Source organism: Enhydra lutris, unplaced genomic scaffold (genome assembly GCF_002288905.1).
Source record: "Enhydra lutris kenyoni isolate GAN:26980312 unplaced genomic scaffold, ASM228890v2 scaffoldscaffold38, whole genome shotgun sequence".
In the NCBI taxonomy this organism is placed as follows: Eukaryota; Metazoa; Chordata; class Mammalia; order Carnivora; family Mustelidae; genus Enhydra; species Enhydra lutris.
Window position 1 is genome coordinate 8395843 of NW_019154122.1, and position 266698 is coordinate 8662540.

At 49.1% G+C, this 266698-nt stretch overlaps 7 protein-coding genes across 25 annotated transcripts in view; 3 read left to right on the top strand and 4 right to left on the bottom strand.

Annotated features, from left to right (window-relative positions):
- Nucleotides 1–18606: 18606 nt before the first annotated feature.
- LOC111154562 (family with sequence similarity 131 member C) lies at nucleotides 18607–34698 on the top strand. The gene is made up of 7 exons (XM_022514210.1): nucleotides 18607–18716; nucleotides 29426–29541; nucleotides 30549–30584; nucleotides 30837–30930; nucleotides 33060–33242; nucleotides 33502–33612; nucleotides 34415–34698. Exons 1-7 carry the CDS (start codon nucleotides 18695–18697, stop codon nucleotides 34696–34698), a joined length of 846 nt encoding a protein of 281 aa, XP_022369918.1. The 5' UTR covers nucleotides 18607–18694.
- A 1431-nt stretch (nucleotides 34699–36129) lies between these two features.
- Nucleotides 36130–47313, bottom strand: LOC111154745 (chloride voltage-gated channel Ka). 2 transcript variants are annotated; one of them, XM_022514629.1, is made up of 19 exons: nucleotides 47214–47313; nucleotides 46380–46508; nucleotides 45465–45593; nucleotides 44527–44666; nucleotides 44172–44249; nucleotides 44003–44081; nucleotides 43442–43567; nucleotides 43046–43130; nucleotides 42830–42931; nucleotides 42109–42193; nucleotides 41673–41846; nucleotides 41146–41215; nucleotides 40866–40976; nucleotides 40372–40585; nucleotides 39349–39482; nucleotides 37590–37678; nucleotides 37354–37434; nucleotides 36519–36605; nucleotides 36130–36177 (listed from the first exon to the last, which is right to left on the bottom strand). In XM_022514629.1, exons 1-19 carry the CDS (start codon nucleotides 47311–47313, stop codon nucleotides 36130–36132), a joined length of 2061 nt encoding a protein of 686 aa, XP_022370337.1. The 2 variants fall into 2 exon arrangements, with proteins under 2 accessions (XP_022370337.1, XP_022370338.1); XM_022514630.1 differs by lacking the exon at nucleotides 45465–45593.
- Nucleotides 47314–52440: 5127 nt separating this feature from the next.
- Nucleotides 52441–55096, top strand: LOC111154776 (heat shock protein family B (small) member 7). Of its 7 annotated transcripts, none has more exons than XM_022514675.1 (3): nucleotides 52441–52725; nucleotides 53226–53359; nucleotides 54588–55096. In XM_022514675.1, the coding sequence occupies exons 1-3, from the start codon at nucleotides 52518–52520 to the stop codon at nucleotides 54765–54767; spliced, it is 522 nt and encodes a 173-aa protein (XP_022370383.1). In that variant the 5' UTR covers nucleotides 52441–52517; the 3' UTR covers nucleotides 54768–55096. The 7 variants fall into 7 exon arrangements, with proteins under 7 accessions (XP_022370383.1, XP_022370390.1, XP_022370387.1 ...); XM_022514682.1 differs by having other exon boundaries at nucleotides 52456–52725; nucleotides 54630–54788; XM_022514679.1 differs by having other exon boundaries at nucleotides 52456–52725; nucleotides 53226–53344; nucleotides 54588–54788.
- Nucleotides 55097–63936: 8840 nt separating this feature from the next.
- LOC111154582 (steroid receptor associated and regulated protein) lies at nucleotides 63937–65526 on the bottom strand. Its single transcript, XM_022514244.1, has 2 exons — nucleotides 65493–65526; nucleotides 63937–64364 (listed from the first exon to the last, which is right to left on the bottom strand). Exons 1-2 carry the CDS (start codon nucleotides 65524–65526, stop codon nucleotides 63937–63939), a joined length of 462 nt encoding a protein of 153 aa, XP_022369952.1.
- Nucleotides 65527–75869: 10343 nt separating this feature from the next.
- Nucleotides 75870–109891, top strand: LOC111154581 (zinc finger and BTB domain containing 17). 9 transcript variants are annotated; one of them, XM_022514239.1, is made up of 17 exons: nucleotides 75894–75995; nucleotides 77953–78039; nucleotides 97531–97673; nucleotides 100846–101052; nucleotides 104190–104378; nucleotides 105007–105147; nucleotides 105480–105605; nucleotides 105972–106204; nucleotides 106281–106423; nucleotides 106518–106818; nucleotides 107080–107167; nucleotides 107261–107377; nucleotides 107459–107579; nucleotides 107808–107938; nucleotides 108249–108458; nucleotides 108550–108639; nucleotides 108734–109891. In XM_022514239.1, the coding sequence occupies exons 4-17, from the start codon at nucleotides 100848–100850 to the stop codon at nucleotides 109015–109017; spliced, it is 2379 nt and encodes a 792-aa protein (XP_022369947.1). In that variant the 5' UTR covers nucleotides 75894–75995; nucleotides 77953–78039; nucleotides 97531–97673; nucleotides 100846–100847; the 3' UTR covers nucleotides 109018–109891. The 9 variants fall into 9 exon arrangements, with proteins under 9 accessions (XP_022369946.1, XP_022369947.1, XP_022369948.1 ...); XM_022514240.1 differs by having other exon boundaries at nucleotides 97536–97673; XM_022514238.1 differs by lacking the exon at nucleotides 97531–97673 and having other exon boundaries at nucleotides 75870–75995.
- A 49-nt stretch (nucleotides 109892–109940) lies between these two features.
- On the bottom strand, nucleotides 109941–207682 carry LOC111154596 (spen family transcriptional repressor). Of its 3 annotated transcripts, XM_022514268.1 has the most exons (15): nucleotides 207540–207682; nucleotides 177901–178221; nucleotides 174326–174802; nucleotides 141343–141503; nucleotides 139621–139821; nucleotides 135756–135907; nucleotides 131895–132020; nucleotides 130661–130774; nucleotides 129733–129846; nucleotides 128695–128795; nucleotides 113695–121888; nucleotides 112776–113285; nucleotides 112417–112611; nucleotides 111959–112117; nucleotides 109941–111485 (listed from the first exon to the last, which is right to left on the bottom strand). In XM_022514268.1, the coding sequence occupies exons 1-15, from the start codon at nucleotides 207620–207622 to the stop codon at nucleotides 111354–111356; spliced, it is 11040 nt and encodes a 3679-aa protein (XP_022369976.1). In that variant the 5' UTR covers nucleotides 207623–207682; the 3' UTR covers nucleotides 109941–111353. The 3 variants fall into 3 exon arrangements, with proteins under 3 accessions (XP_022369976.1, XP_022369977.1, XP_022369978.1); XM_022514269.1 differs by lacking the exon at nucleotides 174326–174802; XM_022514270.1 differs by lacking the exon at nucleotides 207540–207682 and having other exon boundaries at nucleotides 176639–177921.
- Nucleotides 207683–254150: 46468 nt separating this feature from the next.
- The window catches only part of LOC111154724 (filamin binding LIM protein 1), a 21678-nt gene continuing 9130 nt past the window's right edge, over nucleotides 254151–266698 (bottom strand). For both annotated transcript variants that reach the window (XM_022514591.1, XM_022514592.1), the window contains exons 4-9: nucleotides 264704–264873; nucleotides 264100–264217; nucleotides 262129–262298; nucleotides 259758–259936; nucleotides 258824–258941; nucleotides 254151–255653 (exon numbers count right to left, since the gene is read on the bottom strand). In XM_022514591.1, coding sequence (XP_022370299.1) covers nucleotides 255540–255653; nucleotides 258824–258941; nucleotides 259758–259936; nucleotides 262129–262298; nucleotides 264100–264217; nucleotides 264704–264873 — 869 coding nt within the window. In that variant the 3' untranslated portion in view covers nucleotides 254151–255539. The remainder of the gene's footprint in view (nucleotides 255654–258823; nucleotides 258942–259757; nucleotides 259937–262128; nucleotides 262299–264099; nucleotides 264218–264703; nucleotides 264874–266698) is intronic.

The following is a 266698-nucleotide window of genomic DNA, read 5'->3' on the forward strand; positions in this document are numbered from 1 at the left end:
TGGCTCAGTGGGTTAAGCCTCTGCCTTTGGTTCAGGTCATGATGTCAAGGTCCTTGGGATCAAGCAGGGAGCCTGCTTCCTGTCCGCCCTCCACCCCCCGCCTGCCTCTCTGCCTGCTTGTGATCTCTCTGTCAAATAAATAAATAAATAATCTTAAAAAAAAAAAATCCCTTGCCCATTTCTAAGTTGGGTTATTTCTCACTTTATTGTTGTGTTCTTTATATATTCTAGATACTGGGCCCTTATTAGACATCTGGGTTGCAAATATTTCCTCCAATCTGTGGAGGAAATATTTGCTTCTAAGTTTTTTAGAATAAAATAAAAGCTTCTAAGTTTTTTTTTCTTTAAAGATTGTATTTATTTGACAGAGAGAGAGCATAAGCAGGGGGAGAGGCAGGCAGAGGGAGAAGCAGGCTCTCCAAAGAGCTGGGAGCCCGACATGGAGCTCAATCCCAGGCCCAAAGATCATGACCTGAGCCAAAGGCAGACGCTGAACCCACTGAGCCACCCAGGAGCCCCTTTTCACTTCTTAATAGTTTCCTTGGAAGCATAAAACTTTTTAATTTTGGTCAAGTCAATGTATCTATTTTTTTCTTTGCTTCTGCTTAGATGTTGTATGGAAGAAACAGTTGCCTAATCCAAGGTCACACCTGTTTTCTCCTAACAGTTTTATCATTTTAGAGCTTAGATTTCGGATTTTGATCCATTTTGAGTTAACGATGGACATACATGGTGGACAGGGCGTGAGGCAGAGTTCCAGCTTCACTCTTCTGCACGTGAAAATCTAGTTGTCCCAGCATTATTTGTTGAAAAGATTCTTTTCCCATTGAATTTTCCTGGCACCTTTGTCAAAAGTCAATTGATCAGGGGCACCTGGGTCTCTGGTTTGTGAGTCTGAGCCCCACATTGGGCATAGAGATTATTATTATTTTTAAAGATATTATTTATTTATTTGACAGACAGAGATCACAAGTAGGCAGAGAGGCAGGCAGAGAGAGAGGGGGAAGCAGGCTCCCTGCTGAGCAGAGAGCCCGATGAGGGGCTCGATCCCAGGACCCTGAGACCATGACCTGAGCTGAAGGCAGAGGCTTAACCCACCCAGGCGCCCAAGGAAATAATATTTAAACTGAGGCTTGAAGGATGTATAGCAATTGCCCAGCACAGGGGTGGGAGAGGGCAGGGCGTTCCAGGCAGAATGAAGATCTGTCTTCACAGAGGTGAAGAGATGTCTTCACCGAGAGGTGAATCAGGAGAGAGAAGTAGGGGGCCAAGACGTGAGAGTGGGAGGTAGGTTTGGCACCCCTGTCTGGCTTTCTGGACAGAGATGGGGCTACACTTGAGGGAAAACAAACTTCCTTGACCTTCTGTACTAAGCAGTTCCTTTCAGGAAAGGTCCCAGTCCTTGGCTCCTTCCAATCCCTCAGCTTCAGCCCCTTTCCTGTCCTCCTGCCTGGGGCAGAATGGAGGGAGGCCACATCCCCTTGCCGCAGGAGAAGCAGGATGTGGAGTTGAATGAAGCCACAGAGACTGTTTCCCTCAGTGGCCCCTGCCAGACTGTCCTCTGTACAGGCCCTGGGGCCCTTCCTGTGGCACTTCTGTCTCCATCTTGTTTGACTTGGACGGGGGCCCTGACAGAGAGGAGGGACAGGGTGTGGGGCCCCTGAGCCCTCAGGAATGGTTCCAACTAATACTGTTCTCTACCCAGCCAGGATTCTAGGGACTGGGGACAGATAGGACCCCAGTCCGTCACCTGCTCCCCGGGTCACTCCAACAGCAAGCCTGGCAGGGGAAAGCTGGTTAACCCCAGGGGGCCAGGAGTCGAGGACAGACTAGGTGTCTATCCTGACCACTGAAAGGTTTATAGCACAGAGCTGGGGGAGTGATCCGAGCCGGGGAGGGGATCCCCCCCTTCACTTAGTCCTCTCGGACCCACCCCACCCTATGATCCAGATAGAGAAACTGAGGCTCAGGTCACCCGACAAATGAGAAGCAGAGGCAAGACCTGAACCCAGGTCTCCTGACTCCTGGCCCAGTGCTCACTCCCTCCTCTGGTCCTCCCACACAGATGTCGGATGCCCAGCCCTGGTGGGGGTGTTTGGGGGTGGTTTCAAGGCTCTCGTCTGGGCTGTGGTAGATGGAGCCGGCAGGTGCCGTAGGAGGTAACCATCCCCCAGCCCCAAGAGCCTGAAACACGGCCTCCTGGGAGCAGAGAGAGATTGCAGGCTCCTCTCCCTTCCTGTCATGCTCCATCAGAGGCCGACACTTTCCTGGCCCAAGACTGCGGAGGCGTCAACAAAATGGACTGAACAAACACGTCTTGCTCAGTTGTCCCAAGACTCTGTCGATGCTTTCCAGCCAGGGACCCCCAGAAACACACCTGAGCAAAGCTGGGCTGACTGTTCCCAGTGAGGAGGGGGAAAGCAGCCCTCAGGAGGGCGCAGGGCACCAGGCAGCAGGAGCTGGCCGGGTGTGGGAGGGGTTCTGGGTGGGGGCGCCTGGGTGGCTCAGTGGGTTAAAGCCTCTGCCTTCGGCTCAGGTCATGATCCCAGGGTCCTGGGATCGAGCCCCGCATCGGGCTCTCTGCTCAGCAGGGAGCCTGTTTCCTCCTCTCTCTCTGCCTGCTTGTGATCTCTCTCTCTGTCAAATAAATAAATAAAATCTTTTTAAAAAGTGTTTAAAAAAGGAAGGGGTCTGGGTGGCTGATGGGTGCTCCCGGGGAGGACTCGGGGGAGGGGGAGCCCTGCTCTCAATTGGCCACAGTCAGGGCGCAGCCGTAATTCTGGGATTGGGCATCTCAATCATTTTAATCTAGAAAGGAAGAGGAACGAATTGAAGCCAAAGCTGTGTTTGGCAAAGAAGCAGCTGTCACTCCTGCAGCCAGAGAGAGGGACGTCTGGTCATTTCTGTGGTTTGGACCGTGTGCATTTTTGTCTGTGTGTAGACACGATTACGGAGTGGTCTTGTCTTTGTCTTATCCGTCAAGGTCATTGGGTGGCCTCACCGGATGCTGGTGATCTGTGAAATTGCTTGTGTTCCAGGGAGCACGCCATGGCCTAATGGGGAGGGCCAGGCTGTCCGGGGCTGGTTTTCTCTTTCTCCGTGTGAGGGGGAGCCAGCACGGAGCCCTGCAAAGCAAGCCACGTCGCGCAGGGTGCCCGTGAGGGGTACATGTCAGCCACGCTTTGTCTGTCTGTCCTAAGTCTACAGAGGAAGCTCTGCGGGGAAGCCAGGAGGCTTTGGAGTCCGGCCGGGGTGCGGATCCTGACCTCGTTCACGCTCTTGGACAAGCCGCTTCCCCTCCTGCAACTTCGTCCACTCCACAGATATGTAACCAACACCTGCTGTCTGCCAGGGACCGGGGGCCTTGGGCAAGTGCCTTAACTCTCTGGGATTCAGTTTACCCCTCCAGAGAATGGGAATGATCTTGGTACCTAAGATAGACTAGTGCCTGTCTCCCAGGGCTGCTGTCAGGTTCAGTGCAAAATTGCGTGGGGGGTCTCGAGCATAGTTCGGCCTGTGTCACCTGTACTTTCCAGGGTCCCTGCCTCCCTGACCAGCCCTGCCTTGTGGCGCCTTCATGAGCAGGGAAGCAGGAGGGGCGTGCTCTGCGTACAGCCTGCTTTGGAGAGTGAGTCCCCAGCCCCCTTGCCCAGGGACCCAAGGCCCCACTGGTCCCCAAAGAAGGTCTGTTGGGGGTTCCCTCCCAAAGGGGGTGATCTCTAGCTCCCGGACTTTCCCCAGAGCCGTGGTGCCAACGCGGGGACTAGGGCCTGGGGAGGCAGAGAGGGTGCCAAGGCGGGGGTGGACGAGGGCAGGCACCGTCCTGTCTTCTCCAGGCGTGGAGGAAGGGGTGGTGACAGGAGGGTGTGAGAGGCCATGGCAGAAGGAAGTTTGTGTACCCACGGGAGGTGGCAGGCGGAGGGCCCCTTACATGGGTCTGAGTGGCGTGGCAGGAGGGGCCTCCCAGCCGGGCGCTGTGTGGGCAGGTGTGTACACGTGCGTGGGCAAGGCCGCAGGCACACTCGTGTGTGTGTGTGTGATGCCCCCGCCATGATGGGTCTTGAAAACAGCCTGAATTTAGGATTCAAACTAGTCTGGGTCCATTCCCAGCTGAGTGAAGTTCTGGCCGTGTGAACTTGGCCCGGGCACTTACGTGCTCTGAGCCTCATTATTTATCCCACTCGTACACCTTGAGCTCTAGATGGGTGCCAGGCCCTGGGGAGAGAGGGGCACCCAAGGCAGAGCCCAGGCTCCTAAGCAACCAGCCTTACTTGCCCCGTCTTTAAAGCGGAGGCGACAACTCCCATCTCCCAGATCACATCTGTAGAGTATGGGGCATAGGGTCTAAGTGCTCAGTGGGACACCTGTTGTCCTCAGGCTTCTGGAAACCGTGGAGCTGCACCCCTTCTCCCAAAGGACACAGCTCTCAGCTGGTGGGAATGGCAACCAAGGGGGCCCTCCTTCGGGGCATGATCCAGTTTCCAGGCTGCTCTGCTCTGCCGGCGTGGGCCCTGGGAAAGAGTGGCCAAGGCATCTAAGATGGGTCGGACGAGGGGGAGGCCTCGGCATTCCAAGAACCTTGGCGCCTTCCCAGCACCAGGGAAGAAACGTTGGGGGGGGCGGGTCTGGAGGACAAAGATCCTCTGTGGGCCCCCTTCAGTCAACCAACCGCACACACCCACCCAGTATGGGCACAGGTGTGGGATGGAAACTCCTCCAACAAGTTGGGACACCCTCATTCCCCTGGGCGGGGCTGACGGGGAGGGGGCTGGGGAAAGGGCAGAGGGGGTGGCTGCCAATTCCCCACTGGCTGCTGTTTACACCCAAGCGATGAGCTGGTTCTTGGCTTCCCTGCCTTCTCACCGGGCCAGGTATGCCAGGAGACGCCGGCCACCTCTGCCTGGCTTTAGTCGGCATTCAATGCTCTGGCCTTGCTGGATTTGGGCAAAAGCAACTTCTCTGAGTTTGGGGGACAGCAGCTCCTCTCGCAGGGGATGGCGGGTAGGGCCTCAGGCACCCCTGGGCTAGAAAGCATGATGCCCTGGAGAAGGGGTTGGTGACTTCTCTTCCACATCAGTGGGCTGTGGTGCGTCTCAGTAGGCGTGGCTGCGTTTACCAGCCCAGAAGGCAGGTGGGGCAGAAGCAGACGGGTGCTAAAGTGGGAAGATTCTGGGGTTAGAGCCGAGAGAGTCATTTCAGCCCAAGGACCGATGCTGGAGTCAGAAGGGGATGCTTATGGGGCTGGTGGTCTGATCTGTCTCAGGGTCTGTCTTTGCAGGGCTGGGGAGTCAGGCCAGGAGAGATGGAGGAGAGGGCTGCGGCGGTGGGGGCTGGATCCCATCCCCTCTCCTTCATACCAAGTGAAGGGCATGAAGACCCTGTGCCCAGCCTATAACCCCACCCATTCCCTCACACACCGCCAGCCCTCCCCCTGCAGAGAAGTCAGCTGGGGAGTTGTACGGTTAGATTTGCAGGACGATCACGGGCAGATCCCTTTAACCTCTTGGAGCCCCAGTTTCCTCTTCAGCACCATGGGCAGATGGTGTCTATGTGGGGCACCTTGAATATGCTACGCCTCCTTGCACATGGTTTCATTTTTCCCTCCTGCCGGCCCTCCGAGGCAAGCACCACTATAGCCCCATTTGACAGATGAGGAAACTGGGACTTATTGGGAGTTTGAGGGAGACTGGTGGTGAGCTAAGATGTCTTTACCCTGTGTTCCCCTTCTACTCCCCATTCCCTCTCTCAGAGAGCAGAACTAGGCAATACTGCAGCCTGGGTGTGTGGGAGCTGGCGGGAGAGACGGCGGCCAAGTTTAAGGTCCCGGCTCACCCCAGTCACAGGGGACTTCTCATGCAGGCAGACTCTTCTCTTCCATTGCCTTCCCTTAAGCAACAGGTCAGGGCTATGGGGATGGCTCCTCTAATGATGCTGATTGGTGTCCGGGTTCTCCCTGCCCCCCACTGAGGCTCTGTTCCCCCACCCGCCACCTCCAGCTCACAGGGTGAATGTTGGCCCCCCAAGGGACACCTGCTTCCTCGCCCGCCCTCCTGCTGTCCAGGTGAGGGCTCTGCCTCCCTACTCTGTGCCTGTTCCTGCTACTTTGTGCACCGCTGCCTGGCTCTGGGCACCCCCTGCCCGGGGCTTTTGGTGCTGGGGTGTCCAGGGAGAAGCAGGGAGGCATTCTGTGCTGACCCACTTCCAAGCTGGCTTTGTTCTATGTTCAAAGAAGATACAAGAGGTTTAACACACCAGCAGCCTGTGGGTACTTCCTCTGGTGGGGAGGGGCAACCAGGAATGACCCCAGGGAGATTGCACTTGTAATTCCTCTACTCTTCCCTGAACCCTGGCCCCCCACTCCTTGCGGGCCCCTGCCGCCACCCAAGCTGGGGCCTCCAGTCTCCTCCCTCCTGGCAGGCTCAACTGACCCCTCCCTTCTCCTGTGCTGAAACCTTCAGTGGCCCCACTTGGCTTCCTGATAAATTCTGACCGCTGGGTCTGGCATTCAGGGCTCTCCCTGCGGCGACCAGCGGTGCCGTGGACCACCCGGGCCCCAGGAGCCTTCTCCCTGCTGACTTCCTGGCCCCGAGTCTGCTCTGAGCCTCTTCTAGCAGTGAGGGACACAATGGTTCCATGAGTCCCCAAGGGGAACTGAGGCCCAGAAGGGAGACTCCACCTTGTTCCAAGTCTTCTGGCCAGCCATTCTGGCAGAAGCCCAACTCTTCTCCCTTGGGCCTTGCTTCCGTGCGCACTGGGCCCCTTGGGTGCCAGCTGCCAGCGGGCAGGGCTGAGCCTTCCTCCCCCCGGATGGCCTCCCTGATTCCTGTAGGCTAGAACTGATGAGCAGGTGGTCAGCCCGTGCAAATCACCCCCAGGTGCTCTGTGCACCCACTGGCCCCGAGGCCCACATGCCTGCTCCCCCACAACCCCCAGCAGCCTCTTGTTCACCCCTCTGCCTCCCTGCAGGTAGGTCGGGGCCATAGGGCCCTGCGACCTTGTCCCAGACCATCCCTGAGTGAGACGGCCGCTCGGCTCATGCTCCCTCTCCGGGCAGCGAGGTCTCCACCCCATGCCCACCCCACTGGCCGCGCCCAGGCGGCCCCCAGCAGGTTGTTTTCCTGGTGCTGGGCCTGGCTCAGCCTTCGGGGCCTGCCAGTCACGTAGCCAAACTTGTTCCTCCTCTCCCGTGGCCCAGGCTGCTGAGCACAGCGATTTCCTGCTGGGGAGAGCACAATGGAGCCGTCCCAAGGGACCCACCCTGGGGAGGTGCCCGCCCAGCTGGCTCTGAGCGCTGTGTGACCTGAGACAGAACCCACACCCTCTCGGAGCCTTGGTTTCTCTGGTAAGGAAGGGGGTGAGACAAGGTCATGAGAGGCCACCTCCAATACTGATAGGAGTGAACTCTCCTTGAGCACAAGGACATGCCAGGCACAGAACCCCACATCCTCACAGCTACCATAAACAAGGTCGGCTCAGAGCAGGCTGAACACACGTGGCTACAGGTGGAATCTCCCTTGTCTGTCCAACCTCCCAGAGCTTCATCCCATCTGCAGCTCAGAGATCTGTCCTCCCCATCCCCGCCTCCCCCTGCAGGCCCCGTGTCTTCTTTCTCCCTCTGCACCCAAGTGGTCCACGCCTGCTGCCCCAGAGGACAGTGGGGGGAGGCCTTGGGCGGTATGGGGAGAGGGCTGATGATAGGGGCAGAAGAGGTAGCAGAGAGAGAACCTGGAGGCCAGGAATGAACTGCAGGCTGGCCTGGGAAGGAGTCAGCCGGTTTGGGACCAAGAACCACCAGACTTGGGGTGCCTGGGGGGCTCAGTCGTTAAGAGTCTGCCTTTGGCTCAGGTCATGATCCCAGGGTCCTGAGATCGAGCCCCGCATCGGGCTCCCTGCTTGGCCGGAAGCCTGCTTCTCCCTCTCCCACTCCCCCTGCTTGTGTCCCCTCTCTCACTGTGTCTCTCTCTGTCAAATAAATAAAATCTTAAAAAAAAAAAAAAAGAAAAGAAAAGAATCACCTGACAAACCCCCCAGAAGAGGGTTTCCCCTGAGGCCCTCCAGAGTTCCACCCGGCCTCCATCACCCTCTGCCTGGATCATCTCTTCCTCATCTCCAGATTTGGACCAGGCTCTCCATCCCAGACCATGACCCCGATACTCTGGGTGTTGGGGGGCCGGGGGGTGGGTGGGTGGGTGTGTGGCAGTGGCCACGTGCTTCCCACGGGACACAGAGATGAGCAGCCAGAACCTCCCCGGCTCACTCTGCCGAGCGTCAGGGCACCCGATGGGCTCCCGAGTGAGAACCAGGGAGACGGCGGGGCCTGGGCTTCCAGCAAGACACCCTGGCTCCCCTAGTGGGGTGGAGAAGTGTCTCCTGTCCCTGAGGCCAAGCCTCCTCCAAGGCCTGGCGCATGCTGCTGCTGACCAACCCTGCCCCCTGACCTCCAGGATCAGGCCTGACCTTGCTCCTGCTCAGCCATGACCTCCATCCTAAGCACCCGTCCCCCACCCCAGGCCATGGAGCTGCTCCAGTGACTCAATTCTGAAGCTCAGAGTCCCCAAAGGAACCAGCCCCATACACCGTCCCCGCAAAGAGTCCCCACTTCCTAGGCCAGTGGTGAGGACAAAAAGGGACAATGTGCATAAGGACCGTCATCCTAGGGAAATCCTAAAAATTTGTATTTTCATTTGGATTTGCTTGCTATCCCTGTGTGTATCTGTGTCTTTGTCCCATGTTCTCTCTTGCACTTCCTTTTTTTTTAAAGATTTTATTTTTAAGTGATCTCTTCACCCAATGTGGGACTTGAACTCACAACCCCAAAATTCAGAGTCACACGCTCCTACTGAGCCAGTCAGGAGCCTCCCCCGCTTTTTTCCTCCTGTGCTTCTGATCCCTTTATATCTTTCTTGCTACCTTCTGGGCCTCCAAGCCTGCTCCAAGTGTCCCCCATCCTCACACAGAGCCCAGAAGCCCACTTCCTCCCAGCCCACCCCAGCCCCTTCCCCAAACTGGCTTCCCCGCCCTCCCAGCAGGTCTCAAAGCCCCACGGCTGGACCCCGTCCACCAGCCACACCCCCGCCCTAGCTCCTCAGCAGAGGAGGGAACCAAGACCTGAGGGTGTGGGGGCAGCAGTTGGGCTCTGGAATCTTCCCAAAGGATAGGGGCAGTTCCTGCCGGGACAGGAACATCTGATTCCTTGGGGAATCCTGGGGGCCCTTCTGTCAGCTCCGGCCTGACCTGATTGCCGCCCCCACCCACTGGGAAAAAACTCTTTCCCAAAGTGTGATTTCACCCCCAGCCGCTTCTAGTGCCCGGAAGGCAGGAGCGGGCTGGGCAGGGCTGGGCAGGGTCTCCGCAGGGGAGACCAGCTGTGCTGGGTTTGTTTTAGGGGTTTTCCTCTGCCGCTGGTTTTTAAACAGAACGCCTGGGTGACTCTAGGGGCAGAGCCAGACACAGACCCTCACGGGGCCAGGGAGGGGGGCGGGTACAATAGGAGATGACGAGGGGTTTGGAGAATCTTTGAAGCCCCCCAATGCAGGAGTTATTCCCCCATTTTACAGAGGAGGAAACTGAGGCTCAGTGGGGACCCAGGGATATGCCCAAGGGCATACAGGTGAGGAGGGGGCTGGAGGGGCGACTCAACAGGGTAGGAGGTTGGGGCTGAATGGGGAGCTTGGAGACTCTTCTTCCAAACTCCCTTCCTTTGCTGCACCCTACCCTCCCCCAACTCCGTACCCCCTCCCCCAATCTCTCCGGCTGTCCCTCCTCTCCTCTTCTCCAGGTGGCCCCATCATCAGACCTGTCCTCGTCACAAAGTGAACACAAGCCCCTCATGGCTTCAGTCACCAACAGCCAAGCCACCGGCCCGAGGTCACCCTAGCAACATTCAAGGAAGTTTCATGGGTCGGGCCCTGCTCTAGAGGCATTCCAGAGGTGACATCTACCTAATTTAATCCTCATGACAGCTCTGTGGGGTGGGCGCTGTTACGATTTCCATTTTACAGGTGAGGAACTCCAGGCCCAGAGAAGTGAAGTAAGTTACCCGTGGGGCAGAGACAGGGTTTGAACCCAGGCCTCTCCTGTGCTTTCCTTCTCCATGGTATCCCTCTGGCTGTCTGGCCCAGACCCTCGACCTGGGCTTCAGGCTGAACGACCCCTCCCAGCTTCCCCTGAGCCCCCTGCAAGGGGGTCACCATCCCTGTCTGGCCCCCAACCACCATAGCTCCCATTTCTGTGTCAAGACCCGTTGGTTCTGGAACCCTGGGTGGCTCAGTCGGTTAAGCCTCTGCCTTCAGCTCAGATGGTGATCCCAAGTTCCTGGAATCCAGCCCCACGTCAGGCTCCCTGCTCAGCGGCGGGTGGTGGGGGGGGGTCTGCTTCTCCCTCTTTCTCTGTCTGCCCTGCTTTGCACTCTTTCTTTCTCTCTCAAATAAATAAATCCTTAAAAGAAAAAAAAAAAAAAAAGACCTGTTTGTTCCGTGTCCTCCCCCTCCCACCCCTAGACCGCATCTTGGGTTCCATTCATTCACAGTCATGTCCCCACACTCAGCTCTGCAGGTTTGGTACACAGTAGGGCCTGGGTCCCTGTTCTAGAAGGAACAAAGGCATTCCAGCTCAGGATCCCGCCTTAGCTTCCCCACAGCTTCCCCACAGTGCCCTCTGCTGGTCAGACCAAATGCTGCCCTGGGGCCTTCCCCCCTTCAGCCATACCTGATCCCCATCACCCTAATAACCCCCTGGGTTTATAGAGCGCCTTTCTTCCTCTGAGCTCAAAGCACTTCCCATCTGTGATCTCCCTGGCCTGGAACCAGCTGAAGCATTTCTCTCCTCACTTTACAGAAGCAAACCGAGGCCTGGAGAGGGATGGGGCGAGCCCTGGCGTGCCACCGGCAGATCCAGAAAAGAGTGTAAGTTTGTTTCTCCAACCCTCTCGGTTACAGATGAACAGACTGAGGCCCAGAGGGGCACAGACTTGTTCACACGAGTCCTGGGCCAGAACCCGCTGTCCTAAATACTGTTTGGGGCTCTCCCACGACACCGAGATCTCTGCCTATGGTTCAGCCAGGGTCGGCCAAGTCATTAAACAGAAGGAGCCTCTGTTGTCCCATTTGTAGAAGGAACAGTACTTCCTGCTCTGTCTGCCTCCCTGGGGGACTAAGAGATGGAGGACATGGAGGCCTTGAGGCCAGGCGAGGTCAGATAACGGGACAATGAGGGCAGTGGTCCAAGCCGCAGACACCAACAGGACCCTCACCTCTGGCATAAACACAACCCTGGGGGGTCACTCCCATCCAAAATTTGACCTTCCAGTGGGCGGCATGTCCTGCCCTGGATGACCTGGTCAGGGTATCAGGGGTGGAAGGTGAGAAGTGGTGGCCAGTCTAACCTTACATCTCAGTCCCTGCCCCGTTATGCCCCTCCTGGCTCTTCTCACACTTTGTTAATACATGCATTCATTTCAGTGACTTGCTACCATCTCTCTCTCCGCCAGACGAACTCAGTGTTGGCAAGCTTTTTCTGCAAAGGACCAGAGAGCAAGTATTTCTGGCTTTGAGGACTGTACCATTTCAGTTGCAACTACAAGACTCTGCTGTTGTGGGGCGCTTGGGTGGCTCAGTGGGTTAAAGCCTCTGCCTTTGGCTCAGGTCATGATGCAAGGGTCCTGGGGTCGAACCCCGCATCAGCCTCTCAGTGGGGAGCCTGCTTCCCCCTCTCTCTCTGCCTGCCCCTCTGCCTACGTGTGATTTCTGTCTGTCAAATAAATTAAAAAAATGTTTAAAAAAAAAAAAAAGACTCTGCTGTTGTAAGGTGATGCAGCCATAGGGGCGCCTGGCTGGCTCAGTAAGTGGAACCTGCAACTCTTGATCTCAGGGTTGTGAGTTCAAGTCCCACACTGGGTGTAGAGATTACTTAAAAAAAAAAATCTTTAGGGGCGCCTGGGTGGCTCAATCACTTAAGTGTCTGCCTTCAGCTCAGGTCATGATCTCAGGCTCCCAGCTTGGCAAGGAGTCTCGTACTCTCTCTACCACCTCCCCGCCCACCTCCCTGCTTGTACTCTCTCTCTCTCTCAAATAACTAAATATATAAAATCTTTAAAAAAGGTGAAGCAGGGCGCCTGGGTGGCTCAGTGGTTAAAGCCTCTGCCTTCGGCTCAGGTCATGATCCCAGGGTCCTGGGATCGAGCCTCACATCGGGCTCTCTGCTCAGCAGGGAGCCTGCCTCCTCCTCCTCTCTCTCTCTGCCTGCCTCTCTTCCTACTTGTGATCTGTCTGTCAAATAAATAAAAATCTTTAAAAAAAAAAAAAAAAAAGGTGAAGCAGCCATAGACAACAGGTTAACCAATGAGCATGGATATGTTTCAATAAAACTTTATTTACAAAAAGAGGCCAAGGGCCAGATTTGGCCCAAGGATCATAGTTTGCTGAGAACTGCTCTAATCTCCAAGACAGCTGAGACTTGCCTGATTACTCTCCACTGTATCCCGTTGTTTGGGCAGACAACACATTGCAGGCACAGATTTGATCAGTATTTGATGAACGAGGAGTGAAACAGGAAAGACCTACGTGGTGAGACTTGAGGGACGTGTGTGGTGGGGACTGTTCAAGGTGGGTGCAGAGCTTGTGCAAACATCATGAAGCAGAAATGCAGGGGATGTTGTCCATCCCCAGGAGTCACCAAGCTCAGAATCACCCCAGAGGTCAAGAAAGAGGGGGCAGTGTGGCCACAACTCTGCTCCACCCTAGGGTTGCTGGGAGGACTGGCAGAACAGGACCTGTACGGGTCTCAGCAAAGCTGATCGCACAGGATTATGTTTTGCTGTTATTAACTCAAACACCTGAAACTGCCTCTAAGCCCTCACCAATGGCCTTACCTGGGTCAGCGGGGCTCTTCCCCACTGAGGATGGGTCTGTGATGACCACAAGGAAGCCTGTCCATGGAGGAACGGGGAGATCTCTGTCCAAGTACTAAGGACACCCCACTGCCTGTTTACTCCCAGGCTGGAAGCTTCTCCAGGGCAGGGTTCGGTCTTTCCCCAGTCTCCCCCATTCCTAGCACAGTGGCTGTGTCTCCTCCATCAGACTGGAGGCTCACCTGACTCTCTCCTTACCCCACCTAGTCCAGCTTGCTGCCTTGGGGGACATGGAGCAGTGGTGGTGACTGACCTGTCACTACACTCCAGAATGGACATATTCTGAGGTTGGCCTGTGGCTGGATTTCTTTCTTTTCTTCTTTAAGAAAAAAGAGAGAGAGATCGCAAGTAGACAGAGCAGAGATCACAAGTAGACAGAGCAGCAGGCAGAGAGATGAAGTAGATGGGATTGGGAGAGAGAGAAAGGAGCATGAGCCCCCTGTCTGATAGGGGAGGCAAAGTCCTCAGGGAGCTCTAAGTTGACAGAGGAGACACAGCCACTGTGCCAGACGCTGGGGACATCGGGAAGAGACCAGCCTCTGCCTTGGAGAAGCTTCCAGCCTGGTGAGTAAACAGGTACACTAAATTCATCACTTAACTGCCTGATCACAAGTAAACAGAGCAGCAGGCAGAGAGAGGGGGGGAAGCAGGCTCCCCACTGAGTAGAGTCTGATGCGGGGCTCAATCCCAGGACCCTGGGATCATGACCTGAGCCAAAGACAGAGGCTTACCCCACTGAGCCACCCAGGTGCCCCTGTGGCCTTCTTTCTTAGGCACAGTCTGGTCTCCAGAGGTAGCACCTAGCACCTGAACCTTCCAGGTGGAGCAGGGAGCCCCACTGGCTATGGGGGTCCAGTCCCCGCTCTGCTCCTAAAGAGCCCGGGTTCCTTTCCTGGGTCTCAGTCGCTGCATCTGCACAGTGGGGGGCTAGGACCAGGTGACGTCTGAGCTCAGCAGTGTTGCTGGCCTATAGGGAGACTTTGTACAGATCTGTGTGGACACTGCCTTGTAGAATTCAGCTTAGCGAGGAGATGACACCTTTGGGTTAAGAAAAAGGCACCCCACATGGGGGCAGACACAGCCCAGGGCTTGCTGAGCAGAGCACCAGCAGGATTTTAGTGCCTTTCCCCTCAGCTGGGCACCTTTGTGCAGGTCATACGATGTGGCTGGGTCCGAGTTGCCAGCGTAGTACTTTCTGGGTCAGTCGGCCAAGGGAGGGGGGAAAGGAAGAGGAAAGTAAAGAATGATGCTGTCTCAGGCTGCCCCCTCGTGGCCACCTCCTGTATGACACTCACAGCTCAGGAAAGGCACCGCAGGGGTCTTACCCCGCTGCCTTGGTCCCAGCAGGGGGGCCTCCTACCTGCCTGCAGAGAGCCAACACCCAGGAGGCAGAGTATCACCCTCCCAACCCTGAGAAAGGGATCCCGTCATGAAGCAGCCGCTGTGCACCAAGCCTGGGACAGGCAGTTAAGTGATGAATTTAGTGTACCTGTTTACTCACCAGGCTGGAAGCTTCTCCAGGGCAGAGGCTGGTCTCTTCCCGATGTCCCCAGCGTCTGGCACAGTGGCTGTGTCTCCTCTGTCAACTTAGAGCTCCCTGAGGACTTTGCCTCCCCTATCAGACAGGGGGCTCATGCTCCTTTCTCTCTCTCCCAATCCCACATACTTCGTCTTGTTTCCTGGGGGCAGGGGACATGGTGGGCAGGACTCTGGCCTATCACCCCACTCCAGCTAGAAACCCTCAGTCCTGAGCATGGAGCTGAGAATGGGCACAGTCTGAGGTCAGCCCACGGCCTTCTTTCTCAGACTTCCCCGGAAGAGCCTAGCCCTGGGGCTCAGGACCCCCAGGCAGGGCTGGGCCTCTAGAGAAACAGGGAACTGGACTGGGATCTGACACCTCAACCTGGGACCTGACACCTGCAGGCCTCAGCCGCCCCTGAGGGTGACTGGAAGGAAGGAAGCAGAGGATGGGGCTTCCCATTTCTCTTTGGCTAAAGACCAGATCCCGTGTGAGGCCCCATGGGAAGCGGCTCCTGCCCCCTCCTCCTGCTCTGGGCTCCAGCCACTAAGGCCCTCTCTCCCTCCTGGGAGTCTGTCCCTCGTCCTGTCTCCAGACTGTTCAGACCGCTGCCCGTGCCCGTCTGGCCGCCGGACCAAGTCCCGCTCCCCCTTTTTAGCTGTGGATTTAGTCACTGTCACTTCTATTGGACACTCCCTCCAGGCCCTAGGCAGGATAAGGGGCTTCTTTTGCACACTGTCAACAGCTCTCTCCTAGTGCTTTTTGGGGGTTGTGATTCTCAACTCACCCGGGTCGTCACTGGATCAATGCCCGCCTCTCGCCAGCTCGCTGCGCTCCCCCAGGGAACAGGAACCCGGTGTGTCTCATCTATGGTTAACCAGAGCCGCACAGAGCTGGGCACACAGCAGGGGCTCAATGAACATCGGATGGATGAAGGAAAGGTTGTGTCAGTCAGTCGTGGCCATAATCAGCTTCTAGATACGTGACCTTGGACAGGTCTCACTTTCTGGGATTCAGTCAACAAACCCTGACTGAGCATTTGCCACGTACCGTTCTGGGCACCGGAGTCAAACCCAGGTCTGCTGGGCTTCCAGTTCTGTTCTTTCTGCTCATCCAGCTCTGCCTTTGCCGAGAAACCAGAGCTGAGATGCTGCTCGAGGCCTGGAGCTGGGCAACCCCAGCCGGAAGCCTTGTCCTCTCCTGCTGGCCCCCAGACCTCAGATGCTCCGGTCCCCTGTACACCCTCCAGCATCCCTGCCTCCATGGCCTTGAGCACACAGAGCGCTCCTCCTTGTCTCCCTGCCAATGTCCCACTCAACCCTCACATTCCCATTGCAGGGTCACCAACACCTTGCAGCCATCCCCACGACCCTTGAAAGAAGGGACTCTGCTCTTACAATGCTCAGCTGGCACGGGGACATACCACGATCCTCACTGACCCAAACTATTTATGCGCATGGCTCCCCCCATGCCATGCCTGCCCACCCCCCCAGGAGCATCTGGGCTTGGACTGAGTCTGATTCATCCCCGTAAGGCTCCGCTTGATTGATCTTTCTCCCATCAGGCCCCGCAGCATCTGCTCTCCATGCTCCAGTGCCCAGCCCAGGACCAGGCACTCGGGGCCGGCTGTGAATGTTTGCTGCTGACTAGGAAGAGTGGGGGCAGGCCACAGGAGCGGGGGCTCTGGCTGGATCCCCAAAGTCAGGATGGGAGAATGGGATTCAGGGCACTCCCTGGGGTACTCTTCTCGTCCCCTCATCCACAAGGGGCTCCTTCTCTTCCCCCATAGAGGGCTCTGGGGGAGGTTCATGGAAGGTCACAGGACAGATGGACTGTGGGCTGATCTGGGAAAGGACAGCCTGCCCTCCCGGAAGGACAACCATACATCTTAGAGCTATCTGGGAATCTGGGAATCATCAGCTTCAGCAGAATTCCAAGGACTGGGAAGGTGAATGTGGGCATGCAAGGGGGAGCTGCCCACCCCTGCAAGGCCCAGTCTTTAGTTAGTGCCAAGTTGGGCTGACAGGCAGGACACCTGGATTTGACTCCTTTAGCCATTTGCTGTGTGACCTTGGGCAAGCCCTTGCCCCTCTCTGAGCACCAGTCAGTACAAGGAGAAGATTGAGTCAGTGTGGAGCTGCTCAGCATGAATGCCGGAGGCAGGGAGAGCCAGAGCCACCTCACCCCACCCTGGTCCCTTCTCTGGGATGGTGGGGGACTGAGGGTGGGGCCACTGCCCAGCCTCACCCACCTGTCCCTGTCTTAGGCTGAAGGGGACATAGTGGGCTCCCCAGGCGTCCTCTCCTCTGTCAACTGCCCTGTTGTCTGCTGGGGTCCCCCTCCCAGTCCCCCCCTGCCCCCAGAGCTGCTAGGCTGCCAGCTGGGAACATCAGCAGCTGTGACAAGCGTCCTGCGTCATGGTGAGTCAGAGCCATCCCTCAGAGCCAAGTCCAGTCTCCCCACCACAGGAAGAAGAGAAAGGACACTGGGGCTGCCCCATCTCTCTTGCTCATACGGGCACATAGTAGGTGCTTCACACACAGTCATCGAATGGAGACTCTTCAGGCTTCCCGTGGGTGTAGGGAAGCTTGGTGATGTAACAAGGCAACATATCTGTGTTTACTGTCACTGTTATTTATTTTCAACCCTGAGTTAGGTACCTACTATGTGCTGGTCATTTTTGCATATATTTCTCATTAATGTGTACAGCAATCCTGTGAGGTGAGATTTCCTTTTACCCCCAGTTAACAGATGAAAACACTGAGGCTCAGAGAGGTGAGGCAACTTGCCCAAGGTCACACAGCTTTGTGTGAACAGAGCTGGCACTCACACCTGGTCTGCCTAGAGCCACTCCCCACCTGACCCCCACTCCAGAGAGGGCCCCAGGTCTGGGGGAAGAGAACCAGGTCAGCACGTGCCCCCACCCCCTGGCACTGTCACCAGGCTTGGCTCTGTCCTGCTGGAGGCCTCCAGCTCCACTTCACGCTCCTGCCCCAAACCTCATTCATCCCTGGAAACCCACCCAGGCGATCAGCGGGTGTTTGAGGGGAGCCAGCGAACCTGGCTTCCTGGCCTGTAAAAGGCACACGGGTAGGGGAAGGCACACCGAGAGAGATGTGTTTGTGCACGGGAAGGTTTGCTCAGGAGCTGGCTGTGTGCACATGTGTGTGACTGTGTGTCAGTGTGAATGCAGATGGCTGTGTGTGCACTAGCGTCTGCGAGTGTGTGTGAGTCTGTGGGGACACGTGTGAGTGGACTTGCAGGTGAGTCCCTGATGGAGCCGCTGTTACCGCAGGAGACAGGAGGCCCCGGCTGAGAAAAGGCGCTGGGCCTCAGTTCTCTCCACCCTGGGTAAGCCCAGAGAAGCGGGGGACCCTGCTAAGGGGTGCTTGACTCTTGTCTGCCAGTGAGGCCTCTGGTACACTCGTGCCCCTCTGGACCTCCACCCTAAGCCAGCGGGCCCCAAAGCAGGAGCTGGCGGTGAGAAATCACTGTCCCTCACAGCCAAGGGACATCAGGCAAGGCATCTGGCTTCTGTGAGCCTCAGTTTCTTCCCCTGCAAAATGGGCGTAATGGAATTAGTGTTTTTGAGCTCTGGTTGTTAAATTAAGGTTGTGTACTCTGTGCCCCAAATTCTGGAATCTCCGCGCCTCTCCCCTCCGCCCCCTTCCTCGACCTTCAGCCAGGGTCACCGGGTGGCGAGAAGTGAGGGCCAGAGGATCCCTCCCCTCTCCCCCGTTCCCCTGCTCCCCGCCCTACCCCTTCAGTCCCTCCTCCCAGCCCAAGTTGAGGAACTTGCCCCAGGGCCCCGTCCCCCGCCCCTCCGACCCCTCACCCCTCCGACCTCACCCCTCCCGACCCCCCGCCCACTGACCCCGCCCCCCAGCCGGGGCTGCGGCCACAGGTGCGCACGGCGGGCGGCGCCGGGGGCCGGGGAAGGGGCGGGGCGGCCTGCGCGCGGCTCGGGCTCCGGGGCTCCGGGGCTCCGGGCAAGAGCTCCCCCGGGTCCCCCCGCCCGCCGTGCTGCCCGTGGCTGGTAGGAGCGGGCGCGGCGCGGGAGGCGGCGGCGGCGGCGGCGGCGGGGACGACCCGGCGGGAGCGGCGGGGAGCCGAGCGGAGGGAGCCGCAGCCCAAGCCCCAGCCCCTGTCCCGGCCCGACCGCCCGCCTGCCGCGCCGGCGCCGCGCGTGAGCCCCGCGCCCGCAGAGACATGAGCGCCCGGCGGCCCGACGCACCCGAGGCGCAGCGGCCCGGCCCCGCGGCCCCGTGATGGGCTCCTGCGTGTCGCGAGGTGAGGGGGCCGCCGGCCGGGTTGGGGTCGGGCCCCGGAGGAGACTGGAGGTTGCGGCTGGGGGGCGACCCGGCCTTCCCCGACCGGCAGCACGCCCCACCCCCGCTCCCACCGAGACCCAGGGGACACGGTGCCCCCGGGAGGACAGGGGACGGGGGTGGCTGCGCAGAGAGAGAGCGGAGGGAGGTCGCCGCATCTCCAGCCGGGCTTGGAGCCACACCCAGGCAGGGGGCAGGAAGCGGGGTCGCTTCCAGCCCAGCAGCCACACGCCCCCTGTCGCGTGCTCTGGAGGGGAGGAAGGCTTCTGGCCGCTGCTGGCTTCTCTGGAGGGCAGGTGGCGGCCCCGGGAGAAGCAGCCGACTGTCCTTCCCATACTCCCCCAAGACACAGGCCTGACTTGCTCAACGCCCCCACTTCTGTCCCCTTACCCCGTCCGCTGTCTTCAGAGTCCCTGAACCCCATCGACAGCAGTGGGTTAATGGAGAGGAACAGGTTTTATGGAAGGTATCCCTTCCCCCACTCTCATCCCTAACTCCCACCCCACCCCCATCTTGGGTCAGGGGACAGGAAGGGACGGAGAAAGCGATTGTGTCTAAGAACTCCTGGGCCTTTCTTTCTGCCTGGGGGCTTTCAACGGTGCCTTGCCCTGGCTCCCTCTGCTCTCCCCTTGTACTGCCCAAGGTGGCACCCCAGGAGTTGGAATTGGCTGTCCCGTGGGAATGGCAGTGGAGTCCTACACAGAGCAGGGGGACTGGGGTAGAGGTGACTGAGGCCTTGACCCCAGCTTGGCAAACCCACTGACCCCCAACCTTGGGGGCTGCCACCCCACCCATCACCCCCAAAACTTAGTTGTAGAGGGATGAACAGGCCTGGGGTGGGGGCTGCACAGGCCCTGGGTGGGGGGGCTTGTGCTGAGGGACACTGAGCAAGGAGCACGATGCTCCCCCCCCCCCCGCCCCCTCTGGCCTCTCAGGGGCCCACCAGTCCCTGTGGTGGGACATTTGGGTAAGTGGCTTAGGATGTCTCAGGAGGGTGTCCGGGCTGGAATCATGGGTGGGAGTTAGGTTGTGTGAGGTTCGTTCACTTATTCATTCATCAGGCTGACATTAGCATGATACCTACTGTGTGCCAGGTGCTGTGTATGTGCTGGACATCTAGAGGGGACGAGTCTAGCACAGCCCCGGTCTTTGTGAGACCCACAGCTTTCCAGGGGGGAAGACAGTTTTAAGAGGGAAGAGTATTTAGGGTTCTTTAGGACTGACAGGCTCTTAGCGTGTCTCCAGAAACCCAAAGGCTCTGGACAGGCTCTGGGTGTTGAGCATCTGGGATTGGGTATTTCCTTGGTGACTGTGTCCCTTCCCTGTCACTTGGTCATCCCGTACCGGGGGCCCAACCTGTGAGCCACAGACCCACTGAACACAGTACGAGGCCAGGGAGGAAGAGATGCCTGCCAAGGTCAGGCTGGTGCTTGGGTCTTTGGACCACCCCTGCCCCCCACCAGGGTCAGCACCCTCTGCTGTGCCTGCTTGAGGTCACACAGACTAAGAAGGGGGACTTCCTTTGTCCTTCCTTCTGTGGCTTGGGCTCCCAAGTGCCACCTCCAGATCTAGTTGTGTATTCGAACCTTGTCTCCTTCCTGAGGGGGTGGCACTTATGGTCCCAACATGCAGCAGGCTAGCTGGATAAAGGTAAAGAAGGGACAGGACACTGGAGCAGAGGACAACCATGATCTCAGCAACTGGACCACTACGTGGAGGGCACACCCCCCTCTGACTGTCACCAATACTGTCAGAGCAATTGTCACCAATACTGCTTCCGGCTTGCCAGGTACTGGTTGGAATGTGTTAGGCACAACCAGCTCAGTTGGGGTAGGTGCTGTCCCAGTCCTCGTTTTACAAATGGGGAAACGGAGCGGGGGCGGTGGGGGGAGCTGAGTGGCCTGTGAAAAGCCAGGCCTGTGCCCCAAGCCTCTGCACTGCACCCCCAGCCCACAGCCGGGCACCTGACCTGCTCCTTTCCAGCTGCAGGCTTCCAGGAGCTTCTGGGCCCGGTGCTGATAACCACCCCTTTCTCCAAGCGCTTCCCTGTGCCTGGTGCGCAGCCCTGAGGCCAGGCCAGGGATTGGGAGCCTCCTGCTAATGCTGAGCCCCTAGTCTGCACCCAGTCTGCACCCGACTGGGGCCGCCCTAGCCAGACGCCAGGCCCCAGGTACAGGCCACACTTGGAAAACCTCTCCACACCAGCATGGGGCGTCAGTTCTCTGTGCCTGGCCTGAGAGGTTAGGGGTGCAGACTCGGGAGCCGGCCAGCCTAGGTTCCCATCTGCCATTCCCTAGCTCTGTGACCTCAGCAAGTTACTTAATATTGAATGGGTATCTTGGTGTTCTCATCTCTAAAATGGGACCAATACCAGTATCGATGTCATAGGATTGCTGGGCAGGGATTACAGGACTTAATTCACGTAGAGCATTCAGACCAGTACCTGGCACGTTTAGCTATTTCTTTAATTTTAAATTTGTTGTTATTACCCTTCTGTGCAGACAGCTAAGCCAGCCCCTTTTGGCTGGGAAAGGGGAGGACACGGAGGCTTCTAGCCCCATCCTGTCTCATGGATGCCTCATGGCAGGCACTCGAGGTGCTGAGGACTTGGGGAAAGCGACGGGGACCAGAGTAAGGTGACACATGCTGTTTCCAGGAGCTATTTTGTGTTGTTGTCTACTTTTTTTTTTTTTTTTAAGATTCTATTTATTAGAGAGAGAGGTCAGGGGGAAGGGCAGAGGGGGGAAGGAGAGGGCTAAGCAGACTCTGTGCTGAGCGCAGAGCCTGATGCAGGGCTTGATTTCACAACCCTGAGATCATGACCTGAGCCGACATCAAGAGTCAGACACTTAACCGACCAGGCACCCCATTCATTATCTACTTTTAAGTTACCACTTTTCGGGGGCTTATCCTAAGCCAGACTGAGCCTTTTTTACTCTTCTGATGTAGTTCATCCTCATTCAACCCTGGGAGGGGAGACGTGGGGCTCAGAGACAGGAAGGGTCTTACCTGAGGTCACACAGCCAGGACACGGAGAGGCAGGATTTGGATTCAGGTCTGTGTTAGCTCAGCGCCTGAGCAGGGAGCCCCTGCCCTTTGCTTTCAGATGTGACCCCCAAGAGAGAGGCACGGAGTGCATGGCCAGTGCTCAGAATTGCTGCGCTCTGCAGTCACTCTCAGGGTTGGTATTTGCTTGGGGCTTTGGTGCCACCGCAGGTGACAATGTGCACAGAGCAGGGGAATTAATATCTAGCCCCCTCTCTCCAGCTCCAGAGTCTCTCAGGGCCCGCCCCATGCCCCTGGCCCTGAGAACCTCTCCACCCACCCAGGTTTGTCCTCCAACCAACCTATCAGCCTCCCGGCCTCACTGTGGGGGTCTCAGTGCCCTGGGCCCTGGGGTTTGTGAGGGCAGAAATGGGGGACTGAAGTCTTTCTTTTGGAAGGTCAGACATCTCTTATGTCTGGGAGAAGGCTCCAGATCTGAAGGAGCTGGGCAGAGCGCCCCACAGAACACAGGGCCCACCGACTATGATGTCTTCCCAGCCACCTCGCACTGTCTCCCCTTCACCCCTGCAGAACCAGTGAGCAGTCTGACACTGGGTACTGGGGGAGACTGAGGAAGGAGTAGATGGGGCCTTGACCTTGGGGAGCTCACTATCTGAGAAGACAGACACAACCTTGCCCCAGGGAGTGGTCTAGTGGGGGAGGCAGGACACGGACATGGACACACACACACATACATGGAAAAACAGCCTGAAGAAGAGATCAGCACTGGCTAGTGGTTTGAGCGCAAGCTTTGGAATTTCAGACTGGATCAGGTTTGAACCCCATCTCTGCTGCTTATTAGCTGGTGACTTTGGAGAAGTGATTTAACTTCTCTGAGCCTCAGTTTCCCCATCTGTAAGAATGGGCATAATGATACTACTTCGCAGGGGTTTAGTGAGGGTTAAACAAGAGATAATGGATGAAAAGGCCTAGGACAGTACCCAACACACAGTAGGTGTTCAACAAATGGTGGCAGCAAATCATTGCAGGCCGGAGTTTGCTCATTAAGGCTGCTGGTGGCCTAATACAGCAGAGGCCAGTCTAGGCAGGCTGCCTAGAGGAGGTGAGACTAGAGCAGGATGGGCTCTAGGATAGCTCTTCAAAGAGACTGAGCCCCAAGATGGAAGAGGAAGGAGAAAGGAGCTGAGGTATGTGGAAGGTCCTGGAGAAGAGTGTTGTCTCCCTCTATCCTTGGTTGGGGATAGAAAATGATCCCCATCAGGCCCCTGATGAAGTTACCACTGTGGGCCTGGTGACCTATAAACACATGCCCCAGGGAGCAGGAGGGCACTTTGTCCACTCGAGGCCAAGCCTCCGCCAAGCTCAGCGGGACGGCCTGCTGTCACGTCAGTGACTCACCAGGCAGAGAGGCCAAGGGCTCACTCTTGGTGGCCTCCCTCTGCAGGGCTCCCAGGGGGGACTGAGATCTGTCCCATGGTCTAGAAAGGGGACCAGATCTGGGAGCGGAGAGGGATGGAGCAGCTGCGGTTTCCAGAGCACCTGCTGGGTCAGGGGCTCCTTCCCGAGGAGCCGGGCAGGTTCATTGCACAGGTGAGAGCCCTCGGCTCACAGGGGCTGGGCCGCACGCCCGCAGCCCGGGCTGGCAGCAGAAAGCCGGGATTAGACCCAGAGCAGGGACTGTGAAAGGAACACTGGGCCCGTTGTGTTCTCTCGGAGGCAGGGACAGGGCCTGGACCTCGGTGGGCCACCAGCACACACAGGGCTGGGTGAGGGCCTTCAGACCCAGGCTGTGGCTCTTACTATGTGCTTTCAAGGAGAAGTTTACCCTGTCTTGGCTGCTGGGAACAAACGGGGTTAACCTGGGGCCCTCCCTGCCCCTCCTGGGGTGCAGAGCCCTGGGAGACACTCTGGGGACAGATGGCAACCGCAGTGTCTAACGGGCTGGGACTCCAACACCAAAGACAGCTAAAGGGACTAGATGGCTTGGAGGCAGGGGAGAGGGGACCGAGCTGTGGACTGACCCGAGGAGCAGGGTGGGTGCTTTGCAGCCAGACGGCTTCAGGGGAGACATAAGGAGGAGCTGTCTGGGTGGTTGGGCTCTACAGCAGATAGGGAGCTGGGGTGAGAAGGCAGCAAGCATCCTTGGTCGGCAGAAGAGCGCTCTGCTTGAAGGCAGAGGGATGCAGGAGATATCCGGATGACACTCCTCTCCTTGAAGGACCGAGAAGGCCTCCAAGTTGCTAGGGCAACCAGAGGCTTGTCAACTGCCGTGGCTGGGGGAGGTGGGGGAGGGGACAGGTCTGAGAAGGGGCCTCAGACCTTGAGGTCAGAGGAGTAGGGTGTGGACTGAGGAGGAAGGAGGCGCCCCTAGGAGCAGTGGCCAGGGGTCCCCTCAGGGGACCCCCAGCCCCCAGCCCACGCGAAACACTGTGTTTTTCCAGTTGCTGCTGGTGACGTGGCCGCCGGTCTCAGCTGGGCGAAGAGCAGCCTGTGATTTCACCCTGGGCTGCTCCATTACCTGACGTCTCCATGGCAACCAGCCCGTGACATCACGGGGCCCAAGTCCTCGGGGGAGAAGGCAGCTTTGGCGGAGGCTCCTGCACCCCAACTGAGGTGGTGGGGGGGCAGGAAAGCTGGAGAGGGGCTCAGAGCCAGGAGTCCTCCACGTCCCCCTTGACCAATGACCTTGTTCAAGTCCTGTGTGCTCCAGGCCCTTGACGCTGCCTACCGGCCTTCTCGGGCCTCAGCTCCCCTCACTCCCTGGCCCGCAGTCCACAGAGCTTTAGGGATGGCCAGGGGCCCTAGAAATATTCTAGCACCCGTCTGCCTGCACCCCGGCGGGCCCCGGCGTCTGCGCTGGAATCGTAGGAGTGGTGACTTTCAAACGTTTTTGACTAGAACCCGTAGGAATACATATATTTTGTGTCATGACCCAGCACACGCTTAGAACATTCTCGCCACACGTGTGTGGGCGCATGCGGGCCTGTGTGGTTTAAACCGAGGTTTCATGAAACAATACTTAACCTGACTCCTTAATAGGTTCTGGTATTTTCTTTTCTTTTCTTTTTTTTTTAAAGATTTTATTTATTTATTTGACAGAGAAAGTGAGAGAGCACAAGCAGGCAGAGCAGCAGTGGGAGAGGGAGAAGCAGGCTCCCCACTGAGCAGGGAGCCCGATGCGGGGCTTGATCCCAGGACTCTGGGATCACGACCTGAGTCGAAGGCAGACACTTAACGACTGAGCCACCCAGGCCCTCCGGTTCTGGTATTTTCTGTTCAATTCTATTTTATTTATTTATTTTTAAAGATTTTATTTACTTATTTGACAGACAGAGATCACAAGTAGGCAGAGAGGCAGGCAGAGAGAGGGGGGGAAGCAGCCTCCCTGCCAAGCAGAGAGCCTGATGCGGGGCTCGATCCTGGGACCCTTGCATCATGACCTGAGCCTAAGGCAGAGGCTTTAACCCACGGAGCCACCCACGAGCCCTCTATTTTATTTTTTTAAACACATGACCTAGTAAGTGGCTTATGTGACCCGCAGAAGGACATCCCCCCCACCTTGGAATCTGGTATTTGTACACTTGGAGACCCTGAAGCTCGGGAAGGGGCAGGCCTCATGTGGGGCGCACCCCTGGACTTGAGGTGAGGAACCAGATGAGCTGAATGCCCCAGTGTGTAAGCATACAGCTCAGCCCACACTGCTCTCGGTTCCTGGGTCACAGAGCTCCGAGTTCAGGGGATGGGGGCGTCAGTCCTGGCTCTGCCTGCCTTTTCTCGCCCTGTTTCAGATAGGCTCATTCAGACCCCTTCACCTGCCTGCCGGTAATAGTCTCCCGGCCCCTCTCAGAACTCTCTGGTCCCTTAGGGATCCTAAGCCCAGTCCAGTGTGAACAGAGACTTCCACCTCATACCTTGTTCAGTGTTCTCTTCGGCCCTCCAGCCAGGACTGCTGGCTTCCCTCCTCTCCAGGTCCCGTTCTCCTCTGACATCTTGGGGTCTGGCCTGAGGAACTTGAGAAAAAGTGGCCAAAATATATTTATTTATCTGGAGCTCTGGTGGTCTCTGTTAGCCACGACTGGCTCACTGTTGAAGCAAAGTTTCAACAAAAATGAGCAATGTGCCAGGCCCTGTGGCAGGAGGTGCTAGGGCTATGGTGGCGACTAAAGCTGACGAGGACCAGCCCTCAGAGAGCTCATGGTTTAGTGAGAGATGGTGAACAAGGAAACAGACACATAATAATGTAAAGAAGGAATGTCACCTTAGAGAAGGAATGACGGAAAATTAGGAGATAGGAAAGGACGGGTGCCATTAAACAAGGTGGCTGGAGGCCTCCCTGAGGTTCTAAAGATTGAGTAGAGACCTGAACATGGTGAGGGAATGAACCTGCATCTATATGGGAGGAGGGAGTTCCTGCTGGAGGAAAGGCACAGCCAGTGCAAAGGCCCTGAGGCAGGAGTGTGCTGGGCATATCTGAGTGGCCAATGTGGCTGGAGTGCAAGAGGGAGAGTAGTGGAAGATGAGAGGGAAGGGGGGCCATGGGCCCCAGGTTAGCATGTGTGAGTTCTCTCAGAGGCTGTTTGGGGGGCCTGCCTGCAGCAGGACCCCTGTCATGGGAGCTCTGACCTGGTTTGACCTCTTCCCTTCCCTGCCCAACTCCCTTGCCCGCTAAAGTTGCCCACCCTCCAGCCTCTGGGAACTAGGGTCCCCTTGCCCTGCAAGCAACCCTCTTAGGGGGCGCCCACAAAACTCAAACATGGCCCCTTCCTTAGTGTCTCTTGAGAAAGTCACAGCCCTTGCTGTGCAGGGGGAGGGAAGACAGGCCGCTCCACTGCCCCTTTGCGTCCCAGCCATCTCTCCCCAGCTGTGCAGAATCCGACCCAAGGTGGGGTGGGGGGGGTAGGACGCCGGCCTCTCCTTCGCAGGATGCCCTGCCTGCTTCCATACTCAGCTCCTGCAGCTCTGCCTGCGGGTTGTCGAAGCCGGCGAAGGGTGCTGGGAGCCCGCGTCCAGGGCAGGACAGGCTGCTGGCTGGGACCAGTGCCCTGTAGCAGCCTTGCCTCCCTGCCATGGCGCAGACACCCCCGCTCCTCGTGTCTCCCAGACCTCACAGTTTCATGCAAGATGCACACCCCACCCTCCCCTGCCCTCACCCCCCTTCTCCTGGCACACCCCCCCCGGCTAGCTCCCCCATCAGTGCTTCTGTGCAGCCCCTGATCCCCACAGAACTCATCAAAACTCCTTTTGTGCTTTGGAAGAGAGTAAGCCTGGGCATCAGAGTAACAGGACGTAGACCCTGACTGCCCGCCACGGGCTGGGTGCCTCTGGGTAGTTGATGCCCACCTGGGCCTCAGCTTCCTCCTCTAGAAAGCTGAGCCAAGGATCCTTCCTCTTTAGGTCCATCAGTATGAGGAGTCAGTGCCTGGTCACACCAGGAGAGGGGGTGCTGCTCTCTGGGGTCAGCCTCGTGTTTGCATGAGGGGCTTTGAGGCTGGTTTCCATCAGACTGGGAGCTCCAGGAGGGCCGGGGTGGAGTCTTAATCCCACCTCTGTCCCCACACGCTTGCACGGTATAGACAGGAGATGGGTGCTCCTCAGGTGAAGGAATGAAAGGTTGTTTCAGTGAATGAATGACCTAGAATGTCACTCTCACTAGAATGTCAGCTGCGTGAGGGCAGCTGACATTCTAGCGTCTCTGTCTCATTTGCCAGTGTTCCTCGTGTGCAGAACAGCACCTGGCACATAGTAGGTGCTCAGCAAATACTGAATGCATCAGGAATAGATGCTTACTCCCTGTGCTATGGTCTCCATTCCCTCGGCCTCACACTCACTGCGTGGGAAGGGATTGGACACTTCACAAAAGCTTGACTGTGTTGGGGAGTGACTGGTGCCCAGTATGGGGACAGGAAGGGCTTCTCTGAGGAGGCGACCTTGAGCTGAGACCTGAATGACTTGGTTCAGGAAGATCTGAGGATATGTTCCAGGTGGAGAGGAGAACAAGGACAAGGAACAAGGGGACCATTTGAGGAGCAGCAGGGAGGCTGGCGTGCGGGCCCCTGACGGCCTTGGTGGGGGGCTGGCTGTCCTCCCCAGGGCAGCAGAAGGAAGCCAGTGGCCGATTTTCAGCAAAGATGCAGTCTGACCTATAGTCTCCCGGTGCAGGTGGGTGGAGAGTGGAGGAAGCCTGTGGCCAGTGGCCTCCCGGTGAGAGAGGGTGGTGCCCCCAGGTGGGGAGCGGCAGTGGGGACAGAGAGGGCTGGGTCTGGAATGGAGGTTGGAGAGAGCCAGTAGGACTTGCTGGTGGGGGGGGTGGGTGAAGGCAGCGTTCAGAGAAAACTGGATTTTTTGGTTGGTACATCTGGGTGGGCTGTTACATCATTTGCTAAAATCGGGGAAGTAGAGGAAGATGGACCTGGGTCTCCTTGAGACGGCTGTCGCCTGTTCGGCATCCGTGAGGGGAGCTGGCTCTTCATTTGGGGGCTCAAGCAGAGTAAATTCGGGGGTGTAAATTCGGGGGTCCGCCGCACAAGGAGGAGGTGTCCTGTGAGAGACCCTGGAGGTGAGAAGGGGCTGGGCTGGAGCAGAGAGGGGGGACCATGGGGGGGTGGTGGGAGGGAAGCTGGAGATGGGCGTGGCTTGAGGGGGAGGGGGCCGGAGGAGAGGAGACAGGAGATGGAGATGGGGGGGGGAGGGGGGGGGGGGGGCAAGTCGGGAGAGGAATTTTGGGGGGGGGGGGGGGCGGGGGCGGGAGGGGGGGGGGGGGGGGAGGGGGGGGGGGGGGGGCACTGGATGGGTGGGGAGAGCAGGGATGCAGGTGAGAGTACTGAGGGGAGAGACACCGCAGCACCTGCCGTGTTGGTGGCCAATAGGGAGACAAGGGCAGACGACCAGAAGAGAGAAGACAGGGGGCAGGGCCCCCGGTGGGGGCGGGTCAGGCTGGGGGGTGGTCTCTAGGGTGGGGGGGCTGATCTTGGATGGAGCAGGGACAGCTCTTCCTTTGTCACAGGAAGGAAAGCAGATGGTGTGAGCAAAATGGGGGCAGGGCAATGATTTCAGGTAGAAAAATGGGGTGATGCCTGCTGCAGGCTTCTGGACCTCCGTGAGGGATGGGGGAGCGGCCAGCAGCAGGCTGTGGGGAGGGCGGTGCCCAGGTGGCAGGTTTGAGAAGTAAAGCTGCGTGAGGTAGTTAGCCTGGTTGGAAGCAAACTTTGCAGGGACTGGAGACCTGTAGACGGTTCCCTGGTCCGTGTCCTGTGTGAGGCCGGGGACCTTTTCCAGCAACGCGCAGCCCTGCGGGTCCTGGTGTGGAGCAGGTGGAGAGTGAGACTGGACAGGGCTGGGAGTTGAGGGCCTCTGTGAAGGTGAGCTCATAGGCTGTGCCAGCTAGCTCATAGGCTAGCTAACCAACGAAAATGGAGGGACAGGCAGACGGACGAGAATTCCCACTGAGGGCACCGGGCAAGCGGTCTGGCAGGAATCCCCCCTGCCGCGGGCTTGCTTCGGTCTTTGTTTTCTACAAAATGACATCGGTGGCCATAAAGTAGTGCCCAGCGCTACTGGGCTGGGCAGTACTGGGCTGGGCAGGGCTGGCTTGAACAAGCCCCATAAATAGGGAGTGCGGGGCTGTTGGGGGGGGTTTCTAAGTTCCTCCTGTTGTCGTATTTCCAGATCTGTTCACAAGTGCCCACAAGGACTGCCCCATGCCCCAGGGCACGGACCCCCTGAACCCGGACTTGCCCTCCAGCCACCCCCCCACTGTTGCTCCAGACCATGTCACTGGCAAGGTAACTGGTCCCACTTGATCCTTACCTTCACCTGCCTCGACCCTGGTTCCTGGGATGCCCCCTACAGCGCTCCCCAGGGAGCCGCAACTGTTCCAATCTTCCCTCCTTGCATCAGAGCCCCTAAGGTTTGGTATGCATTTGGGTGAAAGTCTGAATCGGGCTGGGCATCCAGGGACTTGGACCAGGACCAGAAAAGAGAGTCCTGCTCTGGAGGTCTTTCCACGCAAAGTACCCCAGCCTTGCAGATAACAAGTTCCCTGACCAGCCCACCACCTTCCTTCTTAGCAGCCTGCCCTGCCTTCTGGAAGGTAAAGGAGTGGCACTTTTTTTTTTTTTTTAAGTTTATTTATTTAAGTGATCTCTACACCAACATGGGGCTCGAACTCACAACCCTGAGACCAAGAGCCGTGTGCTCTGCTGACTGAGCCAGCCAGGTGCTCCAAGAGTGGGATTCTTAGTCCAGATGCATTAGGAAGAGCTTGCCAGGGGCCTCAGATCCTGGTGCATAATTTCCACCCCACCCCCAGAAGTTGTGGCTTGGACCTACCAGTTGACATAATCACTTTTTTTTAAACACACACCACATGCTAAGCTTTATGATGGATACTTTGTCTATATCATGTCACTTGCATCACCACAACCCCTGAGATAAATGGCATTTATCACCATCTTACCGAGGAAGAAACTGATGTCCTGAGCCATTAAGGAACTAGTCTAAGGGTACCCAGGTAGAAAGGGCAGAGTCGAAGCTCGAACCCAGGTCCAGTCTATCCCCTGTGCCCACTGCCTTCCTGGCGGAGCCACCACTGCCCGCCCCCCTGCCCCACAACGTCTTTCTCTGCACAGCGAGGGAAGGCCAGGGGGGCATGACCAGGAGTAGGCAGAGCCCGGACCTCAGACAATAGCAGAAGGCTGACCCCCACCACCACCTGGGGCTCAAGGACTCGTGCCATCTGCTGGCACCGTCTGCCAGGCCCTGCCTGACCCTCTTCCTCCTCTCATTTTAGGACAAACAGATGGATTTCTGTTGGGATCCTTGGCAGGTCAGTGCGCTTTGCCCATTCCGCAGTCCAGACAGCCGCCACGGACACTGCGGCCCCTTGCTCTGCGACCCCAGCCCGGGCACACAGTCCTGCCACCTTGGGGGAGGGGGCCTGATGACAGCAGCGAGTGGGATGGTTCTGTGGGAGTGGGCAGGGTCACCTGGGGAGGGGGCTTCATGGGACGGTAGTGGCCGGGAGATGTCCTCTGGCAGGTCTACCCTGCCCTACTCCCCCCTCCCCTCCTTTCTGCAGAGGTGCTTCCAGACCACCAATGGCTACCTGGCCGACTCCAGGTCCTGCTCCGACAACTACAACGTGGCAGCTCTGGCCACCTCGTCCCTTGTGGGTAGGTGCCAGGGTCCCTCCTCTGCCCCAGGGTTAGCGCAGCCTGTCCCTTGCCCTTGCTGTGGCTGGAGGGGATGCAGCCTGGGGGAGCCAACATTTCCCGGACCCACGCTCCATGCCAGGTTCTGCAGGGACATGGAACTTAGGGTTCCTGCCCCCCACCGCTGCTGTTAAATTGCTGCGGTCCCTTGACGCCGTGAGGAAAGGGCCCCAGTCTTTCCGATGTCTGCCTGGCGTGGCCTCCCGGCCTCCGCGGCAGGTGCAGTCTGCCCGTCACCCTGCCGTGGGTGGGGTTCCCTGGAAGCAGAGCCCAGACTCGAATTGTGAGAGTGATTTATGGAGGGATCGTTCTCAAGGGCGGATCGTAGGAGTGAGGGCAGCAGGACCGGGCAGGGGAAGGAGCTCAGCAGAGATGGGGCTACAGGAGGACTCTGTCTCCGCCCGATCCCTGGGAGCTCAGGAGCACGAATCGAACCTCAGAACTTCCGGTGGGCGGCGTTGAGGCTGGCAGCTGGTTGGGTATCACTACCGCGTTGGTCGGCGGTGGCCCCTGGAAGGCTCTCCCGCCTCCCAGGCATCTCTGGGTGAGGCCACTCCCGTGAGCTAAGGGCAAGGCTCCGGAGAGGGCCGCCGGTGGGAGGTGGCAGCAGCTGGGAGATGGGCACGCAGGCCAGCAGAGGGGTCTCCAGGGGCTGCCACAGCATCTGGCCCAGGTCATCCACGCACACCTTCCAGGCCATTCCCGTGCTGCCCTCCCCCGTTTGCCTTGACTCTCTCCCACTCACTACCCTTTCCCTCTGCCTCACCTGCCCTGCAGGGGCCACTCGAACTTCCTCCTCCAGAGCTTTCTCTGGTTGCCTGTGCTGCTAGCTTGGGGGTATGTGTGGCGGGTTCTCCCCCTTCTTCCTCATTCCCATCTTTCCCATTTTCTCAGTATTATGTCTCTAGCTTCCTTGCTTAAACATTGCCAGTCCTCACATCACGGCTCTGAGACCCCAGTGATGGTATGCTCGGCCTTGGTTCAGAGAGATGCTGAATCATTTCTGACAGTCTTCTCTGTCAGCTTCCACATCGAGGTAGTCTACTCCTAAGAGCTCTTCAGGTCCTCCTCCCCACTTCCCAGCCCCTGTCCTGTCTCTCGCTGCATCCCTTCAATCATCCCTCCTGATGGTGCCCCATCTCCACCCTTGGCCCCATCCCCTAATTGGGGTGCTCTATACAACGGATCTAACCTGCCACTCTTTTGCTTACTACCCTGCTGTGCCTCCCCATTGCTAGACGGAAAACTCTGGAGTCCTCAGCTTGGCTCTCTCAGTCCTAAGTCTCACCCCTGATGAGCTCCCCAGCCTTTTCTGCCATCCCAGCCTTAGTATGGCCCCCATATCTCATCCCCGGCAGTCCCAGAATCATGCCAGATTCTGCCATGGCTTCCTCCTCATCTCCTCTCTGCCTCCATCTGTCCATCTGTCCAATGCACCTACAAACCACCAACCTACCTGTAAAGCTCAACCCCGATCCACCTCTTCCAGGAAGCCTTCCTGGCCTGCTGCATCCCACATAGGTCTCCCACTCAGCAGAGCTGGCACTGACCTTGGCACAGGGGGTGCTCTCTCGGAACTGGTTAATTAATAGATAAAGGGAGAGGGCTGGGTGGACCTTGAGTGGATCTTCTGGGACAGAAGGGTCTAAACCTGGTCAAAGGGAATGAGGGGCGTGGCAGGTCTGGGGAAGAAACACCAATGAAGCACCAGTGAAGCACCAGGTGGAGGGGAACGTTGCTGGGAGTAGGATATTGGGAGGGCTTGGGGCCTCTGCATGGGTGGAGACCTAAGTGAGGTGGGGCCTTGGGGCTCAGGGAGGGTGTGGGGTGCTGAGTGGGCGTGGGCTCTGGTTGGGCAGGAACACCTGCTGGGATAGATTCAGGGCATTGTGAGTATGGGGCTGGGAGGACACGGGGCTGGGAGGACACAGGGCATGGGGTGAGTACAGAGCCTCGAATGCTTGTGGGTTACAGGCCATTAGATGGGCCTGAGGTGTGGGGGGGGGGCGGGGAGCCTGGGGTAGCGGGGGGCAGACCTCTGGGCAGGGTTTTATGTCAGAACGTCACCCGGCTGCCCTCAATGCTCCCAGGGGTGGTGCAGAGCATCAAGGACCACATCACAAAGCCCACCGCCATGGCACGTGGCCGCGTGGCCCACCTGATTGAGTGGAAGGGCTGGCGCGCCCAGCGGTCAGGCTGGGAGCTGTCCCCCGCTGAGGACGAGCATTACTGCCGCCTTCCCGATGAGCTGCGGGAGGCCCGTTTTGCTGCAGGTCAGTGGTTGGGGAGCCTGGGGACGGGGACTGGTCGGGGCTCTGGTCCTTAGGGGACCAAAGGTCGCCACATGGGCATTGTTGAGACATGGCCATGGGTGGACAGGCATTCGGGGCAGCCGTCCGGTCACCAGGGCCCAGATGGACAGTCCAGCTAACTGCTGGGCTGTTGGGTGCCAGCCCGTCCTGGTGCTGAACGCCCCCGCCCCCCGCCGTGTCCCTGCTGAGCTGGGTCTCGCTGTTCCCCCACCCCCCGCAGGGGTTGCTGAGCAGTTTGCAATCACAGAGGCCACGCTGAGCGCCTGGTCCTCGCTGGACGACGAGGAGCTTCACCTCGAGAACAGCCCTCAGGACATGGTCCAGCTCCAGGGTATGACCCGGGCTGGCACCGGGGCGGGGTGGGTGGAGCAGAGCAGGGGCTGGGTGCCTGCCACCAAACCACGGTGACCTCAGACAAGCCCCTCCCTGTCTCAGCCTGGGTTTCTGCATCTGTGGCCCGGAGCAGGGGGTCCTCGCCCCGCCCACTGCCCACCGAGCGCATGTGCCGTAAGCCTAGAAGCGAGAACAAGTGCTGTAACGGGTTAGGGGACGACGTGCTTACCCCGTTCGGTGTTGCCCTGTACCATTGCACTTCCTCCTCACCACGCCTCTAAGAAGGGGGCCCTGTTATTATTTCCTTTTACAGATAAGGGCAGCTGAGGCACCGGGAACCTTGCCCTAGGTTACAGCTAGAAGCGTCAGAGCCAGGATCTGATCCTTAATACCAAGCACAGACAGCCCAGGTTACTGCGGGGGCTTCAGTGGCCCCGGGGCCTCGGTGACACCCACAGGCCCATCATCTTACTTAATCCTCCCCCTGAGTGAGGGGAGGGAAGGGAGCGGAGGCCCAGGAAGAACAGGGGTTGTCCCAGCTGTCCCAGCGCCGGATTCGAGGCCGGCAGCGTAGCCTGCTGTTAACTACTCCAGTTTTCTCCACCACCCGGTAACGCTCAGGGAGAAACTGGGGCTCAGAGAGGCTCGGTGACTGGCCCAAGGTCACACAGCTCGGCAGCGACAAAGGACTTGGAGACCAGTCTTCTGTCCCTGACCTTCCCTCACGCACCAGGAGAGGGTGAGGAGCAGGGCTGGGCCTCCGTTTCTCACACTCCCTACCCCTCCTGTTGGTTTTCCAGACCTGGAGAGCATCTACCTGCAGGACAGTCTTCTGAGTGGCCCCTCACAGGATGACAGTCTTCTGGCCTTCTCCTCCTCTGGCCTCTCCCCCGAGGGTTGGCCCTCACCCGACGAGCCCCCCATCACAGCTGTCGGCCCCCAGCCCCCCAGCCTGGAAGAGGAGCATCAGTGGCGGCTGCCTCGGGGTCTGGGGCCTGAGGGTGGGACCCATTTGCAGGGTTCCCTCCCCTCGGTGGACAGCATCTCCCTCTCAGAGGAGGAGGACGAGGTGTTCTATAACTGAGGGGGGGGCGGCTGTGTGCCTCGGAGCCTCCTCATACTGTGACCTTGCCCGGTGGGCAGCCCAGGCGTATCAGGATGGTGGGGTCTGGGCTAGGCATTTCTGGACTCCTCAGGGCAGGCAGGGGTGGGTACAGCAGGGACGGGGAGCCAGCCCTCCCTGTGGACCAATCTGTGCCTCCGTGGACCTGCCCCAGGAGTGGGAGCCATAATCCCCCTTCTCCTTTCTTTACTTGGCTCAGGAGGGCACCTTCCCCCGTGGGGTTTCCACCAGCGGTGAGCTTGAGGACTCTCAGCAGGCACCAGGGCAAGCTGCCAGGAGGAGCCAGTTGCTGGGCCCCTGGGCTCAGGACTCGGGAGACCCACTTGGAGTGGGGCCTGGGGACCCTGCCTTGACCCCGGGGCTCAGTCCTCCCCCCTCCCTCTGTATTTGTGTCCCCATCAGCGGTGGGACAGCCTCTCTGGTAGCTAAGCTCCTCGGCTCCCTCCACAAGGATCGCCTGTCCCTGGTGCCCCTGCTCCCTTCCTTGCACCCTCCTCCCACCTTCCAGAAGGTTCTCTACAGACATTAAAGTGGTGGATTCACCCTGGATGAACTTGGCCTGGTCTCTGGGGGAAGGTGTGTCCTTGAGCCCCTGGGGTAAGGGGGTTATAGAGGGATTTAGGGGAGGGTCCTAACCACCCAACACACATGCAGGCGGTCAGCCTATGCCACCCAGCCAGGAGAGTCCCCATGGAAGATGCCCGAGGTTCTGTGGATCCCCCAGGAACCATACCTAGGGACCTGCTTTATCAGCCCTGGCTCAGCCAACAAGGAAGCTGGGGGTGGGGTGAGGGTAACTGGGCCACAGGGTCCTCCTTATACCTGAGAACAAGCATCATAAGACCTGATGGGGGACCTGCTCACCTACCCTCTCTCCCTGCCAGGAAGGGGGTGCAGGAGGAGCAGTGGGAGGCCAGGGACCCAGGCTTGCAATGCCCACATGGCCACCAGGGGGCGCCAAGACCCCACTCAGGGCCAGCACTGAGCTGTCCACACCCTTGGAGCTGAGAGAGGGTCTATAGCTCTGGGAACCAGCTTTATTTTTCTCAGGAGCCTCTGGTTGGGAGTCCTACAACTCCCAGAGGGCATCTGTGCCTGCCCTTGCCAATAGCCCTACACCAATGTCTTGACTGTGAATTTGGTGAATTTTCAATGAGCACCCACTGTCCACTGGTTTTCTGTGGTCTCGAATCCTGCTGGGTCCAGGGTGGGATTTGTCCTTTTACAGTATGCAGCACTTGTGTCGCCCAGGATGGAAAACGGTGAGCGTGGGGCCCTGCTCAGTGCTAGATTAGAGCCGCCTGCTTCACCGAGGAGATGAGCTAGGCTGGAGGGCTGTGTTGTGACGGGGGAAGAGAGGAGGGTCTCGGCCCAGGGTCTTGCCAGGCTGGCTCACTTTGGAGCTGGTGGGTTTGTCAGGCTGGAAATTGCTTTCTTCAACTAGAACAGAGAAAGAGGGGTTTGGGGGAGGGAGGGTGTAGAGGAGGCCGAGAGTGGGGATTCCGGGATTGGCTGGCTGCCCTAAGGGTTGATTCAGGGGAGGGGATAAATGTTAAAGCCAGTTCCTCCCCATTATACAGATGGGATCATTTAGGCCCAGAGAATGGCAGGTCTTGCTCCTGGCCACAAAACAGTGGCCAGGCTCTCTGGGCCAAAAAGTGGGGCTCATCAGAATCCAGTGAGGCCCCTCTAAATTCGGATGGGAAGATACTGGTGCCCCCCCACCCCAGCCTGCTCGAGCATGGCTCCTCTTCCTTGCTCTGCCCCTGGGACCCTCATACCTCCACCCAAGACACAGAGCCCACAGCTCTGCCCAGAGATGTCACAGGCAGGGACTGAAGTTTCAACAGCTGAAAGAGGTTGTGTGCCTAGAGGAGAGGGGTTGTTAGTGAACATTGGAAGATAGATGGTACTCAGTCCATCGCTCTGGCTTCAGTCTCTCCCTAGCCTGGGGGCTGTGAGCTGAGGTGGAGGCTCTGGCCAGAGCTTTGTCCCAGGGGTGCCCACCCGTCTATCTCAGAGCCTGGGAAAGGGGTGGGGCGCAGTAACAGTGGGTGGGACATTAGGGCCTGCAATGTCCACTATGACCACCAGGGGTCTCCAGAGTCCACACAAGGGACCAACTGGAAGGCCAAGTTTATAAGCATGATCCAGCATGATCCCGCAGCACAGAGGGGCTAAGGCCACCTCCACGTCCCAACCTGCTTCTGCCCTTCTCTGACCCCATGTACCAAAGCCCCTGTTTTGCAAGGTGGGAAGGGATCAGGATTCAGAGAGATTAATTTGCCCAAGATCACACAGGGAGAATGTGGTGGACCTGCAATTGAGACCCATGTGTGCCTTGATGCAAAGACATATTTTTAACTACAGTCTCTCTCCACCCAGAGCCTTCTGCTCCCCCAAGCTCTCCCTCTTCCCTGGTCCATGCATCATCCCAAGAACCCTAGAAATGAGGAACAGAGAGAACAAGGACTACTATGCTCATTCTACAGGTGAGGAAGCCAACCCAGGAGGAGCAGAGAGCCTTGGCCACAAGGTGCCAAGAAAGCTGGAGCTTCCCCTCTATCCCACGGCCCTTGTCTGCCTGCATGCCCGAACCCCCCCCCTCCCCATTACCTGGTGCAGGGAGGTCTCCGGAGACAGCTGCAGGGTCACGGGCTCTATGAGACAGCCCCCAGCCAGGAGGTCCCGAAGACACTGCCAGTGATGGGGGAAGGCTCTTGGGGGGCTGGGCCAGCCTCTGCCATCTCCAGGCTGTCCCTCTCAAACCCCCTTTCCCCAAGGCACCCCCCTCACTTCCCTGCTGACCACTCCCCATCCTGACACCACCACCCACCACCAGGAGTACTTACCGGGTGCCCTGGAGTCCAGGAAGGAGGCTCAGCCCGGAGTGCCTGCACCAAGTCCTCCCTTCCCACAGTGCCCACCAGTATCTGAGACTCTGCACGAGTGGAGAGGGAGTGAGCCACATGGCATTTACTGGGTGTTCTCACGTCTCTCAGGAAACTACGGCAGCCAGTGGGTTGGGAGCTATGACCACCGATTTTATACAAGAGGAAACTGAGGCTAGGAAGCATAGAGAGCTTATTTATCTTGCCCAAGGTTACTGATTGCTGATGTGGAGGTTGGTAATGGAAGGCAGCTGGGGAAGGCTGCCCACCCTGATTCCCCCTGTGGTGGGGTGTCTCGAGGCAGGAGCAGCTCTGGGACATGGGCATGAAGATGTCTATGGGTCAGAGCTGGGCTTTGCCCCTCATTTCCCTCAGCAAGTTCCACATCTGGCTCAGCCCAGTGCAAGTGTGAACCCAGAAGACCACCATGTTGGGAGGTTCTGCTGTGGGCTGAGGGCTTGGCACGCCTCCCTCCAAGCTACCACTGGAGTTGGCAGGTGTTGGGTTTTGAGAGGGGAGCCTGGCATTTTTCCTTCTTGTCAAGTAAAATCAAAACTTTATAACTAGATACATAAATGCTCTCCCTTTAGACAACAACAATTAAAGCTATTTCTTAGGTGAGTGGCAGGGTCCAGCAGCCTGGGCCTGGGCTGGTTGGGAGCTCTTTGCTTCCCGTGGCTCTGAGAGTAGAAGTGGTCTTTGTCTTGGAGGCCAATTTTGTCTTTGTTCCAGGAGGTGGAGCCTTTTGGAGGAGTCATCCATCTGCAAATATTTCTAAATGACATATTTGGTGTATTCTGTGGGATCATGTTAGAGATATCCCAATCTGTGTAGGGAGAAGGCCTGGCATTAGGGTTGAGAACCTCTGACAACTCCATGTTGGTCCCTATTTTCCAGGTGGGGAAACTGCAGTTCATAGGGGGTTTGCCCATGGTTCTGCTGTTCACAAATGGCTTTATGGCCTCTTGGGGGTGGGTATGGTGGTAACCATACAGTTGTGCACGTTGATAACTGAACAAGATACCTGCCCAAAGCTTCAGTAGGAATCAAAATCCAGCTGTGCTATGCTTGCCAAGTGTGTACCTTGTCTCATTTGCTTATGTGTGCTGATGGGTGCCCCTGAGTGGACAGGGCTGCCTCCCACTCCCCCCTACCCCCACAATCTTTCCTACTTTTATTATACTTATGTCCCAGCAGGAAATGATGCTGTAGCTAGATCCTTCCCCAAGATTCAGCTTGTGTGTCTTTTCACAAGGTCTCCCTTTCATTTTTCTTTAAAAAGATACTTTTCTCGTGGCAACAGGGTTTCAGGAGAGGTGAGTTAGCTGGGAATGCTTGAAGCGGAGACTGAGATAAGGAGTCTTCTGACACCTTGTAGTGTTGCCATCATTTACCCCCACTCCCAAGCACACCAGGCCTGGCTTCTAGAATTTCTAAAACTACCCATGGAGTGCCTTACAAGTCTCCTCTCATTTAAACATGTTAACCACCCCAAGTTAGGGAGGTCATTGTCTCCACTTTACCAGTGAGGAAACTGAGCCTCAGAGAAATGAAGTGACCTGTCCAAGGTCACACGGTTGCAGAGACAAGATTCAGAGTCAGGTGACTGACCGGTCCAATGCCCTGCTTCCCCTTTCCCGGGCCCAGCCCTCCAAGGCCTAAGGTAAAGGTAGAGGGAATGTCCCCTCCGCACCCATGCTCCCCCCTTCCTGCTGGGCACCTGTGCTCTCCACCAGGAAATACTTGGCCAGGTCTGTGGAGGTCACAACCCTGGCCACTTCCTCCAGTGGTGCGTCCTTGGCCAGCGTGGTGATGGCACAGTTCATGAAGTGTTCCACGATCACACGGTGAGAGCTGGAAGCAGAAGGGTGCTCCCCTCAGGTCCTGGAGTGAGGGGATCTCCAGACCCCAGGACGAGGTAGGGGTACCTGGAGGGAACTGGCTCTGGAGTGTGGGCAGGCGCTGAGAGATTTCTAGGATGAGCAGCATCTAGAACCCCAAGGTGGGGAGGAACTTGGGGACAGTTTACCTATGGCCTGACTCTGGATTCCCAGCCCCTGAACCCCTATCCCCCACCCCCCAGACTGACTCCATTTTAGTGTCTTTTACTCAGAAGTCTTCCCTGGAGAATTTCATCTGAAGAAAAGTTTTATGTCAGAAAGGAAAAAAAAAAAAAGGTTTACAGTTTGAAAATCACTGGAGTGACTTCCCCCATTTTACAGTTGGAGAAACAGAGGTCTGGACCAAGGTGACAGTTTGCACATGTTTGGTTCTGGGTCTTGGACCCAAGACTCTTAGAGCCTCTTAGTCCTGCTTCTCTGGGAACAGAAGCTGCTCTGGTCCTGTCTGGCCAGGGGAGATTCCAAAACCTGATTCCAGTCCCAGCATCACAGCGAGGACAGCAGGGCAAGAGTGGGAGAGAGGAGGGGACGTCCCAGATCTGGTGCTGACTCTCTGTGTGATGGGGAGCAAGGCACGGTGCCTCTCTGAGCCCCCGTTTCCAGCAAATGGGCAGCATCAGTCCTGTCGTGTAGACAGACTGATGACTAAGAAGACACGGAGGCCCTGGAGGCCAAGCACTTGCCCAAGGTCATGCAGGGAGTGGAAGAGAGTGGAGATGAGATGGCTGTGTATCAGCCCCTTCCACACCACCCACATCCAAGGTCAGCCACAGGGAGGGTTTTATATGGGGGGGGGGCTTTACCCCAGCCCACCCAGGCTGACCACCCTGGGTACCTCTCACCTGATTTTTCGGCTTCGGATCCATGGAAGGTATGGCAGCTTCTTGACAATGATGGTGCCGTCATAGAAGGAGGGTTGGCAGCTCTGGGCGATGGCGTTGGCCGCCAGCACGGCCATCAACACGGGCAGTGCGTGCACTATCTGGCCAGTCAGCTCGAAGGCCAGCAGTGCCGTGGAGATGGTGTGGGTCACGGCCCCCGAGAAGGCTGCAGCCCCTGCAGGAGGCAGAGCCAGGGTGGGGTGGTTCAGGCCACAGGGGCCATCATCACACAGAGGCCACACGCTGGCCACTGCTGGAAGCACCCCGGTGCCTGGGCTCGAGGAGCGGGTGCATGTAAGGGACAGGATGGGGTATCAGGGACAAGACAGGAGCTAGAGAGAATAACAGGGGCTCCGGGGATGGGGCTCAGGCAGGGGCTCTCCATGCCCTGACCCTCCGGGTCCAGCCCAGCACCTCCAAGGTCTGCCCACCCCGTGGGGACCCAGCCCACTCACCTGCCAGGGCGTACCCCCCAGGCATGATGGGGTTGGTGACCCCTCCGGCCACGATGCCCTCGGGGAAGGCAAGAGCGAGGGCCTCCCCTATGAGGCGCCCGATGCCAGCTCCTGGCCACAGAGAGGGGGAGGCGGGGGAGGCAGGCTGACACGGCCCCCACAGCCTTCCGTTCCTGGGGACCAACCTCAGTGCCATCTGAGGAGGGAGCGAGAGAGCCGGGAGCCGCAGCCCTGCCCCAATAACCAGGAAACTCTCGGAGCCTGGGAACCCCAGACTCACCAAAGATGAATATGGGCATGAAGTACCCAGCAGGGATGGGGATGGTGGTGGCCAGAATCAGCATCCAGAACTGTGGGTGGGGGGACCCGGAGGGGCGGAGGTTAGAGGCAAGGGGACGAGAATGGGCAGGGGACTTGGGCACTTCCCAGACAGCAGGAGGCGGCCCAGGCACACGGCCATCACCAGCGTCTGGTGTTAGGAGAGCACCGACCAAGGGAAGGACACCCACCCTGACGAAGAGCCTACTATGTGCCTGGCATCGTGCCAAGGGCTTTCCTTTCTCCCTGCTCAACCTTCCCTTGGAGATAAACACACAACTACTACCCCATTTTAAAGATGAGGAAACTGAGGCTCAGAACTGAAACCACGTGGACTGGGGTCACACAGCGGGTGAGAGAGAGATCAGGCGGTCTGGGTGGAAGGCCCGGGCACTGTGCTACACCCAGTGGGAGGCCTCGCTCCGCATCCCACCCAAGGCCAGTCTCCACTCTGTGCATGACCCCGGTGGGGGGGCCCACGGCACCCACCTTCATAACCAGAAAGAAGGCGAGGGTCCCAAAGATGGTGAACTGTGGGTGGTACCATTCAAACCACAGATTCTGGGGGTCGAGCTCTTTGGGCCAGGGTGGGGATGAGTTCTGGGTCATCAGCGCCCACGAGTGGTTGTCGAACAGTGAGTCCAGATGCTGCTTCATAGACAGCTGGCGCAGGGGACAGGTCGGAACTCTGCAGGGGGGGCTGGGCAGCGGTTCCTGCCTCCGCCTCCCCGTGACCCTGCCTTAGATCCTCCCACCTTGGGATGGGCTCTGACCTCCCAGAACGGCAGTGTCCTCAGCTAGAACTCGAGGATGACCTGCAGGCTTCCCCTTACAGGTGTTATGGGGATTAAGTGAAATGACAGGCACAGTGTGGGTGAGGGATGGGGATTCCCCACTCCCACCCCCCCAGCTCAGCGCCCCTTACCCGAGAAGCCAGGAAGCGGCCCACACCAGGGGGGTAAGTGATGGAGGCGAGAACCAAGGCCGCCAGAGCGGAATACAGAGGCTTGCTGTGGGGCGTAGGGTGGGGGGGTGAGCTCAGGTGCTGGTCCTCCTCTTCCCCCACCCCACGGAGGGGGAGCCGGGCAAGAGCAGGGCCCACCCCCCTAAGGGCCAGGACTGAGGCAGAAACTGGAGGAAGGGGGACACAGGCCAGACCCCCTCCAGGGGAGGAAACCAGGGCTGCTATGGGAGTTGGGGACAGAGCTCTGCCAGGCCAGGGTGGGCCATGCATGGCCAGCCTGGGGCAGATGCCAATGCCAGGGGGCAAACAAGGTCTGGGCAGGAGGGGGGCTCAGTTAGGGCTTTTGGCTCTGTGGGAAAGGAGGGCTTGTGAGGGGCCGAGCCCGTTGATAGGGTGAGGACTCAGGAGGAGAGGGGAGCACATGGAAGTTTGAAAGCCCAGCAAGCTGGGGGTGCAGGTATGGAGCGGTGACTGTGGGGACCTGGAGAGGGGTGCTAGGAGGCAATAAAGGCTCCGTAAGTGGAGTGTGGGCTAGGGAGGTTTGGGGGTGCTTAGTAGGAGGACAACAGTGCCGTCAGAGAGTGGGGTTCTCTATAAAAGGGAGCTGTGTGCTCAGGAAGCTGAGGAAGGGAGCAGGGCTGTCCTCCCTGAAAGTCCTCCCCAGTTCCTGTCCAGAGCCTACCTGGTGGCCAGCAGTTTGGAGATAACCCGGTTAGTCTTGACAAAACCAAGGAAAGTTCGCTGACAGAAGAGGTACGCACAGCTCACGATGCCACAGATGGCCCTGGGGAGGGAAGGGGAGGCCAGAGCTCCGCCCCAGAAACAAGGGCAGCGGCTCAGGCCTGGGTGAGGCCCCCGCCCCCACGGGGCTCTCGAGGGACCCGAGGCGCTCACTCACCCCAGCGCCACAAAAAAGAAGATCTCCGGCAGGTCGAACGGGACATCCACCCTGAAACTGGTCTTGTAGAGGGAGGTGATGGTCTCTGGGGCAGGAGGGAAAGATCAGGGACCACACCCTGGCCCCAGCCAAACCCAAGTCCCAGGCTTGACAAACAGCCGTGGAGGTGGTGCTTAGTCCAGCCCCTGAATACCCTTTCCTGGCATTCAAGGCCCCCAAAACCAGCCCTTGCCTCCTTGCTCAGCTTTGCCCCCCTGTACTCTCAGGGGCGGGGGGGCTCCCATCCCTCACGCCCAATACGGGTCAGCAAGGAAAGGAGAGAGGGAGAAAAGATGGGAGGAGGAGGGACGGAGGGGGGAGCCAGGGCTGGGGTCCAACGGTCTCGCGGGGACTCACCCTGCTCGCTGTTGAAGACGGACAGGAGGCGAAACATGAAGGCTCCGCAGGTAGCCGCAAAGAAGCCCCTCCAGTAATCCCAGACAGAGAAGTGGGAAGACATGACCTCGATGCTGAACAGGACCCCTGAAGGTGGTGCTGAGCTAAGGGCAGAGCCCCGATTCCGTCCACCCCAGGGCCCTGACCCCTCCCATCCTGCTCTCCCTGCAGCTGAAGTGAGAGAGGCCAGGCAGGAGCCCACGGAGGGCATCTCCATCCCTACAACGGCCCTGTGGCAAGGCGCGAGCATCCCCAAGCCTCAGAGAGCTGAACCCACTAGCCCAGGTCACACAGGGGAGCTGGATCTCCAGCCCAAGTCTGTCTGATGTGACCCTGAGGCGTCTCGACAGCCCCCTCCACCCCATCCTGGGGCGGCTGTGCCCGCAAAGGACTGCAGTGAGAACAGAGACCTGCGTCAGCCCACACCTCTTCCAAGGCCCTCAGCCGGACAGGAGTGAGCGGGGTGGTCCACAAGAGGGGTGTGGAGGGTCCCCAGGGTGCGAGGGAGGGGCACAGTCTCACCACTGAAGGGCGCTGCGAACACTGTGGCCACGCCCACCGCTGCTGCCACCACCAGCATCTCGTTCTGCTTACTCTTGTTCTGGGGGGGTCCCAAGTCCGGGCTCAGAGTCAGGCCCCCCCTCCCCTCCCTCTCATCCTCCAAGGGGGGGGCCGTCCCTGACCCCCTTACCTCAGACTCCCCAATGGCCTTGGTGTGCACCCGGCCCAGGTAGGCAGCGATCATCACAGACAGGTGCACGAAGGGGCCCTGCGGGGGAGGTATGGGCACCGGGCACAGGGCTCGCCTTACTCCTCCCCACTGGGGCCCGGGGCTGGGGGGCCGAGAGCCTCATCCAGAACCGCACAGCTGCCCCGCCACACCCTCGTCCTGTCTCCCCAGCTCTTTGGTCACACTCTGGGGACCTGGCCTGCCTCCTCCCCAGGCCAGAACCCCTAAAAGCAGGCATTGGCCTGAGTCCCCACTGACCCTGCTTCTGTGGGGTAAAGGGGGGAAGGCGGGGGGGTGCTCTCACGCCTGCCCGTACCACTTTGCCCAGGAAGATGGTGCTGCCGGCGGCCAGGGTGCAGGTGAGGCCTGCCACCTTGGCCCCGAAGTTCTTGATGTCCAGGTAGTCCTCTAGCACCACGCCGGACAGGATAGTCTTCAGCTCAGGGATTCCAGAACCTTGGCAGGGGATGGACACGGGGCAAGACAGGGGCAGTCTCTAGATTACACTCTGAACTCCTCACCCCGCCCAAAATGTTTCACATCATGATCTGGTCAGGTCCTCCAAAGCCCTGAGTTAAGATCTGTGAACTCGGGGCGCCTGGGTGGCTCAGTGGGTTAAGCCGCTGCCTTCAGCTCAGGTCATGATCTCAGGGTCCTGGGATCAAGCCCCGCATCGGGCTCTCTGCTCAGCAGGGAGCCTGCTTCCTCCTCTCTCTCTACCTGCCTCTCTGCCTGCTTGTGATCTCTCTCTGTCAAATAAATAAATAAAATCTTTAAAAAAAAAAAAAAAAAGATCTGTGAGGAAGCTGAGGGTCAGAGAGGGGCCGGGAGCTGCCTGTGTCATTCCAGCAAAGCCTGGCAGACAGCTACGGCAAAAACAGGGAGCACCCAGAATAGAATCTCAGGCCACCCCTGGATGCACCCCCGGAGGTCCCCAGTGCTGGTCTGGAGCTGGAGGCAGAGCTGAGAGGCCTGGGGAGGCTGTGCATCTCCCTCAGCCCCTCCCTGGGGAGCCTGCCACCAGGACTCCCCATCACCGGCCAGAAGGGCCCTCAGAAAGGAAGCAGAGCCAGCAGTGGCCCCAGAGTCAAGATCTGACCTTCTCGCAGTGTTGCTTTGATGCAAGCGACACGAAGCTTCTGAGCCTGGCTTTGCTGGCTGTGAAATGGGGTCACTGCTTCCTGCCTCCCCCCATCAGATGCCCAGAGGGGTACGAACAGGCTCTGGTCCCAGGCACACAGGCACATGGCTCACCTCCTGAGAAGGGCGTGATGCTCTGGGAGAAGCCGGAGGAGAAGGAGACCAGGGCCACAGGGTACACGGTCCAAGAGAGGTACCGGAGCAGGTGGCTGTCCCCAATTTCCCGGTATAACCACTTGTGTGCTGGGGACACCCAGGAGTCAGGAAGCCATCGCAGGCTCTGCAGCCCTCAGGTGTCCACTAACCCAGAAAGGGAGGCTCAAAGGGGGGAGGCCCCCCAGTGAGCAGCAGATGCCCAAACGGAGGCAGGACTAAGACCCTGGATCCACACCCCAGTGTTGCCACTACCCACTGAATGACCTTGGGCAAGTGACTTGACCTCAGTGAGCCTCCGTTTCCCCATCTGTCAAATGGGCTAGCGATGGGAGCTCTGTCATGGGGTCATTGCGAGAAAGCACTCAGATGATGTTCAATATTTGAAGCGTAGCATGTTCTCAGGATGGCACCTGACCAAGTCTACCAGGGGGTGTTAGAACCTTCCTGCCTATGCTCCCCCATTCCTGGGAGAGCTCAGGGTGCAGAGAGCCCACTGGAGCACAGGGAAAGAAAGTTCTATGTCTGGTGATCCAAGCAAGTGCCCTCCCTGGGCATTACTGAGGTGAGAGCAAGGAGGGAGGGAGGAGGAGAAGGAGCACGGACAGCGGGAAGAGGTGGGCATAGAGCTCAGGGGAAGAAGGGCTCTTGGAAACATTCAGGTCTTTCTTGCTCATTGTGCAAGGAGACCCAGAGAGGGGCAGGAACCTACCCAGGGTCACACAGCAAGTCAAGAGCAAAGCTTGGACCAGACCCAGGCCTCCTCCCTACCCCAAGCCCTCCTCCACCCGCGATGCACCTGACAGCCCATCTGGCATCCTGAGCGTGTGTGGAAGCCTGTGTCCAGAGCAGGTGTGTGTGCCTGGGAGGGGTTACCTCGCACCACGCGCCCGATAGCGAAGTTCATGGTGTAGCTGATCAGGGCCATGAGCACCCCGAGGGTCATCAGGAAATACCAGTCCTCCCCCACGCGGAACACCTTCTGCTTCAGCCACTCCAGGCCACCTGGGGTAGGGGCGCTAGGTCATAGCCCAGGGCCTGAGGTGGGGTATGGACAGCCCCTTCCCTGGAGGCCTGCTGGAGCCCAGGGCAGGGAGTGCAGGGGCAGCATGGGGCTGGGTCACCAGGTCAAGTCCAGGGTGGCTCAGAAGGGGCTCTGCATGAGGGGCAAAGCAAGAATTAAGGCAAAGGGAAGGCACAGCACGGTGGGTACCAGGCCTGTGGGCCCCACCAGGGGACCGTTGACCTGTGCACCCTCCCCCACCCCACCCCATGCTGGAGGCTCGCGGAAGATTGCCGGAACCGGCTGGGGGCGGGGAGGGGCTACGCTTTCACCAGGGTCTCCTCAGGGAACAGCTCGGAGAACGCAAGAATCTAGCAGAAGTCCTCCTTGTCTCCAGACCTGTGGGCCTGTCCTACAGGCCAGGCTAGGGTCAGGCCAGGCAGCACCCACTGGGCGCAGAGCGAGGCCCCTAGCATGGCCATCAGGCTTTGGGGCTGCTTTCCCCAAAGGCAGAGAACAGACATCAAGACCCACAGGCAGAGGGACAGGCAGACAGGTCCCTTCCCTCCCTGCCACCCAGAGACTGTGGGCAGGTGAAGGCAGGGCAGCTCTTGGGTTTCAAGGTGGGTGGGGGAGGGGGGTGGTCCAGGAAGGGGTGACGCCCTGAGGGGTCTTCGATAGGCAGAGGAAGGGGACCTCGCTCTCACCTCGAATGCCCCGGCGGACACGGGGACACGGGCCCCACAGCTCCCGAAGGCTCACAGGGCTCCCCGAGGAGCCCTCACGCAGCCCCACCAGCTCTTCCATTGGGTTCCGGAGCAGACGGACAGACAGACTGTTGGTACCCGGCCACCTGGCACCTCCCAGAGAAAAAGGAACCGAGGTGTTTTCCTGTGCACACGTTCACTTGCACGCGTGTGTGAAGCTATCAGGAGGGGACATAGGTTTGATGTGTCCTCATCGCTGAGGGAGGGTGCCGAGGGTGCACAAATGTGGTGAGGGTACAGGGGTGGGGGCCGGGGTTCCAGTGTCCTCCGTGTCCAGGAGCAGATTGGTCACGGCAGGACCCCAAGCCTCAGAACTCCCTTCCCCCTGCTGTTGACATTGCTCCTATCATTCCTTCCAAGCACAGCTGCCTCCCCTGTGCAGAGAGATCTCCTTCCCCAGCAGAGTCTCTCGCACTGTGAGGTACCCATGGACGGCTCTGACTCCCCATGCCCGTTCCTGAGCCCCCTCTCTCCTGCTCAGGCCACAGAGGCAGGGAAGCAGCAGGTCCATAATGGTTGTAAAGAGGTGCTGGCTCCCTCCCGCCAAGCCTCCTGCTCCTGTCTGGCCTGCCCTGGCCCCGGCAGGTTCCACCCCAGTCCGGGCCCCCACTCGACACCCAGCAGCCCCTCACCTCTGTCCGTCGGCCCTGCTGTGGCCCCAGCCGGCCTTCCTCTAACAGAGACTCCTTTGCCTGCAGCCCAGGTGCACCTGGACAGGTCTGTGCTCCACCAATCCACACCCTGGGTGCCCCCCCTCCCTCCCCGCCCTGCCGGGGTTGACCCTGGCCATTAAGAATGTCCTTGACAAACCACCCAGAACTGCCCAGGCCGGTTGAGCCATGCAAGCCAGAAGAGCCACGGGGGACCAGGAGCTAGAGCTCCCTAGAACCCAGGAGAGCCACGCGGAGGGTGGCACTCGACCATGCTGGGGGCTCCCCGCGGCTGGCTGGGGGACATGGAGGAGGTGGAGAAGCTCCTGTACCCAGCAGCACAGTGGGGGGTCCTCTGAGGGGGCTGGATCCTCAGAGCTGGATACGGAAAGGGTTTGAGGAAGCAGGGAAAGGAGAGGGAAGAAAGCCGATAGAGCTGGAGGAAGACCTTGGGTAAAGGTGAGGGCCCCCTTACTACGGCACCCTTGCTGTGTGCCAGCCTCTGTGCTCAGCCCTCCCCCAAATCGGTGCGTGCTCACTGAAACCCAGCGAGGTGGGAGGAACTAGATCCCGTGTTAAAGACATTGGAGTCTCTGAGGGGTGATGCCGCTTGTCCAAGGTCACAGAGACCAGGGGGCAGAGCCGGAATTCTCAGCCAGGTTTGTAGGACTCCAAAGCCTGCACACGGCTCCGCCACCCACCTTGCTGGGGGTTGGGGGGCGGGAGGAGACCGACAAATGGGAGCAGTGCGGTGATGTGGGGTGCTGCAGGTCTCTGAGGCCTGGGGAGGAACTTGAACTTGATCCCCAGGTCCAGCCCCTCTAGCCTCAGGGAAGGACCTCTCAAACCACCGTGCTTCTCAGTAGATGCACCAGACGGTCCTGCCCCAGCAGAGGGTAGGGGTGAGGGCATGAGGGGGAGGGAGCAAGCACAGATTATGTGCCAGCCACACGCCAGGCCCTCTAGGTCTGCAACACAGTTCATCCTCCCTCATCCGTGTGAGTCAAGGGCAGCATCACCATTTGGCAGATGACAGAGGATCAGGGAGGTGTAGTGACTTCTCTGAAGTCACACAGCAGAGGCTGAAACCAGGCTTAGACTGTCTTGCTTTCCCCCTCCCTCGGGCTCCTCCAGCCCCTGTGGCTTTCATCAGTCAAGACAGGGGTTTGGGCACAAAGCAGAGGGTTTGAGTCTGACGTCACTTTTGGAAAGATTTGGGATAACTGCCCTCTCTCCCTCCCCCAGACAAAGCTCCTTTCTGAAAATCTTGATGACCCTTTGGTGACTTGCCAAAATCCTGGGACCCTGAGCCACCCTCTGCCCCTGGATGCCTGGCCAAGTCCATCCCAAACAGGAGCCCATGTGCCTGCAGCGGGGAGGTGGGCGGGGCTTGCTGCTCCGCAGGGGCTGGGCCCACTGTCGCCCCAGCCTGGCGACTGCTACAGTAACAGGATAACTGCCTGCCCTGCTGACATCCCAAACCCCAGCCTCTGGCTCCGGGCAGCCTTAGACTATGATCCCACAGCCGGCCTCAGCCGCCTGGCCAGTGCTGCCTGTCCACACCCTCACCTTCCCGCCCTGGGAACATCAGGAAGCTGGGGAGAGAGTAGCAGAGTCCCTCCCAAAGCCATTTTCCTGCATCTAGCCCCAGCGCCGTGGAGGGTAAGAGCAACTTTGATGCTAGAACGGCTCTGTCACCCTGCCACTCTGTCACCACAGGGTCCTCCACCGCTCAGAGCCTTGGTGTCCTCTTCTGTCCCATGAGGAGAGCCGGAGAGTCATGGATGCATTCCTCATTCATTATGACTCCCCCAGAGCCTAGAACAGCCCCCGCCCCCCATATAGCAGGTGTTCAGCAAACATCTGCTGAGCGATGAGCGGTTTCCAAACTCTGGCCTATGGGCCAGCTGTGCAGCTGTGTGCGGAGCTGATGGGAACAGATACCCGGTCCCTTCCCAAGAGCCCAAGTCAGAATCTTGGTGCGCAGAGGGAAGAGTCTGTTTGCGTTTAAGTTTACTCCAGGTGACCAGGCCGCCCTGGCAGGTTTAGGATTCAAGGCATTGGATCATCTCAGAGTTCCTTCTATCCCTGTGATCTGGAGGGTGAGCACGCCCAGAGACAGGGGCATGGCCTTGATGACCTTCTGAGGTCCCTCCTGGCCACAGAAGCCAGGCGATCCAGGACATTTATGGGCCATGTCTCAGGGACAGGGGGAAGGGGAGGAGGAACGGTGGGCGGGGGTGGGTAACGGGATCTGACGTCCAGGAGCAGTGACTCAGGCCCTCAGCACCATGACAGTGTGTCTGCATTTAGCCACTGGCTCCTGTTTCCCTGGCGGGCGGGAGGCCTCTGGGCCCCCCACCCCCGCCCCTACCCTCTTTCCATCTTGCCTCGTGCTGGTCACTTCCTGGCAGCCCCACTGGAACCCCTTGGCCAGGATGGGTGACACGGGCCCAGCAGGAACATTCACTAGGATGCAGACCCCCTCTTGCTCTAGCTACTCCCCCCAGTTTCCAGCTCCACACTGCCCCCACCCACAGACCACCAGCACCAGTGATTATCCCTAGAAGGAGCCCCCCAAGGATGGTGCTCTGTGGGAACCCAAGAAAAGAACAACCCCCACCTTCAGGAGCCCCCAGTCTAATGGGGAAAGGGGGGACCCCTGCAACAGGTGAACCACCAATCTGACCTCTGTGTGGCTGCAGCAATCACAGAGGCCTTCCTGGAGGAGGAGGAATCAGAGCAGGTCTGGGCAGGAAGGGCAGGATTTGGAGAGAAGAGCAGAAACCCCACACAGTAGCCTGGGCAGCACCCACAGCCCAGAATAGCCTCCCCTGCTTCACCCCTTGCCCACACCCCCACCTGATGTCAGTCAGTCCTGGCTCTGCTGAGCCGTGGGTGGCCAGAGAGGGCCTTCTGAGCCAGTCTGTCTCCATACGTGTATGGTCAGGTCACCCCAGCCTCCTGGAGGGTTGTGGTGTTGGTTTTTTTTTTTTTTTTTTTTAATTTTTATTTATTTGTCAAAGAGAGAGAGAGAGCACAGCAGGCAGAGTGGCTGGCAGAGGCAGAGGGAGAAGCAGGCTCCCCGCTCAGCAGGACTGAGCAGGGACTCAATCCCAGGACCCTGGGATCATGACCTGAGCTGATGTCAGCGCTTAACCAACTGAGTCACCCAGGCATCCTGGATTGTTTTTTTGTTTGTTTAATTTTATTTGTTTATTAGAGAGAGAAGGCATAAGCAGGGAGCAGGGGAGGGGCAGAGGGAGAAGCAGACTACCCTCCCCAAGTCTGAATAGGGAGCCTGATGTGGGGCTGCTTCCCAGGACCCTGGGATGTTGACCTGAACTGAGCCACCTAGGAGCCCTTCCTGGAGGGCTCTGAATCAGAGGCCCCTGGGTCTGAATCCCAGCTCTGCCACTTACCCACATGCAAGCCCCGCCCTCTCTGTGAGGCTCCACTTTCCCACCTGTAAAATGGGAACAACAGCTCTTTCCCCAAGCCTAGCCGACTGGGGATCAAGTGGGGCCTTGCTGGAAAGTTCACAGGCAGGAGGCACTACAGAAATCAGAGCTAGAATAGCATCTTGCGGAATTCTCCTTTACCTCTCCCTGAAATCCTGCCCCCCACGGCCCCGAGCATCTACATGGAGCTGGAGCTCAAACAGACAGTTCCCAGTGATATAACCTTCTAGACTTTTAAGGACACTTATCAAATTATCTGCCCCCCCCCAGTCTTGGCCCAACCCCCACCCCGGCCAAGGGCCACCAGCTTCCTCCTCTTGGGGCCCCATAATGTTCTGAGAGTGGGGAGAGGGCAAGCACAGAATCTGGGTCCCCGTGGGAGCGGGCGGGGGGACAGCTGCACATTCTAGCCCCCCCGGTCCCCCCCAAGGGCTGTCTCAGGCCTCCCTAAGACATGGCTATAAACATTATCTGTCCTGAGGGTAGAGTCTCTCACACGGGGTCCAACAGGTGGAAGGTTTCCACCTGCCCCACCTTCTGACCTCGCATCTCCTGCTCTCCCCAGAGCCAGGACCTTGGGACCCTGCTGACCTGACTGCCCACCACCCAGATCCCCTCTTCCCAAGGATTGGAAGTTTGAGGGAGAGGGCACAGGAAGCAGAAAACCCTATCCTTAAGAAGCTTGCAGTCTGATGGGGGAGGCACAGTCCCTAGAGAGCACCCCCCACCCCAGGCTGATGGGGGAGGCAGGGAGACAGAGACACCACACACACAAGGTCCTGTGGCAGGCACGGGGGTCCGAGTGGTGAGGGGACAGGTTGCCCCCGGCCCGTCGCTGCGGAGGCCCCAGGCTGGACTTATCGGCCCGGAATGCCGGGCCATGAGCTCAGCCTGGGCCTGCGTGTGTCGGACTGTCAGCAGGGCCGCCTCACCGGAGAAGATTTCCAGCCCCCTCTGGGCCGAGGCGAGGCCTAAATTTAGCTCGGAGACAAGGGGCTGGCCCCAAGCCCAGGGCCGTTCGGGCCTTATAAAGCGCCGGCAGCCAGGGCGCGGCACGCTCCCCCAGAGCCTGCCGCCCACACCCTCTCCTGTCCCTCTGCCCGCCTGGCCAGCGCCCGGCCGCCGGCCCGTGGATGAGCCACAGGACCTCCTCCACCTTCAGAGCGGAGAGAAGCTTCCACTCCTCCTCGTCCTCGTCCTCGTCCTCGTCCTCGTCCTCATCCTCCTCAGCCTCCCGTGCCCTCCCGGCCCAGGACCCACCCATGGAGAAAGCCCTGAGCATGTTTTCCGAGGATTTTGGTAGCTTCATGAGGCCCCGCTCGGAACCCCTGGCCTTCCCAGGCAAGTCGTCAGCGCTCGGAGGGGAGATGCTCAGGGAGGGGACCCCTGCTCCAGAGCACCTGTGAATGCTGCTGCTGAGCTGCCCAGAGCAGGTGCTGCCCGACCATAGCCACGTGTGGCCACCACGACAAATGTGGCCACAGGGACAGATGTGGCCCCAAGAACAGACTGGCCTTCAAGGAACAGCTGTAGGCCCAGGGGTCCGCTCTGACACCAGTGGCCACACAGGGCCCAGGGCCAGGTCCTCCCTGGAGCCCTGGAGGACTAGACGGGGTGGAGGGGTGGGAGGCACCCTCCAGCCTCCAGGCCCGGGCGGGCTGCCGCCCACAGGGTCGCTCAGCTGCCCACGGAAAAGGTGGGCTGTAGGAGGCGAGGAGAGGGGGGCGGGGGGGGTAGCAACAACAGCCAAGGGGGAGGCCAGGCTTGCGGGGAGGAGCCGGGAACCCGGGTTCTAGAGGCAGGCCTGCCCGGGGCTCAGCTCACACCAGCCTTCCCCACAGCCCGGCCCGGGGGACAGGGCAACATCAAGACCCTCAGGGACGCCTATGAGTTTGCGGTGGACGTGAGTGACTTCTCACCTGAAGACATCATCGTCACCACCTCCAACAACCAAATCGAGGTGCGGGCTGAGAAGGTGAGCCTGCCCGCCCTGCCCGGACCCTCATTCCGCCATACCCTCCGCGCAGTGTCCCCCCCACCCCCTTGCCCCTGCTGGAACCCCAGACCTGGACTGCAGACCTTGCTCCTGTCACTTGGAGGCCGAGGGCCACCCCTCCCCACCCACCGCTGCTGCCCCTCCCTGCCCCAAGGTGTGGAGACCCCTCCTTTAGGAGCCAAGGGCAGCTGAGGGAGCCATGGGGGAACGGGAGAGGCGTGCAGGGATGCAGGCAGGGGGCACCAGAGGAGGTGAGGAGAGGAGGCAGCCGTAGAGGATGGAGATGGTAGCTGAGTGCGGACAGCTTTTCTGGCAGGCATGTGGGTAGATGGGGAGACGAGCCCCCCCCCCACGTGACACCCTTCAAGTCCCTCTTTCCTCCCCCACCCGGAGGCTCAGCCCCCACCCTGGGATCCTCCAACGGGGCCCAAGGCTGGGCTGAGACCTTGCCGTTCAGGGTCAGAGGCACTCCAGACCTCACATCTCCTGCACCCAAGGGTCTCAGGGTCACTGGGTCACTAGGGTCTCAGAGTCCCAGCTCCCAGGAGGCCTCTACTAGGAAGGAGGGTGTGGCCCGGCTTGCCCCCAGAGGGCCACAGCCACAGCGGCCCAGCACACAGGGTCTGTCCAAGGCTTCCTGCAGATCCTCTGTGACCTGACTTCCTCTGCTGAGCACAGAGGGCAGGCCGCCCCAGCACCCCGGCCAGAGAAGCCGAGGACTGTGGGCACCAGGACCAGCGGGCTGCACGTGCCAGCCGGCAACCCCCGCCAGTGACTCAGCCACCCCAGGCTCCTCTGGACACTGTGTGCCAGCCAAGCCACGGGGGGAGGGGCGGCCCATCCAGCCAGGGCGGCAGACACCCGATGTGTCTGGGCATCCCAGGGGGCATGGCCCATCTCCGTGCTGTCTTCTCTTCGATGCTCAGGAGCTCCAGATTCCGCCACTCAGCTGATTCCTCCCTGAGCTAGCCGCCCCCACAAGCCCCTTACCTCCCTCCTGGGGAGCGCCGGGGCTCCTCTGAGCACCCTGTTGCGCGTAGTCCCGGCCACAGCCACCCAGGCCAGCCCCTCTGCACCTGAGACTAGAGCCCTCAATGTGTGCGCGCGCGGGGGCCTGGCTGGCGCGAGAGGAGGAAAAAGGGCTGTGGCTTGACCTGCACAGGACGGGGTAGGGGCAGCCAGCCCTGACCCATCACCCCTTCCCCAGCTGGCAGCTGATGGCACAGTCATGAACACCTTCGCTCACAAGTGCCAGTTGCCTGAGGACGTGGACCCCACTTCAGTGACCTCGGCCCTGAGGGAGGACGGCAGCCTCACCATCCGGGCCCGGCGCCACCCGCACACGGAGCACGTCCAGCAGACCTTCCGGACGGAGATCAAAATCTGAGGGCCTCCCCTTCCTCATCCCCTCCCGTTTCCCCTCTTCTGTCCCCACTGGCCTGCCAGAGACGTTTTCCTCACCCCTCATGACAGCTTGCAGGACATCTCAGCTCAAGTTCCAGGCCCTGAGGTGGGTCACCTACCCCCTGCCCCGCTAAACTGAGGCCTTCTGCTCTCCAGGGCAGGCCAGGGAACCTTTTGCCTCACCGATGGCCCCCAGATTCCAGATGTGGCCTCTTTCACTGAATCCAGAATAAAGGGATTTAGATGGAAAAGGAAGCTCCCAGAGAAGCCACTTTGGGGAAGGGGGACAGGGACAGGCACGATCCCCAGGCAAAAAATCTGCAGGACAGACAGACAAATCCTTTGATCTCTGGAGTTGCAGGGCAGGAGCGGAGGGGACAGGGACCTGGGACCCCCTTGGCCAAGGGGAGCTGGGGAGGCAAAGGCAGATAGATATTAGGCAAAGCTGCTGATCGGAGCCAAACTGCACAGGGAAGCCGGAGGGGACAGCCACGGCGGGGACCCTCCCCTCTGCCATGCCCTATGACCCAAGCCCCAAGCATGCTGAGGGACTGCCTGCCTGTTTCCCCCACTGGCCAGCTGTGCCCGGGGAGGGGGGCGGGGGACACACAATGTCTGTATATAGCTGGGGTTTTTCCAATACACCTGGTTGGTGATAAACTGTACAACAGCCCCGCCCCCCTTACCTGTTTGTGCCCTCGAGCAAGGCCTCGCTGTAGGGAGGGGCTGGTCCTTCCTCCCGCCCAGAGACCTCCCCCTCGCCCCCCGCAGACGGGTCACCCGGCTGAGGCGGGAGACAGCATGGACAGGGCCTTGGGTCTTCAAGGTTGGGCCCCAGCTTCTTGTCACCCTTCCCCTGTGGCCAGTCACCTTCCCCACCCTTCCCTCTCTTTAATCGATGAATCTATAGGCTTGGTTTGTGTATACACCCCACACGGACCCACGGTCCTATCCTTCAAATACTGAGCTATACTGTTATCTGAGGCTGAATTCAGCACATTCAGAAATTAGATTTTGCCATCTCTACTTTTATCAAGGGGGAAACTGAGTCTCTGAACGGTTGAAAGCCCAGCTCACTCATTAAAGGCTGGATTTGAACCCAGGCTGTGAAAGCTACTCTGAAACTGCGCGCCCCCCCGCCCCTCTGAGTGCCAGGGGGTGCTTCCCCTCATTCTGCCTCTTATGGCCTCTGCACCCTGCCCCACAGCTTCCTGCTGGAGAGAGCCCCGTCCTAGGAAGAGCCCCCAACCCAGTTCCCCTCTAGTCTTCAGTCCAGGGCAGGGCACCTCCAGGCAGCTTTCATCCTGGGGAGTCCCAGGCATCCCCAGTGGCACTGGCTTGGTCTCCAACATACAGAAGCAGGGGTGTGGGGGGCAAGGAAAGGGTGGTTTGCCATAGGTGAGGCCTCCTGGGGCAGGAGGAGGGGCCAGCTTCTCACTTCTGCAGCTCTTAGGTCAGTGTCCTATGGGGTGGCCTCTCACCCCTGCCATTCTGGGGCCCTTAGAGGATGGCTGGGGGGTGGTGGGAGGGGGCATGGGAGGGCCCTAGCATTGTACCCTGCACACACAATAAACAAGAGAAACACAGTCTTCTGGAGATCACCTGACTGAAGTTCTCAAACTTGGGATGGGGCTGGAAGCAGCTAGGAGGAGAAACCCCAGAACAAGCCGACATGCCTTCCCGAGACCTGGGGCCAGGCCTGGCAGCTCAAGTACACGTGAGTTTGCTCTGGCCTCCTCCCTGGGCTCCCAGACCCACCTGAGCAGGAATCCCAGAATTATTTCCCTGAAAAACCTTGCAGAGACTTCTCTTTGAACTGCCAGGCACCATCCCAGGCATAGGGACGCCGAAGGCGGGCCAGCTGTCCTCTGCCGCCTACCTGCTGGAAGCCCATCTTGTGTGAGGACCAGACTAGCTGAGTGAGCGGCTCAGGGTCGCACAGACCCAGCGGCAGGCCAGGCTGGACCCTGGTTGGAGGGCTGGCTGGTTCAGGGAGTCTGGGGGCGCTCTGGAGGGACCCCCCCCAACACCAGGAGACGCCACTGAAACCCGAGTGCCAGGGGCTCCCCAGAGCAGCTCCCGCTGCAGGGGGGAGGAGGGGAGGAGACGGGAGGAGAAGGGAGAGGGGGCGCGGTATTTCCAGCCTGGGTGACTCACTGATTCCACTGGGCTATTTGCAGCCCCGAAACTCATCCGCGCGGGGGTTGGGGGTGGAGCCGGGCCAGCTTCCTCGTCTCCTTCGACCCCCCACCCACGGACAGGCTCAACTTGGCTTCGAGACCCCAGCGATGTCCCTCCCTGTGTCGCGAAGGGGGCGGGGGCTGGGAGGCGGGCAGCGGGGGCTGGGAAAAGGGGCAGCTCCCCCTACCTGGGCGGTGGGGCCCGAATACGCCCCACCCCCCCAAGCCCCAGCAGCCCTCTCCCCAGACCGAGGTTTGGGGAGATGACGATTTAGCAGGGCACAAAGCAGAAGCTGTGTCCGAGAGAGCCCTCCCACCAAGGTGACCCTGCGGAGGAGGAGGGCCGGGAGGTGGGGACGGCAGGCCCTCTTTCATCGGCCCCGCCCCCCTGGGCTCCCGGGCTGGCCCTGGCGCTTTGTCTCCCCGGGGGGGCCCCCCCCCCTTTCCTGGCTAAATATAGGTCTGGCTACAGGCCCTGCGTCTCACCCCACCCCCTCCCCGTGAAGAATAATTTTAGCAGCCCCATTCATTGAGCGCTTAGTGTGTGCCAAGCATACTGCTCATCCCCACAATAGTTCTGCAAGGTAGGTACCAGAGAGGTTCAGAGAGGTCAAGCAACTGTCCCAAGGTCACCCAGCTTGGAAATGGCATGGCTGGAATTTGAATCCTTGTCATATGGCTCTAGAAAGTTCTCTGCTGAGTCTAGAAAGTCCAAATCAGTCCCTCCTCCCCGCTCCCCTCAACACAACACCACCTGAGGATTAAGTCAGCTCCCCTGCCCCAACCTGGCATCCTGTACAGGGAATGCAAACTTGTACATCTTATATAGTTTTTGAAGCAGGCCTGGGCAGGAGGGCAGGGGAAGTTGAAAAGATGCAGCCTTCCAGGGCTGGAGACCTGAGAGAAGGTCCAGGTCCTGTGGTGCCAGAGACCTGGAAGGGTGCCAAGGACCTAGAAAGTTCCATCTCGTTCAGGTCCAAAACTGCCTCCTCCAGAAAGCCTTCTACAGCTACCAACTCAGGGGCACAGACAAACCCAAAGAACCCTAGGCCCAGACTTTGTGTTCAAAAGAAAATGAAACTCAGATGACAGGGGGTGCTTGACTGAGGGTAAGGCCAGACCCTGAAACCACCCACTTGGTTGGCCGGCCTTGTCCCCTTAGGGAGTCACTCCAAACTCCTCCTGGTGTGGTGGGGAAACTGAGGCCCAGGGAGGGCTAGAGCCTTCCCCAGGGTCACACAGATGTCAGCGGCAGAGGTGAGATGAAGACTTGGGCCTCCGGAACCTCAGGCGGGGGCATGTCTTCCAGACCAACCCCCTTCATGCCCATGGCCACCTTTCCATGTCCTAGAGGTAACCCCCACCTCCACAGTGCCCCCCCCCCAGCCCATCTCCCTTCTCCTCAGTCTCCTCGGATCCCAGTTCTGCAGTAGCAGAAGATGCCTTTTCTTCCTTCTTGCTCCAAGCCTGGCCTGGGAAGGGAGCTAAGTGGGTGTTTGTAGGATGTTTTGAAAAGCTAGCGAGCTCAGTAAACAGTGGAGGGTCCGTGCAGCTCTGGAGCTGCAGCCCCTGGGTTCAAATCTTGGCTCTGCTGCTTCTGAGCCGTGTGATCCTGAGTAAGTAACACAATCCTCCTGTGCCTCAGTTGTCCCATCTGTGCGTGGTGCTAATGAACTCCATGGTGAGGCTTGTTTTTTGATGCATGGAAAGGGCTTGGCACCGGGTAGCCGACTGGAGCTCACGTATGCCATGCTCTGGAAATGCCCAGTAGGGCTCAGCTACCGTGACTTCATCTAATTCAAATGTACCTGGAATCCCCAGTATCAGCCACACTGCCTGGGGCTCTCTCGAGGCCAAGACTCAGGCCAGAGGGGCAGGGTAGCTGTCTCCTGTCTATGAAAAGCCGGTAAGGGCAGAGCGAAAAGATCCCCTGGCCATCTCAGAAGATCTTGTCTGGGCCCTGGAAGTGGAGGTGGGGGGGAAAGAAGCCTCTGGAAGCTTTAGTTTCCTCATCCCACAAACAAAGATCAGGTACCATCCTCCCAGGGCTGCTAGAAGGAACAGGAGACAGATGGTATTTGACTATAAGCTCAATAAATGCTAAAGCCTTGTTAGAATTGTGCTTGTTTTCTGAGCAAGGGAAGCCAAGCTTCCACTCACCCGGCACTGCCCTCAGGCTGCAGAGGGCCCTGAGGGGCACGGTCTGCAGGTGTCCCAGGTGGGAGCCTCTGGGCAGGGGAGGGAGTGTTATTTACAGTCAGCACAGCTGGGCAACCCACCCCTGGCCTGGGGCTCACCATGACAAGCCAGCTGGACCAGTCCCCAGCTCCAAAGCCCTCCAAGGCCTCAAGACTCAGGGACAACTTTTCATGGGAGTCTGGGGGCTACTAGATTGGGTGTGGGCCCTCTGGGCACAAAGCAGGGCTGCGGGCCCTTGGAGCCCCAGAGGAGAAGACAAGACAGCAAATCTGTTCCTACCTTCCATCCTTCCGAGTCCTTCCCTCCCTCCCCTCCTTTTAAAGAAATATATATAAATTTTTAAAAGATTTATTTAGAAGCACCCAGGTGGCTCAGTCGGGGAGGCATCTGCCTTCAGCTTGGGTCCTGATCTTGGGGTCCTTGGATCGAGTCCCTCATCAGGCTCCCGGTTTCAGCAAGGAGTCTGCTTCTCTCTCTCTCTCTACCCCTCTACCCACTCATGCGCACTCTCTCAAATTAAAATATCTTTTAAAAAATAGACTTCTTTAGGGGTGCCTGGGTGGCTCAGTGGGTTAAAGCCTCTGCCTTCGGCTCAGGTCATGATCCCGGGGTCCTGGGATCGAGCCCCGCATTGGGCTCTCTGCTCAGCAGGGAGCCTGCTTCCCCCCCACCTCATCTGCCTCTCTGCCTACTTGTGATCTCTGTCCATCAAATAAATAAATAAATAAAATCTTAAAAAAAATAGACTTCTTTATTTATTTTGCAGGGGAGAGAGAGAACGAGACAGGGAGAAGCAGGCAAAGAGGCAGAGAGAGAATCTCAGGCAAACTCTGTGCTGAATGCAGAGCCTGATCCGGGGCTCAGTCTCATGACCCTAAGATCATGACCCAAGCCAAAACCAAGAGCCAGATGCTCAACTGACTGAGCCGCCCAGGCGCCCATCTCCACTCCTTCTCACACCATTCTCGACCACCGCCTGTCATGCATAAACACTTTAAGGCACTGGAGACAGCCCTGGTGAACCACAGCTGCCAGGCTGGAAATACAGTCACTTATTCACACTTTAACTCACTGGTTCACTTTCTTCTATTTATTGATTCATTCCCGCAACAGAATTGTTCTGAGTTCTTGCAATATGGGTGGTAGGCAAAGTTCTGAAGCCCAACAACCTTAATTTCCTTTTTTTCTTATAAGACTTTATTTATTTATTTGACAGAGAGAGAGATAGCAAGAGAGGGACCACAAGCATGGGGAAAGGAAGAGGGAGAATCAGACTTCCCGCCGAGCAGGGAGCCCGATGCAGGGCTCGATCCCAGGACCCTGGGATCATGACCTAAGCTGAAGGCAGAGGCTTAATGTCTGAGCCACCCACGTGCCCCCCCAAATGCCCTTAATTTCAACCCTTGTTCTGCCACTTGCTAGCTGTGTGACCTTGGGCCAGCGGCTTTCCCTACCTGAGCCTCAGTTTCCACATCTGTAAAATGGGACAGTGCCTCACAGGATTGTGGGTGGAGAGACTAACTGAGCTCTCTCCTCCACCCGTGAGTTCCATCTCAGTGAGGTCCCTGCTCACCCGTTCAGCCCCACACACTCTCTGCACACAGTCCCGGCCCAGGCTGGGGCCTCTGCTCATTGAACAAATGTGAACACAGTGCCGACCGCCTGGCTCAGGGTCATGGTGGCTTACAGCTGCGGAGACACACTGCCTGTGGTTTGGATTTGGGCTCTGCCTCTTTCCTCATCTGCAAAATGCCCATAAAAGTCATACCCACCGCTCTGGTCTGATACGAGAGGAACAGAGGTGGTGTGTGGTGCATGTGAAAAAATACATAGTCATGGGGCACCTGGCTGGCTCTGTCAGAGAGCAGATGACTCTTGATCTCAGGATGGTGAGTTCGAGCCCCTGCTGGGTATAGAGCACTAAAAAATAAATACACTTAAAATATATACAATATATTTTATATTATATTTTATATTATATTTTATATTATATATAATATAATATATTATATATGTGTATATGTATACGTATAGTCACTGTCGGGATGAAGGGGGTGTTGGTTAGAAGCAAGTTGGGCTTCTGGAAGGATGGACCCCATTGGGTGGCCTGCCCAGGACTCTGGCCCCTTGCCCAGCAGTTCCCTACCCTACCCGCCCAGCCAGGACATGGTGCCTTCCAGTCTGATGATAGGGCGGCACCTGCTGTTACAAAGCTGGACCTGCAGCCACAGGCCCACCCTCTTCCTTGAGGGCCTCACGCTTCCTTTGCAGCGTTGCCTTCCCGCTCTTCCAGTCCGTGCTTCTCCACCGGGGAGGAGGGAGGTGAGGCAAACGTCATCCAGATGACTCTGTCACTACCCGTTTAGACCAAGCCACCGCTCTCACCCCCACCCCCGTTCATCAGGATTAGAGGCAGGCTCTGAAGCTTCCCAGCCCCCTCCTGCGCCCTCACCCTTGCCTTCTGGTCCCAGCACAAGTGCAAGGGAAAGTTTTGTTTTGTTTTTCAGTAAGCTCTACGCCCGACCTGGGGCCTGAACTCACGATCCCAAGATCAAGAGTCACAAGCTCAGGGTGCCTAGCTGGCCCAGTAGGAAGAACATGCAACTCTTGATCTAGGGGTCTTGAGTTCAAGCCCCACAATGGGTGTAGCGGTTATGTAAATAAATAAATAAATAAACAAACAAACAAACTTAAAAACAAGAGTCACATGCTCTACCCACGGATCCAGCCAGGCGCCCCTACAGGAACTATTTTCTTAAAGGTAGGTCTGGGCATGTCGCTCTCTGCTCACAATTTCCAACAGAACCTATCTTAGAATAAAATCTGAAGACCTCATCACCGCCTGCCAGGCCTCACATGATGAGGTCCCTGCCACGTCTCCAGCCACTATTTCGTGTGCACATGCACACATTGTCTTCCCCCAACCGGAGAACGAGCTCCTTCAGGGTGGGCCCTTGTCTGTCTTATCACGGCTCCAACTGAGGGTCTTGCCCAGAGCACACCGTAGGTGCCCAGTAAACACCTGGTGAGTGAATGAACACTCCAGCCAGACTGAAGGACTCTGTTCCTTCTTCTGGAATACTCCCTAGCCCTGTTCCCTTGCCTTTGTGTGGCTCACTCTCTGGTCACATTTTAGATACCACTTCCTGCAGGAAGCCCTCCCGGATCTCTTCTCCCCAGAGTGGGCTGGACGCCCTCCTTCAGCCCCAGCATTATTCTGTATGCCTTACTGTTGCACTTACCAGAAGGTATAGTAACAGTCGTCTTCCTTTCTTGCCTCCCCCACCAGGCTGGGAGCTCCTGGAGGATGGAGTTACGGCTACTCCCTCTGGATCCCCTCTGCCTCAGAGGGATTCCGTGGAGTGGATCCCTCAGTTCTGTGCACCTCAGCTCCCTAACCTGAGCTTCCTCACACAGGCACCCCCGAGGATGTCGCTTCCCTGGTACAGAGCAAACGGCCAGTACAACTTGGCTACTAGGGTTTGTAGGAAACTAGCAAAATAGTTGTTAAATAAGTACATGAACATTTAGCGGTTTTGTTTTTCAGAGAGGGAGGGGGTAGGGGCAGAGGGAGAGGGAGAGAGAGAAACTTAAGCAAGCTCCATGTCCAGCACAGAGCTGATGTGGGGCTTGATCTCACGACCCTGAGATCATGACCTGAGCTGAAATCAAGAGTCAGACGCTTCACTAATGGAGCCCCCCAGGGGCGTTCAGCAATTTTAACAAGAAATCCTGGAGACGTGCTTCCTCAGCTGAGTTGATTAAGCATTCCACACACCGCCATCCATCTTAGACCTACACACAACCTCACACACATGCCAGTGACCCCGCTTCCCGCGGTAACGTGACTGCCTCCATGAGGCAGGGACCCCCACTCACCCCTTGTATCCCTATGGGCCTGGTATGCAGTAGCTGCTCAGGAAATAAGGCTCTTATGTATCTGATCATACATGAAACCCCATTACCTTGCGGAGCCCCTCCCGTGCCCTCTCGACCGACAGCTCCCCTTATCTCCCATTTTGGGTCACCGGGCTCTGTCTGGGGCCCCGAATTTCCCCACCTGGTGTCCGGTCTCCCGGGGACCCACACACTGGCCCAAGAGCCAGGATGGCGGCAGACAACTCGCTGGGCCTACCCGTCACACTGGGGCAGCCTGATGCCACGCAGGTCGCCCTGGGACAGGACGCCAGCCAGGTGGCAGAGGGGAGGGCGGATTTTCACGGTGCCGGCTCCTTCTCGTCTTTTAGATCATACTTTGTGACCCGCTCAGAGGTCTTTCCCACCCACCGTATCAGAAAAGCTCCGTGCCTCCTATCACCTCCCATCCCCGCACCCCATGTCGGGTCCTACACAGCACTCGTTCCATCACTGTTCAAAATCATCTTTATTGATTCATGTATTTATTTAACCCTTGCCTTCACCCACACCCACCGCCCCGAGGATAAGCTCCAAGAATGCTGTGCTGTCTTTCCTAGTACTCTGCTGAGCCTGGCGTGTGGAAGATGCGACATTAGGATTTGCTGTAGGATGAACTAGTCTCTTTCCCTGCGCAGGTGCCTTAAGGCGAACAAAGATAAGTAGGAGGAAGGAGGAGACCTTTGAGCGTGTACTTGATGGCTGCTTCAGATGTCCTTGATCGTTCTAATGCTGTTCCTTGGCTCGGGTACAAAGACTTCTGCTTGGCTGGGGAAGGGGGGTTGGGTTTTGGGAATCTCAGTTCGGAGCTCTCCAGCCCGCTGTGCCAACCCCTCCTCCAGGGCCAGGCTCTTCTAGTTACTCTGCCTGCCCGCAGACACAGGAGGAGAGGGCTTTGAGCGAGCCGATGACTGTGCCCCAAGCTGAAGACCTTGAGGTCACAGCCTTCAGGGGATTCCCCTTGGCTTCAGGAGCCTCCTGGGGGACCTGTGGACTGACTAGGGAGGAAGCTGGGGCCACCGTCCCTCTGCGGGCTGGCAGGGCCCCCCCGGGGTGGGCCAGGAGTCCCCCACCCACAGGGGCCTCCTGAGTCAGGTGGGGCGGGTTTTCGCCACAGAACAAGATATAGGTCTTCATTGGAGGAGTGACAGGTCCTAGATGAGGACCGGAGGCTCGGGGGGGCACCGGGGGTTCCACCAGGGAGAGCTGTTTGCCACGAGCACAGTCGATAACAAAAGTGAGGTGAGCGGCAGGGATGGCCTTCGGATGGCAGGCAGGCTTCCCACCTGGAAGGAAGGAGACCGAAGGCTTGCGTCAGCACAGTCCGGTGTGGTTTCCTTCATTCACCTGTTCCTTCTCGAGGGTTTCACTCCCCAACTGGCTGACACACAAAGATGGGAAGAGAGTGGGGTCCAAGAGCATGGATTTCAGCACGAGGGAGACCTGAGTTGAAATCCCGGCTTTCCCCTACTCAGCCGTCTGCCTTCCGGAACAGAGCCCTGGGGATCAGAGCTTCTGTGTGTAGGAATTTCCCAAGTGGACTCTGGTATGCTCGGTTGGGGGGGGGGGGCGTGGGGCGGGGGCTTTGCTTTTTTTTTTTTTTTTAGATTTTATTTATTTGACAGAGAGAGAGAGAGACAGCAGAGAGAGGGAACACAAGCAAGGGGAGTGGGAGAGGGAGAAGCAGGCTTTCCGCTGAGCAGGGAACCTAATGTGGGACTCAGATCCCACGACCCTGGCATCATGCTCTGAGCCGGAGGCAGACGCTTAATGACTGAGCCACCCAGGCGCCCCGAGGCTCTGCATTATTAGCAGTCCCCCAGGGAATGCCCATGCTGCTGGTCCACAGACCACACTGTTGAAGTAATGAGGTCCTCGAACAAGAGGAAGGTCCTGCCATCTTTTACAGATGAGGAAACTGAGGCTCGGCTTGTGCAAATGGTGGTCCTCAGGGAGCACCGGGCTGCTCTCCCCTCCCCGACACAACTTCGTCCCTAGCCCTGGAGGCCACTGGTAGTGCCTGGGGCCGTCTGGGGATCTAGACGTGCTGGCATCCCTGCAGTCTTACTTTTGTACCCTCCTGACCCAGCTCAGGGAGAAGCCATGAGCCAGTCCATCCCCCTTATCAATGAAGAGAGGGCCAGAGCAGCTCCGTGTGAATCCAGAGCCTGGACTCTCCAACAGTGAACTTCTTGAGTTACCTAAATAAATTCTCTTCACTATGTGCTCTTCCTCATGACACAGTCTTGGAAGGAAGCTCATGTTCTGGTAGGTTCGTCAACACAGGGAATCCACAAAGCCCACCAGCCATGGCTTGAGAAACCTGGCAGCTCCAGGGAGGGTGTCTGCTGTCCCAAGCCCCACCTCAGCTGGTCCTTCTGCGGTGCTGAGGACCCCCGCCCACCACCTCTTACCTGAGCAGGTCTCCAGATCCGTCGCAAGGCCCATGACTCTGGCGCTGGCTTGTTGGTCGCTGGAGGCTTTCGAGAGTGGGGGGTCACTGCTGCAGCCACAGTGGGAGAACTTCTAGCTCTGGAAGGAGAGAACTTCTCAGCAGCTTTTTCCAGGATGTGGCTCCCCACCCAAGGATCAGACCTTTTATATTTACCGGACCGGATCCGGATCTGCTGAGTGAATTCCACCAGGAGCCGCAGGAACTGGCCCGGGGCAGCTAGCGGATCGCTTTGATGCTCAGGGTTATGTCAACAGAATTGTTGTCAGGTCACCACTGGGAGGCTGTTTTACCGAACAGACACCATTTCTCTCCACTCCAGCCACTTCCCACCCATTCTGTGCCTCAGTCTGCCCAGACTTCAACAAGAAAATGGATTTCTCAGGGCGCCTGGGTGACTCAGTGGGTTAAGCCTCTGCCTTGGGCTCAGGTCATGATCTCAGGGTCCTGGGATCGAGCCCCGCATAGGGCTCTTTGCTCAGCAAGGAGCCTGCTTCCTCCTCTCTCTCTGCCTGCCTCTATCCCTACTTGTGATCTCTCTCTCTCTCTCTCTGTCAGATAAATAAATAAATAAATAAATAAAGTTTTTAAAAAACAACAAAATAAAGAAAATGGATTTCTCACAACCCTGGATGCTGGGGCCAGATCAAGATGTTCACGGAATCTGTGTTTGGTGAGGACTCACCAGGGATCGGAAACGGCAGGGTCTTCATGGGGCAAAATGGGCAGGGACACTATCTGGAGTCCCTTGTATCTGGGCACCAACCTCTTCACGAGGACTCCATGCTCATGATCCAATCGTCTCCTAAAAGCGCCACCTCCAAACCCCACCACACTCGAGATTCCATTTCACTATATGAATTTGAGGAGGACACATTTATCGACAGCCTCTTTTAAATCAACCAACTGTTTTTATTGAAAAAAAAGTATTTACTTTATTATCACCATTTTTTAAGGGGAGTGAGGTTGACGTGCAATATTGTGTCAGTTTCAGGTGCCTGACAGAGACGTAATGATTTGACATTTACACATAGTAGGAAATGCTCACCGCGGGAAGTGTAGTTACCATCTGTCACGAAAAAAAGATTATTACAATATTATCAGCTACAGTCCCCATTCCCACACTGCACTTTTCATCTTTGTGACTTCTTCATTTTATTTTTAAATTACTATTATTGTTGCTTTAAGATTTTATTTCTTTATTTGAGAGAGAGAGAGCATGCGAGTGGGGGGAGGAACAGAGGGAGAGGGACAAGCAGACTCCATACAGAGCACAGAGCCTGATGAAGGGCTCGATCTCACGACCCTGAAAGCATGCCCTGAGCCGAAATCGAGTCAGCCGCTTAACCCCTGAAATCAAGACCCAGCCACCCAGACACCCTGACTTATTCATTTTAAAACTGAAAGTTTGTACCTCCTTATTTTTAATTAAATATTTTATTTTTAAGTGATTTCTACACCGAAGGTGGGGCTCAAATTCAGAACCCCAATACCAAAACTCACAACCCTGAGATCAAGAGGGATACATGCTCTAGCAACTGAGTCAGCCAGGCCCCCCAGTGTTGTAACTGGAAGTTTGTACCTCTTAATGCCCTTCACCTATTTTGCCTAACCCCCCCCCCCACCAACCAACCCTCTGACAACCACCAGTTTGTTCTCTGTATTGGTGAGTCTGTTTCAGTTTGTTTGCTCATTTGTTGGAAATATACTTTGAAATGAAAATCAGTATTGTTTCATTAAATGTAACGGTATCACCTCTGTACATTACCAGTAACTCTGCATGGCATAAGAATAGTGCTCCCCCAAAGATAGCCACGTCCTAGGCCCCAGAACCTGTGAACATGTTTCCTGACACAGCAAAAATGACTTCAAAAAGTGATTAAGGGCATTCCACTTCTAACATCAATTCTGATGTGTGTGTTTGATTTCTCCCCACACCAGCAAGCGATTAACTCTATTCTGACACTGTCTACCTAGAGTCAGCGAGAGTCTACAGATGAAGGGCTCATTCCCACATGACTGCCAATCCCCCCACTGCTCATGCTAATTGTAATCCCACACTGTCCTCTGTGATTCTGATTTCTAGATCAGAGCTTCCCATGACCCCCTCCTTATATGCTAGAGTGGCACACAGAAGTCAGTAAAACATTTTACTTACTAGATTACCAGGTTTGTTTGTTTTGTTTTGGTTTTTTTTTTTTTACGATTTTATTTATTTATTTGACACTGAGAGAAAGCACAAGCCTGCAGAGCAGTAGGCAGAGGGAGAGGGAGAAGCGGGCTCCCCACTGAGCAGAGAGCCTGGTACAGGGCTCGATCCCAGGACCCCGAGATTGTGACCTAAGCTGAAGGCAGATGCTAAACTGACTGAGCCACCCAGGCATTCCTAGGGTTCTGTTTTGTTTTGTTTATAGATTTTATTTATCTATTTGAGATAGAGTAGTAGCGAGAGAGATCACAGAGGGCAAGGGAGAAGGAGAAGCAGAGCACTGCTGAGCAGGCAGCCCGACACAGGGCTCAATCCCAGGACCCAGAAATCAGGACCTGAGTCAAAGCAGATGCTTAACTGACTGAACCAGCCAGATGCCCCTAGATTACCAGTTTATTATAAAAGTGTGCAACTCAGGAACAGCCAGGTGGAAGAGATGCACAGGGCAGAGGGTGGAGAAAGGGACGGAGCTTCTAACACTCTCTGAGCCCGCCATTCTTCCTGGATCTCCTCCACTCTGTTCACGGAGGATTAAATCATTACGCATTAGTGACTGAACTCCACCTCCAGCCCCTGCACCCTCCTTGACGTTGGTGGGTGGGGCTGAAAGTTCCAATTGGTTCCCCTGGCCACCAGGTGACCTAGGGTCTTTCTAAAAGCCAGGTAGGGGTTCCTGGGTGGCTCAATGGGTTAAAGCCTCTGTCTTTGGCTCAGGTCATGATCCCAGGGTCCTGGGATCGAGCCCAGCATCGAGCCCCGCATCACATCAGGCTCTCTGCTCAACAGGGAGCCTGCCTCCCTCCCTCTCTCTCTGCCTGCCTCTGCCTACTTGTGATCTCTGTCTGTCAAATAAATAAATAAAATCTTAAAAAAAAAAAAAATAAAAGCCAGCTCATGGGGCATCCCAGTGGCTTGGTCGGTGCAGTGTCTAGCTCTTGATTTCCGCTCAGGTCCTGATCTTGGAGCCCTGGGATTGGGCCCGTGTGGGGCTCTGTGCTCCGTGCAGAGTCTGCTTGTCCTTCTCCCTCTGTTCCTCCCCCTGCTCACGCTCTCTCTTTCTCTATCTCAAATTAACAAATAAAAATCTTAAAAAAAATTTTAAAAAAAAGTTACCTTGTTAATACATAACAAAAGGTGCCTTTTTTTTTGAAGAAAAGTAAATCATGTTTTACTTATTTTTTTTTTTAATTTTTTTTTTAAAAACTTGGATTTTACTTAAGGCATCATCGCTTCTTTTTTTTTTTTTAAGATTTTATTTATTTATTTGACAGAGATCACAAGTAGGCAGAGAGAGAGAGAGGAGGAAGCAGGCTCCCCACTGAGCAGAGAGCCTGATGTGGGGCTCAATCCCAGGACCCTGGGATCATGACCTGAGCTGAAGGCAGAGGCTTTAACCCACTGAGCCACCCAGGCGCCCCAAAGATGCCTTTAAAAAAAAAAGATTTCATTTATTCATTTGATAGAGCATAAGCAAAGGGAGTGGCAGGCAGAGGAAGAGGGAGAGGCAGGCTTCCCGCTGAGCAGGGACCCCAATGTGGGGCTCCATCCCAGGACCCTGGGATCATGACCTGAGCCAAAGGCAGAGGCTTAACCGACTGAGCCACCCAGGCACCCCCAAAAGACACCTTTCTTGCTCTCAGCACCTGGGCAGTTTGAAAGGGTGAGAGGAGCTCTATGCCAGGAATTGGACAAAGAGCAGATAACATATATTTCTTATGATAAATCACATTGTCACAGGTGTGCACTTTGAGAGGAAGAGGTTATCCTGAATTATTTGAGTGAGCACGATTCAATCACACTAGTCTTTAAAATTGGAACACATTTCCTGGCTGGGTTAGAAAGAGGTGTGTTGACGAAAAAAAGGCCAGAGACAGGACGTGAGACTCACCTGTCATTGCTGGCTTTGAAGAAGGTGTAAAGGGGCCATGAGCCCAGGAATTTGGGAGGCCTCTGTAAACTGGAAAAGGCAAGAAAAGGGATTTTTTTCCCCCAGGACCTTCATGGAGGAACCTCCAGCTAATAAGTGTGGAAAGAGTAATAGCATCAGAAATGCATCATTTGGGGCCCCTGGGTGGCTCAGTGGGTTAAAGTCTCTGCCTTTGGCTCAGGTCATGATCCCAGGGTCCTGGGATCGAGCCCCGAATCGGGCTGTCTGCTCAGCGGGGAGCCTGCTCCCTCTCCACTCTCTCTGCCTGCCTCTCTGCCAACTTGTGATCTGTGTCTGTCAAATAAATAAATAAAATATTTTTTTAAAAAAGGGAAATGCATCATTTTACAACCTCTAATGAAATCATTGATTCAGGCAAGGATCTTCAAAGGAAGGAACTGTTACATGGGAAGTTGATAGGAACTTTCCAAAAAAGGAATCGGGCTGCTCCCACCCAAACCCGCTATTGATCTTAGCACCACTGAGGGGGGGGGGGCCCTGATGTGACTCAGCAGCATCTAGAACATGCTCTTACCGAAAATGTTGGACCTGAATCTACTTACCCCTCTCCCTCGAATTTGCAGGAAATGGAAGGAGAGAAGCGTTATTCAGATGACACACGAGGAAGCAAACAGAGAAATCCAGAACGTGGGATGGTCTAGAGGATGTGATTCCAAGGAACATTCTTTAAAAAAAAAAAGTTTTATTAAAAAAGAAGATTTTGTTTTTAAAATCTTATATCATGGATACGTAAGAGTCGCGTGCTGAGCGATAGGAGGGTTGAATGACATACCTGGGGTTTGCTTTAAAATACTTCGGGGTGTGGAAGGGGGTGCCTGGATGGTGCACTTGGTTGGCCATCTGAGTCAGATCAGGTCATGATCTCAGCGTCGTGAGATGGAGCCCCGTTCAGGGCAGAGTCTGCTGAAGTTTCTCTCTCTTTCTCCCTCTCCCTCTGCCTCTGCCCCTCCCTGCCTCGTGGCTCTCTCCCTAAAATAAATAAATAAATCTCTTAAAAATAGTAAATAGATAGATAAAATACTTCAGTATTTTTATTTTTATTCACCCAGGGGCACCTGGGTGGCTCAGTTGGTTGGGCATCTGACTCTTGATCTCAGTGCAGGTCTAGATCTCGGCATCATGAGTTCAAGTCCCACATTGGGCTCCACACTGGGCATAGAGCCTACTCAAAAAAATAAGAAAGAAAAAAGAAAGGATGATGTACTAAGTATCTGTAGCCAAACAACTGTTGAATCTGGATGGTGGGCAAATAGAAAATATTTTGTTATTTGTATCTAGTTTAATATTTTATTATATTATTTTATATAGTCCTCTATTTTTTTTTTAAGATTTCATTTATTTACTTGACAGAGAGAGAGATCACAAGTAGGCAGAGAGGCAGTTAGAGAGAGAGGGGGAAGCAGGCTCCCCGCTGAGCAGGGAGCCCAATGTGGGGCTCCCTCCCAGGACCCTGAGATCATGACCTGAGCCAAAGGCAGACACTTAACCCCCCGAGGCACCCAAGTGCCCCTTTATTGTTTTTTTTTTTTTTTAGATTTATTTATCTATTTTAGAGAGAAAGAGAGAGAAAGTATTGGGGGAGAGGGATAGAGAAAATCTTAAGTAGGCTCCACACCCAGCCCAGAGCCCCCTGTGGGGCTTGATCTCACAACCCTGAGATCATGACCTGAGCCAAAATCAAGAGTCCGACATCGAACTGACTGAGCCACCCAGGCACCCCTTCTTTCCTTTTTTTTTTCTTTTTTAAAGTAAACTCTGTGCCCAACATGGGGCTCAAACTCATGACCCTGAGATCAAGAGTCACACACTCTACCACCTGAGCCAGCCAGTACGCCCTATTCTATCTAGTACTTTATAACATTTTCAGAACGGACATGAATTTAAAAAGTCTATGTCAAGGATGACTGTGAAGAGTGAAGAAAACCATTTCATGACAAACAGGCAAAGAAAACATCGTTGCATTTATAAATTAATACATTGTTACATAGTTCATGATTTTCAACCTGTGTGTGATCAAATTGATAAGCTAAATTGCATAAATAGACATTTGTTAGTTTATCTACAGCCTTTCAAGTTTATAGCCACACGTTAGCCAACCACTGAAGTTCTCCTCGTTGGGAAAAGACCCACGTGTAAATGATAACTGAGTTTTGGGACATTAGGGTAGGGGGTGGGTGAGGTTTTGGCCAGAGACTCCAGAGACGGTGAGAGGCCCTGTGTGTCCCTCGGACAGCTAAGGGGAGGGGGGATTGGAGGGGAGGGGAGAAGTGGGAGGGGGTGGTCCGAAGTAATAGACTGCAGCAACACCGCCCCCCGCCACTGCCGCCCCGGTGAGAAATCAGGCAATCAGCATCCTTCACTCATTTCAGCAGCAGGGTATACTGAGCTCCTGCTCTTGGCCACCCAGCCTGAATTTGTAGATTTCCCCCTTCTGCATTGTTCTAAGGAATTTCTGACATCTCACCTTCATTTAATGAAGACCACTATTGGGTCTCAACTATCAATCAACCAACTGTGCTATTAGAACCATTCTCAGCTGTTGAATCTGGGACGTTAAAACCCCAGGGTCTCTTGGGGTTCACTTTTATTTATAAATTCGGCCAAGTTTAATCTTCTGTTCCTTCCTCCCTAACTTAACATGTCTAAGTTACAGGTATATTCTCTACGTTTCAACACACGGATTAGCTGGGGCTTGCTTCTTTTTTTTTTTTCCCCCTCCTTGCTTGCTTGCTTTCCTAAATCAGTAATTTACCTCTAGGTCAGACCACGTGCTTGTTCCCTGGGGCACTTTGGACTGGGACAGATCTGGAGACCAATAAAGGATAATGATCTCTGAGCAGAATCAGCATCTCTTTGCAAAGTAACTTCCTCAGATAAGGACCTACGTGCTTTCCAGGGAAAGCAGGGTCAGTCTCATTCAATGTGAAGAGAGTGCCACATCCAAGGTAAGAGTTTCACTGAATTTTGGATTTGGAGAGGTCAGGGAACTTAGTCTTTTGCCTCCACCCAAACACCCCCCCCATCTTAATTGCTAAGTGCCACTCGTTCCCATTCAATGCACCTAGCCAGCCTGTGAATACAACTTCTATTATAATTGTATTACAATTCAGCAGCCCACAGGATCAGCTCTGTCCAATTTTTGGCTACATAAGCCCTGTAGCTACAAGAGAGGAGATAACTTTTTTAGAGTTGTCAGGAATGGCCCTCGCTTCTCTGGTCCTGTCTTGAGCTGAGAATTTAAACCCTAAATATTTCCTTTTTGAAAGTTGTCAGTGCAATTATAAATAGGCAGCCTACGTGACAGTCCTTACAGTCCTCCTTCTCCTCTAATGGTCAGTTGTGGCAACTACTCCATCTACTAAAGCCTATCTTTATTAGGCACGTTCCCCCAGGCAACAATACTTAACTGTGATAAGTGATAATTTCTGTAACTCCTTTTTCCCAAGGCAAAGTAGGCTAGATCTGCATCACGTTCAACTCTAATGCCTTGACCCCCTTGGAGGTCAGTTTCCTGCAGAAATAGAAACCTTGCTGGGCATTCTCTTTAAACTTTTTATTTTGGAAAAAAAATGTAGGTTCACATGCAATTGTTCTTGTGGGTTTTTTAAGATTTTATTTATTTATTCAACAGAGAGAGAGAGAGAGAGAGCACAAGCAGCGGGAGCAGCAGGCAGAGGGAGAGGGAGAAGCAGGTCCTCTGCAGAGCAAGAAGCCCCATGCAGGGCTCTATCCCAGGACCCCGGGATCATGAACTAAGCTGAAGGGAGACTCTTCACCAACTGAGCCACCCAGGTGCCCATGTTTTTATTTTGAGAAAGAGAGAGAGCTCGTGCTGACTGCAGAGCCCACAACCCTGAGATCATGACCTGTGCCAAAATCAAGAGTCATAAAGAGTCGAACGCTCAACCGACTGACCACCCACGCACCCCAGTTCACAGCCATTGTAAGAAACAATACAGAGCAATCCCACCACCCTTCTCACCCACTTTCCTCCATGCTCTCATCTTGTACAGCTATAGTACCATCATATCACAACCAGGATATTGACAGTGATATACAGTCAAGGTACAGAACATTTCCATTCTACAAGGATTCCTCATGTTGTCTTCAGACTTCTTTTTTTTTTTTTAAAGATTTTATTTATTTATTTGTCAGAGAGAGAGAGGGAGAGCGAGCGAGCACAGGCAGACAGAATGGCAGGCAGAGGCAGAGGGAGAAGCAGGCTCCCTGACGAGCAAGGAGCCTGATGCGGGACTCGATCCCAGGACGCTGGGATCATAACCTGAGCCGAAGGCAGCTGCCCAACCAACTGAGCCACCCAGGCGTCCCTTCAGACTTCTTTTTAAGCAGAGAGGGATTTAATACAGAAAATTAAGTGTTTATAACATTATCACAGGGGTTGAAAGAAAGGTCTCTAGAGGGTCCTCTAGTAATATGGCTCCCAGAACACCATAGAACTCACCAACCAGAGGCTATTACTTCTGCCACAGTCAGGAAGATAAGGAATCAAGAAGTCATCACCGAGATTATTGCATGCAACATATCACCAGCAAGATCACCATGGGTCTAAATTTGGGACTAGAAGCTGGTTCCCCCGCACTAGAATGCTGAGTTTGGCTGTCACCATCTCACAGGTGCGTCTGAACACTCGTGAAGCTGGAGACTAGCCGCCATGCACTGCTGCAAACCCTCACATCTGCGTGACCTTGCTTGCCAGCAGCAACCAGCTAACGTCGGTAGGACAAATAGCTATTGCCTCCTTTCTTCCTTCCATCCAGTCTTACAAACTGGCAGAATCCATCTGTATCTGGAATTCTAACTGCACCTGAGTCTCGGAAATGGAATTTTCACTTTTTAGACTCTGGAGGAACAGACGTTAAGTCTGAGCTGACTACATCCAACACAGATGGACACAGAGGTGTATTTGTGTCCTTTGTGTTGGGAGGACAAGAGGGGTCCTATCAGATTTGCTATGATTTTTCTGTAAAAGAAAAGGGTGAAGTCAACTGCTGCTGAGCTTTTTAGTGTCCCTACTGACTGTGAAGGGAAGAGGAGTGACTTGGCCAGACCGACATTTGTTGAAGTTCCTCTCCAGGCTAGTGATCATGAATTTGTAGGGAACAATCTGTCCCTTAGGGTACTTTGTCCAACTATGCATGGCTGTTTGGGTGCCAGCAAAGAGAAAAGGCACGGTTGGATTTAGTGAGGGTTGGAAAGCTTACCAAATCCATGTGACAGAAAGACAAGGGACCAAAGAAGTTCATGGTGTTGGCAAGAGTGTTATTAAAACCCATGGGAAGGTGCCTGGGTTGCTCAGTCGGTGAAGCCTCTGCCTTTGGCTCAGATCATGATCTCGGGGTCATGATCCCAAGGTCCTGGGATGGAACTCAGGTCATGATCTCAGGGTCCTGGGATTGAGCCTGCTTCTCCCTGGCCCTCTGCTCCCTGCACACATACCCTCTCCCCCGCCTGAGAACCCCACCCCCCGCCCCGCCAGCTCACGCTCTTTCTCAAATAGATAAATAAAATCTAAACAAAACAAAACAAACTCTCATGGGAAATAAACAGGATCGGGAGTAAAGCAAAGAGAAAGCCCACGAACTGTAAGGAAGTAGAGAAGTCAATGGTGTAGAGGTGCTGCAAAGCTGGAAAGAGGCCACACAGGGACTGTTCGAGTCGGCAGACACTTTTGTTTCCAGCACCCTCCTTCTCAGGCAGGCTAATCCTGGATCTGCCCTAAATAGGAAATGGGGCAATGGTTGGCTCAGGAAGCAGAAAAACATAAGCGGGGATCTGCAACTTGGGAGCCACAACTAGGTTCACGTCTGTGCTCCTCCACTTCTAAGACGCGTGACAATGGACAATTCATTTACTCTTCCCGAGGCTCCGTTTTCCCTTCCAAAAGGGGGAGAAAAAGACTTATCCTATGGTTAGCGAGAAGACTTAATGACATCATGCACGTAAAGTGCTTAACACAGTGCCTGGCACACAGTAATCGCTGAGCGCGAGAAAGCTGTTACTGTTATGTTTGGAATAGAAAACCAAGGAGAGGTTACAATGAGGACAATTCTAAGTGCAGAAGTACTGTAATACAGAACTTCTGGATACGTGAGCGCATGCGCCTGTCCGCGGTCCTCGGGGTAGCGCAAGCGTTGCGCATGCGCCGGAAGTTGCAGCCGGGAAGCCAGCGAGGTCGGTTCCGCCCGACTCTGACATGGCGGCGCCCTTTGTCTGCTGTGAAGTGCCGTCCCCGGCCTTCTCGCGGCCGTGATGCACCTCCCTCTACAGTGGGGTCCGGGACATGGCAGGTGAGGGTCAACAAGCGCCCGGGGCTGGCCGAGTCGCAGGAGCTGGGCGGAAGCGGCGAAGGATGGGGCGCGGCGGGAAGCCGGGGACGGTTGTGTGGGGGAGGGGAGGGAAGTGGAATGGGAAGGGAACCCGGACTGGGGGGACCCCGCGGGGCAGGAGGGTGCGAGGCAGCTGGGGTGGGGGGCGCCGCCAGGCGAGCGGGCGCGGAAGGGGCGAGCGGACCCGCAGTTCCTGCGAGGGAGCGCGGGTCGCTTCCCGGGTTGGGTGACACCCCAGCTGGTAGCATCTCCGCCCCCACCGCCTGGCTGTCACCGTCTCTTGTCACCACCCCCCCCCCCCCCGCGCGCCGCGGCGGGTGGTCGTTCTGTGGCCGCAGGGTGACGGGGTGCCGGGGCAGCTCACTTCGGCGGGTCGGGGCCGGAGGGCACGGGCCTGCCACAACCAGGAGGTGCTGGCAGAGCGGGAGGTCCACATTAACCCCTGTATGAGATTATTTCATTCATTCCTTCCTTCCGCAGACGGTGGCCCGGCACCTGATAGGTTGTGAGGATAGAGCTAGTGAACCAGACCGACTTGCTCCTGGTCTAGTGGTTTAAAGGGTGAACTGTGGAGCCTGGCAGCCAGGGTTTGAGTCCCGACTCTGCTTCCCAGCGTGTTCTGAAGCACCTTGGGTTCTCGCTCTCTGCCTCAGTTTCCTCAGACTTAAAGCAGACATAGCAATAAAACCTGCCTCCTAAAGTTGTTCTAAAAGGCCGTAGGTATAAAGTGCTGAGAACATTTCCTGGCACAAAGTAAATGCTCTCTGTGTTCATTGCTGTGATTATTCATTTCACGATCCGGCCGGATGGAAGGAAAGCAGAAAAGTTGGAAAGAGTAGAGGCACCTCACTCAGTCTAGGCGAATCCAGGGAAGCGTCTGCTCCCCAAGAAGCGGAGACCAAAAGGATGCTTAGGAGAGTGGAGGCAAGAAGTGGGGGGAGTGTTCCCAGTTGAAGATGGGGTTTGGGAGAAAGCTTAGGGGCCAGTGTAATAATTAAGTTTTTTGCCTAGAGACAGAGCTAAGAGGTAAGACTAAAGAAGCTGGCCAGTGGTCTGGTCCTAGGTGACCTTGTAAACCTAGTTAAGGACTTGAAGTTTTAGGTTAATGGGAAGCCATTTCAGAATCAGACTTGGGGATTAGAACAGTCACCTGGCTGTGTGAAGGATGTGGTGAAGGGAGCCGGCCTGGAGTAATCCAGTCGAGAAATGAGGGTGGTCTCCAGTCAGGTTAGAGGCAGAGGGTTGGGGAGAGAGGTTTTGGAGAACTGACAAAACTTGGTGATTACTTAGATGAGGAAGTTAGAGGCAGAGAGTTGTCAGGATTGACCTCCTCTTCTTGACCGGTGGGTGGTGATGCCACTCAGTGTGATAGGGAACAGGATGGGGAGCAGGTGTGAGAAGGGAAGATACATTTAGTTTTGAACATGTGGAAAGTGGGTGCCTGTAAGACATTCCAGGGGAATGTCCAGTGGTGAGATAGCAGTTCTCATTCATCAAAAGTCCCTAAAGTTGGTGGGGGGGGGGTGTACTCACTGAGGGTGAGGGTATGAAATGAGAAGCGAGGGCATCTGAGACATCCCGGGGGAGATGCTAATGCTGTAGCAACTCGGGAACCTGGGCACAGCCTTGTTGCTCTTGCTTTTTAACGTTTCGTCATGTCTCTTGGTGAGCAGGTATCCTGAGTGTAGGGACTGGGAGCGGTTTACTCATCTTTATGTCCCGGGTGTCCAGCCCCGGGTCTGGCATGCACCAGGCCAGTAACGATCCAAACTTGTACTGAACACTTACATTGTGTCAAGCTCTTGGCTCAGGGCTCCGGGTTTGCCTGTGTTTCTTGGATGCATGAAAGGGCAGCTCTTAGGGAGCAGGTGCCTTTCGGGTTCTCATCAGATTTTCTACTTGGGTGTCTTTGATTCAGGTAATGAGCTGGAGGAGGAGAGCCAAGCTGGAGTTTACGCAGACACACTGTCAGAAAAGAGTAGCCTGGGCTACTTGGAAATCTGAGGTATGTCTGTAATGCTCAAGGATGAAACAAACCAGGAGGTTAGTTTGTTTGTCCTTCTTCTCTAGGCTCAGCGTGACTCAAATCACCCTTTCAAGATAGCTTTTTCTTTCAAGTTATATAGTAATGACAACATCTGAGTTTGGTTGGGAAATTGTGGCTACATCATTTATGCTTGGTTTACCAACAAAGACCAGACTAGGGCAAATGCTCACACCTTGTTTTCATCACATACAACCTAACCTAATGTGCTCCAGCAAAGCAATTCTGAAATACGGTGGCCAAAACAAACTCGAAGTGTATTCCTCTCTTCTCATCGAACGTCTGGAGGGCAGTCCAGAGCTGGTAGGGCACCCTGCTCTGTTCTGTGAAGTATCCAGGAACAGGGTTCTAGTGATCATGTGACTCTCTCTGCTCAAACCCAGGCTTGCATCTCATGGTCAAAGTTGGCTGCTGTAGCTCCTGCCATTATGTATGTACCCCATCTGGCAGAAAGGGAAAGACAGAGTGGGGAGCACATGTTCATTCCTTTTAAGGTTCTAATGTTTAAAGATACATATTTTTGTACAGCATGTCCCCAAACGCAAGCATCTGGTGTACAACCAAAGAACGAATCATGACTGTTGCAATGCTGGAGGGAAAGCTGGCTGAGAGAGCCTGCTGGGTCCCCTGTGTGACTAAATTGCTGTCTCTGAGGCTTGGGCCCAGCCTCAGGGGAAGGTCCACTGCATTGGTGGAAGAGGCACGCTGCTCTGGTTTCAGGTGGGTTGATGTTGCTTGGGTCCAGGGAGTCCAGACTTGTGTATGTATTCAGTGTTTTCTGTGGTAAGTGCTAGGGATGTAAGACTTGATGCCGGGAGCAGGGAGCTCTTAGCCATGTGGATGATCACAGTCTAGTGCAAGGAGCACTGCAGGGGAGGCACAAAGGAGAAGGATGACTGATGCTGGAAGGCCCTGCCGAAGCCCGGAAGATTAAGAATGAACAGCGTGTTCGGACTGACACCCATACGGGTCTCCTCAGACAGAGACCGTGAGGACTCTGGTGTCGGGTGCGAATCCCTCCCTGCCCATGTCATGACTCTCTGAGGGCCAGTTACTTTATTGTTGTACCTCCATTTCCTCATCTGTCTGATAGGGCCAACGGCATCTAGCTCACAGGACTGTATAGAGGATCATGAGAGATGAAGAGTGTACTTCACAGGGTTTGCCATGTAAAGGGGAGTTACCTCCTGCTGCGGGGTGCAGGGTGGTTCAAAGCCAGGGAGGCCAGTGAGGGCTGAAGTCCACGAAGGCCCGCACCCATAGGGAAACCGGGTTGTGGCCTCCCTGAAGGCAGGAATTATCCAGATGGCGCAGAGGGGATCAGCGACTGCTCTGTGAGTTCTACCAAGCTCTCCAATGAAAGGTGTCCATCTGTGGATTCTCAGAGAGCATGCACTGAAAGGTCTGGTGAAGGGTCCTTTGGGAAGGGAAGGATTGCCTCTGCCTGTTTAATTCCCAAGCTCGGATGCTTCTGGAAAGCCTTCTCTGGGTGCTGCCTGGCCACCCGCCGCTGCTGAGTTCGGAGCTCCTCCTCTGTTGATTTCTTAGCACCCTGCCCTCATCTCCCAGTGCATTCGGATCTCCCATTATAATCATGGGTTCCATTGTCTCCCTGTTGGCCCACCAGCATCTCGCAGGCAGAGACAGGGGATCATTTCTTCTGGTAGCCCCACTGTGTACCTCATTTCCCGGGACATAGCTGGTGCTCAGTAAACCTTGTTGGAGGGCGGGTGCTCAGCCTTGCTAGGCTGAAGGGGGACTGGCAGTTGGGCTGACCAGGACTCTGGTGTGATGTGCGGTTGGCGTGCTATCACCAGAAGAGAGGATGGGTGATCTGGTGTCTGATGGTGGATCTCGTACCTGGCGGGAGTGTGGACATAAACTTGGTGAGCTGTGTGACCTGACAATGAGCATTTACGTTGGGAGATGGTTTTTCTGTGTTTTTGCAGTAGAGTGTGGTTTCTCAGCCTTGACATTATTGATCTTTGGGGTGGCATAAATCCTTGTTATGGGCCATCCTGTGTACTCCAGGATGGCTGTGGCATCCCTGGCCTCCACCCAGAGATGCCCATAATACCCACCCACCCACGGCTCAGGCAGTGGAAGTGTCTCCAGACACTGCCATACATCGCTTGGGATCAGATCGCCCCCAGCTGGAACCCTGCAGTACTTCTAAGTCAGGCATCCCTGGGCTCGGACTAGTTCTTATCCTTACCACATGTGTTCCTTTGGGCAAAATACTCGGCCTCCAAGCCTCAGTTTTCCCAGCTGCAAAGTGGGGATATGGATGACCTCACCCATAACTTTACTGGCCAGAATTATCGAAGAGGTGATGGATGTAAAATGCTTATTGGAGGAGTGCCTGGGTGGCTCAGTGGGTTAAAGCCTCTGCCTCTGGTCAGGTCATGATCCCAGGGTCCTGGGATTGAGCCCCGCATCGGGCTCTCTGCTCGGCGGGGAGCCTGCTTCCCTTCCTCTCTCTCCGTCTGCCTCTCTGCCTACTTGGGATCTCTGTCTGTCAAATAAATAAATAAAATCTTTTAAAAAAAGTGCTTATTGGAGCCCTTGACACCATCATTGGTGACTGGTGTTATGTGTTAGGAGAAAAGGACCCTTGAGAGGGTCAAGCAACAAAGTGTGCAGAGGAAGAAAAAGAATGTTTGGTAGAGGGATATGCGCAAGGTGCACAAATCAGGAGGTTCTGAAGAATGCAGCGTGGAGGGGCATCCGGTGGCACCGCTGGTTAAACGTCTGACTCTTGGTTTCCACTCAAGTCATGATCTCAGGGTCGTGGATTCAAGCCCGTCAGGCCCAGCGCTCAGTGCAGAGTCTGCTTGAGATTCTCTCTTCCTGTTCCTTTGCCCCCCCGCCCCCCCCTCATCCCTCTCTCTCTCTAATGTAAATAAATGAATCTTTAAAAAAAAAAACAACGCATGGCTTCTGTGCCTCACGCAGTTCCCCTCCCAGATAGCTGTTAGTAGTATCCGCGGGTCCTCCCAGAGCTCTTCTGTCCATCCGTCTGTCCCTGTGTTGTCCTGGGAAGACCATTTTTAAGGAGTCACATGGTTTGATTAGGTTGCATGGGCAGAGCCCCTGCGGGTCCGAGGGCAGCAGCTGTGGGCGGGGCTTTGGGGTGCGGCCAGTTTGCTGTGTAAAAGACTAGGAGGCTCAGTCTTTCCCAGAATTCCTCAAAGGGTGGTGCCTGGGTGGTGGCAAGAAGGGACCCAGACTCCCAGACACCATGTCTCGGCAGGGTGGCACCACGAAAGGGAGGGATCCAACCCCAGAGAAAATGAAAAACTCCAAATACATTGTGTGCCCAAAGCATGTTGTCTTGGAGACCATTATCTCCTTTTGCTGGTCACAGTTTTTAGATGACTGAAATAATAAAGGTCAAAGAGGAAGCCTTTCAGCACTGAGGGGTTTCTGGGTTGTCTGCAGGCGTGTGTGTTGAGCGTCAGCTCGGGGGCCTGGCCCTCTCAGAGGTGCTGGGGCCAGCAGCAGCTTGACCTCAAGTCCAAGGGCTAGTTACGGTAGACCTCCCTCATGTCATCACCACAGCTTCTACAGGAAACCGGGGCTTGGGCTCGGGGAGTCAAGCCTACTTGTGGGGAACTGGATACTGAAGCCTTGAGCTTCAAAGGAAGAAAGCCAAAGGTCTGGTTAGAATGGAGAGTTGCTCACTCCTGTCTATACAGCCAGCTGCTGGCAGAGCTCGGAGGTGGAGTTCCAGCTGAAGGTGGGACTGGCCAGAAAGCAGATGTGGTGGGTTTTGTTGTAGCATCAGAAATCTGCCAGAAGGGGCGCCTGGGTGGCTCAGTGGGTTAAGCCGCTGCCTTCGGCTCAGGTCATGATCTCAGGGTCCTGGGATCGAGTCCCGCATCGGGCTCTTTGCTCAGCAGGGAGCCTGCTTCCCTCTCTCTCTCTCTCTCTCTCTGCCTGTCTCTCCGTCTACTTGTGATCTCTCTCTGTCAAATAAATAAATAAAATCTTAAAAAAAAAAAAAAAAGAAAGAAATCTGCCAGAGGACTTGGTGAGGATAGCTGACACTGCGGGACATCTAGGCGGGTTGTAGAGAGAGTAAATGCTGCGAGCCCTCATCACAAAAAATATGTTTTCTTTTCCTTTCTTGTGTCCCTATGAGAAGTGGCCTGAACCTGTCGCGGTCATCATTTCACAGCAAATGGGAATTCACACCATCCAAGTTCACCTTCAACAGACACAGTGATGTGTGTCAATTATTTCTCAGTAAAACTGGAAAAAAACAAAACCAAAAAAGAAAGAAAAGCACCAAGCTTTTTATCCTAAGAGCCCTGGCAGTGGCGCCCGTTCTCCCCACCCCACCCACACCACTTCCCATGCTGGAACTGTTCAACCAAGATGCCACCTTCCTGTCCCAAATGGGAGGCGCTGCCGCCCAGCGGGAAGCTGTGTCTCCACCAGCTCCAAAGCCTGGTGGGTGAAGCTCTTCTCATTCTGGTAGTCCCAGGGTGGCCGGGGGCTGGTCACGGACTTTCCTGGTTCACTGTAACTCCGCTGCCCAAGTTCATGCTTCCAAACATTGTTTCAAGTCAGAAAGAACATTGTTTAATTTTGTAAGTTGTTAAATATTGAGTAGATACAAAGGAACATGCACAGTATAAAGAATAAAGATACAAGGAAACCCATGTGGCCAGCAGTCAGTTTACAAATAAGAATGTTACCATTAGCTTTGGATGCCCCCTCCCTGATCCTGGTCGGTCTCACCCCCAGGTCATCGGACTTTTGCTTTTATCACTGACTTGCCTTTCTGTAAAGTTTGACCATGTGTGTTCGTATTCCCAAACAATGTGTTGTCTCATTGTGCGCGCCGTTGAACTTAACATAATGGCGTTGTTTTCTTTGGTGTCTTGTGTTGTTGGCTTAGCGTGTGTTCTGGAGGGTGATCCATGGTGCCCATAGTTGCACTTGGCTTTCTCAGATGGATATGTTCCATTGCCAGAGAATTTATTTGTCCTTTCTCTTGCTGACGGACGTTTAGATTGTTTTCGGTATTTGCTGAGACAGTGGTGCTGTGGACGTTTCTGGAACGCACGTGCCACGTCTGCAGGGTGTGGACCCAGGAGTGGGGCTGCATCGCAGCGCGTGTGAGCTTCAGCTCAACCAAATAATGCCTGACTGTTTCCAGAGTGCTTTCCCCAGTTCACAGTTCAGCTGACAACGCTGCTCGTTTCACATCCTCCCAACTCTGGTTTTACTTGACTTGAAAATTTTTAGCAATCTGATGGGAGTGATATCTCATGTGGTTTTGATTTGCATTTTCATGATTATTAGTGGACTAAGCATCTTTTCTTGTACTTATTGGTCACTCAGGTTTCAGCTTCTGTGAAACAGCTGCTTAAATCTTTTGCTCAGTTTCCTTTCCGGTTGTCTTTTTCTTGTATATAGACTTTTCGTTTGTTTTTGGTTTTTATTTTGTATACGAATCCTTCATTAGTTATATGTGCTTTTACTCCCTGCTTCCAGTTTATGGCTAGTCTTCTCACTGGAGTTTTTTTTTTTTTTTTTTTTTTTTTTAACAAATTCTTAATTTTAAGGTTCATCGCTGTTTTTCTTTTATGGTTAGTGCTTTATGTTCCTTTTAAAGAACTTCCTCTCTACTTCAAGTTTATAAAGATAATCCCCTAAGTATTGTCTTCCAAACATTTTATGATTTTGTGTTTTTCATTAAGGTCTTCAGCCCATTTAAGATTATTTTTGTGTGTATTATGAGGTAAGGAGCTGATTCTTTTTTTTTAGTAAGTGTACCAAATTGTCCTAGTACTATTTATTGAAAAAATGCATCCCTTTCTTGTGGATCTGTGTATGTCCCCAGTAACCATTATAATATAGTGAGTGTCCACAAATGTGTGGATCTGTTCCTGAGCTCTTTACCGTTTGTTCTCTATCTCTGTCCTGATATCACACTGACTTAATGATTAAATTTTTATGTAACAGTTTCTTGGCATCTGGTAAGGTCTTGGCCCTTTGCTCTTCCATCTTCATTTTATTTTATTTTAAAAAATTTTATTTATTTGACAGAGAGAGACACAGCAAGAGAGGGAACGCAAGCAGGGGGAGTGGGAGAGGGAGAAGCAGACCTCCTGCCGAGCAGGGAGTCTGATGTGGGGCTCGATCTCAGGACCCTGGGATCATGACGTGAGCCGAAGGCGGAAGCTTAAGGACTGAGCCACCTGGGCGCCCCATCTTCACTTTAGATTGTGCTTGTCAAATTCCATAAAAATTGTTGCAGTCTTTTATTAGCATTGCTTTGAACTTATTCCACATCATTTTAGATAGAATTGACATTTTTATGATATTGAACCTTCCATGAGCATGGTATATCTCTTAGTTTATATAACTTACCAAAGTCTAACTTTAGTCTCTCACACCCTCCTCTCAAACAGTTAAGGATCTTAGCACACTTTAATTCCCATCACTCCTTCCTTTTATTCTGTAGGTGGGTATTTTAGTTCCTTTTAAAATTTTAGAAGACATCATTAGTTCAGTATTGTTTAGATTTACTCATTTATGACTGACTAGATCTCATTCCTTTTTGCATTTAATACTTTCATTCTGGCATCACTTTTTATCTGCCTGAAGCGTATCTTTTATGATGTGTGAGTTTGGGCTCTCATTTGTTTGGGGGCCATCTAGGGATTTTACCCTCCTCCCATTTGATGCCAAGATTTGATAAAGGCAGTTTTCTGTGCAGTCTTTTTTTTTTTTTTTCCCACTGACTTTTAACTCTCTGTGGCCCCAGCTTTATTCTGGAGGGCGCTCCCATGAGACCTCTGCCCTTGGGAGGGAGAGGGAACCCCTGCTTGCTCTGTTCTGCAGATGGCTTTGACGCCCACCCTCAAAGCTCCCCTTGCTCTCCATACTCCAGCCTTTGCTTGACTTTGTTTGACCCCTCAGTGTTCCTTACTGACCTGCCAGTTCTTTGGTGCATTTTAAAAGCTGTCTCACAAGTCCTCTTCAGCATTTGCAGATGTTTGCTCTGAGACTTGGCTTGGGTACCTGATGTGCCCTGCCTCCAGAAAATCAAGATGTTTCTGAGTCTTAATTTTGTGTTTCATCTGGCAACAGATTTGAATGAAGACTTAGTGATGTCCACTTAGGGCTTTTATAAGATGTTTTGTAACCTTATTAGTATAAGGAGAGGGTGTGGGTAAGTGCCAATTAATGACAGAGAATTTGCCCTCTTGGGACAAGCTAAGGATCTCTGTAGAGCCTAGTATTCCATGTCTGTCTATTTGTCTATGGAATTTTTTGTCTTTTTCTGAAGTGGAAAGTTCTTATCTTTTAGAGTATCTGGACGTGGCCTTGAATCGGGGTGTGTCAGTGCTACCTAGGTCGGCTGACAACCCCTCTAAGCTTGACTGGCTTATCTGCCTGGTGGGGGCCGTTGGGGAGCCTTTCCACAGGATCACTGCTGGGATCGATGAAGGAGCCTGTAGCCTGGAACCCTCTGCAGGCAGCCCCTGCAGCCATTCCAGTTACCCCTTTGGAAACAAAGAGCCTGTGATTTCTGTAACCTCCCAGCTGCTTCACAGGGTGGCGCTTATGTATTAGTGTTATGTATTATGTGTTTTCTCTGGGCGCAGCCACACAGCCCCACAGCCCTACCCACAGTCCTTTCCCAGGACTCACAATTTCCTTCCAGCCGGGTGAAATCCCCATCAGATTGGGAAACCATAGGATCTGCACTGTGGGTTCTCGGATCAGTTACCAACACCCAAGCATTGGCTTTTACCCAATGAATGAATGAATTCAAACTTTGCATCATGTGGGCAGGCTGCCATCGAGACAGGTACCATTTCATGAACATGCACTGGCCCGGGGTGGAAACTATCTTTTAGATTTTTGCCAGTTTGATCCTGGAAGTGGTATCTTGTACTTCTTCTTTTTTTTTTTTTTAAAGATTTTATTTATTTGACAGAGAGAAAGAGATCACAAGTAGGCAGAAAGGCGGGGGTGGGGTGGGGAGCAGGCTCCCCGCTGAGCAGAGAGCCCGATGTGGGCCTCGAATCCAGGACCCTGAGATCATGACCTGAGCCAAAGGCAGAGGCTTAACCCACTGAGCCACCCAGGCCCCACTTTATATTTCTTTATTAGTCAGGCTGAACATCTTTTTCCCATACAGAATATATCGACCACCGATGTTTCTTTTATGAACTGCCTCTTCATTTCTTTGACTCATTTTGCTGTTGGGAGATTTTTTTTTCTTACTAATTGTTTGTAACAGCTTTGTAGAGATATTCATGTTGTGCACAAGTCACCCATTTAAACTGTACAGTTAAATGGCTTGCGGCATATTCCCAGAGTTGTGCAGTTCTCACCACTATTTTCAAGACATTGTCATTATCTCAAAAAGAAACCCACCACCCATCTGCAGTCACTCCCCACTCCTCTGTCTCTGTCAGCCTTCGACAGTTGCTTTCTGTCCTTAAGGATTTGTCTGTTCTGAGCATTTCATATAAATGGAATCATGTAACGTGTGGTCTTTTGGCTGGCTTCATTTAGCACAGTGTTTTCAAGGCTCATTAGTGTTGTGGCGTGTGTCATTACTTTTTTATGGCCCAGAATCCCCTTGCACGGACAGATCACGTTTTATTTACCCATTTGTCAGTACATGGACGTTTGGGTTCTTTCCACCTTTGACTATTACGAGTAACGCTGTCACGAACTTTTGTGTACAAGCTTTTTTTCTTTTTTTTTTTTTGGTTTTATTTTTTAAGTGTTCCCTACCCACAACATGGGGCTCAAACGCACAACCCGGAGATCAGGAGTCACGTGCTCCACTGACTGAGCCAGCCAGGTGCCTCCCAGTACAAGCTCTTCTGGGGACATCTCTTTTCATTGTTGTTTGTGCGAGGAGCCTTTTGTATAGCCAGACCACTAACCCTTATTTACAACATAGGCTATAAATATTCATGCCAAATTTGTATTTACTTTTGGGAAGGTGGGACGATGAGGGTAATATGAATGAAATAGAGCAAGGAGGGGCGCCTGGCTGGCTCAGTCGGGGGGAGTGTGTGATTCCTGATCTCGGGGTTGTGAGTGTGAGCCCAGTGTTGGGTGTAGAAATTACTTAAGGAAAGGAAGGGAGGGAGGGAAGGGGGGAGAGAGGAAGAACATTTAGATTTTTTTTTTTTTTAAGATTTTTATTTATTTATTTGACACAGAGAGAGAGATCACAAGTAGGCAGAGAGGCAGGCAGAGAGAGAGGGGGAAGCAGGTTCCCTGCTAAGCAGAGAGTCCGATGCGGGGCTGGATCCCAGGACCCTGGGATCGTGACCTGAGCAGAAGGCAGAGGCTTTAACCCACTGAGCCACCCAGGCGCCCCATTTAGATTTCTGACCAGCCTTTCATACTAAGAATTAAGCTCAGGTTCCGCACCTTTCTCCCTGAGGCACCACCAAGCGGCCCCTGGGGGCTGGTCTGCATGCCTTACAGTCGTGCCATGCACACACTCTTTCCGTATCTGGCCCACTATACCTCTGTGTATCCATCTGTCCCTCTTTCTGTCTCTGTCTCTGTTTCTGTCTCTCTCTCAGGCTCCCTGCGTTCAGACTGGGAACCGGGAACCGGGCAGTAGTTGGGGGTGCCTTCCAAGTTTCCCTCAGAAGCTCTCACTTCAAAGTCACTGGCTGAAAACCCGCCAGGGAGGCAAGTGGTCCGTTCAAAGGCTTCCGGCTTCTTTGCTGATTCACCACTGTTGCAGGTGGAGGGGATGTGAGGGGCTGGAGGCCGGCCAGCACTGTTCGCTCAAGGGCAAGGACAAGCCGGGGCCCTGAGCTTCCTTAATCTTAACTCCCAGGGCTCCTGTCCAGAGTTCTAGAGCCGCACTGCCGCCGCTGGAGTTGGGGAGCCCAGCTGTTTTTAAAGATGCTGGGAAGTTGAGATATTGAGTCCCTGACCGCTCTTCACCCAGACCTAATGTGAATTGGTGCGATACCCCCAAACACTCCTCCGAAATAGACTTGCACTCTTTTAGTTTTCCCCAGGCCAGTCTCACTAAATATTTTTCAGTTTAATCCTATCAGGGGTAGTCAGTATACAATTTCACGTTGGCTTCTGCTGTATACATCCTCCGTCCGTATAGATACACGTCCTGTGTCGTTCCTGTTCAAGGTTTCCAGTACAGGGAAAGTTTTCAAAGAAAATCGGTGCTGGGTGAATGCGTCATTTTTTATCGTCAGGCACACGGTATCTGTTTTACTTCAGATGCGCGCATTTGCAATCTGGCGATCTTGTTAATGAAATCATTTATTTAACACTTACTATATCTTCCCTGGAAGGGAGGGAACTTAGCAGTCACCCATCCTGGGAAGGAAGCGAGGCCAGTCAAAGTCAGCCACGTGAGACGCATGTGCTGCCTTGAACTCCAGATACATTCACCTCCAAACAGCGGGTCCTCAACCTTGTAGGAAGCAGGAGGCTTTTGCCCTCCAGGCTGAGCGCCTCCGTCTTGTGTTTCGGTTACCACTGAGTGGAGTCAGCATTGCCATCCGCAGGCCTTTGCCTGGTCTGCTTTTAGGCTAAAACTTCATTTGTCCTGGGGGCCTGATAAGATTTCACCGTCCATTTTTAAAAGGGCAGGGGTTCCAGCGTTCGGTTCCCTTATTGTCTGCGGCTCACCAGTATCCCTAGTGTGGCTTCATGTGTGACAAGCAGGAGTGATGGCGGCCATGGCTGCTTTATGCGGTGGGAACAGGCGTCATTACCCCCATTTTACAGCGGGGGAAAGTGAGGTGCAGAGGGTTACATCCTCTTGTGCAAGGTGCTCGACTGGCTTTGGTTTGATGCCAAGGCAGGAGAGGTAACTGGGTCCAGGATCTTGTCAGCAACCTGGGGCTGCATGCAGAACTGTACGTGTGTGTGCGTGCGCGCGCGTGCGCGCATGTGCTCACGCTCACACACGTGCCTCATCGCTCACAGTATCCGAGCAGCTCGGCTGGGGCTGGTGGAGGCTGCCAGCTGCTCGTCTAGGGGATGTTCAGTTTTGTCCCCGTAAGGAATTTCTGCTCATGAACATTTCTCTGGTGACACATTCTTTGTGCAAATTACCATAATTTTCCATTTCCCTTCTGAGAAATTTTTTCCTGTTGAGAAGTTTTGAGTCATCAGGTCTTGTAGAAAATGTCTTCAAGGTTTTATAATAAATAGAAATGAAGAAGCTCTGACTTTGGGGACAGTTTCTTTCTCTCTTTCTTCCCTTTTTTTCACTTGGTTTCTTGAATAGCTAACATTTGTAAGTGGTAAAACAAAATGCAGAAATGATATGTGTGAAAAGTAGAGCTCCGTCCTGTGCTTGCCCTGCTTCTCTGAGCCCCCCTGCAGTCCCCCCATCTCTTGTATGTCCAGAGATATGGGCTTTTTGTTTGTTTATGAGCTAGGATTTCATGGCTTGGGTTTATGGTTTCGGACAAACTGCATGGCCCAGTTTCCCCTAGGAACGGTCGGGTACTGTACGTTGTTAAGGGACTTTGAGCCACTCCAAGAAGAGGTACTTAGAATTTTCAAAGGATATTATCATATTTAGTTGTTGGGCCGTTAGCATAGCTGCTCTGAATGGGTCGTGTGAGCGTGTGACAGATCCTGAGCCACCAGCTAAACCCTCCTGGTGCCATCTGGGGGTGATATTGTCCCATTTTCACATCCCAAGGGTCCAGCACCGTGGGACTTTCTAACTTACTTTTTCTGCTTCTGATCCTTCCCCTTCCAGTCTGTTCTCCATACTGATGTAGCCAGAGTGACTTTCCTGAAATGTGAGCCCAACCATGGCCCTCTCCTGCCCAAGTCCCTGGCCAGGCTCCCAGCATGCGTGCGGTGTGTGGGGTGGGGTAATGGGGGGAGGTGAGCCCTGGGTCCTGGCGTGGTGGGCATGGCCCTGCGTGCCTGGCTCCACCCCGTGTCTCCCCACGTGTTCCACTCTTTCTCCATGCTGAGGTGTGCTGTCCTCCCTCCACCTGGTCTCCACGCTCACACACCATTTTCTCTCAGGCACCCCCGAGGCTTATGCTATCCTCCATCTGAACATCCTTCTCACCTTTGTTCATGCGTCTTATTAGATGCGGCTAGGTGCCCTATCTTCCTGGGAGTGGCACCCCTTCAGAAGTCATCAGAAGGTGCTGACAGCATCTGGGACTTGCTCCCCAGTGGCAGGTCCTGGGGGGGGGCACTTAGGCAGGGCTGGCCTGTTCCTGGGGGAGCTGGGGCTCCCAGCAGGGCACCAGCCCCAGGCAGCGCTCCGCAGTGGATTGGGAGTCTGTGTCCACTACTCCGTCCTGTAGCCCACCAGATGTGCAGCTGCGCCCCCCGAATCTAGCCGTATTTAACTTGAATGGGCGACTCTCCCCAGGCTTTCTGCCCCGAGTGACACAGTAACAAAGGCCTCACAGCAGACGTTTGAAGCCGGATGGGAACAAAGTCCGAGGGCTGTGGTCGCTTTGGACCAGACTGTGGCTTCCTCCTTTTTTCTCCACCTGCTGTGAAGAGGGGCCATGGATTCATGAGTAAAGGGGGTGCACTTAGGATAACCTGGTTTGTTTTGGTTCATTTTTTTCCCTTTTTGATTGCCTGTGTGTCAGTCGGACTTCTGGTAGAGAAGTAATGTGTGATGCCACTTCTGCCAGGATTCGTGCAGTACTTCCTGTTGTTTCGGTCCTCCCAGTTCTGGCGTGTGTGGTGGTTTCCTGTTGAACGGGTGAGCGGTCTCGAACTCGGGGAAGCTTGCCTGAGGCCGCCTGGCTAAGACTGGAGCCCCGATTCACATGCATGTCCTTGGATCTGAATCTTTTGGTGTTTCCTCCTCTTCTTCGTTTTCTTTCTTTCTTTTTTCTTTTTTTTTTTTTTTAGAAGCCGGGGAGGGGTTAGGGAAGACGGAAAGAGAGAATCTTAAACAGGCTCCACACTCATTGCGGAGCCCGACGTGGGGCTCAGTCTCATGACCTGAGCCGAAATCACCGACCGAGCCCCTGGGTGCCCTTGTTTCCTCTTCTGTGTCCATTGTTTGCTCCCGTGGGGACCCTGGTCCATCCTGTGACCTTATCCACCAGCCCTCCTGTAGACGTCTCAGCTATGTTGGCCCCACAGAACTCCTGCGTGCCCTGCCCTCCCTTCGCCTGCCATCATTCCTCACGTCAGCGAATGGCACCTGTGCTCAGCCAGTTTCTCAGGCGAACGATTTAGTGTTGTCCTTGACTCCTTTTCTCATGGCATGCCTCCGCTTGATCAGCTGACTGTTGGCTCTCCCGAGCAGCTTCCCGGTCTGACCACTTCCACCCCAGCACGGGGCCTCCATCTCCTGCCCCTCCCCCAGTGTCCCTCTGCCCCCTCCTGCCTGCTTGTCATCGCTCCTCTGCACCCAGTCTGCCAGGGCACCGCAGCATACTTGGAAAACTCCAGAGCCTGACTTGCCTCTAAGACCCGGGCAGATCTCAGCCTCTGGTGCTGACTCTTCTCATTCTCCTGCTGGCTTCCTCCTCTCCAGGCACCTGCCCCAGGGCCTTTGCATTTGCTCTTCTCTGTGCCTGCAATGGCCACTGGGCTTATGGTGGTATGGCTTGCTCTTCACTCAGGTCCTTGCTTCAGTGTCACCTCCTCTGAGAGGCCTTCCTTGACTGTTTTCTGAAATATTAAATAGCCTCTGCCTCTTGTCTCCACACTTTGTTTCACGTTCTTCACAGCACCTAGTCTGTGAGCTTATGTATTATACTTATGACCTGTCTTCCCCACGACGCTCGTAGCTCTAGTTAGACCTGCAACCAGCACAGGGGAGACGCTCATTCAGCGTTTGTGAAGTGCTTTCGCCTTTTCCATGTGTCTTTTTCCTGATTTAGGGCCCACCGACCCTGAAAGGGGACGGTGGTGATTAGGAGTCCCTGCCCAGCTGTCTGACCCCACAGACCTTCTGTATATTGGAGGACATTTCTCATTCTCGTTACTTCTCAAGTACGGATAGATGCCATTGTGATTAGTGGAATGGAAATGCTTTCTTTCATGGTGGTCTTGCCCATTAGTTTCTCAGTTAACAAGCACTCAAAGTACAATGATTATTTCATGAAGATCCGCAGAATATTTGACCTTGAGTTAGTTGCACTCAGAAAGGCCAGGAATCACCACTCTCCAGGCCTGTTCCCGGACTTGATTTACAGCCCTGTGAGAGCAAGGTTCTGGGGTAGGTGCTGTCAGCGACCGTGAGGAGCCAGTTAGTAAGCAGTCCAGTCCCCGCCCCAGCAGTGAGTTTATTGAACCTGATAGGGGAGGCGGGGCAACATATGGGCCTCCTTTCAGGCCAGGTCAGGGAGCACTGGGGTGGAGGGCGGGATGCTGGGAGACGGAGCAGATGCCACCAAGTCCCACATATTCTGAGTTTGTCTTTGTGGAAGCAAGGCCCTTAATCTACCCTCTGTCAAGCATTAAGCGTCCCCATAGCAAGTCCTGGCATAATGGGTTCTAAACTGGCGCGGGGAGAGGGGGCCGCCCTTTCCTCAGGACTGGCCAGCCTTCCCACTCAGCCCCATTCCTGGAGCAGTGGGGGTTCATCGGGTGTCAGGGAAGGGGATGGCCATTCCCTCTTCAGAAGTGTGGTTACCTGTTAGAGGTCATGGTAGTTGTATAATTTGAAAAGCAAAGGCAGTATTTCAATTTAATTTTAGGGGCTCCTGGGTGGCTCAGTCATTGGGCGTCTGTCTTTGGCTCAGGTCTAGATCCCAGAGTCCTGGGATGGCCCTGCATCAGTCTCCCTGCTCGGTGGGGAGCCTGCTTCTCCCTCTCCCACTCCCCCTGCTTGTGTTCCCTCTCTCGCTATGTCTGTCTGTGTCAAATAAATAAAATCTTTTAAAAAAATAACTTAATTTTATACTTAATTATTATTAGTTTTAAAGATTTTATTTTTTTGTTAGAGAGCACACACTGGCAGGGGGAGCAGCAAGCAAAGGGAGAAGAAGGCTCCCCAATCAGTAGAGTCTGATGCTGGACTCTATCTCAGGACCTTGGGGTCTGACCTGAGCCAAAGGCAGTCACTCAGCCAACTGAGCCACCCAAGCATCCCTAGTTTTATATTTAGGTACATTTTTAGGTGTTTAAAAATCCATATTTTTTTGGTAATACAAGCTTCACAGAAAATACAGCTGAATCTTGGCTGGTGGGGTTATGTGGAAGGTAGCAGTGATTTTCAGAGTGGAACCATTACCCAGTAGAGGATCAAGTATCAGAATCTGGGGCTGTTGGGAAGGGCTGAATGAGTTTGTGTATTTACCCTAAAGGGGAAAGTGATGTTAGAAGTTTGAGAAACAGGGGCTCCTGGGTGGCTTAGTCATTAAGCGTCTGCCTTCAGCTCAGGTCATGGTCCCAGGAATCTGAGATCGAGCCCTGCATTGGGCTCCCCACTTGGCGGGAAGCCTGCTTCTCCCTCTCCCACTCCTTCTACTTGTGCTCCCTCTGTCAAATAAAGAAATAAAATCTTTTTTTTGTTGTTTTTTAAAAATATTTTATTTATTTATTTGACAGAGAGAGCACAGCAGGGGAGAGGCAGAGGGAAAGGGAGAAGCAGGCTCCCCACAGAGCAGGGGAAGCCCGATATGGGGCTCGATCCCAGGACTCCAGGACCATGACTGGAGCCGAAGGCAGTGGCTTAACCAACTGAGCCACCCAGGTGCCCCTATAAATAAATAAAATCTTAAAAAAAAAAAAAGGGTTTGAGAACCATGAGCTTAATATAAAAGCTGTATTTGCTGGGCAACGAGAACAATGCCAGAAGGGCTGGTTGTTGGTACTTGCCTCTGCGATGTTGCCCTGACACGGGAGAGGGTGTCACACTGGGTGGATGGTGGGTTGGGCCGGTAGGCGTCACGGTTGCCAGGCTTAACCACACTTCCATTTGCTTGGCCTGAGTTTGTGTGTGCTAAGCTGGAGATGGGAACCACCTGTGTTTCCAGAAAATCTGGAATGCCAGGTATCTGGAAGCAGAGTGGTATCCCAATCCCCTGCCCCTGGACATGAGGCGGCTGAGTCATGCCCAGGCCTGCAGCTGGGCGCAGCGGTGTTCGGGGAGCCAGGGACTTACTGTGTTTGTCAAATCAGCAGCTCCTTGTGCTAGGCTGGTTGTTTCCTGGCTTAATGGCTTCCCTCTGTGTGGCAGTTTGGAAACCCTAAATGCCGTGTAGTGCTTGCTAATAACCTGGGTAATCTTTCATGTTCGACAGATGCCCCTTTGACTCTGAGATGGAGCCATGCTCCGCGGACCCACTGAGAGCTCTGGGCAGGCGCTCCGGCCTTCCCCCGGGAGCGCCCTTGGGGTTTAACAGAACAGTTGTTCGATATAAAGTGCTTCCCCGACAGAGAAAATTGCTCCGAATGGTTCTTGCCCAGCGCCCCTGCTTTCCCTCCCTCCCTCTCTTAACGTTAATTGGACTCTGGGATTTTTCCAGATTGCTGTTAGAAAGAATAATGGGTTATGATTACAACGTCTTAACAAGGTCAAGTCACTAAATAGTTACCCAAGGTACCCAGCAGGAAAGGATATGTAGAAACCATCTGATACGGTCTGCGGCCTAAAAATAAAACTATAATTTGCATCTCTGCTTCCTGGTAACAGTAGTTTGAGGAATGTTTACCGCGAGTCAGGCTCGGTACAGGCTCTGTGCTTACAGTAGCTAACCGAAGCCTGCGCCTCACCTGCGAGGCGGTCCCACTGGCCCCATTTTGCTGGAGGAGGGGCTATGCTGGCGATCCGCTGCTGATGTGGGAGGGCGGCCCAGCTCGGGCCCGGGTCCTCCCCAGCCTGACCCCAGGGCCTCTGCCGCCTCTGTGCTCAGAGCAGAACCTGACAGCAGAGTACCCGTGTTCTTAGATTTTAGGTGAACCGTGGTGCTGTGCGTGCCCCGTGTTGTTGGCCGTGTCGAAGAGACTCCCGTAAATGCCATTTCGTCGTTACTGGGAGCGGGGCCGTGGGGTCTGGGATTTCACCACCCAAGGGGAGCTCTTCCTCATGTCATCGTGTGCTTGCAGATGTTCTGGAACTGAAGCATGAATGAGACGGGGTGTGTTTCCCCAGGCCAGTGCCCCTGCCCCCGGCTCAGTGACCCTGAAACGTGAGGCCTGGGCCCCAGCGCAGCCCCAGCGCGAGCGGCAGCGAGTGTGCTTGTGCACAGCCCTGCCTCGGCAAGGTTGAGGTTGGCACCTGTTCCTCACTTTTCTTATTCAAAATTTTGTCAACTTTCATCAGCTTTTGAAGCATGTTGCCCTACAAAAGTATATGAAATGTATATGTTTAATTTAAATTTAATTTAAATAATATTTATTATTAATTTATTATTAATATTTATTATTTTCAGATTTAATTTAAATAATAAGTAAATTATAAATAATAAATCTAGGTGTATCCAAGACAAGAAATAGAGCACTCCCAATGTCTCGGAGGACCCCTCCTCCCCCCTCCTCCTCCCTCCTCCTCCCTCCACCTCCCTCCTCCTCTCCTTCACCCCCTCCTCCCCCCCCTCCCTGTCTCGCATCTACACAGAACCATCGTCCTGGACGTTTTGTTACTCATCACCTTTCCTTTACAACTTTACCATTCGTATTTGTTCTCTCGCTGTGAGCAACCGTCTCAAAACTCCGTGACTTAAACCACCAGCAGTTTATTCTCCCAATTTTGTGGGTTGACCGGGCAGTTTCTTTTGTGTTGGGGTCGAGGTATTGGGGTCACTCGTATGACAGCATTCAGCTGGTAGCTGGGCTGGAAGGTCCAGGAAAGCGCCTCGCACGCCCCTGTCCAGCAGGGCCTCTGAATTCATCATGTGGCCCGTGCCCGTGGCGTCTCCTCCGGGGCCCCGACAGGAGAGCCTGGGCATCCCTTTGGTGGGGTGGCTGGGTTGCAGGAGAGCCGCACGGAGTCTGCAGCCCTCTTAAGGGCCAGGCCTGGAGCTGGCACCGAGTCCTTGGCTCTGGTCGGTCAGAGCCGCCCAGATCCAGCCGGGATCTCCGAGCAGGTGTGCGGGATGGGGGGACTTGGCGGCGGCGGCCGTCCGTGTCCGCGTTGCTTAGTTCACACTGCAGGCTTCTCCAGGTCCCTCGCCTTTCCGTTCCTAGACGGATTCCTTGTGAGGCAGGCCAGGGCTGTGTGTCCGGCCGGACAGCTCTGACGCCAGACGTCTGCCCCCTTCGTCAGGGATCAGCGCTGAGCAGCCGGCGGCGTCACGGGAACTGTCACAGGGCAGGAATGAGGAGTGCAGTGGAGAGTTTCTGGAAGGTCAGGCCATTTCCGGAATGGACAAGTCATGTGCCAGTTTGGGGCTTAGTTTTCTGCATCTAACCTGAGGGCTTTGGGCTTGGTGGGCTCCGTGGTCTTGTTCTGTTTGCATTTTCTGTAGTTAGGGTCTGTCTTAGAGTAGCTTTAAGGCCACATTGATCACCCTTAAAGCAGAGCGAAGTAAGGCAGAGGGGACCCCCCAGTTTCATTCCAGTGAAGGCCCTGTGCAGCAGGGGCAGGGCTGGGAGAGCCGCACTTGATCAGACGTTAGGTGGCTGGGCTGTCCATCCTACTGTGCTCCAGCGGCCCCTGGGTGCGTGCACTGACTGGGGTGGGCAGCTGCTGGCACCTGCGGGCCCCCACATCTAGCTGTGTGGTCCAGGTAGGTGCCCTCGCCTCCTCCTGAGCGCCTCTGAGTTTGGCCAGATCGCCATGGATTCCTTTGACTGTGGAGTGGAGAAGGAAACAGGAGATGGTGGGAGGATTGCCGTGATCTTCTAGATCTTCTAGTGTTTCACCTAGCTCTGGCGGTGGGGCACTGCCCGGTTCTAGCGCGGCCCCTCTGACAGGAGGACCATGCCAGGGGGCCCCTCACCTGCTCACCCCTTGGCCTTAGGGAGAAAAGAGCTGCTGGAGCTTTCTAGTGGGCGGCCAGCTGGCGGAGGTGAGCGCAGGAGGCAGCTGGGGGGGCCTCTGAGCTCTACCTGCCAGTTAGGGGGTTATGACATCCCCAGTGCTGCTGACAGCCTGTGGGGGGGACCCCGTGAGCACTCGGGGAGCCTCCACGTCCAGAACGGGGCCCGGGGCCTGTGTTTAAGGCTCCTCTGCGTTTGCAGCCTTTTCCTTCTTTCCTTCCTTCCTTCCTTCCTCATCGTTCTGCTCCCTCTCTTTCCTGGTCTTCCGCTGCTTCCTGTCTCCCCCTCTCTCCCGTTTTCTCCCTTCCTTTTCTTTTTTATCTTTATTTTCTAGAAGATTTTATTTATTTATTTGAGAGAGAGTGAAAGCAAGAGAGATTACAGAGGCAGAGGGAGAAGCAGACTTGCTTCTGAGCGGGGAGCTCAGTGCGGGGCTTGACCCCAGGACCCTGGGACCATGACCTGAGCCGAAGGCAGATGCTTAACCCACTGAGCCACCCAGGCGCCCCTTGCTTCCTTTTCTTTCTTTGATTTTGTCAGACCAGATGCACCTTAGAAGTGTTTCTTCGTTGGAACAGCTTCGGAGGCAGCCTTGGGGGGGCCCCGCTCCCCACACCCACGTCCAGGCCACAGCTCACATCGCAAGAACGTGGTTAGCGTTGGGTGGAAAACATTCCCTGCGGGTACGTGCTGCTGTCCTGGGGTGGGGTATAGGGGGTACCCGGCCACCAGCCACACTCTCCCAGGACCTTTACTGGCCCTTCCAAGGTCTCTGAAATGAGAGCGCCCCTCCGCATCCAACCGCAGGAGAGCCGGCTCTGTGCCCTTCCCGTGGCAGCTCGAGGGCTCCTGGCAGCCCCCTTCCACTCTGGGGTCTTGTCTCGTCTTGGGGTTCCCTTCACAGCAAGTCAGATCGCCTTCCAGCTGGAGGGCTCTGCCTTCCCCGTCTTCCACCGGCTCCGCCCAAGGGCCTGGACCAACTTTACCTTGGAGGGGGAGGGTGCGGTTGTTGGGGGGACGCTCCCTGGTTGTTTCTCCACCCGGGAGACATTTCCTCCCCCTTCTTTTCGGGCTGGCTGCCGGGGAAGATGAAGGAGCCGGGGCACTGCCAAGTGCCGAGTGGGCTTGTTCTGAAGCTGAGGGAGCATCTGGCCCTCCGGGTGCTGGTGGTTCTCCCTTTCTTGCATTTGGAAGGGGTTTCTGCACCTGGGCTTCCGGGGACATAAGGAGTGACCCGTGACAGGGACTCGGGGGCTGCCCGGGTGTACACGCGCTCACATTCCCCCCCCAGCCCTGGTGAGAAGGCGGATCTGGGGGTGAGCTGGCCCGGCCTCTCTTTGCCCCCCACTGTCATTCCGTGTACCCCTTGCCTGGTGTGTACTGCCTTTGGAACCCAGGCCTGAGTGGCCCGGCCTGGGGGTTTGAACCCATGGACTGGACATTGGTTCTTTTCCATGTTCTCCAGAAACATCTGTTTTTGTTTTTACTGGCTCGGGCATAGAGCAGCCAGAATTCTCGCGTTCGTTCCTTCAGGTCACAACAGGAACTTGCTTGTTCCAGGGACTGAAGACCCAGAAGGATGCCTTCCGGGGGGGTCGTGTGTCGGTGGCGGCCTTGGCTCCGGCCGGCCTGACTCCAGGGCGGGCAGCTCAGCAGACACTGGCTGCTCCGGGTCTGGTCCCTGCGGCTCCTCCTCTCAGCTCCCCCAGAGGAGCAGGGATGGAGCGGAGAACCAAGAAGCCGAGGGAGCCTGTGTGTGAAGGGTGGGATTGAAGGCTGAGCGTGGGGCTGCTGGAGGGAGGGAACGGCCGTTTCTGGGTCTCCAGCATGTGGCACACAGCCCGTTGTCACCCCTACGCCCCACTCCCTGCCTAGAGCCTTGCCTGCCCGCCTGCCCGGTGACCTCCCCTGACTCAGCAAATACCTGGCCCTGCTTGAAAAGTTTCCAGACACCACGGGGTGGATGGGCTTTGCGGCGATCGGTGCCACCTAAGCCCCCCTGGCAGGGGAGGCAGGCGTGGCTTTCCTCGCTGCTCATCACAGCCAGACCCCCACGCATGGTCACGGCTCCCGCAAGGAGGCTGATGTCACAGAACAGCGGGAGCCCGTGAGGGGCTGCAGAAGCCTGGGGACCGGGACCCCCAGAATGTCATTCCCACCTGCCCAGAAGCTGGGGCAGCTCTGAGCAGACCCAGGCCTCCTAGCCCCGGGCGGGGGTCTGTGCAGTGCCGTCCCGGGAGGCGGGGGGTGGCTTTTACTTTGAAACTGGGTCTTTCTTGAACCGAGGGCCTGCTGTTTTCCCTGTAAAACGCTGGTCCGAGCCATACTCTGGTGTGGCGCTGGGGAGGAGAGAAATGTTTTAGATACTTATTTAGTCATGGCTTGTGGTGGTTCGTGATTATTTGGCACCGGGCCGTGGAATTTTTCTGTGCATTTTCACCTGAGACAGTTGTAGGATTTCCGGGCATTACGTGAGGCCTTTGGCAGTGAGACCGGCCAGCCTGGCGGCTCTCAGGGTCAGGGGCCAGAGTTCACGCTTCCTCCCGGGACAGCCCGGAGAGGTTGCTGGAGGCACAGGACGCCCCAGCGTCATGCAGTTCCCTGAACCTATGAATGAGAGAGAGAGAGAGAGAGAGAGAGAGATCTCTGCCCCCAAGGGCAGGAGCCAGAGCCCTGTGGGTGCCGCAGGAGAGGGCCAATTCCTGAAACGCTGGGAGAGGGCACCTCTGTCTTCCCAGACACACATCTCACCTGTGCTCGACAGAATGAGGAAAAAACCAAAATAGAAAGGTTTACATCAGGCCAAACGTATCAAGTTGAAAGATCCGTCCTCCTAAGATTATGTCATGCATTCTTTTTGTAAACGATGTTAAACTGACCACGTCTTTTCTTTTTTTTTTTTAAAGATTTTATTTATCCATCAGATAGAGATCACAAGTAGGCAGAGAGGCAGGCAGAGAGAGAGGGGGAAGCAGGCTTCCCACTGAGCAGAGAGACCCATGCAGGGCTCGATCCCAGGATGCTGGGATCATGACCTGAGCCGAAGGCAGAGGCTCCAGCACACTGAGCCACCCAGGTGCCCCTCGTCTTTTCTTTTCTTTTCTTCTTTTTTTTTTTTTTAAAGATTTTATTTATTTATTTGACAGAGAGGTCACAAGCAGGCAGAGAGGCAGGAGAGAGAGAGGAGGAAGCAGGCTCCCCGCTGAGCAGAGAGCCCGATGCGGGGCTCGATCCCAGGACTCTGAGATCATGACCCGAGCCGAAGGCAGCGGCTTAACCCACTGAGCCACCCAGGCGCCCCTCTTTTTTTTTTTTAATACAGATTTTATTTATTTATTCCACAGACAGAGATCACAAGTGAGACAGAGATCACAAGCAGGCAGAGAGGCAGGCAGAGAGAGAGGGGGAAGCAGACTCCTTGCCAAGCAGAGAGCCTGATGTGGGGCTCGATCCCAGGACTCTGGGATCATGACCTGAGCCGAAGGCAGAGGCTTTAACCCACTGAGCCACCCAGGTGCCCCTCGTCTTTTCTTTTTTAACACTCGCCGTCATCAGGGTTTTGTGTGTGTTTTTCGGCTTTCTAATGTTGTTAACCTGGCAAGACACAAAGTCAGCTGTTTTGTGTTGGTCCCTCAGTGCTTTTGGTTTTTGGAACTTTGCTGGCCAGTAAACCCAGGGATCTAGGAGCCGCTGATCAGCCTTGGCTTGCAGAGGGAATCCGGCGTGATCAACCTTCCATGGTTTTCCTTCTCCCATTCTCCGTTGCGTTTCTCACCCGGGAGTTCGGGGGTTGCCCACCGGGCGGGCTGGCGTCCTCTCTCTGTGCTAACACGAAGGCCCTCCGGCTTTCCGCAGCCATGGATTTTCCCCAGCACAGCCAGCACGTTTTGGAGCAGTTGAACCAGCAGCGGCAGCTGGGACTGTTGTGTGACTGCACTTTTGTGGTGGACGGTGTTGACTTCAAAGCCCATAAGGCAGTTCTGGCGGCCTGCAGCGAGTACTTCAAGATGCTCTTCGTGGACCAGAAGGATGTGGTACACCTGGACATCAGTAACGCGGCAGGTACCCCGTGGGGTCTAGGGCCACGCTTGCGTAGGCTCGGAGGCTGTGGCCGGGTCTGTGCCATGCACGGCCCTCCTGACATTGCCGATGTGGCCCCTGCCCTCCTTGGTGGGGGGTATCTTCGAGCTGTGGGCTGCACCAGACCTCCCATAGGGGACCCAGGACGTAAGAGTGTGGGCACCGAGTTCCTTCCACCTTCGAGGGGCCTGTTTTGACGGAGACCTGGGTGGTAAGAGGAGAACTGACAGGAAGGACTCGCGGTAAGCTCTGGGCTGGAGTGTACCCAGGATAGGCTCATCAGGAGGGACAGAGAACAGGTGCACTCTTCCCAGCCCCTGGCCCCTTCCCATGGTCGAGTCCGTCCTGCACCCCTACCCCTGTGCTGACCATGATGGGGATGGCCATGGCTGTAGCTCAGAGGGGTGTCAGGAGGACCTGGGGATTGAGAGGGAGAACTGGTCTTGGATTTGGCTCCTAACCCAGCATGGCAGGACCTGCCATGAGAAGGTTAGGGCGAGGTGGTGTTCCCCCAGTTTACAGATATGGAAACTGAGACCCAGAGGGGTCAGTGACTAGCTTGGAGGTCAGATAATTGTGACAGAGCCCTCGTGAGAGCCAGTGCTGACACCCTCTTGTTGGAGTGTCCTCCAGTGGTGGGGGGTGTGGTGGCTGAGCGGTAGAGAGTATCCTCGGGGAGGGGGGGATGCATTCACACCACTGTCCTCTGTGCGGGGAGGGTGTTTACACTCTCAGTCCTCTGTTCACACCTTCTGTGCAGAGCGGGTGTTCACACTGTCTCTGTGCAGAGCGGGCGTTCACACTGTCTCTGCACAGCGGGCGTTCACACTGTCTCTGTGCAGAGCGGGCGTTCACACTGTCTCTGTGCAGAGCGGGCGTTCACACTGTGCACAGCGGGCGTTCACACTGTCTCTGTGCAGAGCGGGCGTTCACACTGTCTCTGCACAGCGGGCGTTCACACTGTCTCTGTGCAGCGCTGAGCAGAGAGCCCGATGCGGGGCTCGATCCCAGGACTCTGAGATCATGACCCGAGCCGAAGGCAGCGGCTTAACCCACTGAGCCACCCAGGCGCCCCTCTTTTTTTTTTTTAATACAGATTTTATTTATTTATTCCACAGACAGAGATCACAAGTGAGACAGAGATCACAAGCAGGCAGAGAGGCAGGCAGAGAGAGAGGGGGAAGCAGACTCCTTGCCAAGCAGAGAGCCTGATGTGGGGCTCGATCCCAGGACTCTGGGATCATGACCTGAGCCGAAGGCAGAGGCTTTAACCCACTGAGCCACCCAGGTGCCCCTCGTCTTTTCTTTTTTAACACTCGCCGTCATCAGGGTTTTGTGTGTGTTTTTCGGCTTTCTAATGTTGTTAACCTGGCAAGACACAAAGTCAGCTGTTTTGTGTTGGTCCCTCAGTGCTTTTGGTTTTTGGAACTTTGCTGGCCAGTAAACCCAGGGATCTAGGAGCCGCTGATCAGCCTTGGCTTGCAGAGGGAATCCGGCGTGATCAACCTTCCATGGTTTTCCTTCTCCCATTCTCCGTTGCGTTTCTCACCCGGGAGTTCGGGGGTTGCCCACCGGGCGGGCTGGCGTCCTCTCTCTGTGCTAACACGAAGGCCCTCCGGCTTTCCGCAGCCATGGATTTTCCCCAGCACAGCCAGCACGTTTTGGAGCAGTTGAACCAGCAGCGGCAGCTGGGACTGTTGTGTGACTGCACTTTTGTGGTGGACGGTGTTGACTTCAAAGCCCATAAGGCAGTTCTGGCGGCCTGCAGCGAGTACTTCAAGATGCTCTTCGTGGACCAGAAGGATGTGGTACACCTGGACATCAGTAACGCGGCAGGTACCCCGTGGGGTCTAGGGCCACGCTTGCGTAGGCTCGGAGGCTGTGGCCGGGTCTGTGCCATGCACGGCCCTCCTGACATTGCCGATGTGGCCCCTGCCCTCCTTGGTGGGGGGTATCTTCGAGCTGTGGGCTGCACCAGACCTCCCATAGGGGACCCAGGACGTAAGAGTGTGGGCACCGAGTTCCTTCCACCTTCGAGGGGCCTGTTTTGACGGAGACCTGGGTGGTAAGAGGAGAACTGACAGGAAGGACTCGCGGTAAGCTCTGGGCTGGAGTGTACCCAGGATAGGCTCATCAGGAGGGACAGAGAACAGGTGCACTCTTCCCAGCCCCTGGCCCCTTCCCATGGTCGAGTCCGTCCTGCACCCCTACCCCTGTGCTGACCATGATGGGGATGGCCATGGCTGTAGCTCAGAGGGGTGTCAGGAGGACCTGGGGATTGAGAGGGAGAACTGGTCTTGGATTTGGCTCCTAACCCAGCATGGCAGGACCTGCCATGAGAAGGTTAGGGCGAGGTGGTGTTCCCCCAGTTTACAGATATGGAAACTGAGACCCAGAGGGGTCAGTGACTAGCTTGGAGGTCAGATAATTGTGACAGAGCCCTCGTGAGAGCCAGTGCTGACACCCTCTTGTTGGAGTGTCCTCCAGTGGTGGGGGGTGTGGTGGCTGAGCGGTAGAGAGTATCCTCGGGGAGGGGGGGATGCATTCACACCACTGTCCTCTGTGCGGGGAGGGTGTTTACACTCTCAGTCCTCTGTTCACACCTTCTGTGCAGAGCGGGTGTTCACACTGTCTCTGTGCAGAGCGGGCGTTCACACTGTCTCTGCACAGCGGGCGTTCACACTGTCTCTGTGCAGAGCGGGCGTTCACACTGTCTCTGTGCAGAGCGGGCGTTCACACTGTGCACAGCGGGCGTTCACACTGTCTCTGTGCAGAGCGGGCGTTCACACTGTCTCTGCACAGCGGGCGTTCACACTGTCTCTGTGCAGGGGCGGGCATTCACACTGTCTCTGTGGAGAGTGGGCGTTCATACCCGTCCTCTGTGTTAAGTGAGCATTCACACCTGCTGTCCTCCATGCGGGGTGGCTGTCACCCCCTCTGCCCTCTGCGGGGGTACTTCAGAGGCTGTGGTCTGGGCTCCAGTACGGGGGAGGGGGCGCCGCTGGCCTGCCACTCTGCTTTCCACAGATCCCGGTCCTGCTGCTGAGTGGGGTGGCTGGGCCGGCTGCCAGTGCCGGGTCTTGAGGCAGGTCCGTGGTGGCCGTCTGTGTCCTTGGCAGGCCTGGGTCAGGTGCTGGAGTTCATGTACACGGCCAAGCTGAGCCTGAGCGCTGAGAACGTGGACGATGTGCTGGCCGTGGCCGGCTTCCTGCAGATGCAGGACATCATCGCAGCCTGCCATGCCCTCAAGTCCCTTGCGGAGCCACACGCCAGCCCCGGGGAGAGCGCGGTGGCCTCGGCCACGGAAGGTAAGAGGATGGGCAGGCTGTTCCTGAGCAGGCGGCTTTGGGTAGGCTGTTGCCTCTGACTCTCTGTTTCCTCGCTCTGGGCTTGTTTCCTCACCTGGCCTTGCTGGCCCTGTGGGCTGCTAGTAGGAGTCTCGGGAAGGCCAAAGGGGCCCCGCCTGCCTCTCCCTTCCCCACCTTTTACCCGCTTGCTTTGTGCTCTGCTGCCCCGCAGAGCTGGGGGGCGTGCCTGGCCCAGGCCTCTGCACACGGGGGTCGCCCCTCCGGCAGCCCCTCCCCTCTCCTGCCCTTCCTCCTGACACTGGGTATGGCCAGATTCTCATGGCACCCTTTGCAGAGGACCCCGCTCCCCTCCTAAGCGTTGGCTCTGACGAGTGGCATTGTTTTGCGCGTGAGGTACGCCCCCGACCAGCGTGGGAGCCCCACGGGAGTGGCAGCTAGGCCTGGTGATCCTGGGCCTGGCCGGCAGCCTGGTGTGTGGAGCAGGTGCCCCGGGAACAGACGGGCAAACCACTCTATAGCAGCATCCCCAGGGAGGATCTGGAAGAGCGAGCAAGTGTGGGGCCACCTCACCCCTCCAGGTGGTGGGCACGTGATGGGAAACGGCAGGTCTGTCCTGTTCCATCTCCAGGAGGAGACAAGAGAACCAAAGAGGAGAAGGCAGCTGCCCCCATGCTGAGCGAGCTGGAGCCCGCCGGCAGCGGTCCCCCGATGGGCCTGGGCAGGGAGCCCAAGGAGGAGCGCGGTGGCCAGGCCGAGACCACGGCCAGTGGTGAGCTGTGGCACCGAGGGCCCGGCCATCCGTCCCATCCCCTCCCTGCAGCCCGGGCCCTGGTGCAGCGAGCGGCTTGCTCGGGGGGCTCCTGGGGTCGGGAGGCAGGTGGCACTGACCGCTGTTCCCTTTGAGCTCTCATCACCCAGAGTGACCTGTTCGCACCGGGGTGCCTGCTCCAGCCAGAGCAGAGGCATAAGCAGACCGAGTTGGGGTGTGCTGGGCCCCCATCCCGGGCCTCAGCCACTGCTGGGGACCTGGTCCAGGACAGCCTTCCAGCCCCTGGATGGCGGGCCCTAATCCCGCCTCCGGTGTTCCCACGCCACACCCAGGGGCCGAGCAGACGGAGAAGGCTGACGCCCCCCGGGAGCCGCCCCCCGTAGAGCCCAAGCCGGACCCGACGAGTAGCATGGCGGCCGCAGAGGCAGAGGCTGTGTTGTCAGAGAGCTCGGAGCAAGGTACCCTGCCCCCAGCCAGCCCAGTAGCTGGCACTCACCTGTCCCCCTGGGTCCCCCCCAGACCCCTCTAGCGGATCCCACGGTGAGTCCCGCTTTAGCTTTGGGCCCAAGTCTGGCCTCTGGTTCTCAGGGATGTACCCGGTCGTGCTTCTGCTAGCCCTGGGGACACAGGCCCCCTCTGAGCAGCCCACAGCACCCTCCCAGGCCAGTGCCCAGCAGGCTTGTCTGCGGACGGGACCCAGCGGGCACCCACCGTCAGAGGGCTGCAGACACCAGACCCCTGCCTCTGGCTGGCTCTGAGGGCACCACCTGTGGAGGCCGGTTCTCGCCCTCCCAAGGCCTCAGTGTCCGCCCTTCTCGAGGCAGAAATGGAGGTGGAGCCGGCCAGGAAAGGAGAAGAGCGGGAGGAGGAGGGTGCGGCCGAGGTCAAGGAAGAGGGGCCGCCGCTGGAGAAGGGGGAGGCCCCCGAGGAGAGCGAGGAGTCGGCCAGCACGGACTCGGGCCACGAGCTGGGCCCCGAGGCCCGGGGCCTGCGCTCCGGCACCTACGGCGACCGCACGGAGTCCAAGGCCTACGGCTCGGTCATCCACAAGTGTGAGGTGCGACCCTCCCTGCGCCTGCGGGCCCCCCTCCTCCGCCGCCCACTGCGGGTCCCTGACGCTCCCGCCCCCGCAGGACTGCGGGAAGGAGTTCACACACACCGGCAACTTCAAGCGGCACATCCGCATCCACACGGGCGAGAAGCCCTTCTCGTGCCGGGAGTGCAGCAAGGCCTTCTCGGATCCGGCCGCCTGCAAGGCCCACGAGAAGACCCACAGGTGCGCCGCGCCCCCCCCCCCCCAGCCCCCCCCCCCCCCCCCCGGCCCCCCCAGCCCCGCGACGCTCCCCTCCCTGCGGCCCTGTGCCCCGCAGCCCGCTGAAGCCGTACGGCTGCGAGGAGTGCGGCAAGAGCTACCGGCTCATCAGCCTGCTGAACCTGCACAAGAAGCGGCACTCGGGCGAGGCGCGCTACCGCTGCGAGGACTGCGGCAAGCTCTTCACCACGTCGGGCAACCTGAAGCGCCACCAGCTGGTGCACAGCGGCGAGAAGCCCTACCAGTGCGACTACTGCGGCCGCTCCTTCTCCGACCCCACGTCCAAGATGCGCCACCTGGAGACGCACGACACCGACAAGGAGCACAAGTGCCCGCACTGCGACAAGAAGTTCAATCAGGTGTGCGCGCCCTCGGGGACGGGGCGGCGCCGGTGGGGGAGACGTGGGGGTGGGGGCGGAGGGGGAGTGGGGGGGGATGGAGGGGGAGGCGGGGGTAGAGTCCCAGGGCTGCAATGCCAGGGACGCCCGGGTGGAGGCAGGGCGAGGGCCCTGGAGTATGGGCGGGTCTCGCCGCTTCGCTGCTGGCGTGGGGTGGGGGGCGATGGAGGGCTCCACGCTCCACGCCGCGGGGCGGCCCCTCTGACCCCCGCCTGGGCGCAGGTGGGGAATCTGAAGGCTCACCTGAAGATCCACATCGCCGACGGGCCGCTCAAGTGCCGGGAGTGTGGGAAGCAGTTCACCACCTCAGGTAGGGCTGGCCCCCCGCGCCCCGCCCCTCCGGCACACCGCTCCCCCCGCCCCCCGCAGTGCCTCAGGCGGGCCCTCCCCGCGTCTCCCACAGGGAACCTGAAGCGGCACCTGCGGATCCACAGCGGGGAGAAGCCGTACGTGTGCGTCCACTGCCAGAGGCAGTTCGCCGACCCCGGCGCCCTGCAGCGGCACGTCCGCATCCACACGGGTGGGTGAGCGGCCCCGGGGCGGGGGCAGGGCACGCGGGGAGGCGTGGGTGCCGACGGCCTCTCCTGCCGCCCGTCCCCAGGCGAGAAGCCGTGCCAGTGCGTGATGTGCGGCAAGGCCTTCACCCAGGCCAGCTCCCTGATCGCGCACGTGCGCCAGCACACGGGGGAGAAGCCCTACGTCTGCGAGCGCTGCGGCAAGAGGTCCTGTCCTGCCCCGCCCCGGGCCCCGCCGGGTTCCCCCCGAAGAGCTTGGATGGGACCGGGGGCCAAGTGCTGCCCCGGCCCAGGCCTAGCTCCCTGGGTCCGCCCCGATCTAGAAGAGGAGGCGGGAGGCCCCAGCCCAGCTCCCCGGCCCCCAGCCCCCAGCCCCAACCCTCTCTGCCAGACTCGGGCAGTTTGGTGCCAGCCCCTCCCTCTGCCGCCCCGCAGATTTGTCCAGTCCAGCCAGTTGGCCAATCACATTCGCCACCACGACAACATTCGCCCTCACAAGTGCAGCGTGTGCAGCAAGGCCTTCGTGAACGTGGGGGACCTGTCCAAGCACATCATCATCCACACCGGTGAGCTCGCCGCCGCCCGCCTTACCTGGCCTTTGTTCTTGGGGGCGGGCTGGGGGGAAGGGAGGTCCCTCCAGGGCCCAGCCTTGGGTGCCAGTCCTTGCTGCAGGGGGCCTGGGAGGTTCAGTTTCAATGAGGACCCCATTTTCCTGGTTTCCAGAGGGCGCGGTGGCCGCTGGTGGCTCCTGGGCAGCTCCGGTGGCCGCCCCAGAGCACTTGCTGCTGGAAGAGACAGGGCTCTGAGGGAGCTGGAGGCCACTGAGGTCCTCCCCCCCCCCCCAACGGCAGGCGAGAACCTTGCCTTCCCCCCCAGGAGAGAAGCCTTACCTGTGTGACAAGTGCGGGCGTGGCTTCAACCGAGTGGACAACCTGCGTTCCCACGTGAAGACCGTGCACCAGGGCAAGGCGGGCATCAAAATCCTGGAGCCCGAGGAGGGGGGTGAGGTCAGTGTGGTCACCGTGGATGACATGGTCACGCTGGCCACCGAGGCACTGGCGGCAACGGCCGTCACTCAGCTCACAGGTGCGGGCTGCGGGCCGCTGGGGGGTGGTCCCGGGCAGCGTGCCTCCCATGATGGGGCAGGTGCCTGAGGCCCCATGGACTTTGCCCGCAGTGGTACCAGTGGGGGCCGCGGTGACCGCCGATGAGACGGAAGTCCTTAAGGCCGAGATTAGCAAAGCTGTGAAGCAAGTACAGGAGGAAGGTGAGAGGGGCCGCCTGGGGCCTGAAAACTGGTGCCCCCCCACCACCACCCCGAGGGCTCTCCCCAGTCTGATCATGGCCTTTACCTTCCACAGACCCCAACACCCACATCCTCTATGCCTGCGACTCCTGTGGGGACAAGTTCCTGGATGCAAACAGCCTGGCCCAGCACGTGCGGATCCACACGGCCCAGGCACTGGTCATGTTCCAGACGGACGCGGACTTCTACCAGCAGTACGGGCCGGGCAGCGCGTGGCCGGCTGGGCAGGTGCTGCAGGCTGGGGAGCTGGTCTTCCGCCCTCGGGATGGGGCCGATGGCCAGCCCGCTCTGGCAGAGACGCCCCCCACAGCCCCTGAATGTCCGCCGCCTGCTGAGTGAGCAGGCATCCCTCCTTGTGACTGTTTATTTAAGGATGGATGGCACCCTGGATCTGAGAGGGGTGGCCCCATTCCCTAGAGAGAATAAATTTGATTATTTTCTAATGCCGCCTAGAGCTCCCTGTGGGGGTGTGGGGGGAGCTGGCAGAGCTGTGGCCAATGCCACGGAAGGGCTGCTCCACCCAGGGACCGGCCAGCACCGACCTGTTTCCCGGCCAAGCCAGGCTGTCCCTCCCGCAGAATGGGACTGGTGACTCTGGACCCGTCTGGAAAAAGAACTGGCTTCCTTGTCCTGAGTCAGGGTCTGGGCAGCACGCTTGGGGCCGGAGAGACTGTGGCTCCACGCAGCCCGTCCCCTCATCCGGTCTCCTCCTTGGGCTTCTCACCTGTTCAGCTTCAGGACCTGAGCTCCCCTCTCTGCCACGGAGCACAGCTGTGACCCTGCTGTGACCCAGTGGGGTTGGCTTACCAGGATCCAGGCACCCCAGAGAGCCCAGCTCAGAAGCCCATTCAGCCAGAGCAAGGTAGGCAGAGAGCCAGGCCCGCCAGGCCACGGGCCCAGATCTGTCGGGCTTGGGGAAGCAGAAGGGCTTCACACTCACTTCACAGGATCAAGGCCAAGCCCGTGCCCCACTCTCCTGGGAACATTGATTTGCCCTGAATCAGCGGGAGTCTACGACCAGGCTGAGGGTCAGAAACGCATGGCTAGGAGCTTTGATGGGGGAGGTGGGGGACAGCCAGCAGGGGCCGTGGAACAGCTCATCCTTAACCCTCTCGGCAGGGAGAGCGGATGCCATCTCTGCCCCTCCGGTTTGCTCTGAGCAGCTATAATCCCTCAGAGAGCCCCGTGATTATCTCAAGTGAGACCATCAACTCTGTGGTCCCTGCCCCCCCCCCCGCGCCCCCCGCCCCCCGGCACTGGGCCTAGCTGTGCCTCTGCTGCTGCCCAGGCCAGGCCGCTCCAGACCCACACGAGGAAGGGGCAAAGAGGCAAGACACCAAAGTTTGCCTATGAGGTTTCTGAGTCTGCTTGGCAGGTGGTTCCTCCCCCACCCCAACTCTGAAGTGCCTTCCGCGTTACCCGAGAATAAATAAGTTCAGTCTGTGGCAGAAACCTCTTGTACGAGAGAACACGACGCTTGGGCAGGATTAAGTGGCAGGAAGGGAGCAGGTCCCATGGACAGACTTGGGGAGGGAAAGAGAAGTGGGATGAGGGCCAGCTGTTCCCGTAAGCAAAGGACCCTTGGTCGTCCCAGTCAAGTGACAATCACATCCACACGACGTGTTTTGTATTTTTTAATAAAGTTTGTAATCCAATGGACACACAAAACAAAACTGCGCTGAGAAAACCAGTTTCATAAATTAATAAGTGTTAGGAAGTTGGGGGGGGGGAGAAGAGGTCAAGGTAACAGGAAGAGGGGAAGCCAGTCTTTTTTGTACAGTCTTTTGTGTGTGTGTGACACTTCCAAATCGCGGGGGCAGGGCCCGTGCTGTAACGAAGCGCACTTATACAAATGAGTGACAATACAAAGTCTGAGTATGAAAATAAGATTTTTCTCTGAAAACACATTTTTGGCACAGATTAAAAAAAATGTATGTCAGGGGAATTTGATTTTTTAAGTCAGTATTATATATATTTATATATATTATATATTTATATATACACACATCCCAAGTTCTGCATATCCCACCAGGAAAGAAAATCCTTCTGTTTGCTCTTTTGCGATTGTAAACTGTACATCCGGGTGAATCAAAGATGGTGGCAGGAGAATTAAGAAAGGTGACACATCCAAATGAGCACGGGGAAGGGCAGGGTGGGGACAAAACAACCCAATGAAATGTTCCTTGACCCCAGGGTTTCAGCAGAAGCCTGACGTCCTGCGCTCGAGTCCTCGATGTGTGTTTTCAGGTACACCAAGACATCCAGAGTGTCACAGCCTGTCTTCACTGTGCAAAAGTCCAAGTCACTAATTTAGTGCAAAGGCAGTTCTGTTTTGTTTCTTAAAAACAAAAACAACAAAAAATTAATTCCACTGCCCAGTTCCTTTTCTCCCAAAAGAGGAGAGAGAAACCCAGCCCCAAGGTGTCTGCAGAGTCCATCGGTTGGTGGTCTGTCCTCGGGCTAATGTCATGTAAACACTCAGATAGCAGCACCACTGCCCAGAGGGGTTTGTCCCCCGGAGCCTGGCGGGGAGCGGGCTCGAGGGCGAGGCTGGCGGCTGGCAGTGGAGGGTGTCCCCTTCAGCAGCTGCTTCCTCCACGCGACTGGGGGGTCCTGGGTTTACTTTTTGCTGCAGAGCCTCAGGGAAATACACCGAGTGGCGGCCATTCAGTGGCTCACACGGAGGCGATGACAATCATAAGATGGGGAGAAATGTTGGAGATGCTGGCAAGGAGGTCGGGGGCCAGACGGGACAGGTGGCTCTCCGAGAACTCGCAGGGTGGGAAGATCTGCAGCACGTAGGCAGGCTGGAGAGGGGGACGAGAGAGAAGAGTGGGATCCCCTGTCTCCACCTCCGCCACCCCGTTACCATTCTTCAGCACTTCCAACCGGGGGCCCTGAAGGGGCGCAACACACAGAGCCTGGGTGAGTCGGCTTCCCTATCAGCTCGTGCCCCCAGGACTCTGTCCACCCAGAGGAGCCCAGCTGTCCGCAAACTACTGTCCCCCCAGCTCTCCTGGGAACCTGCTCCTCAGTATAGAGCTAAACACCGCTGCGGTCTCAGCTGTGTCTCCGCTGTCCTGGGGTTAGATCCGGGATGGGCCACAGAGGCCCCACCTCTACACTCGAGTTCTCTCTCCAAAATGCCCTCCTGCCCTCCTCTAAGAAACCTCTGGCGGCCTCTGAGTTGGCACCAGCAGCCCAGCCCACCCGATCAGACGGCCTGACCAGCCGAGACCGGCCCCCACGTGTGCGCCACAGGGGAGGACACTCGGCTGACCTGGTTGGAGCCAGGGTTGGGGACGTTGATGATCCCCGCCGCCTGCTTGGCCTGCAGATAGGTGATGAAGGCCGCCTTGAGGGACTCGGTCTGGCTCACGACATCCTCTTGGTCACGGCCACAGGGCAGAGCCAGCAGCAGACAGTAATCCGTCTCCACCTGTGGCATCAGCAGTCGTCAGTCGTCCGCGGCCTCCCCTCAAGACAGCAGCCCCATGCAAAGGCCTGTCCAACCTCGGGGTTCAGCTGCGGAGTCCACAAAAGCCCCCACCCCACTGGGGTGACCTTAAAGTCCTCCCTATTTGTTGCCTGAGAGAAGTTTCCGAGCCTAGAGGCATTTGACATGCCGGCGGGAGACAGAACATGCTGGGTGGGCAAGCCAGGGAGACGGGCAGGTGGGGGCGAGCCACATCCTCCCTCAAGGGCACGGCCGGTGCTCGCCTGGGCCCCGAAGCTCACCGTCATCCTTCGGGCAACCCCTTCCAGCTGCGAGGCCTCCAGCCGCATCCTCTGGGCGATCCTCAGCGGGGGGCCGCCTTCAGAGAGGGGCAGAGACCGATGGGCCAGCACGTTGTTGCCAGAGACGAAGTGCAGCTGCACGGCAGCCGTGTCGTTCTTGAGGGCCAGGAGGCCCTGCCACACGATGGGGTACTTCTGCTCTCGGGGAGACACGCAGAAGTAAGCTCACGGCTACAGAGCAGAGCCATGCTGGACATGGCCCCAGGCGACAGCCGACTAGTCTAAGTGGGGACCTTAGGACAACACTCAACACGGCACAAAGCTGGGAGGGGAGCGGGAGGCCCCCTGCCCGGACTTACCTTCAGAAGCTGGACCATATCCACAGGCCTCTGGGAAGTCAGGTGTGGAGCAGAATCCGGTTTGGGAGCGGGCTGGGCTTCGGTGTGTGTCAGAGCCAGTCCTGGAGGGGTGCTGGGGCTTGAGGTTGTGGGGACAAACAACGGCTGCTTTGGGGCAGCCTGAGCAGGGAGAGGGGCCGGGAGGTCAGGCTTCATGGAGACGGACACGGGGGAGGGGTAGGAGGTCTGGCTCGTTTCTGCCTGTGCCCTCTGAACCTGCACGTGCGGCTCGGCTGGCCTGCTCGCAGGTACGGTTGGGAGGCGAGGCTGGTCTACTCCTGTCTGGGTCCCCTTCGCCTCCTGGGAGACCTGAGGCATCTTGCCGCTTGGTGGCTGGCCCGGCTGGCTGAGCTGGGTGGGCTGGCAAGGCTGCGTGGGCTGGGCAGGCTGCGTGGACTGCACGGGTTGGGCAGGCTGTGTAGACTGTGCAGGCTGAGTGGGCTGCAAGGGCTCACCTTCAGGAGCTGGGCCCTGGAGTTCAGCAGGGGAGAAGGGAACGGAGTGGAGAGCGTGTTACACACAGCACCCTGCCCCCTGGCCCCCAGCTGTGGGCTCTTGGGCAGGGTCAGCTGCAGGCATCCTCCGAAGTCAGGCCCACGCAGTGATCCTCTTGGGCACTCAGGATTGAGGGTTCCAGGAAGAAGTCTCCCACCCACTCTCCCCCACATCCCTGCACACAAGAGGCACCCCCCCTCCACGAGCACCACGAGATCCCTCAGAGAGCGCCTTCCCGGGCCTCCGTCCTCTGCATGGTGATCGGATTCCCGAACCCTGCAGTTTCAGAAGCGCCTCTTTAAACTCACAGAAAGGGCAACACGTGTCTGGGATGGTGCCGGCAACTCAACCACCACAGGGAGGACGGCTGCTGTGTGGCACTTACCTGAGCGGGAGCCTTGGTCCGAGGAGGTAGACCGATGGAGGCGGCGGCAGGAAACTGAGTGTGCGTGAGCTGAGCAGGGCCGTGGTAGGTGCGGATGTCTCCGTATCTGTACTCCTGGAACAGCTCCCCACTGGAGTGCACGATCTGCACGCCGTGGGTCACCACCACAGGCGGGGTCAGAGGCAGCCCCTGCAGCTGGTTGCTGGGGGTGACCGTGAGGATGCGGGCCTCCCCGTGGGGGGCGGGGGCCGGGGCCGGGGCCGCCTTGGCTTCCGCCGTCTTGGCGGCATCCTTCCCGGGCTGCTGTGGGACCTTGCTGGCCGGTGGCACCTTCACCACCCCGTCGGCCGCCCGAGGCTGCTCGCTGACTGCCGTCACGTGTGGATGCACCATGATCCTCACGTCCCGGGGCACGGTGTAGGGGTGCAGGCGGTACTCGGACTGCATGACCAGCACCTCGGACTGCACGGGGGCCGCAGCTCGAGCAACAGGAAGGTGGTAATGCACTTCCTCCTCGGGAGGGTGCTGGGGGGCCAGGGCTGGCACGCCGGCTGCGGCCGGCTGGGGTGTGCCCGCGCGCTGCGGGGCCCTGACCTCTATCTGCTGGGGCTGCAGAGGGGCCCGCGGAGAGTGAAGGGTCTCCGGCCGGATGCTGTACGTGATGCTGGGTAGCGCGGGAGTGTTCATTCTCACCTCGCCCTGGGACAGGTGGCTCAGGGACACAGTCTGGGTGATGCTGTGGGGCGGCATGATGACAGACTGCTCCGGGTGTATGCTGGAGATGAACTGAGGCACGGGAATGCCCGCAGCCAGCATGACCGTGGCGTTCGTGGAGAGCGCGGCAGACGCGGTGCTGCTGGGGTGGCACGTTCTCGGGAACGGGGCCGGCGCCGGCCCGCCGGGCCGAGGAGAGTGCGCATCTGGCTTTGTGGCTGCCAAGTGGGTGACCGCTCGATCCGTCGGGGTACTGGGCCCCGAGGCGACGTGGTTCACTTCTGCAGGCAGTTTGCTGGGCAGAGCAGGAGGGTGGTGGGGATTGAGGGCGGACCCCAGATTCGCCGGCTGGAGGACCTTGGTCTCTATTTTGAGGGTGACAGGGTCAGCAAGCTTTTTATTAGTGGTGACTATGCTTGGGGTGAGGACCAGCTGGTTGTGAACCAGCACTGGGGGCGTGTTTATGCCCTGGGTGAGAACCTTCACTGTGCCGCCCTGGGTGACAGGTGTGGACACAGAGAGGTGAATGGGCTCGGGCTTCTCCAAGGACGGACGGTCCGCCTTCACGGACGAAATCACAGGAGATGCGTTATACGTCTGGGCCGTCAGTACCAGAGTAGAGTGAGTGGCCACATTGGCATAGCCCGAAGGAGCCTGGGGGCCTTTGGGCGAAGGCTGTGACGGGGTGACAGAATCAGGCTTGACCTGGGACTTGGACACTGACTGCTGGAATTCGATGTCCATGGCACTGGCCGGGGGGATCTGGCTGATCTTGGCGCTTATCCGCTGCGGGCCTTCAGTCTTCTGCCCCGAGTAGCTCAGGAGCACGACCCCTTCAGATGTGTTCACACGCAGCCCGGCACCAGAGCCCGTGTCTGCCGGGCGGTCGTCGATCACGGACATAGAGCCCGGGTGAAACCGACTGTTCTCATTAGTGCTGGCTCTGGGTTTGCACTTTGCCGACGGTGTGATCACTGCGCCTGCCACCGTCACTGTGCCTGCTGTCGTGGCGGTCGCACTGCCAGATGCGGCGGTCACTGCCCCCGCTGTGACGGTCACGGCGCCTGCATTCATGGCGCCGGCAGTGGCGTTCACGGTGCCCACAGTGGCGTTGACCGCGCCCGCGGCTGCATTCACCGCGCCCACGGCGGCATTCACCGGAGCAGTGAGAACGTTCACCGGCCCCGTCAGAACATTCACTGGCCCCTTGAGGACGTTCACGGGACCCGCAGGAGTGTTCACCAAACCCTTCAGCGTGGCCACCGAGCCCTTCACGGGGCCCTTCAGGGCATTCACGGGGCCGGTCAGGGCGTTCACTGGGACCAAGGAGACGTTCACCAGGCCTGTCAGAGCACTCACCAGGCCGGTCAGGGTTTGTGGAGCTGGTTTTGCCAGAGTTATCTTTTGCGAGTTCTCCAGATCAATGCTCACAGGCATCCGGCTAATCACAGAAGTGATTTTGGGAGCGATGACTGGAGTCACCTTTTCCTTTTCAGCCGCTACTGGAACCTCTGGGGCCTGCGTGTCAGAGGTGTTGGGTACTGGAGCTGCTGGTTTTTCTTCTACAAGTGGCTTTTTAGGCTCAACCGGAGGCGGGGGTGGCACCTCGTGCAGGCAAGGGGCAGCGCTGACAGGCTCCGCAATGGCAGCTGTGACACTCGTGGAAGTGACGCCAGTGGCGGAGACGTATTTGGGGTCCATGAGGATCTTCCTCAGTGTACTGGAGCTGCTGTCGATGTCAGAAGCTTTCGTGTCTGGGGGAAGAGCTGGAGATGAGGTGGACTGAGCCCGAGGCTCCTCCTGCCTGGTGATCCACTCCGTGACCTTAGGAGGGGGACTCGGGTGTGGCACGCCACCAGAGGCAACAGGGGGTGGGAGCTTTGCTGCAGTTACCAAAGGGACCGTGGGGGTGGGTGTGCTTGAGTCACTGGGTGGGGTCACGGGGTCACTTTCAATGATGGAATGCACCTTGAATCTGGCTTGCGGCTCCTCCTCCACTGCTGCGGGCTGGGAGGGAGGGGGAAGGGCTGGAGGCGCGGGCGCTCTGGTGGGAGTCTTTGCTTCAACACTGCTCTCTTGGGACAGATTCTCGATGGACGGAGTCTTGCTTGGGTCGGAAGCACAGGACTCGGGCGGAGCAGACTGGGGCTTTTCTCTCTGCTGCTCTTCCTGTGGAGTTTCTGGGGGTGGCACTGCCGTCCCCTCAGCTGTAGCGGGACTCTTGCTTTGTACTTGGTCAGGTTCGGCAACCTGGGTCTCTGCAGTGCCCCCCGTTTTCTTATTTGTATTCCGTTTGCGACGTGATCGACTTGTCTTCTGGCGCCCTTTCTCTTTCCGAGCAAGAGGGACTTCTGCTTCTTTTGGTCCTCTGGCTTCTGGCACTGGCTGGGAGGTTTCGCCACTATTCCCCCCAGCTTCCTTGGTATCTGCTGGGCCTGCTGAGGGGTCAGGAGCACTGGCTGGTGGCCCAGAAGATTCTGTAGCAGCTTCGGTCTCCAAGAGGCCAGACACGGCCTCATTGGTCTCGGGCTCCATTCCCTCCCCAGGGGGCTGTGGCGCCTGCGAGCGGGGCTGCAGATCTGTCTGGGATTCTGCAGGGTAAGGTGCAGCTGCTGGGAAGCTCTCTGCCTCCCCAGAGATGTCACTGATGATGGAGCCAATGGCTGCGGCCAGTTCCGTCTCACTCGCCTGGTGTGCCGGCTTGTCCCCGTCCTCGGTGGAGAGGCCCTCTGGCGCACCCGCGGCCGCCGCCTTGAAGGCCGCGGTGGCGCTTTCGGTGAGCTTCGCGATGTTCTCCACAGCCTGCTCCAGCTCCATCTGCTTGGCTAACTGGCTGGCTTCCGGGGAAGGTGCGGAGGCCGACACCCCTTCCTTCTCCGCTGCCGTGTCCGGAGGGGCTGGACCACTGCTCAGCTGGGATGATGAGCTCCCTTCCTTCTGCGGACTCTCGCTCTTCTCGGCGGGGCCAGCCGCCACCTCCGCTTCCTTGTCCACCGCCAGCCCCCCGGGGCCTGCCGCCGCACTCGGACGGACGCTGGCGTCCACGTTTTTCAGATTTGCAGCCTTGTCCGCTGCCGACCTGGAGTTTCGAGATCTTCCTCTCTTGGACTTGGAGTTTTTTTCAGGCGCTGTTTTTTTCTCCACCACTTCAACTGCAGGGGCTTCTGGTGCATTTTTGTCTGTGCTAAGTTCCTTTTTGTCACGTTTTTGTTCACTTCCTGCTTCTTCTTTATCAGCTTTGGCTTTTGTGTTTTCTTTCACATTTACTTGGGGACTCACCTCGGCTGCGGCTTCCAGACGTTCAGCATCTACTTTTGGCTCATTTTTCCCCCTTTTGCCTTGTGGGCCGCCAGCAGCTCCTGACTTTTGGGCTCGTGGGGACCTCCATCCCTCGGCTGGTCTGACGGTCTCAACTGGTTCTTTCACCTCAGTCTCCTCTTCTTCTTCAGCACGGCGGCGTGTCTTCGGAGGCCTCCCCCTCCTCGGGGTGGTGGGGACCGCCGCGGCCTCCTGAAGCTCTCGCTCCAGTCTCTTCCTGGTCACTCGTGGCTGCTCCGCGGGCTCCTTGACAGGAGAGCGGCTCTCGTGGTCAGCCATGGTCGCATAGACACTCCTCACATTCCGGCGCCTTGTTCGGCTGAGGGGCAGACTTGGTTCAGGGTGTTCCGTATCTGCGGCTGAGTTTTTAGAGGCAGTCCTGGTAATCTTCTCTGCCTCCATCTTCAACTCTAGAAGCTTCTGGGCTTCTCCCCGAGGAGAATTGGACCGCTTGAGTTTCTCCCGGTCTATGCGCTCGCTCTTCCTGGTGACCGGCTTCTCCACAGTGCTTGCTGCGGCGGCCTGGACGGGGGTCTTGGAACGCTTGCTTTTGTTTGGCTTTTTATCTTTTGCAGCCACCGGAGGCTCAACCTCAACGTCTTCAGAAGCTTGAGGCTGAACCTCAGGGACAACTTCAGCTTTCTGATTTGCGTTAGGTTCAACGTCAGCAGCGGAGTTTGGCTTTTCCACTTTTGGCTCATCAGCTTCCTCAGGCTTCTGGGTCGGTTTCGAAGGCGGCTGGGCACTGTCAGGCTCCGGATCTGCGGTGACCTCCGCCTGGGAAAACGAGGCCCCGGGAGTCGGGGGCTTGGTGTCCAGGTAAGGCAGTGGGTCAGCGGATGAGCCCTCTTCCACAACCGAGGGAGGCCCAGCAGCGTCTTTCCTGGTGTCCACTCCTGAGGGCAGGTCGGCCTGTTCAGTTTGCTGCACAGCGGTGGCCGCCTGCTCAGACACGGGCTTTGCTTCTTCTGAGGTGGAGGCCAGCTCCCTGGGTTTCTCTTCTGTCGCCAGTGGCACCTCCCCTGCTTTTTCACTGGCTGTCGTCTTCTCCAGTGATGATGAGGCTGACTCTGGAGCTGCAGCTGTGACGGCAGGAGGCCCAGTTGGAGGGGGAGTCTTCAGTTCTGACTCTTTACTCTCAGAAGCCGATTCTGGGGTCTCAGGATGATCCTCGGTATCTTCCTGTTTCTCAACCTCTTTGGGTTTTTGGTCTTTTTCCTTTTCTTTCTGTTGCATTCGTGTGAGTTCCATAAATCTGCTATGGAAAAGAACTACGGGCTCTTGAATCAAATCGGCTGTGCTGTTTGCGCCATCGGATGTCTGCCGCCCATACAACCTACCAGAAATGAAGTCTGAGTCTTCATCTTTTCTCTCTAGATGCTGCAGTCGCTTGGAATCTTGTTCGAAGATCGAGCTGTGTAAAAAACGAGATGCAAATAATTCTTGTCTTTCCTGTTCTTCTTCTTTATGATCATCTTTTTTGTCATCCATTTTTCCTTCCGAATCAGTCCGAATTTTTTTCTTTTTCATGTACCAGGACGGAATAGGTCTCGGGGCAGAGTCAACCTTTTCTTTATCTTTGTTGTTTCGAAAATTAGCAAAACGGGAGTCCCAATCAAGAAAAGACCAATTTTCTTCTCGAGATGAAGACAGTGATTTAGCTCTCTCAAGCAAAGCCTTGGTGTCTGGTGTGATGGTCTTATCCAGAGCAAAAGAGTAAAATTTGTTCCTTTCTAAAGAGCTGGAGAGTCTTTCATCTCGCTCATGCAGTTTATCTTCTCTGTCCCTCAATAAAAAAGACAGCCGAGAGCTCTCATATAAAGCAGAGGCTCTGGGGGAGTGGGGCTTGTGCTCGCCATCGTCATCGGAATCAGAAGGCACCTCACCAGGTTCCAAGTCACGTACACTCCTCTTCCGAAGGCTGTCTCTCTTAATTATGCTGTTTGGGAAACTCACGTCCAATCTGCTGGCATCCTGTTTCATTTGAGAATCCCACCGATTTAGTTCATCTTCAGAACTCAAGACAGAGAGCTTTATTTTGGCCATGTCTGCCATCTGTTCTCTCCTGCTAGAATCGTAAGGATTAAACTTTAAGGACTCTTCTCTGACTGTTATGTTAGAATAGGGGAGACCTTTTTCATCTACTTTAGGAGACCCTTTTACTGACATGAGCCTCGGGGAGCCCACAGGGTCATCCTCCTCATGGAAGGAACCATGCCGGATACTGGGAGAGCCGCCAGTCCTTTCGGAGTCTTCACTGATTTGGCGTGAACTCCTGTAATTCCTCTCTCTCTTGGTGCAGATATCAAAATCAACGTGGTCCATCCTTTTCTTTTTGCTGGGAGGAGAGTCATCCGTGACATCTTGGGGGGGTTTGCCCACCTCGTGAACCAGACTCCGTCTTTCATATTCATCTACATCTTTTTTAGGACTGCCGAACTTCTCAGACTTGGCAATTTCCATCTCCATCTGCTGTTTTCTACGACTCTGCTCCATTTGTTTTCGGTAACTCTGCGTGTGATCAATATCAATGCCAATTTTTTCTTCAGTATTTACTGACTGTGGTTTCTCTTGGCCTGATTTGCATTCATGTGTCTCATCGCGAAGACTGCAATAGTTTTTCCTAATATCTTCTCTCTCTGGTCCCTGATCATCTAGTAACTGCAGCTGTTTGAGTTGTGGTTTTGAGGAAATGGGTTTTTTTGACTGGATTTCTTGATTTTCCACAGATTCGCACACCAGTTCTCCCAGCCTTGCTTGCAGGTCTGAGGTGGGCCTCGAGCCAGTCCCAGCAGAAACACTGGCAAGCTCCTGACAGTCTTTGGGGCTGGGAACAGCAGTAAGTCTGTCTAGTTTGATTTTTTTAGATTCTCGTTTAAGAATTTCTTTCCTCACAGGCTTTCTTTCTGATTCTCCTTCCCTCAGTAGAATGACATCTCTAGGTGGTAGGTCAGGCTGCTTTTTTAAAAGTACCCGAGTGTCTTCTGCCTCTGGACTACTCTTCTTGACTTCTGGTTTTTGCCTTTCTGCTTTCAGATTGGAATCTGCGAAACGCCTCTTCCTTGCTTCCAGTTTTTCCAAATCTGCAGCGCTGACCCCGTCGGCAGTCTGCTCTGGTTTTAGGTGCTTCCTGGGCTTAAGCCTACCTTCCTTATCTACCAGCTCTATGTGGCTTGACAGTCCCTTTTCCTTTGGCACTTTCATTCGAGCAGATTCCAGCTTAGACACGTCAGACTTAGCAGGCTCCGTCGGACAGACCTGGAGCTTCTGATCTAGGGCAGAAGACTTGGCAGTGTCATTACCAAGCTTGGCCTTCAGCTTTTCCAAAGGAGCGTGGTCAATAACTTTCCCCTCGTTCTCTTTCACTCGAGTCAAAACCACACAGGGCATGAGCTCCAGGCGGTTTTTTGCTATTCCTTCTTTGTCAGCTTTCTCTCTGCTCAGTTTATTAGAACTCCTTGATTTTTCAGGGCTCTGTTCTCTCTCATTTTCTTGGTCTGTCTCTGAAGACTGAGAACTAGGGGAATGAATTTTACCTTTTCGTTTCTGCTTTTCGGTTTTGTCCTTTTCCACTTTTTCCTTCCTTATTAAGCGTCTCTCTCTTTCCACTCTCTCGGGATCAAAAGTCCTTTCTTTATCTGTCTTCTCATTTTTACTATAGCGCTCCAAGCGAGATTTGTCAAGTTTATCATATCTTGGAGGAGAAAGTGAGCTACAGCTCCCACTCCGGTCTGAGGATCGGCTGTAAATCCTCCTTTCGGAATCACTTGGCAACCGCTCCGACTGCGAGGGGGACGCCCCAGGACTCTGTGGGCGCCGCAAGTGCACTGGGCTCTGGCTGCGCTCAATCGGCCTCCTCTCGTGGTCTCTGTCCCGGTCAGACTCAAACCTTTCGCGTTCTCGCTCTCGTTCCCTTTGCCGGTAACTGTACTCCCGAATATCTTGTTCGTAAGGATCACTCCTGTAATCCCTGTACTCGCGAGGATCGTCATAGTATCGTGATTCATAGTAGTCTCCTTGGTAAGTTTCCCATTCTGCATAAAATTCTCGTCCTCGGGCTGGATAGTCCCGTCTGGAATCCTCAGGATATGCGCCTGGAGTACGAACATTCTCATAATATGTACGATCTTGGCTATAGTCGTAAGATCCCCTTCGTTCCTCTCTACCAAATATGAAAAAGAATGTATTAGTTCTTTTGTTTTCTTGTCACTGACACATTAAATCACACACGAGATTACAGAGTCCTGGGATCGAGCACATGGGGCTCCCTGCTCAGCAGAGAGTCTGCTTCCCCAACTCTCCCTCTGCCACTCCCCCAGCCCCCTCGCTCTCTCAAATAAATAAAATCTTAAAAAAAAAAAAAAAATCTTTGCCATTGTTTACTCATTAGTTAGACATGGACCATCCAATACCATCTGTAGCCAAAATCCACGCATGGCTATTGAGAACTTGAAATATGAGATATAAATACAGAATACACACTGGACTTGGTAGCTTTAGTTTAAAAAAAAAAAGAAAGAAAGAAAGAAAGAAATACTTCAGTAATTTATTTAGATTGAATATATGTTGAAATATTATTACTTTAGAAATACTGAGTTGAATAAAATTAATTTTACCTTTTCTTTTTTCATTTTTTTACTGTGTCGACTAGGAAATTTAAAACCACAAATTTAGTTTGCATTATGTTTCTACTGGACAGTACTTCAACCCTTTTCATTCCTTTGGTTGAGGTGTGATGACTCCTAATGAGCACTAGTAAACAATATCACATCCCCACATTTCTAAGTCTTTCATAATTACTTTTCTATCAAAAGATATTCTTACCACAACTTGGGAAACAAATGCATTATTGGGAAATAAAGAGAATAATTTAACTGAAATCCTCCTACCTACGTGACCCATATGATACTGATAATAGTGCATTCTCTCAATTTGTAATTAAAAACAAAACAAAACAAAACGGGGCAGGCCAGTCTCCCTCAGCTGTCTCCTCACTTATAAAACTGTGGTAACCTTTCCTCCTAAGGCTCTTAAGAGGATTAAATAAGATACCAGTTTTAAGAACTTTCCTGACATAATGTGAGGCACATACTTGACCTTCAGGAATGTTACTTTTCCCCAAGCCACCAACTGAACACAAGCTTTGTGAGAGGATTCCTCAACTATAAAGGAATTCACCATAGTTTTCTTTTATAGTGACCTTTCTGGGGGCATTCAAGATAGGATTAAATGTACACACAAGAACATGTATGACAGATAAAATAAAATTCACCCATAAAAGAGATCAATTCTTTCACTCTTGTTCACCCTCCATTTCTTTCTTTTTTTTTTTTTTTTTTAAGATTTTATTTATTTATTTGACAGACAGAGATCATAAGCTGGCAGAGAGCCTAATGCGGGACTCGATCTAAGGACCCTGAGATCACGACCTGAGCCAAAGGCAAAGGCTTAACCCACTGAGCCATCCAGGTGCCCTCACCCTCCATTTCTGTTCCCTCAAGCAAGTCATACATTCTATGCAGTACTGCCACTAGTGGCTTACTGAAACATAAAAAAATCTAGAATTTAAGCCCCTAAAGGCATTAGCTTTTTTCCTGTAACAGTGTTTGGCTCATAGGAGGCACTGAAGTATCTGTTGAAAAAATGAACCTTAGAAAAATATGTCAAAGCTACTCCTGGGTGGTGTGCTAGCCCATTCTCCAATAATGTTCTCTTAGATGAAGCATCTAAGAGAACATTCAAACACTGGGAGCACCAATAACACATTATTCCATGAACTTACACAGAATTTCTCGGTCCAAAGAGAACATATTAGGGTGTATCTATATCATTCTGTTTAACTGGATTCAAGATGATCTTTCTGAAGTTTCAGAGGAATCAGATTCTTTGCCTAAATAATGACCAGCTACCTTAAAATAAATGTTATAAGGCATGGAATTCAGCTAATTTAATTCATCACCAACGTAAATTCAAACTCCAAGGAAGCACCTTTTCATACATAAAGGTAAACACAATGTATGCTATAAAGTGACTGAGACACTTAGAACAGTCACTGGCTCACTGCCCACGTTAACAGTAGGCTTCAAATCATACTATAAAAACAATCTCAAGTATGTTTTAGATTAATCAAACTAAATAAAACTATATCCAAAAATATGAAGTTAGATAAATCAAAGGCATACATGTAAACAACTGATTTTGACATATTTTGCTGGGCCCCGACCACCTAAGGAAATGAGTGCAAAGAATGCAAGTCAGGCAGGGGGTACAACTGCACGCTTGTACCGTGGACAAAACGGGTCTCCGAAGAACCTGGAAAAGCCAGGTTTTGAGAGAACTCTGTTCACATGACGATATCCCAACTCCCCTAAGTAGGTGGAAAATTCACCTAAAGCATAATAGGATCGGATCCTGTAAATTCATCTTGAGAATCATTTTGGTAGGGTGTAAAGCTCAATGCACTAGCAGGTAGGAGCACTGGGCTTCTCTCCAGCCCAACGTCTTAGCCTGTGACCTTATCAGGGAAGTCCTCTATCTTCAGTTCCCACCAAAAGTAACACAGGAGAAGAGTCACCGCCCTACCTCTCTGACAAAGTATTTGAGGGAATAAATGAAAAGATACTTTTAAACTACAGTGCCCTATGCAAACTGGTCCTATATTCCTGAGCTAAGCTATCATTAGAGGGGAAGCATTTTTTTCATTCCTGCATTAACTATTCAGTGGGAGGACTTCCTTCCACTCTACAGAAGGGCAAAGTTCCTCAAGTTCTACTGCAAGGAATGCATTCCGTGAGCACTGCCATCCGAAATGAAATGGGGCAAAACAGAGTTAAGTCCCGCATCTGCCTGCTTCCTACATTAGGAGATAAACTCCACTCAACAGGGATAAGTAACCACAGGTAAGAACCAAAGAACAAAGCCAGAGGCAGATCATCAGTAAAATGAGTGAATTTAAGTGTTAATATAAAAAAAATGAACACCCACACAGCATTATCCAACCCTCACAAGACACTAGTCTTTGGAAAATATTTAATGTATGCACAGAAGATTCTAATGGGTGTTTTATGTCTTAGGTGCCACTAGAACACCAACAAACTTTCCACTAGCTTAAGGGAAAGGAGTCCTATAAGCACTTAAAATGTTTTGTTTTGTTTTAAATGGAAGGTTTTTGGTTTATTTATTTATTTTTTTTAAAAGATTTTATTTATTTATTTGACAGACAGAGAGACAATGAGAGAGGGAACATAAGCAGGGGGAGTGGGCAGAGGGAGAAGCAGGCTTCCCGCTGAGCAGGGAGCCTGATGCGGGGCTCGATCCCAGGACCCTGGCATCATGACCTGAGCTAAAGGCAGCCGCTTAATGACTGGGCCACCCAGGTGCCCCAGCACTTAAAATGTTAACAATGACTTCAAACTGCTACTTGGGGAGCCAGGATGGAAAATGTTTTCCTCTATCTACAGACCCACATATTCTCCAACATACGCACATGCGCCCCCTCTCACACACACATACATAAGCTGACACAGGAAAGCCTTGTGTCAAAACTGACTTTCCAGCTAGAGGGCTGTGGATTCCTCTACTAGCAAAAAACTATCAAATCCTTAGTAGTTCAAGCTTTTGGGAATTTGACTGTGGGGTACATTTTTCATTTTAAAAAAATCTCCCCAGGGGTGCCTGGGTGGCTCAGTCGGTGGGGCATCTGCCTTCAGCTCAGCTCCAGTTGTGGTCCCAGAGTCCAAGGATCGAGCCCCATATCGGGCTCCCTGCTTGGTGGGGAGCCTGCTTCTCCCTCTCCTCCCTGCCTGTGCTCTCTCTCACTATCTCTCTCTCTCAAGTGGATAAATAAAATCTTTAATAAAAATTAAAATTAAAAAAAAAATTAAAAACCTCTCCAAGGTATGTGTTGTGGTGAGCACTGTGTATTATGTAAGACCGATGAGTCACAGACCTGTACCCCTGAAACAAACAATACATGTTAATAAGAATTAAAAAAAAAAAAAATCACTAGAGTACATGAGTGGCTCAGTTGGTTAAGCCTTTGGCTTGGGTCATGATCCCAGAGTTCTGGGATGAGTCCTGCATCAGGCTCTCAGGTCCATGGGAGTCTGCTTCTCCCTCTGACCTTCTCCCCTCTCATGCTCTCACTCTCTGTCTCTCTCAAATAAATAAATAAAATCTTAAAAAAAAAAAAATCACTAATAATCTAAACACCCTGAAACAGATACAAATGCTGCTATACATAAATTTTTGTGTGTGTATAAACATGTATGTATTCTATGGTGTGTACCTGTATACAAATCTTTTCAGTCTTTTTTCTTTGTATATATGTGCATACATGTGCTTTTGTTTTATAAAATTGGGTCATACTATACCTACTGCTTCATAACCCACTTAAAAAACTTTCATTAAATCATTATTTTATTATTAAATATTTTAAAAATATATATATTATATACATAATATATATATTAAATATTTTTTTAAAAGAAGAATACAGGGGTGCCTGGGTGGCTCAGTGGGTTAAGCCGCTGCCTTCGGCTCAGGTCATGATCTCAGAGTCCTGGGATCGAGCCCCGCATCGGGCTCTCTGCTCTCTAGGGGAGCCTGCTTCCTCCTCTCTCTCTGCCTGCCTCTCTGCCTGCTTGTGATCTCTCTGTCAAATAAATAAATGAAATCTTAAAAAAAAATAAATAAATAAATTTAAAAGAAGAATACAAGAATGGTTCAAATACAAAATTCAATCAACATTATCCACCATATTAATAAAGAAAAAACGTAATTTTAACTGATAATCCAAGACCCTTTCATGATTTAAAAAAAAAGAAAAAGAAAAAACCCTCATCAAAGGAGGAATAAAAGGAAACTTTCTGAACATGGTAAGTATATGGGAGGGCGCCTGTGTGGCTCAGTTAAGTATCTGCCTTCAGCTCAGGTCATGATGCCAGGGTCCTGGGATTGAGCCCCACATCCGACTCTCTGATCGGCAGAGAGCCCACTTCTCCCTCTCCCTCTGCCCACCACTCCTGCTGCTAGTGCTCTCTCTCTGTCAAATAACTAAACAAAATCTTAAAAGACCAAACAAAGCAAAAACAATAAAAAAAAAAAAAAAAAAAAAAAACCCTCCCAGGGCCACCTGACTGGCTCAGTTGGTAGAGCATGCATTTAATTCCTGGTCTGGGGGTTCTAAGTTCACTTCCACATCCGGGTGTAGAAATTAGTTAAAAATAAAACCTTTAAAAATAAATTAAAAAAAAAAAAAAAAAAAACTTTCTCAGTATTCAATGCCTGTCGTACAATATTCCATAAGGAAAGGACTCAAAAAAAAAAAAAAATATATATATATATATATGACTAAAACAAAAATAAAGTGCAAAGAACAGGCAGTAATTCTACAGGTTTCTGGCAACTGATCAGGATCTGACAAATACTTCCTGTAGACCCCCCTTTCATACTTAAACTAGAGTGTCTAAAGGCATTTTTCACACACAGTCTTTTAACACACATGTACAAGGGGGGAAATCCAGTGGTGACATTCCAGAAGACTTAATCACAGAGGCATGCCTAGACAAACAGCTTGACCATGTGGATTATAGCTTCCATTTTCAAATGTGATCGGCTATTGAAACACTTGATGACACACAGTTAGGGTGTTTTAATATATTCAGTCCAGAAGAGAGTCAACTACCAGTCTGGGGACAGTTTTAAGCTAATAGAGATAGCCTGGTTCAAACTATAAGATCTAACATGATTCAGAACTGCAATGTTTCCTACAAGCAGGAAAAGAAAAAATCAAATTTACCATGACCCAAAAAAAATTAACAAGAGGAAATAAGGTGTATTTTTTACATGGCTAAAGTTACCAATTTATATATGCCCTGGCTTACTTATTCATAAATTATTTAGAAGATTTAAAACTTTTTTTAAGATTTTATTTATTTATTTGACAGAGAGATAGCGAGAGAGGGAACACAAGCAAGGGGAGTGGGAGAGAGAGAAGCGGGCTCTCTGCTGAGCAAGGAGCCTGTTGTGGGGCTCAATCCCAGGACACTGGGATCATGACCTGAGCCGAAAGCAGCTGAGTTACCCAGGCACCCCCACAGAAGATTCAAATTTAAAACAAAGAAAGCTCCCGATAATCTTTTTAAAATTAAAAAAAAATTTTTTAATTTTTAATTAAAAAAAAATTTTTTTTTTTTTAAGGAAGGGTCCATGCCTAGTGTGGAGCCTAATGCGGGGCCCAAAGTCACAACCCTGACTGAGATCAAGACCTAAACAAAGATCAAGAGTCAGGCATTCAACCGAATGAGCCACCCAGAGGTCCCTCAATTATTTTCTGACTAACAGTCTGAGTACACGCAGTTATAATCTGAACGTTGTCATTACTAAATATACAAGCACTTAACAGTTTGCAGTGCCCTTCAACATGTTATCATATTTAATTTAAAATTGTTAAGCAGGATGATTTGTAAAGTTATAATCTAGCAAAACAGTAACTCTTTCAAATTCTAGCAGCATTCAGTGAGAAATGTATTTAGCTTAACCTAAATCCCACGAGCCACATGAAAACTGGATTCATAAAAATAAACCTGTGTTTCTGTATGAGGGGATAAAAGGAAAGATTTGGGGGGGTAAGTGTAGATAAAAGGGGTGAGGGGTGCCTGGGTGGCTCAGTCGTTTAGCGTCTGCTTTCAACTTAGGTCATGATCCCAGAGTCCTGGGATTGAGCCCCACATCGGGTTCCCTGCTTAGTGGAAGCCTGCTTCTGTCTCTCTCACTTCCCCTGCTTGTGTTGCCTCTCTCGCTGTGTCTCTGTCAAATAAATAAATAAAATCTTTTTAAAGGGGGGGGGGGCGTGAAAAATAAAAGTTAATCCCATCTAAATTTGATGTATTTGAAATTTTAAAATTCAAGCTATGATGATAGGTTTAAAACACATACCTTCTTACTTGGAAAAAAAAAAATACATACCTTCTTTCTGCTAACATTTCATAAAAGTCTCTGATATCTTGACCAGATTTTTCCATACAGTGATAAAATGCCAGCTGACTTTCTCGATTTGCAAAATCCACCTTAAAAAGAAAGAACAGCAGGTGTTTGATTCAAGTTTCAGGTTTTCAAGATGGAAAGCATTATTGAATTTGAAAATCCTTCCCAACATAGCCCTCTGGATAAACTTCAAGTAAGAACAATCTGTCTCAACTAAGTGAAACAGTTCTAACTGAAACCGTATTTTGTTAATGTGAAATCTCTCTCAAATTCAATAGAATTTTTGATAAAGAATTATAATTTTAACCTCCAGAACCCATACTGAAGGACTGGAAAAGGCAAAATGGAAAACTAAAACAATACGTATGGAGATTCTAGGTTGCCAAATAATGAGACTGACTAAACCCAGGAATCTGTGTTGCAAATTTGCTGGAACCACGGTTAGAACATAAAGTGAAATATGGAAGAACATTTAAACTTCCCTCACAGCTGGGCCTTAGTCACTTAAGCCCACAGTACCCATCCTCTATGAAGATCTCATTTCAAAAGACTCGTTCCAATTTAACCATTATAGGTATTAAGTGCATAAACTCCTTCAAGTTATCATGAACAGAGGTTTTTAAACAAAACAGCAGACAAAAGATCGACTGTTCAGTGGTTACCCACTCTTTAGGAGAGGAGGAGAGGAGAGGAAGAAAGGATCATTCAAGAAGCTGGAATGAGTGACACTTCAAGCTCCTGGGTGTGCAGATACCCACAGGTGAATGTGGGCCAGCCTGCACCAAGAACCTGGGGTGTAAGAAGCACCACATTTGCTTGAATGACATGATTTTCAGGGAAAATGCTGTGGCTAATGACCCTGTGGCCTCAAGGAGCCAAGTATACAAATAGTAATAGTCCCTTTCAAAACAGGATATACAGTGCATATCCTGTAAACCCCTGGCCCTGGCGGGCAACTACACAACGCGTTAGTAAGAGGTGGGATCTCAGTGTGATGCTGCTGAAAGTCCCTCTGCGCACCTTAATTTTATTCCCGCCAATCTTCCGCCCCTTGGTCTCTTTTACAGCTGCTTGTGCATATTCAATTTCATTGTAGAGAACCAGAGCCATGCCTTTTAAGCGGTCAAACACCACCTATAAAAAACAAAAACAAAAAAAAAGCAAAACAAAAACCAAGTAAGAGCCTCATCCACTAGACTCAGTGTCAATCCCAAGAAAATCTTAAGTCTCAAGGACAATGCCAAGAAAAAACGTATTTATATATTGTTTATTCTAGAAGAATAAATTATAATAATACATTTATAAAATAAGTAATAAATTTCAGTGAATTCTGGTTATAAGTAGAATTCTTAACTTAAAGCTGGATGTTTTATTTACGCTAGCCGTGTTTACGGTGCGCTTCTCTGAACAACAAAAGCTACACCGAAAGAAATTATGACATGATGACATTATGAGCCACGCCCACCGCAGTGTGAATCTGCTCCCAAGGAGTTCAAAGCTCTCCTTTCACGTACTGGAATGGGGTCCAGAGACCCTCCTGCTGGGCGCAGGTACATACATTACCAACAGCAGTTAGATGTGTGTATTCTGTTGTATGACCGCCCCTTTAAAGACATCTTCGTTTTTTCTAAAATGAAGTCTAATTACATATTAGTGTGAATGTAAATAATTAGATAATTAGACTAATTTTAATGAGATAAAATTATAAAAACCCCTAAGAAACATTCTATTTACCAGTATTATGCAAATTAGTTTCAAAAATTAATCATCTTGGCCAGTTCAAAATAGTTTTCCAAAATACTTCCTCATATCATAAGCTAATAGATACAGTTGTCCTTCTATGACAAGTTATGAGTTACTAAAGAAAAGAAAATGTCAACACTAAAACTGGGCTGACAGAATACCGAGAACAGGGAGTCAGACACCAATACCAAAACCTCCCACCTACCTTTACCACAGGCCCATATCGGCAGAAATGTCGTGTTAAATACTGATCCGACACGTTTGAAGAAAGCCCGTCTAACCACACACAGTTTGTAGGCATGCTTTTTCCAAAACCCAGCTGGATAGGAGAGGTGAAATTTCTATTAGTAAAATCACCAATTATTCAACTACAGAACTCTAAGAAAAAAAACCTGCCTTCTGTAGGAATCTTATAGACCATCATCCCAAAGGGCAACCATCTGATTAAAATCAAAATAGAAATTTATATAAAACTAATTCTGTCAGGCTGAGCAAGTATTAATTCACCAGATTTTAATTTATGGACTCCAGGCACTTGGCTTTCTGCCCACCCACCTCCAATTTTATTTATTTTTTTAAAGATTTATTTATTTATGGGGCACCTGGGTGGCTCAGTCAGTTAAGCATCTGCCTTCAGCTCACATCATGATCCCAGGGTCCAGGAATCGAGTATCCTGTCTGGATTCCTGCTCAGCGGGGAGCCTGCTTCTCCCTCTCCGTGCCCCCAGCTTGTGCTCGCTCTCTCTCTCTCTCTCTCTAATAAATAAATAATTTTTTTAAAAAAAGATTTATTTATTTCTTTGGGGCCAGGGGGCAGGAGGAGAGGGAGTTTCAAGCAGACTCCATGCTAACAGAGCCCTACTTGGGGCTGGATCTCACAACCGTGAGATCATGACCTGAGCAGAAACCAGGAGTCAGACACTCAAAACCTACTGTGCCACTCAGGTGCCCCAAGATTCTATTTTTTAAGTAATCTCTAACACCCATCATGGGACCTGAACTTACAATCCGGAAATCAAACAAGAGTCACATGCTCTATAGACTGAGCCAGGCAGGCACCCCAGCAAGTATTAATTTTCAGTTTATTTTTATTTTTTAAAGATTTCATTTATTTGACAGAAAGAGACACAGCGAGAGAGGGGAACATAAGCAGGGGGAGTGGGAGGGGAGAAGCAGGTTCCCCACTGAGCAGGGAGCCCCAATGTGGGGCTCGATGCCAGGACACCGAGATCACGACCCGAGCCAAAGGTAGATGCCTAACCACTGAGCCACCCAGATGCCCCTAATTCAGTTTACAGTATAAGATGATGAGGATGCAAAGCAATGTATCACCTTTATGGTTATCTAGCTATCCTGCAATTTTAAATAATCATACAAACAAAAAACCTCTAAATCATAACAAATCCTAACAGCATAATAACTTATGCAAAGTCCTTTACCTTGAGGCGATTATTTCCAAGGTACTCCCCATCCATCTTCTTAATAGCCTTACAAACGCTGGCAATATCACAGTATTGCAAGAACGCATACTGAGGAACTCCATTTACTTTCTTAATATCAATATCCTGAAAAAGCCAATAAACACCACTCTTAGTGACATGCCAACAGAAAAAAATCAGAATAACCCAAACCCAGATGAAGTACATATTTCTCAAAACAGTCATATTCCCCAAAATCATTTTCTTAGTTAAAACTATACATCGTAAAGCAACTGTGAATAGCCAAGACTACACGCACAGCATTCTTTAGTCACAACATGAAAACCTTCCTATGTGAAGCTCTTTGCAGAAGAGAAACTGCAAACTCTAAATTTAAAATCCACAATACCTGTGTCAGGAGACATTTATGAATAAAGAAAAATTTGTGCTTGACTTAGCAGTACATATACTAAAACTGGAACAACACAGAGAAGAGTAATAAAGAAAAGGCAGCCTATTTAATAAAAACCTAAGAAATATAAGTTGACCCCTGAACAACAATGGAGTAGTGGGGTGTTGTGGGGGGTACCTAGGTGCCAACTAAGGCAGCTGAAAATCCACCTACAACTACTGACTCCCCCAAAACTTAACTACTCGCGGCCTACTGTTGACCAGATGCCTTGCAGATAACACAATTAACACATATTTTGTATATATGATTACTGTACTCTTAAAGTAAGCTGAAGAGAACGTTATTAAGAAAATCATAAGGAAAAAAGTCCACATATAAGTGGATCCAAGCAGTTAAAACCCATGCTATTCAAGGGTCAACTGTAATTCCCTTCTGCAATAATCTAAAATCCTTACTAGGGGCAGGCCATTCAAAATATAATACCTGAGAAGAGTAAGAATGGTAAAGAAATCAAGTTTTCAAAAAGTGATTTAAAATTCGCAATCCTAAATTAGAAGACTCATCCCACCAGTGTATCTAAGCATACCAAGCCTGGTGACTGATATGTATGGCAATGACCTCTCACATCCAAAATCAATCAAGACATAAATACCTGAACTATTTTGTGAAGATGTTACTGAACACCATCCCTAGATTAAAGAAGCACTCTATAAAGGCATAACCCCATCTCTTTATTTAAGTTTGTTTATTTTTAAGTGATCTCTATACCCAACACGGGGCTCAAACTCACAACCCTAAGATCAAGAGCCCCATGCTTTTTCAACGAGCCAGCCAGGTGCCCCTAGCCCCATCTCTTTAGAATGCTTGAAACCTGTACTCACACCTGATGGCTCTGGTCCGGCCTACACAGACAAGGTGGTATAAAAATTTGGCTTACTTACAACATAAAAATGGTCCAGAGAGGCAAAACTTATATTTAAGAACAATAATGACCCATATGGTGACTATCTAAAGTATTCTGTAAATCACAATCTAAAGTATTGCGATGATCTAAGCCTTTTAGGGGTCATAAGCCAATAATCAAAAGCTGAAATAGAACAAAATGAATAATGCATTTAAAGAGCTGTTAGAGGAGTCTTTAAAAAAAAAAAAAAAAAGGCAGTAATTTAGGGGCACCTGAGTGGCTCAGGTGTTAAGCATCTGCCTTCGGCTCAGGTCATGATCCCAGAGTCCTGGGATCAAACCCCACATGGGGCTCCCTGCTCATCGGGGAACTGGTTTCTCCCTCTCCCACTCCCCCTGCTTATGTTCCCTCTCTTGCTGTCTCTCTCTCTCTCTGTCAAATAAACAAATAAAATCTTTTTTTTTTTTTAAGCAGTAATTTATATTCAAAATAGTTCTAGTTAAGTAATGGTAAGCAGAAGCTGATTTTCACCATAATGCAGAAAATAAAAACCCAGGATTAACTCCATTTAAGAGAAATGGTCTCCAACGAATACTGGTGGGTCGAATCTCCACATAGGTTCTTCTAGCTGTAGCATAATCTGTTACCGATAAGCAGCAGACCATTTCCCCAAAGTTTGTGTGTCATTAAAACAGCTACTCTCCTGAGCAACTGCAAACATGATGAGATGTGGTTTTCAAACAGAATGCTGACGTGGCCACCTTATTGAGAAGCATGGCTCTTAAAACACAATAATCACTCCATTTTCAGCAACCCTGTCGATGAAAATTTATCTGTGTCCAAATACAACTTCTTATACTGCCCCAAAATACAAAGTAGCAGCCACACTCCAAAGTAGGTCTGAAAGTTTTTATCAATTATGAACTGACTCAGGGCGCCTGGGTGGCTCAGCAGTGGGTTAAAGCCTCTGCCTTCAGCTAAGATCATGATCCCAGGGTCCTTGGATGGAGACCTGCATCGGGCTCCCTGCTCAGCAGGGAGCCTGCTTCCCTTCCTCTCTTTCTGCCTGCCTCCCTGCCTACTTGTGATCTCTGTCAAATAAATAAATAAAATCTTAAAAAAAAAACCAAAAACAAAACAAAACCCAATTATGAACTGACTCATAAATGCCAATCAGGAAAAATTTTTTTAAGATTTTATTTATTTATTTGACAGAGAGAGAGCGACAGAGAGAACAGAAGCAGGGGGAGAGGGAGAAGCAGACTTCCCGCTGAGCAGGGAGCCCAAAGCAGGGCTTGATCCCAGGACCCTGAGGATCATGACCTCAGCTGAAGGCAGCCGCCTAATGACTGAGCCACCCAGGCGCCCCCCAATCAGCAAATTAAATACTAGATCACTGTCTAAAGACAGAAAAAGCTGGAGCCCACACAGGCAGGTGAACTCCAGGTCACTCATCTCAGCGGGCAGTATAGCTGGAATTAGAGTATATGATAAAAGAACTTAAACTGAAAAAGAAAGGAAAATGTATGTTTTGCTGTTTCTCTAAATATATATTTACAGAATTCTGTACAGAATATTTACAGAATTCTGTTTTTTGACTTTCTACCAACCACTTCTCTCTTGCCCCTACTCTCCCCATAAGATGAGGTTTAGATCAGCTACAGGCACAAATGTTTTATTCTCCAGATTACACCACTAAACAAAAGTAAGATTTTTGCTTACAACATCAGTGTGTAAATAAGGCCAGATAGCTGGATGGATAGGATGGATGCGTGCAGCACACATGTGCACATGTACGCACGTGCGCACACACACACACACCCCTGAAAGATTAACAAATGTTTTCTCTACCCAGAACATTTTTTTACTCTCCAAAGTCCAAAATTACACAGCAATTTCTTTGCTGTTATTAATACAGAAAAAGTCTAGGGGAGACAGAAATAATTTTCCTACTTTTTCAAATACAAAACAAAATAGTATATGTATCCCAAGGGTACAAAGCTGTAACCAAACTATTTTCATTAGAAAGTGACTCAAAACTTGAGTCACGAGGATTTGAGTCACGAGGAACAGAAAAACCCTCCAAATTCCTAAATTTAACAATGACTTGCATAATATAAAAAGTGATTCTAATTAAAATTTCAAAATAGAACTGAGCTTCCGGCATGACATCCACGTTCCAGTAATCCCCAAGGTAGTCTGATGTGCACTGTGAGAACACAATACTCACACACTAAGCTTCTGCTTCTTTCTTACAAACACATTTTCTCTTATTTTCCTTCCAACCCACAGGAACAGCACCCCATGGACAAAGAAAAATAAGAAAAATGGACAGAAAAATATGCATGTAAACAAAATAAAGACAAATATCTATTACACAGTTTTACATACACACACAAAATAGTTTTGCTGGGTCATCTTTTAGCAGGGGTAAAAAACACATAGAGCAAATGAGAAACATATTCACTACACCATCTAAATATCATCTTTCCAAATACACTCTGTACTCTGCTTTATGTTTTATGACAAAGATCTAAAATTGTTTTTAGTGTAAAAAGCAACATACCACAATTTCTCCAAAGCGCTGGAAGATGTTGCGAAGGTCATGGTAAGTAGTGGTTTTTTCAAGGTTGCCAATGAAGAGGGTTCTTGTTGCTTTGGGGTGAAATTCATCTATCCTTTCATCCAAAGGACGAAATTCATTTTCACTTTCCGTTTCTGTTAAGTGGGATGGCGGCAGAGTAAAAACAGAAGAGTTTTGTTTGTTTGTTTTTCAAGTAATCTCTACACCCAATGTAAGGCTCAAACGCACAATAAGAAGATCAAGAGTTGCATGCCCTACTGACTGAGCCAGCCAGGTGCACCAAGACAAAGTGTTTTAATGAGTATTTATATATCATGGGAAAATCTACACTTAAGAAGCTACGTCTCTGAAATACTGGGCTTGACTACCATACAATCTGAAAAATTATATACCTTCAGAAAGAGCTGCCTTTTGCTAACTCCGAAGGCTAAAGAAACTTGTCAACAAAACTTAGGGAGACGTAACACTTTCTTTGATCTTTAAAACAGAAAAGTAGACTGAATTTCAGTCTGCAAGTTGATTTGTTTTAAAAATAATCACTAACACAGAAATAGATTTTAAATTCCAGCAAAAATAGTAATTACTTAAGCCTAATCTTAGGTTCCAAAAATTATGCAGCAGGCTGTCAATGGGAAGTATAAAACTACAATCTGAAACACACATAAAACTCAACTGAAGGACGCCTGGGTGGCTCAGATGGTTGGGCGTCTGCCTTCCGCTCAGGTCATGATCCCAGAGTCCTGGGATCGAGTCCCACATCGAGTCCCACAGGCTAAGCGGAGAGCCTAAGTCTCCGCCTCTCTCCCTCTCATGAATAAATAAAATAAATCTTAAAAAAAAAAAAAAAAAACCTCAACTGAAAACAGCCCAGCTTCATTAGTTAACTTTTCAACATTTTAGAAAATATTTAGCATTTTACATTTGTCATACTAATTAACACAGCCCAAGTGCCTAAATGTAGCAATTGTTAGGTACAAGAATAGTAACTGTATGAAAACTGACTGAAGCAGCACTTAGAAAGCTGCCGCTGCAAGCTTCCCAATGACAAACAAGAAGAGACTCAGTGACTCTTAAGGTTTCTATTTCTTATGATCAAAAGCCCTAGTTCAATGTCTTATTCAAGCATAGCCTTTCTCTGAAGCTCCTTTTCTAAACTTCACCCAGGGCAGAACATTCAGCCAGCCCAGAACACTCATACAGCCCATAGAACACGTGTTCTCTCTTTTTTTAATGTAAAACAAAGCCATCCAAAAAAGCTAATCAGCCTGCCTGGAAGTGTTTAAGGTCATGTACTGAATATTACTGATATCAACTAAAACACTGACATTAAAAAGATTCAAGATCTGAGCTGCTGAGTGAACTCAGAACACACCTCACTCCTGATTCCAGTTTCACGGCTCTAATGATAGCTCAGCTTAGCCCTTCTGGCCTCATCAAGGACTATGTACTTTCACTGAGTCCGGTGGACCTGAAACCGCAAAAGCGCATGTACCTGTCTCTAATCCATCATATCTCCTAGGGAAAGATCTCATTTCAAGATTAATTAGGTTTTCTTGAAACTATCTAACAAAGGGCACATATTTAGGAATATTTCATTCAACAGGGGAGGAAAAATAATGAAAAAAAATAATTCAGACACATCTTGAGATTTATATTCCAAAAGGCAGAATAAGAAGGATAAAGCATAATTTGCAATCATTTATATCCATATTTCTATCAAATAGCTCAGTAAACATTTCAAAACCAGAAATTCAGTTTAGCAAAGATTCTTTTATTTTATTTTAGCAAAGATTCTTTTAAAAGTGCACTTTCCATATGTAATCATAATCAGTTTAAGTCTTAATGCCTACATTATCATTTAAAAAATTCTGTTCAGGGCGCCTGGGTGGCTCAGTGGGTTAAGGCCTCTGCCTTCGGTTCAGGTCATGATCCCAGGGTCCTGGGATCGAGCCCCGCATCGGGCTCACTGCTCCGCAGGGAGCCTGCTTCCTCCCCCCTCTCTCTCTCTGCCTGCCTCTCTGCCTGCTTGTGATCTCTCTGTCAAATAAATAAAATCTTAAAAAAAAAAAAAATTCTGTTCATGTTTATAGGACTGTAATGCTCTGCACAGGACTGAGAGAGCACAATCTTAGGAAGACACCAGGGGTCTATCTGCAAAGTTGGCTTCTTGGATTTAGATCTTTTTAACTCTAAGAGGTCCTTGGCTTCAGGAAGTAATCAGCTCCATATGCTTCAATACAAAACATTTATCTTAACCATCCAACAACATAATTCCACCCATGTCTCCATACTCTAGTCAACTGCTTTCAAATATCCCACTCAACAAGTGTTTCATGCTTTCCCATCTGGGAAAAGTACCTTTGAATTTTCCTATGCCTGACCCAACCAAACTTCTCAAAATCTTCAATGGCACATGCTTAAAGCCCAATTTACATCCTGGGTGCTAATTAGGTAAAATGCATTTTTACAATAAAAATGTCAAGCTAGCCCCATGACTTGGAGATCTGAGGGCAGTCTATTATAATGCTCCTGAATTAGGGCCCCATTACTTAATAATTATATATGGCTCTAAAAACTTTCTACATAGATTATATGACATTCTAAATAATATTCCTCAGGCCAACTGTGACCTGTTCTAAATGTGTTAAGAATTCCTGAGTTGCGCTCAGCTCAGTGTAACTTAGGTTAGTACATCTCAAACTTGGCAAAGGAGAGAATGTGAGGGCATAACCTATAATCCCTTTGAATTCCTGTGTTTATTATAAAATTATGCACATTTTGCAGTCTTCCCTCTAACAACTCTGTGCTTATTTTAATATATACAAATAACATTTACACATTCTTTTCAGGGAAATTCCATTTTTTTACCTCTTAATTGCCAAATAAATGAATATTCCAAGAGAATGAGCTATGTTTACCTTATAAATTCCACTCAAAATCTTTCTTCCTTTTTAAAAGTAGTTCTACACCCAACATGTGGCTTGACCTCACATCCCTGAGATCAAGGGCCACACGCTCCATGGACTCAGCCAGCCAAGTGCCCCTCAAACACTTAGTCTTAAAAATTGGTCTCAGTTACATATGTGACTGCATAACTTAAACATTTCTGTTTACTCCTCCACAAATTTACTCACAATGTTGCCTTAAGTCAGGGGTTCCCAGACTTGAGTATGTGAATTCTGAACCATTGAGCAGGGATGGGGGAAAGAGTGTGCGTTTTAAACAAGCACCACAGGTGGTTCTCAAACAGGAGAAACACCGACCCAGGCCACGCCTCAGAAGACTTCCCTACCTTACGACAGGTCTTATAGGTAGGTTCAAACTAATAAAATGTCCCCTTGAAACTCTCAATGGGTCACACTCCTAAGACCTAGCCCTGATTTTCTTTGTCACTATTTCTCAAGGTCATGGAAAGTCATGGAAACTAGAACAACAGATCCAATTCGTGCTGGGCATAATAGAAATAAAACTGGTCTAACTAGCTCCTCAAATCAGTGTAACAAGTAGTCTGTATTCTAATTCAAGGTAATTCTGATGTCATTCTCCTAAGAACTATATCCTTATCTCAATCAACTCAATCCTTTTGGGAAGGCAGGACTCAACAAAGGGCTAAAACTCAGTCTTTCAGACTCTTCAAAGTCAGCATTTCTCCATCACAGGAACAGAACTATCTTCACCCTCCCTAACCAAAACATAATTTTATTAACTTGAACAAATGTACCCAGTCTTTAAAACAGAAGTCACTGGAAATGTGTCAATAAATAAAGCATCCAGATTCAGGATAAGATGCTGCCTTTTCACAAGCTGAAATACAAATTACACTAAAAATTAGCCTCCTTTCTCTTACCTGGCCCTATCCATGCTGTTACTTCAATCTGCATGCCAAAGAAAAGTTTTCCTTTTGATGCAGTCAGTGCTTTTTCTTGGTCCTCTTGCTGCCGAAAGAATACCAGACCATACCTCTCTTCTGAAGCTCCATGGATCTGCACTGAAGTCACCTTTCCAAATTTCTTAAATTCATGGAAAAGGCCATCTTTAAGGCTTGTATCTAAATCCCCCCCCAAAAAAACAAGGTGCTTATTTTTCTAATTTAGTTACAACTCAGTAAGCAAGCTATGAAATCTTTAGCTTGATTTTTGACCTAAATTTTGTTAGCATTAAAACATTTCTCTTTCAAATAAAATAACCCTAAAATCACATTTTAGAGCCTCCTGTACAATTGCGAAAATAAACTGAGTATCAGAAAATATCACTGGTTATTTGTTAGGTAAGAATGACATTGTGGCTATGCGGAAAAACCACCCTCCTACTACAGACAACGAAGAAGTTATGTATCTTTAAGTCGATATGAAAAAATGTAATTCACTTTAAAAAAAACACACACAACAAAAACAGGAAGGAAGAAAAGTGGAAACATTAGATAAAGCCAAGTCTGGAAGACAGTGACCATTTTTAAATCTGGGCTATGGAGTAAGGGGCATTCACTTTGCTATTACCACTTTTGGCTAGGTTTAAAACTTCCAAAATAAAAATTTTATATACACGTATACATACATACACACACACATAAAACTTTAAAGACATGCGAAAGAAAGCTGTATTTCTAGCTTTCCAAGCATCATATCAATGATAAAATTGTATGGCAAGCAGCATTTAACATGCTAACAACTCTAAGGTTTTCTACAGATGAATCATACCATCTAGAGGGGTCTTCTGTTAATTTCTTTCATTATAAAAATTAAAACTGTGCAGAAAGACAAGCAAATTTTACCTCCATCCACTCCTAAGCAACTAAGTATTCTAAATCAAAAGTTCACCAACATTTGTGCCTCAACAACTCTATTCACAAACCTGGTTATGTAGGTTTTACAGGCTGCTTTAATGAATAATTTAAGTAGTCACTAAAATGCACTTAGCTAAGAAGTACTAAGTTTGGTCTCTGTTGGTTTGACCATCTACTAACAGTTGTTTACATACTCAATATGCCTAATGTAAAAAATGACAGTACAGTATATAGACATTATATAATTGTCAATTAAAAATATTAAGAGTAAAAAAGACTTCAGTAGAGATTTTAACCAGACTTTTCCATTATTCATGATTTTCCTCATTTAAAATGTTAGTATTTCGAAGCGGGTTTCCTATCATAGTTTAATGTTCAAAGTTTTCTCACAGAACATAGGACTCCAGGACAATATAATAAATGTAACTGAAAATACTATTTCTACAATTTCATCATATCAAATTTCCCCTAATATCAAAATATTTAACCTAGACAGTGTATATTTAAAACAATAACCATGCTTTCTTTACAGAACATGCACCATACAGTCTTTGTGTTCGTATGTACAACGTGTATAATAATATATATGTATATATATGTGTGTACACAGTAAATACAAGTAACATGCCACCTTCATAAAGTTACTGTCATTGCTTGCTTTTTCTCACATTATATATTAATGAGCCACCAAGAAGGAAGCTTGTCCCAGCATAGAACTTAAGGTGCTCAGTCTCACATTCCCCCCAGTTGTAGCAGAGAGCAAACTACAGCGGTACAAATTGTTACCTGTAGAGCGTACTGGAAGATTCTGAACCTTGATCCCGAAACTTTTACGGGGCTCATCTTTTTCCAGGGATGAAAGCAACTGGGAAGTGGGTGCTGGGACGGCTGCTGACTGAACCGATCGGGCAGGAGAGTCATCACTTGAACTGCTGCTGGAATCAGTGCTGCAGAAGGGCAAACGAAGACAAAACAGAGAATGAGCAGCATGCAAAACTTCTTAAAATCAACAAGTAGAAAAAATTAAAAGCAATCATCTACATTTCTGGGATTTCTGGCTGCCCTCCCCTCTCCACATCTACTTCACACTCCCGCCTTCCAACAGAGAAAACATCAGCCTAAGGGAGCAAAAGTGCACTACACGCCCCCTAAAGAAAATGTTTCATTCTTTGCAAAATGGGAACAACTTTTTCCAAATCAAGTAGGACTAATAAATGCAAGTCACTGAACAGTAATAATAAAAGAATAATGGTAATAATGGTTTTGGATTCAGAGACCTCAATTCAATTTTGACTTAGATGTACAGCACATATCCTTGGACAAGTAACTTAACCTCATGCTAAGCCTCAATTTCCATAGCTATTAAATGGAAATAATAAAAGCACCTACCTTGCAGGGTCATGAACTAAATAAAATAACCCACAAGTCTGAGGAGTTTGGAGTATGACAGCCATCAGGAAATGAAGGGGCACTGCTCTGTTACTCTTACTACGACTGCTGCCGCCGCTGCCACAATCATCTCAGGGATGTGTCAATTTTGAGGAAAACAAAAATATCCAAAATAATTTCCTAGGTAATTTTAACTTTTAAGTATTTGAGGGACTAATGAAGAAATATTATGTAAGTGACTCAACTGTTGCTGATTTAGGCTCTTTTCTCTGTGAGCAATGTGGGAAATGAGTCAATGAAATTGAGAATTTATTACTCTTCAGTTTGACAGAATCCTTGAAGGGGGATACGGTTGAAAGACAAGAAATTATTATACCTGTTCACATAAGAGAGAGATATATTTAAACAAGTTTATTATGCCTAAGAACTACATGAATAATAGGAAAGTCTCTTTTTAGTACCAGATGTGCAAGGACTGCCATGGTTTTGTTCTGTTATCGCATTCTCAAATATATTAATAAAAAGCTATTTACAGGGTCTGTCATTTATTTACAGGTTTCTGAAATTTTGCTTCACACTGTCCCCTCCCTACTGTGGAAGGCTTATCTTTTAAGCAAATAACTCCAGGGGTGAGGGGAAGTGAGAGGAGGAGGTTTAATCCACTTTAAGCATACATTATAGAGGGAAGACCTGACAGTTTTTGTCATTTGAACTAAAACAACAGCTCTCATAGCCAAGATAATCTCTAAGACAGCCAGATAAATAAATCCAACTCAACAAATTAAGGCAAATTTGCCACTGCTTTTTAAAAAATACTGTAAGAAAACAGGGTATTATAACTAAATTTACACAGCATTTTTATTGAGCTCTCACATGCTAGGGCAAAAGATGAAAAGTCACAAGATTATCAGAGCTCTCTGAAGCTTGAAACAGAGAGAAATAAACCTATGCTAGTAAGATCCAAAAGGTCATATGTGAGTTACAAAATACAACTTGGGATAGAAGCCTTCAGATAGGACGACAGATTGTCACTGCAAGGCATCCTACACATGCTTAGGCATTGGTTTTCTCTTTAAATTTTTTTTTTCTATATCACTCAAGTAAAGGGAGTGTTACCAGCACTAGGTGAACAGGATACTATGTTCATTCGAATTAAGGGTTTAATAAAATTAACTATGTTTAGCACAGAAGGGGAAAAATGCTTGTTATATGTATTAAGTCCTCCAAGTAATACAAGATTATTGGCAAAGCCAACATATGATTACAGTATAGAATATGTTATAGGACTATCAACTTAATTCCAATGACTCACAAAAAAACCATTAAGGAAACTACTCTAATTACAATACTGCTAATATTATAAATACCAAACTTCCTTAGCAGCAATGGGTAAAGTAAATATGGGCAAGAGCACAATTTCTGCTACTGAAAGAATCAGTGAGGCAACAAACACCAAGTTCCATATCAAGTGTGTGTCATGAAAAGTGGAGAAGGTGAGGGGCACCTGGGTGGCTAAGCAACTGCCGTTGGCTCAGGTCATGATCCTGAAAGTCCCAGGAATGAGCACTCCATCGGGCTCCCTGCTCGGCGGAGAGCCTGCTTCTCTCCTCCATCTCATGTGCTCACAACCCCCACCACACCCCACTCTTTCTCAAGTAAATAATCTTAAGAAAAAAACAAAACAAAACACGGAGACGGAGACCAATCAATAGTAACAGTGCTTTTGTGGAGCCTGGATGGCTCCGTTTGTTAAGCCTCTGACTTGGGTTCAGGTCGAGACCTCAGGGTCCTGGAATCAAGCCTTGAGTCAGGCTCCCACTCAGCAGGGAGTCTGCTTCTCCCTCTGCACCTCCCCCAGCTTGTGCGCTCACTCTCCCTCTAATAAATAAAATCTTTAAAAAAAAAAAAAAGTTAACAAACAAATTAAATTTGTTATAAATGCTACTGCACTCTTGGTGAATTCCCTACTACCACACTAATAAGATTTTTTTAAATTAATTTATTTATATGGGGGGGTGGGGGCAGAGAGGGAAGGGAGAGGGACAAGCACACTCTACACTGAGCACACACACAGCCCCACATGAGGCTCGATTTACTACCCTGAGATCATGACCCAAGCCAAAATCAAGAGTCCAAAACTTAACTGAGCAGCCACCCAGGCACCCCAAAGGGGGAAAGGTTTTAAAAATGAATTACAAAATGATAAAATGACTCAACTTCTGAGTTCACATTTCCATATGCTAACCTAACTGCAATGTGCATTTCCCAGTGTAGTATATCAGATGTACTTCAGATTTAAAGATCATAAATCAAAACGGGGGCCTAAATCCAGATCCCCAAATACTTTTCAGTCCTATTAAACTGACAGAAAGCCCAAGTGCCCAGAAGAGCCATGTGACTTTTAATTTTTAAAAATTCCGTTTTTCGGGGCGCCTGGGTGGCTCAGTGGGTTAAAGCCTCTGCCTTTGGCTCAAGTCATGATCCCAGGGTCCTGGGATCGAGCCCCGCATCGGGCTCTCTGCTCCGCGGGGAGCCTGCTTCCTCCTCTCTCTCTGCCTGCCTCTCTGCCTACTTGTGATCTCTGTCAAATAAGTAAATATAATCTTTAAAAAAAAAATTCATTTTGTTAAAACTGAAGAATCACAACAGTTCATCAAAGCATATGATACGGGGGTGCCCGGGTGGCCTCGTCAGTTAAGAGTCCAGCTGCTGATTGTGGCTCAGGTCATGATCTTGGGGTCGTGGGATCAAGCCCCACAGCATCGGGCTCCCCACTGGGAGTGGAGCCTGCTTAATAAGACTCTCTCTCTCTCCCCTCTCTTGTGTGTGTTCTATCCCTGAAAATAAATTCTTGATGGGGGGGGGGGGGGGATAAGATATACAGTATATAGTTGTTTCCTGAAAGCCAAAAGTAGTTAATCAGAATCTATTCCAATCTAAATTCTCTTAAAGTAGTAGTAATGATGGTCTATCGAGTAAACAGTTTCAAGAAGGTGAACTTTAAACTGGCCACATCAATATTACACTTTTAACATCAATTAAAAGTTATAAATGGTAAAGAACTTGAAAAAAAAAAACACACATTTAAAAAATTTTTTTCAAGGGGCACTTGGGTGGCTCAGTGGGTTAAGCCTCTGCCTTTGGCTCAGGTCATGGTCTCAGGGTCCTGGGACTGAGCTCTACATTGGGCTCTTTGCTCAGCCGGGAGCCTGCTTCTCCCCCCGCCATCTGCCTGCCACTCTGCATACTTGTGATCTCTCTCTCTGTCAAGTAAATAAATAAAATCTTGAAAAAAAAAATATGTTTTTTCAAGATTTTATTTATTTCAGAGAGAGCAAGCACGCAACGAAGGGTCCTAGGATCAAGCCCTGAGCTGGGTTCCCCCATTCATGCTCTCTCTCTGAAATAAATACAACCTTTAAAAAAAAAAAAAAAAAAAAAAAAAAAAAGATTACTAAGAAAACTAAGAGGCAGATCTTTTCTTTTGAAGATTTTATTTATTCGACAGAAAGAGATCACAAGCAAACAGAGGCAGGTAGAGGGAGAGGGGAAGCAGGTTCCTGCTGATAAGAGAGTCCTATGTGGGGCTTAATCCCAGGACCCCGAGACCATGACCCAAGCCAAAGGCAGAGGCTTAACCCACTGAGCCACCCAGGCGCCCCTAAGAGGCAGATCTTATAGAAATTCCCATAATGGAAAAATATAATAAGCAACTAGTTACTTAATTCTTTTTTTAAAAGGTAAATAGCTTTATTTTATAAGAACCACATTTTACGAATAAAAGGGAAAATAAAGTAAAGAAGTTACAAAAGGCAATTTATTAGCAAGCAGATAAAAAGGAATAAACATAGGCGTGCCTGGGTGGCTCAGTCCGTTAAGCATCCAACTCTTGATTTTGGCTCAGGTCATGATCTCATGGTCATGAGATCAAGCCCTACATCGGGCTCCATGCGTAGTCTGCTTGAAGATTCTCTCTCTCTGTCCCTCCTCCCACTCACACTCTCTTTCTCTAATAAATCTTTTAAAAAATTTAAAAAAGGAATACACATACAGCTGTACTAAAGGGCACCTGAGCTTGCCATGCAATTGTCTGAGCAATGAGGAGTACAGGAGACCAGGCGGCCTCCCAACAGAACTACATGGAGGATATTGGTCAGTGCCCGGTGAGAACCTGTGGCAGGGGCTCCCTGTCTTCCGCACGGCAGCCACAGCCTGGGGAGAAGCCCACCTCCCTAAGCCCCACTGGGACCCTAATGCCCTGGACCCCACAACTGCACCAGCTCCCCTCCCAGTGCAAGTGTCTGAATCAGTGAACCATTCCTCTGGCCACAGGGCAAGGTACCTACAGCTCTAGACTCCCCACCTCCAGGTCTACCCTTGCCATGGTCTACAAGAGCCCAGGCCACCAGGGCAAGGAACAAGGCCCTCCCACCAAGGCTGGTAGCTCAGAAAATTCTACATAATAATTCTGAATAAGAGAACAGAAATTAGGATGCCAGGATTCTCTCACCCCAAATTATAGTGTCAAATAATCAACTACCCCTGTTCCTATAGCCATTTTATACACAGAACTACAGTGAGCATTTGACTCCTCACACTGAAAATGTCAAGGCACCGGGCATACTATTTATAAGATGACTCAGGGCTAAATTTGTTCACACAAGAGTAGCATCCAATAATAGACATTAACACCTATATCCCTGTAAACATTTGATTATGATGAATATTTGTTTTTTTAAAGCTGAAAGACTGAAAAGCATCTCAACCAAGTTGAGAAACAAAAATCTGACATAAAAGGATAAAGGAACAATTAAAGCAACTAGGAAACTTCGCAATTAAAAGTTAAGAGGGCCCATTTGTTAAAAGCAGATACAATCTCTTCATAAAGCTTTGCACAACTGATCTCATTATTGACAACTGGGTTTGTCAGCCACAGAAACTGATAGAAGTATGTTTTCCTTAAAATATTAGAGGCTTATTATTTAAAATTATCTTAAAAAAAAGCAGATACAATCTCAAGCGACAATTTTCCAACCACCTCTCTTCTATCAGGTAGCTAATAATTTTCTCTCTACATCTTACATAAGCTTGAGTGAAGAGAGAAAAAAGATGCAAAATGCAGATTTTTCCATCAGGCTTCGGCAACTCAAAACATGCCCCACTGTCTTCATATTTCCATTAAATCGGGGAGAAATCATGTAATTTCTTAAATGGAATGTATCACCACACCAGGTAATAATTCCTCTCTATCCAATTTCTTACAGGTCCCAATTTTCAAGATAACCCTCTTTTTTGTGCAGGAGTTCTCTAAATGTGGCTTCAGGGACCTGGGTGCCCCCAAAGTCCTTTCAGGGGGTCTGTGAGGTCCTCATTTCAGTTATGTATCTGTGTGAGGCCAATTCTTCATACACGTCACACACACACACGTTATAATGACAGTCTGAATACAGGAGCAGTTATAAGAATCTAGCTATCTAATTAAACTAGACTTTAAAGAGATTAGGAAAAATACATACATAACACAATGCCACTCATCTATTTTTGGTTTTAAAAAAGTTGCATCATACCAGCTGAAAATCTAAAACTGGTTCCTCCCCAGAAGCAGACATCATGTTGAGGTAAACAGCTCTCCCAAAATCAGGGATGAAGATCTTCACCTCCAATATGAAACCTTTATTCCTTTTGCCTTTTCTTGCCTTTTGCTTTTCTGTTAATGCACAGGAAAACAATGTTCCTTAACTCTGACAACTGTCACTTAATCTATCGCTAAGGCCTCAGCTGCACACCAGAATTCCCTACAATTTCTTGCTAGGGCAGTTTTAGATAAGAGAATTGCTTCCCCCACCCCCCCCTTTTTAAAAAAGATTTTATTTATCTATTTGAGAGCAAGAGAGCACATATATACAAGCGCCTGAGTGGGCAGAGAAGCAGAGGGAGAAGCAGACTCCCTGCTGAGCAGGTAGCCGGACACAGGGCTTGATCCTGGCACCCTGGGATCACAACCTGAGCCAAAGGCAGAAGCTTAACCAACTGAGCCACCCAGACGCCCCCAGAACTGCTTTAGATTACTTACTGGCTGAACAGTGTTACCATTGCAAATACTTCCTGCTGTACCTGGATCAACAGCTCTGGTAGCACAGCACATGTAAGAAATTTACAAACAGGCCACCTCACTAAAACAGGCTGACGTCCCTTCAGGTACATCCTTTATTACTTGACTTCAACTGGCTTGGTTCACAGGGGGTCCTAAGGAGCATACAGCAGTCTCGGCATCATGCAATTGACAGTCATTACTATCGTCTCCCTAGTGGGCTACCTTGTCTCAAGGGTCTTAAATTAGTGTTTGTAGCCATTAGCAGCACATCAGATGGTCCTGCTGTGCTTGGAGAAACAGAAATAAGATGAACAAAATGAACAGCAAAAACAATTCTTTCACAGACTTGACATCACAACCCATGAGTTTTAGTGAGAGTGGCACTAATACCAAATTTTTGGTTACTCTCTTGTGTATGAGGATGACCAAAGGTAGGGGGGCAGGGGAGGAGAGCTATTAAATTAAACAAGGAGGCCATTAGACTGAGGTGGTTCTAATACCTGAGAAGGCTATGTAAGCAAACTAAAAATAAGCCTAAACATGCCTCAAGTTAAGAAAGGAAACCTGGAGGCACCTGGGTGGCTCAGTCAGTTGAGAGTCTGACTCTTGATTTTGGCTCAGGCTGTGATCTTAGGGTCATGGAATCGAGTCCTGTGCCCAGTTCCGCACTTAGCAGCATAGAGTCTGCTTGCAATTCTCCCTCTCTGTGCACCTCCCCTGGCACGCTCTTGCTCGCTCTCGCTCTCTCTCTCTCTCTCAAGAGCACTCCTAAAAACTTCTGGTTTGGCACTGCCCAATTTAAAAAACTGATTTTTTAAAAAAAGATTTTGTTTATTTATTTGAGAGAGAGAGCAAGCATGAGAGGGGAGAAGGTGAGAGGAAAAAGCAGACTCCCCACGGAGCTGGGAGCCTGATGCAGGAGTCAATCCCAGGACTCCGGGATCAACACCTGAGCTGAAGGCAGTTGCTTAACCAACTGAGCCACCCAGGCGCCCTAATTTTTTTTTTTTTTTTTTTTTTTTTTTGAATAGGCTCCAAAGCAAGGCCTGAACTAATAGCCCTGAGATCAAGACCTGAGCTGAGATAGAGAGCTGGACACCTAACAGACTGAGCCATCCAGGTGTCCCAAATATTTTTTTTAATTGATTTTCTACTCAGGGCACCTGGGTGGCTCAGTCAGTTAAGTGTCTGACTTTTGGTCCCCCCTAAGGTCATCATTTCAGGGCTGTGAGATCAAGTCCCGTATCTGGCTCCACGCTCAGCAGAGTCCGCTTGAGAGTCTCTCCCTCTGCCCCTGGTGCACCCTCTCCCTCTCAAATAAATAATCTAAAAAAAATAAAATGATTTTAACTCAAATTGCTGAAGGACGGGGCGCCTGGGCAGCTAGCTCAGTCAATTAAGCATCTGCCTTTGGCTCAGGTCATGATCCCAGAGTCCTGGGATTGACTCCTACATTGGGCTCCCCGCTCAGTGGGGAGTCTGCTCTCCGACCCCCATCCCCGTCCTCCCCTGCTCGAGCTCACGCATGTTCTCTGATAAATAAATAAAATCTTTAAATTTTTTTTTACTAATAAATAAATCTTAAAAAGAAAACACAAAACCACAAATTACTGAGTCATATCAGAAGAATAAACAAAAATTTCAAATTAAAAGTCAACTTCTAATATGGTAAGTGTCTATAGGTATTACTTACAATAAACTAAAGCTTATAATTTAATAAGATAAAGGGATCCTAAGCCCAGAAAACAAAAAACAAAAAACCCCATTAGTTAAATAGACAATCTGATAAGATCCCACTTCCATTTTCAACTCTATACCACTTCTAATGTAACCTATGAATTAACCTCTGTACTATAACTGTTTTTTACAAGAAAATGAGGAAGGAAATACTCAGTTGTGTGGTCTAGAATAAGAAACCTAATTTTGTCTCTCTCAACTTTAATTTCTCTAGTGAATTACCAGATCTCATGACGTTTAAAGGTCCTGCCAACACTAGGGGTCTATGAGCCACTACCTACCTCTAACCACTCATTTCTGATAGCTCAAATGCATGCAGGGTAAAAGTCCACACTCTTCCATAAGAGAGAAAAACCCTTAACAACTTGGCCCCAAACTAATTTTCTACCTACTCCTTCTCATTCCTTTGTCTTGACCTTCTTACTCCACCCACCACCCACTAACGATCTATCCATATAATAGCAATATATCAGGGGGTGCCTGGCTGGCAGTAAAACCTCGGACTCCTGATCTTAGGGTTGTGAGTCTGAGACCCATGTTGGATGTAGAGATTACTTAAAAATAACTTTTTTTTAAAGAGCAATAGATCAGTTTCTAATCATGGACATCTTTTTTAGACCTAAGTCCTGGGTTAAATTACTTCCTATTCCTTAATTTTCTTGTAATGTAAATGGTGATAATACTTGGGAGGGATGTGGCAAAGATTTAATAGGTTAGTGATTATAAAATGCTAAAGAAAGCACTTTGCCTAGCATATAGCAAGCAGGTAAAGAGCTCTTGCCCATACCCATTCCTATAGAAGACACCTTTCTGTCCCTCCTTGCCTGCCCTGTCTCTGAGAATTAGCTCCAATGTTAACTTTCCCTGTAGCTGGACATCCCCACCCCACCTCACAACATTCTCTGACTTCTCACTTTTATTACAATGTCTATCTCCTATCCCGTCACTATGTACTGTCACTACTCATTTACCACCATCCTGAAAGGCCAATAATGAATTCACCTCTGCAAACAGAGAACCGATATGATGTGCCTATAAGAAATTACAGACTTGAATAGTGAAAATTATTGAAATTAATACTTAGGAAAGTACACCAAGTTCAGTAAAATGAAGGTATTAACTACACTCAGTATCTAAGAATAAAATGAAAATTTCTGATAAAATATTACTTTGGTGCAAACTGCAAGCTTATTTCTTTCTTCTTTTTATTTTATTTTTTTAAAGATTTTATTTATTTGTCAGAAAGAGAGAGCGAGAGCGAGCACAGGCAGACAGAGTGGCAGGCAGAGGCAGAGGGAGAAGCAGGCTCCCCACAGAACAAGGAGCCCGATGTGGGACTCGATCCCAGGACGCTGGGATCATGACCCGAGCCGAAGGCAGCTGCTTAACCAACTGAGCCACCCAGGCGTCCCTATTTCTTTCTTCTTTAATGTTTCATTAATTATGCAAGAACACTAGTGGCTGTTCTAAGGTTTCAGAACTTTACACTAATAACCTGAGTGAAAAGTCATGGGTATCTGTAAAAACAAAAACACGTCTTGCATTCATGCATCCTATTATATCTGCCCTCCACCACGTGACACTTCTGGCCGTCATAACTGTGGGTGGGGGTGACTTACTTCCACCTAGTGAAGAGAGGCCAGGGATGCTGTTAGACATCCTACAGAGCACAGGAGAGCCCCAGGAAAAAGGATTATCTGTGAACAATGCCAAGGTTGAAAAACCCTGCCTACATTATCTGACTGCTTTCCCTTCTTTTTCAAAAGCAATATGCTAATTTTAAGATCCAATTCAAATGTGGGATCCTTTAAAGCGACAGCTCTTCCTTCATACTAATATATTACTTTATATGGGACGCCTGGGTGGCTCAGGTGGTTAAGCATCTGCCTTCGGCTCAGGTCACAATCCCAGGGTCCTTCCTGGGTCGGAGCCCTGCACTGGGCTCCTTGCACAGCCGGGAGTCTGTTTCTTCCTCTGACCCCCCCTCCTTTTGTGGGCTCACTCTCTCTCACACTCTCTCTCAAATAATCTTTAAAAAAGAAAAATGGGGGCGCCTGGGTGGCTCAGTGAGTTAAAGCCTCTGCCTTCGGCTCGGGTCATGGTCCCAGGGTCCTGGGATCGAGCCCCGCATCAGGCTGTCTGCTCAGCGGGGAGCCTGCTTCCTCCTCTCTCTCTCTGCCTGCCTCTCTACCTACTTGTGATCTCTGTCAAATAAATAAATTTAAAAAAAAAAAAAAAAGAAGAGAAAAATGATGGGGCGCCTGGGTGACTCAGTGGGTTAAAGCTTCTGCCTTCGGCTCAGGTCATGCTCCCGGGGTCCTTGGATCGAGCCCCACATCAGGCTCTCCGCTCAGTGGGGAGCCTGCTTCCTCCTCTCTCTGCCTGCTTCTCTGCCTGCTTGTGATCTCTGTCAAATAAACAAAATCTAAAAAGAAAGAAAGAAAGAAAGAAAGAAAGAAAGGAAAGAAAAGAAAAGAAAGAAAAATGACAATACAGAGGTGCCTGGGTGGCTCAGTTGCTTAAGTGTCTGCCTTCAGGTCAGGTCATAATCCCGAAGTCTCAAGATTGAGCTCCACATCAGGCTCCCTGCTTAGTGGGAAGTCTGCTTCTCCCTCTGCCCCTACCCTTACTCATACTCTCTCTTGTTCTCTCAAAAAATAAAATCTTTAAAAAAAATAAATAAAGGGGCGCCTGGGTGGCTCAGTGGGTTGAGCCTCTGCCTTCGGCTCTGGTCATGATCTCAGGGTCCTGGGACTGAGCCCCGCATCGGGCTCTCTGCTCAGCGGGGAGCCTGCTTCTCCTTCTCCCTCTGCCTGCCTCTCTGCCTACTTGTGATCTCTCTCTCTCTCTCTCTCTGTCAAATAAATAAATAAATAAATAAATAATCTTTTTAAAAAGAAATAAAAATGACAACATAATAATAGCAAAAAAACCCAAAAAAACAAAAACAAAAAGCAAATTTAAACCAGATGCAAAAATGGGCACCTATGAACTTGAACAGACATTTCTCCAAGGAAGATTACAAATGGCCAAAGAGCACATGAAATGATGCTCAACATGACTACTCATTAGGGAAATTCAAATCAAAACCACTATGAGATCTATTTCACACTCATCATGATGGCTATTATAGAGAAACAATATAAAGAACACTGACAAGGATGAAAAGAAATCAGAACCCTTACTCAACTGCTGCTAGCAAAATAAAATGGTAGACATTATAAAAAACAGTATGGCAGTTCCACAAAAAACCTGAATTACCATATTATTCAGCAATTCTACTTCTGGGTATAAAACCAAAAGAACTGAAAACAGGCAGCCAAGTTTATTGCGGTGCTGACCAAAGGACCTATAACATTTTCTGCCAGACTCAGGGAGGAGAATGGAAGTAACAAGACCTTTCAATATTAGAAACAATTAAGCAATAATAATTTTATATCCATATGCCAAAATAGCAATCAATGTACTTCCTACAATTTGACTTCTAGCGCCCTAACGTAAAGGAATTGGATCCCAAAGATTACGGCGGGGAATTTTTGAAGTTGTCTATATTCAAGTGGAGATCAAAGAAACCCACCCAAAAGAATTGTGGAGTGACAGTGACAACTGTGGACCAAACAAAAGTTCTTTTTAAAAGGACTATTTTGGGGGCACCTGGCTGCCTCAGTCAGTGGAACATGCAAATCTGATTTTGGGGTGAGTTCAAGCCCCATGTGGGATATAAAGATTACTTAAAAATAAAATCTTTGGGGGCTCCTGGGTGGCTCAGTGGGTTAAGCCTCTGCCTTCAGCTCAGGTCATGATCTCAGGGTCCTGAGATCGAGCCCCGCATCGAGCTCTCTGCTCGGCAGGGAACCTGCTTCCTTCTCTCTCTCTCTCTCTGCCTGCCTCTCTGCCTACTGTGATCTCTCTCTGTCAAATAAATAAATAAAATCTTTAAAAAAAAATAAAAATAAAAATAAAATAAAATAAAATCTTTGGGGGCGCCTGGGTGGCTCAGTGGGTTAAAGACTCTGCCTTCGACTCAGGTCATGATCCCAGGGTCCTGGGATTGAGCCCCGCATCGGGCTCTCTGCTCAGCTGGGAGCCTGCTTCCTCCTCTTTCTCTCTCTCTCTCTCTCTCTGCCAGCCTCTCTGCCTACTTGTGATCTACGTCTGTCAAATAAATAAATAAAATCTTTAAAAAATAAATAAATAAAATAAAATCTTTAAGGATGCTTAATCTTTAGGTTACTTAGAAGGGAGGGGCTATTTTGAAGATTATGATTTTTTGACTTTGGAGGAACTAACATGATTGGCAGTGGAAGGAATTACATGTAAAATTCCTTAAAATTTTATTGACTTAAAGAGAATTGGGATGCCTGGGTGGCTCAGTCACTTAACCCACTGCCTTCAGCTCAGGTTATGATACCAGGGTCCTGGGATTGAGTCCCGCATCCAGCTCCTTGCTCAGCAGGGAGCATGCTTCTCTCTCTGCCTCTGCCTGCCTTTCTGCCTGTGTTTGCTTGCATGCTCATGCTCTCTCTTTCTCTCTGACAAATAAATGAATAAAATCTTAAAAAAAAAAAAAAAGATGACTGAAAACAGGGATTCCAACAGGTATTTGTACACCCACATTCATAGTATGCTTAACAGCCAAAAGGTGGAAGCAACCCAAGAGTCCAGGGATAGACAACTGGATAAAAAAAAAGTATGATCAAAATAAAATTGAGCCTTATTCAAATTTTAAAAGGAAGGTAACTGATACTACAACTTGAATGAACCTTGAGGACATTATGCTAAATGAAATAAGCCAGTCACAAAGGACAAATATTTTATGGTTCCACTTAAATAAGATACTGAGCAGTCAAATTCATACAGACAGAAAGTAGAGTGGTGGTGGCCAGGGGCTGGGGAAGGAGAATGAGAAATCCTTGAATGGATACCGAGTTCTAGTTTGGAAAAATAAAAAAGGTTATGGAGGTGGACGGTGGTAATGGTTGTACAACAATGTAAATGTACTTAAAGCCACTGAACTATATACACTTAAAAATAGTTAAAAGGGGGAGGGCATCTAGATGGCTGAGTCAGTAGAGGAACTGAGTCTTGAACTCGGGGTAAGTTCAGGATCCATGCTGGAGAGAGATTACTTTTTTTTAAAGATTTTATTTATTTGACAGACACAGATCACAAGCAGGCAGAGAGAGAGAGGAGGAAGCAGGCTCCCCGAGGAGCAGAGAGCCCAATGTAGGGCTCAATCCAGGGACCCTGGGATTATGACTCGAGGCACTGGCAGAGGCTTAACCCACTGAGCCACCCAGGTGCCCTGAGAGATTACTTTTTTTTTTAAAAGGTTAAAATGGTAATTTTTTTTTTAAAAGGTTAAAATGGTAATTTTTATGTTATTTTGCCACACGCACACACAGGACTTACAAAGTAAAATACAAAGTGAATAGTTCTTCTCTTTGCACCTTAGAAAAAGATTCCCAACCAGTCAATGCAACAGGATTCCTACTGCTTTCTGTCAATAAGGTTCTGCTAAATCAAAGGGTCTCACAACTGGGCTTATCTAGGTAAAGTTCCTCAGGAATTATTTCAGAGAAAGGAATTAGCTCTAACTGGTGATTCTGCAACTATTGCAAAAGATATGGGGAAAACACTAACAGTTCTACCGTATAAATGGTAAATTAAGCTCTTTAGAGCCTAAGATAATGAAAAGTTGTCTAAATTCTTTAAATTTGGGATCCTTATTCAGAAAAACGATACATTAAAGAGTGGAATTTTATTCTTTTATTATGGAACCAATATTTTAACTTCAATTTTATTTTGGTTAATAGATTTTATTAGACAAATGTAGAAGGAGAAAGAGAACTGTATTCCACCAGGAGTAATTTTGCTTTTCACTGGAATCAGCTTTTATTGCTGACACAATTAATAATTTATTCCCTAAGGATTCCGAAGTTTAGTAGAAAGCATACAGCTCAGAAGTTAACTTTTCCTGAGTTCTAGTTTCCATCTAGTCTTTAACTATGAATGTTTATAAATATCAAGCATGTCTAAAGCTTAGACAACTACTGGGTTCACTTTTTTAAAAGATTTATTCATTTATTTTAGAGAGAAAGAGTGCACATGTGCTTGAGCAAGTGGGATGGGGGGGGGGTAAATAGAGTTTCAAGCAAACTCTGCACTGAGCATGGAGCCCAATGCAGGGCTGGATCCCATGACCCTGAGATCATGACCTGTTCAGTGGGGAGCTTGCTTCTCCCTCTTCAGCTCCCCCATGCTTGTGTTCCCAATCTTGCTGTCATAAATAAATAAAATCTTAAAAAAAAAAAAAAAAAAAAAGAGTTGATACTTAACCAATGGAGCCACCCAGGCCCCCTCCCCCACATCCACTTTACAGGTAGGTAAGATTAATACTAATTAGGTTTAGTGTTCACGGTCACTAAAGTGGTAGCAAATTCAACCACAATAATTAAAATAATTGGTTTTATCTATCTTCCTCTTCTGAAATTCAAGAGTTTACATAAGTGAGGGAAAAACAAAATCATTAAAGACTACTTTAAAAGAGTTTGGCAGATACTGCATTGAGCTTAAACATGCTGTATGTGGTTAGCTGTCTCACAAAAGATTAAACACTAGTAACTCTCTAGGATGCAATTACAGCTTCAATTCATGTTTCTTTAAGTTTATTATTTACTCTTTGGATGGGGTTAAGTAAAAGGAACATGGAAACAGTTCATCTATAGGATGTGTACTGGATAATTAAAGTCCCCCCCCCCAAAAAAAAACCCTGAAGAACTATTATTCAGTCTTATAAAGGAAGGAAATTCTGTCATATGCTACAACATGGACGAATCTTTGAAAACATGTTAAATAAAGTTTAAGCCAGATGCAAAAGGGCTGGTACTACATGATTTCATTTATATGTGGTACCTTGAATAGTCAAATTCTGTACAGACAAAAAATAAAACAGTAGTTACCAGGGGGCTGGGGGAAGTTTTGCTTGTTTTGTTTGTTCTGTTTTTAAGTAGGCTCCACGCTGGGCGTACACACAGGGCTCAAACTCACCACTCTGAGATCAAGACCTGCATTGAGATCAAGAGGCAGAGGCTTATTAACCCACTAAGCCACCCAGATACCCCTATGTTTTAATGAGTACAGAGTTTCAGTCTGAGAAGAAAAAGCTCTGGAGATGGTTGGTGGTGATGACTGTACAACAAAGTAAATGTACTTAGTGCCCCTGAACTGTACACTTAAAAATGGTGAGAACAGGGGCGCCTGGGTGGGTCCTGGGATCGAGCCCATCACTGGATTCCCTGCTCAGCGGGAAGTTTGCCTCTCCTCCATCTGCCCCTCCCCCTGCTCATGTTCTCTCTTGCTCTCTCTCTCAAATAATAAAATCTTTACCCCCCCCAAAAAAAGGGTTAAAATGGCAACTTTTACGCTATGTATATTTTGCCATAATTTAAAAATTTGGCATTAAAAATATAATTTGAGGGAATCCTGGGTGGCTCAGTCAGTTAGGCTTCTGCCTTTGGCTCAGGTCATGATCCTGCGGTCCTGGGACTAAGCCTCTTATGGGGCTTCTGCTCAATAGGGAGTCTTCTCCCTCTTCCTTTGTCCCTCCCCTGGCTCATGCTCTCTCTTTCAAATAAATAAATAAATAAAATCTTTAAATATATATATTTGAAGGTTTCAAAAGTTATTGTTTTAATAAAAGCAAAAATTCAAAGAGGCTGTGCTCTTATTAAACTATTACTAAGGGGGCACCTAGCTGGCTCAGTCAGTGGAGCATGTGACTCTTGATCTCAGGGTTGTGAGTTCAAGCCCCAAGTTGGGTGTAGGAATTACTTTGGAATTAAAAACAACAACAACAACATTCAGGGACGCCTGGGTGGCTTGGTTGGGCATCTGCCTTCAGCTCAGGTCATGATCCCACATTCTGAGTCAGCACTGGGCTGCTTGCTCAGTGGGGAGTCTGCTTCTCCCTCTGCCTGCTGCTCCCCCTGCTTGTGCACATTCTCTCTCTCCCACAAATAAATAAATCTTTTTTAAAAGTTCTAAAAAAAAAAATTCAAAAAATTTTCTTTTAAAAACAAATGAATAAACAAATAAAATAAACTATTACTAAGAATCAGGTGTGTTACAAGGCCCTAAAATTCCCTAGTTAATATTTCATAATGGGTAAAGTAAAAAACTTGTCTATGTATTATCACTGTGTCTGAAACACCTTGCCTCAGAATTACTTTTGGCTAAAATTCCAAAGAGCCTGGGTTCATGGAGTTGTTATATTCTTGGCAAAACCTTAAGAGTCAGAAAAACTGCTGCTCAAGTAACTCAAAGCAAAAAGCATCAAACACACATTATCCCTGAAAGTTGTAAGCAGATGTAACATGTATGGCTAAGGAACAAGAAATTCTGTATGGCAGCAAAGCCTTTAGAACATCCATGGGATGTCTTATTCAAGGGACAAACTGACAGGAAACCTAAACCGTCAATTATAATACAGTGGGATATTCTCATTCCCTTAACCTCACGCAGTTTATAAAATCAGATGTACTTCCTGTTTGAATAACCAAAATGTTTCAGAACACATAAACCAAAAAAGCTTACAAATCAAGTGAAACCATGGTTCTTTTTTACTCCAAGTGGTTATGTACAACTGCTGAAACCTTTACCAAACCCACAAGTAAACTTGAACTTTGAGTTCTGCCTTCTTCCAACTGAACTTTGGTGCTAATTACATCTCCTCCTAGCCAGAATAAAAAAGAAGTCTGCTATTTCCAACTTCTGAGCTCTCTGTTAAGGTACTTCCAGACCCAAGAGGTTAGAAGGGCACCTAATCCCCCAGCAGGAAGCCTAAAGCCATCTATTACTTGGTACACTTGTTTATTTATTTATAAATGACTTCAAATTACTCACTACGACAAACTCCAGCCTCAAGTCCTGCTTAAACAACTCCTGCACTCTCTTCCAGTGGAAACAAACTCAAAGCTACAGTCCAAATGGCTCTCACCACCATGACAAAGCATATTCAGGACAGGGCTAGTCTGCTCTTCCCTCTACCACCGAAAATGACATTCAAAGAATCACAAAACTCAACACTGAATTCTACTCCAGAAACCAACACTGTATGTTAACTAAAATTTAAAAAACAAAAATAAAAAAACACAGTTTTGGTTACATAAATCATGTCTAGAAGCAACACTATATGCATTAGTCTTATTCTAATTCCAACATCAGAATTCCATTGTACATATACGCACACATTTCAAACCTCTACCAAAAGTATTAAACATCACTTAAAACTTACTTTCACTTAAGGATTTTTTTTTAATCATTAAAGAATTACTCTGGTTAAAATGATTTAATTTTCTTCTTGGGGAATTAAACTAATTGGAGGCTTAGATATTTAAGTTTTTCAAAAGCTGAAATATTCCCTTGGCCACCCTAGAAATAAACATGCACTTCAGCCTAACCAAAACAAAATTTGCTGAAGATGGAATCTGAAAGTAGTTCAGTCTGTATCTTAGGCTCACAAGTCCCAAGAACCTTTTCTATTAATTCATAACTGCAAAGAGAATATAAGGGTCTTGGAATTAAAATTAAAGAATATTGTTTCTCTTTAAAAAAAACAGAAAGCAAAAAAAAAAAAAAAAAAAAAAGCATTAAACAGATGCACAAATTACTTCATGACATTAGAATCTTAATAGAGCTCGATTCTAGAACAGTGCTATCCAATAGAAGTTTAATACAAACCAAAAATTTGAAACTTTTAAGCAGTCACACTTTTAAAAAGTAAAAAGAAACAGGTGAATTTTAATAATATATTTAATGTAATACACCCAAAATATTAACATGCAGTCAACATAAAAATTATTAATACTTCTTCTGCTACATCTTCAAAATTCAATGTGTATTTTTATTTTTTATTTTATTTTTTTAAAGATTTTATTTATTTATTTGACAGAGAGAGATCACAAGTAGGCAGAGAGGCAGGCAGAGAGAGAGAGGAGGAGGAAGCAGGCTCCCTGCTGAGCAGAGAGCCCGATGCGGGACTCGATCCCAGGACCCTGAGATCATGACCTGAGCCGAAGGCAGCGGCTTAACCCACTGAGCCACCCAGGCGCCCCTCAATGTGTATTTTTAATAGCTCTATTGAGATATACTTTTCACACCAGGAAAATGACTCATTTAAAAGTATACTATTAATGATTTTTAGTATACTTATGGAGTTATACAATCATCATAATACAACTTTAGTACATCTGCATCACCCCAAAAAGAAACCTCATACCTATTAGCCATCACTCCCCATTCTTTTCCACCCCCATTCCTAGGCAATCAATAAACTACTTTCTGTCTGTACAAATTCACCTTATCGCAATATTTCATATAAATAGAATCATATAGCATGTGGCCTTCTGTACTGGTTTCTTTCACTTAGCATGTTTTTGAGGTCTGTCCACTGTGTAGCAAAGATTAGTACTGGTGTAAAGACTAGCCAAATTTCAAGTGCTCAATAGCCACATGTGGCCTGTAGACTGAGCAACCTGGCTATGGAATCAAAAAGCTCCTCAAGAACAGACATTATCACCTGGTAAGTAAGAGACTATGTTAAGAGGCACCTGGGTGGCTCAGTCATTTAAGCCTCTGCTTTCGGCTCAGCTCGTGATCCCAGGGTTCTGGGATCAAGTTCCACACTGGGATTCCTGCTCAGCCAGAAATCTGCTTCTCTCTGTCTCCCCCCCACCCCCACCTCTCCCCACTACTCATTCTCTCGATTTTAAATAAAATCTTTAACAAAAACAAAAACCTTGGGTGGGGGAGAAAGACCATGTTAAAGCCATGAGAATCCTTAAAAAGAAATGTCATTTATGACAGATAACAGAGGGTTTGTGTTTTTTGTTGTTTCTTCTTTTAAAGACTTACTTATTTGAGAGAGAGAGGGAGGGCGGGAGAGCACGAGTAGGAGGAGCAGAGAGAGAAGGAATCTCAAGCAGATGCCTTGCTGAGCTCAGAGCTCTGATGGGCTTGATCTCACACCTTGGTATCATGACCTGAGGCAAAACCAAATTCAGACACTTATCCAACTGAGCCACTGAGTCTGCTTCTCCTTCTCCCCTTGCTTGGCTTCTCTCTCTCTCTCTCAAAAATGTAATTAAAATCTTGAGAGAGAGAAAAAGGAAGGAAGGAAGGGAGGAAAGTACAGAATTAACAGAAAAAGTGGACCTTAGCTCTATGGTACCTACCACTTTATACTTCAAAAACTATCTTTGCTAATGATTTGAAACAAAAAATACCCCCCACCCCTTGTTCAGTATTTTACCAACAATTCACACAAGTGTTTTTTACAAAGTTTTTAATTTAGTGACATTAAGAAAAACTCAATGGTTATTAACTAAGCCAAATTCTAAAAATGTCCAACCCTATTTTATTGAGGTATATATATATATATATATATAGTCTTCCCACCTGATTCTATGAACATATCTTACTACCCACATGGTAGCATATAGTTCTTTTAATCTCCTCATCTATACCAAGAAAAATTTTTAGAGTATGACTCAGCTTCTTAGGACAAACTAACTCTATTCAGCAAAGTTAATCTTAAAATGTATTTCACTTAGGGGCACTTAGGTGGCCCATTCGGTTGAGCGTCCAACTCTCGGTTTTGGCTCAGATCATGCTCTCGGGGTCATAGGATCACGCCCCACATAAGGCTCCGAGTTCACTGCCCAGTCTGCTTGAGAGCCTCTCTCCTCCTCTGCCCCTTACCCTGCTCACATGTGTGTACTCCCTCAAATAACTCTTTAAAATACAGATAAATTTCACTTAATATTCTGTCTACCTGGAAAGAGGAAATTCATCTATTCAACAAAGTGTGTTTAGGAAGATGTTCTATAGAGGTCACTTCATACAACTTCTAGCAACAGTAAACTCCAGTAGCATATAATTTAATGAATGACCACATGACTTAAGTAAACAAATCACCAGAGAGTGCTCTATATTTTCATAAGAGAAGCAATCACAAAACTATCCTTCGCAAATAAGGACAATCATTTAGTCTATACTCTAAGACACAGATTAAAAAAAAATTAGGGGAAGGTACCTATAATAAAATCTCGGCTAATTCTGAATTTCAGAAAGTGGTAATGTTTAAAATAAGATTTTAACTTAAAAATACGATTACCACATTTTCCTTTATATCTGTGATGGACAATCCCTCATTCAGGACAGGTTGAAATTATATCAGGGTTTCTGAGAATGACCTCCAAATTAAATACCTCACACAAGGTAAAAGAGAAGAACACCAGAACTGCTCTGAATAAACTTCTACCATAAGTAAAAGAGGTTTCAATCTCATTCCAAAAGCCTGAAACATAAGCAAGGTTATGGAAATTTCCATTTTCTATACAGCCCTGGCATCCAGAAAGACAAAAATAAATGTACTCTTTTATTTGAGGCTTTAATTTATGGCTTAGTGACTTTTGGGTGTTCTCTGAAGAGGAATTAGGCCATGTTTAATCACTTAATTCCCTTATTTCTCAAAGAAGAAAGCTAAGAGGTTCTTTACATGCACAAAGTAGCCATGACACTAACAATTGGCAATTTAAGCATTTTTTTTTTTTTTAGAGTTTGCCTCCAAGTTAAACAAAATTCAGCACAGTTCTTTTAATTTTAAAATTTGTTGTTTAGGATTTTAATCTTAATTACTTTTTGTTAATTTGAAAGCAACATTTAAAAAATTCACTTCAAAAAAAATTTACTTCACATTAAAATTCACAAGACACGGAGTCACAAGCTTATACCCAAATCTATTTTCATTTCTTCCATCTAACAATCAAACCAAAACAAACCTCAGCACAACCCAAAGGGAAAGAATGAAAACGGGTAAAGGAGGGACAGTTTGTCACTTCAAAAAGACGAACTTAACTAAAAGTGTAATTCCTGGGAACTCCGTAAATTAGTTACATTTTAACTTATTTGAGAGAAAGAGAGTGGGGAAGGGAAGGAGGGAGAACAGGAGCAGAGAAAGAGCATCTCTGGCGGACTCTGGGCAAAGGGTGGAGCCTGACATGGGACTTGATCTCACGACCCTCCAAGATCAGGACTGGAACCAAAATGAAGAATCTGAGACTCAAGTGACAGCGCCATCAAGGCACCCCAAAGGGAGTAACAGAGTAAAAATGCACTGGAAATAGCAGAGCTCACACCAGCTTCTAAAACTCCTTACTCTATCTGAAATGCCTCCGCCTAGGACTGAACCGGGGTTAACCAGCAGCCACTTTCACGGCCTGCCCCTCCCCACTGCCTGCCCAGTCCCAGCACAGACGCCTGCCCGGTCACCACCCCACCCCTGGGGCTGAGGGCTCGGCAGAAACTCTGGCAAAATAAGGAAGCCTCTGGGAGGTGGCAAGCGGCCAACTCAAACTGGATGATTCCAGTTTAGGCTGGTTTGACTCACAAACAAGCAGTTCTTAGCTTTCCCCGCAGTATTCAGACACACTGGCTGCCCCGGCGGCACACAATGCGCTCTCCTCATTTGCTCTCAGCGTTAAGTCTACCTTGTTCTCCGTTCCCTCGCAGCAGGGGATCTCAAGTGAAAGCCGGATTCTCCGTACAGAGCAAATACGGATCAGCCTCGCACTTCTTTCCAAAACTGCCTATTCCATACAGAACCCTAATGCTGATACCACCTATTACCTACGAGAGCCTTACTGAAATGCTGGTACCCGACAAAAATAAAAGAACTAGAAAGGAAATCAATCTGTTTATAGAGCTCCACAATGGACGTTAAGCCCATCAGGGCAGTCACAGAGCAAACACCTCCATTTTCCATATTTAGCATTAAAAAGGCTTGGCTAGCTAATAGGACTCCCAAAGACAGAAGATTGTGTATAGCTTATTGCCCCCAAAATAAACTTCAAAAATGTAGGCTCTTCAATTGATAGTGGGAATGGAAAACAATACTACTACTAATACACACATACATACAGAGATATACATACGTAACTACACACACACACACACACACACTCTCTCTGTCTCTCTCTCTCTCTCACTGGGGAGCACTCTCCAAAGCACAGACTGCGGAACATTTATTCCATGCTGCTAAAGAGCCCCCAAACTGATTTAAAAGGGAATGAACAAATGCTCACTCTTCTGGAAAGTAATGGTAATTAAGGGAGCTACTCAAAATATGGGGAGACTTTGGGACACCCGGGTGGCTCAGTTGGTTAAGCCGATGCCTTCGGCTCAGGTCAGGATCCTGGGCTCCTGGTATGGGAGTCCCACATCGGGTTCCTTGCTCAGCGGGGAGCCTGCTTCTCTCTCTGCCTCTGCCTACCACTCTGCCTGCCTGTGCTCTCTCTCTCTCTGACAAATAATAAATAAAATCTTTAAAAAAAAAAAATATGGGGAGACTTTGTGTATTTTAAATCTAACAGTTTTCTCCAGGATTGCAGACACACTAATATGCTTGTTCTCATTTTTTCCTCTTCTCCCTCCAAGCAGGTAGCTTTTTAAAGAACTTCAATACCTGTCAACTGTACTGCATAAAATAAAGAAAAAATAAATTTTCTATGAAAAAAAGAGAACTTAGATACCAGTATTTCAAGGAGTCATAAAGTCAATAAAACTATTAGATGGTTTTAATTTCCTCACAAATTAAGAGCTGCAAATCTCAAGATAAAAACTTTATTTAAGGGGCATTTGGGTGGCTCAATGGGTTAAAGCCTCTGCCTTCAGCTCAGGTCGTGATCTCAGGATCCTGGGATCGAGCCCCACATCAGGCTCCCTGCTCAGGGGGGAGCCTGTTTCTCCCCCTGCTTGTACTCTCTCTCTCCCTGTCAAATAAATAAATCTTTTTTTTTTTTTAAGTCTAAGATAATCTGAGCTGTCTAAAAAAGTAAAAATGAGGCAGAAGTACAAAATAATAAAACCGGCAAAGAATGGTTGTGAAACCCAGAAATAACTCAGCTTTAAAATGCATTAAAATGGTTATTTTACTTAGGCTTAAAATAAGCATGCAAATATTTTCATTTTATACAAAAGGGACAAAATATAAACAAACATCCTTCCTAAGAATATTTGTTATCTTTGACTTTGGCTTCTTAAAGGCTTAAATAGACCTTTACTGTTCTCCTTCGAAGTCCTCTGAATGCTCCCAAAACATACACTTCACCAGTTATCCCCAAATCAATAAACATCTAATCATCTATTTTTACATGTTAGTTAGCATAATTTGTTTCAACGGTTTCTGTGCATAGGTATCTTCTCTTTACACACTCAAGAACAAAAAAAATCTCTTCTCAACTTAAATGATCTCATCTCAAACTGACAGGTATAAACACTAGCAAACAGGAGAAAGGCTGGTATTATGCAGTAAAACCAACTTAATTTCTATGATCACTTCAATCCTACGCAACTACAAACAAGATCTGGGAGAAAAGTCATGGATCCTAAACATCAATTTCCCAAATATTGTTTGATTCGTTGTATCAATTTTTCTCCTGAGATTAAAAGTCATTACTTTTAGTGGTAGTGACTTTCTTCTGTTAAAAAAAGGAATACAGGGACGCCTGGGTGGTTCAGTTGGTTAAGCAGCTGCCTTCGGCTCAGGTCATGATCCTAGCGTCCTGGGATCGAGATCCACATCGGGCTCCTTGCTCAGCGGGGAGCCTGCTTCTCCCTCTGCTTCTGCCTGCCATTCTGTCTGCCTGTGCTCACTCGCTCTCTCTCCCTCTCTGACAAATAAAATCTAAAAAAAAAAAACACAAAAAACAAAAACAAACAAACAAAAAAACTTGCTTTAAAAATAAATAAATAAATAAATAAAATAATAATTAAATAAATAAATAAATAAATAAATAAGGAATACAAACTATTTTTGCGTCCCTAAATATATCTGAGAATAAGAAATCATAGTGCACGAATCCGTCGTTAAGCAACTGCCTCAGGCTTAGGTCATGGAGCCCTCCCTGCTGAGCCTGCTTGTATTCCCTCTCTTGCTGTGTCTCTCTGTCAAATAAACAAATAAAATCCTAAATGTTTTTAAAGATTTATTTATTTATTTATTTGACAGACATCACAAGTAGGCAGAGAGGCAGGCAGAGGGAGAAGAGGAAGCAGGCTCCCCGCCGAGCATAGAGCCCGATGTGGGGCTCGATCCCAGGATCCTGGGATCATGCCCCGAGCCAAAGGCAGAGGCCCAACCTCCTGAGCCACGCAGGCACCTCAAAATCCTAAATTTAAAAAAAAAAAAAAAAAAAAAGGAATCACAGAGCAACAAAAACAAATTTTATTTCCAACTAAATACTGAAAATTATTTGCCTATGTTATTATAGATAAGAGATCACTTTTGAGGATTAAAAACTCAAATGTGTTTTTATGATTAAACATTTTAACAATCACCAAAAAACTGCTAATTATTAATTCCTTTAACACAAAAAAATTGACTTTTGGGGCACCAGGCTGGCTCAGTCAGTGGAGCATGCCACTCTTGATGTCAGGGTCATGAGTCAGAGCCCCATGTTGGGCACAGAGGTTACTAAAAAATAAAATCCTTAGGAGAGGCTGAATGGCCCAGTGGTTAAGTGTCTGCCTTCAGCTCAGGTCATGATCCCACAGTCCAGTGATGGAGCCCCAGGTTAGACTCCCTGCTCGATGGAGAGTCCGCTTCTCCATCTGCCTCTCCCTCTGATCATGTTCTCTGACTCTGCAAACAAATATAAAAAAAAAAAAAAAAAAAAAAATCTTAAAAAAAAAAAAAAGGACTTTTATTTCATACATAGTATTGAAACTACTTCCAAATCTGACAGTTTCCAGCATTATACATATCATAGCAAACTGTATAGTCAGGTAATAAAATGAGTGTTCCTTTCTTTTCCATATCAATATTCTATATAAGCATATTTGTAAAATAAGAGAAATGGAAGGTACACGGTCACTTTGATACACATACCACCACCAATCCCAATGGCTTCCCTCTCACCTGATCGGCCTCATCCATAATCTTTCACAAACCTGCAAGATGACAACAATTTTCAAAAAATTTCTTCTTCTTCTTTTTTTTTTAAACTTAGTGATAGTAAAGCAAAGTTTAATGAATACAAACTCCCAAAGAAGGGGGTGACCAGAGAGGGTTGCCTCGAAAATTTTCTACATGAACCTGAAAGTTCTCTCTCCTTAAATAAGTAACTGCAAAACTCCTCTTGAAATCACAGACAAAGGGTATTTGAAAAAAATTCCCTCTCTCAGAAACTATAATGTCTTGATTGTTCACAAAATGACTAACAGAACAGGTCTTTACAGGAAAAAAAAAAATGCTCATTACATTCCTTTTAACTATATGTTGTTGTAAAAATCCAGAATCTGTTTAATATTGCTAATTACTGTTTAAATATAATTCAGATAAAATAATCTTAAATGGTCTATCATTAAAAAATGAGTAGGGTTATGGTCAACTTTGATATAATTTACTAAAAATGTATAAAAGAAACATACAAACAAGTTCTACAAATAATACAAGCAATAAGAAGTGTTTTTCAGGGGCGCCTGGGTGGCTCAGTGGGTTAAGCCGCTGCCTTCGGCTCAGGTCATGATCTCAGAGTCCTGGGATCGAGCCCCGCATTGGGCTCTCTGCTCAGCAGGGAGCCTGCTTCCTTCTCTCTCTCTGCCTGCCTCTCTGCCTGCTTGTGATCTCTCTGTCAAATAAATAAAAAAAAAAAAAAAAAAAAAAAAAAGAAGTGTTTTTCAGGGCGCTTGGGTGGCTCAGTCAGTTAAGCATCTGCCTTCCACCGGGATCATGATCCTGGCATCCTGGGATCAAGCCCCACATGTGGCTCCCTGCTCAGCAGGGAGCCTGCTTCTCCCCTTCTCTCTGATCCTCCCTCCTCCACTCATCTTCTCTCTTGCTCAGTCTGTCTGTCTCTTGCTCAAAAAAAAAAGAAGTATTTTTCATTTCCTCTTCAATAAGATGTAAATTTAAAAAAAAAAAGTAAATTATTCCAACTGCAAAGCTACGACATTAAACAAGAGAGGGGCTTTAGCAGAAACCACACCACATCTTAACAGAGCATCAGTGTTGAAAAGTCTGATTGCTCAAAGTTCCACATGCTTCGGGGCGCCTGGGTGGCTCAGTGGGTTAAAGACTCTGCCTTTGGCTCAGGTCAAGATCCCAGGGTCCTGGGATTGAGCCCCACATCGGGCTCTCTGCTCAACAGGGAGCCTGCTTCCTCCTCTCTCTCTCTCTCTCTGACTGCTTCTCTGCCTACTTGTGATCTCTGTCAAATAAATAAATAAAATCTTAAAAAAAAAAAAAAAAAGTTCCATATGCTTTTCTTGTTATTTCAAATAAACACCACAAAGGCTATTTCAAATGCCAGTTTTCCTGCCCTGGAAGTAAGAAGAAGAGTGTCTCTCTGTCTCTCTCCCCCCAACTCTTCCTGTCCCCCAAGTCTCTTCCTTAAATCTTCCAACTGTGGGGGTGCCTGGCTGCTCAGTCAGTAAAGCATGGAACTCTTGATCTCAAGGTCATGAGTTTAAGTCCCACATTGGGCATGGAGCCTACTTTTTAAAACAATGACGGTATGAAAGAAAGTCCAGTAATATAATTAACTATAACAAAAAGCACATGAAATTTTGGGGCGCCTGGGTAGCTCAGTGGGTTAAAGCCTCTGCCTTCGGCTCAGGTCATGATCCCAGGGTCCTGGGATCGAGCCCCACATCGGGCTAGCAGGGAGCCTGCTTCCTCCTCTCTCTGCCTGCCTCTCTGCCTACTTGTGATCTCTGTCAAAAAAATAAAATCCTAAAAAAAAAAAAAAAAATTTCATCAAGTATTTTTTTTTTTCTTAAGATTTTATTTATTTATTTGACAGAGATCACAAGTAGGCAGAGAGGCAGGAAGAGAGAGAGGAAGGGAAGCAGGCTCCTCGCCGAGCAGAGCGCCCCATGCGGGACTCGATCCCAGAACCCTGGGATCATGACCCGAGCCAAAGGCAGAGGCTTTAACCCACTGAGCCACCCAGGCGCCCCATCATCAAGTATTTTCTAAATCAATTTATTCCAATTTTAAAAAATCTGTATGTAGAAAGCTTGTTCTAATAAATTCTGATTCAGGGCGCCTGGGTGGCTCAAGTTGGTTAAGTGTCCAACTCTTAATTTCAGGTCAGAATTTTAGGGTTGTGAGATTGAGAGCCACATTAGGCTCCATACTTAGCGGGGAGTCTGCTTGAGATTCTATCTCCTTCTCCCTCTGCCCCCCCACCACGCTCACATGTGCTCTCGGTCTAAAAAAAAAGAAAAAGCAAAAAAAAGTTCTGATTTATTCAAATAGGTAACTAAGCATGATTTAATGCCATATGATTTACCAAGAGCCACAATGAGACAATGAAATGTCACTAACTACAGTTATTTTCATGTAGTTATCTTTGCTTATTACTACATTCATTCTGTTTCCACCTAAAGACCTATTTTTGTGAGAATAAAACTCTGTAGTCACCACACGTATTTAGACAGACAAACCAGCAGGGTTCAGAAGAACAAAAAGGAAAAGTCTGACCCTAGCCCAAAAAGCTTTCAAGACAGATGAGGCTGCTTCTGGAAAGCAGGAAAGAAGCACAAGCCACAGACACCCAGATTAATATAAATACATGTTAGCTCTTAATTAGACATATATGTAGTTTTCTGCTTTGGCTCAGCCATTGCAAATGTTTACTCTAAACTATTCTTGGGGTGCCTGGATGGCTCAGTCAGAAGAGCATCTGACTCTTAATCTCAAGGTCAAGAGTTCAAGCCCCACACTGGATGTAGAGATTATAAAAATAATAATAAACTTAAAAAAATATTTAAAATAAATAAATTAGTTCTATTCTTGGGGCTCCATACAACCTATCTTATTCCATAAATTTCGTGCACACAAAAACACAGTATTTGTTAAACAGATGGCTGAATATAAACTCAAAAGTTAAATTTAGACTAAAAAGAGATTTAGAGAAGTAATCTACTGAACAGAAGGGAAAGGAATAGGAACAGGTTTAGGATTATCCAAATCTCAACTCTCTCCCTTTACCCTTTCATCCATTTTTTTCCCCATTCATTCAGTAAACCTCTTAAAGCATGTAGAATCAAGGACTAACTGCCAGGATATCTTTTCAGCAATCTGGTAAAGCCCCTGTACTTTTCAGAATGTTTCTAAATTCATCAAGTAAAATAAACAGGAATAAAAATGGAAACCAATTATATTGACAGTTATTAAAATATTTAAAATGTCGTGTTATAATGTTTTCATTAACATTAACTTATAATACTTAACACTTAGTAACTACGTAATTCCCAGTAGTCCCAGTAATGATGACTAGACACCGCATTTTGAGATATCTGCAACTATAATAAATTACTTGCGGATTTATACTGGTGACAAAGTAACCCATATACTGTCAATACCACTGTTTTTTTTTTGTTGCCTACTTTCATAATGCGAAGCGATACTTAATTTCAGTTACAGATTACTAGTGAAAAGATGTAATTTTCCCCATTCAAGTTCAGGGACCCTAAACCAGCCCAATCATCTTTGGGTTCGATCAAAGTAAACCACTGGGAAACAAAGCACAAAAACTATCTTAAGATATCAGGAAAGTTGGGGCACCTGGGTGGCTCAGTCGATGAGTGTCCGCCTTGGGCTCAGGTCATGATCCCAGGGTCCTGGGATTGGGGCCTCGCAACGGGGTCCCTGCTCAGTGGGAAGCCTGCTTCTCACTCTCCCACTCCCCTGCTTGTGTCCCCTCTCTTGCTGTCAGATAAATAAATAAAATCTTTTTAAAGGGGGGGGGGTTTCCTGGGTGGTTCAGTGGGTTGGGTGTCTGCCTTCGGCTCGGGTCATGATCTCAGGGTCCTGGGATCCAGCCCCGCATCGGGCTCTCTGCTCAGCGGGTAGCCTGCTTCCCCCTCTCTCTTTGCCTGCCTCTCTGCCTACTTGTGATCTCTGTCAAATAAATTAATTAAATCTTAAAAAAAAAAAAAAAAGAATCAGGAAAGTTTATGAACTAAATTCAATAAATTCTTCAATTCCTTTAACCTGTATTACAGAAAATTCACTAACATGACAGGAAAAAGAAACCCAATGATAGGAAACTATAGAAATAAAATATGTTCAACTTCAATCTGCCCTTTTTTTTTTTTTAAGATTTATTTGTTTATTTATTTATTTATTTGACACAGGAGCTGGGGGAGAGACAGGGAAAGAGGGAACACAAGCAGGGGGAGCGGGAGAGGGAGAAGCAGGCTCTCTGCAGAGCAGGGAGCCCAATGAGGGGCTCGTTTCCAGAAGCCTGGGATCATGACCTGAGCCGAAGGCAGAGGCTTAACGACTGAATCACCCAGGAGCCCCTCAATCAGGGCTTTTAAAAGAAATACTTTTGTGGAATATATACATTTAAAATTTTCTGTTGAAAGGAAAAGTGACTCCCTAAACCACGACAGAGAAAGAGACAGACACCACCACAGAGCTGCACACAGGAAAGCTTATACCATCAAGTTCCAGTTCTCACCAGTTAAATACTGAGAATAGTTATGCAGGAACTGTAGGTGTGTCATTTATAAAGAGTTCACAACCAGACTGTTATCAATCCCACGTTTCCTCATTGGAAACGCACTGCTAGGAATCTGTTCACCAAAGCTCCAACAATTAAAGGGGATGGAGGGTGATTAACTTCCCCGTCAGTCAGTCATGCAGACAGAATACAAGCTTGTTTCTATCGCTAGAACCAAGCTGTATTTCATCTACTGTAAGACGTTAATTTGAAACATTTTTAAAGAACTTGAGAGGTCATGGTTTCACAGTCATAAGGTTTTAAAGATTACAAAAAAGAACTTATTTCCTCCAAAAGGAAATTCAACATTCTGAATCTATAAAACATCTCAAAATATTACACTCTGATGTCAGCATAATAGTAAAGGAAAAAAGGACATCTGATAAAAGGGAGGCTGAATGGGTATTCTATGCACATCAAAAGATTTTTTTTCTCAGACTTGCTTGGATCATATATAATGACCAATCTTTCAGCTATTTACATTAATTCTACTTTATCCATTGTGTTAACTAAGAACTGTATCTAAGTATTTCAACTATTTACTGAACATGTACTTTGAGAAAGACGGTATGCTAAGCTCTACAGTGTGCACAAAGGAAGACCTGGTCTTGTTCTTAAAGGATAGCACTGAAAGGCCTGTCATTCAGTCCCATTTCCAGAAAGTTCACTGTTTCTCACAATCAACATAATCCGATTATTAACACAATGTCTCTCCCACTTGTCCCAAGTTAGGCATTCTCAGAGTCCAAGACTTCCTTCTCTGAACTACTGAAATAGCCTCCTCACCACAATCTCGGTCTTTCCTACTCTAAGTCACCAGATGCCTTTCTAAATCTAAAGCACAGATCTCAACAAACTATCTCCCTTCTCAAAATCTTTCAACCACTCATCTTTGCATAAAGAACTAAACCCCAAATCATTATCATCGTTAAGTCATTCTAAATTACGTGCTGTTCACAGAACATTCTTCCATCTGTACCCTCCAGGTTGTTCCTTCAACCCACAGTGTTCCCTGCCTAGCCTAAAACTCAGCTCTTCTTGTCGACAAAGTGCTACGTAACAGCCTTTATAGCCCTAAATCGTAAAAGCTTCCAGCCCTAAACATGAATCAGGTAGCTGACAGAAGAGGAAATATCTTTAACAATTGTAATTTAGGGGCACCTAGGTGGCTCAGTGGGTTAAAGCCTCTGGCTTCAGCTCAGGTCATGATTGAGCCCCACATCGGGCTTTCTGCTCAGCGGGGAGCCTGCTTCTTCTCCCTCTCTCTCTGCCTGCCTCTCTGCCTACTTGTGATCTCTGTCTGTCAAACAAACAAATAAAATCTTTTTTAAAAAAATTGTAATTTAGTCCCTGTGTACATTTTCTAAGCTTATCCTGCCTTTGTGGCGTTATCTTTCTGACTGTAAATATTCAGAAGCATATAACCCTTCCTTTAGATTGCATAAACAGGGATTAGCTCCATCAAATTCATCAGATGGCCTCTGGGTTCAAGTTTTTGAGCCTACAATGCTAAGGGCCAGATCCCAAATCACTATCACTCCCACCAAAGTATAATGCCATCCTGAAGGCCCTGTATCATATTTCTCCAACTTCAACACTTCCACAATTGGCTGGCTTTTCATTAAGTTTTGACACAATGGAATGCTACTGTGTCCCTTTAATGAGGTAGGTTTAGAGAAAAAGCACTAAAACCTGAGTACCTTAATTCTATGTAGGAGAAAGTAGGACATAACAAGACTTCATAATCAGCTTATTATAGAGTTCAAATGAATCTTGTCAATTGTTGAACCTGACAATGTAGCAAATAAAATCAGGAGAGGTTGAGTTTTCACCCATGTCACAGAGCTACAACACTGGAGCCAGTACATAATTTTCCCCAAGTACATGATCATTTACTTGTCTCAAATTAATTCGAAGCAGGCAATACTGGAAGAAGAATAATTAATCTGGTCATTTTAGTCAGTCAAAAAATTTTGTATCCTATAAATTTAAAATATACAGCATTCAAATAGAAAACTAGGATATTTGGCATAAACAGGATCAGTAACAGTAGATGGAAACAAGGAATGGTTCAAGACCATTCAAATGCTTCAACAACTGAAGCAGTAATAATAGCTAATAATTACTAAAGGCAGCATTTAATATATATGGATATTGAGCTAAGCACTTAAATACATTTTTTTCGTCTAATCTTCACAATAATTTTAAAGCCTGATTCTCACAGAAGCTGAGGAAGCTGAGGCATAATAGACAGCTTAAGTAACTTGTCCAAGGTTACAAAATGAGTAAGCTGTACTATCTACATAGATCTGTGATAAACTTCTAAGCGGTTTCCTGTTAAGATTACCTTCAAATTATTATTTTTACCTTTAGAATAAAATTCCTTTGTAAAAAAATTTCCAACTAATAAAATTAGCTCACTCAACCTTAATGAACGGCTAAGTTACAACCTGCATTTAAAGAAAGCTTTTCTACTTGAGATTATAAATTGGCTTTCACCTTGATATTAAAATTAGTTAAAATGTACCCAAAAGTTGATTTAGTCATTGATAATAGATGTGTCAACAGTATATTTCACCAATACATCTTGAAACAAAAGGCTTTTATGAATTTTCAACCAAAATAATAGAAGTTAGCATTATACACCCAAGAAATTAAAAACTTTAAAGAGAAACATTTTCAGCAGCACAGGATTTACTTCATTCAGCTAAGGTTACCATTTTTCTACCTCTTTTGGCCATTTGAATATTGAGCATCTAGAGCAAAAAACAGCATCTGCAAATCACTATTTCAGGTACTTGACAGAATGGTGAATTCCATGGCCACCCACTAATCACAGCTTCTTATATACATGATCCAAGATTACTTACTTTAAAAAATATTACTATGCTACAAATCATTACCACTGATTGTTGAGAATTTGTGACATTTTATTCAACAGCTCGTCTGTGATAACAAAAGGCTGTTAACCTACCTGTCACTGCTGGTACTACTGCTGCTGCTGATTGAATCACTACTGGAGGATCTACTCCTAGAGCCGCTGCCGCTAGGGGACCTTGTAGGTCTAGACGCTTGGCTAGCCAGCCTCTGAGGAGACTGATTTCTAGACTGGGATGAATGTGGTGACCGACTCCTGCTGTGCTGGTAATTCCGCTCTGGCCTTCTGCCTCGTACCTCCCGGGTAATATCATCCCTGTAGATATCCCTGTGTACAACACTGGGCAGTGTAAACTGCTCCCGAGCCCTAGGTTCGTATCGGGGGTCATGAGCATCAAAACGGTTTGGACTTCGACTCCGAGAAGTATAATAGAGCCCATGTTGTAAAGTCCGCTCGCGAGGATCTCTATAGTAATCCTGATCGTAATGTCTTGTCCGATCAAATCCTCCCGTCCCCCGTTCATGGTGTCCATAGGCACTATGTTCATAAGCACGCTCCCTGTTATCTGAAGCCCTGCATTTAGGAGGGGGGGAAAAATATTTAATCAATCAGAAAAGGGCAAGCAAAACTAAAAGCAAGTCATGCAAACATTCATTTCAGCATTGTCTGTCTTTGCAACTGTCATTTTCTAAACAGCATTAACCTACTTAGTAAGCAAACACTACCAAGCTTAACATTTTACTTGACTCCAAAAATTATTTTCACAGCTGAGCAATCATTGTGTATATTGGGCTTTCATGACTAGTGTTCTGCAAATCAGATGCTCTTTTTATTAGGGATTTTCTGGCTTATATGCAGAAATATACATATACCATCTCCTTTTCATTTGCAGTTTAATGGAACAAGAAGAGACTGTCATTTTAATATCAAAGTTTTCTATACTTCCATCTGATTAAAATATATACCAAACTTTTACTTACTTGGCAAATTTATTTTAGGCAAAATTTCTATGATACATTTTAACACAGACATGAAAGCCCTATTGCAATGTATGTCCCAGCAGTAAGAGGGCATTTTCAAAGAAGTCCAGAAAAAAATTTTAATTTTTTCTCATTAACTTTCGACTTCTTGGGTAATTATAAAAACTACCAGATTATGTAAACTGCCGTGCCCAAACAATCACATTTAATAACAGAAATGGAATCTTAAAAGAAAAGGTTATCAAAATACTGGACTGACACATGCTATTTATTCTACGGTAAATTTAACTAAAGAATAAAGATTATTTCATCTACTGGTGCTATCAAATTCCACATAATTTTTTAAAACAACTATTCCATGATCCTACTTGTTAATGTCTGTGCTTAATGTTTACAGGAAATATGCTCTTAGTCATAGCTAAGTTCAAATTGCCTCTGATGAAATTAGCCAACTTTGGAAACTGTAAGATATTTGAAGGTTGCTATTAGCATGGATTAACCTAAAAAAAATGTTTCTGTGGGACATGACTATTTGCCAACCTACGGTTACAAAACATTGCTGCATGTTCAATTACACATGCACTTATGTGTTGATAATGAAAACCAATGCTAATCCTACACAGAAATCTTAACATTTTCTACTTTTGTAGGAAACCAGAACTCATTTCCTGAGTTCCTAAAAGACCACCTCATCGCTTGAATCTCAAGTTGAGACTGAGTTTCTTCTCAACATTATCTTTGGATCTGATCTTCTATCAAAAGATTAAGAAATCATCAAAGACACAGAATTAGAATCTCTCCAGTGAAGAATATCTGGCAAAAATCTTACAACTAATACTATGTCCCCAGTAGATTCATAAATCCAAATCTCTCCACTAACCTTCATTTTCACCCACCCTTTCTTTCACTTAGTGGCAACCATACCTTCCTCGGCTATACTTGCTTTTTGCTGCTATGATGTGAAGCAACTGCGTGGCAAAAAAAATTCAGTAGTATCTTTCCTATTTAAAAGTATTAAATAACTTTTTCCTTTTTAAATGTGCTACATTTCTGGCATTTGGACAGATATTTCAATGTCTAACAAACAAGAGGGTTTCCTTTGAGACTTAAGAGAAAATTTCACAAATAATTCAATTAGCACCCTATCAAATGTTAATTGGTAAAAGCTGTTATTAATGATATAACAAGCAATAGGCAATAGTTCTAGGAGAATTACTGCTACAGCTGGTATTTTAGAAATATGCAAAGTTCTTATCTATTAGGAAGATACAGAAGGCAGGCACAAGTGCTAGCAGAGCTGAAATCTAATAGCTATTCTTTGATTCATCTATTAGTACTAAACACTTCTAGAGTTAGTGGGGGAAAAAAAGAAGAGAGTTTGACTTGGGTTAGGAGAGGGGCTAATATACACAGGTCAGGACATACCAACCTTTTCCAAGTGTGGAAACACGACCTATAATCCCAATTAAATCTAGGGAGAGAATTGTGAACATAACTTCCCCAATTTTGGCCCCTCTTATGGGGGTAATCCACCTTCTTAATGGGCAAGGGTGTCAAATGATATTTAGATGAACCACAAGGAAAAAAAAAATCTTAGTGACCAGATAAAATAATTCCACCGGAAGCAAGCAGTCCCAGACAAACTGTAACTCTCAAACCCCCAGACTTCTTTCTTGAGATAGTAGACAATTATAAATTCATCCACATTCAAAAAAATTTCCAGCCCTAAGTAGGAATCAGGCAGCTGACAGAAGAGGAAACCTCCTCTACGATTCCACCAAATGAGGAAGAACAGTTGCTCCCCATTAGTTCACCTTTGTAGCCATCCACACAGTCAATTTTGATTGCTGTATCCACAACTGATCGTCACCATGTGTTCAAGGCTAAAGTACCTTTAATTGGACAGCAACTTGCTTAAGAAACAAAATAGTAATCCTCTTCCCCTGGGCTAATGGAATCTTGACTGCATGACATCCCATACATTCCAGCAATTAGAAAAGAATGGCTATATTCCAGGATTTAGAAACATTCATCATCTCAAATTTCCCCCATTCCATCAAGGAGTATAATTCCAACATGGAAAATGTGTAGATCCAAAATGGAAAAAAATCAAACATTGCCTTCACTCTTCTTCATCCAAGTACAGATTTCCAGATTAAAGTATTGTTTGTAGAATCCAGGCGGTTGAATCATTATGGTCTGCTAGGTTTTTTGTGACAATCCAATTTGTTTGTACACTTTGTGTAGTGAAAATTGAGAAGCAGATACCAACTTCTAAAAGAATCTGTAGGCTCTAATATTCCAGAAATATTCCATATAGTACAACCACAAAATCTGTAGCCAAATAGCTCCATCAGATAGCAGAGATATATCCAAGGAAGGCCTTCAGATTATCCAACAGAAGGAATAATTAATTCTAGAAGATAGGTAACTCCAAAAATGATACTGCCATACAAAATCTTCCACCATTTTACATCTCAGGAGTAGATATCCAACCAGCTGCAGGAAATATCCTCTACGATTCCACAAGATACCAGCCACTGGGATAGAAATCACTTCCGTTTCCAACCCAAAATAGGAAACATTGAGAATGCCCAAAACTTTAAATCCATCTGGGGCCCCTAAATATGAGTTTCTGTTTCTCACCATATCAAATACAAAATACCTGCCTACAGAAACCTTGGAACTTACCCATCAAGTCTCCGCTCATAACGTCCTTCTCGTGCATGAAGTGATGGTGGAGGGCCATAAGCAGGCCCTCCACCACCTCCTCTGAACCCAGAAACCTCTCTACTACGAGATGCTATGGAAACTGTATCATCCAATCCCCGAGCAGCACTCGGAATGGTGCCTGGTTCATTATAATCCGTGCGTAGGTCTCTATCTCCCATTTTGTTGACTGAGTTGTGAGCCTTCTGTGCACTTTTGATGTCCACAAAATCCACAAAGGCGGCCACTCCTCCTTCAGATCCCCTCTTGGGGAGAATTTTGACACTTTCCACGCGGCCATATCTGGAAAAAACAAAACATTATTGTTGCATAACAATAATTTTCCAAGAATAGTCTGTGAAAATCTTATTTTTAGACAATTTACATTAACTGCGTATGTAGGAAGAGTTGCAAAGTACAGAAGATGGCTTTTACACATTTTTCTTGGGGCAAAAATTTACAAAGATTTTTTAAAAGCAAGCTCTACACCCAATGTGGGGCTTGAACTCATGAGTCCTGAGATCTAGTTGCATGCTCTACCAACCGAGTCAGCCAGGTTCCCCAAAATTTACAAATGTTTTAACCATTACTCTCACTTCTTAAATATATTCACTAAATTACTTTTCACCTTTTAAGAACACTTAGCTGAAATGAATCTCTGTTTTATGAATTTTTACATTCTAAAAAAGGTTACTAAACCTAAGATGGTTCAATGTTACTTAGAAATCTTTCAAGATGTTTGTTTATCGGGAGGGCCTGGCGGCTCAGTCCTTAAGTGTCTGCCTTCAGCTCAGGTCATGATCTCAAGGTCCTAAGGGGACTGAGCCCCGCATCGGGCTCCCCACTCAGCAGGAAGCTGGCGTCTCCCTCTCCCACTCCCCCTGCTTGTTTCCTCTCTCGCTGTGTCTCTGTGTCAAATAAATAAATAAAATCTTTTTTAAAAATTAAAATTAAGGGGCGCCTGGGTGGCTCAGTGGGTTAAGGCCTCTGCCTTCAGCTCAGGTCATGATCCCAGGGTGCTGGGATCGAGCCCCGAATCAGGCTCTCTGCTCAGCAGGGAGCCTGCTTCCACCTCTCTCTCTATCTGCCTGCCTCTCTGCCTACTTGTGATCTCTGCCTGTCAAATAAATAAATAAAATCTTAAAAAAAAATTAAAATTAAAAAGTAAAGAAACATCTAAACTAAAAACAGCTACTTTACAGATTTCATTTTTAAATCATTAAGTGAAAATGAGCTTTCTGAAAAAATGAGATGATTCCACAATCTTTACTTGAAAGTAATCCATTTGAAGTGACAGTCTTAATTTTTTTTAAAGACTTTATTTATTTATCCAAGAGAGAGAAAGCACAAGCCAGGTGAGGGGCAGAGAAATGACTCCCTGCTGAGCACGGAGCCCACCACAGGGCTGAATCCCAGGACCCTGAGATCATGACCTGAGCTGAAGTCAGACACTTAACTGACTGAGCCACCTAGGTGCCCCTCAAGTGAGAGTCAGATTTTTTTTTTTGAAGATTTAATTTATTTGACAGAGAGAATGCAAGCACACAAGCAGGGGGAGCAGCAGGCAGAGAGAGAGGGAGACTCAGGCTCCCCACTAAGCAGGGAGCCTGACTTGGGATTTGATCCCAAGACACAGATATCATGACCTGAGTCAAAGGTTGACACTTTACCAACTGAGCCACCCAGGTGCCCCAACCGTCTAATTTTTTAATGCAGTTTTCTGCTATTTAATTTTTTTCAGGAGGTTAAAACTACTAAAACTTATAATTTCGGTATACTTAAAACTGTTTTTCATATAAATTAATGAATTTGAGAAAATCTTTTGATAGACCATATGTTCCCATTTTTATTCCAAAAAAAAAAAAAAAAAAATGCTTGAGATGTCTGTAAAGAAAAATTTTAGGGCACCTTTTATATTTGGAAGATATGTGTAAGAAATATAATGATTCAGAATTTTAAAAGTCATGAAAATTCTATGAATTTCATTAGGAGTTAACTATGCTTTATGTACTTATAATCTGGCATTTTAGAAAGGCAAGCACAGCAATTTTAAATATAGCATTCTTATTTGCTGACAATCCAAAATCATAATTTTACACTTCTCCTGGAGCTGACATTATCAGAAAGCAGAACTCTTCTCTTTACATCCTCCAGGATGATTTAAGTTATACCTCTCACAAGGGAAACCTAATCCTAAAATTGTTTCATCAGGCAACTGAACTAGAAGTAACAAAATTATTTGTTGATACTGAATTAATGAAAGGAGCTTTCTAATTTGGAAAAAAAAAAATTGTGAGAAATTGGAATAGTTCTTTTCTTTCCGTATAAACATTAAATACCTTCCAGTGTATCTGACAAAGGACTTGTATCTAGAGTACAAAAACTTTTATAATTCAACCAATTTTTTTAAATAGGCAAAACACTTCCAACAAAGAAGATACACAGATGGCAGATAAACCCAGAAAAATACGCTCAAAATTAATAGTCATTAGGGAAATGCGAATCAAAACCACAATGAGATACCACTTCACACCCATTAGGATGACTATTTAAGGCAGGAAAAAAAAAAAAAGAATAAAACAAGTGTTGACAAGAACACAGAAAAATTCGAAATCGAGGGCAGATCTAGTAGAACTATAAAATCGTGCAGCCACTGTGGAAAAGTTTGGCATTTTTCTCAGTAAGTTAAGCACAGAATTACCATATGACCCAGCAATTCCACTCCTTAACTGGGGTTGAAATAGCTATGTGTACACCAATGTTCACTGCAGCATTATTCATAACAGCCCAAAGATGGAAGCAACCCAAGTGTCTACCAATGAATGAATAAACAAAATGCGAAATACACGTATAATGGGATAGTATATTAAGACATAAAAAGAAGGGCGCCTGGGTGGCTCAGTGGGTTAAAGCCTCTGCCTTTGGCTCGGGTCATGATCTCAGGGTCCCAGGATCGAGCCCCACATCCGGCTCTCCGCTCGGCAGGAAGCCTGCTTCCTCCTCTCTCTCTCTCTGCCTACTTGTGATCTCTGTCTGTCAAATTAATAAATAAAAAATCTTTGAGGAAAAAAAAAAAAAGACATAAAAAGAAACGAAGTTCTGATACAAGCCACAACATGGATAAAAATTAAAACATCACCCTAGGGGCACCTGGGTGGCTCAGTCATTAAGCGTCTGCCTTAGGCTCAGGTCATGATCCCAAAGTCCTGGGATCAAGCCCCGCTCAGCGGGAAGCCTGCTTCTCTCTCTCCCACTCCCCCTGGATTGTATTCCCTTTCTCGCTGTCTCTCTCTGCCAAATAAATAAAATCTTTTAAAAAAATAAAAAATAGGGGCACCTGGGTGGCTCAGTGGGTTAAGGCCTCTGCCTTCAGCTCAGGTCATGATCCCAAGGTCCTGGGATGGAGCTCCGCACTGGGCTCTCTGCTCAGCAGGAAGCCTGCTTCCCCCTCTGCCTACTTGTGACCTCTCTCTCTCTCTGTCAAATAAATAAATAAAATCCTTCAAAACATATATATACATATATAAAATTTAAAAAATAAAACATCACCCTAAATGAAATAAGCCAGACACAGAAGGACAATTCGTTTATGATTCCACTTATATGAGGTATCCTAGAATAGGCAAATTCATAGACACAAAGTAGAAAAGAAGTTAGGAGGAGCAGAGACAAGAGGGAAATGGGGAGTTACTGTTTAATGGGTACAGAATTTCTGTATGGGATGAAAAAATTCTAGAAATAGATAGTGGTGATGATTATACGTATACCACGAATGTACTTAACAACACTGCCCCAAAACGGTTAAAATAAATGTTATATTATGCATATTTTACCACACCCACACCTACAAAGTTTCTCACTAAATGGAAGGTTGCAAAGGTTTTTCTATTAAAAAAAAGAAGGGCGCTTGGGTGGCTCAGTCAGTTAAGCACCTGACTCTCGATTTCAGCTCAGGTCATGATCTCAGGGTCGTGAAATCAAGCCCCGAGTAAGCCTCAGCGCTCAGCGGGGAGTCTGCGTTAAAGTCTCTCCATCTCCTTCCCCTTCCCATGCCTGGATGCATTTGTGCTCGCTCTCTAAAATAAATAAATTTAGAAAAAAAAAAAAGCAGTGGCTAACTCTTCATATCCATGAAAACTCAGTTGGTAAAGGTGATGTCCTGATTTTGTCTACTCCTTCCAAAACAACACATTTCCGACAGTTTTCAAGTATCCTTCAAGTATTCAAGATTAAACATTTATCTGAAATTTAGTAGTTAAAAAAGAATCAAACCACAATTAGATAATATTTCCTTTTCAACAACATCGAGCCTTAGATACAGGTTTTCAGAGAACTTATGGAATATTTTCCAGTAATACACAGAAAACATCAGTTTCTAAAATTACATGGTCACTAGTTATATGATTAAGTTAGTGCATTTATAACTTCTCAAGAATTAAGAGAGCCTAAAGTTAAAATAAATGAGAACATAAGCTAAGAAACTGTGTTTGACTGCTAGAAACTGCAGTATGTAGCTATTTAATAGGTTTGTCTTCAAAAACAACAGTCAAAAAACAATACTAAACTCGTTTCTATTTGGTCAAAATGTTCAACATTAAAAAATACTAAACTGATCAACATACACTCTAAGTTTTTTGGGGGGGGTAAGTTTTGAAGAGTCAATTTAAAAATTATCCAAGATTATTTAAATTAAATAAAAAATTACCCAAGATAAGGGTGCCTGGCTGGTTCAGTCAGTACTGTATTCAACTCTTAATCTCAGGGTCCTGAGTTCAAGCCTCATGTTGGGTGTGGAGCCTACTCAAAATAAAAATTTTTTAAAAATTACCCAAAATAATGCCAGGTTTGGTGAAATGTTTGGTCTCCTTTCAACAATAGACAATTTAGGGGCACCTGGCTGGTTCATTTGGTGGAGCTTGTGACTCTTGAGGTTGTGGGTTTGAGCCCCATTTTGGGTGTAAAGATTACTTAAAAAAAAAAAAAAAACCCAAAATGGACAATTTATATAATAAGTACTGACAAGTCGTTAGCAGTTCCCTGAAAAATTTAATTTCAGTGAATTAATGGCCTCAGAGTTCCCATTGAAAAGCAATGTTGACATAGTAGAGGAAATGCATGAGTTCTGGACTAGCGTTCTGATCTTAATTCAATTATTAATTATATGGTTTTTAACAGGAACTGTTCTAGGCACCTGATGCATATCAAGGAACAAAGCAAAGATTCCCTAGTCTCAGGGAATTCAATTATAATTTAGATTCCTGATAGGTGAAGAGTAGACCTAAACTGTTTTTATCAACTCCACAAGAAACATACTCTATAATTTCCAAAGCAACACCACTACATAAAGCTAAAGACATACCCCTCAATACAAACGTACCTCTCAATAACCTTTCTTTCCAGAAGGCACTACATTCAACCATTATTGGCTGGGTTTTCAATAAAAATGCAAAGATTACCTTTAATCCTAGTTTTTGCTGACTGACCCTACTAATAAGCAATAGTAAAAAACAGCCACATACAGTATTTGCTTTTCACAAAAAGCCTCCTACTACAGAAAACAATCCTCCCCAAGTCATATTTTTTTAAAGAGAGGGAGAGAGAGAGAGGTTGGCGGTGGGGGTGGGGGGTAAAAGGAAAGGGAGAGAACCTTAAGCAGGCTCCGTGCCCAGCATGGAGCTCAGCCTCTCAACCCTGAGATCATGACCCGAGGCAAAATCAAGAGTCGGGGGGCGCCTGGGTGGCTCCGTGGGTTAAAGCCTCTGCCTTCGGCTCAGGTCATGATCCCAGGGTCCTGGGATTGAGCCCCGCATCAGGCTCTCTGCTCCGTGGGGAGCCTGCTTCCTCCTCTCTCTCTCTGCCTGCCTCTCTGCCTACTTGTGATCTGTCAAATAAATAAAATCTTAAAAAAAAAATAAAAAAATCAAGAGTCGGATGCTTAACCTACTGAGCCACCCAGGCGCCAATCCCCAAGTCTTTTTTTTTTTTTTTTTTAAGATTTTATGTATTTATTTGACACACAGAGGAGAAATCACAAGTAGAGAGGCAGGCAGAGAGAGAGGGGGAAGCAGGCTCTCTGATGAGCAGAGAGCCCGATGCGGGACTCGATCCCAGGACCCTGAGATCATGACCTGAGCCGAAGGCAGAGGCTCAACCCACTGAGCCACCCAGGCACCCCCCAAGTCATTTTTGAAACAACAGATCCACTCTGTTTAGACAATACACTCAAATTCTACATCTACCCCTTCTTTGCCCCGTTAACTTCTAGAGGCAAAATATCTCATCTGAGTCTTTTACGATTACTAACACTACTGCTGCTCTATTTCCAAGTAAAGAGATCCCTTCTAAAGCTTCAATGTTGGGGGCACCTGGGTGGCTCAGTTGGTTAAGCAACTGCCTTCGGCTCAGGTCATGATCCTGGAGTCCTGGGATCGAGTCCCACATCGGACTCCCTGCTCGGCAGGGAGTCTGCTTCTCCCGCTGATCTCTCTCTCCTCTCATGCTCTCTCTCTCTCTCTCTCAAATAAATAAAATCATTAAAAAAAAATTAAAAATCTTAAAAAAAAAAATAAAATAAAGCTTCAATGTTGTCCTACTATTCTAGGTAAGAAATAGAGGATTGTACACAGGGAGAATATCAGTCTTTTTGAAGGGGCATGCAATTAACCTACACATCTACTCTGTAAAACCCAATATATCACCTTCCAAAAATTGCATTTTTTATCAAATTATCACCCACTCTTCCATCCCATAATGGCCAAGATGCCCCTTATTCAAAAGTAAATAACCAATACGCACGGAGAGAAAGAAGTGAAGAGCAAATGAACATGTCTTAAGGGATAAAAAGACCTAAGAGGTAAATATTAAAGACAAAAAATGTTTGTGTTTGTTCTTTACATTATAAAAAGATTCAAAATCTTTCCTCTTTCAAAGTCAGTTAATCATAAGTATATCCATTACAACTACCAAACTACTTGAAATAATGCAGTAACATCAACACTTATCTTTTCATAGTAGTATCTTTTCATGAGGGAATTACTAATATATAAATCAACCCATTTGATCTTTTTTTTTTAGATTTTATTTATTATTTATTTGACAGAGATCACAAGTAGGCGGAGAGAGAGGAGGAAACAGGCTCCCCACAGAGCAGAGAGCCCGATGTGGGGCTCGAACCGAGGACCCTGGGATCATGACCTGAGACGGACACAGAGGTTTTAACCCACTGAGCCACCCAGGCGCCCCAACCCATTTGATCTTATATTTAGAAGAAAAGGCTGGTTTCCCTTCTTATGACAGACCTTTATTTTACATGCTACACCAGCGACTAGAAATACTACAGGCAGACTAAAAGGCAGAATCCTTAGCAGCTTCATATGTTATAACAGTGTTTAAATTAGAGCTTCCCAGGGGTGCCCAGGTGGCACAGTCAGTTGAGCCAGACTCTCCACTTCTGCTTGGGTCGTCATCTCAGAGACATGAGATCAAGCCGTGTGTAAGGCTCCACACTCGATGCAGAATCTGCTTGGGATTCTCTCTTCCTCTCCCTCTACCCCACCCCCTCTCACTCTCTCAAATAAATTAAACAAAAAAATAAATGAATAAATAAATAAATAAATAAATCATGATACACACACACACACACACACACACCACCCGAACTCATGGTCCTGAGATTAAGAGTTACATGCTCTACCAACTAAGCCAGCCAGGTGCCCCTGGACTGTACACTTTAAAAAAAGGATGAGTTTTGGGCGCCCAGGTGGCTCAGTGGTTAAAGCCTCTGCCTTCGGCTCGGGTCATGATCTCAGGGTCCTGGAATGGAGTCCTGCATCAGCGGGGAGCCTGCCTCCTCCTCCTCCTCCTGTCTCTCTCTGCCTGCCTCTCTGCCTACTTGTGATCTGTCAAAAAAAATAAAAATAAAAATAAAAAAAAAAAAGGATGAGTTTTATGCCATGTAGATTAAATCCCAATAAAACTTATTAAAAGAAAAAGATATGGGACACCTGGGTGGCTCAGTCGGTTATGTGTCTGCCTTCAGCTCAGGTCACAATCCCAGGGTCCTGGGATGGAGTTTGGCATCTGGCTCCTCTCAGTGGGGAGCCTGCTTCTCCCTCTGCCTGCCTCTCCCCCTGCTTGTGCTAGCACTCTCTTCTCTGACAAGTAAACATATAAATTTTTTATTTAAAAGAAAGGGAAAGGAAGGGAGGAGAGGGAAGGGAAGGGGAGGGAAGGGGAGAGGGAAGGGAAGGGGAGGGGAGGGAAGGGGAGAGGGGAGGGGGGAGGAGGAAAGAGAAAAAAAAAAGATACAGGGGCGCCTGGCTGGCTCAGTCATTAAAACATAAAACTTGATCTCAGGGTTATGAGTTTGAGACCCACATTTGGTGTAGAGATTAGTTAAATATTTTTTTAAAAAAGAAAGACTAAGATAATGCCTGTCACTGTCCTCTACTACAAAAGATTTTGTATCTCCTTTACTCACAAAGATCTGTGACCTCTAAGAGGGTATTATGCTAAGTGAAATAAGTCAACTGCAGAAAGATAATTATCATATGACTTCACTCATATGTGGAATTTAAGAAACAAAACAGGATCATAGGGGAAAGGAGGGAAAAATAAAATGAAACAAAATCAGAGGGGGAGACAAACTATAAGAGACTTTTTTTTTCCATAAGAGATTCTCAAGTATAGGAAACACAACTGAGAGTTGCTGGAGGGGCTGTGGGTGGGGGACGGGGTAGTTGGGTGATAGGTAGTAAGGAGGGCACTGATGTAATGAGCTCTGGGTCTTACATGCAACTGATGAACCACTGAACTCTACCTCTGAAGCTAATAATACACTCTATGTTAACTACCTGAAGTTAAATTTTAAAAAAGATCTATGTTATCTCAATATAAATCAACCATATGCTCTGGTTCCCGTAACTGGGCATACCTGGAAGACATTTTCTATGTCAAGTGTGCCTGACTGGGAAGGTAAGTACCCCATTACTGGTGCCAGCCAAAATCTGCCATTTCCATTTCATGATGATACAGAATTCTTTCAGGAAATCTACCGTGAAATAAATCTATATATAAAGTAGATTTATAAACATTTTAAAATAATTAATATATTCCACCTTTAATCACATTATCTTTTGCCTAAGTACAAATAATCACTAAAGATGGCAAAAGACAGACTAAGGATCCCTAAAGCCAGCAAAAGGCAGTCAACCACAAATCCCTAGCCTCACTGGAGAAAAAGCTAATACTCTGAGAGATGTTTCTCTACTTCGAAGGACAGGGGGAGGAGTGGAAAAAGATGAAAGGAGGAATGATTTGTAATAGTCTCACCATTTGTGTTCTCTCTCTGCCAAAAAAATAAATAAATAAAAATTATTCATTTGTTATATAATCTTGGGTCTAGGAAAGACCCAACACAGGAGGTAAAACCTCTAAATCATAAAGAAAAGACCACATGAATTCCATTTTTTATTTGTTTCTGGAATGTCCATGTATATATATATACCTACTAAGCCTCCTACTAAGTCTACTATGTGCTATGTGATTTTTTTTTTTTTAATTTTGTTTATTTGAGAGAGAGAGAGCTAGAGAGCTAGAGCAGAGGAAGAGTGAGAGGCAGAAGCAGGCTCCCTGCTGAGCAGACAGCCCATTGTAGGGGGCTTGATCCCAGGACTCTGAGATCATGACCTGCGCTTAACCGACTGAGACACCCTAGTGCCCCACTATGTTATTTATTTAAATATTTTATTGTAGAATTCTTCTGCAAATTCAATATAGTTGTAATCTGAACGACTCTGTGTGATCTCCCCCCCCAAAAAAAAAAAAGGAAAGAAAAAGACCACACAAACCATAGAAAAATTATAGCCCCTAAATAACAAAAGTCAAAAGATAAATGGGGAAAAATAGCTGTAACACACGAGAAATAAATGTTTTCCAAAATATACAAACAATGCTGACAAATCAAGGGAAACACAGGTCCAAACAAAAACAGATAAAATATCTGAAGTTCTTTTAAAATATGCACATACTGGGGTGCCTGGGTGGCTCAGTCAGTTAAGTGGGTGACTGGCTCAGGTCAGGATCCCAGGGTTCTAGCATGGAGCCCCCCCCATCAGGCTCCCCAGTCAATGGTGAGTCTGCTTCTCCCTTTCCCTCTGCCCCTCCTCCCACTTGCTCCCATGCTCTCTCTCTCTCTCTCTCTCTCAAATAAAATCTTTCTTAAAATTAATTAATTAAAATGTGCACATACACATTTGTGCACACAGAGGGTGCCTGGTTGGCTCAGTCATTGGAGCACGTAACTCTTGATCTCAGGGTTGTGGGTTTGAGCTCCACACTGGGCATAGAGATTACTTAAAAACAAAATCTTAAAAATGAATAAAATACACATAAATAGTAAACAAAAAAAATACACTCAAAAACGCTGTTCAATTTTACTCAAAATTTTTAAAATCTAAATTTTATTTATTCTTTTTTAAGTTTTTGTTGTTGTTGTTGTTGTTGTTGTTGTTGTTTTTTGGTCAGATGTAGAGAGTGAGCACAGGCAGGCAGAGTGGCAGGCAGAGGCAAAGGGAGAAGCAGGTTCCCTGCCAAGCAAGAAGCCCGATGTGGGACTCGATCCCAGAATGCTGGGATCATGACCTGAGCCAAAGGCAGCCGCTTAACCAACTGAGCCACCCAGGTGCCCCAAAAAACCTAAATTTTAAAGAGGGTAAAATAACACAAAACCCAAAATTTTAATAATACCTAGGTACTAGTCTAACATAACAGACATTTTCATAAATTCTCTGAAGAAGTACAAATCAGAAAAACCTTTTAGGAAGACAATTTGATAGTACTGATTAAGAATTAAGTACACATCCCTAGAAATTGCATTCACAGGGATTGATCACGCATGTGCAACTGCAGATGTCTGCGAAGAGTACACAAACACTGCTTACTGCAACACTTCTTGTACGGTGTAACGGGATAACCATTCCGCTTTCTGCCTATGTGAATTTGACTGCTCTAGGTACCTGCTACAGGTAGAATAACACAATACTTAGCCTTTTGGGACCTGACTTATTTCCCTTAGCATAACTTTGTTTAGTTTTTGCTTTTAGAGTAGGCTCCCCACTCAGTCTGGAGCCCAATGCAAGGCTTGAACCCAGGACCCAGAGATCAAGACCGGAGCTGAGATCGAGAGTCAGATATTTGATTGACTAGGACACTCAGGAACCCCAGCGTATTTTTTTTAAACAGGAAAAAAGCAAATTTAATAGGCATGCATACAGAGAATCCACAGAAATGTCAAATTCCCTCAATGAGCACAGTTTCTTCAAGGTTCCTCCACGTTGTAGCAGGAGTCAGAATTTCCTTCCCTTTTTAAGGCTGAGTAATATTCCATTGCATGAATTCTGTTTGTCACAAATCTAATTAGCACATTCTGTTTATTCACTCACGGGTCACAACACTGGCTGCTTCCATCTTTTGGCTATTGTGAATAATGCTGCTATGAACATAATAGATGACTTTTTTATATGAAAAGCTACTTATACTGGTTCTGACTCTACTTCAGAGGGTTTAAGTAAACTTGAAGACTGATGACAAGCTTAATTCAACCAACAAAACTAAATTCATCTGTTTACTGAATCTATGGTGAATGCCTAGAATCCTGTACATGAAAATTTGATGACTAATTCTTAAGAAAAGCAATGTTTTGGGGCGCCTGGGTGGCTCAGTGGGTTAGGGCCTCTGCCTTCGGCTCAGGTCATGATCTCAGGGTCCTGGGATCGAGCCCCGCATCGGGCTCTCTGCTTGGCAGGGAGCCTGCTTCCCTTCCTCTCTCTGCCTTCTTGTGATCTGTCTGTCACATAAATAAGTAAAGTCTTTAAAAAAAAAAAAGAAAAGAAAAGAAAAGCAATGTTTTCAGTAAAGCCTCAAATGACAAAATTCTTCAAACTATTATAGGCATCATTACCTCAGTGGAAAAAAAAAAATATATATATATATATTATATACAAACATATCCATTATTTTATACCAATCTAATGAGAAACTATTTACTAAGTAAAATTAATTTGAGGGGTGCCTGGCTGGCTCAGTCAGTAGAGCATGTGACTCTTGATTTCAGGGTGGTGAGTTCAAGCCATGTTGGGCATAGAATTTACTTTAAAAAAATTTTTTTTCATTATTTTTTAACAAAAGGATAGTGCTCAGCTGACATGTAAAGCTCTGAAAGACTATTCAATTATGAGAAAAAATGGCAAAGATTCTATAATCTTTAGATCCTACTGGTGAGATCAAATAGGAAGACTGGGTATTTTAGCCAATCTTAGAAATAATTCATAAAGTACTCCTCTAGAGAACAGGAGAGAGGACTCTGTACTGGAAAAATCAAATATATAGTACAGGAATATGATGACTACTAAGTTAACACTTGGACATTTGTTCTCACAATAATTCATTAACTTCATAAATGTGTCTGATTTACATAGTACTTTTCTGGGAGAAGTTCAAGTAAAATTAATTGTCAAGAGAATGCAAGTGATGATTATCCATTTCTCAGAGTAATGACAATAAATAAAACAGATGGAGAAAAGAGGAGCAAGGCAAGCTGATCAAAAAAAGGGAAGACTGGAGAGAACAAAGTGGAAGTAACAGAAGCCTAGAGAACAAGTAAGAGCAAAAATCCACATCAAGAGTCCCTAGTATGAATACAAAGGGCTCTTTGAAAACATGATTCCTACCTGGTTTACCAGAACTATTATTTACAACTACTGAGAAGAAATTCATTTTTTTTAAAGATTTTATTTATTTGAGAGAGAAAGAATGAGCGAAAGAGAGGGAAGGGAAGGGCAGAGTGAGAAGCAGGAGGAGACTCCCAGCTGTGCAGAGAGCCTGATGGGCCCCCCCATCCCAGGACCCTAAAATCATGACCTGAGCCGAAGGCAGATCCTTAACCGACTGAGTTAACCAAGCGCCCCAAGAAATTCATTTTTAAACTTTTAACTTCTTAGTAAAATGATAATTTAAACGACGACTTTGGAAAACTTACAAATACTTCTAATACTTCCCTTGACTACTGACTTTTATCCTTATTTCATACTATATAGTTGCTAAGATAAAATAGAAGACAAAAACATGATCCCATCTTTTTGTAATGTACATAAATTCCATATTCTTTTCATATTCCACTGTGAGTTTTTTTTGTAAAATCCTTGAAGACTACCTCTACTCCTAGATTTAGGAAATGGGTTATCACTCCTCGATCTTAAAAGGTCTTTGGATTTTTTTTTTTTTTACCGAATTCCAGTGTTTTATAAACCTTTTTTTTTTTAAAGATTTTATTTATTTGTCAGAGAGAGAGAGTGAGCACAGGCAGACAGTGGCAGAGGGAGAAGCAGGCTCCCTGCGGAGCAAGGAGCCCAATGCGGGACTCGATCCCAGGACGCCGGGATCACGACCTGAGCCAAAGGCAGCTGCTCAACCAACTGAGCCAGGCAGGCGTCCCCAGTGTTTCATAAACTTTTAAGTAAAAGTGCTTCCCCATAAAGAACCTTGGCATGGAATTAACCCCATCCAATTAAAAAATAAGTTACAGGGCACCTGGGTGGTTCAGTCAGTTAAATGTGAGACTCTTGATTTCAGCTCAGGTCCTGGTATGAGGGTTGTGGGATCAAGCCTTGTATGGGTCTCCGTGCTCAGCACAAGAGTCTGCTTATCCCTCTGCCCCTCCCCCTGCTCAAGCTCACAAAGTACAAACTCTTAAAAAAAAAAAAAAAGTCACGGGGCGCCTGGGTGGCTCAGTGGGTTAAGCCTCTGCCTTCATCTCAGGTCATGATCTCAGGGTCCTGGGATCAAGCCCCGCATCTGGCTCTCTGCTCGGCAGGCAGCCTTCTTCCTCCTCTCTCTCCACCTGTCTCTCTGCCTATTTGTGATCTCTGTCAAATAAATAAATAAAATCTTTTAAAAATAAATAAATAAATAAATAAAATTTTTTGAGAAGTCACTGGGGCACCTGGTCGCTCAGCCAGGAACCTGCTTCTCCCTTCTCTGCCTGCCACTTCCCCTGCTTGTGTTCATCTACCTGTCAAATGAATAAAATCTTAAAAAAAAAAAAAAAGTTGCTAGTTTCTAAGCCAATCATATTATTAAATATGCAAACTTCCCCAGTCAACATTTTAATTCGATTAGTTATAATCTCTAGAACTAAAAAGCTTTTTTTTTTTTAGGAAAAATAAACCATTCAGAAAAAACACACAGAAGAACATTTTTAAAACAAAATTTCCTGTAAGATCAACACAAAGGAAATCAAATGTCATAACCCTGTGAGACCCAAAGCTGTGATGAAAGTTCCTTTTATACATCTACTTTTAGAATGACAAAGCAAATATATGCTAAAAAGGATAACCTGTGTCAAAAACCCCTGTGGAAAGGGTTACTTCACAAGAAAAATAGAGAGGAGTCAGTGTAAGAAAAACTAGAGTACAGCCTTACACACTTTACATGTAACAAAACATATACACCATTTTTTTTTTTTTTTTTTTTAAATTAACTACAACATGGAGCGCCTGGGTGGCTCAGTGGGTTAAGCCTCTGCCTTCCACTCAGGTCATGATCTCGCATCCTGGCTCTCTGCTCAGCAGGGAGCCTGCTTCCCCCTCTCTCTCTCTGCCTGCCTCTCTGCCTACTTGTGATCTCTGTCTGTCAAATAAATAAATAAAATCTTTTTTTTTTAAATTAACTGCAACATGCTGTTAAATTATTTAAAACTTTACAAATACCACTTAAGGGGGGCGCCTGGGTGGCTCAGAGGGTTAAAGCCTCTGCCTTCAGCTCAAGTCATGATCCCAGGGTCCTGGGATGGAGCCCCACATCGGGCTCTCTCCTTAGTGAGGAGCCTGTTTCCTCCTCTCTCTCTCCACCTGCCTCTCTGCCTACTTGTGACCTCTCTCTGTTGAATAAATAAATAAAATCTTTAAAAAAAAAAAAAAAAAATACCACTTAAGTCTTGACCCAGAAAGGCTACTTTTAACTGAAGAACATAGCTGGTTAGCAGAATGATTCATTTCAAAGTGATACACTATGTTTTGTATGATGGCTACAACAGTATTTCTAGATACTAAATTTTCTTATAATCCAACTGAACATTAATACATACTTTTAAAAAATTTATAGCATTCCAGTGACCTCTACGTCATCTTACGAATGACAGCTATAACAAGGATTTCTTAAACTGGAAAGACCCTAGGAATCTTATAACCCAACCCACTTGGTTTCTGGGAGGAATTACATGTACCCACTTTAGGTAATAAATGTGTTATGTAGAGTTAAAGCATCTTATTTTACGTACAGCATCACATACAGCATCACTAACTGAATTTTAAGAGCTCTCTATAAACGAGGTTTTTGCAAATCTTGTTTCTTCTGATTAAAGCCTACAGAGGCAACTGGGTGGCTCAGTGGGTTAAGTGTCCAACTGATCTCAGCTCAGGTCATGAGCTGAAGCCCTGCAATGGGTGTGGAGCCTACTTAAAAAAAAAAAAAAAAAAAGTCAGTACTTATTATGGAGTTTAATTCTAACTACAGATGTGCCTGAAATTCCCGTCATTGAAAGAATTCAAGCTGACTAAAAGGAGCAACATTAGAAATATAAAGACTCCACGATTTCTAGGATAAGACTAGGAGTAAGAGGAGGAGAATGCAAAAACTTAAAAACAACAAAAAACCCATGGGGGGGGGCAGTTCTAACCACTAAGAGTACAATGAGTAAAAAAGAGGGGCAGGAATCAAGCTATTCACGTGCCACTATCTTTGTTTTATTTTCCAGTCCAAGTCTTTTGGTGAGTTTAACTTTTTCACCTCAACGGTTTTTTTTTTTTTCTTTTTAAAGATTTTATTTATTTATGACAAAGAGATAGCAAGAGAAGGAACACAAGCACAGGGGAGCTGGAAAGGGAGAAGCAGGCTCCCTGCTAAGCAGGCAGCCTGTATGGGGTCCTCAATCCCAGGACCCTGGATCATGACCAGAGCGGAAGGCAGACGCTTAATTGACTGAGCCACCCAGGTGCCCCTCACCTCAACCTTTCTACGTCAATGCTAAAATTAGTACATAAATACGCTGCTACTATTCTGTTCTTAACCTAATGGTTTGTTTAAACCAATAGTTCTTAACTTTTTCGTGCCCTGGACTGACAGTCTAGTGAACCTATAAACCCTTCCTCAGAATAATATTAATAAAATAAAATGAACAAGATTACAAAGAAAAGCAATTATACTGAAATACAATTACCAAAATACTTTAACATGGTTCCACTCAGGGGCGCCTGGGTAGCTCAGATGGATAGGCATCTGCCTTTGGCTTGGGTCATGAGCCCAGAGTCCTGAGACCAGCCCCTAGTCATAGGGACTCCCTGCTCGGCAGGGAGCCTGCTTCTCCCTCTCCCTCTACTGTTCCCCCGGATTGTGCTCTCTTGCCCTGCCAAATAAATAAATAAAATCTTAAGGAAAAAAAAAAAAATCAGAGGACAAAAGATGTTATTAACATACATCATAGAGAAAAAGAATTTTTTTTTCTTTTTTTTTTTTTTTTAAGAGAGAGCATAGGGAGGAGCAGAGGGAGAGAGAGAATGCCAAGCAGGCTCCATACCCAGCCTGGAGCCCAACTTGGGGCTCTTATCTCATGGCCCTAAGATCATGACCTGAGCCAAAATAGTCAAGATACCTGACTGAGCTACCCAAATGCCCCATGGACAAGAATGTTACCAGCAAAATTCACACAGTGAGAAACTCTATAGAACAATCAACCTGGTTTGCAACAAATTAAGTTGTAAGGAGAGAGGGAGATTAAAATCTACAGATTAAGAGACTTCAATAGCCAAAATGTTCATCAATAAGTAAATAAACAAACTGTAGTTTCTCGACTAGGATGGTGGTGGTGGTGGTGGATACAAGATGCCTACATTTCTCAAAATTCAATAAACTTCACACTTAAAATAAGTACATTTTATTGAATGCAAATTAAACCTCAATAATTTTTTTTTTTAATTTACTAGGGCTTAAACTCACAACCCCAATATCAGTCTCATGCTCTACCAAAGCCAGCCAGGTGCCCTCCCCCCAACTTTTTTTTTTTTAAGTTTTCCAATAAAATTTTTAAAGAATTACATATCACCAATTATAATTGGTGTGCCTTAAATAGAGCCCGAGTTTTTAAAAAAACATTCTTAAAAAACACACACACAATCAATTACAAACTTGAATACTGACTGGGTATATGAAATAGGAATATATCTTCTAGACATAAATACTGAAATATTTATGGATAAAATGTCTGGAATCTACTTCAAAATAATACAAACTGTACAAACTCCAGCATTCCAGGGCTTGTGCTAAAGAATAAGGGTCTTTTTTTTTTAAGATCATTTATTTATTTATTTGACACAGAGAGAGAAAGATCACAAGTAGGCAGAGACACAGAGAGAGAGGAAGGGAAAAAAGCTCCCTGCTGAGCAGAGAGCCTGACGCGGGGCTCGATCCCAGCACCCTGGGATCATGACCTGAGCCGAAGGCAGAGGCTTTAACCCACTGAGCCACCCAGGCACCCCAAGAATAAGGGTCTTAACTCATTAAGGAACCTGTTGGATAGGGACCAAGAGTATACAGAGGGAGGAGAAAAAGAAAGTTTTGAGTGCAGCCACTTTGGAAAACAGTATGGAGATTCCTCAAAACTTTAAAAATAGAATTACCATATGATCCAGCAATGCACTTCTGGATATTTATCCAGAGAAAGTGAAAACACTAACATGAGAAGATACTGTGCATCCCATGTTCACTGCAGCATAATTTCCAACAGCCCAGACATGGAAACAACCTAACTGTCCAGGGACTGAAGAACAGGTAAAGATGTGTATATACACAATGGAGTACTAAACAGCCATAAAAAAAGAAGTCTTGCTATTTGAGACAACATGGATGGACCTTGAGAGCATTATACTAAATGAAGTCAGAGAAAGACAAATATCATATGATCTCATTCTGTGTAAAATCTTAAAAACAACAACAAAAACCATAAGCTCACAGCTACAGAGAAAAGATGGGGGGGCAGTGATTAGAAGGGTGAAATGAGTGAAAGAAAGGGGGTCAAAAGGTACAAACTTCTAGTTAGACACTAGTCACAGGGATGTAATGTGCCACATACTGACTAGTTATCAATACTATATTGCTTATTTTAAAGTTGCTAAGAAAGTAAGTCTTAAAAGTCTTCAACACAGGGGCACCTGGCTGGCTCAGTAGGTGGAACATGAGACTCTTGATCTTGGGGTTCTAAATTCAAGCCCTAGACTGCGTGTAGAGATTACTTAAAAAATTAAATCTTGGGATGTCCAACTGGCACAGTGGGGTTAAGCATCTGCCTTAGGTTCAGGTCATGATCCCAGGGCACTGGGATCGAGCCCTGAGTCAGCCTCCCTGCTGGACAGGGAGTTTGCTTCTCCTTCTCCCCCCTGCTCCTGCTCTCTGTCAAATAAATTAAATCTTAAAAAAAAAAAAAAGTCCTCCTCACAAGAAAAAAAAAATTGGGGGCACCCAGGTGGCTAAGTCAGTTAAGTGTCTACCTTCAGCACAGGTCATGGTCCCAGCATCCCAGGATCAAGCCCCACGTCAGGCTCCCTGTTCAGCGGGGAGTCTGCTTCTCCCTCTCCCTCTGCACCTCCCCCCACTCATGCTCTCTAATAGATAAAATCTTTTTTTATTTTATTTTTTTAAAGATTTTATTTATTTATTTGACAGAGAGAGATCACAAGTAGACGGAGAGGCAGGCAGAGAGAGAGAGAGAGAGAGAGAGAGAGGGAAGCAGGCTTCTCGCTGAGCAGAGAGCCCGATGCGGGACTCGATCCCAGGACCCCGAGATCATGACCTGAGCCAAAGGCAGCAGCTCAACCCACTGAGCCACCCAGGCGCCCTAAAATCTTTTTTTAAAAAAAATAAATAATAAGGGCGCCTGGGTGGCTCAGCGGGTTAAGCCTCTGCCTTCAGCTCAGGTCATGGTCTCAGGGTCCTGGGATAGAGGCCTGCGTTGGGCTTTCTGCTCAGCAGGGAGCCTGCTTCCCCTTCTCTCTCTGCCTGCCTCTCTGCCTGCTTGTGATCTCTCTCTCTCTCTCTCTGTCAAATAAATAAATAAAATCTTTAAAAAATAAAATAATAAAAGAACAAGAAAAACATTTTTGTAACGATGTATAGTGACAGGTGTTAACTAGACTTACATGGTGGCCATACTGAAATATATACAAATATCAAATTATGTTATATAACATTATTAGTTTCAAGTATACATCAATTATAACTCTTTTTTTTTTTTTTTTTTTTTTTTTTTAAGTTAAGGTCAGTAAGGTTTAGGGGAAGGTAGGGCAAAGGTATAATTTTGCTGAGATACCAAAATGAGTGACTGACAACCAAATAAATGAAGCAATGAGGATTCCTAATACTATTCCTAAGAAACAAACTTCTTTCTCACTATCTCCTCTTCTGTGTGACTCAGCATATAATAAAGCTCAGACAGATCCAGTGATTATACTCATGTCACCAAGTCAGTGGTGGCTTAGAACCAAAACCACGATCTTAAGAGTCAGGTAGCTCTGTATCTGATTTTGTTTTGTTTTGTTTTCATTTTTATTTCTTTGACAGTGAGAGGGCACAAGTAGGGGGAGCCGCAGGCAGAGGGAGAAGCAGGCCCCCCGCTTAGCAGGGAGCCTGACGTGGGACTCAATCCAAGATCCTAGGATCATGACCTGAGCTGAAGACAGACACTCAACCAACTGAGCCACCCAGGCGCTCTCCATATCTGCTTTAAATCAGAGACAGGTGAATGTATTCATCCATTAAACTATCTCCTAGGAGAGGAAAATATTGAGGGCAAAAAATGCAAGTCACTTCCAGTCCCATCTTCCTTTCCTGTTCCTCACCCTCAAATGTTGGTTTCCAAAGAAAGTAGTTGAGAGGAAGGGAATGAGAAACAGAGGCAGCAGGGTGACAGAGGTGGGGGGAAGTAGAGTGGTTTAGACATTAGCTACACTAAGAAGAGAACTGATTGGGCAAACAGAACTGACTGGGCAAATATAGTGAGAATAGCAGCAATCAGGTTTCTCACTAAGAAAAAATTTACAAATATAAAAATGCAGAGATTATGGGGCACCTGGGTGGCTCAGTCGTTAAGCATCTGCCTTCAGCTCAGGTCATGATCCCAGAGTCCTAGGATCAAGCCCCCCCCATCAGGCTCCCTGCTCAGCAGGAAGCCTGCTTCTCTCTCTCCCTCTCCCCCTGCTTGTGTTCCCTCTCTCATGGTCTGTCAAATAAATGAATAAAATCTTTAAAAATATACATATTTTTAAAACTGGAGAGGTTAGAAAAAATCTTCAGGTATTGGAACATAAGTGAACTTTTTTAAAAATGGGACACAGAGATACAGATAATGTATATATATTATATATAATATATATATAATATATATATATATCTATCATAGATACCCACATGACACACATTTTCTTAGGTACACTGAGCACCCAGGTGTTGGTTTCTAAATACCATCCCACACTAAAGGGAACTAGAATTTCTTGGAGAAATGACTGATTATAGGACAAGAAAAGTACATGATAAGCCTTTGTTATGCCTGAAATAAAGAAATGCTTAAATAGTGATGGAGAGATATCAAAAGGACACAACACCCAGTTTGAAAGAGCTCCAACTGGCCAAACCTAGGACAATTTGGTTATCAAATAAGCCCTGGACCAAAACTCACTGAAAAAAGTAGAAATCGTAAGTATTATACACATACACAGAAAGCTCCTACCTACAGGAAACTAAGTATAGAAGGAATCACAGCACTATATTTACCGGCAAGAGTTATCACTGTTAAGGTTGGTGACTGTAGGCTTGATAAAAGGAAAAGACTATAATATTAAGATATCTCCCCATAAAATGCTAATCAAATACAAAAGGGAAAATAGTAAAGATATTAACTTGACTAGGTGAGCCGTTAAACTAGTATCACCAGTGGTGGCACAGATCCATACTGTTTGCCTCCTTATATGCTACTCTGAGAAGAGCAAAGAATCATTTCTGTGGTATTCTTGCCAAGATGCATGCTCTGATCTGGTCATGAGGTAATACTGGACAGACTCAACTGGAGGGTTTAATCCTGAAGAAGGAAAGGCCTATCCTTTTTAAGATTTTATTTATTCAGTTGAGAGAGAGAGCGTGCGCAAGTGAGCAAGCATGAGCAGGGGGAGGGGCAGAGGGAGAAGCAGACTCCCCACTGAGCAGGGAGCCCAACACTGGGCTCAAACCCAGGACCCTGGGATCATGACCCACGCTGAATGCAGATGCTTAACTGACTGAGCCACCCAGGTTCCCCAAAGGACCTGTGCTTTCTAAGACTAACAGGCACATGAGAATTAGGGTAAGACTGAGAAAGTATTCAGAATGATGAGACACAGCCACCAACAGCAATACATGGCTAAGCTCCTGGACGGAAAATGAAACGCTGTGGGGATGGCTGGCATTGGGTGAATGGGGTCTATGGACTGGGCAGTAGTATGGCACCAATACTGACTTCCTGGCTGGGAAGACAATGAGGTGCAATGCAAGAGTGTCCTTGTTTTGGGAAGATATATACTAGAGACTTTAAGGGTTACAGGGTATCATGCCACAAAAAGAGTAATGGAGCAAATGTCACAAAGTGCTAACAACTGAGGAATCTGGATGAAGGGAATGTGGGAATTCTTTGTACCATTCATGAACTATATTCCAAAATAAATTTTAAATGAGAAAAATATTACTGGTAAGAAATAAGTCGATCTAAACATGGTCAGACACTCATTCTGGTATATCAAATGCCATTTTATCTTCCCTTTTATTTTTTTAAACTAAGGAGAGTTAGTGTTTGGGTTTTTGTTTTTTTTAAGATTTTATTTATTGGGGCGCTTGGGTGGCTCAGTCTTTAAGCATCTGCCTTCGGCTTGGGTCATGATCCCAGGGTCCTGGGATAGAGTCCCACATGGGGCTCCCAGCTCGGTGGGAAGCCTACTTCTCCCTCTCCCACTCCCCCTGCTTGTGTTCCCTCTCTCACTGTTTCTCTCTGTCAAATAAATAAAATCTTTTTAAAAAAATTTTCTATTTATCTATTTATTTGACAGAGAGAGAGAGAGAGAGAATAAGTAGGCAGAGCAGCAGGCAGAGAGAAAGGGAGAACCGGGCCCTCCGCTGAGCAGGGAGCCCAATGTGGGGCTCAATCCTAAAGCCCTGGAATCATGACCTGAGCCAAAGGCAGCTGCTTTAACTGTCTGAGCCACATAGGTGCCCCACAATACCATCTTTTCAAAGAAGCCTTACTCATTCCTCCCACCCCCATGACTCTCTATCCCCTCCTTTGCTTTAATTTTCTTCATAAATCAAGACAGGCCACAAATGATAGTTGTTTGGGCTAAATGCTGGGTACACAGGATTCACTTACTACTTTTCTCTTTTTATATGTGTCCAAAATTCTCCAAAGTATAATTTTTAAACTATAAAACAGTAATACATATGCATCTTTATTAATACATTAAAGTATCTAGCAGCAAGTCTAATAGCTACTTTAGTTTCTAAGTTGTGATGAGCATAAATTATTTACAAACATGGAAATGAGGAAGTTAGAATCCTCTGCAGGGTGCCTGGGTGGCTCAGTCCACCAAGCCTCTGACTTCTGCTGTCATGATCTTGGGGTCCTGGGACCAAGTCCTGCAAGGAGCCACTCCTTGGGCTCTGTGCTCAGCGGGGAGTCTGCTTGTCCCTCACCCTCTCCCTCTGCCCTCCACCCCCCAACCTCATGTGCATGCACTCTCTCAAATAAAATCCTAAAAAACTAAAAAACAAAACAAAACAAAAAAACCCAAGGTGATTTTTAAGAAATCTTGAATACACAAGAGCCTTTACTACAGTGTAACAGCATAATTTTTAAAAATTAACGCTTGAGACAAAAAAATTTACCACCTACCAACTTAACGATGACACAAATCACTGCATGCCAGATGTCATTTTGTAAAATACAAAAAATTTTTAAAAGATTTACTTATCTGAGAGAGAGCGAAAGCGCGCGCATGCTTGTATGTGCTCAGGAACAGGGATAGGGACAGAGGGAAAGAATCTCAAGCAGACTCCGCTGAGCAGAGAGCTGAAGGTAGGGGCTCAATCTCACAATCCTGAGCCGAAACCAAGAGTCTGAGGCCTAACCGTCTGAGCCACCCAGGTGCCCCTGAAATACAAAATGTTTAAGAGGAATACAGATGTCCTAGTTTTTGAATGAAAGGAATAAAATGAGGTGAAGGTTAAAAAAAATCATTTTAAGAATCTATAAATGTGTGTATATATATATGTATTATGTGTTATATATATTATATATATACATAAAACTACAAATGTATTACACACCTAAGTTCATATACTGTGTGTAAACATGATAGGAACGTAACCATCAAGGTCCATACAAGGTACACTCAAAAAATTGCCATTCCATTTGTCAAAATTCTCAAGTAAGCCAAAGTCTGCACTTAACAAAGACATATATTACAGGGCGCCTGGGTGGCTCAGTGGGTTAAAACCTCTGCCTTCCGCTCAGGTCATGATCCCAGGGTTCTGGGATCAAACCCAGCATCGGGCTCTCTGCTCAGCAGGGAGCTGCTTCCTCCTCTCTCTCTGCCTGCCTCTCTGCCTGCTTGTAATCTCTGCCTGTCAAATATATAAATAAAATCTTCAAAAAAAAAAAAAAAAAGACATATATTACTCTAGAGATTTGGTATGCTGGACTAAAAAATCTAACACCAAAACAAGCAATAGGACAAACAACTGTGTTTCCCATTTTAATTTTCCCACAAATACTCCTTAACTGTAAGAACTGGAGTGGTTCCTTACATAATAAAAACCTTTATGCTAAATTTCAGTTTATCTCTATATTCAAAATGAACTCCTAAGTAATTAAATCCAAGAATTCACTAAATTTAGTTAGCATTTTACAGAGACATGTCTTTGTGGGTTTCAGATGTTTACAATTTTCAACCTGGCAGATACAGATGCACGTGGGGGGGGGGGTCCTGAATATTTTAATACTGTACAATTGTATCGAGAACATCTCTTCACAGAAAAGCGTATTTCCGCACAGCGAAAACAGGTAGAATACAAAAATTATATGGTTTCTAATAAAACGATTAAACATCCTAACTGGTTTCCACAACAGAGTATGCTATTTTCCTTTCTTTTCTTTTTTAAAGATTTTATATGACACAGAGAGGTAGAGAGAGAGGAAACACAAGCAGGGGGAGTGGGAGGGAGAAGGAGGCTTCTCACAGAGCAGAGAGCCCAATGCAGGGCTCGATACCAGAACCCCAGGATCATGACCTGAGATGAAAGCAGACTCTTAACTGAGCCACCTGGGCACCCCCCCCCCGCCGAGTATGCTATTTTCACTCAAAACATGAGTAGCTCTAAGGCAACTAATAGTAATAATAAATAAAGATAGCAGTAAACTTTAGAAATTTAACTATAGAAAAGTATTACTTTATTTTGTCTCCTTGTTCAGCAGGCTAATATAGGTGTGTTTCAAGGGCTTGAACATTTATTACAAAGCATCCAATAAGGAAATTCAGGAGCCCAATTTTAATAACGATATATACTAAAGGTATCTGCAGACCACAATGCTTACTCTAAATAATGTGGACTAGTTAACTACAGCTCAAACACCACAGATTCTTATAAGTAAAAACAGAAATATATCATCTCCAATTGTATATGCTAGTTCTCACAAACTATTTCAAACATTTTTTTTATTTTTATTTTAAGATTTTATTTATTTAGGGGTGCCTGGGCGGCTCAGTGGGTTAAAAGCCTCTGCCTTCGGCTCAGGTCACGGTCCCAGGGTCCTGGAATCAAGCCCTGCATCGGGCTCTCTGCTCAGTAGGGAGCCTGCTTCCCCCTCTCTCTCTGCCAGCCTCTCTGCCGTCTTGTGATCTCTGTCAAATAAATAAATAAAATCTTAAAAAAAAAAAAGATCTTATTTATTTATTTGACAGAGACATAGAGAGAGAGGGAACACAGGCACGGGGAGTGGGAGAGGGAGAAGCAGGTTTCCCGCTGAGTAAGGAGCCCGATATAGGGCTCCATCCCAGGACCCCAGGATCATGATCTGAGCCAAAGGCAAACGCTTAACGACTGAGCCACCCAGGCGCCCCTCAAACGTTTTTTTTTTTTTTAATTTAAGCAAATTTCAAAGTAAGGAGAAAGTAAGACTTAAAAGACTATCTGGAAAAACTTTTACATTACCACTATCTTTAGAACTTCTATATAAATCTTCCCCAAGCATGAATGTTCACAGGATTAGAAGTGCCTCATAAATCAAGCCTGAAATCTCTTCATAAGCTTACCAAACAATACAATGCCTGAGCAATCAAGAATCTACAAGAAAAGCAGTTTGAAAAGGGTGCCCTCCACAAGTCAAACATCACCAATCTTCCTGGCACTGAGCCCTATTTTCCCCCAATCTGCCAGAGGCATCCTCCTTAGGAAATAAAATACAACATTTCAAGCATTCTGTATTAATTTTTAATGCTATTTATCACGGTAACTGAATTTTATTTTTTAAATGTACAAAAGCCCGTCACAAAAATATCAAAATTCTAACATTCAAAACCAGAGCTGTTTCTACATAGAAACTGGCTGGGCTCTAAAAAAGAAACGATGTAGCAATGATGTAAGGCTAGGGTGAGTCAAATTTGTTTGAAGTCTAAAAATACCTCTAGTTATAGAATACTAAAGACAAGGAAATTCTTCCACTATATTTTTACTGTGTCCCCAAAGTAAAGATATCCAAATACATGTAACACGTATTCCAGCTATTTTAACTCAGAAAACCATTGTAATATTTAAAATTAGCAAAGCCAAAAATACATTTTTAAATGGGTCTCATTCTTTGACAAAATTTTTACATAAGCTGCTACCTTGCTCTACCTCTGCACAATCTTTAACGTCTTCTCTAAAACTGGGGATGGACGGGAAGAACCTGAAAATGTGATTTACTTAAAATAGGCAAATAAGATAGAGAATTTTATATTCTTTAAAGGGCTCTCTATTCGTTCGCTCATTCTAATTCAGGGAATCATCTTTGCACACACCTCTCTCTCTTACAACTAAAAGACAGCAACCAATTGTTGTTTAACTCCTCCCTTCCCCCTTCAACCCAGCTAACATACAAAGAAAGGACTTTCTCTATTGTGCAAATTCAGTCCCTGCAACAGATCTTTGTTAACTAAAATCTGATTCAGAAATAGTCCTCATTTAATTTTTTTCAGCGGCATATTAAAAAACTGTAAAGAAAACGAACACAACAAATATATTCTATTGCAAGAAGGTAAAGCCAAATTTTGAAAATGCTCTGATTGTATTTTAAAGACTGGGTCTTTCTTTAGTACGAACGGGAAAAAAGCCATTATCAGCATCCTTCCCTCAATCTATTTTCCACCAAAAATACTGACCATAGCAAATAATAAAAATAATACACTGTAAATAACACAAAAATGATCTGGTTCTGACCCCTCCCCCAAACACACACAAAAGTGCCCTCTAAGCTGCCCTGCTTCCAAAACTGGTTTAATCTTTAAAAAACAACAAAAACAAAACCCCAAACACTTACTACAATAGCCTAATCAGTGTTACAAGAATAATTCTGAAAACGTTTTACGTAATATATTCCCGATATACACCTCTTAATCCTGTAAAACAGTTATTAGTTAATGTTGTAATTAGCAAGGGAAAAGGGTGAAAGCTGGTAAAGGTATTAGAGGGTTTCTCTCATCTTGAGTTCTAGAAAACACTATAAGTGTATATCCTTACATTTTCTTACACAGCTATCGTTCTGGTACAACTACCTTTTTATCCCTTTCACTTAAATTACTCAAATTTCGTTTTCCCCTGTAGCAATAACACATTTTACAAAACATTTTCTACAACAGGGATAAAAGGCTTTGAATTCCTCCAGACAGGGTCCATTTAACTCCACAGCTGGAAAAGCAAAAACATTTCTTGTACGTATGTAAGAATAAACAAGAAACCATAAATAGAGATTACCTGTCCCGGGGATTGGGTGGGAAGTGGGGGATGGGAACTGGGAATCCCGAGGTCAGGGGTGAAGGGGAGATTTTTCTCTGTAAACCCTTCACACTCTTTAAACCCATAAGAATGCACTGCCTTTTCAAAGAGCTAAGGACGTTTGTCCTAATTTTTTTTAAAAATCGCTTTTAACATAAAGGAGTGTCATGGACACACGGTCTGCTTAGTTTTAACAGAATCTGCTTTTGGTAGCATCTGCTTGTGCTCTGCCATAGGTGAGATGCCCCTTTAAACGCAGTGTGCCCGCTAAGCCCTGTTTAATACAGTAACGTTCCTCCAGACCTCCGCTTTCGAAGGCAGCTCGCATCCTCCGCCCCCTCCTCCCTCTGTGCATTCTGAGAGCGGCTCTGCTGATTCCCACATAAAGTGGGTCCTGGCCGCCATTTTAGAAAGTCATTCACACAAGCCGGACCGCAGCACCATCCACTTAAAAATCTCCCAAAACTCCCGCGGACGATCTCCTCTCCCCATTCCCTCTCCCCTCATCTTGAGAGGAGTCAAACTCCCTGCAAGAGGTATGCAATGTCTCTGGAATGTGCATAATGCGAAATGACACGTCTGGCCACAGAACACTGAGGAGCACCGCGAATGCTGCAATGCACGTGTCTGCACGTCGGTACAGCCGAATTTCCCAGAGACCTACAGAGAAAGTCCACAGGAGTTAAAAGTGAGCACACCTAAAATGGCTTTTCCACTCCGATAATCTGCACCTACAGGACTTTCCCACCAAAGCACTGAAGACAGTGGGGCGGTGGGTGGAGGTAAAGGGTGGAGCCGCGCCAGGGAGGGAAAAGTTCCCATCTGCTTCCCCACTGAGCCCAGGTCTCGCTCCCCTTTACCAGCGGGGTAGAGGTGAGTTTTTGCTCCCTGCCTGCCCTTGCCTGGTTTTTCAGCACAACGTAGTAAACACCGGGAGAGTCCCTGGAAGCGCGCCTCCCCCAGCCCTGCCGAGGACAGCCTGAGCAGGTTATGAATGGCCTCACTATTGCCGGCTGCTTTTCACACGCGGACACGCGCAGACGCGCGCTCCAGCGGTGAAGATTTAATACCCCAGTAACAGCAACCACCAACAGAATCAATGATCCTCCATTTAAAAAGACGGAGTGGATCCAGCTCTGCTGCCTCTGCTTCCATTTCCCTATCCAAGCTGCTCAGGAGCAAGCGACGCAATCTGTTTTTCCCATGGTGACTCACTAATAAGGGCGCTCCATAATTTCCTCCACTCACTAGATAGTAAGAGGAATTAGGAGTAAACCGAACTGAAGATCGTTCCGGGTCTGGAATATCGCAAGGAACGGTAATTTTCGAGGACGAGCACGGATCTGCTACAGTCCTCCTCATTCTGCACCAAGCTTAAGCACATCGTCACTTTCAGTATGTTACACCGAGGACTCTACCCGTCAGGGTACGCATACGTTCCACAAAGAAAGCAGGCGCTTGAATGCTACCGTAGCAGAGATACCAAAACAGTGATCCCAACATCTCACCGAAAAAAAATATTCTGGGAACTTTAAAAAAACTACATCTCCTGATCTTAAAAGACGTGCATTCTTCCAATGACCGGTTCAAAAACTCTGGGCGGGAGGGAATCACTGTTCTTTCAAAGGCGGCCCCTCAGCGCTAACCCCGCGCGGCCGCGGAGGTAGCGATCCCGAGGCTCTAGGGCTCCGGCGCTCGCTGGGCACCGTCCTACCCGCCGTGAGGCTTCCACTGAAAGCCCTCGGTCCTCACCACCGTCCTCACCCAGAGACCCCAGAGGGCTGAGGCGGACTGGAAGGCGAAAAGAGCCGAAACAGGCGCACCAACTTATTTTCAGACATCATACTCGCTAGCCAACCCCGAAAAATTAAAAAAAAAAAAACAACAAAACCACAGGAGAATGTGAGCTTGCCATTTCCCTGTAGTTTCTAGGTCTGTAAGCCTTTCGGGAGAGGTGCCCAGAACCTCGTAGCTGCCCCGGTTCCGAGCTGCTCCCACACCACCTACCGAGCCGTGTGTCTGGGTGAAGCCTCTCATGTCGCACAAACCCCTCTCCCAGCTAGACATTTCCAAGCGTCGGCAGGGCGAGGAGCGGGACTTGAGGCGGGACTCCGGAGTTGGCCGCGCCGGGACGGGGGTCCGGGGCGGCGGTGCGCAAGGACGCGACCCTACTCCTGCCCCGCCGGCTTGCGGGCGCCCTCCCGGCGCCGGTTCCGCGGAGGCCGAGCGACAGCCTCCTCCTCGCTGGGGCGGGAGAGGGCGGCAGCCGGACCGCTCCGCCGAGGCCCGAGGCCCAACGCCGCGACGCGGGCCGAGCGGCGGCCAGACAACCGCGCGCCCCCCGCACCCGTCCGTGGGTCTGGCCCGGGTCCCCTCAGCAGTTCCGCGCACGGGGAGGGGCCGGCAACGGGCCGGGCGGGCAGCAGCGCCCGAGGGGAGAGCGCGGCCCCGGGCCGCGTGTCACTCACCGTTTGAAATGCTCGATGATCTTCTCTTCCCGCACGTTCTCCGGTAAGTTGCCCACCCAGAGGTGCCTGGTTTCCCGGACCATGCTGGGCGGTGTGCCGGCGACCGCTGGTGCGGGTTCTCCCTCGCCGGCTTCGTACGAGCCCGTCAGCGCCGGGAGGCGGGCGCCGAGACGGCGGCGGCGGCGGCTGCGGCGGTGGCGTCGGCAGCGGCGGCGGCTCCTCCGGCTCCCCCCCGTGCAGAGACCATCCCTCTCCCCCAGGTTCTGACTCTCGGGCCTCGCAGCTCCGCTCTGCCGCCACCACACACCCGAAGCCGACCCTCGCGCTCCGGCGGCGCATGCGCCCGGGCGGCGGCGGGCGGGGGAGCGGGGAGGAGGGGCGAGCGGGACCCGGGCGGCAGCGACTACGACGGAGCTGGCGCTGTGGCAGCCGGACGCTTCCCACCGGTGCGCGCGGCCCGCCTCCCTCGCCGCGGGCACGCGCGCGTCCGCCCGCCCGCGGAGGCCGAAACGCCGAGTTCCTCCCAGCCGGCGCGCAGGCGCGCGGGGGAGGGAGAAACGCGGGGCTTGAAAGGAACGCTCGCGCGCCCGAACCTGATGCGCAGGCGCGCAGGCACACAGGGAGTGGGCCGCGGGGCGGGCGCTCGGTCAGACCTGGGGCGCTGAGCTTCCAGAGACGGGGACGGTCTCCAGCCCCTTAAGCAGGGGTCCCAGGCGCCGGCCTAGAGGAACAAAAGAGAGAAAGGGAGTTGGTTTTGATAGCGCTGCGTGTCAGAGCGGCTGCCGGTGCCTCTCCCCGGAGAAGCCAGGACTCCTGACTCACCCTTCGGCCAGGAGCTGGCCGTTTCCGGGCACCAGGATCCCCGCCTGCTTGGGAAAGTGTCAGAACAAGGCCGCCCTTCTCACTGCCAGGCGAAGCAATGACGGGATCAGAAGCCCATCCCTCTCAAGAATAATTTGCCGCAACGTTAAACAACTATTTTATATAGGATCTTGCGAAATCTTTTGCAAGATACGTTACGGTATACCAGGAATAGAACTGAAAGGAGACGGCTACATGTCTAATATTGTAAAAAGGATTTATATAGAGGATTTACTGTAATTTAATATTTAAGCATAGGAACGGATCAGACCTCTGGCCTTTCCAGGCCTAGCGACCTTTTAAAGACCATAGCTGAACTTTTATATAAAGGCCAGTTTACAGAACCCCAGAGAAAACCGACAAAATTAAGACAAACTGTATTGAGTCCAGAAAAATTGAATCGTTTAGAACAGTCAGCAACTCAGTTTTCCATTTTTTATCGGCAGAAATAAAATATCAAAGGTGCGGTACTTCAAGTACACACCAGATTTTAAATATTTGGTCTTATTCACGGTCTCCTTAAATACAGCCGATTTATCACTAGACTATATTGTGAATTGGAAAATATGGTCACTATGATCAGTTTCACTAATACCTGGAGTCACCTGTGCACAGTAGTTTCTTTTGTTCCACAGACAGTAATGCTCCAAGTAGTTTTTTTCTTTGTTGTTTACCATATAATGTGACATAAGCTTCTTAATTATTGTGTCTGGCTGAGAGTCACATTAACTTTTCTTGTATTTGGTCTAATAGTCCATACTATAGGGGCGCCTGGGTGGCTCAGCCCGTTAGGCGTCTGCCTTCTACTCAGGTCATGATCCCTGGGTCCAGCCCAGCAGCTGGCTTCCTGCTCAGTGGGGAGCTTGCTTCTCCCTCTCCCTCTGTCCCCTAGCTTGTACTCTCTCTATCCCAAATAAATAAAATCTTTTTTTTAAAAGATTTTATTTATTTATTTGACAGAGAGAGATCACAAGTAGGCAGTGAGTCAGGGGGAAGCAGGCTCCCTGCTGAGCAGAGAGCCCGATGCGGGGCTCGATCCCAGAACCCCGAATCATGACCTGAGCCGAAGGCAGCAGCTTATCCACTGAGTCACCCAGGCGCCCCCCAAATAAATAAAATCTTAAAAAGAGAAATAGTCCATGCTATATTTAATAAACCTGACCAGTTGAGATACTCTTTCTTCCATTGACAAGGCTAAGCAAGCCCCAGTCTAACACAGTCGCAACGATTTCAGTAAAAGATGAGCTAGCTGAGGGGCTAAGCTTACCCTCCATTTGAAATGATTTTTGGAATTTTGACAAATTATTTCTAAAACTTCTAGATTCTGAGCCAGGTAATTTAACCGATTTAACTTCAGTAAGAGTCAGAAGAGGTAGAGAAAAGCTAGAAACAGAAAAGCCCCACTACAATAGTGGCATTCATTGATAATTTACTTAAGGTATTTAGTGCCACCCCAGAGGCTGTCCTCGTCTTCATGCAAATCAGTCATTAAATGAAATGGAAATTTGTGTTCTTGAAAATATTATGGAATGGATTCCTCAGTAAAAGCAAACAAACCACAGATGTAGGATCAGCCATTTACATGTGGCCATTTCTTTGTCCTGACACTATCATTTAAGGAGTGTCAAGCCAGCACACTATTAACCTAAACTCATGAACTATATATATAGTTGTTGTTGTTGTTTAAGATTATTCATTTATTTATTTGACAAGGAGAGAGAGCACAAGCAGGGGGAGCTGCAGGCAGAGGGAGAGGGAGAAGCAGACTCCTGGCTAAGCAGGCAGCCTGATGAAGCGCTCAGTCCCAGGGTCCTGGGATCATTACCTGAGCTGAAGGCAGCCACCTAACCCACTGAGCTACCCAAACTCCCCTTAACTATATAGCTCTGCATGCACAGCTGCAGTTAACATTGAACTGACATGCATTTTTCCATGAAGCATGAATTTCAATATAAGCAACCACAATTTGAAACACATTTTAAAATAGGATGTAAACTCCTCATTTAAAACTTGATAGGCTCTGTATTAGCTGAAACCTCTTGGAAAGACCAAAGTGTCACCATGAAGAACAGAAGAGATTCAGCTCAATTGCACTAAGAGGGGCAACTGACAAGAGGATTCACAAAATAGTGTCTTGCAGTTACAGAAGTAAAGGGCATATCTCACCTTGCATGCAGACTTCAGTTAAAATCAGTCTGAGGAAAAAATTCAAGGACTGAAAAAAAAGGGGGGGGGTAGCCTTTTAGAAGCAAAATCATTAGAAAAAAGACTAATTAGAGTAATTATTGAATGCAGTATTTGGTATCCATCTAGGATTCCCACAGAACTATAAAAGGATAAACCAGAACAAAATAAGAAGCAATTAAGATATTTTTTCTAATACTTTCTCCATGGCACAAGAATGAAGGTACATTAAGTGAAAGTTAAAGCAACATCCTTACCAAGTAAAAAATTCTTGAACTAGTTCTTTTCAGTTAGCCTAAAAGTCTTGTTACAGCAGGGCTGTTTTTCCATGTAAAAAGCAGAATAAGTACTTAATTTTTGTAAATTAACTTAAAATGGGCAAAGTTATTTACAAATACTACACAAATACCTTCAAGTCCCCCACCTTTGGGAAGTAGTGGAGGAGAAACCTGGTAGAAGATTACCAACACATAAATTATTAAGCAAAGTTGAGTTAAAGTTCTCCCAAAGACCAAAGAGATCACAGAATGTCAAAAAGATTAGAGGCAAATATCAAATTAAGAATATCATCTCATCGAGCCAGAGATCTACCAAACAACTGAGAAACAGTCTCTCTTTAATATAAAGCCTAACAAAATCTCATCAAACTAACCTTTATACTCAGATTCGCTTTCAAGTATTGTCAAACTACCTGTTTGGCACCAAAAATAGCAACGAAAGTATTCATTTTAGTTTCTTGGTTTCTTAAAAATCCGATATATATTTCTCAAGAGAATTCTCAGTTTATAAAATGTCAACAGACATCAGCCTAAATAAATTTAAAAAGTAAAACAAATTTCAATTATTTAACGTGCTCCTCTGATGCCAAAAGAAAAAAAAATATGACACTAACTTCAATTGAACAGATTCATTTAAAGGAAAAATAGCTCACATATAGATGCTGGGTTCAAATGAGCAATTCAGGTAGGAATTCTATCCATCTTTATTAAACTTAATAGTTGCAGGTTAAAAATACTGTCCATGTTCCTTACTGATTCTTTTAGCATAACAAACACTACTTGGCATGAACTCTGTGTTATACTAAAAAAATAAAAAATAAAAACAAAACAAAAATAATACTGATGATACAAACAATAGACAGTATGTATAATGGAATACCCCTGGGTTACTGGGTTGAGAGTTAGAAATTCCAGTTCCAGTTTTGTCACTGGCTATATGACCTAGACAAATCAATTAAATCCTCAAAGTCTCAATATCATTATCTACAAAACGAAATATGTTTTCTCTATCAAAAAAGTTTCCTAGAATTATCAAAGAAGATGATGTATGTAAAAGGATTTGGAAGTAACATCCCATAAATATCACGAATACTATTAAGTTGGCCACTAATTTCTCATTAATATCAAAAGTAAGCATCAGCTGAAATTAAGAACATGTCATCAATTTTCAGGGTTTTATAGCCTACATAGGTCCTATAGTCAAATCAAAATGCAGTGATTGCATATTAAGTATGCAAACATTCCGTTTGTTTTTGCAAAGCTCTTAATAACAGCAAAACTGATAAGTACACGCCCTTTGCATAGCCCCAAATCAAGTATTTTGATTTTTTTCAATGCCTTTCATTTTTATTCGCAATGTATCAGAAAACACTGGGAAAGCTTTTCTCTATTTCTGTCTTTGGTACAAATATTTACAAAGGCAGAATTTCTTCAGCAGCATTTATCTTGGTATGTTTTCAATAGCAAGGCAACCCACTCTGTTATTCTGATTTTTAAATTTATTTTAACAAATAATTGATGCTCATTGAAAAAGATCAAAAGTAGGGTGTGATCTCTCCTTTCTTCTGATAAATGGATGGTGAAGTGAATTTCCTCATTTGAGTCTTAATGATAATTCAGAAAGGTAACATTAAAAGCAGAGCCATTTGCAAAGGGGAATTAAAGTAGATGTGTTTTTAATCAGGTCTTATTTTCACACTGTGAGGAGCTCCTGTATTTAGCATGCTAGATGTGCTCAAAGAGTTCAGTCATGCGTAACGGAAGCCCAATGGGAAAAGCATTTGAGCCTCAAATTCGGACTTTGAATGCTAACCTAGCCAATAGAGCAGATAAATTAATACCAACATTTAAACAGAAAGACAGAATCGTTACCAGATATTTAACAAGAATTTGGTTACAAATCTAGTCCCAAGCTATTAAAATTAAACTATCTCATGACAAAACATATACTTAAAATATAAGCACCTGTTCCTAAAGGCATCATATAAAAATACATTAACTAGCTCTAAAATGATCAAAGCCTACTTGACAATTTGGCAATACAAATTCTATTTTTATAATCAGTTTTTTTTTAACAGTAGAAAATAAAACAGACAACACTGCTATATTATTCTCAAAGAGTGTTTGACATGTTGTTAGTTTTGAGGGTGCAAGAAAGACCAGTCCATTAACAGATCTATTTTGATATAGAAGGCAGAGTCTGGTGGAATTACATAAATTATAACTTATGTCAATTGAACATCAGCCAGCTCGTCCTCTAAATCATACTTTCAGCAAGCTAACATTTCATAATCTATTTTACTATTCAACACTCTGTGTAAGCTAAATTATCCCACATTGTTTTTTGCATTCCAGAAATGAATGTAATGGCTGATACATTTTTAAAATCAATTCTTATGTTTTTACCATTTCCTTGGAAAGTTGCTTAATTTTTCCCCTCTATGAGGAAATACCGCTAATGTATCTAGTATTCAGAATTACAAATTAATGTTTAGGGCATGGGGAAAAAATGGATTGGAAGGATATTTGCAAATACCTTAATCACAGCTGTGCCTATGTGGTAGAATTTAATTTTTTTCTTTTTTAAATTTTAATTCTAGTAAAGTTAACATACAGTGGTAGTTTCAGGTGTACAATATAGCGATTCAACAATTCTATACATTACTGAGTGCCCGTCACCTAACCCCCTACCTACCTCCCCTGAAATTTAAAAATTTTTAAAAGTTTTTATTCATCTATATTTTCTAAAAAATTTCCATCTATATTTTCTTTGGTTAACATATATCATTTTTATAATTAGAAAAAGTTATAATAAAATGACTTTGGGAAGTCAGCATCTGGGTTACTTTCAAGGTTTCTCTGAAATGTTGGTGCTGGACTATACTAAATCAACATATTTATGTTAAGAGATCCCATGTGTGGGGTGCCTGGGTGGCTCAATGGGTTAAGGCCTCTGCCTTCGGCTCAGGTCGTGATCCCAGGGTCCTGAGATCGAGCCCCGCATCCAGCTCTCTGCTCAGCAGGGAGCCTGCTTCCTCCTCTCTCTCTCTCTCTCTCTGCCTGCCTCTCTGCCTACCTGTGATCTCTGTCAAATAAATAAAATCTTAAAAAAAAAATAAATAAAACACAGATTAAAAAAAAAGAGAGATCCCATGTGAACAAAGTATTATTCGCTATGTTAATTCGGATATTTCATTCACCCCTTTAAACCTCTATTGTTAATCCTCATGTAAGAAAAAACTTAATCTCTTCACTAGAAGTAATATACGTTAACCGAACACCCCATGTAGATTGTAACTTTTGAACATCAGGAAGTAAGCAGAATATAATAAGGCTATTGATTAATTCAGAGACACTGTCAAAGTACAGTTGACACAATCTCAAAAACATTAATACCAAATAAAATGTGTTTAGTAACTTGTTACATATGTTTGAAATTTTCAGACTTAGGGTCTTAAGCTCCGTGGCTCTAGTTTGAAATAGAAAATTAAAAAAAAAAATTTATGTACTTTTGAAATGTTTTTAAAACTGTATCCATCTTAACTCAATTATTGCTATCTAATAAAAATGGCTCTTTAAATCACATCACTGCCTCAATAATCTCCAGGATGGTAATAATTGATAATTTTCTATAGTATTCCATAATTAGACACTTGAAACATTTTGGCTTAAAATAAAACCACACTATTTAAAGACTATATAGGACTGATACCTTTCTAAATTAATGATGGAATTATTTTTAAAGCTTCAAAAAGTTAAATTTCAGTATTTTGATAGAGGAGCTCATTGAATTTTTTCAGGCCATATACTACAGAAGTCATGAGAATCATAGCATACACTTTTATTTGGATGATACTCTGGCTAAAACAAAAAACACAAATGCCTCAGTATAACTGTCTTTGAGGGTGCTAGATTAACTTAAAATTATTTCTCTAAGAAAACAGAACCATTAAGTGTCATAACTAAAGATTTCACTGAATACTGTTAGCTGATGAAGGGGCATGGTGAGATGAACTAATAAAAGGGGTCTGTGTTTCCCCCACAATACCAGATAATTTAAACACACACACACACAAGCATAAACCTTTCAGTTAAAAAATTCACTCGGAAAAGTGGCTTCAGGGATGCCTGGGTGGCTCAGTTGGTTAAGCATCTGCCTTCGGCTCAGGTCATAATCCCAGGGTCCTGGGATCCAGTCCCGCATTGGGCTCCTTGCTCAGGCGGGAGCCTCCTTCTTTCTCTGCCTCTGCTTGCCTCTCTGCCTGCTTGTGCTCTCTCTGTCTCTGACAAATAAATAAATAAAATCTTAAAAAAAAAAAAAGTGACTTCAAACAGAGAAACTGTTGTCTTTCGCAGTTTTCAGTTTAAATATATCATACCCCTCAACATCAGCTTCCAGAGATTCTCATTATTAGACTGCACATAAGAACTTTGTTTTTATGCCTATTTAAAATTTTAAAACATACAAATAAATGTACAGCTTAAAAAAAAAAAATCTGGTGTGCCTGGCTGGCTCAGTGGGTAGAGCCCGCGACCCTTGATCTTGGTTGGGAGTTGTGAGTTCAAGCCCCATTCTGGGTGCATTTACTTTAAAAAACTTTTTTAAATTATAAAACATAACAAGCACAAAATTTTCTTCCTCTTATTTAGTGGTGTTATCCTTACTTTAGGGATTTTTGACTCTGAAGACACTCATTAACCATAATTTTTTAGAACAGAATCTATAACCAAAATTCTAGCAATTCAAAGGACAGTTGATTTGGTCGTTTCCAAGCTTCAAATTACAGTCTTGTTAGCAGGAGGAGAATTCTGTTGCTGGCTAGTGCTTCAACAGCCTCTAGACAGCTTTTCATATACTAAGAGTTCCTAATAGGAATCTGGCACCAACTCAAAATTCCCACCAGGAAGAAAGATCTCCCTTCCTTAGGACCCACTGAGTGGCTCCGCCCAGAGCCTTGACCCGACCTGACCTCAGACTCTGCGTGGTCAATGGTGTACTCGCACCTGCGGGCAAGTTAGCACTGTCCAACAACTTCAGAGCCAAAACGCGGGTCGCGACCATAAAATGTCAAGCTGCAAGTGCCACGCCAGTCTTTAGGAGCCCCCAAGGTGCCTTGTTCGCGAACAAGCTCCCTCCTTCAAACCTCGCATCTGTAAGGATCTGAAGGTACATTACACGCTAAACGAATACAGGAAGGCAATTACTCCACCAGCGAAACGAAGGTCCTTCAAAAGGAAGGAGGCAAGGAAACAAAGCTCGGACTGGAGACGTGCCAGACCTCCATGCCCTGCCAAGGGACCCTTACTTAACCTCAACCTGCTGGATTTCAGAAACGGGTTCGCATGGAAGTGGATTACATAGCAAGTTAAAAGAGCTTGGTGGGGGGGGGGGGGGGTGGCGCTGGCTTTTTTAAGAACCTACAACCCTGGCAGTAATTTCCCCCACACTCCTAAGGGAAGAGAAAAGGAAAATAAAACCAAAGGCACCTTGAGAAAGAGTATAAGCTGTTGCTATGGTTACCACTCTCCAAGCTGAAGTCAGCCCAGGGAGACCGAGCTGCACGCCCAGGCCCTTTCTTTGTCCGCAGCCACACACCGAGGATAAGCCTAGCGGCCAGCCCCCGCCACCCCCAGCAGAGGCTTGCCTCAGCGGCCCGGGCACCGTTCCAAATAAAGGACACCTTTATTTTGGCTTAGTTGAGCAAGAACTGCAGGCAGCGCCTGACGGAAGGCAGCCCGGCCACCACCCGGTCCCGCGGCCAGGGCTGTCCCCCCCCCCATGACTGGGAGAAGGCGCCACCACACTGCAGGCACCCGATCCAGGCAGGAGCCGGGCCAAACATGGCGCACGCAGGAGTGGAAGGGAGCCAGCCAGACACTGCCCGACCTCATCCCTTCGGCACAAAGGAAGGCTAAGCTCGAGGAAACCCCTCAAGAAGCTACAGTTCTCCCGAGTGAGAGCTGAGGAAACAGTGAGTAGGGCGCAGTCGAGATGCTCAGACGCACTTCGTATCAAAGACGCTACCGCAAGCAGCGCGGAGAACACAGTTCGGCAGAGACGACCTGCTGCGCAGGCGCGCGGAGCAACGATTCGAGCGCTACGGCCCTGCCCCTCCCCCCCCTTCCAAAGGCCAGAGGAGTTGCCCCAACGCGCCCGCGCGACGACAGAACGTGGGGGGAGGGGAGGAAAAAAAAAACCTGTTCCCTTCATTGTGAGAGCGAACCGCCCCGCCCCGCACGGCGCGCGCGCACGTCCCACTCTCACACTTGCACACGCGCGCGCCGAGCTTGCCGCCCAATCCGGCGCGCATGCTCCGGGAGGGAGGCGGTGGCTGAGCCTGCGGCTTTTTTTGCTGGTTCCCTGAGAAGTTTCTGGAAAGACGGAGGCCAGGGGAAGCTGGGGGATGGGGATTGCAGGGAAGCGAGCGTTTAAGAGAAAGCGAAACATCATAACACACCGCCACCGCCCCGCGTCCGTCCATTACGCCATGGCCACAGCAAAACCCAAGACCACCGAGACCCTCAAACGTCGAGGGAAAAGCATGGAACTGCAGCAGACGCTCCTTCCTCTGCCTGTGCCTAGCGCCGAGGCCTCTAACCACGGGGAGAAGGGAAAGGGCAGGGGGAGCGATGAAAACCCTAAAACGCTCACTGGAGGTTTGCGTGGTGGAGTGAAAGCCGACATCCGCCCTCTGGAGCTGCCCGCGCACTCGTGGGCCGCCCGTGGCTGCTCTTTGGCTCTCGAGCGTGGGCTCTGCATTGGGATTCTACGCGGCTGCCGAAGTACTGCTCTGGGGCTCCTTGACCCGTTTCCTTAATTTCCCCCCGTTTGGGGGCGGGGGGATGTCCTTTGATTCCCCCTTCCTGTCTTCACTTTGGTGGCCAAGAGCTAAAGCTGCGGGTGTGGAGACCCTAGGAAAGGGCTGCTCCCTTATCGCGCCAGCCCGAGAAGCGTCCCGGGCGGGCACGGGTCGCCCGTCTGTTGTGCGAAGCCCAGTTCTCTCGGTTTTTGTACCGTTCAGTGAGAGCCTCCGGCAGTGGGGCACGTTTGGAAGCGCAAAGGCGGTACCCGCACAAAGGCGCCGCCTCGTTTGCGGACTCGAGGAGCGGCCGACGCGGAGAGGGAAAGCTTGAGGCATCAAGGCGCGCCGCTGCCCAGGGAGGGTCACCCGGGGAGCCACCCTGAGAGAGCCCAAGAGGGCACTGCCGTGCTGACAGGGACGGGGGAGTGGGGTGGTCCGCGGCGCCTTTTATTTCCCCGCAGGCGCCCGCTCTTGGCCAGGCGCGGCTGCCATTTTGTGGCGCGGCCGCCATTTCGCGGAGCCAAAGGGGCAAGGCGGCGGGGGAGGGGCGCGCGCCGCCGCGGCCTGCGGGGTTGGGGGGCGGGGCTGGCGGAGGCGCCCGGGCAGCCCCCCAGCCGCGAAGGCGAGCGCGTCCCCTTTGTTCTTCGCATCTGGGCTCTCGGGCGCCGCCGCCCCGGAGCCGCGCTGAGTGCGCGCGGCGTGTGCCCCCGACCGGCAGCCGAGGGGCGTGCGCACAGTCCCAAATCCCTTCTGGCCTCCGAGCCTGTCCAAGTCGGGGCTCGTCACCCCCACCCCCGCTCTGGGAAAGGAGTGCATTTTATTTGGCCGTGCCCCGAACACCACCGTGGGAAGCCGTAGTTCGCCCTGAGAATGCGGGCGCTTTCTGCGACCCTCGCGCGGGGCGGGGGACGGGGGGGGGGGCGCCGCGGATGGGCTTGGACGCCGCTTCCTCTAGCCGCAGAGGCGCCCTGCAAATAGCAAAATGCCGAGCTTGGAGAACTGGGAGACCCGACCGAGGTGCCGAGCACCGGCGTAACCGAGAGGTCGAGCTCTTTAAAAAAAAAAAAAAAAGAAAGAAAGAAAGAAAAAAATGTCTTTGAAGTGCTGTCATCAGTAGGAGAACCGAGATGTTGGTGTTCATTGGCTGGCTGCGAAGCACGCACTGCGCAACTGGTTTCTGATAGGTTTTATAGCCCATTATTTCGATCTGAGCCATAAACTGGAACAATAGATTGGAATATTTTATTTCTGTCTGTTGAGAACATCTTCCATTTAACTTCTTTTTAAGCCCCTTATGAGTATGTAAATAGCAAATTGACTCAATAAAATACTATGTGTCTTCCAGGGTCACTTCACATCCTGAAAGAGCTATTGTTTTTCTGGTTTCAAGGGAATATTTAAATGTGAATCTTGGCAATTTAATATTAACTTTGCGGCTGGAATCAACAAAGCCAGGAAACTCAAGAGTAATGTTGCTATATTTGTCTTCCAGCTTGCTTTTTGTGCAAAGTATTTTTGTTTAATGTGGGCTTTTTTAAAATTCTGGAACATAGAAAAAATAAAAAATAATAATGTGGGTGGGTTTTTTTGTTTTTGTTTTGTTTTTCCTAAGTTTTGTTTTTCTTCACAGCAGCGTGAGTTCATAACCCAGCCAGCTTTTTCTGGCTCAAGTCTTTTGGTGCTGCAGCTACAGTAGGGTTTTTTTCTCTCCCCTTACTATGTATAATTACTGGGGGTTGGTTATCTATTTCAGTAATAGGGGCGTTAAGCTCATAATGATAGGATGAAGAGTTTAAAAAATATATTTTCGAGGGAACAGATCAAGATTTGATCGCTTCCAGATGAAAGAAACATCTGAGGAGTGGCTGTTAGATCCCAAATTTTGTCTTCGTTTCAATAGGACTGAAAGCACTTTTTGGAATTTTTAAATTTTTTTAAACTCATCTCAATATTTTATAAAGCACAATATTATATATTTTGGGTATGGAGAGTTTATGAAAATAATTGTTTTGAAAATGCTGTTACTTTTTGCCTGCACAACCAAAATTAAGTAGTATGAAACTATTTTATTGGGAATTAGGACAGATTATCCTAATAACACAGACAAAACATTATGCCTTCAGCAGCCAGGCAGCTGAAACTAGAGGATGATTGCACAATCCTTTCACTTTGTACAGATGTAGAGGATCTATTTAACAATTCTAATTCCTAGAATTTGTTTTTATTTATAAAACATTTTTTTTAAAGATTTTATTTATTTATTTGACAGACAGAGATCACAAGTAGGCAGAGAGGCAGGCTCCCCGATGAGCAGAGAGCCCGATGCGGGGCTCGATCCCAGGACCCTGAGATCATGACCTGAGCCGAAGGCAGAGGTTTAACCCACTGAGCCACCCAGGCGCCCAGGTGCCCCTATAAAACATTCTTATTTCACACCTTTAACTGTTACACTTAATGCTAAAAGCACATCCTTTTTTTGTACAAAATATTTTCAATTTGTATTTTCTTTAGAGTGGGTGGTATTTCGCACTGTTCTCTCCCTTATGATCAATGGCAAACATTTGCAAAACAGTTGAACACAAATTCAGGAAACTCTTTTCCGACCCTAATGTTGGCCTCAAAACATTTTCCAGCTTCCTAAGCCAAAAAGCCCAAACAGTATTAAACAGGTGGACTTTAAACGTGTAGAAGGCCATGTTCAAATAAACATTCCGAATTACAACAATTTTATGATCTACCCTTGGAGTAAAAATGCTTTGTATGTAGTCCTAGGACTGGTTTCCTTTTGTCAAACAATGCAGGACTAGAGAATTCCACGATCATCAATCCATTGTTCCTGTAGTTTTTCTTTTTCAACTGTGCTTCTGAACTAATTTGTAGCATTTTGTGTTCCCTGAGAGAGATTGGATGTTAACCAGAACCTTTAACTATACCAAGATCCTTTAGACAGCCAGGGCAGCATCTACGTGGCATGTGCTAGGCCTCTTGGGCTTTTTTTTTTTTTTTTTTTTTTGGCATTTAGTGAAGATTGCAGCTTTTCTAAACAACATAGAAATACTGAAGATCTCTAGCCATTGTTCCAGGAAAGGACAGCTTTTCATGCCAAATTCTAGCATAGGACGGAATTTAAAACAGTAACCGTAATGACCTTTTCCTAGTAAGGATAATTTAAACTCTTTTAGAGACTTTAGTAATATGGGAAGTTCTTCAAAATATTTTTGGCAGCGGTGAAGTACTCCCACATGCTGTAATAGCCTTTCCCCTTTGAGGCAAAACTCAGAATTTCAGCATTTCAGAAGCGTTGGAGTTCAAAGAAAATCTTTGCAGCCAATAGTATGTTTCTTAAAAAAATAGAAACACATCTACGAAAATAAAGACTCCTGGAACAACCCAACATTTATCTTGTCCGGGTATACATGATCATCCCTGTAACAAGATTCTATCCTGATAATTGTGCAAATTGTATGAAACCTGTAGATTTATCGTTTGGCGTCATGGTTTAAATGGCCTGTATAGACATCAAAAAAACATCTAAAAAGTCAAGATCTTTATTACTTTGTTTATTTAACAAATAAAATTTTTGAGCATCAACTTTGTGCCAAGTAATTGGGATATTATGTCACTGAAGAAGTAATCAGATCTCTGTTCTCATGAAGCTGAATTGGCTTGGGGAGGGGAGTACAGGGGTGCCGGTGGGAGGGGGAGAAAGACAAGGCTAGAAGCAGGGGCCCGTGAGGAGAAAGGGTTGGCATCACTGGCTAAGGGGATCCTGGATTTATTTTGAAGGTAAACCCTGAGGGCCTTGATGATGGATTGAACATAGAGTCGATAAAAAGAGGAGTCAAAGACGAGCCTGAGGTATTTGACCTGAGCAACTAGAGAGATCAAGTTGCCATCAACTGAACTAGGGAACACTGGCTAGAACCATTTTGCAGAGCAATATTAAGATCTCAGTTTTAAGTATGTTCAGTTTGAGGTATTAGATGTTCAGTTGGAGGCATTAGGTAGGCTGCTGGATATGAGTTCAGGAAGAAGTCCTGAAGATCTATATTTTTATATACTATTTAGGTGATATATTGTATATGTGTATATTGTGTCTATGTGACTGTGCACTTGAGAGAAAGAGGGAGAGAGAGACAGCAAGTAAGCCAGAGGGAAGGAGAGTTTGGAGTTGCCAGCATATGAATGGAATTTGACTTCTGAAACTGGATGATGTCACCAAGGGAAACCAGCAGGGAAAAAAAAAAACCAGGAAAACCCTGGGGCACTTTGACACTTAAGAAAGAGGTCTCGGCAATTATCATATGATCCCTCTGATATGAGGAATTTGAGAGGCAGGGTGGGGGGTTGTGGGGGGTAGGGAAGGGAAAAAAAACACGATGGGAGGGAGATAAACCTTAAGAGACTCTTAATCTCACAAAACAAAGTGAGGGTTGCTGGGGGGTAGGGGGTGGGTAGGATAGGGCGGTTGGGTTATGGACATGGGGAGGGTGTGTGCTATAGTGAGTGCTGTGAAGTGTGTAACCCTGATGATTCACAGACCTGTACCCCTGGGGCAAATAATATATGTTAATAAAAATAATTTTTAAAAAAAGAAAGAGGTCTCAGAAGTGAGGAACTTGCAAAGCAACTGAAGGAACGAATGCGTTGGGGAGGAGGAAAACCCAGAGAGGGTAGTGCCCCGGAAGGCAGAGGAAGAAACTGAAGGAGGGAGTGATCAGTCTTATCAACTGTGGAATGCGCCAAGAGGTTAAAATGAGGCAGGGGGACTGACTGTTGGAGCATCGCAGAGGTCACCGGTGACCTTGACAAGAGAAGTTTGGGCGGAGCAGTGGGGCAAGAGCTTGACTGGACTAGATTGAAGGAAAAAAAAAATCAGTGACTCTGGAGTCACTTTGGGAAAAATACTGCTGTAGACTTAGAGGGGAAGGTACCAGGGTTGGTGATGGTAGAAAGTACATTCTGGGGTGCCTGGGTGGCTCAGTGGGTTAAAGCCTCTGCCTTCAGCTCAGGTCATGATCCCAGGATCATGGGATCGAGCCCCACATCAGGCTCTCTGCTCAGCAAGGAGCCTGCTTCCTCCTCTCTCTCTGCCTGCCTGTCTGCCTACTTGCTATCTCTATCTGTCAAATAAATAAATAAAATCTTTAAAAAAAAAAAATAAAAATAAAAAAGTACATTCTGTTTCAGAAAGTTCCTGGGTCAGTGCAAGAATCAGGAACTCAAAACCTTCAGGCTTCTGGAAGAATTATTACACCCTCAGGATATGGTCTGCTTCTCACCTTGTATCTGTTCCATAATGACATGAATAATGCACAGTTTCTTTGGAAAAAGACTGCCTTTCTATAAACTCTGCAGATCCTTATTTTTTTTTTAAAGATTTTATTTATTTACTTATTTGACAGAAAGAGATCACAAGTAGGCAGAGAGGCGGGGCGGGGTGTGTGGGGCGGGAGCAGGCTCTCTGCTGAGCAGAGAGCCCTATGTGGGGCTCGATCCCAGGACCCTGAGATCATGACCCGAGCCAAAGGCAGAGGCCTAACCCACTGAGCCACCAGGTGCCCCCAGATCCTTATTTTTAAATTTATGTTTTTATTATGTTCAGTTAGCCACTGTACAGTACCTTAGTTTTTTGGGTTTTTTTTTTTTTTAAGATTTTATTTATCTATTTGACAGAGAGATCACAAGTAGGCAGAGAGGCAGGCAGAGAGAGAGAGAGGTGGAAGCAGGCTCCCTGCCGAGCAGAGAGCCCGATGTGGGGCTCGATCCCAGGACCTTGAGACCATGACCTGAGCCAAAGGCAGAGGCTTAACCCACTGAGCCACCCAGGTGCCCCAGTACCTTAGTTTTTGATGTAGTGTTCAGCTGATTCATTAGTTACATATAACACCTAATGCTCATCACAGCACGTGCCCTCCTTAATGCCCATCACCCTGTTACCCTCTCCCCCTCAGGCCCCTCCCCTCTGAAACCCTCACTTTGTTTCCCAGGGTCCGTAGTCTCTCATGGTTCATCTCTCTCTCTGATATACTCTGCAAATTCTGAACGTGGAGTTTGGTCAGTACTTGGAAGAATTTGGTCAGTAGGACAAAGAATGTAGCAGAGAGCTTTTCCTGGAATTTATATAACCATCAGTGCTCACCAGTAGTCTGAGGTGATGCAGCCAGTCACGCAATGCTTAGAGATGCACAAAGCAGACTTTGCCCTGGTTTCTCAAGCGTGTACCCCGATAATCCCTGATGACTCTGCAGATTTTGTTGGACTTCCTGTAAATGATGGCAAATTGACTCTGTCACAGGAATGGTAATGTCTTAAGAGTGAGCTGCCCTGGTGTTTCCTTTCAATAGGTTTCCCTGCACCTGTCCTCTCTGAACCTGCTCTAGTCACAGCAGTCCCCAGCGAATGGCAGTTAACTAGATTGGCTGTGTGCTTTATTTGAAGACATATTTATCATCCTGGGCTTGAGCTCCACTGTTAGAATCCTGTCCATTGATAAACATAGGTCAGTTTAAAAAAATTTTTTAAGATCTTATTCATTTATTTGACAGAGAGAGAACAAGAAGGGAGAGCAGCAGGCAGAGGGAGACGGAGAAGCAGGCTCCCGCTGAGCAAGGAGCCCAATATGGGGCTTGATCCCGGGACTCTGGGATCATGACCCAGGCCAAAAGCAGCCGCCTAACCAACTGAGCCACACAGGCGCCCCAAATTTTTTATTTTCAATCACATTACCTTATCATTTCTTAGAGGTGCATGTGATAAAATACAGATATAAAGTATTATGTGTACTTTATTCTGAACTATTTATGCTGAATAGTCACTGAAACCATCTCTATTTGGAAGTATTTCTCAATTTGGGTGGCTCGTTGGTTAAGCGTCTGCCTTCGGCTCATGTCCTCATCCCAGGGTCTTGGGACTAAGTCCCCAGATTGGGCTCCCTAATCAGCTGAGAGCCCAGAGCCTCTGCAGCCCCCTTCCTTGAACTCTCTCTCTCTCTCTGTCAAATAAATAAAATCTTAAAATGGAAGTATTTTTTAATTTGGATGCAGCCTAGAATATCATACAGTTGTTTGTGTTTCCTAATACTCATGAAATGATTCACTGGCTAGCTTATGTAGTCTTAAACTGTTTTTCCCTTGTCCCAGAACACACTGTGCTTCTGTCAGTTACCCTGATTTTTTCTGTAGTGATTCATTTGGCGTCTGAGGACAAATGTCTCCCTACAGCAGAATGTCAGAATCCTAGGGCAATCTGGTACATCTACCTTGTGGAACTTTCTCACACCTCCTGAAAATCGCTGATGTAGAACTTAAATATAGCTGAGGAACAAAAGGCCATTTCCTTCGAAAACCAGTTATTTGACGTGAGATTTATTTCCGGCGGTATGAGGGCATCAGTTGCTGGCACAGAGGATATATCATGAATATCTGACTTCCTTCAGAGGTCCAAGAGTACTACATTTTTAAAAAGACATATCTCCTTTCTTCTTATTTATTTATTCTTTAGTAGGCTCTATGCCCCATGTGGGGCTTGAACTCATGACCCCAAGATCAAGAGTCACGTGCTCAACCAAAGGGAGCCAGCCAGGCACCCCCATATCTCCTTTCTTATTTTGAAAAAGTGTAACATCTATTATATTGGAGATATTGAAATTATTTGCAAAAATATCATGGTAGATGTTGTTTTGTTTTTTATTTTTTTATTTTTTTTTAAGATTTTATTTATTTATTTGACAGAGATCACAAGTAGGCAGAGAGGCAGGCAGAGAGGGAGAGAGGAGGAAGCAGGCTCACCGCCGAGCAGAGAGCCTGATGCGGGGCTCGATCCCTGGACCCTGAGATCATGACCTGAGCCGAAGGCAGAGGCTTTAAACCCCTGAGCCACCCAGGCGCCCCATGTTTTGTTTGTTTTTTAAAGATTTCATTTGTTTATTAGAGAACGCACATGAGAGAGCATGAGCAAGGGAGGGGGAGGAATCAGAAGGGCAGAGGGAGAGGAAGATGCAGACTCCCCTCTGAGCAGAGAGCCCGATGCGGGGCTCAATCCCAGGACCCCGGGATCATGACCTGAGCTGAAGGCAAACGCTTAACTGACTGAGCCACCCAGGCACCCGCCATGCTGGATGTTTCTAACCATTGGTCATATTTCTACCTTTTGGAGAAAAACAGAACAAGTTTTTGGGTTTTCTGTTTTTCTTGACAAATCCTCTGAATATTTGAACTTATCTTTATTTAAAAAAAAAAAAGACTTTATTTATTTATTTGGCAGAGAGAAAGTGTGCACAAGCAGAGAGCCACAGCCAGAGGGAAAGAGAGAAGCAGCCTCCCTGCTGAGCAGAGAGCCCGACATGGTGCTCGATTCCAAGACCCTGAGATCATGACCTGAGCCAAAACCAAGAGTCGGATGCTTAACCAACTGAGCCACCAAGGCACTCCTACAATACTTTTTTATAACTCTGCTTATACACAGTAGACAATTGATGTGGGCAGGAAAGTTTGACTGGATCTATGTTCTTAAGTAGGGGAGAAGGAATGCAGTGCCTGCATACAGGAAGGAACTGACTTTGGATGGGCATATAAAATTGTTCATCTGTCTGCAGCCAATTAAGCCGAATGTGCTCTTTCCCCATGGGGCCCAGTGTGCAATGGCTGCAAACAGTGCCCTCCTTGGTAGTATGTGCAGCCTGTTGCCTGTATGAGTTGCTTCAAGGGACCTTGGAGACAGTGGACATTCGTGTCTGACCTCATGCTCTCCCACGTCTAGGCCCCAGACAGGAAAGCAGGTGCCTTTGGAAAGCCTCAGGGCACAGTGATCAGGGTCCACATCCACCAGGTCATCACGTCGTCGGTGTCAACCTGCAGAACATGTGACTGAGCTACCAAGAGGCATGTGATTGAGGCTCTAACCAGGGCAAAGTTCAAATTCCCTGGCCACAGGCAGGAAGAGCCACATCTTCAAGAAGTGGGGTTTTCCTGGGTTTATTGTGAATGGATGTACAGACATGGTGGCTGAAAAGCCCATCCCAGGTGGCCATGGGGTTAAATACACCACTAATGGTGGCCCCTCTGAATAAAGGGCATGCCCTGCGCTCATGAGAACCTCAGCATTGCCCCCCCCGGCTTATTCATGCCCATCAATAAATCCTACTTCTGGTCCAAAAATAATAGATAGCTAGATCGCTAGGTAGAAAGAAATAGTTCACCCAGTGGAAAACCAGAAGCCAGGATACAGGCATGAAAATGCCACGAGCTATGGTTGAACGAGTGTGTCCAGGAGATGCCACTTACGCTGAGACAGCATCAAGAAACACAAGTGATCCAGGCTTCATTTTTCCAACTTAATATGAGACTGATGACACAGTACACCGGCCGAAAGGTTTGGATTTACTTCCTGTGTTCTTGGCCATGTCCCTTAAACGTTTTTGGCAGGATCTTGGTGTGGTTTATGTGCCACCAAATGGCCATTACCCAAAATAGTGCCTGGCAAACAGTAGCTGTTCAATAAACATTCACCAAATTGGTTTCAGGAACTATCTATCAAATATCCATACCACACACGCCACCTCTATCCCACAGGGCTGTTTTGAAGATCCCATAAAAGGAGAGAACGGATGTGAAAATGCTTTGTCATCTGAGGAAAGCTCTTCACATCGGATGTGTTTTTGTTTGGGAGAGTTAGGATAAAGTCCACAGAGGTTTTTTTTGTTTTGTTTTGTTTTTTTGACTCCTTAAATGAGAAATATATAAATGTGGAAACAGGGTCATTGTTACTTAGCACTTTTTTTTTTTCCTCAGCGGGTTATATCAAAACCTACACGGGGCGCCTGGGTGGCTCAGTGGGTTGGGCCGCTGCCTTTGGCTCAGGTCATGATCTCAGGTTCTTGGGATCGAGTCCCGCATGGGGCTCTCTGCTCAGCGGGGAGCCTGCTTCCCTCTCTCTCTCTCTCTGCCTGACTCTCTGCCTACTTGTGAACTCTGTCTGTCAAATAAATAAATAAAATCTTAAAAAAAAAAACAACCTACAGGGTCTGTCAACTGACTTGAAACTCAAGGGCAGACACAACATTAACACAAATTAGGATTTGGCTTGTAACCCACATAACATCACAGAACTGACAAAGTAAAAAAAAGTAAAAAAACAAAAAAAACCACCACCAACAACAAAACCCAAACCATCTAAGTCAGCTAGCTTTATATGAATGTCATAAATTAAGCTCCAAGTTACATTTATTTATTTATATATTTTTATTTAAGTGATTGCTGCACCCTACGTGGGACTCGATCTCACAACCCTGATGGGGTACCTGGGTGGCTCAGTTGGTTGAGCGTCTGCCTTAGGCTTGGGTCATGATCCCAGGAGGCTGGGATCGAGCCCTGTATCAGGCTCTCCGCTCAGCAGGGAGCCTGATTTTCCCTCTCTCTCTGCCTGTCGCTTCTCCTGCTTGTGCTCTCTTTCTCTGTGTCAGATAAATACATCTTAAAAAAACAAAAACAAACAAAAAAACAACCTCATGACCCTGAGAGCAAGAGTTGCACACTCTTCCCACTGAGCCAGCCAGGCGCCCCTCCAGTTACAGTTATAATACTGAGCACATAACTATTATATTATCTCTCCTTTTTTGCTTTGTTTTCTCGTGGATTATAATATCCAAAGCAAATACTGTATTGGAGATGTGGATTTACTTTGCTAGGCAACAATAAAACTTCAAACATATTGATTTTTTTAAAAGACTTTATTTATTTATTTGACAGAGAGAGAGCACAAGCATGGGGAGCAGCAGAGGGAGATGGAGAAGCAGAGCAGGGAGCCTGAAGTGGGTCTTGATCTCAGGACCCCGGGATCATGACCCAAGCTGAAGGCAGATGCCTAAGAACTGAGCCACCCAGGTGCCCCCATATGGATGTTTTTCCTGAGAATTTCTTTCTTTCTTTCTTTCTTTCTTTCTTTCTTTCTTTCTTTCTTTCTTTCTTTCTTTTAAGATTTTATTTATTTAGGGGCGCCTGGGTGGCTCAGTCATTAAGCATCTGCCTTTGGCTCAGGTCATGATCCCGGGGTCCTGGGATTGAGCCCCACATCAGGCTCCCTGCTCAGCGGGAAGGCTGCTTCTCCCTCTCCCACTACTCCTGCTTGTGTTCCCTCTCTCACTGTCTCTCTCTCTCTGTCAAATAAATAAATAAAATCTTTTTTTTTTAAGATTTTATTTATTTATGTATTTGAGAAAGAGAGCAAGCTCGTGCGTATGGGGCAGGGGTTGGGGGGACAGAGGGAGAGGGAGAGAATCCCGAGTAGACTCGCTTTGAGCAGAGTCCGACACAGGGTTCAACCTCACAACCCTAAGATCATGATCGGAGCGGAAATCAAGAGTCAGACTCTTAATCGACTGAGCCACCCAACTGCCCTTCCGCTGAGAATTTAACCCACCTCAAGTACACCAGACTGTTTATTTCCTTGATAAATCTATATGATCTTCCCACACATTATAGGACTGATCTGGACAAAGTTTTAGCTGATAAGAATAACTAAGAAAAAAGAAAAAAATCCCACTCAGTGCATTTCCATTTACTTGCCATTCCAGGGACTAGAGTAAGTAATACACTTGACCGTTGAAGTTTGAAAGCAATTTCCCATATGCTAAGGTGTTTTTTGTTTTGTTTTGTTTTTTTTCTCTTGTTAAGTAAACTCTACCCCCCAACCTAGGGGTCAAACGCATGATCCTGAGATCAAGAGCCACGTGCTCTAAGCCACCCAGGCATCCCACGTGAAGGTTTTATTCCTAGGAGTTTTAGAAGGTTTTATTCCTAGAAGCCCCTATCTGTGGTCCCAATGACATATCTACAAGGAGAAGTAAAACGACTCATGCCATCATTTTCAATTTTTCATCATTATTGCCAGTGACTCAATATTACATAATTAGCCAAAGTCATACAAGACAATTCAATGGAGCAATTTAGGATTAAATCTAGGAATTAGACATTAGGAACTCTCTGGGATTCCCCGAAGTGTTTTTAAGTGTTGTAATGCGGGGAATGCTTAATTAGACTTCCAGCCTAGTTCCTGCTGTTACCCAGCACCCGGCCTTGTAGGATTACCTAGAAAAAAATATTCAGTTCTCAGAAGCTCTCAGAAGTCAAGCTCAGGCTGAGGAAATATGTGTGCTGAGTAATGCAGCCGAACCCCCTTCCTTGTAAAGCTGGAAGAGCCATCTGTGTTTCTCCAGCTAGCCCCACCAGATTTCTCCCAGGCATGATTAGGTGTTAGGAAACGAACCATTCCGCCTCTGGGGATTTGCGCATTCTCCGTGAAATTTCTCTACACCATCTGATGTGATAGCCTCCCTATACAGTTCTCCTGTTCTGGGTCACGTTGAAGGATTAATCCACATGGTCTTAACCTACTTTTGTCCCCTCCTGCCTTAGTAAACAACAACAGTGGTGACACCCACGGAATGCACCTGCCCTCGAGGTAACACCCGTCCATCTTGCACGTTGCACAGGGCACCTTTTAATCCCAGGATCCCCAAACCCGCAGCAAACATTAATTATACTTCGTAAATACCTCCCTGATACTAGGCTGTGAGCCCCACTAGCCCCATTTTATGACTAGCCTTCCCCAAATGAAGAGATGGAAACTCTTCTTCAGCCCACTCAGAACGAGGACAAATCTGGGTCATGAGCACAGCTCCACTCACCTACTTAAAACTGTCCCCAGGGCTGTGGGAGAACTAATTTCCTCTCCATGTTCCCCCAATACTCAGAAAAGTGTGTGTGTGTGTGTGTGTGTTTTTAATGTGTGGGTGTTTCGCTCTGAAATGCCTACCTTTCTTTCGCTGCTGATTTTGCCTTCCAGTGCCTTCTGTTCTAGCCAGATGTGGGGATTTTTCGTGTGCTTGAATTCTCCTTTGGCAACTGGTTTAAAATAAAATGAAACTCTCTTAAATTTCTACTCATATGTAAGTAGATTGTTATCAAAACCAATTCAGGCCCTTCTGACCCATTTTCTTTCTTTTGGGTGGGGGTTGAGGGACAGGACAACATTGTGATTGGATTTGGGGTTTTGGTTCTCCTGGATTAGAGCGTGCACTTTGGAATGACCTTAGTTAGCCCGGGTTGCCCTCTTGAGGTCGTAGATACAGCGGGCTCAGTCTAAAGCCTAGATCAGGCCTGTGTGTGAGAAGGAGCGGAGAGAAAAACGTACAAAAGGACCAAGGACCCAGTGGTCATTCTCATGATAAACCGAGATGCTTCTTAGGCGCTTTGATGGGGTAGTAGTTGAAAAGAGCCTTAACAGGGAACCAAAGGGTTCTCATCTGGCCCTTGGCAGACTGCGTGATCGCTGGGTGGTCATTTTCTCTCTCTGTGCCTCAATTCCCCATCAACAGAAGAGGAGCTGCTGGTCTCGTCCAGGGGTCAGCCAATTTCTTCTGTAAAAGGCCGGACCATATCATGTTGGACTGGATGGGCCACATCATCTCTGTGGTGGCCACTCACCTGCCATTTTATTTTTATTTTATTTTATTTTTTTATAGTTCTCCTTTTTTTTTTAAGATTTTATTTATTTATTTGACAGACAGAGACCACAAGTAGGCAGAGAGGCAGGCAGAGAGAGGAGGAAGCAGGCTCCCTGCTGAGCAAAGAGCCCGATGTGGGACTCGATCCCAGGACTCTGAGATCATGACCTGAGCCGAAGGCAGAGGCTTTAACCCACTGAGCCACCCAGGCGCCCCTCACCTGCCATTTTAGCTCAAAAGCAGCCACAGACAAAATGGAAGCTGATGAGCATGACGGTGTACCAATAAAACTTTATTATTACACTGAATTTTGAATTAGATGTAATATTCCCACATCATGAAGCATTACTCTTTCTTCAGTTATTTTTTAACTACTTAAATATATAAAAACCATTGTCAGCTCCCAGGCTGTCGAATAACACAGGCAGTAAGCCTGGTCTGGCCCAGGACTGAAGTTTGCTGTCTTCTGGACCAGAGAATCTCAGAGAGCCCTTCTAGTTTAATCTTCCACAGTTTTATTATTATTTTTTATTTTTTAAAGATTTTATTTATTTATTTGACAGATAGAGATCACAAGTAGGCAGAGAGGTAGGCAGAGAGAGAGGGGGAAGCAGGCTCCCTGCTGAGCAGAGAGCCCAAAGCGGGGCTTGATCCCAGGACCCTGGGATCATGACCTGAGCTAAAGGCAGAGGCTTTAACCCACTGAGCCACCCAAGTGCCCCTAATCTTTCACAGTTTTTAAAAGTCAAGTTAACTATAGCTCGTTTTCATTTCTAGCTCTTGGAGGGTACCGTGTGACAGCAGGGACATTAGAAGACACATTGCCCCCCCCCCCAAAAGATGTCTACTGGGGCGCCTGGGTAACTCAGTCGTGTGAGCATCAGACTCTTGGCTTTGGCTCAGGTCATGATCTCAGGGTCATGAGATCAAGCCCCACATTGTACTGTGCGCTCAGCCCAGAGCCTGCTTAAAATTCTCTCGCGCCCTCTGCCTATAGTGAGCACTCTCTCGCTAAAAAAAGAAAGAGGATGTCTGCCAACTTCACACTGGTCAGCCTCAGACACTAGCAGTTCTCTATTTTTTTCTCTTTAAGTCATCTCTACACCCAGTATGGGACTCGAACCTACAACCCTGAGATCAAGAGTCAGATGCTCCGCTGACTGACCCAGCCAGGCGCCCCTGAACATTAGCAGTTCGACCCTGAGAGCTCTCCTGCGTGGTGCAGTAGCCACAAGTGGTATTATGCATTTGAAATGTGGCTAGTCCAGACTGGAATGCCCATTAAGTGTAAAATGTGCACCAGGTTTTGAAGACTTAGTAAAAAAAAAAAAAAAAAAAATCTAAACTATATCTTTAATATTTTATATTGATTATGTTTTAAACAATATTTTTATATACTGAATAAAATATGTTAAAATGAACTCTGTCCCCTTAAAAAAAAGGTTGATTTATTTATTTTGAGAGAGCGCACAGATGCTCTGGGGTGGGGGAGGGGCAGAGAGAGAGGGAGAATCTCAAGCAGATTCTGTGCGGAGTACAGAGCGGACACTGGGCTCAATCTCATGACCCTGAGGTCATGACCTGAGCCAAAATCAAGAGTCAGACGCTTAACTGACTGAGTCACCCAGGCACCCCAACCTTGTCCCTTTTTATGTTTTGAACGTGGCTACTAGAGAATTTTTAATTACATGTACAGTTCACATTATATTTCTATTGGACACTGCTGCTCCCCCCAAATTACTTGTGTCATTGATTTAAGATTTATCCTCATGCAAATGCAATATTCTCACATTCAAAATAATACATTTAACTTTATCATCAGTAAATTTTTTTTTTTAAGAATTTTATTCATCCATTTGACAGAGAGATATAAGTAGGCGGAGAGGCGGGCAGAGAGGGAGGGGGACGCAGGCTCCCCGCTGAGCAGAGAGCCTGATGCGGGGGGATCCCAGGACCCTGAGATCATGACCTGAGCCTAAGGCAGAGGCTTTAACCCACTGAGCCACCCAGGCGCCCCTATCATCAGTAAATATTAATGAGGATGTGAGAGAAAGTTGAACACAGATTTGGAGAGGAATAGAGGCCCCAGAAATTGCATCTGGAAATGGAAATGGCATATTTATACTTTAAAATGCAAAGGTGGGCTGAGAGAAGGAAGGAGCGGGCTTCTTCCCACTCAATCGGCTTTTCAGAGTTCTGACCCCCAGCATCTTGGGGTCCATGTGGCAGTCTTGTTTAAGGAACGAGTGCTCGATCAGGGATCGGGAGAACTGGGTCTCAGCCTAGCTTGTAGCTTACTGTGACACAGAAAGGTCATTTTTCCTTCCACTTCCTCGCCTATGGGATGATGCTGAAGACACCCACGCGGGACGCGCAGATCTGAGAATGCGAGCGTGCGAGGGCCCGAGTTCCGTGAGTTCTACAAGGCCTCGTCAATGTCCAGAATGGAAGGAGAATTTGCCGGGTTGGATTAGCCACCTCCCACAGACTAGCAAACCCTACTCCTCCTTCCCTTAGGCTGCAATGTTGCTGCCCTAAAATCTGTGTATGTCGATTGGCAGTTACAGACCAAGGACCCACCCTTTCCTTCAGGGACAGCTGGTCCAAATCTTCCAACTTGAGTTTTCCCGAGTCATATAGGCTGACCTCTGAAGCCATGCCTATCCTGTGGTCAGCTCCACGGGAGTGCCTTGCTGGGTTAAACCCACATGCTTCACCCGGTTAAAAAAAAAAAAAAAAAGCCACCATTGCTTGCAATGCTCATTCAGATACACGATGCTTATTGCTGGCTCCCGGTTTTATCTCCGCTGTTTCCTCTGCCTCTGCTGCTTTGCCTCGAGATCTGTGCATGGGAGCTCCCTGCACATCCTCGGATCTCAGAAAGCACTTCCTAACCCAAACACAACTGGGGGAATGGGAGAGGGAGAAGCAGGCTCTCCCACTGAGCAGAGAGCCCGACATGGAGCGCAATCCCAGGACCCCGAGATCATGACCTGAGCAGAAGGCATATATTTAACTGACTGAGCCACCCAGGTGCCCTCCCCTTTTTCTCAAAGTAAACTCTACCCCAGTTCAAGTGGGGCTTGAACTCTCCACCCAGCGGCCAGGTGTCTCACGCTCTACCAACTGAGCCTGCCAGGTACCCCGAAATGGAAGTGGATGTTATGTGGGTAGTGGATCGCAAAAGGGTTGCGAGGGCTGGAGGAACAAATGGAGGAATGAGCCCAGAAGCCCACTCCTGTCACGATGCCAATGTGCCATCCTTGGGTCAGGGTTCCACCTCCTTCCAGTGGATCACTGCCCTGAAACAGACAACCACCCACCGCGTTGCCACAGAACCAACCGGTTTCAGCTTGAAGAGGTAGTCATGTGACTGACACCAAGAGGTATTTCAGGATTTCTTCAGGACTGAAATTCCTATTTATGTTTGTATCTGCCTTGAAGATGTGCTAAGTAAGTAGTTGTTGGATTGGTTTCCAGCCTTGGCTAATGTGGTCGGTGCCTCTTCCCCAGCTGTCTTCTCTCCTCCCTTTCTCCCTTCCCAGTCCTATGCCTGTGAGTCAAGATTCACCTCCAGGAATGCATCCCTCTCCAGTCCGCACTGGTCTCGGAGGTCTCAGAGTCATTTCTTCATTGTCACTCACGTGGGCCTTTTATCTACACATACTCATCCACTCTTCCACATCCAACTTTAGAGCTAGAAGGAATCTTGCTGTTAATCCCTTGGTACATCCTCTCGCTAATGCTGAATCACTTTATGACGTCTCTGACTTCTGCTTTGGTCTCCTGAGGACCTCTAGTGCTGGGGCCCTCCTTACCTGAAGCATTCTGGCTCCATGTAGGACTATAGGAAAATGCTAAATACAGGACACCTGGCAGGTTCGGTCGGAAGAGCGGTCAACTCTTGATCTCATGGTCATGAGTTCAAGCCCCATATGGGGTGAGGAACTTACTTAAAATAAATAAATATACTTTGTAAAAAAGATGTTGGGGCGCTGGGTGGCTCAGTGGTTTGGCCTCTGCCTTCGGCTCAGGTCAGGATCCCAGCATCCTGGGATCAAGCCCCACATCGGGATCTCTGCTCAGCAGGGAACCTGCTTTCTCCTCTCTCTGCCTGCCTCTCTGCCTACTTGTGATCTCTATCTGTCAAATAAATAAATAAAATCTTTAAAAAAAAAAAAGATGTTAAATACAGTGTTGTTGAATTCAAGCTACTTCTCCCTTAAGGCTGAGTCAGTCCTTGGCTGGGTGTGGGACGCAGAAGAGGGAGAACATTGAGGAATGAACAATGTTTTGTCTAAAAATGTTGGGGAATGTTTCCAACAATCTTATGTCCAGGCTATAATTCATGTGCTGTGATTCAGCTCTTGCCCTGTGTTATTTAGGGTAAGTGAGTTACAAAATGTCAACTCAAATACCTCTTTTTTTCTCTCCCTTAGGGGAGGCTATGAGCGGAACCATTCCAGATGACTTTGAATTAGGGGCTCGACGAGCATCTTATCCATACAGCTAACACTTGGTAGGAGCTGTGCGGCTTACAAGGCCTTTTCCAAGACTTCAGCTCATTAGAATTTTCTTTTAAGTATCAAAGTTTTATTTATTTAAGTAATCTCTACACCCAACATGAGACTCAAACTCAGGAACCCGAGATCAAGAGTCACACGTTCTTCAGACTAGAGCCTGCCAGGCGCCCCTCATTAGAACATTTTGGTGGAGGCAGCATTACCCTAACTTTATAAAGGAGGAAACGGGAGACCTGAATTCAGTTCTGAGGGTGGCAGACAGAGCCAGTGCTCGAACCGTAGTCTTCACGGTCCAAAAAGTCTAGTGCTTTGTTTTCACTAATGTAGACCATCATTTGTCTGAAAAAATCCTGACACTCTAATTAGAGTTTACTCTGTCTTGCAAAGGCTGCATTTGGCCCTGGAGAAAGGATCAGGGTCAATGCCTAGGAATGAACTCAGATTTCTCTGATGCCAGAAAGCCCAGATAAATGGCAGGGGCCAGCCAAATACTCTTCTAACCCTCCTCTCTCCAATCTCCCCATCTGTCCACTTGAGAAGGAAGCAAATTCCTCAAATTCCTCCCTGCCCCAGTTCTGTGGAAATGTTTACCCGTGTGCTAGGGTTGGCCTATGGGTCCAACAGGGGTTGTTTTTCGGGTGTCATGATTTCGGGGGGCTCCTGAACGCTGCTGGCCTCCTCCCCTAGTGTACCCCACTCAATGGCTAGCTCAGCTGAAATGTCACTTGCTAGAGCTTCTCTCCTTTTGCTTGAAGTGTGACGCCTGTTAAATTCAGGACCATGTTAGGAGTGGGGTCATTTTAACACCAGTAGCAATCACAGTTCTGGGTGAATGAGTTTCAGAGTCTTCCCTAAGAGTAGTAGGATTGGTTTGTTTGTGTTGTTTTTCATGGAAAAATGAATCAAATCACACCAGTCATAAATATTTTTTTTTTTTACACCAGTCATAAATATTAATTGCAGAAAAGGAAGCCTACCGGACAGATCAAGGAAGAGGCCCAGGGCAGACCCACACCATGATGAGTGGGTGGCAGCGCCGTCTGGCACAAAGGAGGGACTGGCCAGAGAATGGTCCTGGGATCCTCTGCTGCCCTTTGGAAAGGCAACGGAGCTTATCTCACTATGCGCATATGAAAATCCATCCAGATATTAAGTATGAAAGCAAAACTTTAAAAGTTTCAGAAAAATATGGGATGATTTATGAGCTCAGAGTAAAGAGGGTTTCTTTCTTCCTTTTTTTTTTTTTTTTTAGGATTTTATTTATTTGGGGGGTGCTTGGGTGGCTCAGTCATTAGGTGTCTGCTTTCGGCTCAGGTCATGATCCCAGAGTCCTGGGATCGAGTCCCACATTGGGCTCCTTGCTCAGCAGGAAGCCTGCTTCTCCCTCTCCCACTCTTCCTGTTTTGTTTTGTTTTTCCTTTTCTTGCTGTCTCTCTGTCAAATAAATAAATAAAATCTTTTAAAAAAAAAGTTTTATTTATTTATGAGAGAGAGAGAGAGAACACAAGCAGGGGGAGGGGCAGAGGGAGAGGGGGAAGCAGGCTCCCCACCAAGCAGGGAGCCTGATGCGGGCACTTAACCAACTGAGCCACCCAGCTCAGAAGCTTTGTAAAAATCCTAGTACCCCACCCCTCTGGGAGTAGGTCCTGGGTACAACCTCACCCAGTTTGGGTGGCTCTAACTGGCCCTAACATTTGCAGGGCCTAGAGCAAGAGTACCAGCTGGGGGGGGGGGGGGGGGGGGGGTTGGCCGGGGGAGAGCCTGGCTGGCTCAGTAGGTAGAACATGTGACTCTTGATTTTGGGGTCATGAATTTGATCCCCATGTTAGGGGTAGTGTTGAGTTTACTTAAAAAAAAAAAAAAAAGAGTACTAGCCGAGATTCACAGAGGTCTAAAATCCTTAACAACTACCAATCAAGCTAACAAACTGTTAAAAGAAATATTTTTCTATGGTCCCATCTTGACAAATATACCAATAAGAATTTGGGTACCTGGAGGGGCACCTGGGTGGCTTAAGTTAACCTCCGTCTGCCTTTGGCTCAGGTCATGATCTCGGGGTCCTGGGAGCCACTGCATGCCAGGCTCTCTCTCTCTCTCTGTCTCAAAAAATAAATAAATAAAATCTTTAAAAAAAAATACAAAAACAATTTAGGTACCTGGAGTACTGTGAAGGAATAAGGCTATGCTTTGCGGTGGGGGGTGGCCACAGCCTTCTGGCCATGTGGACCCCTTACCGAGCAGGGTCTTCTGAAGCAGAACCCAGGGCAGGGGTCCCTCCAACTCTGGTCTTAAAGTGGAACTGCCCAAGCACCTGTGCATTTTTTGTTAACTTTTCACTGATGTTCATGCATACAGATACATGTTTAGAAAAGTAGACAAATTACAGGTATACAGCTTGATGAATTTTCACAATTATATTGACTAAGGATATATGTATTTATCATAAAAAACTTTTTTTAAAAGATTTTATTTATTTATTTGACAGACAGAGGTCACAAGTAGGCAGAGAGGCAGGCAGAGAGAGAGAGGGGAAGCAGGCTCCCAGCTGAGCAGAGACCCCGATGTGGGGCTCGATCCCATGACCCTGGGATCATGACCTGAGCTGAAGGCAGAGGCTTTAACCCACTGAGCCACTCAGGTGCCCCTATCGTAAAAAACTTTTTAAAAAGTAATTTCTCTACTCAACATGGAGCTCAAACTCACAACTCTGAGATCAAGAGTCTCAAACTCTACAGACTCAGACAGCCAGGTGCCCCTCAAAAATAATTTTTAAGGGAGGGACACCTGGTGGCTCAGTCAGTTAAGCGTCTCCCTTCAGCTCAGAAAATGATCATGGGGTCCTGGGATCGAGCCCCATGTCGGTCTCCCTGCTGGGTGGGGAGCCTACTTCTCCGTCTCCCTCTGCCTGCTGCTCCCCCTCCTTGGGCTCACTCTCTCTCTGTCAAATGAATAAGTAAGATCTTATTAATTCATTTGACAGAGAGAGAGTTAGAGAAAGAGAGAGCATAAGCAACAGGGAGCATGCTTAACTGACTGAGCCACCCAGGCACCACTAAATAAAATCTTTAAAAAAAATTTTTAAGGGAAATAGATAATAGATTATAGATTAAGGGAATAGATAATAGATAATAGATTAAGGGAAATAGATAATAGAAAGGACTGTTAAACACAATTTAGGATAGTGGTTTCCTCTGGTTGGACCCAGGTGATGGGACAGAGAGAGACACATAATCAGTAACATTGTAACTCCTAAACTGGGCAGCAATTTCCCAGTTGATCATGTCTTCTAACTTAAATATGTTACATATATCCTTTTTACATGATAAAGTCAACTCAAGGTCCTGTCGTCTAGGGGCATTGAGCTTAAAGACAAATGAATCCTGCATATTTCAAATGCTGGAAGAATTACTACAACTAATTATCTTGTCTCAACCAAAAAACAAAACAGAACTTTCTATAAAGAAAGGAAAAAGGAACATGTATAATAAAATTCAAAACAACTAAATGTAGGGGCGCCTGAGTGGCTCAGTTGGTTAGGCATCTGACCTCTGATTTCGGCTCAGGTCACGATCTCAGGGTCATGATCTCAGGGTCGTGAGATGGAGCCCCACGTCGGGCTCCTTGCTCAGCGGGGAGTCTGCTTCAGAGTCTCTCTCCATCTCCCTCTGTCCCGCCCCTCACACTAAGCACACGCACAGTCTCTCTCTCTCTCTCAAATAAATAAATTAATAAATCTTTTTAAAAAACAAATTCAGGGGCATCTGGGTGGCTCAGTGGGTTAAAGCCTCTGCCTTCGGCTCAGGTCACGATCCCAGGGTCTTGGGATCAAGCCCCACATCGGGCTCCCTGCTTAGCAGGGAGCCTGCTCCCCATGCCCCCCCCCCCCCGCCTACTTGTGATCTCTGTCTGTCAGATAAATAAATAAAATCTTAAAAAAAAAAAAAATTCAGTGGGCACCTGGGTGGCTCAGTCTTTAAGCATCTGCCTTTGGCTCAGATCATGATCCCAGGGTCTTGAAGAGAGACAACATCAGGGTCCCCTCTCAGTGGGGAGTCTGCTTCTCCCTCTGCTCCCCCGTCCACTTACAGGCACCTGTGCACTTTCTCTCGTGCAAAAATAAATAAAATCTTTAAACAAATAAAAACTAAAAAATTAAAAAAACCATTTCAATGTAAAGAGGTTAATTTTTTATCTTTAAAAAAACTGATTACAAATAAAATGCACAAAACAAAATTTGAGCACTATAAAAATCGAAGTGCAAGACATGAAATCTCCCTAAAATGCTCTGCCTTGGAGAGTCAACACTGTCCACAGTGTGGTGTGTATTCCCCAACCTTTTCTCTCTGTAGTAACATGATTATTGACTTTTGCAAAAATGCGATCTTTCTACATAAACCCTTCTGAACCTTGTGGTGGTCTCTGGAACAGATTTTTCCCTCCTAATGCCGTCCTTCAGAGAGAAGAGCAGTTGGAGATGGAGAACACCTTCCCTTTTCTACCTACACACTCATCTCTGAAAACCCACCTCAGTATCACCTCCATGAATCCATGGGATGACAGAGTCATGGGGACCCCAGCGATCTGCCCATCTGTCTCTCCCCCATGCTACCAATAGGGAAACTGAGCCTTGTGGAAGAGCGACATTTGGCTCAAGGTTACTGTGCAGAAAGCAGCTGAGCGGGGACAGGAGCCCTGGTGGAGGGCTCTGGGCTTCTGTCCTGCGAGCTGCTTCCCTGGGAACCATCACGCACTATTTCTTATCACAAAATTCCATTGCATCGGTGTGTGCACCTGATCTCACATAAACGAGGATATCATACATGTACTCATGGAACCAACATTTATGCAGCGCCCCCCATATGCCAGACAGTGGGGACACGGACAGAGAAGGCTCCCCTCTCGCAGCACTTATATTCTAAAGGGGACATTTGGCCAATAAAGAGACAAGACGTTTTCTGGCAGGGCTAAATGGAGAGGTGAAAACAAAGCAGGTGTGTGCCGTGACACAGAATGAGCAGACAGGGGTCAGCACCAACCACCACACCTGGTGGCTCACTCACAGTCCCAGACCAGAGAGAGAGGAGACACCCACCCGACAACTTTAGTGTGTGTCCCCGTATGAGGCCACAAATATTTTTATAATTCCCATCATCTTCTCACTAGCATAATCACATTGTGATCAGTGTGGGTCTTAAAAGGGTCAGGTTGCTAGGGTGCCTGGGTGGCTCAGTGGGCTAAGCCTCTACCTTTGGCTCAGGTCATGATCTCAGGGTCCTGGGGTGGAGTCCCGCATCAGGCTCTCTGCTCAGCAGGGAGCCTGCTTCCTCGAACTCTGTCTCTGCTTGATGCTCTATCTACTTGTGATCTCTATCTGTCTGTCAAATAACTAAGTAAAAATCTTAAAAAAAAAAAAAAGAAGAGGAAATTTTAAAAAGGGTCAGGTTGCTTAACGGAAACACTTAGAATGTACTGTACTTTCTGTAAAGCTCTTTTAGCATTTCTCAGTTTGGTAGCGTGCTGGGGGCACGTCCCATTCCACCCGGATTGGAAGCATTCCAGGGTTCCCCTTAGTCTCCACGGGACCCTAACTTGGAGGTACTTGTGTCTCCTGAACTTGTAAAGTGATACATTGTCAACTCCTTGAAGGCAGGAGGAAGTCCTTATGTTGTTCCCACAGCTGCATTGATATTTGCTGGTGGATGGTTATCAAAGAGAACTGCACCACGGCGACCTCTAGCCTGTGTGGGATAATGAGGCGGATAAATCACCCAACAGGCAGAGCTAGACATGGGACTTAATTTCCCCACGATGCTCTGAAAACATACCCAGCTGTCTGTTTACCCTGTCCCGAGTGCTCCGTCAGTAGGAAGTCTGAGCCCCGGACAGAGACCCCAGCTTCCAGGGACAAGCCCGTGGTACCACCTGCGCTTCTGACCTGTCCCTAAGGAGACAGCAAAGATCAGAGGCCTTCGGTCTCAGAAGCAGATTGCCTATTTTCTGCTGCTGGTCCCCCTTGTCAGACACTGTTTCCACTGCTCATGTGGCACGTGGGAGAAGAAAACCCAAAATAGGCTTGGCCAGGTGCGGCGGCACCTGGACCGTGGGCCGGAGGGGAGCCTCTGGCCGGCCGCTCTGGGTTATACGCCAGCGAGCCTACACGTCGCCCTCTTATCTGCTGTTTGTTTTCGGTTACGCAAATACATGTTGGTCTTCATCTGGGTTGCTGTAACAAAATACCATAGACCGGACAGCTTATAAGCAACAGGAATTTATTTTCTCCCAGTTCTGGACATTGCGAAGCGTGAGACCAAGGCACCTGCAGATTCAATGTCTGTGGAGGACCCACTTCCGAGTTCAGAGACAAGGTTTTGTTTTATTTTATTTTGTTTTGGTTTTTTTTTTGTTTTTTTTTTTGTGTTTTTTTTTGCTATAACCTCACATGGCGGAAAGGGTGAGGGATCGCTCTCAGATGGGCACACATTCCATCATGAGGGCTCTGCCCTTGAGATCTGATCACCTCTAAAATGCCCCACCTCCACATGCCGTCGCACGAGAGGCTGGGATTTCAACACATACATTTGCTGGGGGTGGAGGGGGGACATAACCATTCAGTCCATTGCAAAGTTCTTTGTAAAAAATCAAAACAATTCATATTTTATTTTAATTTTTTTAAACAATGTAAATTTTAAAGTGGGCAAATTATAATCTCCAATTTTTTGCTATGATAAATAATGCTGGAATAAATGTCCTTATATTTCCACCCATCTGTATATACATACTAGAAAGAGGGGCACCTGGGTGGCTCGGTGGGTTAAAGACCCTGCCTTCGGCTCGGGTCATGATCCCGGGGTCCTGGGATCGAGCCCCACATCGGGCTTTCTGCTCAGCGGGGAGCCTGCTTTCCCCCTCTCTCTCTGCCTGCCTCTCTGCCTACTTGTGACCTCTGTCTGTCAAATAAATAAATAAAATCTTTAAAAATATACATACTAGAAGGAAATGTGGATGATTCTTTTGTTAAGGTTTTTTTGTTTTTGTTTTTGTTTTTGAGAGAGAGAGAGAGAGAGAGAGAGAGAGACAGTGCACGGGCTTATGGGGAGGGGCAGAGGGAGAGAGAATCCCAAGCAAGCTCCATGCTCAGCAGAGCCCAACGCAGGACTCAATCCTATGACTTTGAGATCATGACGTGAGCCAAAACCAAGAGTCAGATGCTTAACAGACTGAGCCACCCAGGCATCCCAAGATTTGATTTGATTAATTTTTTAAAGATTTTTTATTTATTCATCTGAGAGAGAGAGAGACAGAGGGAACACAAGCAGGGGGAGGGGTGAGGGGGAAACGGGCTCCCCGCTGAGCAGGGAGCCCGACATAGGGCTTGATCCCAGGAGCTAAAGACAGCTGCTTAACCATCTGAGCCACCAGGTGCCCCCAAGACTTTATTTTTTAAGCAATCTCTACACCCAACTTGGGCCTCGAACCCCAATTCCAAGATCAAGGGTCACACGCTCCACCAACTGAGCCAGCCAGGTGCCCCCTGGATGATTATTCTTTTAAAAAACACTTTAAAAAAAATTATTACCAAAGAAATTCATGCTCATATAAAAGAGAAAAGAATGAAACAATGGAAAATGAAAATCAGTTACACCGAAACCCCAGTCCCAATCCCTGGGATAATTAGTATGTGGCCTTACAGATTGTTCTCTACTTGCGTTCAAACGTTTTCTGAACAAAAATGGAGTTGTTCCCTGCATACCATTCTGCCATTTGCTTTTTTTACCTGCTATCGCAAAATGTTTCGGTTCATTCATACAATCAATATTTATTGAGCTCCCACTGTGTGCCCAGAAGTTAGGGACCCAGCAATGTCCTTCCCTTCAACAAATTTCCATTCTAGTGGAAGGACAGACATAGAGAAGAAACAAATACACGAAAAGGAGGGATGAAACCCAAGAAAGAAACGGCAGTTAAGAAAAGCTCAAAGGAAGTCAGTTTGTATGGTTTTGTGTCATCTTTTAGCAATTCCAGGGTGTAGACAGAAGGAAGAGGGGAGCTCCAGGGCAGGGGAGCCAGCACCAGGTTTGGAGTCAGACTGGAGGACAAACCACAATTTGGCCATCTGCCTGCCCCCTCTGTACCTTCCCCTATGCAAAATGGGGATAAGCTTCTAATCTCACAGGGTTATCACAAGGATTACATGACATCAATTTTCCCCACGTTCTTCCTTGAACAGGCATAAGCATTTTGTTCTTACGTCCATTGACTCATCAAACAGCGATCAGAATCCATCAAAACACATTCAAGGGGTGGGGGAGCACCTGGGTGGCTCAGTCGATTAAGCTTCTGACTTGGGCTCAGGTCATGATCTCAGGGTCCTGGGATCCATCGCCCCTGATGCTTAGCGGGGAGTCGGCTTGTCCCTCTCCCTCTGCCCCACCCCCTTCTCATGTTGTCTCTCTCTCAAATTAAGAAAAAAAAAATACATTCAATAGGGACTGAGTTCCCTAATGAGTAAATGGAAAAATTTGTAAAGTGCCGTTTCCTTCCCATGCGTAGGAGGGGTAGAGCCCAGGTATTTATTTATTTTTATTTTTTTTTTAAGATTTATTCATTTATTTATTAGACAGAGATCACAAGTAGGCAGAGAGGCAGGCAGAGAGAGGAGGAAGCAGGCTCCCTGCTGAGCAGAGAGCCCGATGCGGGGTTCGATCCCAGGACCCCGGGCTCACGACCCGAGCTGAAGGCAGAGGCTTTAACCCACTGAGCCACCCAGGCGCCCCAAGCCCAGGTATTTAAATTGTGATTCTGGGGCACCCGGGTGGCTCAGTGGGTTAAGTCTCTGCCTTGGACTCAGGTCATGGTCTAAAGGTCCTGGGCTCTCTGCTCAGCGGGGAGCCTGCTTCCCCCTCCCCCTCTGCCTACCTCTCTGCCTACTTGTGATCTCTCTGTCTCTCTGTCAAATAAATGAATTAAATCTTAAAAAATAAAAATAAGGGGCGCCTGGGTGGCTCAGTGGGTTAAAGCCTCGGCTTTCGGCTCGGGTCATGATCTCGGGGTCCTGGGATCGAGCCCCGCATCGGGCTCTCTGCTCGTCGGGGAGCCTGCTTCCCTTCCTCTCTCTCTGCCTGCCTCTCTGCCTACTTGTGATCTCTGTCAAATAAATAAATAAAATCTTTTTAAAAAATAAATAAATAAAAAATAAAAAAAAAATAAGTTGTGAATCTGGGACCAGCTGTGCTGACTTCACCTGGGAGCTTGTTAGAAGGACACAATGGAGGTCCCGCTTCAGACCCATTGGTTCAACATTTGCATATTAACGAGATCCCCAGGATTTGGTAGGCACAATTTAGTTTGAGGAGCATTGGTTTAAAGTGGAAGATTAAAGGGCGCCTGGGTGGCTCAGTGGGTTAAGGGTCTGACTCTTTATTTTGGCTCAGATCATGATCCCAGGGTCTTGGGATTGAGCCCCCCACGTCGGGTTTCCTGTTCAGTGGAGAGTCTGCTTTGATCTCTGTTGCTATCTCTGTCTCTCTCAAATAAATAAATAAATAAATAAAATCTTAAAGAAAAAAAAAAATAGGGGCACCTGGGTGGCTCAGTTGGTTAAGCATCTGCGTTCGGTCAGATTATGATCCCAGGCTCCTGGGATCTAGTCCCTCGTCCGGCTCCCTGCTCAGCCAGGAGTCTGTTTCTCCGTCTCCCTGCTGTTCTCTCTGCTTGTGCTCTCTCTCTCTGTCAAATAATAAATAAAAATAAAATAAAATAAAAATAAAGTGGAAGATAAGTGGCAGAGTTAGCTATCTGCTCACCTCTCAATTAGAGATTGGAAAGGGTGTGACCTAAAACATTCTGCTGGGTTGAATCTGGTCTTTATCTGGACTACCAATTTTAGGGCACTCATCCTTTTAGGAAGAGAACCCACAGATCATTTCCCTGATGTGTTTCTTGAATCGGGTGTGGGAACCTAGGCTGCCTTGTGATCTTGAGCTGCCAGGGCAGAGAAGGGCTGGAGATGTCTTCATTCCAGCTCAGCTGCTGCCCCGCCCATCCCTGCCCCACCCCCACATCCCCATGAGGTCCTGAGAAGGGTGGTAATTTGCTCTCAGTTACATGTCCACCTGCTGGTGGCCTCGGTCCTGACTCCCAGCCAGACCTTCCCTGTCTCAAAGTTTTGTCCACTATTTTTTTTCCCTATGGATTCAGCTCATCTTCTTAGAAAAAATAATTATTAATTTTAAAAAATTATTAATATTAATATTAAAAATTATTAATTTAAAAGATTTTATTAATTTGAGACAGAGAGACAGAATCAGGACCTGAGCCAAAGGCAGATGCTTAAAGACTGAGCCACCCAGGCACCCAGTGAAAAACTGATTTTTAAAATATTCATTTATTATAAAAGAAGTATGTGCTTATTGGGAAGAATTCAAGCGGCATAAAAATTGTCCCAACAACTCTGCTCACAGGTTTCCTTTCCCAAGAGAAAGGAAAACATGGGTCCCACCTGTACACGAATGTCCCCAGCAGCACTATTTTTGATAGCCAAAAATGGAAATAACCCAAGTGTCCGTCAGCCCATGAACAGAGAAACAAAAGGGTGTACTCATACAATGAATATTTGCGAATACAAAAGCTCCGGCAGGGGTCTGAGGTGAAAACATGCGGAGGGCAAGAAGCCAGCCATAAAAGACCACATGGGATTCCATTTATAGAAACGTCCAGATTAGGTAAACACAACAAAACAGAAAGTAGATTACTGGTTGGGGAGGGGGAGGCTGTGGGTGGGGGAAATGGGAAGTGACTGCTGGAGGGGGGGGCTGTAGGGTTTCCTTTTGGGGGGGTGTTGGGTTTCCTTTTGGGGTGATTAAGATGTTGTGAAATGAGACAGCGGGCATGGCTGTACAATTCTGTGAATATACCAAAAACTACTTGTGAAAAAAACCCTTTAAAAGTGTGAATTTTATGGTATGTGAATTATATCTCAATCAAGCTATTCTAAAAAAAAAAAAAAGGTAGAAGGAAGAAAGTAAAATACCCTTTAAGTCACCCTGCCCCAAGTAGCTAACTCACTCACGCCATCAGTAGTCACCGAGGGCCTGTTTGAGCAGCCTGAGAACTTGACGTGAAGGGAACCTCATCCTAAGCCCTCATCAAGGGCCACCCCGACAGCCAGAGCCCCACAACCAGAGCATGTAGCCGAGAAAGCCGTGTGGCTTTAGGTTCATGACATGGGTCCCCAGCGGGCCCTTGGTGCCGCCGGACACCACGGTCATGCATTGCCCATGACTGTTGCACAGGCCGTCTGTAAAATGGGGACAGTGATGGGTCAGCCTCCCAGGGCTGTTGGCTGCGTGAGCCCCCGGCAGGTGGTAAGGCGCCCAGCTGGGGACGGCCCCCGGGGCTTACCATCTCTGGTCTGCAGAGACCCTGTCTCTAAGGAGACCCACCACTGGCTGAGCAGCCACAGGTCCTTTGCCTCGTCCCATCAAGCCTCCCGGAAAGAGGAGGGGACAGCGAAACGCATGGTCAAGTTCAGCAGGAGAGGGGAGGTCACAGCTTCCTGCCACCAACGTCCCACACGATGTGTCAAGCCTGAGTCACACCACGGGGCCAAGATGGAAACTTACCAGGGCCTCCGAAAGGGTGTGTGGAGGAGTTGGGGGTGCAGACAGCCGGCACCCCAGTCTGGAGGGAGGAGGATGGCTGCCCCAGGAATCTGGGCTGCACCTCCCTCCAGGGAGCTGGATGGAAGCCCGGAGGAAGGAGGAAGTGTGAACATGGCTCCCCAGTGACTCACTTCACCCATCTGGGGCAAGTCGATTCTCACCCTTGCCGGAAGCCTGCTCGCCTCCCACCTGGGGATCATCCCCCTGGGTCTGGGTCAGCCCGTTCGAAACACTAACCCCAGTCCGCCCGCACTCTTCGTCCTCTGCCGAGGTGTGGAGGTGTTGAGATGAATGCGGGAGCCTGCCTGGGTCTGAAAGGAGGTCTTAGCAGAAATGGAGGCCGGGAGAGCCACGGGAAAAGCCTGCTCTAGAACTCAGGACACCTGGGGTTCTTCGGCTAACCAGCTGTGGGTCTCACAGCCTCTCTGGGTTCCAACCAGTCTCTGCTTCTTCGAGAACGGGAAGCTGGGCTCCACATCCTACCTCCCTATCCCTTGGCTCTGGAATTCTGCCGAGGCTCGGGCTTCCTCCGTCCTCAAGGAAAAAGACCCATTGTCTCCACCAAACCAAGAGGCCCTTGCTGATTTGGTCCCACCCCTGGGGACCTCCTCCTCCCTCTTCCCAGGCCCCCAGCAACATTCAGCTGTGCCCAGTGCAGAGAGCGAGCGCCTGGTAAGCTCTGGGCCCTGCACCAGGGCTGGCTGACTCCCACTCAGCCTTTGGGATTTTGTGAATGAATGAATGAACTAATGAATGAAGTAGAAGCTCCAGGCAAGGAACCAGGAACCCTGGTTTGCTTCCTCCACCCAGGGCCTCTGGGAGGCTGCCCCAGAGCACGGCCCTGCCAAGGAGGGGTGCTGGTCGGAGGGGGTGCAGATTTTCAAGGGCGGTTCTAGCTGGGCTCTGGCCTTGGCAGAGCCCCAGGTGGCCTGACCCATGACTCAAAGGCCCCAGAGTTTTCTCAACCCTCCCCAACCATCTTTCTGATCCGGCCTTCAGGGATAATACTCCTCGGCATCTCTTCCCCGTGGACTTGTGACCCACACTAGCTTTAAAGGACCAGCTCAAGGGTCCTTGGCTATATTACATTTTCCTGAGGAATCCTTGCTTTGTTTACAGAAAGGGCAACATCTGCACCCACGCTGGCTAAAGGTCACCCTGATTTTCTGGGACCCCTCATCCCCACCCTCTCTTTGACATCTGTTTCCCAGTTGTGGGGGCAGAGGGGAGCCCCAGCACTTTCCCCACCCTACCCTTAGCACTAGACTCTGGAGGCCTCCCAGGTTAGGGAATGCCAGCTCCAACGCACTTGCTTACACGGGTTGCCTGGCCCTAGCCATCTGGGGCTACCTGCAGTGGGGAGGGCAGAGTAGGCTCCAGTCCTGAGAACAATTGGGACTCCACATACTGGGTTGCGCCCCCCGCCTCCCCTTCTCTGGCCAGTCCTCCATCAGTGAACGCCCTCTCCCAGCTTACAACATACCCCATTGCAGAGCATCTGATGGTCTTTCCTGTCCATCTTATCCGTGGTAGGCAGTGTCCAAGCCCCCTCCCCCAGAACTCACAGGCTCTCCCCCTTTTTTTCACTTACCTTGTCTAAGAAGAAACTTATATTTATTTTATTTATTTATTTTTAAGATTTTATTTATTGGATGCCTGGGTGGCTCAGTCGTTAAGCATCTGCCTTCATCTCAGGTCATGATCCCAGGGTCCTGGGATCAAGGCCCACATCAGGCTCCCTGCCCGGTGGGAAGCCTCCTTCTCCCTCTCCCACTCTCCCTGCTTGTATTCCCTCTCTCGCTGTGTCTCTCTCTGTCAAATAAATAAAATATTTTAAAAAAGGCTTGTGGCAGAGCGGGGAGCCCAATGTGGGTCTCGAGCCCAGGATGCTGGGATCATGACCTGACCCGAAGGCAGATGCTTAATGACTGAGCCCCCCAGGTGCCCCAAGAAGAAACTTTTAATCTGGGAACAGTTTTAGATATACAGAAATGCCACTAAGATCATACAGATTTTCCTTACACCCTTCACCAGGTTCCCTTCTGTTAACATCTTACAAAACCACTGCACGTTTGCTACAGGGAGGAAACCATCCTGGGTAAGATGCTGTTCACCGGACTCCAGACTCTACTCAATTTCACCGGGGTTTCCACTAATGTGTTTTTTCCATCCCATCCAGGGAACCCCCTCTGCATATAGTCACGTGCTACTTAATCCCCTTAAAGGTGATGATGAAGGTAGAGTTATCTCCATCTAACAGATGAAGGAAGAAGAGATGGGGGCACTTGGGTGGCTCAGTCAGTTAATCGTCCGACTCTGGATTTCAGTGCAGGTCACGATCTCAGGGTGGTGGGATCGAGCCCAGCATGGGGCTCTGTGTTCAGCGTGGAGTCTACCTGTTCCTCTCCCTCTGCTCCTCCCCTCCTCCCCTACTCTCTCTTTCTCAAATAAATAAATAAAATCTTAAAACAAAACAAACAAAACCCCCAAATCTACAACACAGTTATTATTAAAAAACAAACAAACAAAAAAAACCCAAAACGAAACAAGAACAAAAAAACAAAGAACAGAAGAGAAGAGTCTGGGGGAAGTGAGTGACCCACTCAGTCACAGAGCCCAGAGACCAAACCAGCGGCTAACAGGGGTGTAACAGGGCCAGAAGCCACCGGCAGTGAGGCCGGCCGTGGGCCCCGTGTCTGGAGGATGGCTACTCCCTCACTTGGAGGCAAGAGTGGGGATAGAATGAGATCACGTCTGCAGGCATCTCCCTGGTTCTTGTTATTATGACTGGAGCACCATCATTACGAAGGGGCCCAGATCTCCTCAAGAGTCCAGATTCTCTGGTAAGGGTTATGTTTAGACGAGCTCCTGCCACTCACCCTCTGGGCGCCTTTATTGGGGAAGAAGTCAGGCCTTCCAGAGCTTGCTTTGACTCCGCCCTCAAGATGAGCAGAAATCCCAGGGTGCAGTCCCCCTGGGCCGCTGGCTGTGTGACCTTGGGCAAGTCATGGCATCCCCCTGGGTCTCCGTTTCCTCACCTGTATGATGGGTAAGGTAGAGAGGTCGGGAGAACACCATGGGACCGTGCCCCGGCAGTCAGTCATTTGTGCAGACCTCTGGCCCTGGAGGGTGAGGGGCAGGCAGGTCACAGCCTGGAGCTCCCAGCCAGGCAGGCCTAGTTCCAGTTCAAGTCCACCTCTGTCCAGGTGTGGCCTGCAGGCCGGCTCCATGACCCCGCTGAACACCAGCTTCCTGTCAGGGATAATCAATCATCCCAACCTCCCCCACCTCACCCCAAGCAAGCATTCAGGAAATAAGTCAGCTTCTACTCTGCCCTTCCTTACCCTCAGGCCGAAAGAGGTTGTGTCTCAAGGTCAAATAGCTGATTAGAGGCTTAGCCAGAGAGGAAGAGAGAGAGAGAATGTGTGTAGATGTTGCTAAGGCCTTGTCCCATCCACCTGGGCAAAGCCCCCTTCTGGAATTCACTCGGAGACTGGAGAGGGCTCCTGGGGGGCGGATAGCTGCCTGTTTCGTCTGAACTCACCAAAGAGAGCTGCCCCACCAGCGACCCCCCGCCCCCCGGTGCCCCAGCCAAACATGCCATCTGGAAACACCCGACAAAGGAAGTGCTACAGATAATTTTCTAAAAACGGTAAAACCGTGACTCCTGTGCCAATACAGAGTGAACCTGGGTCAGATGCTGTCACTGGCTCGAAGCAGCAACAGAACAGGCACATTTATAGGCCAGGAATATGGAAGTAAATGTGCCCGTGGAGGCAAAACCGGTTTTCCACGAGGGGGTGAAGGGGCCTCCGCCAGACAAGACAGAATGGGTCAGTTGTCTACAATTGACAGTTGTAAAAGAATAATGAAAGGCTAAGGGGCGCCTGGTTGGCTCCGTTGGGAGAGCCTTCCACTCTCGGGGTGGTGAGTTCAAGCCCCATGTTGGGCGTGGAGCCTCCTCCAAATTAAAAAAACAAAAGAAAGTCTAGAATCGGATACCCCGGAAGGGTGTGCTGGGCGCAGACATAGTTTTCCACTGAAGTACATGTTTTTTCCTGCAGAAGGAAGGCCATGACCAGGGTACGCTCCGTGGTCTCTAATCTGATGATCAGTCATGAGCTGAGTATGATTCACACACTACGAACGCAGGTCCTTTCTGAATGAGTTGGGGACATTGCTTCTCACTTGCAAGGGACAGGCTTGGAGCCTAAGAGGTGAGGGGCCCTAGACGTTTCTGGGTTGGTTTGTTTATGTATAGCTGACATACAATTTTTCAGCTGGATTTTGGCATCTGTGTTACATCATGGGTTCTGGAACATTCTAGATGGTGGGTGTTTGTGATGTGGGTCTGTAGTTTCTGTGGGCCTGTGATTTACGCTGGACCTGGTTTGGCACTGACTCTGCTGTGTAGCCCTGGGCAGTTACACGCCTCTCTGCTGTGCAGCGTCCTTGTCTGTGAACTGAGATACTCCACACCCAAAATGGGGCTTGAACTCAGGACCTTGAGATCCAGAGCTGCGTGCTCAGGATCCTCTGGGTGGCTCAGTCAGTGAAGCATGTGCCTTTGGCCCAGGTCATGATCCTGGGATCCTGGGCTCCTGAGTCCAGACTCCCAGGCATCGACTTGGAGGGGTGGCAGCGCGAGTTCCCAGGTGGGATTCTCCCTCCTTGCAGGTGTGAGTTTGGGCAGAAGAACTGTCTTCCAACGTGGGTCTCCCTCCAAGAGGCTGTGCAGTAATTCCACAGCCCTGTGGCTCACTCCCTACTTCCCAATTCATTTTTCTCCTCTTCTCCGCACTGGTAGGCAGGGATTATTCCCGTCTTGCGTCTGGAGAGGCTGAGGACCCCATTAGGGGCGTGAGAACCTTGGTGCCCCAGTTCGCTAGCCCATGCTGCCCTCTAGTGGCTGGGCCCTGCTCTCAGGAAGTCCCCGTGGCTGAGCGGCATATCCCACTGGGTTTGCAGAAAGCTACCGCCAGGCCTCCTGGGCACCCCCATAGGGAGGATGGTCTCTCAGGACTCCTACATCTTTATGTCCCTTTGTCAGCCCCTCTCCCCATCTCTGAGCATTAAATATACTTATGCATATATTTAATTGTAAAATATACATGACATTAAATGAATCCAAATCATATGAAAGTGTGTCCAGTTCAGTGGCTTTTTAATTGTCATTTTAAAAAATATTCTATTTATTTGATAGAGAGAGAGTTAGAGAGGGAACACAAGCAGGGGGAGTGGGAGAGGGAGAAGCTGGCTTCCTGCTGAGCAGGGAGCCTGATCATGACCCAAGCTGAAGGCAGATGCTTATCAACTGAGCCACCCAGGCACCCTCAGCGGCTTTTTTAAAGCACTTCCTCCAATCATTTCCAGAACATGCTGTCTTGCAAACTGAAAGCTTGTACTCACCAAATGACTCTCCATTTCCCCCTCCCTCCAGACCCTAACCAACCACCTTTCTACTTTCTGTCCCTGTGATTTGGGCTATGCCAAGTACCTCGCAGAAGGGCAATCACAGAGTATTTGGGGTTTTGTGACAGGCTCATTTCCCATTGCAGAACGCTCCCCAGAAGTCTGTCCCCTTATGGAATGATTCCTACACACGCAGCCCTGGAAGACAAAAGCATCCCCAGAATTTTATCCAGATACCATCCCTCCAAACACAACCAGCCAGAAACAGACTGGAACACAGGAATCCCAGCGCATGGTTATGTATCCATGATAGGAAAAGCCAAACCAAACTGAGTGTGGTGATTAAGAGAGCAAAGTGGCCCCTGGCAGCCGGGGACCGGCAGGGCTGAGTGACTCCGGGCCACCTGCAAAAATGGCCAGCATCCTCTGCCGTGAGCCACTGTCGCCTACCAAGCCTGCTGGATACAAATGCATCACGTCTCTCAGTCTGTCTCCCTGCTTCTTACAGCACAAAGGACCATACCCTCCCCTCCCTAAATCCTCCCCCAAATCCCTCAATACCAGCAAGAATCCTGGAGTCCTGGGAGTCCCCACTAACGCCCGCGTAGGGAGACGCCCCGCGGTTCCCTGCGCCATGTGGCCTCCGGTGCCGCAGCATGGGACACCCAGCTCTGTCGCTGCGGGCGTGTCCCCAGCAGTCTCTGATGGGCATCACAGGACCAGCGATGAATGCTAAAAACTGCCAGCCAGCCCTGGGAGTGAACCCTCACCTGCCTGATACTCCTTTCTTTCGGTCACAACAACCCCCTGTGATAGAGGTCAGCATTGTTCCCATTTTACCAATGAGGAAAATCAAGGCTCAGGACTGATCACTTGTACGCTGTTAAGAGTGGACAAGAGCCAGGTCTGAGCACCCCCAAGGCCACTACTCTACGCACCCTTCTCTCCAGAGCTACGCTTGCCAAGCGAGCCAGGCTGTCCCTGTGAGGGTGGAGGGTGACGTTCTGTTCGTGTGCAGACAGCACAACCCGAGGGGAGATGTTGACTCTGTGAAAGGATCTGCTGGCCCTGGAGGGCCTCCCAAAACAGAGGCCCCACTCTGGGCACCCTGCAGCCACTCTTGCTGCTGGTGGCCTGTGTCTGGGAATGGCGCACCTGCATGCCTGGGGGTTGGCTGCCACAGGCAAGTCTTCGTCACTGGGCAGGGGGAGGGACACGAGTCCCCCCATCTGCTGAGCTGAGCCCCAGTTTGGGGGAACGAGGTACAGGCGCCGCCTGGACACTCGTGCCACAGTGAACGGGCACCCAACCAACATTTCTCCTGCTACTGCCGAAGGCCAGCATTTCCCTAGAGATCTTAGTTGGAACACAGACAGACTTTGAATAGGTACGCGTTTATTTTCACGTGTAATAGGAAAAAACATAACTAGCACATGAGAGGTGACGGCAGGATATATTGCTTAGCATAAGACTAAAGTTTGAAATAAGTAAAACAAAAAAATATGTTGAGTCAAAGAAAATATTAAGGAAGAAGAGAACAGGAGGTCCTCGGTTACAAGAATTGTGGAGGTGGTACGTGAATGCCCGGAGATTGGGTCTCACTCTCCAAGCTTTGAGCCAGAAGCTGGGCTCAGTTCTGAGGCCCCTAAGGGGCTCCAGAAGGAGATCCTCCCAGTACTTGGAGCCCAGGGCATCCCCAGAGGAGAGCATGGTGCACCCAGACCACTCCAGGGAGGAAAGTTCATCTGTTCATGCCTACAAGACGTCTCAGAAGTTACGAAGCAACAAAAGTGATTTTCCTTAAAAGAGAAGAATCTTCTAGGTACGGCCTTGCGGAAGCAGTGGTCACAGGGTAGCCTGGGTTGGAGGGTCCGAGTGGGACACAGCAGGGGATAAACAGGGAGGCGGAAGGGACAGCCCAGTCCTGTCCCGTAAGAGTGTGTGCATGCGTGGGGGGTTGCGTACACAGCCTCGGTCAAGGCTGTTGGAGGGACACTCAGAGCTTCTGGACAACCGGCACTTAATGGCGAATCACTGTGGCACCGGGAGGCGCGCCCGAAGGCAGGGCAGAGGGGTGGCCAGCGTCCCTGGTATGTCAGCGTATACCACCCTCTCCGCCCGCTCCTACTGTTCAGGTTCATACCTGGTCCCCACGTCAGCAGGACATGTCCTCCAGGTGAGACGTCCAAGGCTGCCACCACCAGGCCACATTCTTGTACATTTATGAGACTTTTCCTACCAAGATCCCCACCTCGCCCCAAGTCCCAAGAATGTTTCTCACCGTTTAAATCTCAAATTTGTTAAAAAAAAAAGGGGGGGGGGCTTTTTAAGGGACCCTGGAGGTTTACCCAAACAGCTCAGTCCTGCAAGCCAGGGCTGCTCTTAGTATCTCCTACAGGGACAAATAAAGTGTCATTGCTAGGGACACAGTGTGTCATCTAGAGAACTCATGCCAACTCACCCATGGAAGTGGGGGTCAAGGCCAGTGCTTGAGAGGGGCGAGAGCCTCGGAGATGGGAGCCCTGGGCTATGGAAGCCTTCCAGAGCCCAGAGGCTAGAGGAGGAGTGGAAAGTCTGAGAAGCACCGTCTGCCAACCGCCCACTTCTGAGCGGGGAGGGGGCTCAGCCTGGGGTGGTTCAGCCCCCATGTCCCCAACATGGTGGGCAGAGCCGCAGGCCGGTCCCTGTCCCGGCTCAGAAGGAGAGTGTGCAAGTGTGGGTCAGAAAGGCAAACTGAGTCAGGAGAGGCCCCACCCCCCGCCCCGGCGGGTGCCCTCAGCAGCACCCCGCGGCGCTCCGCTTCACATGGCACGGCTTACAGAAGAGGCGGTTGTTCAGCGGGTAGCAGCCTTGGTCCGTGGGCTCCACGGACAGGAGGATCCTGCAGTCCTGCGGGAAACAAGGCACGAGAGGATGGACCCCAGGCCCAAGCAAGCGGCACGGAGCCTGCACGGGGCAGACCGCCCCCCCCACCCCCGCGCTTGCTGATGAAATTAACTGACAAATGTACTCCCGGAGGGTCGGGAGCGAGGCCCCTCATTTCCATCCTCCCGACACACCTGGGCCCGGGCTTGGGCAGGGAAGACGAGGCCCATGGGGGGCTTCCATCCACAGGGAGGTGTGAGCAATGAGGGCGGAGAAAGCCAAGGGGAGAACTGAGGGCAGTGAGGGATCTCGGGAAGAGCTAGAAGGGCCTTAGCGATCGCCCAGCAGCAGCCCTTTTAGAACGCCAGCTCTGAGAGGCAGTGACCCCATTTCCTGCTAGATCCCACCTAGGCCAGACTCTGGTACACCCACGAGCCCACAATAACCGTCTGCTGCGTGAATTACTGAATCAAGTCCCGTCCCATCACTTCACAGCTGGGGAAACTGAGGTCTAGGGAACGACGGGCTCGCCCCAGGCCGGGCAGCTGGTTCTGGACTGGGACAGGACAGGTCTCTAGCCTGAGCCCTGTCTGCACAGCTTCAACACTGGCACAAACCTCCGATTTTTCAAATCACCAAAGGATTTCGGACCAAGGAGGTTGGGGATTCGGGGCCTGAAATTTGCCCACTTAACCGTTTTGCCCGCACCTCACTGGGGGCCTCCCCTGGACACACGCTGGAGTGCAATAATGGGAACGATTAAATGTCCGGAGACCTCGGGGCGCCTGGGTGGCTCAGTGGGTTAAAGCCTCTGCCTTCGGCTCAGGTCATGGTCCCAGGGTTCTGGGATCGAGCCCCACATCGGGCTCTCTGCTTGGCAGGGAGCCTGCCTCTCTGCCTACTTGTGACCTCTGTCTGTCCAAAAAAAAAAAAAAAAAAATTGTCTGGAGACCTGGATCAGGACTCAGCTGGCAACCTCTGGAAGCTGCATGGCTCAGGCCAGAGCGGCTGGTCCCCACAGAGACAACTTTGGGGTCCCAGCTGCCATCCTAACCCAGCACAGCCAGAGGAGAATGGCGCCCTCGTGTGTCTGTTCCCTGCAACTGCACCTCAAGTCATACAAGGTCACGGGATCTGTACTCTTGTAAAGGCTACTTGCTCGGCATTCTGGAGTATCAAGTGCCAAACCTCAGGTCCCAAAAGGGCACATGTGACCTCTCCTAAATTAGAATCAAGGGAGAAAACCCCTCATCTATGATGGAGTCACAGTCTGTGAGGGAGCTGTGGGGTGGCCCAGAGCTGGCTAGAACTGGGTCTGATGGACCAGAGTTGGAGTCACTTTTCTCAGGCCCAGTGTTTTTCCCCCATTGTTCCTCATCTGAGGTGGCACCTTGAAGCCCATTTCTCTGTCTGGGGAAACAGCACCCCGGATCAGTTCCGGGCCACAGTGGTTCAAGCCTTCCCCTCTAAAATGTAACTGCTAGAGCCGGAGCCCGGATTTAGAGCAGCAGCCTGGGTGATGCTTATAGCTGCCTTTGCCAAGCCGACCACGGGCACGCAGGGAGGGTTTGTTTGCTCACCAGCCAGGCTCAGGGCAAAGCTAATCGCTATGGGGCCTAATGAGGGCTAGGGTGGTGATAACAGCACTTAAATGACATCATTGTTCTTGCAAGATGTATTATCAGCTGGACCTTGAACCACAACCAATGCACAATGTAATATGGAGCAATGTATCAACTTCTCCACCAAGCCTCCTTGTCACTTGAGCGCAAACAGCCTCTTGGCTCCATGCATGTGTTTAAATACGGCAAAGTAAGGTAAATGTTTGGAGTTACTCACTGGCTGGCTAAGAGATGTCCTCTGGGACACCCCACTTAGGTGGCACCATAAAAGTTGCTACCTTGGGGCACCTGGGTGGCTCAGTCGTTAAGTGTCTGCCTTCGGCTCAGATCATGATGCCAGGGTCCTGGGATTGAGCCCCGCATCGGGGCTCCTGCTCAGCGGGAAGCCTGCTTCTCCCTCTCCCACTCCCCCTGCTTGTGTTCTCTCTCTTGCTGTATCTCTATCAAATAAATAAAAATCTTAAAAAAAAAAAAAAAAAGGTTGCTACCTTTGTCACCATCACCAGAGAAGACACATCAGCAACATGGGGGTGACAGAGGAAGAGGCAGGGAAGGACTCGGAGTCTCCCTAGAAGGACCGACTACATAATCGCAGAGCCCAGGGCAAAGGGCAAAGTAGCGCCCCTTGTTCAAAGAGGAAGAATTTCAAGACGGTGACAGCGGAGCTTTGAAGCAAGCAGGGGAAGCTGAGCTGGGGAGGCGGGGATGGGTGGGTGCCCTGTGCTGGGCAGCTTTTAGCTTTCCGATCTTCGCTTCCCTCCACTCTGCAGCATCACTTTCCTCTTTCCGAGACTTGTAGCAACTCCTCCTCTGTCTCCTGGGGACCTGCTTCCCTGGACTCAGGGATTGTCCATCATAGCCCGCCGGCCAGTGATTGGCTCAGATCGGCTCATGTGACCCAAGCTGGGCCAATCAGGGGCCTTCTTGAGACTGGACCAGTTTCCTTGATGGGGTTTCTAGGTTGGAAGGATGACCACGCCTGTATCCCTCTCCTCATAGAGGATGCTAGCCCCCAGGAAGAGAAAATGAAGCGAACACACAAAATGGGCAGAACTGAGAGACGGAGAGATGCCCTGATGATCTCATCAATGAGATTCCCTTTCTTGAGGAAAGCAGGATGAACTTGGTTTTTTTTTTTTTTTTTAAGATTTTATTTATTTATTTGACAGAGAGTGAGAGATCACAAGTAGGCAGAGAGGCAGGCAGAGAGAGAGGAGGAAGCAGGCTCCCCGCTGAGCAGAGAGCCCGATGCGGGGCTCGATCCCAGGACCCTGAGATCATGACCTGAGCCAAAGGCAGAGGCTTTAACCCACTGAGCCACCCAGGGGCCCTGAGCTTGGTTTTTATCATTAACTCAGAGTTCTGATTAATAGACTGCTTCTAATGATCTCCATTCTTATCTGTCTCTGCTACTGGGCGGTGAGCACTTGGCAGCTGGGCCCCCACCCTGACTCGTCCCCGTGTCCCAGCGCCCAGCGCTGCACTGGCATCCCGTGGGCTCTCGGCAGGGCTGGGTTGGGGGCGGCAGGGGCCACCAGCAGCGCGATCCTGACTCCTGACCGCCCCACTCACCTCACACCTGTAGCAGTTTTCATGGAAGTTCCTCCCCATGCACTCGATTTTGAAGGCATCCTTCCCATCCCGAGGGATGATGGGGTTCTCACAGATGCTGCACACAGGGGCAAATTTCCTAGAGGGAAGGGAACCCATGCTTGAGGCGCTCTGGCCAGGACCGCAGAAATTAGCTGTGGGAGCCGGGGCGGTGCTAGTTCGCCTCCCGGAGCTATTTTGGACGCATTGCCATGTGACTGCACCTGCAACCACAGCCACAAAGCCTCTTTCTTCCTGGCAGGAGCGGATAGAGAGACTGGTGTAATTAGACCCGGCTTCCCAGGGTATAATTAGTTCGAGGCAAGGAAGTGACTGGGGAACTTTTGAATTTTAGAAAGGCAAGAAATCTCATGTGTGTTCAGTGGGGCTGACCACCCCCTTTCGTTTATCTGGTATTGTGGGTCAATGCTTCTTCTTTTTCCCTGTCTTTTGAACGGACACAGCTGTCTCTCCCCTTGGGCAGTGTACAACCCCAGTGTAGGGACTTAGCCTGACAGGTGTCCTGGCTTGGGGCTACGGTTTCATAAGGCTCTAGCTCCAAGGGGAGCCTCTGCAGCCTCAGGGCTTGAATCGGAACTTCCATACCTACCAGAGGTTTGTCTGCTGCCTGCCTCAGTTTCCACATTTGGTAAAAGAGAATGCTTAATAGTACTTGCCTGACAGGCAAGGCTTGGGGGTTAAAGGGCCTAACTCACGTGAAGTGCCTGGCACAGCGCAGGTATGTGGGGTCTCAGCTGGAAGCAGGTGTGTGGTCAAATATAGGGTGTGTGGACCAGGCAGACAGGTTTCTGTGAGCCCAGAAATTGCAGGAATGCTCTGCTCCAACCCCTAGAGCTTGGGCCAGGCTTCTCCGTTCTGGCCGAGTCCTACCCAGTATGCAGACCCCCTCTCATACCTATAGAAGTCGTCCAGGCAGTACACTTCATCCTGGTTGTCCAGGGCGAAGCTCTCGTCCCCGATGCACCGGGCACAGGTAACGCACGTGAAACAGGCAGGATGGAAGGCCCGGCCCAGGGCTCTGATGATGTGCTCCTGGACCACTTCGCCACACTTGCCACACTTCTCCAGGGTGTCCTGGGACAGAGGGACACTGCCTCAGAGCCATCCCATGGCTGTGCCTACTCCAAGCAGCAAGGGGTTTCTAGCTGGCAACCCACAGGGGCCTAGAAGCACAGGGCTATAGAGAAGGACTCCCGCTCATGCTATCGGCCCATAACCACCGCCCCAAAACCTCTACCATTGGTTAAAGTGAATCGAGCTTAGCATTCTGTCCTGGGCCTACAGTGAGGAATCCTGCCAAGGAGCTATTACTGCATTTTTTGTTACTAGGACCTGCTTATGGCCAGTGTCCACTAGGGCCCATAGGGGAAATTTCTCTTAAACCTCACAGTCAGGAAACAGAATTCCGGGAAGAACTGGTGTGCTTTTGATCTTATAGACAATAAATTTCAAAACTCTTTCCCTTTTCCATTTGGCCACTGGGAAGCTCAGAGTCAAATTCTGTGTCCCACTTTAAGGAATGACTATAGGGGTCTTTTAGTCATATATTTTGGGGTACTAAGTTTCCCTCTGGCCTCATCCCCCTTTCTACTTTGATTTTCCTCTCTTCTGATTTATCTAGCTCTGAAATTTCATTATGGTAAGAACATTTAACATGAGATCTATACTCTTAGCAAATCTTTAAGTGTACAACACCATTTACTATAGGTATTTGTGCATTCTTACAAGCTCCTCAGATCCCTTCTGGAATGAGGAGGATGAGGTGGGTGAGAAAGGGAATGGGAAGGAGGGAGAAGGAAGGGAGGGAGCGGGGAGAGAGAGAGAGAGAGATTACTGACGCAGAGCAAAGATCTTCCAGCCTGTCCACTTTCTCTTCTAGACCAGTCCCCTCCCTTCCTGGCTGGGCTCCTGTTCATTTAACCTGATTTCATCCCGACAGATAGGTGTGTTGGTCTCTGCTCCCACTTGGTGGGAACCTCCTCTCTCCTTGTCCTGGGGGCAGCCCTTCTCTCCCTAGAACACTGCCTAGAATCTTCCACCTGCTGTTTCCAGCTGTCGGCACACCCTCGCCCATTTCCCCTCAGTGCCTCACCCGTGCCTGGCTGTAAGCGGAGGGAAGAGGATAAGGCTATCTCCCCCTATCATTTGATGGGGTCAGAGGGATGGGGTGCGGATGGCCTGGCTCCTTGCTGCTCCCGCGGTGCCTCCTGACTTTGGTGATGTCTTGTGACGGTCACCAGATTGTCTGGAGTTTACTAGCTAGTCCTCCAAATATTCAAACACTTGGAATCAGTCGTTTTCAAACTGCAGTGTGTGTATCAGAATCACCCGAGAGACTTGTTAAAAACACAGACCCCCAGGTGCTACCGACTCATGAGAACAAGGGGAGATCCGCACACAGCCAGGGGACACGTCTGAGCGGGCTGCGCACCACACGCCATCAGAAGGTTGGCAATTCTAACATCGTGGCATCCAAACCAGCTCTCCCAGATGGCCTCTGGTACTCAGAGGTGATGCAGGTTCCTCTGTGCATTCGAAACTGTGGCTTCAGGCAAGAGAGGCAAGAGCACGGGCTCCAGAAACCGGGCAGCACTGGGGGAGAAGCCCAGCCCCCCGACCTTCCACCACCTTCCAGAGTATGACGTGTGTGACAGGCTGCGTCCATGCCCCCAGGACACACAGGTCCTAATCCCTGGAACCCGTGACTACCTTTAATGGCCAAAGGGCCTGCAGATATGATTGAGTTCAGCGTCTTGACATGGGGAGAGGATCCTGGGTGGGCTCGAAGTGCCATCCCCAGTGTCCCCGTAAGAGGGAGGCAGCAGGAGAACTGACAGAGAGGAGGAAGTAGGACACCGAAGCAAGACGCCATTGTGCTGACTTTGAAGGTGGACGAAGGAACCAAGGGACACGAGGGACGCAGCTACAGAAGCTGGAAAAGGTAAGGAAACAGATTCTCCCCTAGAGCCTCCGGAGGGGGTGCAGACCTGCCCACGGACTTCTGACCTCCGGAACCGTAGGAGGATAAATGGGTGCTGCGTGAAGTCATCAAGTTTGTGGGGATTTACCACAGCAGCCGCAGAAAACTAATACACCTTGGCTGAGCTCCTTCCCCTCACTGAGCCTCAATGTTCTCATCTGTGAAATGGGTCCCTGCGCCTGCCTCCCAGGATTACTGTGGGGAAGGAAATAACGGGATACCTTCCAAGGGCCCAGCACGGTGCCTGGTGCCCGGAGGCCACCCGCGGGGGCGGGGGGCGGGTTACCTGGTAGCAGGGTTCGCAGAGGGGCCGCCCGTCCTTCTGGTAGAAGCTCTGCCCGGCCAGCTGGCGGCGGCAGGTGCGGCACGTGAAGCACCGGGCATGGTATTGCCTCTTCATGGCTTCCACGGCCAGCTCTCGGGGGGACACGGCCTTGTGGCAGAAGGCACAGACATCTGGGGTGGAGGAGACACCAGTTGTCAGTCACCTGGCCTAGGAGAACTGCACCCAGGCACTGCCCAGGACAAGCCTAAAGTGCTAGGTCTCTGCCTCGAGCCCCAGGGTGGGGGTGGGGGGAGGTTGGGAGTGTGGCCTCCTTTTAGGAACAATAAAAAGGAATGTGAAAAGCCCCTGAAAGCCTAAATCAGGGATGGGCACCCGCCTGGCTCAGTCATTGGAGTGTGCGACTCTTGATCTCGGGGTTGTGGATTTGAGCCCCCTGTTGGCTGTAGAAATTACTTAAAAATAAAATCTTAAAAAAAAAAAAAGCCTAAATTAAAGGACACAGAATCGGGACACATGGGTTACCATCTGTAAAAATTTAAAGGAGGTTCCATGGTGACACCTTTATGCCCAGATAATTCCAAATGTATCAAAGATCTAAGTGTGACAATTGAAACCATAAGACTAGAAGAAGCCAGAGAATTATATCATAACCATGGAGTAGAGAAGGCTTTTGGTGCCTGGTAAGCACTTAGCAGCTGCTAAGTAGATGGCTAAGACACGGGCCTGGGGAGGCTGCAGGGGGTCATGCCCTCAGACACTGTTGGGGGGAGTGGTGCAGATCGGGAGGACCAAACGCATGTACCCGTTGGCCTTGGTATTTCCTCTTCTAGAAATTTCTCTCACAAACTCGCACGCAGGCAAAATGACCCACGTGAAAGACAGTTCATCTCAGTCTTACTTGTTAGAGCAAGAAACCACCTAAGTGCCCATCCACAGGCAGCTGGCTACACGCATATAGCAGGGCCCCAGGAGGAATACTATACAGCTGTGAAAAAGGAGCCCCGTTATGTTCGGGTGTGGTGTGAGCTCTAAGGTGTTTGAAGGAAAGAAAGCAAAGTGCAGAACAGCTGAGAGTTCGCTACAATTTGTGGGAAAATGGGCTGGGGGGGGCTCCCAGACTCCCGCTTGCATATGCATCAGATGTCTCTGGAAGGATACAGGAGATGTTTACAGAGGCTGCCCATCTGGCAGGAAAGTGGGAGACACACAGATGACTCAACGGGGAGACTTTGCACTGTATGTCTTTCTGTTCTTTTTATTTTGTCTATGTGAGAACACTATGTGTTCAAAAAATTAAACAGTGAGGGGCACCTGGGTGGCTCAGTGGGTTAAAGCCTCTGCCTTCCACTCAGGTCATGATCTCAGGGTCCTGGGATCGAGCCCCGCATCAGGCTCTCTGCTCAGTGGGGAGCCTGCTTTTCTCTCTCTCTCTGCCTGCCTCTCAGCCTACCTGTGATCCCTCTCTCTCTGACAAATAAAATCTTAACAAAAATTTAAACAGTGAAAAAATCCAAGGCATTTTGCTATCATAGCACAATTTGCTGATCGATGTTTAAATGGGCTTCAGTTTGGGGTGCATGGGGGACGCAGTCAGTGGAGCATCTGACTCCTGACTGAGGCTCTCAGATCATGATCTCGGGGTCGTGAGACTGAGCCCTGCATCCGGCTCGGCACTCGGGGAATGAGTCTGCTTGAGATTCTTGCCCTCTGCCCCTCTCCTCCCCCCTCTCTCTCAAATAAATAAAATATAAAAATATTTTTAAAAATAGCATAAAAATGGATTTTAGTTATAAAGGAAAAAGATTAAGGTAATAAACATAAAACTGATGTACAGGAATGAGGCGCATGGCTGAACCGTGAGTGGGACAGATGCCGGGGGCCCCGCCCTCCGAGTTCCCACTCGGAAGCTCCTGCGTGTCCAGTGAGGGCCTCTGGGGACCACCCGGAAGTCTTCCAGCCCTGAGCCCGTACCTGTGGACGCCTCTCTCTCATGGAAGCCGACTGTTTCTTCTGGGGGAGGTGGCAGCTCGTCCTCCACAGGCCTGGCGAGACCGGGCCGAGGCTGGGGCGGAGGCGTCTCCGTCAGGGACTATGGGGCGACAGGGGGAGGGCCGGGGAGCTGTCACCCAGTGGGGACCCCACACAGCCCTCTCAGCTCTGCTCTTCCTCTGATGGCACAAAGCACAATTAGCCCCGCTCTACAGAGGAGGAAACTGAGGCACAGAGAGGCAAGCAACCGAATGTCGCTCCGCTGGAAGGCTGACGGCAGTGGCTGGGGCCCAAAGCTACTTCTGTCCACTTCTGAAGAATCTTCTGGAATCGTTCTTCCCTAGCCTGGAATCCTGCCCGTTACTACGATGGCCTCTATGAAGGGCAGGGGATTAAAATTATCTTCTCAGAGCTGAAAGGGGGTAACTGAGGGGGAAAAGGGTATGGCACCCATCCTCCAGGGACCTTGAAAAGCAGGATCAGCTTTTACCCGCTTGAAAGTTTCGAAGAGGGACAACGCAGACTCTCCGTCCCCCTCCCCCTCCCTGGGGACCTTGGGGCTCCACGGGGGTGGGGGGACCCATACCTGGGGTGGGGGCGGGGGCGGGGGCAGATGCAGCTGCTCTAAGTCTGAAATGAGTGATGCTCCCATCGAGGCAGGGAGCTGCTCATCAGGGGAGGGCGGTGGAGGAGGGAGGAGGTCCAGGTCGGGCAGTGCGTCCTCACTACCCAAGGGAGGAGGAGGGAGAGAACATCCTGCAACCAAAAGGAGAGAGAGGGTTGGTCTGAGTCTCTGCAGGTGGACAGAAAAGGTGTGCACTTACCCAGAAGGCCATATAGCATGGGGACCAAGAGCTCAGGTCCAGGGCCCCCCAGACCTGGGTTCCATCTCTGCCTCTGCTGCTGACTTGCTGTGTGTCCTTAGGCAAGACACTTAACCTCTCTGGGTCTGTTTACTCAGTGGAAACATGGGTATCAATCTTTCCGGGCTGTCGTGAGAACGGGAAGGACTTGGCACGGGAGATGGCACGTGGTGTGGGCTCAGAAAACAGAAGCTGTCAGAACCTTCCATAACAGCCCTCCCTACCTGGACACTCGAGGGCCCCAAATCCTTGCTAGAAGGTCCCTGCTGAAGTACAAGCAAACTCAGCCCCTAAGGCTGCGGCTCTCAAAGTGTGGTTCCTGGCTCAGCAGCCACAGTGCCTGGAACTATGTCTAGGAACGCACCATCTGGATCTGCCCTGGATCTGGAGAATCAGAACCTGCGCGGGGGGGGGGGGGGGGGGGGGGGGCGCAGGGGGGTGTGCGCAGCCACTGACAGCAGGAGAAACCCTCCCAGTGACGATATGCCACTCAGGTGTGGGAGCCACCATCTAGGTTAAATAACTGATTCAGGAAATGCCTATCGAGTGTTGAAAGCATCAGTTGAAAGGCGGACGGAGAACTTTCCAGAAGAGGGGTCAGACTGTCACCACCTGAATCCACGGATCAACCCCAGGCAGATACCAGGGGTCTTCAGGCTCGTGTTAGGTTGTAGACAGGTAAGGGTACACCCATGGAATGTTCTGACCAGAACAAACCCCAAACATAAGCAAGAAACAAACCCAATCTCATCAGGTTTCCAGAATTAACTCCACTTATGATAAATTTGGGAGAGGGGGTGAGTTGAATGGGGCACCAAGGGAGCAAAGGGAAAAACCAGGGACATTCTACAGAAACTGACCCTACTTTCTGCAAAAAGTCAATGGCACGTGAGAGAAAAAGAAAGGGGAAGCTTCCCTGGAATTAAGAGACTTTAGGGACGCCTGGGTGACTCAGTCAGTTAAGCATCTGCCTTTGGCTCAGGTCATGATCCCAAAGTCCTGGGATTGGGCGCCATATCAGGCTCCCTGCTTAGAGGAGAGTCTGCTTCTCCCTCTGCTTACTCTCCCTCTGCAAACAGGTCCCCCTGTTTGTGCTTTTTCTCTCTCCTATGTAATAAATAAATAAAATCTTTTTTAAAAGTAATAAATAATAAAAATTTTAAAAAGAGCCACCAAGGGTGCCTAGGTGGCTCAGTTGATTAAGTGACTGACTCTTGATTTTGGCTCGGGTCATGATCTCAGGGTCCTGGGATCGAGCCCCGCATGGGGCTCCCTGCTCAGTAGGGAGTCTGCTTCTCCTTTTTTCTCTCTCCCTCAGCCACCTCATGCTTGTGCACATGCACTCTCTCTCAAATAAATAAATAAAATCTTTTTTGAAAAGTAATAAATAATAAAAATTTTTTTAAAAAAAGAACCACCCGGGGTGCCTGGGTGGCTCAGTCATTAAGCGTCTCTTGATTTGAGCTCAGGTCATGTTCTCAGAGTCCTGGGATGGAGCCCCAAGTTAGGCTCAGCACGAAGCCTGCTTAAGATTCTCTCTCTCTGCCCCTTCCCCTCCGCTACTCACATGCATGCTCTCCCTCTCTCAAAAAAAAAAAAAACTAAACTAAATTAAAAAAAGAACCACCCGGGGTGCCTGGGTGGCTCAGTGGGTTAAGCCTCTGCCTTCAGCTCAGGTCACGATCCCAGGACCCTGGGATCATGACCTGAGCTGAAGG

Bases quoted from the DNA above. Each gene is read 5' to 3' on its own strand.
- LOC111154745 (XM_022514629.1), bottom strand. From the start codon at position 47,313: ATGGAAGAGCTGGTGGGGCTGCGTGAGGGCTCCTCGGGGAGCCCTGTG. The intron at 40,977-41,145 runs GTGAGTCTGGGG...CTCTGTGGCCAG, and splicing joins CATGCCCATATTCATCTTTG to GAGCTGGCATCGGGCGCCTC. The intron at 37,435-37,589 runs GTAAGTACTCCT...CATCACTGGCAG, and splicing joins CCTGGACTCCAGGGCACCCG to TGTCTTCGGGACCTCCTGGC.
- LOC111154596 (XM_022514268.1), bottom strand. From the start codon at position 207,622: ATGGTCCGGGAAACCAGGCACCTCTGGGTGGGCAACTTACCGGAGAAC. The intron at 129,847-130,660 runs GTAGGTGGGAGG...TGTTTTTTATAG, and splicing joins GATATGGGCCTGTGGTAAAG to GTGGTGTTTGACCGCTTAAA. The intron at 112,612-112,775 runs GTAAGTCCGGGC...CCCCGAGAGCAG, and splicing joins ATATGGTCCAGCTTCTGAAG to AAGTACCCCATCGTGTGGCA.
- LOC111154581 (XM_022514234.1), top strand. From the start codon at position 102,582: ATGGTTTTCCTTCTCCCATTCTCCGTTGCGTTTCTCACCCGGGAGTTC. The intron at 106,424-106,517 runs GTGCGCCGCGCC...TGTGCCCCGCAG, and splicing joins GCCCACGAGAAGACCCACAG to CCCGCTGAAGCCGTACGGCT. The intron at 107,378-107,458 runs GTGGGTGAGCGG...GCCCGTCCCCAG, and splicing joins GCACGTCCGCATCCACACGG to GCGAGAAGCCGTGCCAGTGC.
- LOC111154562 (XM_022514210.1), top strand. From the start codon at position 18,695: ATGGGCTCCTGCGTGTCGCGAG. The intron at 29,542-30,548 runs GTAACTGGTCCC...CTCTCATTTTAG, and splicing joins CAGACCATGTCACTGGCAAG to GACAAACAGATGGATTTCTG. The intron at 30,585-30,836 runs GTCAGTGCGCTT...TCCTTTCTGCAG, and splicing joins TCTGTTGGGATCCTTGGCAG to AGGTGCTTCCAGACCACCAA.
- LOC111154776 (XM_022514676.1), top strand. From the start codon at position 52,518: ATGAGCCACAGGACCTCCTCCACCTTCAGAGCGGAGAGAAGCTTCCAC. The intron at 52,726-53,210 runs GCAAGTCGTCAG...CTCAGCTCACAC, and splicing joins GGAACCCCTGGCCTTCCCAG to CAGCCTTCCCCACAGCCCGG. The intron at 53,360-54,587 runs GTGAGCCTGCCC...CCCCTTCCCCAG, and splicing joins TCGAGGTGCGGGCTGAGAAG to CTGGCAGCTGATGGCACAGT.
- LOC111154582 (XM_022514244.1), bottom strand. From the start codon at position 65,526: ATGGGCCTTGCGACGGATCTGGAGACCTGCTCAG. The intron at 64,365-65,492 runs GTAAGAGGTGGT...CCTTCCTTCCAG, and splicing joins GGATCTGGAGACCTGCTCAG to GTGGGAAGCCTGCCTGCCAT.